Below are 288,358 nucleotides of genomic sequence, written 5' to 3' on the forward strand. Positions count from 1 at the left end.
CCCAGCACTTCTGGGAGGCCAAGACAGATGGATCACTTGAGGCAAGGAATTCAAGACCAGTCTGGCCACCATGGCAAAACCCTGTCTTTACTAAAAATACAAAAATTAGTTGGGCATGGTGGCGCATGCCTGTAGGTTCAGCTACTCGGGTGGCTGAGGGAGAAGGATGGCTTAAGCCCAGAAGGTAGAAGTGAGCCACAACTGCGTCACTGCATTCCAGCCTGGACAACAGAGCAAGACTCTATCATAAAAAACAAAAAACAAAACAATAAACAAGGTGACAAGATCCATACTCCAAACCTGAGCATCACACAATATTCCCATGTTACACATCTGTACATGTACCTCAGGTATCTAAAATAGAAGTTGAAATTTTAAAAAAATTTAAAAATAAAAAGCAAAACAATTATTTAAGAAGAAGAAATTTCTATTTTAAATATATTATTTAAAATGTAGCAACTCACCAGGCATAGTGGCTCACATCTGTAATCCCAGCATTTGGGAGGCTGAGGCGGGCAGATCACCTGAGATCAGGAATTCCAGGCCAGCCTGGACAACATGGTAAAACCCCATCTCTACTAAAAATACAAAAATTGGCCAGGTGTCGTGGCAGGTGCCTGTAATCCCAGCCACTTGGGAGGCTGAAGCAGGAGATTGCTTGAACCTGGGAGACGGAGGTTGCAGTGAGTCAAGACTGCACCATTGCCCTCTAGCCTGGGCAACAAGAGCAAAACTCTGTCTCAAAAAAATAAAAAATTAAATTAAATTAAATGTAGTGACCTATTTCATTTATGAACTAATATTTGCACTTACCAAACAAAAGTGTTATGCCTTGGATTTACTCTTTGAAGTTTTAAAAACAAGTAATAGTTCTAAGTAGTCACATAGGAGGACAGAATCAAAATAACTCACATTCTGTGTTTTTGTCTTTATAGTCACCGGAATATCATTGTTTACGTCAAATCTACCTATGGTTTAAACACGGAAATATGCAGTGTCGCAGGCTCTGGACACACAGCATGAGCCAAAAGCGAGCTTGAACAACTCGGGAGCATTCTTCATTTCTTCTCAAATAAAATGTGTAGCTGAGTCCACGTGCATCAGAGTTTCACCACGGGACAAAGAAGGCTCCAAATTAACATCCATGTAGAATATTATTTTATTATAGAATAAGAAATTTAAATATGCTAATTTGAAGCTGATGTATACATTATTAAGTCTCAACAGTAATTCTGATAATTTTTCAAAATATAGACCAACCAAAAGATTTTTTTAGGTACAAATCTTTGATCACTGACATGGTGTAGAGTTGCCAACACATGGTGATAATAGAAAGCAAACTGACTTCTAGTTGGTTTTTTGGTTTTTAAATTATCTGCAGACATTACCCCCACCCAAGGCAGACAGCTATCACCCATGCACACCCCAGCACATGGGCCCCTCACCCATTTGTCAACCCAGCTGCTATGACTCCAACTTCCAACCTGAGCACACAGGCAGTAGAGATTTATGTTTATTTTTAAAAACCCTCTGTTGGCGAAGCTATTCCTATAGTTCTCTTTTTGCATTTCAGGCCATTTGGCCTTGGGATTGATTTATAGGAGGTCTAAGACATTTTTTATTGAAATATGGAACCAACAAGGTGTCCCCAGGGGAAAGCTGGCTGGTTGGCTAGTAGCCGAGGGCTCACTCAGGATGACACCAGGTTGATAAGTTTATCACAGCTCGAGTTCATTCCACAGCCTCGCAAGTCTAGAAACTGCACTTTCTCACTATTCCCAGAGGAGGTCAAATACATACCAAATGGTCAGCATATCCATTTACAGGGGGAAACATGGCATTTCCGTTACTAGAGGACTAACTCCCCTGTCTAGCTCTTCTTTGTGGTGGACCTTTGTTGCCCTCTCTGTATTTGGAGACTTTGCCCTTCATAAGTGGTATCTCCCAAAGTAGAGTAGAAGAGGGTGCTTTCCCAGACTCCCTCAAAGCTAAGATAAAGCCACAAGACCTGGATTTTTCCAATCAGATACATCCACATGAGATTTTGGCCTAGCACTGTGCAGAATCGGTTTGGTTTGGTTTGGTTTGGTTTGGTTTGTTTTGGTTTGGTTTGGTTTGGTTTGGTTTGGTTTGGTTTGGTTTGGTTTGGTTTGGTTTTTAAAGAGGATCGCACTGAAGGTGATTTTAAAGCAGCAGTGACTCAGATTGGGTATCTACTTTCCAACATTGATATAGTTTGGTTGTGTGTTTCCTCCAAATCTCATGTTGAAATGTGATCTCCAGTGTTGGAGGTGGGACCTAGTGGGAGGTGTTTGGGTCAGAGGGGCAGATCCCTCGTGAATGGTTTGGTGCTGTCTTTGTGGCCGTAACTTCTCATTCTATGAATTTGTGCAAGATCTGGTTGTTTAAAAGAGCCTGGCACCTCCCCCTCTCTCTTATTTCCTCTGTCATCATGTGACATGCTGGCTCCCCTTCACCTTCCGCCATGATTGTAACTGTAACTTCCTGAGGCCCTCATCAGAAGCAGATGCCAACATCACACTTCCTGTACAGTCAATCTGCAGAACCATGGGGCAAATAAACCTCTTTTCTTTACAAATTACCTGGTCTCAAGTATTTCTTTAGAGTAATGCAAATGAACTAATACAAACATCAATGGTGACCTCTACTAGTATATCTTTGACCAAAGATGACATTCTTGGGATTGTCCCTTGAGTCATTCCATCAATAGGTCTGCTACAGGCTGCAGAGCACCCAAGCATAACCTTCTGGCTCTCCCAGTGAGTATGTGAGCTACCAAAGACCCTGTAATAAACTTCATTTTCTGCATCATTTAGCTAGAATGGGTTTTGTTATTTCCAGTATCCAAGGAAGCCAGATAAGTAATTAGGAGGCTATAGGTACAGCATATAATGTCCATAGACAGTACTGAGGAATATTTTGTGTGAGTCAAAGTGAGAACTGTCTATAAGAGAGCACCTATCTATGATTACATTATGTCTCCCAGGTAGGCTTCTATCCCAGAGAGTGATGTTCACACAATGTCAGAGTTTGTGCCTCCTAACCCCACTTTTTATGCTGTAATAAATATGTTCTTGATGGCACTATATTAATTTCACTGATTAAATGACAAGTCAGAGTTGTTCCCATGGGCTGACACTTTCCATTTAATTTTAAGTAGTCTAATTTATTTCTACCTAATTCAGAAACCTTATATATAAACTCCCATGAGCCAACTCCTCCTATTTAATTTTATGTAATTAGTTTAATTTATTTATATTCAATTAATCAACTTTATTTCTAGGTTACTGTGGGCATCTCACTGCTATCATCATATACCATCTACAGTTGTACAGTTGACATAAGTTCTTGGAGTCTTTATTTTAAACTTTTTTTTTAGATGGAGTCTCACTCTGTCACCCAGGCTGCAGTAAAGTGGCATGATCTTGGCTCACTGCACACTCTGCCTCCTGGCTTCAAGCAATTCTCATGCCTCAGCCTCCTGAGTAGCTGGAACTGCAGGTGTGTGCCACCACACCTGGCTAAGTTTTGTAGTTTTTTTTAGTAGAGATGGGGTTTCACCATGTTCCCTGGGCTGGTCTCAAACTCCTGCCCTCAAGTGATCCACTCGAATTGGCCTCCCAAAGTGCTGGGATTATAGGCATGAGCCACCAATGCCTGGCCTTTTTTTTTTTTTTCTTTTAAAAGTAAACTCATATCATGTGAACTAAGAACCCCTCTCAAAGCAATCAAATTTTGTCATATTCACTCTCTATGAAATTTCACTAAAAGTTATTCAGTATTATAGGAAATTATTTGAACACCTTAAAGGCTACCATTTTGTTTCTAAATCAAAACTCAAATGTAAAGTTTTACTACCTTAGGTAAAAATTACTTAACTTCCTCAGATGTAATATATATAGCACTTAAACACCACTTGAAAGATGCTGCTGGGAAAAAGAGCTCACAACTCGTCCACCAGCTCTTAAAACTCTTGGGTGGTTTCTAGACAGTCCTGACAAAAGCAAAGGGATGGACAAGTGGCACCTTAAAGTCCTCAGATTCCAAAATTGTAGAACTATTCATGATGGGACTCTTAGAACTTCTAAAATCTTAAGTGTATTTAAATTATTTTGCCATATGGTGGAAAGTTACTACCAGGCAAGGTAATGACTGGTAGTGCAGAATGCTAATTTTCTAATACAAAGTTCTGACAACATAGTTGTGTTTGTTGTGTCATTTGTCTCTGTTCTCTTTGAGCTTCACAGGGTGAACAAAAGTTTACCTGGAAAGATGCTTTTGACAAATTCACTGAATTCAGAAGATTTTGCAGCTGTCAAAAGTTATTCCTGGGCTTTCAAACATCTTGCTATATTTTTGACAAGAAAATTTTCACTAAGCCATTTAAATCATATACCAGGAGTAAGCCAAAAGTTTTGAACAAAATATTCTATACTAGGCCAAGATGGATCTTTCTTTAAAAGGAAAAAAAAATACACTTAAGGGTTGAAAAAGAGGTTTTCATGTACTCACTCCCAAGAAGTAAATTTGAATGAAAATTAAATGTTTATTCAATTTTGTTTGACAAAGCATAATGTTAAAAGACAGTTTTCTGGATATTAACTTTTCAAATGGCAGATTAACTTAAATTACAAACTCTTAAAACCATAAACTAGGAGACCCAGCAACCTAGTAGAAGACTGTGACATCCATTAGCTGGTGCCATCATCATAGAAGGATGTGGTAGCTGAAATGTCCTACCAACCATTATCTGGTCCAGTGATTTCCAACCTTTACTTATTCACCTACTACTTCGGGATTTTTGTCATGTGATGTACTACATGCATTTGTATTTACTTTTTCTTTTACAATCTCTTTCTTTAAACCAACACACATTTTTATACTTACATAAATTTGATTTTGCCTTAAGCATTAATATCTATGAAATCATAGGGCTGAGGTATGTGATAAAGACTAGTTAGATGCTTACCATTTTTATTTCCTCTTCTTGGTGACACAAGAAGACCCCTCTTCAACCATCCTTGTTTTAGGCTGGCACCATATGACTGGGTTCTGGCCAATAGAATCTGAACAGAAGTGACACTTAAACTTACAAGCCTGGCCTCTAAAACATCCTGCATGTTCTTCCTTGCTCTCATTCTGCCGTCTGTGTGACTAGAAACAGTGGACTCTGAGATGGCAGAGCCTGGTTCTCTAACTGCTTAGAGAATGGTTGGCCATTAGGGCACCCAGTCCTGCAGAAGACTTCACATAAACAGCAAGTAAACTTTTATTGTGTCATGCCATTAAGACTTTGTAGTTGTGTTTGGTCCTCAAGATCACACTTTGGTTTAATGATTCAGTAAAAGGACTCACTGAACTTTAAAAGACTGTTATGCTCACAGTTAATTACAGCGAAAGGACAGAGATTAAAATCAGCAAAAAAGCACATAAGCTATTTCTATTGGTCAGAGGCCAGGAGAGTCCAGGCATAAGTTTTCAGCTGCCCTTTCCCAGTTGAGTCATGTAGACAGTACTTAGTTCTCCCACCAATGATGTGTGACAACACGTGCTAAGTATTGTCAGCCAGAGAGTCTCACCAGAGTCTGCGTGTCCAGAGTTTTTATTGGGGGTTTAACAACGTAGACATGGCAGATTACCCAGGTGGATGACCTTTTCTCCATCCCCTCCAGAGGTCAAGCTGATGTCGTGCTGCTCAAAATTCCCACCATAAATTACATTGCTACTACAGACTCTCTGATGGGCCAAAGGTGTCTGGCAAAGACACACATTCTTAACAGGCAAAATGTTCCAGGGGCTTAGAAATTATTTCCCACGATCCAGGTAAGTGCCAAAGCTTTCTTTAGAAGAGGCAGGGTTTGGGCCACTCATACTTTCTTGTTGATCCTTTACTACATGGTAGTCTATTTGCTATATAGCAAGGCCTAATCTACCCTGGCTAAAATGTAATGTATAATATATATATTATTATATGTTATATAATAATAATAATAAATAGTTTAAATATAAATATAAATGTACCTAATGTATAAAGTATAGATTTGTCTAACACACATGAAAATAAATACACAATAAAAGAAATATTTATTCACATAGTTCCTGAAATTATCTTGTATAATTGAAACATGAGTATAATACTAACAGTAGTACACATATCATACTTTAGAGAATATTGATCTGGTCTAACCTCTCATGTTAAAATGTGAGAAAGTTAAAGAGCCCAACTCCACACTGACTTTTGTCCAGGGGAAAAGACCGTGGTCTGGAAGGAAGGATTATTGGACAACATGGGGTCTGAGGCAGCAATCACACAGATGAGTTCTCAGCAGCTTCTCCAGGCAGGGATGTCCAAGGGCTATGATAGAAAGTTCTCAGGAGCTACGAACCTCTGGAGCCTACCAATCCCTAGCCCCTGGGTTGTTCGGACAATCTTGGGGCACCCTGCCCCAAGAAATTTACCAAGCCTTAATGTCAATCTCGATGTCTCTTTCTCTCTCTCTCTCTCTCTCTCTCTCTCTCTCTCTCTCTCTCTCTGTCTTCAAATCTCTTCCATGAGTATAAGCTCCCTGGATTCTGTTCCTTTACAGCACTACAGGGTGAGGGGAACACAAAGGTATGGACCTAGGGCTGTGACTTACAAACCCAGAGCTCGTAAAAACCGGATTTATTCAGTTTCCATGCTTTAACATTAACGTTCAAGAGAGAAAAGTGAGAATGGCCCAGCTTGGCCCAGTCGGTTGTGACTACAGGGCTCCAGGTTAGGTGGTCAAATGGCACCACCAAGAGAGATGGAGCTCCTGGGGGGACGTGGATGGGCAGAAACCATCCATTTATCTTGTGCAATAGACAATCATGGGATAATAGAACAAGGGTTGAAAACCCATCCTCCAAGTAAATGACAGATCTTCCAGAACACAAGTCTGGCCCTTCATTTAAAATTTTCATTTTATCTGAACCAACCTTTTCTTCTAAGGGTCAATCCAATTACTTGGGACAAATACCAGTGGCACTCTGATCCTCTATCAATCCTCGGAGGACAGATCTGAAAAGGGAGGGCTGGAAGAGCAGCAGGGTCTCAGTCTGATGGGCCATCCAAATGGCTCCTCTGTGTGGATGGCAGTTTAGAATTACAGCTCCAGGGACCCTGGATGAGATCTGTTCACGAAGACCACAGACAGATCCCTTGTCTTCTTGCTTCTCTGGACTTGGTAGTTTATGAAGGACTGTTATGGTTCTGCTCCCAATTTGTCCTTAAAGCCATTTTTATTTTTCAAATGCCAAGTGGTTGTAAGTCTGGCCAATGGCAAACAGCATCAGGTTTTTTGCTTCATTTTGTTTTGTTTTAGCTACATTTCAGGGTTCCCTGAGAAAGTGGACCGACGTGCGCCAACTCGTTCTTTGGAGCCAGGATGATACAGGCTCAACTCCTTATCAGAATGGATGAAAACCAGAAGCTCTGAAATTCCAAAGAAACAAAAATATAAGATAGGCACAAAATCACTGGACAATGAAAAAATGAGATATTTTGTACTTTTTGTGTATCGCTTTAGTTTGAATGTTGATATGTTTCACTGCTAAAATATTAATGGATTTGATTACAGGGTGCTACTCCAGACCCCACTGGGAGTATTAAGTACTCTATGGAATACATGTCATATCCCCCTTCTAATCCTACTGAATTTCAAAAACATCTGGCTTCAATCCTTTTGAATAAGGAATTGTGGGCTCATTCAATAGACACAGCAGTACCTTTGGCCCAGACAGGCAGGCCTGGATTTTGAATGCCCTCTTTAGTTCTGTGGCAAGAGACTTCCCTTCCCTGGGCATCAGTTTCCTCCTCTGTAGAATGGAGTTAATCATGGTAACTTCCTCTTGGGGAGGTGGGGAGGAGGGTAGTTGGGATTAAATGGGATAATTTCTATAAGGAATTTAAGAGCCTCCCTGGTTCCCCAGTCCATGCACAACAAAGAATATTTTTCACCTCATAATATCCCCACTCTTTCCACAGAAACCAGGCCCAGCAATTCAACAATCAAAACACGAAAGAATGGGAAACAAAAAAGTCATTCCCAATAAAAGAAAGGCACAAAAGCAGAGATTGACAAGATAATTATCAGAAATGCCACCATGCTTTCAATGAGTAAGGCGCTCACATGGGGCTGCACATGAAAACCAGTAATAACAAACATCTACTCTCATAGGTATCTCTTTATGCTTCTCTTGGATTGATTTTTTTATGGTCTATTAACCGATTCTAACAATTGGTGCAATTATGTGGGTGGCTGGGTAATTTCCTTTCTGCATTGGTCCTGTCATCCTGGTAAGGGATGGGTTGTAAACATTGCCAGCATTATTGACCTATCGACTCCAGAACCCCACGCTGCTTTATTATTTGTTCACCTTTTGAGATGAACTCCTTACTTAAATACTTCACCGCAGTCCGGTCAACTGCAAAGCATCACAATATTTTTCCTTAATGTGAAATCTATGCATGTGAAAAGTCCAGGAACATGTAAATATACGGGTTTCATGAACTTTGTTTAAACCTGCAGAGGGAAGGAATCCAAGAAGCAATTGTATGTAGCATTTTGACTTCTATTTTAACATTTTTAATAAAGTAACCAAAAGAGTCTTTATGCTTAGTCCTCTCCAGTACAAAACAGGACTGATTGCTACTCTCTATTTGTAGTTCTGTGTTTAAAAAAAGAGAGCTTTGAGGCAGTCTCTCTGGCCCTCAGGACTGCTGGGGTCTGTTCACTGTGACTTCCATGGGCACAGAATTGGGAAGATGTAGCACAAGAGTGGCAATTTTGCAAATTCTACTGCGTATTTTCCAAGTGTTTCTCTTCATTCATTTATTTACCCATCATTCATCCATCTATCCTTGGCCTTTTCCCTGCCAGTCACTGAACTAATGTAGGGATGCAAAAGAAAGTAAGACACTGCCCCCATGGGTGAGAGAGACAGACTTTTCATTTAACAGTTCATGATTAACTAGAAGAATGTTTTCTTGTTAAAATGAAAACCCTATCATCATCATTAGGGCATCAATCCTGCTCTTTAGGAGGGTGAAATCTGATCCCTGGAGGTCCTCTTTTTCCAGAGAGAGCTTGGATGGGCAAGGTTCGGCAGAATGAATTCTGTGTTATGAAGGCATGGGATGTGTGAGGCGTCCCAGAGAAACTGCAGAAAATAGGGACTGGCACCAGCAAGACTGAGCTCCAAATGGAGGGAAATGCTGAGCACTGGAATAGTTAAATGGCTTCAAGAGGAAGGAGAGCTTCAAGAGACGGAGTCATGGCCTCCAGAATCAGAGGTCTCAAGGGAGAAGTGGAACTTGGACAAAAGTTGGAAGGGATTCCAGTTATTACAGTTTTGCATTATAAGGTAGCCTAAAACTTGGCGACTTAAAAATATACATATTATTTGGCCAGGCACAGTGGCTCACACATAGCGCTTTAGGAAGTGAGAGGATTGATTGAAGCCAGGAGTTCAAGACCAGCCTGGGCAGCAAAGTGAGACACCATCTCTACAAAAAACGTTTAAAAATTATCCAGACATGGTGGTGAATGCCTCTATTCCGAGCTACTTGGAAGGCTGAGGCAGGAGGATTGCTCCGGCCCAGGAGTTCAAGGTTTTAGGGAACTATAATCACAGCACTGCACGTGAGCCTGGGTGAAAAAGTTAGACCCTGTCTCTAAATATATATATTATTTTATTGTTCCTCACAGTTTGCACATGTCAGGAACTCAGAAAAAAAAAACTTGGTGAGGTGGTTTTGGCTCAGGGTGGGTTACTGGCTGGAGCCAGTAACATTTAACACTGTGAGTTAAAGGAAAGGGGCCAGGAGCAGCCTGTGAATGGCTGGTTGTCTCTCTCGTGGTGGAGTTTCTCCATGTGGTCTCTCAAAGTGGGATAGTTTGAGCTTCCTTATAACATGGCAGCTATAGGGCAGTTGGACTGCTTTATGATGGTACTGGGCTCCAGAACAAGTCTACAGTTCTAGTGCACAGGATGCTTTTCATTCCCTAACCTTGAAGTCATGCAGCATCACTTTTGCCACATTCTATTAGTTACAAAAACGTCATAAGCCTGCCTAGATTCAAGGAGAAGGGAACTGACCCTTACTGTGTGATGCGGGGTAGCAAAATTCTAAAGAGTAAGTGGGATAGGAGCTATAGTCACGGGTGCCTTTGGAAAATGCAATCTGTCTCAGAATGACAAAGGCTGGGGATTGAGAAAGCTGCTTATACCTGAGTACCTGTGTGCTGCCTGTTCTGCAACCAGCCTAAAAGCTCTGCCCTAGTCCCGCTAAATGAGAAATTAAATGCTCCCACTAAATGCTCTCCCCAGCAGCCTCTGTGGTAGTGTACCCGGTACCACTGCCAACAGGCTGCCAGACCCCTCTCTCCTCACCGCCCAGCACCTCTGAGTCCCACTCTGCGTGTCGTCCCACAGTCTGCTCACCTTCCCTACTGCCTGACACTGACATGATGGCCTTCTGCATGCTGTCTTAGTTTCCAGGGGCTGCCATATCAAAACCCATAAGCTGAGTGGCTTTAAACAACAGAAATGTGTTTTCTCACAGTTCTGGAGACAAGAAGTCTGAAATCAAGGTGTCAGCAGGGCCGGGCTCCATCTGAAGCTTTTAGGGAAGAATCTTTCCTTCCTCTTCCCACCCCCTAGTGGTTGCTGGTGGTCTTTGGCATTCCTCCACTCAGAGCCTCAGCATTTCAACCTCTGCCTCCGTCACACGAGGTCTTCTTCCCTCTTCTCAGGACACCAGTCACTAGATCAGAGCCCACCCATCTTAGTCAGTTGAGGCTACTATAACAAAACACCAGAAACAGAGTGGCTTACAGGCAACAGGAATGTACTGCTCACAGTTCTGGAAGCTGGGAAGTCCAACGTCAAGATGCTAAGAGATCCAGTGTCTGGCAAGGGCCCATGGCACAGACAGCAGATTTTTCACTATAACCTCACTTGGTGGAAGGAGTGAATGAGCTCCCTTGTGCCTCTTTCATAAGGGCATAGATCCCATTCCTGGGGGTTTCACTCTGATGACCTAACCACCTCCTAAAGGCCCCACCTCCTAATGCTGTCACCTTGGGAGTTAGGATTTCAACATATGAATTTTGGGGGACATAAACATTCAGACCATAGACCACTGCAGTCCAGTATGATCTCATAAATTGATTATATCTGCAAAGACCCTAGTTCCAAATAAGATATCAGGTACCAGGGACTAGGACTAGAATATATCTCTTGGGGAAACACCCCTCAACCCACACACTTGCCAGTGAGCCATGGAAACCCCAGAGTCACCACCAGGCTTTAGGACTGTTACTTCCTCCCAAACTCAGTCTCTTCCCTCTTTGAGCAGAGCTGCCACCTCCCATTTGGCAGGACTTCTCTCCTTAATGGGACTGTTAGTGACACATAGTTTGGCAAGAACTGTGTCCATGTCTCTGCCAACATCTCTGTGTATTGCAACCCCCTCGGCAGCACTAGTGTGTGTATTCACACATACACACACACACATACACACACACATGTGCCACCTGACTCCACAGAAAATGGTGTTGAGAGCCACAAACAGGGGATTATTGATTTTCTCTTCTCTCAGCTTTTCATTAGTGCCCACAATTGCTTTTGTTCTACTGGCTTCCTTTACCTAGCTTTCTTTAAAATGAGATGTATTAACATCTCAGGCTGGCGTTGCTGCAAAGTTTAAAAAAAAAAATAAAATGAATGTGTTAGCAGAAGGAGCCCAACTTTTTTCCATGAACTGAATGGCTCACCGTTTCTCAGACTTGTCTATCCACTGGGCCTTTCAGGAGTCCAGATGCAGACTTCTTCCTAACAGCCTCTTCAATTACAATAAAAGGGGAGCAGTCAGTGGAAGAAACGCTCACCTGCATTTTGCATCCTTTGATCTGAGAGAGAAATAAAGCTACAAACCCAGTTTGTGGGAGTCCTTGTGTTGATGAATGAGAGCCTCACTACACTGAGAGAGACAAGACTCTAAAGGGCCACATTTTGACTCTTACCTGAAGGACATCACCTGTCCTTTGTTATTCTGTCGTGAGACATGAATACAATTTAAAAATCACCCACATTTAGGTGCAATGGCTCACACCTGTAGTCCCAGTATTTAGAGGGGCCAAGGTGGGAGAATCACGTAAGGCCAGGAGTTCAAAATCACCCTGAGCTACATAGTGAGGCCCCTGTCTCTACCAAAAAAAAAAAAAAAAGTAATCCGCCAGGTGTGGTGATACAAGCCTGTAGTACCAGCTACTCCAGAGGCTGAGGCACTTGAGCACAGGAGTTTAAGGCTGCAAGGAAACATAATCATGCCACTGCATTCCAGCCTAGGCGACAGAGTGAGACACTGTCTCAAAAACAAGAAAAAAATTCACATTTAAATTTGATCACACATGTGCTCAAACCAAAAAGCTCTGTAAGAAAAGATTCAGCAATTCTTAATTAGACCTCATTATATAAAACGGTGTGTGTACAAGTGTGTGTTTATATTTATACACACATTATGGCTGATATCCTGAAATAAACTCATTACAGAACATTTTTTCCTGCACATATAATGACTGTACCATCTTAAATTTGCAAAAGTAGCTTTCTTCATGTTTAAAAAATTCTCTGCTTGCCTATCTAGGCCACATATGGAGGAAATAGTAAGGAGCCCCACTCCCGTAACATTGAATTAATTTAAATCATAATTGATCTAAATTGAAATATAGAAATCAATTGTCAAAACTGAACCCCAACATGACAACAGACCCTAAATATTGTCTGATTAAGAGAAAATGAGGTGCCAGTCAGGGAAACTTAGAGTTATACTCCCACCCTGCCCACCAGCCCTAGGCTGTGTTTTAGTCCAAAGCAGGGCTCTGAGCGGTTCAGCCTCAGGCATGAGATCCTATCACTCTTTGCCCTGGTCCATGTCCTCCCCTGACCCTCAGATGGCCTGACTTCTTCTAAACTTGCACATAGGAAGAAGAATATACTGGGCCTACTCAAATATCAGTTTGTTTTTAGAATTTGTCTGTTTTGTTTTTAGGTAAAGCCACTGGATTTTTCAAAACTCTTAAATGGATATGATGGAATAACTAAAATCTACCCAAGCAGGAACTTGTCCAGCCCCCTTTCAAAGTCATCAAATCCCAGTTACCTTCACATGGTTTTAATAGTTAATTTATCGCGCATGCTGACAGTCAAAGGAAACTATGTACCTAGAGATCTGATGCCCTCTCTAGATCACTGCCACGTCACATGATTTTGAAAAGATGTAAATGATCCTCCAGTTTTGAGCAAGCCTGGTGTAGCTCTTATGAGCATGTTTTTGTCCCTGTGGACTGTAACATATTCTATAATTCCTGAGAAGTTAGCAGGCTTATTTTATTTTATTTATTTATTTAGGAGGTTGAGTCTTGCTCTGTTGCCAGGCTGGAGTGCAGTGGCACAATCTCAGCTCACTGCAACCTCTACCTCCCGGGTTCAAGTGATTCTCCTGCCTCAGCCTCCAGAGTAGCTGGGACTACAGGCGAATGCCACCACGCCCAGCTTTTTTTTTCTTTTTTTTTTTTTTTTTGTATTTTTGGTAGAGATGGGGTTTCACTATGTTGGCCAGAATGGTCTTGATCTCTTGACCTCGTGATCAGCCTGCCTCAGCCTCCCACAGTGCTGGGATCACAGGTGTGACTCGCCTGGCCAGCAGGCTTATATTTAAATCTCAGGGCATCACTTCCCAGCCATTTGGCTAAGATCAAATGAAGAGCTCGGTCATGCAATCAGCCAGAACTGGGTCTGAATTTTCCGTTCTCCCACTTAGTAGCTATATGACATTTGGCAAATTGCTTGTCCTCTGTGAAGTCTATTTCCACAATAACAAATGAAAATAATAACGAATGCAAGCTATGGCCAATGTAAAGATTAAATGGTTGAGGGTGGTGACGCAATAACCCTAAAATGTCGGTGGCCCTAAAACCACAGAAGTATAGCTCTGCCTCCTGCTCCACGTCAAACTCAGGTTGGTAGGAGAGCTCCAGCACCCACCATTTTCCCTGGACAGAGGCTGATAAAGTCACAATTCTCGAGAGCATCTCTGTTCACCACAGCAGGAAAAGGGACTTGTGAAATTGCACAGGAGCTCTGCAAGGGTTCTACATGGAAGTGACATGCATCCCTTCTGCTCATGTTTCCTTGACCAAGTCCCATGACCATGCTCATCTTCAAGACAGAGGGGAAGTGCCCAGAGGGAAGAAAGTCAGAATCGCTCGTGAACAGCACTAATGTTGGCCACATACGTACACCATGGGTTCTGGTGATGCAGAATATGTAGACCCTGTCCCTTTTCTTCCACAATGTTGACTTCCTGAACATTTCAATTCTGATGTTCAATGCAGGGAAAATGTTGGCTCTGTGGTAATCAATGCAAACTTTTTTTTTTTTTTAGACAGAGCCTGTCACCCAGGCTGGAGTGTAATAGCGTGATATCGGCTCACTGCAAATTCTGCCTCCCAGGTTCAAGCGATTCTCCTGCCTCAGTCTCCTGAACACCTGGGATTACAAGTGCATGCCCCCACAACCGGCTAATTTTTTGAATCTTTAGCAGAGATGGGGTTTCACCATGTTGGCCAGGCTCATCTTGCACTCCTGACCTTGTGATCTGCCCACCTAGGCCTCCCAAAGTTCTGGGATTCCATTCGTGTGAATGCAAACATTTTAATGAGAATTTGTTCAACCGATATTCATCAAGCTTCCTGCATGCCCAGCCCTCTTTGAGACACTGCAGAGTGAGCAGTGAACCAAAGCCTTTGGAGCTCATATTCTAGCCAAGGAGGTAGGACAAATGGACAGATATAATGTCAAGAAACAGTAATTACCTCGAGAAAAAAGAAAGCAAGGTAAGGGGGTGGGGAGTGAGTAGGGTAGTCCAAGAAGTTCTCTCTGAGAAGTGATGTTTGCGTAGAGACAACCACGAAGCGATGAGTGAGTTGAATGATATCTGGAAGAAGAGGTAACATGGCAGGATCAAAGGAGTATGTGCCTGTTATGTGCAAGTAACAGCAAGGATGCCAGTGTGGCTGGAACATAGGGAACCAGGGCCAGTTGGAGGAGATGACGCAAGAGGAGGGGTAACCAAGAGCCAGGCCACACAGGGCCAAGGCCACAGCTACAGCTCAGGATTTGTTCTGTGTCAGAACATCCCTGAAGCATGTAGACCAGGAGAGGTCTGAGTTGCACCAACATGAATCTACGTTCATAAAGAGGTATTTTCAGGAGTGAATTCAATTAGGTAAATTTAATTCCTGGCTTAGTTAAATGATACACAATTATTTCCATTTTTATTCCTATTTTAATAAACTGATTTTGATTGCTATTAAATCATTTCCTCATAAAATTTACACCATAAATTTAGTCCAGTGAAATTTAGTTCATTGATTAGTTTTATGTCCATATCAAATTTTACGGAATTTAGCATCTGCCACTGGGAAGTGTATTAGTCAGGGTTCCCTAGGGAGACAGAACCAACCAATAGAAGATAGACAGATGGATAGATGGGGAGATAGATGATAGCTAGATAGATGCCAATATAGATAGGTAGAGATATAAGTAGAGGTGATAGAGATAGAGAAGACAGCCATAGGTATATGGATATACAAAAGGGGATTTATCAGGGGAATTGACTTACATGATTATGGAGGCTGTGAAGTCCCACGGCAGGCTGTCTTCAACCTGGAGACCCAGGGAAGCCAGTAGCCGATGGTATAACACTCAGTCTGAGCCCAGAAGCCTAAGCACTCAAGCAGCCACTGGTGTAAATCCTGGAGTCCAAAGGCCAGAAAGCTTAGAGTTTTGATGTCCAAGCAGGAGAAAAAGAATGTATCCCGGCTCCCAGAGAGAGAAGCCAATTTGCTTTTTTTATCTTTCTGTTCTATCTGGGCCTACTGCTCACTGGATGGTGCCCCACCCACAATGAGGGCAGAACTTCTTCACTCAGGCCACTATGCCTCAGTGCCGAGTGTCTTCTGGAAATACCCTCACACCAGGAAGCCCTCCAACCAGTCAAGTTGACACTTAAAACTAATCTTCACAGAAGGTGTTCCTTTTTTGTTCTGTCTTCTCTTTCTGTGGTCAATATTTTGATCAAATCCAGTGTTTCTAACTCAAGTTTTTTAGATCTAAATTTTTTCACAAAGATTTGATTTTTCCATGTGATTTTTTTCAAATTATCATGTATAATTTTAGCCATTGCCTTTTTAATTTCATGTTGATTAGTTTTAACCAGGGGAATAGTACCCTGGTCAGTTTTTTGCTATATAACTACCAAGATGTTATTCTTTATTCTTGCTCTGTCACCCAGGCTGGAGTGGAGTGGTGTGAACACGGCTCACCACAGCCTCCACCTCCAAGGCTCAAATAATCCTCCTATCTCAGCCTCCTGAGTAACTGGGACTACAGCCATACACCACCATGCCCAGCTAATTTTTTGTATTTTTTTGTAGAAACAGGATTTCTCCTTGTTGTTCAGGGTGGTCTCAAATTCCTGAGCTCAAGCAATCTGCCTGCCTTGGCCTCCCAAAGACAGAACCAACCTGGGGATTACAGGTGTTAGACACACCACCTAGGTAATTCTTTGGTCAAGGTTTTGTTAGAAGACTGTTTTGCTTTGTTTGTTTTGCATTGCTTGCATATACCAGCAATATCCATGATAGTAGAATTTTTAGATGGTAGTTTTACTGGTTTCTTAGAGAAAAGACCAAGAAGTAAGATTTAGTGAATCAATAAGTCAAAATAGTGAGCAGGTCAGCGTCCCGCTCTTAGCAAACACTGATTGCTCAGTAAACATACTCATGATTGTCCCTTGTTACAGCGTGGGACAATACTGTACCCCTGAATTTCTATTTATTCACTCCCAAGTAGACTATCTACATTTTTATTGCAAAAAAAAAAGGAATGATCAGCTGAAGTGGGGTGTCATGCATTAATTTCCTACAGCAATACAAGACAGGATCTCTGACCTGAAAACAAGATATGAAAAAGTAAATTTACCTATATAACTTCTTTTTAGCTCACAGGTATAAGTGATTTTATTCAAGGCTGACCTTGAAAGACAGGCTTGTTAACCCTAGCCTGAACTAAATGGTTCAGCATTCCTTCCAGGTGCATAGACAGGGTTCTGTTTTAACCTATGGCCATTGCACTGCTGTTCTAGAATGCTAAGAGGTCCCTGAGCTGACAGAGCTAGAAGCTGCCTGATGACTCTGTTTCTTCTCCAAACGCACAAGAGAGGAAAGCCTAAAGTCACTTAGCAATTATCCAGATGTGTATCAAATGTCTACTCTTCAAAATATCCTTATGAGGCAAGAATTTCCTCCCCATTTTAGAGACAAAGAACCTGAGGTTCTGAGGGGTTAAGCAGCTTACCCAAGGTCCCATGACTGGTACGATAATGATAGAGACGGGAAATGAAATCCAGAGCCAATCGGCCCCTACAGCTCATGCATTTTAATCCCATCTAACCCATCTTCATTAAGGGTTTCTATTTCACAGCATAGGAGTTTTCAAACACCAGAGGGCACTTTTCCTCAGAGACTGCTAAGTGAGTGTACGTGTGTGTGCGTGCGTGCCTGTGTGTGTGTGTGTGTGTGTGTGTGTGTGTAAGATTGAGTATAGCTAGGTTGCCCAGGCTGGTCTCCAACTCCTGGGCAGAAGCGATCCTCCCGCCTCAGTCTCTTGAGTAGCTGGGATTACAAGCATGTGCCACTATGCCTGGCTCCTCCTGCAAACTTTTGACTCCCACATCCCTCTCCTAATGTCAAAAAGAATATTATGAAAAGACAATAATAACTTTTGAGCCAATGTGAAATGCTCATGACAAACCATGGAAATCCAAGGCATGTGTCTCACAAAAACACATGTTCCCAGACTTGCCCCTAAGCAATGTAACATTGAAAATGGTGTTCCAGACACACTGCTGTATTTTGCAATACACCCCACTTCATGCTGTTCTGCGTTGTGGTGAGCAGGCCGCACTGTTCCGGATTCGCATTTCAAGAAAATAAATCCTAGTTTCACTGACTCTGTGGCATATGTAATACATCATGCAACCCAAGGTCTCCTATATCATTCAGTCTATTCTATACATTACAACCCAGGCTCACTCACTTTGTCAAAATAAGTCATTCCTTTGAAATGAATTGTAATAACTTAAAAGAAAATAAGCTGAGATTCTTTCTTTTTCATGTCTCTTTATCCAACCCAGGATATCTACTTTAAACAGCCACTGAAAATGTATTAATAATAAGGGCTTTCTCTTACTTCATGATCTAAAAAGCTCCCAGTTAATAGCAGTCACTGATTTTCAGCTTTCCTCCCTGGTAGACTGACCATAAAAGACTGAGCCTGGCTTGTCTGATTTACTACTGTTACCATCATAGGTTGTCAATTACTCATAAGCACTGCAAATGCTGAAACATTACATGCATAGGAACACTATACTAAATTATGGATGGCAATGTGGAGAAGTGTAATATATGAGGTCCCATCAGCACAACCTAGGGAACAACCTTTCAAATGAAAGTCTCTGTTTTAACGAGCACCAAAGGCCCATCGACATTGAACATATGAACTCAAGAAAAATAAATCAGAGAATCACAATTTATGAACCAAAAAGGGTGCATAAAGTTTGCAAGGAACCTGATTGCTGAGTTAAGAAGGCAAAAGCAGTTCAGCATGTTAATAGCACAAAATACTATTACAGTGCCAATATAAGTATCCTCAAGAAGTCTAGTACTCATCTAAAAGCCTAGTATCAGCACACTAAGGAAACATACATATATACATATGAAATGAGTAAGCTGAAGAGTAGTGTCCTGAGTGGATTCCCTAAGGCACAAGACTAAAGTATTTCTCTAACCTAGAGTGGTAGAGGGAGGGTTTGGGGGGCAGAACAATCAGGAAGGCAATTCTGGGACCTCTTTGCTCTGTGTATATAAATCATTAAACAGCAGACAAATGATTTAACACTAATACAAACAAGGATTCCCAGAGAATTAAATTTCTCTTCCCACAAATGACTCAGAATAAAGGTGAATTGGGCCACTCCATCAACTCACCAAATGCCAGGAAATGTGATCCCAGCACAAAATAAACCTCGTTAAGAATTGACATGGCTGTCTCCAGAACCATCTATGCCCTCATGAAGTTCTCAATCCATATGGAATCTTTCCCAAATAGACTAATGAAGTCAGTTGTCATTTAATATACAGGGTGTCCAAAGGCCAGTCCCACCACCTGGGCTCACTGTGAGGCTGTCTTAAGCATTTTAGACCAAAAACCAAAGTAGAAGATTATCAAATGTGCTTTCTTAGGAAGGACCATCTTTTATTCTGAGATTGTGCCCTTCCCAATAACTGATATAAATATTATGTTTCTTGCCAGGCACATTGGCTCACGTCTGTAATCCCAGCACTTTGGGAGGCCAAGGCAGGTGAATCACCTGTGGTCAGAAGTTCGAGACCAGTCTGGCAACATGGTAAAACCCCATCTCTTCTAAAAGTACAAAAAATAACCAGGAATGGAGGTGCACACCTGTAATCCCAGCTACTTGGGAGGCTGAGGCATGAGAATCACCTGAACCAGGAGGTGGAGGTTGCACTGAGCTGAGATAGCAACATTGTACTCCAGCCTGGTCAACAGAGTGAGACTTCATCTCAAAATACATATATTTCTTTTAAAATAATGACCATCAGTTTGTCACTGTCAAGGTCCTTTTACTTTAATTTCTTAATTCAGCAAGACAAAATGTTAACTATTCTGTGTTGGATCCCCAAAAATGTATTAGCTCATAAAACTAATAATCTAAAAATCATCATCTTATATTCTAGGGTAGCCCAACTTTAATATATACCCAAGTGAGAATCAAGGAATGCTGACTCTGCTTATTTAGCTACTTGAGTATGGTTGAAGGAGAGAAACATGTATTATAATCTCACTTAGGGGACTGATCCCAGCTTCCTGTAAAATGAATCAAGTAAATGAATGAGGGTTCCTCAAGCATTCTGGAACGCTGTGGTGGCTTATGCTTCATTATCCACCTCACATGGTATCTCAGACACACTGAAGATCCTTTCCACATTCTGGACTGACAGTTTCTTGACTTTATTTATTTAGTTTCCACTCCACATCAGCTACTCATAGGCAACAAACCTTATTTTCACTTGTAAATGGGACTCCCTTTCCTTTGATCTTACAGCAAGGCAGGGGACCCAGAGGAAACAATAATTAAGAAGTGGTGATTGGACATGGCACCTCCCAAGGCTTAGTCAACAGAAGAGCGCTTTGAAGTGAGCTTCATATTCCGGAAAAAGAATGTTGATGGGCTTCTTGCATCATTCAGAACCAACGTTATGCTAGCAGGGGCCAGGGGCCTCTCATGCTCAGACCTACTGCATGTTTTCAGTGGGGGATCCCAAGAAAAAAGAAAACATCTACTGCGTGACAAGATGGCATATTATTTTTGGAAACTTAAGAATGATCAAATTAAAAGAAAAAAATAGGCTTTTTAAAAGACAGAGAAAGGAATGAAAAAAAAAGCAAGCTTAATACCAGGAGTACAACCCATCCTAGGGATCAAAGGAACTTCAAAGTCACACTAGGAGACTGGGGCACTGAGAATGGAGAGAAGCCCATTCTTTTCTGCACCCATCTTTACTTGGGCCTGTTTCTCTACCTGGGTGCCCTCCCTTTTCCCACCCCATCTCTATAAGCTAACATTTTCTCCACCCTCCAAGAGTCAGTTAAAAAATATTTCTTGGCCTGGTGTGGTGGCTTATGTCTGTAATCCCAGCACTTTGGGAGGCCAAGGTGGGCAGATCACTTGAGGCTGAGAGTTCAAGACCAGCCTGACCAACATGGTGAAACCCCATCTCTACTAAAAATACAAAAATTAGCCAGGCATGGTGGTGCATGCCTGTAATCCCAGTGACTCAAGAGGCTGAGGCAAGAGAATCACTTGAACCTGAGAGACGAAGGTTACAGTGAACTGAGAATGCACTCCTGCCTATGTGGCAGAGTGAGACTCCATCTCAAAAAAAATTTTTTTAATAAGCCTTCCTTCTTCTTGGCAATAAATTTTCTCTCTCTTCAGGGTAACCACAGCTTTATAACTATATCTCTCTTAAAATAGTAGTACTTATCAATTTATAGTTTCTATTGTAATTGAAGATATAGCACTATTTCTCCTAACATTTTGAAAGAATCACAAGAACAGATCTATGTTTGATTCACCATTGAATACAGCTGATGTTCAAAATGACTTGCTGCATAGAAAAGTGAATGAATGAACAGAAAATTATGTACATTTACTTTAGTCTTCCTGCAATCCACAGAAGTCTTTGCCCCACGGGGTCAAATAAGTCAATAAAACACCAGAAAGCAGGGAGGCTTTCTCAAGACACGGTATGGAATTTGACCATTGTCTTCAGCATTTTTAATACTCTGTTTCTTTGGGGGCATTTTGTTTTGTCTGCTGCTTCAAGTCACCATTCAGGAAAAGCAGCAAATGGCACTGCAAAGCCTCCAAGACTGTGCTGCTGTGGTGCTGTGACAGAGAAAGGTGACAAGAGGAGAGGCAGAGTCATCATCTACTGAGCATCCACTTTGTGCCAAGCATTTAGAAGTTAATGTTATTACCCCTCATTTCAGAAATTAGAAAATTGAGGCTTCAAAAGGTCAGGTAGTTTGTCCAAGATTCCTCAGCCCCAAAGGGACACAGCTGACATGCAAATTCAAGTTCGTTTTAAGTCAAATCCTACATTTTCTCCACCATCTCATTCTGTGTACTAGAAGGGCCACTAGATGGTATATATAATTCTGTTCTTGCTTTTTGAGGGTAGAACTTTGCCCAGGGTTGAGTGTGTGGTATTCCTGTCCCAGTGACAGCTTGGTGGTCCACTGAGTATCTAGTAAAAGAGTTTTCCTGAAGACACCAGAAGCCAAGATTGTGGCATTGCCTTCAATATGCACATTTGCTCCATCCCGTCTCCCTTCCTTAATCTCTCATAACTTTTATTTTTCATCGGACTTCCTGTCCCTTTCTGCCTATATCTTGGCCTTGCAATGACAGCCCTATGACCCTTAAAGCTAAAACATGTGCCATGGATCTAAATAGCTTAATTTAATTAGGCCCTTGGATGGCCAAGTTCATGGCTGACATCATTTCTCAGAATCCAGTGGGGCACAGCCCTGTTGGCTGCAATGCATCAGGATATGGTGTGAGAGTCCAGAACCAGGAACTGACCTTGCCCACTAGAGGGGTAGGCTTGGAGGGGAAAGCCCTCCTGCAGGTGCTTCCTCTCCAGGATGCATAGCAGTAAAGATTCTATAAAGTTGGTGTCATCAAGTCATTTTAATGGAGGGAAAAGGTTTCCTAATGATGTGAACAGAGGAGAATGTAGGAAATCAAACAGTGGACAGTGCTTGGAGAACCAGGAGTTAGACTAATGGGTGCCTGTCATCAGGCTATAGGGGCACAGCCACTGGGCTGGTGGTCAGAGCCAGGATCTCAGGTCTTGGAGAGCTTAGCAAAGATCAAGGCAGAAGCCCAGGGGTACAAGGAATGGCAACTGGGTAAGTTATCAAAACCCAGATGAGGGTGAGAGGTTGGAACAGCAGACTAAGAGCTCAGGGTGGAGAGCACATCTAGGAATAGAGCCTGTTAGGGGTTTTTTTCCACCAACCGTCTCCAGCACCAACCAGGTGTCCTGCATTCTGACCCTAACAACTGGAGTCAGCACCAGACTCCACAGACTTAAGGGGCTCAGTCCCACAAAATTGCCTTCCCTTCAGACGCCAGCTGCAAGTCTGGGTGCCCAGGTTACCTGGACTTCTGTCTGCCTCTGCTACAAAGTCAGGGGTTCCCACAACCTCCTTCCTCAACTTCAATAATTGGCTAGAATTGTAATTGCCCAGTGGGTTCACCTTGCCTGCTGCCTAGACAGAGCCATTCTCAAAACAGGGGAACTGCAATAGAGAAAGAGTAATGCACACATAAAACTCCAGGGACCAGAATTTTATTATTACTCAAACAAGTATCCCCAAGTTTTGGGAGATCAAGCTTTTTAAGGCCAACTTAGTGGGTGAGGAGAAGCCAGTGAGCCAGGAGTGCTGATTAGTCAGGTAGGAGATGAAATCATAGGGTACCTATATAACAAACCTTCACGTTCTACACACATATCACAGAACTTAGAAGAAATCATAGGGAATTGAAGTTGTCCTCTTGCACTGAGTCCGTTCCCGGGTGCGGGCCACAAGATCAGATGAACCAGCCAATCGATCTGGGTGGTGCCAGCTGACCCATCAAGGGCAGGGTCTCCAAAATATCTCAAGCACTGATCCTAGGAACAGTTTAGAGAGGGCCAGAATCCTGTGGCCTCCAGCTGCATGACTCCTAAACCATAATTTCCAATCTTGTGGCTAATTTCTTAGTCCTACAAAGGCAGTCTAGTCCCCCAGCAAGAAGGAGGTCTGCCCTAAGAAAGGGCTGCCATCGTCTTTATTTTAAACCATAAACCAAGTTCCTCTCCAAGTTAGTCCAGCCCATGCCCAGGAATGCACAAAGACAGCCTGGAGGCTAGACACAAGATGAAGTTGGTTAGGCCAGATCTCTTTCACTGTCTCAGTCACAGTTTTGCAATAGCGATTTCAGAATGACTCACAGAACTCAGCAAAATGCTATACTTACTATTACCATTTATTAGAAAAGATGCAAATGAGCAGTCAGATGAAGAGGTGCATAGGGTGAGGTCCAAGAGGGTCCCCAACACAAGAGCCTCGGTCCCCATGGAGCTGGGATGCACCACTCACACAGCAAGTGGATGTGCTCATCAAGTCGGAAGTTGTTTGTTTTTTGAGACAGAGGCTCGCTCTGTCACCCAGGCTGGAGTGCAATGGCACAATCTCAGCTCACTGCAACCTCTGCCTCCCGGGTTCAAGCGATTCTCCAGCCACATCCTCCCTAGTAGCTGGGATTACAGGCGCCTGCCACCACAGCAGGCTGATTTTTGTATTTTTAGTAGAGATTGGGTTTCTCCATGTTGGCCAGACCTGTCTGACCTCAGATGATCCACTTGCCTCGGTCTCCCAAAGTGCTGGGATTACAGGTGTGAGCCACCATGTCCGGCCCATATTAGGATTTCTATGGAGATATCGTTACACAGGCATGATTCTAGCCACTGGTGACTAATAGGACTCCAGTCTCTCTTCCCTACCTAAAGCTCCAGGGGTGGAGCTGAAAGTTTCTAGCTCTAATCACAGCGTGGCCTCCCTGGCCACCATGCAGCTATCCAGAAGCCCCTCTGTCTAGAGTCATTATTAGCATACCAAAGACACTCTTATTGCTCAGGAGATTCTAAGGGTTGTAGAAGCGCTGTGCCAGGAACCCGGGACAAAGACCAAACATGTTTTATTATACCAGAGGCAAATGTCCTACTATCAAAATAAAGGTCAGAGCCACACAGATAGCAAGGATGACTTACAGCTGCATCCTCCAAACTGATCCAGAGCCTCAGCAAGAGAAAAGGACAGAGGGGAGCCTGTACGCATCAGGCCCTGAACAATGTGGGAAAGAAAGATGCAGGAGCTTAACTGGTGATGAGAGGCCAGGAAGAATTGAACTGAATTCAGTTCAACCAGGACACCTGGTTGGTGCTGGGGAACTGACTGATAGCTGGAAGAGCCTTCTGTTCGCATTGCTTCCAAGCTCCTGCTAAGTTGTCATGGTCATCATGGCTTCTCTGCTTACCCCTAGATACTTCATAAAAATTAACAATAAATAGGTTTATTATTGATCTTTTTAGAAGAGTGAATAAATTCATATTTTAAACATTTAAAAATCAATAATTATTGAGCTTCTATAGCTATGTTCTGAAGTTATGGTGGATTAATTTTTAGAAATAGCCCCCACCTGCAAGGTTTTTTATTCTATTTAAAGACATGAGCCTTGTGCACTGGTGTGTTTCTTAATCCCAGCTACTTGGGAGGCTGAGGCAGGAGGATCACTTGAGCCCAGGAGTTCCAGGATGTAGTTCTCCATGATTATAACTGTTAATGCCACTGCACTCCCACCTGGGCAACATGAGAACCTGTCTCTAAAAAATAAAAATATATTTTAAAAACTGAAAAAAGAATTTTTTTTAGGTCAGTCCATGAAATGACATACAAAAAAAAAACCATACCATTTTATTTCAGAAGGGACCTTAGGGCTTTTACTAGTTTCCTATGGCTGCTGGAATAAACTACACAAATTTAGTAGCTTAAGACAATGCACATTTATTATCTTATGGCTCTGGAACTCTGAGGCTGACATGTTCTTACAGGCTAAATCAAGGCGAGGCAGAGCTGCCTTTCTTCCGGATGCTCTAGGAGAGAATGCTTCCTTGCCTTTTCCAGCTGTGGGAAGCCACATGCATTCTCTGGCTCATTGCCCTTTCTCTCCCTTCAAAGGGCATCACTTCAAACTCTATTTCCATGGTCACATCTCCTACTTCTGACACTGACTCTGACCCTCCTACCTCCCTCTGGTAAGGAACCCCACATAATCCAAGGTAGTCTCCCCATCTCATGATTCTTAATTGATCACATCTGTAAAGTCCTTTTAGCAATGTAAGGAACCATACACAGGTGTCAGGGATAAGGATTTTTGCTGGGGAAAGACAATATTCTATCTACCACAAATTTCTCCTAACATAACCACCCTGATTTTTTTATTTTAATTTAATTTTATTTTATTGAGACAGAGTCTCTCTTTCTCGCCCAGACTGCAGTGCAGTGGCACGATCTCCGCTCACTGCATCCTCCAACTCCCAGGTTCAAGTGATTCTCCTGCCTCTGCTTCCCGAACAGCTGGGATTACAGGCACCCACCACCACACTCAGCTAATTTTTTGTATATTTTTAGTAGAGACATGGTTTCGCCATGTTGGCCAGGCTGGCCTCGAACTCCTGACCTCAAGTGATCCACCTACCTTAGCCTCCCAAAGTGTTGGAATTATAGGCATGAGCCACCACGCCCAGCCTGATTTTTTTAGACAAGAATATTTAAGCATGGGTAGGCCAAATGACTCTCCCAAGGTCATGAGTTTAGACTAGAACTCAGGGTATCTGAGTCCCATCATATCCCAGACAAGTGTTCTTTCTGCTACATTAAGTTGTCACAAAAAATGAATAATACAAATTACTATATTGGTGAGTACAAATGGCATGCCCTGGAGTATTACGTTCATAAGTACACAGAAATGCAGGACCAACGAGTTAGTGCCCAGAGAACCTCAGAAGTCTTCTTGTCCAACCAGTCTGATCGGCCTACATTAATATATTTCAATATCTCCAGTTACTGGGAGCTTTACACTCTTGCCAAAGCAACACACAGCCTGTTCCTGAGGCTGCTAGTTGTTAGCAAAGTGTGCCTTAAATAACTGGACTGCCAGCTTCAGAGTGAGGACAATGCACACTACAATCCAGCCCCCAGCGGTGACCCACACAACACTGGGAATCCCACAAACCCAGAAGGACAAGAAGTCCAGGCTCCCTGGGAAATCTCTCCCTTGAAACAGGCAAGAGTAGTAATATGAGTACTTACTCCAGCCTCACGGGCCAGTCCTTCTGTTCCCAGCTTCCTGCTGGAACCAGAACCCAGACAGTGCCTGCGACCAACATTGCTAGACACGCCTCCATATGCACACTCTTTTCAGTTTAACAGGGTGGTAACAGACACATCCCTGGACTGCATTTTTAGGCTCCCTTACACTTAAGTGTGGGCATAATACTAGTTTTCACCGATGGAATGGGCAAATGGAAGTCATGTGCACTACTTTGGGGCCAGGATTTAAGAAACAGGTGTTCCTCCTTCATTCTTTTTTCCCCCTTCTACCTGAAAGCAATGTCTCTGAGGATCTAAATAAATGGTGCTCTGGTTTCTGAGTCACTGACCAGAGGAGAGACGCCTGCTGACCAGAAACAATGCCCTTAGACTGCTGTGTGAGCAAGAAATAAAATCCCATCACATTTGAGCCATTATCCAATTTGGGGTCTAATTTGTTGTTAACAGTCTGACTTACAATAACTAAAACTGTACCTCTTGAGGCAGAAGTATTATACAACTGCTCCCTGAACAGTGTCACTGCCGCTGGCTGTAGCCAAAGGGCAAGTTCTGACTGTTCCCACCAGCCAGGAAACTATTGTCAAGTCTGTAGAGGCCTTGGGAGGTGGCATGGGAGACTTCATAGCCTCCGTTATCTTCATCCGTGCCCCCATGCTTCGATAGAGACTACAGATGTTTTCTTTCTTTTTTTTATTTTTTTTATACAGTGGCTGAATTAGAAGGATAACTCTTTATTCACTTCCTCTGCAGAACTCATGTTTTCTGATCTTCAAAATCTTATGAAAGATATTTTAGCTCTACATAGACTCTAAAACAGGTATAATTATCCCCACCATCTTGCCCATTCTTCTCAAACATTGGAATTTTTCCAATGTCATAAAATTTCTTTTTTTTTTTTTTAAGAGAATTATCTTTAAAGAAATGCCTTTCAGAGCATACATTTAGAAGTTTCAAATAATTGGGCCAGGCGAAGTGGCTCACGCCTGTAATCCCCACACTTTTGGAGGCTGAGGCGGGCAGATCACCTGAGGACAGGAGTTTGAGACCAGTCTGGCCAACATTGTAAAACCCTGACTCTACTAAAAATACAAAAATCAGCTGAGCATGGTGGCAAACGCCTGTAATCCCAGCTACTCAGGAGGCTGAGGCAGGAGAATTGCTTGAAGCCGTGAAGCAGAGTTAGCAGTGAGCCAAGATCAGGCCACTGTTCTACAGCCTGGGCGATGGAGCAAGACTTTGTCTCAAAAAAAAAAAAAGAAGTTTCAAATCATTGTAGATACATATGGTCCAACTCACGTATCTCTCTCCCTCTCTCTCTCTCTCTCTCTTCTCTCTCTCTCTCTCTCTCTCTCTCTCTCTCTCTCTCTCTCTCTCTCTCTCTCTCTCTCTCTCTGGGAGAGAGGCAGGGACTCCCACTGAGCAGTTTCCTGTAAGGAGCCAATTGGCCTAAAGTCCTACCCTGCTGGAGGTAAAGGCTGACGAGTCAGAAAATTGTGAGAACTTGGCCTTTGGCTTTCAAGTGTCCAAAAAAAAAAAAGAATGAATAAATGAAGAAAAGCACTCAGGCTCCATACATTCAAGACTACAAAGTTTTATTTATTTATAATATTATTCTTTGTCCCAGGAGATGGAAAGGGCTAATAATATAATTACATGAAAGCTTTTTATTTCAGTGATGCTTCTGTTATGGGAAAGTTGCTTTTCTTTCTCCTCAAATTTGGACTCAGGTTTACCAAGTGGTCAGCACTCTGTAGTCAGCCCCTGGGGTCCTTCATTCTCTTTTCACTCATTACAGAAAGCAAAGACCTGTTGGTCACTGTTGTGGCATTAACACCCTGAGATCTTCCTGGCCCTGGCATCAGCACTCATATATAAAGAGAGACATAGCTCATGCATATTTTGATTCTCTTTTTTAAAGAAAATGGGTTTTTAAAAAATGGTTCAAAAAACAGGAAAATGAGTCCTTGAGTTTTTCTCTTCTCACAAGAGTTTCCCAGACTTTTCAAGAGGCCATTATTAATATATTCTCAGTGGAGACCTTAGTGATATGAATGTACTTCAGTTAAGGAAATGTGTTTTTCCACGACCAACCATAATTCTTTTTTTTTTTTTGAGACGGTCTTACTCTGTCGCGCAGTCTGGGGTGCAGTGGTGTGTTTTTGGCTCATAGCAACCCACCTCCTGGATTCAAGCAATTGTCCTGCCTTAGCCTCCCAAGTAACTGAAATTACAGATGTGCGCTACTCACCTGGCTAATTTTTGTATTTTTAGTAGAGATGGCGTTCCACCATATTGGCCAAGCTGGTCCGGAACACCCAACCTCAGGTGATGCGCCTGCCTTGGCCTCCCAAAGTGCTGGGATTACAGGCGTAAGCCACTGAGCCCTGCCCCAACCATAATTTTGAGTTTGTTTAAACATAGAATGAGAGGCCTTGATAATCATTGTCATTAATATATATTTGGCCAAGTTGACTTTCTCTTGAATATAATTTTTAGAGCAGAAAGTAACCAAGAAAGAATGTACATAAGACCCTGAAAATAAAATGTGCTTTTTATTCAGTGTGGCTTTGTCCATTCAGAGAAAAATATTCTTCTTTCAGAATAGTGTTTTCCTCCTAGAGACTGAGACCCATCACAATTAGGAGGTATCAAATCTTGAGTTCTACAACAGTGCTACTCAGTCCGTTCACAAATTATAACCGGTCTATGATCAGAAACTAAGAGAGAGTGACTACAAACTTTTATTATACTTTGACATTGACACAACATCCAAGCACATGATCAGTGTGCTTGTCTCTTGGACAAAGATAGAGGCTGGCTTGAACATCATCTGTCTCATATGATGAGTCGCATGTGGTGTGAGCAACACAGTGGTACTGGACTATTATGGATGGGAAATTTTAAAAATAGTAAAACAAAGAAAAAGGAAAACTAGTTTTCACCACAGAGAGTTTGAGAAGCACTGGCCTGCAAAGCTATTATATGCAGGGCAAAACAATGGCAACTTGTGTAAAAGACTGGAAACAACCTAACTGCCATCAATAAATGGCTGATTAAACCAAGTGTGACACCTTCATGCAATAAAATATTTTGCAGTTGTTAGAAAGGTCGAGACATACTCCATCTTCTCAGATATGGCAAGATCTCCAATATATACTGAGCATTTTAAAAGTCACGGTACAGAACAGTATGCATGATGTGATACCATTTGTACAATGGTAGCAACACAAACAAGTGTGTTGGTTTTTAGATGCATGAATTACTTCGGGAAGGCTAGAGTAGTTGCCGCCAGCAACTAGGTTCCCAATAGCTAAAGAAAGCAAATTTGTCTTACCTTTCACCTTTCCCCTTTTGTACTACGTGCAAGTGATATCCCCAACAACATATTAAAAGTCATAATTTAAAATATCAAAAACGAAAATGAGAAATAAATTATTCATGTTCAATCATACCCATAAACTGAAGGAACATCTGGCTTTAAATCTCCATGCAGGGCCTGGCACGGTGCCCTACATTCAATATTTGTTCAGTTGTTGAACTGAAAGTAATAGCTCATACAGAATTTAACAAGATGCCCCCCTAAATTCCCCCAAAAAGGATCATTCAATATTTATCATTTAAATTTGATATGTTTTCAAAGAATCAAATCATTTTAACCAAAATGGACAAACTACATTATGGAAACATATGAAACTGCTACAGCTGCTGAAAGACTCTAAAATCAACTTCAGAATAAAATGCTTTCTGCAAAAAGATAACTCACCCTTCTATATGTAATCAGTACATTAAGAAAATTATGGCCGGGCACGGTGGCTCACACCTGTAATCCCAGTACTTTGGGAGGCCGAGGCGGGTGGATCACGAGGTCAAGAGATCGAGACCATCCTAGTCAACATGGTGAAACCCCGTCTCTGCTAAAAATACAAAAAATTAGCTGGGCATGGTGGCACGCGCCTGTAATCCCAGCTACTTGGGAGACTGAGGCAGGAGAACTGCCTGAACCCAGGAGGCGGAGGTTGCGGTGAGCCAAGATGGTGCCACTGCACTCTAGCCTGGGTAACAAGCGAAACTCCGTCTCAAAAAAAAAAAGAAAATTATAAGGCTGGGCACAGTAGCTCCCGCCTGTAATCCCAGTATTTCAGCAGACCAAGGTGGGCAGACCACTTGAGGTCAGGAGTTTGAGACCAGCCTGGCCAAAATGGTGAAACCTCGTCTCTACTAAAAATGCAGCCAGGCATGGTGGCATGTGCCTATAATCTCAGCTACACAGGAGGCTGAAGCAGGAGAATTACTTAAACCCGGGAGGCAGAGGTTGCAGTGAGCTGAGATTGGGCCACTGCACTCCAACCTGGGTGACAGATTGAGACTCTGAAAAAGAAGAAAGAGAGAGAGAGAGAGAGAGAAAGAAAGAAAGAAGGAAAAAAAGAAGGAAAGAAAAGGAAAAAAGAAGGAAAGAAAGAAAAAGAAGAGAGAGGAAGGAAAGAAGGGAAGGCAGGAGGGAGGGAGGGAGGGAGGGAGGGAGGGAGGGAGGGAGGGAGGGAAGTAGGAAGGAGATTATACACTTAAAATTATACTGTATTGTGACCAGGAAATATAAGTATTTGATGTCATCTATGGGCTGCTCATTCATTTTTTATTAATTTGATATAAATCCACAGATTTAGGAAGTCTCTGCCATGTTTGTTCAGATATGATTGGAGAAAATAACATTGTCTTGGCTGAAAAAGTAATAGTAGGAAATAAAGGGAATATTTGGAAATCGGGTATTAGAAACTGCCTCAGGGAATTACAGAATTATGCTATTCAGAATATAGCACATGGAAGATAACAATGAAGCTGTTATAGGTAACACAATAAATATCCACCTGAACTTATTTCTCTATTCTTTTCTGCCAAATATAGATAGCCTGGCACATCTTAGTTACATAAGAAACTATTGTGATCTCAGCCATATTTGTGTTAGTTCTTCGGTGTTAATTCCAGTCAGTCTTCTCACATCCCTGAAACAAGCTCACATTCTCATTAGACATTCTCCAGATTCTTCTAAGAGGTTCAATTTTTCTCCCAGCTCAATCATTTGTTTATCCAGACGTTCCATTTAGGGAACAGTAAAAGTGTCCAACAAAAGTCTTCATGCAATTCTCTACCCCCACCCCAAATCCAAGCTCTGTGTGGCTACAGGTCATTCGATTCCCTTAATGAGGAAATAACATCAGGTCACTCTAAAAAGAATGAAGTGAGGGGTTGTTTTAACCTAGTAATTACACCTCTTTGCATAAAGACAAGGTTTTAAAACATATGAACTAACCCTAAGCACTTGATGCCAACTTCAGCACAGATACCCAAGGAAAAGCTCAACATTTTAATGGAAAAATGCACTCTTTATTTAAGGAAACTCACTGTGCCCTTACGTTCTCTTCCAGGGAGCCCTTACAACAAAGTTGGATTTGCTCCAGGAGCTCATGGATTGCATCACCTGCCAGCAAAATATGTATTAATCTGTCCAGGCCTCCCAACTCCTAGGAACACAGGGAAGTGACAAAGATAAGGAAGAAAGAGCTTTTTTTTTTTTAATCCCTGAGGTTTACCGTCATACAGTCCATTCATAATACTTTTAAGAGAAAACTATCCCCCAGGAAAAGGGTTTTTGCCTCCTCCATTCTCACGAGTCCCTCCCATAGCTCAGCCTTTTGAATGTTCTTAATGAATGATCATTTTTAACTTGACTTTACTTAAATAAAAATACCTGTTACAGTTGGCCTTCCATATTCATGGTCCTACATTTATGCATTCTACCAACTGAGGATCAAAATTTTTTTTAATAAATGGATAGTTGCATCTATACTGAGAATGTACAGACTTTGTTCTTGTCATTATTCCCTAAACAATACAATGTAACAACTATTTACATAGCATTTACATTGTATTTGATATAATGAGCAATCTAGAGATGATTTAAAGCATAAAAAAGGATATGTGCAGGTTATATGCAAATACTACACAATTTTATATAAGAAACTTGAGCATTCATGGATTTCAGTATTTGTCGGGGCTCCTGGAACCAATCCCCCACAGATACCAAGGGATGACTGTATATCAGTTAGCAATTGCTGTGTAACAAACTATCCTAAAAAATCAAGTGTCTTAAAACTACCCCCCAAAGTTCAGTTACTTAAAACAGCACTTGTTATTTCTCATTAAACTTCTGCTCAGCTGGTCAGTTGATCTTGGCTCATGCATTTCTGGTCATCTGTGGGTCAAATGGACTGGCTGGTTTAGGCTGGCCTTGGTTGGGATGACTTGGCTTTTTTCAGTGTGTCAGTCATTTTTCCCCACGCTATTTTAGGCTATTTTTTATGGCAGCAGCAGGGTTCAAGAAAGGAAAAAGAAGTGCCCAAGTGTTTCTTCAAGTCTCTAGTTGTTTCAAGTTTGTTTTATCCCATTGGCAAAAGTCACATCACCAAGCCTAGAGTCAGTGTGGAAGGCCACTAGCAAAGGGCTTGGATACAAGGGGTTTGGATACAGGAAAGATGCATCTATGCAATCAATCTGTCATTCCGGGAGGCAGCACAGGGTGGTATCTTAGAAAACCCCCCAAATGACCCCAGCCTTCTATTCTAATCACTTATACCTGCCGTCTGGGGTCAGCTGCTGAGCTGGCCAGCAGGTGAGAATGACAGCCAGCCTGGTTGAGGTGTCTCATGATTGGCTGGGGTATAGGAGAGATGATCTCCTATCATGCCATGGCTGATGGTTGGAGTCCAAGAGCATGACTCTTGCTCCCAGCAGTTGGAAAGAGATGACTACTACTCAACTTAGGAAACAGTCACCCAAATGGAAAGAAAAATACACCCTGAGGGAAGAGAGACAAAATGCTCAAGTTGGGAAGAGAGCCAGAAGGATGGCTTTGAGTTATAATATATAATGTGCTTAAATTCATATTCTTCCTGGTCCAGGGCCTAGAATATCTGTCAAGTTTCCCAAGCTGAGGGTGGCTGCAATGAATTGAGAGAAACCTCTATCTCTAGAATCTATACCATGAAAGGTACAGAGAGGTTATACTTAATGAGGAAGTCATAGGGTCCCAACGTCAGGAAAACCTTTTCTCTGGTGATGATCAAGGCAGTATAGAGGAGATGCTGCAGTGAACAAAAGAGACTGAGGCACAATGACAGGTGCATCCTGGCCAGACCAACAATAGCACAGGGGAGAGAAAGGATAGGAGGTAGCCAAGGGGAGTAGTTGTGAGCACATATGAGATGCTCTGTAGGTTCCCTAAATAATGCAAAGGCATTTGTGGCTGGGGTTTCAGTAAATTAGGTAGTGGGTGACGAATGAGCTAGACCAGTGTTTTTCAAACAATCTATAGGGAAGGATGAGTTTCTTATATTTTCAAACTGTTATAGACTCAGACTTTTGTAAACACTACAAAATTAAGTACCAAAAAAAACTTTATTTTATTTATTTATTTTTGAGATGGAGTCCAGCTCTATCACCCAGGCTGGAGTGCAGTGGTGTGAACTCTGCCTCCCAGTTACAAGTGATTCTCCAGCCTAAGCCTCCCGAGTAGCTATGACTACAGGCACGCACCACCACACCTGGCTAATTTTTGTGTTTTTAGTAGAGACAGGGTTTCACCATGTTGGCCAGACTGGTCTCAAACTCCTGACCTCAGGTGATCTGCCTGCCTCAGCCTCCCAAAGTGATAGGATTACAGACGTGAGCCACCCCACCCAGCCCCAAAAAGTAAATCTTAGAAAAGGCACAAATACAAACAAAATACAAGACCAGCTATTTTATTACTAGATTCAACACACATAAAATTACTCTGCCAAATTTCAAAGTTTCAAGTGCTCCCTCTCCATCTCAGTGCTTGTGTCACTGGAGGCTGGTAACAAATAAGCTGCCAGCTGGCTCTGGTCTGCGTTCCACACTTAGAGTAGCAATGAGTTAGACAGCTGTCAGGCTTTTCTTTGCTGACATGAAAACAATAGCTACCAGGTTTCCGTGTCTACTGTGTTCCAAGCTCTGCGCTCATATTTTATCTTTATTCTCTCAACGTTATTGTTCCCATTTTAAAGATAAGGAAACCAAAGACAGTGAGACTAGGAGCTGGCTCTAGATGCATAGCTGCTGTCAGTGACCAAGTTAGGATTCTCTTTTGTTGACAGCCTGATTTGTGGGGCTTGGGTAAACACAGATATAGATAGAAGCACTTACAGTACTCTCCACTCTCCAAGACTCAAGTAAGTGTAGGCGGTACCCAGGAAGACCTCCAGAATAGTTGATTATAAATTGCCTTTGATATTAGCTTGTCTCTGCTGCTGCTATTTTTTCTTCCCTAAATACAGAGACTTGTGAAGTTTCGCTAGACTTCTTACAGCGATCAGCTTAAAACTGAGAAGCTTGTCTGTTCTTACTCTTCACTGTAGTTTGCCCCGTAAGTGCATGTGAAAGCCCTTGTGCCCCCCGACTTCAGGTGTCCTGGCTAGAATTTGCTTGGTGTTCTTTGGACCAGGTGGGATTAGATATAAAACAATCATTTTAGGCCTTCACCATCGTGAAAGGCTCCTGACTGTGGTTCTAGGTTTAGTGGAGGTTTTGTGTTGTGCTGGGCTGTGTGTGTGTTGCTTTCATTAGTCTACTCGGTAAATTAAAGTGAGTTAAGCCTAAACTATTCACCTTGCCCTATCTACAAATTCAAGTTCTAGGATGCCAGGGAAACACAGATAGAGGATGTCGTGGCTTGAACTTCCCAGAACGGTGAACAGCAGAGTGCTTTCTCTCAATCCGCCCCCTGAAGCATTCATGTAAGAAGAGGGTCATGGCATCAAGCCATGGAAGACAGTTTTTAGGGCTAGATCTCAACACAATCAGGAGATGAGGAAGGGGAGGTGGGGAACCTCCACTGGTGATTGTCTGGGTTGGCATGAAAAGAGAGGAGATGGTGCCACGTCCACTGTGAGGCCTTTCACGACTCCCAATATCAAGTGGGGCTTCCTTCCCTTGTGTTTATTGCCACAACGTGGATGTTGTCATGCAGTTCTTCCCCTAGAGTAGGGCACTGATGCATTTACATCTCACTGTGACCTGAATGTTTATGTTCCCCCAAATTCCTATGTTAAAATCCTTTCCTCCAAGGTGATGGTATTAGGTGGTGGGGACTTTGGGATGTGCTGAGGTCATGAGGGAGGAGCCCTTATTAGTGCCAATCTAAAAAAGACCCAAGAGGGAGGCTCTCTTTCTTTTTCTCCAATGAAGATGCAGCAAAAAGTCATTATCTATGAGCCAGAAAGCAGACCCTCACCAGATACCAAATCTGCCAGTGCCATGACCTGGGACTTCCTGGCCTCCGGAACTAGGAGAAATAAAGTTCTATTGTTTATAAGTCACCTGCTCTGTGGTATTTTGCTACAGCAACCTGAACAGACTAACACACACACTCGGCTCTGGATCTCTTTTCTGACCAGAGACTTCTCACTGTTGCATAACCAGTAAAATGCCTGGTCAACCTCAAGCACTGAATAAGTAGACAAAAGTGAACCTGTGCTAGCTGAATCCTAGGAACATCAACCAGGGAGGTCCTCTCCTGAGCAAAACAGGTGAAAGTGCTACAGAAATCTGATTGCATTTTAAGATTAAAAGGTGAAATCAAGGGTTTAGAAAGCCTGTGAGCTCTACAGGTCAAAGCAATCTTGTCCCTGGAGTTCTTTTATGAACTCAACAAAATAAACCACCATAATGAAAGGAAGGAAGGAAGGAAGGAAGGAAGGAAGGAAGGAAGGAAGGAAGGAAGGAAGGGAGGGAGGGAGGGAGGGAGGGAGGGAGGGAGGGAGGGAGGGAGGGAGGGAAGGAGGGAAAGAAAGGAAGAAAAAGAAGAAAGAAGAGGAAGGAAGGGAAGGGAAGGGAAGAAAGGAGGAAGGAAAGGAAGGGAAGGGAGGAAGAAAGGAAAGAAAAGAACAAAGAGAGTCCCTGTCAATGTGATTGTCAAGAATCAAAACTACTTAGAAATGGAAACTGTGTGCTTGCCATCACCAAGAGCCAGCTGGGCTAAACAGAATCAGTCTGCTTTCAAGAACCATGCCATTCCCTATTCAATTTAAAACAGTTTTTAAAATTCCAGGCCCATAAAGAAGATTAAATTCACACATAAACACAAAATCTCACCACACCTTGCAAGATTTAAAATTTAAGGAAGAAAACTATTTTCAGATAAAGATGGCCACATAGGCAATGAGAACAAATTCTTTTCAAAATCACGAAAGTTTTCAGGCTCGGACTGGTCACCACCTACTCCATCCCTATAACTTCCTGCCCAATAACTTCATGCATGGACCTGATTCTGGGGCTGGCTTCTGTGATGAAGAAACAAAGAAAAAGTGTGGAAGTCCAAGCACTATTAGGAATGGTGTCCCATAGAGATACTGGTCAGCTTGATACTTTCTGTCAAGATAGGTGTTGAGTTGAGAGCATGGAGAATCCTTGAGTTATAGTCAACAACTTTGGAGATATCTTCCTAGCATTTACCTAACTCTACTGAGAATTAAGTCTCCCATAAATGAACCCCATAGCTACATTAGGACCATGTGACTCTGCCCACCAGCCATAGCTAATGGTCTTAGGGCTGGGGACGTGGTCCAAGGCGGGTCAATCAAGTTTCTCTCCCAGAAATTTGGAACTGGAACCCAGATTGCATGGCTAGGATCTTCTTGGTAAATTTTATTTTCTGCTTAAGACAATGTTAAGTGGGTCTGAAATAAAGAAAACTTAACCAAGTCTGGAGTTCATCAACAAATCCAGGAGTGTTTTCAAGGAGCGAAACCCTAACAGGCTTTTTGTTATGGTAAGCATGTTCAGATTGTTTTGCTGGAGAAGGAAATGATCCTCACATCTAAAATTTTAAGAAGAAAAGTATTTCTCCATTACTTTAAAAGGGCTGAGTTAACAGTACTACAAAGCAAACTTTCTCCAACAAGAGTCTTAAGAGCAATACCAGGCCAGGCATGGTGGCTCACGCCTATAATCCCAGCACTTTGGGAGGCTGAGGCAGGTGGATCACCTGAGCTCAAAAGTTTGAGACCAGCCTGACCAACATGGCAAAACTCCATCTCTACTAAAAATACAAAAAAATTGGTGGGTGTGGTGGTGTATGCCTGTAATCCCAGGTACTCAGGAGACTAAGGCACAAGAATTGCTTGAACCCAGGAGGCAGAGCTTGCAGTTAGCTGAGATCATGCCACTGCACTCCAGCCTGGGTGACAGAGGGAGACTCAGTCTCAAAAAAAAAAAAAGAGCAATACCAGTGATTAGTCTAGAAAATTATGTGTATGTTTAAGTGCAAATTTTACCCAAATATATCTGAAGTACCCAAAATAGATACTAGATTTTTTTTTCTCTCAACTTTAAGCTAGAGTCATTTGAGTAATCTTTCATTGAACTTACCAAAACATACTGTTTGGGCATTTTCATTATTATTTCTGGACACGTCGTTTTATTGTGATGGAGAAAATTTTGCACCTATTTATAATTCCAGTGTGTCTCATATCAGATGAGAAAAGGCAAATATAAACTGAGCAGTAGTCCGTGTATACTAATATTTCAATATGGTTTAGCTTTAGTTTTACATATCTGGGTAACAGGTGGGTCTTCATGGTCTCCATTTTTCTGTTTGATAATGTAAAGTGCAACCTGAAATGTATATCTATAAAAATGCTAACTGACTTTTGATTTCAATCTGCTTGTGGTTTTTGTTGCTGTTTTTTTTTCCAGGACATTTGTATTTCTGCTAGGACAGATTTGATTAGATGCTTCCTTTCACATTTCACTCACATGGTCTCTTCTAAGTGATGTCCACTCTGACCACTTTAAGAGTCAAGATGAACTCTATCTTTCCAAGGGACCTCAGCTAAAAGTATGAATCTCTTAGATCAGCAAAAACTCACTCTTCCTCAAACTCCATATGGCTCTGCCCATTAAGCCTTTACTAGGCCAACTAGAGGTTGTATTCTTAACATCCCTAAGTAGGATACAGACATAAAAAGTGAAGAGAGGAAATTGATATTGATTCTTTCTATTCTGTTTTCTAAAATATTCCTTAGGTTGCAAAGACCCAAGCAGAGGCTGGCTTCCATTCTAAAGATGATCAAATATACTGTTAGTCCTAAAAATTAACATGATGCCCTAAGTACCATCTTTGTGCAGGGCTGCTACTGACCTGTGCCTTGAAGTGCAACTTAGAAAAAGTGTATTTGTGCAAATTATAAAAGATGCCACTGCAGACAGTCACTGCCTTCAGGTGCTGAGCTTGGCAAGTGGACTAAAGGCTGATTGCAACTCCCACTCACCCTCTCAGTCACATTATGAAGTGAACAAATAGTACGACAGGCAGTGACTCTTCTCTTTGGTTCAGAAGCTATCTTAAATATACTTTCAGCTATGCACTTCAGAGGTAATGTAATAAAAGTATGCAATTGCTGCTAACTTATGAATTTTAGAAATTTTAAAAGTTACACACTTTTGAGATTGTCAGTTTTAAAGTGTTTTCCCAATAGACATTTTTGCATTAACATAGAAGAGAAATGAGCAAGAAGCTATATTTTAAGTAGTTCTCTTTTATGGAGAGGATATATATACTTGTAGTAAAAGACATAATGTGTACTAATCCTAAGTCTACACTTTATTAATTTTTTACATGGATATACACTCCATACCGGCTCTGTTCAAGACATAGGATATTTCTATCACCTCACAAGGTTTCCTCTTGACACTGACCAAGAAATCACCCCTTCCCAAGGCAATCACCTTCTGACTTTCACCAGCTCTGATTCCTTTACTAGCTCCTTGGACTTGATATAAATGGAATCATGCTGCTTCTGCTCTTTTGTGCCTGACTTCTTCTGCTCAGCAGAGTATCAGTGAGGTTACTTCACTGTAGCATGTATCAGTAGTTGGTCTTTTTTGTTGCATGTAAAATTCCATCATATGATTATACAACAGTATATTAATTCTCCTCTTACTATATATTTGGGCTGTTTCTAATTTGGAGCAATTATGAATATGAATTCCATGGTTCCTTCTAGTTCAATGAACAGAAGTTAATATTTTTACTCTATGTTATTCACAAAGGAGTTTGTTTACACAATAAAATAATAGTAGAGAAACACAGTAATTAAAGTAAGAATAAAAGAGCATGCCTGGGCAGATAAGAATAATATGCACCCTGTCAGGTCTTTATAGTTTCATAATCAGGCTTCAGCTACACTCTGAGCTTCCTGGAAGCCAGAACACACAGAGAAATATGGTGAGTTATAGAATTTTTGTAATAGAATTAGAAAATCAGTCAGTCAGGGGACACAACATTTCTGCTGGCACTGAGTTTCGAAAAAAGTTCTTCGGCCAGGCACAGTAGCTCACGCCTGTAATCCCAGCCCTTTGGGAGGCTGAAGCAGGTGGATCGCCTGAGGTCAGGAATTTGAGAGCAGCCTGGCCAACAAGATAAAACCCCACCTTGATTAATTTTTTAAAAAATTAGCCAGGCGTGGTGGCGCATGCCTGTAGTCCCAACTACCCGGGAGGCTGAGACAGAAGAATTGCTTGAACCTGGGAGGCGGAGGTTGCAGTGAGCCGAGATCGCACGACTTCACTCCAGCCTGGGCAACAAGAGCAAAACTCCGTCTCAAAAAAAAAAGGCATTCATACAAAGCTTTTTGGTAGGAATTAGGAATTATTAAGAAAGGAAATGAATAATGCCCTCAAGGCAGCTCTACAAGAAATATATTAACAAACTTTTAGATAATCTTTCATATAGTGCCAACTAGACTTGATGCCAACCCAGTAGGTTGTAAAATAGTATCATAGTTAGTGGTTTTGAACTTGGGTGTGTACTTTTAAAGAGAAAAAACTGTATTAGAATATCATATACACTAAGTCAGAGGTCGGCAAACTACAGCCCACTGACCAAATGTGACCTACCACTTGTTTTTGTTTTTTCGAGACCAGGTCTCACTCTGCCACCCAGGCTGAAGTGCAGTGGCACAATCACAGCTCACTGCAGTCTTGACCTCCCGGGTTCAAGTGATTTGCCCACCTCAACCTCCCAAGTAGCTGGGACTAGAGGTGCGCACCACCACACCCAGCTAACTTTTGTATTTTTTGTAGAGATGGAGTTTTGCCATGTTGCCCATGCTGATCTCAAACTCCCAGCCTCAAATGATCCACCCACCTCAGCCTCCCAAAGTGCCAGCCACCCCCTGTTTTTATAAATGGCTTTGTTGGAACACAGCCACACCCATTCATTTAGATACTATGTGTGGGTGCTTTCCTGTTACAATAGCAGAGCTCAACAGTTGCAACAAAGACCATCTGGCCCACAAAGCCTGAAATATTTACTATCCAACCCTTTACAGAAAGATTTTGCCAATTCCTGCCCTAAATTAGTAGTAGGATAGAATTGCAGATATTATTTGCTTCTTGGTTATTGCTTATTTATGCCTTTGTGTAGTCTCCACCCCTTCAGTACAAGTAGGACCTGTAACTGACGTGTAGACAACAGAATATAGCAGAAGTAAAAGGATTTTGCAGGTATAATTAAGGTCCCATATGAGCGATTTTTATTTAATGAAAAGAATGTGGGAGGCTGAGGTGGGAGGATCACTTGAGCTCAGGAACTCAAGACCAGCCTGGACAACATAGGGAGATATTGTGTCTACTACAAATAACAAAACAAAAAAAATCAGCCAACTGTGGTGGCAAGTGCCCATGGTCCCAGCTCCTTGGGAGACTGAAGCAGGAGGATCACTTGAGCCCAGAAGTTCGCCAGCCTCTGTGACAAAGCAAGACCCTGTCTCAAAAAAAAGAAAAGAAAAGAAAATATTATCCTGGTTCGGCCCGTTGGGCCTAACTTAATCAAGTGAAAGTTCTTAAAACAGAGACTGGGCCTCCTTGACATCAGAGACTTCTCTCCCTTGTTGGCTGGAAAAAGCAAGCTGTGTGTTGTGAGAGGTCTATTGAGAGGGCTGCGTGGTGGGAACTATGGGTAGCCTCAGTCCTACAACCACAAGGAACTGAATTCAACCAGCAGCCAGGTGAGCTTAAAACAGGACTCCATACCGTGAATGAGAGACTGCAGCTCTAGCCAACACCTTGATCACTGCTTTCTGAGACCCTGAAGCAGAAACTCCACTAAGCTGTGCCTGGACTCCTGACCCATGGAAACTGTAAGATAAGAAATGTGTGTAGCTTTGTGTTTTTTTGCTGGGTTGTTTTTTTTTTTTTTCTTATTTTTCTTTTAGAGGAAGTCTCACTCTGTCACCCAGGCTGGAGTGCAGTAGCACTATCTTGGCTCACTGCAACCTCCACCTCCCGGGTTCCAGCAATTCTCCTGTCTCAGCCTATGGGACTAAGGCACACACCACCACACCCAGCTAATTTTTCTTTTCTTTTTTTTTTTGTATTTTTAGTAGAGACCGGATTTCACCATATTTGTCAGGCTGGTCTCGAATTCCTGACCTCAGGTGATCCACCTGCCTCAGCCTTCCAAAGTGCTAGGATTACAGGTGTCCGCCACCACACCCAGCTGAAATGTGTATAGTTTTAACCCACTAAGTTGAAGTCACTTGTTATGTAGCAACAGAAAGCTAACAAAGGCCGGGTGCAATGGCTCACACCTGTAATCCCAGCACTTTGGGAGGACTAGGCAGGCAGATCACCTGAGGTCAGGAGTTCAAAATCTAAGGCCATATGGGCTGAAGTAAAACTGGAGGTCCCTGAAGGTGGTAACAGCCTGAATCTCTCTTGAGAATCATGATGGTATTTATTTAAGATGCACTAAGATTTTGAATTCCCTGCTTGGCTTCACCAAACAGGGAGGCTGAGACGGAAAAACTGCTTGAACCCAGGAGGTAGAGGTTGCAGTGAGCCAACATGGCCAAACTCTGTTTCTACTAAAAATATGAAAATTACTGGGAGTGGTGGTGGATTCCTGTAATTCCAGCTACTTGGGAGGCTGAGGCAGGAGAATCCTTTGAACCTGGGGCCAGAGGTTGCAGTGAGTTGAGATCATGTCACTGCACTGCAGCCTGGACAACAGAGCAAGACTCCATTTGAAAGAAGAAAGAGAGAGAGAGAGAGAGCATGCACACACAAGCAAGCTAATTGAATTACTTAGGAGAAGAAGGAGGGGAAGAACAAGAGGAAGAGGAAGAAGGAAGAAGAAGAGGAAGGAGGAGGGGAAGGAGGAGAAGGAGAAAAGGAAGAAGAGGTTTTCTTAGAAGTGTGCACTGAACTAAGGTAAAAATTATGTGATGCCTGGAATTTGCTTCGAGATAATTGGCAGGGCACAATGGAACAGTATAGATGAGATGAGAGAGCCATGTATGGATCATTGTTGAAACTAATTCATGCATTTGTGGAGATTTGTTCCCTATTCCTTCCACTTTTGTATATGTTTGAAATTTTCCATAATAAAAGAGTTTTTAAAAATTACACTTGTACATACAGAATTAACTTAAAAAGATGTTTCTGGTTTCTGCTAGAGGAAAACTAAACAAGTTAAATGTCTAACACAGGGAACTGCTTACACTAATCACTAAAGATATACAATATGTTTATATGTATCCTTAAGACTGATTGCATAGAAAAATGATGCCGTTAACATTTTTCTACAGTCACATTAATTTGATGTGCAAACAAAATACTTGTAAACAACAAAACACATTCACAAAACTTGGGGTTTTTTTACTTCATCTGAGTAAAGCCAGTTCCATCAGACAATGACTAAATCCAGTCTAAATGTCTGGTGACTCCTCTTGATGGAAGGAGTGCAGTGGAGGTCTGTGGAGGAAAGGAGAGGCTGTGAAGCCGCCCAGTGATCCTCCCTGCCCTTCACCGAACCCTCAGTCTTCTGCTGCACAATAGGCTACTTTCAATCAACTTTAATGTTCTGTTAAGTCTCTAGATCGGCTTTGAACATACAAAGGTCAGACAAGGAAAAGGGTGGAGCCAAGCAGGGAATTCAAACTCTTAGTGCATCTTAAATAAATACCATCGTGATTCTCAAAAGAGCTTCGGGTTGTGACCACCTTCAGGGACCTCCAGTTTTTACTTCAGCCCATATGGCCTTAGATTCATATTATCACCAAAAGACATATTCATTTTCCTAAAAATCATAAATTCTCAGTACCAGCATCTATTTTCCTTGGTTCCTTTGTCAGTAAGATTAGAGGGCAAGCTACATCCACACCAAAGTGGCTCTGGGTCCCATTTCTTACAATCAAGATTCCAGATCACTTTAGGACAAAGTGTTCAAAATCACAATGAGATACCACTACCCACCTATCAGAATAGCAAAAATTAAAAAGATTGACTATACCAAGTGTGGCACAAAGTATGACTCAAGCTCTCATAAATGGCTTGTAGGGATACAAGTGTGGTCTACTACATGGTACGACCACTTTAGAGAACTGTTTAGAAGTCTCTACTAAAATCAAGCACAATAAATCAGTCAGTGTAAAATAAAGTTGAGCACATGCCTTCCCTATAAGTCAGCAATTCCACTACAAGGTATCTATCTAACAGAAATACATGTATGTGCCCATGGAAAGAAATGTATTCATAGCAGCACTACCGTTTTCCAGAGATAGGGTCTCACTATGTTGCCCAGGCAGGAGTGTAAGGGCGATTCACAGGTATGATTAAGTACACTGTAGCCTCAAAATGCTGGGCTCAAGAAATTCTCTTGCCTCAACCTCTGGAGTAGCTGGGACCACAGGTGTGCAATGTCATGCCTGGCCTACAGCACTATTTTTAGTAGGCAAGACCAGAAATTTCCAAAATATCCATCAATAATAGATGACTAAATACACTCATATAATGAAATTCAATGCAGAAATGTGAATGAAGTACTGTTATAGTCAACAGTATGGATGAATCTTACAAAAACTGTTGAGCAAAAGAAGCCAGTCACAAAAATAGTCTATTTCAATTTACATAACATTTTAAAAGCAGGCAAAACTCATTAATGATGTGAGAAGTCCAAATTGTGACAATTTTGTGGAAGAGGAAAGGGATAATGATTGGGGCCATTTGGGATACTGATGGAGATCTGTATCTTTTTTTTTTTTTTGAGACAGAGTCTTACTCTGTTGCCCAGGCTGGAATGCAGTAGCACTATCTCAGCTCACTGCAACCTCCATCTCCCAAGTTCAAGCAATTCCCATGACTCAGCTTCCCGAGTAACTGGGACAACAGGCATACACCACTACCCCTGGCTAATTTTTTTTTTAGTAGAGATGGAGTTTTGCCATGATGGGCCAGGCTGGTCTTGAACTCCTGGCCTCAAGTGACCCACCCACCTCAGCTTTTCAAAGTGCTGGGATTACAGGTGTGGGCCACCAAGCCCAGCCAGATCTATGTCTTTATCTGAGTGGTCATTGCATAGTATTCACACTACGACCATTTATTGTGCTGTTTCACAGCTATAAAAAAAAAAAAGATTTCCACTAAACAGTAATACTAAGTTTCACACCATATTAGATCACTAATAATTGACCAGGCTTATGTCTGTAAACCCAGCATTTTAGGAGGTCAAGGCAGGTGAATCACTTGAGCCCAGGAGTTCAAAACCAGCCTGGCTAACATGGTAACACCCCATCTCTACAAAAAATTAGCCATGTGTGTTAGTATGTACATGTGATCCCAGCTACCAGCAAGGCTTAGGTAGGAGAATCGCTGAAGTAAGCCAAGATCACACCACTGCACTCCAGCCTAGGCAACAGAGCAAGACCCTTTCTCAAATAAAAAAGAAAATCACTAATAATCTTAAAATAGCAAGGAGAAAAAGAACTAACATTCTTTTTTTTTTGAGACGGAGTTTCGCTCGTTACCCAGGCTGGAGTGCAATGGTGCGATCTCGGCTCACTGCAACCTCCGCCTCCTGGGTTCAGGCAATTCTCCTGCCTCAGCCTCCCGAGTAGCTAGGATTACAGGCACGCGCCACCATGCCCAGCTACTTTTTTGCATTTTTAGTAGAGACAGGGTTTCACCATGTTGAGCAGGATGGTCTCGATCTCTCGACCTCGTGATCCACCCGCCTCGGCCTCCCAAAGTGCTGGGATTACAGGCTTGAGCCACCGCGCCCGGCCAGAACTAACATTCTTAAGCACAAATATGTTACCAGAGATGTGCTCTATGCCTTATACATGCTATCTTCAATAATTCTCTCAGTAACTTTTCACAGTAGCTGTTAGTACTAAACCCATTTTATAAAACCAGGAATTAAGACTCAGAACTTAAGTAATTCGTCCTAGGTTGCAGAACTCTTAAAGAGCAGAACTTAGATTCGGACCTGGGATTGCTTTGCACCAAAAACCCAGAGTTGTTCCACCACACCCTGCATAATTCCTTACATGGCCCTGGGCTATTAGTGCCTTTGACTTTTACCAATAAAACAACTTCATAAAACTTGCGCCCTCATAAATATCTCATATAAACTAAGTAGCACAAGGTGGTTTCTTAGGAATATTATTGCATTATGCTCTGTTGCCACTTACAACCCAGAAAATGTTCCACAGCCTTTATTACTAAGACCCAAAAGTGGGGGTACAGGTTCCCTGATTGCCAAATAACATTTAATTACCCGTGACAGCCAGAATACAACCGAACCACCCCCTGAGAAGCTCTTCTGCAAAGAGGCACCTATCAAGGCCAAGTTACTGTTTTAAACCTTTTCTTACTGTAGCTGTTTTATTATTCATATACTTTTAACAGCATCTCAATGATTGTTTTATAGGCCTACTATAGCTTAAGTTAATGCTAAAGACATGACAAAGTAGCTCCCTTTTAAATTTTTAACCAGAATAAAAGTTTACAAAAAGCGCATACACTTCTGAAACAGTACCACTCTGTATCCAAACAGAAAGCAGACAGTTTTACAAGGCAGCCTGCAGATTTTACTGGGCCCCATCAGTATTTGACGCTCATTACAGCTACAAAAACCGAAGCCTTGGTGACTATCTACAGCCGAGTATGTGACTGATGTTTTCTGACTTTAAAAGGCCATTTTCAGGCAGTATTATAAAAGAAGATGAAGAAAGAAAGCAATGTCTTTTTCTCCTTTTCAATGGACAAGAAAACCAAACAGTTCAGTAGTTGGAGCGGGGCGACACTAAACAGGACGCCAAATGTCAACATTATGCCATTACTGAATACATCTACTTAAACTACCAAAGCTGATGCACTTAGTTTCGAAAGGGCTAATGACTTTCTTTTATTGGAGGGAAATGAGTTTTGTTATATGTATCAACAGTGCTAACACATTAATAATTGAACGATAAATCTTTCCCACTGTTCCATTAGACATACTCTATCATATAGACGATGAGGAATTGAATGCCTCGGCTTTTAAATGTAGAAACTACTAGCAGAATCCCTCCCAAATTAGATGGTTGGGTTCCTGAAACATCTTCCCAGTAGGATAATTCCTAGCTGCAGAACAGTAAGACATTTTGAGAAAATCAGGATTGACGGCAATGGTCCTGATGAATCTTTTATAAATAGTTTTAAATGTACTAATGTACAATGATAAAGTTAGCCAGCACATTGTAGTCAATAACATTTTTACACATCTTGAATTAGTAATAATGTCTCTACAATTAATCTCCATTCCCTGTCTCTTGACTCCATTGATATTTATTAAGATCTCCTTTCTTTAAGTTTCAATGAGATTCACTGTGTTTGTTCAATAAGATTCACTGTGCTTAGCCTAAGAGGCAGCTATAGGCTATAGGCTAAGAGGCAGCTTTTCCTGTCTTCAGTTTTCCAGCCAAGTACTTTTTTACCATTCAGATTTTTTTTTTTTTTTTTTGAGACAGTCTCACTCTGTTCCCAAGGCTGGAGTACAGTGGCGAGATCTCAGCTCACTACAACTTCTGCCTCCCAGGTTCAAGCCATCCTCCTACCTCAGCCACCTGGATAGCTGGGATTACAGGCATGTGACACCATGCCTAGCTAATTTTGTATTTTTAGTAGAGATGGGGTTTCACCATGTTGGCCAGGCCAGTCTCAAACTCCTGACCTCATATGATCTGCTCACCTCAGCCTCCCAAAACCATTCAGGTTTTACACTCAGAGCTGTGGCCATCCCAGTTCCCCAAAGAACTACCTGCTTTGGTCTTAGGAATGCATGAATTTTTTTAATAGAAACACCTTAGATAACATTAATTGACTTATGCATTCAGATGAGTAGATTTTTTTCATTTCTCTCCAGTCTCAGACATATCAGTCGAATGTCTATGTACTCAGTTCCCTCCTCCCTCCTCACCATATCTTGACAGTCCACCTCAGGGATCCAACTCTCCTTTCTGTTTTCTTCCGTCTCCTGCAAAAACTCCAGCTTTATTTACTGTGATGTTCAGTTTTATGTGTAACTTGGTGAAGCAATAGTACCCAGTTATTCAATCAAACACTAGTCTAGGTGTTGTTATAATTAATAGATTGGTTTGTAGATGTTAACATCTTCAATTAGTTGACTTTAAGTAAAGATTACCCTCAATGACATGGGCGGGCCTCATCTAATCAAGAACATCCTTACGAGCAAAAACTGGGGTTTCCCAGAAAAGGAAATTCTGCCTTAAGACTACAGCATAAACTCCTGCCTGAGCTTCTGACCTACTGGCCTGTCATATAAATTGCAGATTTTTTTTTTTTTTTTTTTTGGAGACAGAGTCTTACTCTGTCATCTAGGCTAGAATGCAGTGGAGTGATCTTGGCTTACTGCAACTTCCACCTCCCAGGTTTAAGCAATTCCCTGCCTCAGCCTTCCAAGTAGCTGGGACTACAGGTGAGTGCCACCATGCCAGGCTAATTTTTTGTATTTTTAGTAAAGATGGGGTTTCACCATGTTAGCCAGGCTGTTCTTGAACTCCTGACCTCAAGTGATCTGCCTGCCTTGGCCTCCCAAGGTGCTGGAATTACAGGTGTGAGCCACTGCACCTGGCCTAAATTTCAGATTTTTGAACTTGCCAGCCCCAAAAACTTCATGAGCCGAGGCCCAATTGATATACAAATCTTCCTACCTTCTCTGTTCCTACTGCTGTTATTTATCTCAAAACAAAGAACTCATGAGAAGGGGAATCTCCCAGTCACTACACAGTAAATTTTAGATACCTACTAATATTTCATGAAAAAGAAATTTTAAGTTGTGTAGATTTTGCTATAATTTAACATCATTTCTTCCATTTTTAAGCTGGCTCACTTACTATTTGAATAAATTGCCTCATTACTTGACTGCAAGCCAACATTGAGAAGACTTCGTTCACTCGGTTGAGAAAAGGTGCCAATTCAGTGAGAAACCTGTTTTCTCGTTGAAAAGAGTGCAACTCTTTTCAAAGTGAAACTGCCTTTGCAAAGATGAAGACAGTGAGAGAAGTCTAGCATGGCTTACTCCACCTTGCCTCTAGCCTCACAGGATGGCTGTCTTCTCTCATTCCTGAGTGTAAGCCAGGGAGGAATTTAGTCGATGGTTGCACTTTGAAGAGAGGATGATAGCAGCCCCTCCCTAAAACTGATTCCCTCCTTCTTGGGGAGTGAAATTGTCTTTGTAAGACTAATGAAAAAACATAAGAAAATTTTTTTGGTAAAAGGTAGGCATAGTTTTGATCATCTCTCACTGCTTACATGTGGCCAGAGCTCACAAAATATGTGACTTCTGCAATTGCTCCTATAGATAACATTACTATTGTAGAACCTACGATTGTTCTTTTGAGATCTTTTTTTTTTTTTTTTGAGATGGAGTCTTCCATTATTGCCCAGGCTGTAGTGCAATGGTGTGATCTTGGCTCACTGCAATCTCTGCCTCCTGGGCTCAAGCAATTCTCCTGCCTCCAGCTCCTGAGTAGCTGGGACTATGGGTGTGCACCACCATGCCCAGCTGATTTTTTTTTAAATTTTTAGTACAGATGCAGTTTCACCATGTTGGCCAGGATGGTCTTGATCTCCTGACCTCGTGATCTGCCTGCCTCAGCCTCCCAACGGCATAAGCCACCATGCCCAGCTTTGTGATTTTTTTCAGACTGACCCAACCTGGATTCACAACTCAACGGGTCCTGTGGCATCCCCCGACCCTGTCATCCCAAGGCAAATTCAGTGCACAAGGAGCATTTTCCACACACCTATGATTCCATTCCCGAGGCAATCAGCAGCACGCACTCCCTAGTCCTGCCCACCAAACCATCTCTAAAAAACCATAACTTCAAAGTCTTCAGGGAGACTGATTTGAGTGATAATGCCAGTTTTCCACACAGTCAACCTCATTTCAATTAAGCTCTTCTTTACTTCAATACCACAGGCCCAGTGAATTGGTTTTGTCTTTGCAGCAGTCAGGAAGAACCCATCAAATTATTACAAGGTTGAGCACAACTGGGAAATCCAAACCAACGTCCTCAGACCAAAGAACAGTGGGAACACCCAGTCAGGCGTGGGGACCACGTCCCACAAGAATGCCTAGGTACCAAGCATATCTCCAGCTTGCTCTCAGAAATCTAGGTAACATATGGCTATGAAGACAGAGGTCATATTTTTCTAGCCTCTGGAGGGGAAAAAAATTATAGACTTTAGAAATCTAAACCACTTCTAGGAAGCTAAACTATATCCTATAGGAATGAAAGAAAATAACTCAGAATTGTCATACTGCTTGTGATTCAAGCATTTTGTCAAAAGTTTTCTATTTCTAAGAAAGTTATTTTCTTCAAAATGCATAAGGTAGCTAATCTGAAGGGAAAGGACAACATAACACTTTGTTTATCTCCAACAGAAAAATGCCTACAGGTAATCATTATTACCATGTAATTTGGATGGGTGATTATTGATTTGAAAACCCACCAATAGCAAGTATGATGAATGAGATCACTCTTTACCACCATGTAACTTGTCAGGACTTACAACCAGAAACTATCATTAGGGCTCTTGATGAGAAGAACCACCAGCCAACCCCAGGTGATCCTTTGTAGAACTGGCCAGATTGAATATGGGTGCCACTGATCAATGAATAGTGAAGGGAAAACTTAAAATCTTTCCAGCCATTTGTAAAAACAAAATATCACAGAGAAACAGGGCAGAGGTGAAGGTCTCATAACCTTTCAGTCCCTGAGGAAAACGGCGTCCATATCAGTGACCACCCCTTTACCACTGCCTCATGCACATGCACACAAAACTTCAACACCATCTCACCTGAGACCCTTGACCTCTGCGGGGGGGTGGGGGGGGAGCAGGGGCGGGGAGGGAGGGGGACCTTGATAGGTGAAGTTTCTTTGCCCAGCGCAGATGCACCCCTAATGGTAATCTGAGGGCAGATGCTTAAACTCCCTTCTGTGACTACTGTGGATACTACAGGAAAAGGAAGCCCAGGGATCCAGCAGATGAAGTCTCAGGGCTCCTGCTGCATTTACCGCCATCATTTGTCTTTGACTGGAAGAATCTCAATGAGAAGCAGCTTAGGAACCAAATGGGCTGCATTGAGGATGAAGAAACCACCATTCAGGAATTAAATGCAATTGCATTTCTGCAAAGCCCTGAGCCTTCAGCAGTACACTGAGAATGATTTATTGGAATCATGACTATGAGTGAAACATGATGCTTTGTTATATAAACATGAATAAGTCAAGCTCCCCAACCTCAGGGGGCTTATATCTGGCAGCAAAGGCAGACACATCCACAGCTAAAAGATGGTGGGGAAAATTAACTTAATTGAGAAAGACAATCCTATAAAAACCCACAGGCGGAAACCATTAATTTCAATAAGAAAAACTGAAATTGAATTTGGTTGGTTTCCCCCAGAAACTCAAAAGGAAGAATAGGGGGCACCTGGAACTCAAAGAAGAAAATAAATGGAAAGAAGTTACACAGATGGGAGAATGAGACCCTGCAATGCAGCAGCAGTCAGAGGCCCAAAGAAAAAGACAAGGCAAGACTGAGCTACGTGCCCCCTCTGTTCTCCTCAAGCCTTCAGTAAAAGTCTGTAACGGCAATCCTCTAGAGAGTGCTGTGGGACAGAAAAAAAAAAAGGACTGGACTGGGTCATTGCTTGGAGCATGCAAGACAGACAGGACCCTTTTGCCTCTGGGATGTGAAAATCTTAGAAAATGTATTTGGAGGATTGTGTTTGAATATTAAAGAAACGAGACCAGAGGACTTGGCAACCTTTGGGTTTCACACATAGAAATGGTAAAGTAATAAATTTTAAAATGACAGTGGGAGTGCAAAGGAAGGACATGACTTTGGCATTCTGTAACAATGAGCCAGGGAATTAACCAAGGTTCATGCTTTCTCTCATAGTCCTGTTGTTATTTCATGCTTGTCTCTCTCCTTAAAACACCTCCTTAGGGTTCACCCAAATACTACCTCTTTCAGGAAGTCTTTCTGACTCAGGCAGACACGGGCACTTGCGTTAGGTAGTTTAGGCTGCTATAACAATTAAACATTAGAAACTTATTTCTCAGCATTGTGGAGGTCCCAGATCAGGGTGCTGGCGTGGTCAGAATCTGATAAGGGCTCTCTTCCTTGTTCGTAGACTTTCCTCACACAGTAAAAGGGACAAGCTAGCTCTCTGAGGTCTCTTTATAAGGAAACTTATCCCATGCATGAGGGCTCCACCCTCATGACCTAATCACCCCTCAAAGGCCCCATCTCCCATCACTTTGGAGGTTAGGGTTTCAACATATGCATTTTGGGGGGACATAAACATAGCATTCCTCCCATACTGTCATCACTTACCTCAATTAATTCCATGATCCAACTGCCTAATAAGTGCTCATTTCCTGAATAGTACCCCCTCTGAAGAGTAATCTAGACTCAAGAATAGAAGATATGTGTCTTTCCATCTGGGTCACCTCAACGCCAAGCACATTACCTAGCACACAGCCAGTGCTTAATTAAAGTTTCCATAAATCAGGAGTGGGCAGCAAGTGGAAGAGAAAAAGATCTTAACTGCACTGTGAAAGATGGCTCTGGTTTGATTAAACAGAGAAGAGATCAAAGACACTCTAAGAAAAGGAAGCATAGTAAGGAGGAACATAAAAGGAATGATCTGGTTCAACATGGTGGCCAGAATGAATGCATGCATGTTCTCTTCTGAAATCCCACTGACTGAAAGAAATTTTTTAAAAACTGTGAATTCATAGGACAAACAGGATTAGCATTGTCAACATATCTCTGACTATGGAGCTGCTAGGGCCTAGATCCTTCTTCTACCCAATTACACCAGGGTGCTGCTGTCTCTCATTTTTGGCAGGAGATTGGAGAGTTGTTCCCTGCAAGGATCCTGAACAAGAATCTCACACCCTAGGACACTCGACCCTCAGTGGACATGCTGTGTGCTCCTTTGCCATGCAATGCATCAATCATGTGTTCACCATGTATTTCCTGTCCCCGATACCAGATCCTTCAGTGACTCCAGCTCAGATCCTGGCCACCCCCATGAAAAGTCCAGTAGAGCCCACCAGTTGGCATATCCATCCATGCATGCACTCAAGTTTACCCAGAAGTTTAATCACCTTTCTCGTGACTTATTTTAAATAAAATGTTTGAAAGTCTCACTTTATTCCCCCTTTTAATACAATCAAATTTACTTACACCATGCAGATGCCTAATATTCATTTTAAAACATCATTTAAGGTTGTTTTAGATTGTTTAAAGATTAACCAGTGAAGACATTCAGAGGAAACAGGAGAAACATGACCCCAAACCATTTATTGTGGGTCAAGCTTCCCCAGAAAGAAGCACAGAACTAGAGTCCCAATTTGAGCAGCAGATGGTTTGGTTTGTAATAAAGAAATTCCTGTGATCTGTAATTTTGTTTTTAAACCAGAGTTTACTTTCTAAAGAAGCTTAGAAAATCTCTACAGAGAGATTGACAAACTCCTAATTCTTACTAAAACAAAGACTTTCTTTAAAATCAAAAGAAAATGTTATCCAAATTCCAACCAAGGAAAAGTAATATAATTTCCTGCCCTAAATTTCACCAGTGGCCACAAATGAAAGAAACAGAAGATTCTCAAAAAACTTACGGAGTCTCTGGGGTCAGCTGGAAAATGCTCCCAGTTCTTTACTTCCTCCTATGTCTAGGATTTTACATCCTTGTCCCTTGACATGTGATGTTGCTGTACCTCCCACTGGAGTTAAGCTGTGATGCACGCAGAGGTTTAAATGTGTCTGTGTGACAAGACTCGGCCTTTCATGCTCCTGTGATCCCAGCAGATAACAACTCCCTTCCATCCTGGGCTCCAGAGCAGAGACATGGAGCATCCTGGAACCTGCCTGAAGGCTGGGTCCAGCCTGGCCCTGCCAAGCCCAGCATACCCCCAACAGAGCAGAACTTACCTGCAGACTCCAGAGCAGGAAACAGCATGTGTTGTAAGTCGCTGCAATTTTGTGTTGTTTGTTGCATGGCAAAAACTATTACAGGTTCCTAAATCTGTTATAAGCAATATTAGAGAAAGAAGGTGCTCACACAAAAGTCTCAAATTCTCATTTATACTGGCTAATTTGTTTCGTTGTTTGTTTGTTTTTGCTTTCTTTTGAGACAGTTTAACTCTTGTCACACAGGCTGGAGTACAGTGGCACAATTTTGGCTCATTGCAACTTCCACCTCCTGGGTTCAAGTGATTCTCCTGCCTCAGCTCTCAAGTAGCAGGATGACAGATGCTTGCCACCACACCCAGCTAATTTTTATATTTTTAGTAGAGACAGGGTTTCTCCTGACTGGTCTTGAACTCCTGACCTCAGGTGATCCACCCACCTCGGCCTCCCAAAGTGCTGGGATTATAGGCATGAGCCACCTTGCCTGGCCTAATTTGGAGAGAAGCATATTGAATGGAGGTATAGCAGTACAAGAGAGGGGGATGAAGGAAATCCTCAATAGGAGAAGCATTGAACTGCCACTGCAAAATAGCAGGACCTCAGGAGAGGCAAGAAAACCATCAGAGGTGGGTAGGGAAGCACTACCCACTCTGGAGCTTCTGTCCTCCTTGGGAATAGAAAACTTCTAGGCAGAGAGAATCCCAGCATAGGACAAGCCATGGCCTCCAAGGAAGGCTTTACAGAACCTCAGCAGAGCTCTCCTCCACCCCCAGCCACGCACCCCCACCTTCTTGTTATATATAAGCCACCAAAATGCACAGAAAATAATATTCAGTCTTCAGACTGCAAGTCAGAGAGAAAGACAAATAGATCTTAGAAAAGTTAGAAAACTTGAGAGAATTCATTTATACTGTATTATATTCGCTAGAAAGTGGACAAAGCGGTTTACGCCAAGCGTGATCAAGATAAAAAGAAATGGCTCATTGTGGCTAAGCCAGCATGAAAGCACAAGAAAAAGAGATAGAGGGAAGGAGAAAGGGAGAGGCAGCCAACACAGATGAAGAGAAAATAGGCCGGGCGCGGTGGTTCACACCTGTAATCCCAGCACTTTGGGAGGCCAAGGCGAGAGGATTGCTTCAGCCCAGGATTTCCAGACCAGCCAGGGCAACAAACAGAGACTGCGTCTCTAAAAAAAAAAAAAAAGAAAGAAAGAAAATAAAATTAATTTTTAAAAAGAAAAGAAAATATAACCGGAGGAAAAGGAGGCTAATTATCTGTGAGTGCTTCCCACTACAAAAGAATTTAAGGAAAACATGAATTTGATAAAATAATAAAGTCAAAATGAATAAGCAATAAAGTGAAGTGAAAGGGAGGATTGTGAAACTAAGGAAACAAAATAGGGATCAAAATAAGATCATGACAGAAATACGGAGTACGAACGGTGAGGAGACCAGAGCAACCAGAATCCAAACTAGCCACAGAAGGTTTGAGTCTATCACAGCAAAGGAAAGCAAAGCTACGGAAGCAAAGCTATAAAAGCAATTGAGAGGATTATAAAGGAACAAAGACAAAAGTGAGTGCCTTTAAGGTAAAGAACTTGATAAATGAGAAAAGATAGTAATAAACAAAATAGAAGAAGATTCCCATAACACGAAGAGAGAACCAAACGTGAAGAATAACACAAATTGGGCCGGGCACAGTGGTTCACTCCTGTAATCCCAGCACTCTGGAAGGCCAAGGTGGGAGGATCACCTGAGGTCAGGAGTTTGAGACCAGCTTGGCCAACATGGGGAAACCCTGTCTCTACTGAAAATATAAAAAAATAATAATTGGCTGGGCATGGTGGTGCACCTGTATTCCCAGCTACTTGGGAGGCTGAGGCAGGAGAATTGCTTGAACCAGGGAGGCGGAGGTTGCAGTGAGCTGAAGCAAAGCAAGACTCCCTCTCAAAATAATAATAGTAATAATAATGATAACACAAACTGATATAATGTGATTAATACTGTCACATGTTCTCAAGAAGATATTAAATTCCAACAATGAAGAAAAGTTCCTTAAGGCATCCAGGAAGAAAAAAAAGAGACCAGTAAGGGATTAAACTGCAGCTATGCTCAGGCTTCCCCTAAACAACACCCAGAGGTAAAAGTCAAAGAGGTTCTGAGAAAAGAGATCACCCCAAGACTAATACACACAGCCAAGTAACCCCTCCTGCATGAGTCCAAAGATGGCCCTTTCCTAAGAGAAAAGAACAGAAAAAACGCAGCAGGCACACATTATTGGGGGGATGGGAAGGTGGGACCACAAAACCCAATCAGTCTAAAAATGAATGGAGACGTTGTGATTTTAAATGATACAACACTTGATAGAAAGTGTGGAATTTTACAACTAGACAAGTTGTCCTTGTCTAGAATAAAGCTAAGAGGAAAATCGCAAAATAAAACACCCATAAACTGTTCTTGAAAAAGTTACTAAGTAGTGAAATCCAGCTCATTAAGAGGAATCAATATTTTTTTAAAAACACACAGGGAATGGGCCAGGCACCATTCCATTATAATATAATATGCCTATAATACTATCATTCTGGAAGGCTGAGGCTGATGGATTGCTTGAGCCCAGGAATTTGAAACCAGCCTAGCAACATGGTGAAACCCCTTCTCTATAAAAAATACAAAAATTAGCTCAGTGTTGTGGTGCACACCTGTGGTCCTAGCTACTCAGTAGACTGCAGTGCAAGGATCACCTGAGCCCAGGAGATTGAGGCTGCAATGAGCCATGATTGTACCACTGCACTCCAGCCTGGGAGGCCGAGCAAGACTCTGTCTCAAACACACACACACACACACACATACACAAGGAATGGGTGTGGTGGCTAATGCCTATAATTCCAGCATTTTGGGATGCCAAGGGCAGGTGGATCAACTGAGGTTATGAGTTTGAGACCAGCCTGGCCAACACAGCAAAACCCCATCTCTACTAAAAATACAAACATTATCCAGGTGTGGTGGCATGCACCTGTAGTCCTAGCTACTCGGAAGGCTAAGGCAGGAGAATGACCTGAATTGGGAGACAGAGGTTGCAGTGAGCCAAGATCATGCTACTGCACTCCAACCTGGGCAACAGAGACTCTGTCTCCAAAAAAAAAAAAAAAAAAAAGGAGAAGCCTTGCTATAAAGAATCAGTGATGAACATTTGCCTGTCTATTTAAACATCTAAGACCGAAGGACTCAAGTAACTGTGGTTACAGAAGAGAATGTAAATAGTCAGACTTGACCATTTAAAAACAATCCCATGAGTAATGAGACTTCAGAGGAGGCATGGGAAATAGAAGGATGTATATTTCCTGATTGGTCACAGCACAAATTCAAATGCCACATCCAAAACTGAAAACCAGAATTTTAACAAGCAAAGGGATCCCTAATCTTTTCATCATCTTTTCTTCTTAATTTTATTAGAATATTCTAGGAACTATTATCACCAGTGGTAAAAAAAAATATGGGTCTGAATTTCAACAGTTCCTGCAGTCTCATTTCAGTTCATTTTCTTCAGTTAAATTCAAGTAAAATTGAATTCAAAATATTTTTAAATATAGCTTCCATTTTTATAAAAGTGCTTAAGTCTCCTTTGTGGTTCATTAAAAAAAGTATTTTCACTTACATAAAATTCTGTTTTTTTCTCTATGAGTATGTCCACAAAGACATGAGGAGGGGAAAAAAGATTTAGAAATGATAGCACTTAATATAAATGAGGGTAACTTTAGATCAGGGGTCTACAAACTATAGATAAAATCTGGTCCTAATAAAGTTTTATTGAAACACAGCCAAGCCTATTTGTTTACATGTTGCCCACTATTGCTTTCATGCTACAGCTGCAGTGCTGAGTTGTGACAGAGATTATCTGGCCTGCAAAGACTAAAATATTGACAACCTTGGCCAGGTGTGGTGGCTCATCAAGGCGAGAGGATTGCTTGAGATCCAGAGTTCGAGACCATCCTGGGCTACATGAAGAAATCCTGTCTCTACAAAAAAAGTCAAAAAAATAGCTGGGTGCGGTTGCACACACCTGTAGTCCCAGCTGTTTGAGAGGCTGAAGTGGGAGGATCACTTGCGCCTAGGAGGTGGAGGCGATGGTGAGCCGTGATCATGCCACTGCACTCCAGCCTCTGCCATAAAGTGAGACCTTGTCTCAAAAAAAGTAAAAATAAAATATTTTATGACCTCTACATGTACAGCAAAAGCTTGTAGAACCCTGCACAGATACGGTGAAATTGTGGGGGGAGTGCTTTTTTTGTGTGTTTTACTTTCTTCTTTGTTATTTATTGTATTTGTAGGACATTTTTCAGTGAACATTATAATTTTTAATAAAACAATAAAGCCATTTTTTGCATTTGATAAAGATTACCCTCTACTCACATTTCAAGGTACTAGTCTGCTATAGATAAGAAGTGAGACCAAATGACCTTCTCGCTCACAGCTGCTTCACTCCCTTCTAGAACAAGACTCTTCCATCACAGAAGCTGGTGCTCCTCCGAAGCCTTGAGACAGAAGGAGCTGGCCACTGTGGGAATCTCTGCAGGTTTGGCAGGTTCTGTCGGAGGGAGCCAGTTATGTCACCGGTTTTGGCAAACAATTTGAGAATGCTCCAAATAATAAGACTATGGATTGGTGAAGGCAGAGAGGGAGAAAAAAAAAAACTTTCTATTTAGCATTTGCCAGAATTACAACCTTCAGTAAATATCACATAACTCATTAAGAAATTCCTCATTTACTGAAATGCAAATGGAAGCGGCCCAAGAACCAGAAGAAAAGCGAAGCGAAGCAGTCCCACTCGTGTGTTTCAAATCTATTTCTCAACTGCATGCTAATTTTTCTGTATCCAAATAAAGGCCTTTTCTCAAGGACTCAAATTATGAAATGTTTCTGATTCTACACAATCCAAAGAATAGTCAGAGGCTGTGAAATTCCATCAGACCCGCTTGTGAGAGACCCTGTCACACTGAACACCCTGAGACAAAAAAAGAAGCTGCCCACCCGTGACCACCACTTTGAGCCTCTGTCCTTCCACCTCTGGGCCTCCTCGCTCCCAGGAGCTTTCCAGCAGAAAATCTCTCTGACGATTTAAGCCACCAAAGCAATCCCAGCATGGGATGAATGCTTTTCCCTGCTCTGCCTATCACCTCACCGGCTATACATTATTAATTAATTATTGAGCATTCCAAGGGCACAGAGGCATAATTCTGCAGGATGACCTATCAGCCCTTAGAAACCAGGAGAAACAGAAGACCCATGAATTAAGAGTTTTCATGATTCAAGGTGTTTTCTGTCTTGAAATAATTAATAATGTTGATTTTATTCCCTCATTGAGTAACTGGTGCTTATTCCAAGAACAGTAAATCTCTCCAAGTCCAACAGCAATCAGAATAAAAAGCTTTCCAACGGAAGATTTCTGCTTCCTTTCTGATTAGAAAGCAACTTTATTTTTTAGGGAAAGGCAAAATCTGTATTATGGACCATTTTTACTAAAAATGGTAACTAATCGACTCACTATATCTAAGAACAGAACTATGAAAAATTTTTCTTCATGCCTCTTCAGGTCTCTTAGACAATTAAAAGGTTTAAAACTAAATTTTGATAAGTAATAATAATCAAATTATTTTTTGTTCCTTTTTTTTTAACAGAATCTCACTCTGTTGCCCAGGATGGAGTGCAATGGCATGATCTCGGCTCACTACAATCTCCACCACCTTCTGGATTCAGGAGATTGATTCTCCGGCCTCAGCCTCCAGAGTAGCTGGGATTACAGGCACATGCCACCATGCCCAGCTTATTTTTGTATTCTTAGTAGAAACAGGGTTTTGCCATGTTGGCCAGGCTGGTCTCAAATTCCTGACCTCAGGTGATTCACCCACCTTGGCCTCCCAAAGTGCTGGGATTACAGGGGTGAGCCACTGCATCCAGTCATTTAAAATTTTTTTCTGTTTAAAAAAATTTTTTTCACTTTGTCCTTCTGGTCTGAAATAATTAAATTAGTTGAACATTCAACAAAAGTTGAAGTTATCTATGAAAAATGTATATAAATTCTTATGAATCAAAAAGAAACTATTTCTTCTGAAGATTTTTGCAATTTTTGCTCAAATATTACTGTTCCTTCCTATTTTATTATCAGTCATCCAGATGTTCAGCAAAATCAAGGCTATTCTCCCAAATGCCATAATATTCTCTGCCTTATCATTACACTGCCTTATCACCCATCCCAATCTCACAAAATCCCTTCTTTCTTAATTTTTTTAAGACAGAGTCTGGCTCTGTCGCCAAGGCTGGAGTACAGAACCATGATCTTGGCTAACTACACCCTCTGCCTCCCCAGCTCAAGTGATCTTCCTGCCTTAGCATCCCTGAGTAGCTGGAACTACAGGCATGTGCCACGGCACTCAGCTAATTTTTGTGTTTTCAGTAGAGACACGTTTTCGCCTTGTTGCCCAGGCTGGTCTCGAACTCCTGAGCACAGGCAATCCACCCACCTTGGCCTCCCAAAGTGCTAGGATTACAGGTGTGAGCTACTTCACCTACCCTAAGGTGATCTGCCTGCCTCAGCCTCCCAAAGTGCTGGGATTACAGGCATGAGCCACCACGTCCAACTTCTTAGACATGCTTCAAAATAGCATTTCTCAACTAAGCCACAAAGTGCTGAGGTCTAGTTAGGGAGGCCAGTTTATCTAGAGGCTGGGAAGTGCAAGAATAAGGGACTGGCAGATTCAGTGTCTAATGAAAGCCTCACATGGTGCCTTCCTGCTGTGTCCTCACATGGTGACAGACAGAAGGAAAAAAAGGGACTAGGGCACTCCCTTTAACCTCTTTTATAGAAGCACTAATCCCATTCACGGGAGCTGAGCAATCCCAATGTAACCACGTCTCAAAAAATCCTACCTCTTAATACTAGCACATTGGGTATTAGATTTCAACATGTAAACTTTAGAAAGACACACACATTTGGCCCAGGGCAATGTCTCATATCTGTAATCCCAGCACTTTGGGAGGCCAAGGCAGGCGGGTCATGAGGCCAGGAAATCAAGACCAGCCTGGCCAGCATGGTGAAACCCTGTATCTACTAAAAACACAAAAAAATTAGCTGCATGTGGTGATGGGCACCTGTAATCCCAGCTATTTGAGAGGCTGAGGCATGAGAATCACTTGAACTCAGGAGGCAGAGGTTGCAGTGAGCCAAGATCGCACCACTGCACTCTAGCCTGGGGACAGAGCAAGACTCTGTCTCAGGTAAAAAAAAAAAAAAAAAAAAAGATACATACATTCAAATAATAGCATATAATTAAAAATGTCTAGAAGTGACATATTTTCCCCCAATGGTCAGGAAATGTGGCTTTGTCCATGAATGGACAGGGAAGACCAACCAAGACATTGAGAGCCACTCAAAAACAAATGACTTGTGAGTCTAGATGAGAAATTCAATCTCATTGCTAAAGCCCAGACACGCTATGTTCCATTAATCATTGAAATCAAACTAAAACACCTCCAAAGAAAAAAGAGCCAATGGAGAGAGTCTTTGGGGTTTCAAATTATAAGGAAGGTCTACATATTTAAATTTGATTCTTCACATTTGTAGACATTCTCTATTATGTGCTGCTATGACTTGGATGAATGTGTCTCTCCAAAATGTATATGTTGCAAACTAAGACTCTATATGACAGCATTAAGAGCTGGGGTCTTTCAAGAAGTGATTAAGTCATGATTGCTCAGCCCTTGTGAATGGGATTAGTGCTTCTATAAAAGGGGTTAAAGGAAGTGCTTTTTTTTTTTTGAGACAGAGTCACACTCTGTCACACAGGCTGGAATACAATGGCACAATCTGGGTTCAGGGCAACCTCCACCTCCCAGGTTCAAGCAATTCCCCTGCCTCAGCCTCCTGAGTAGCTAAGATTACGGGTGCCTGCCAGCACACCCCACTAATTTTTTTGTATTTTCAGTAGAGACAGGGTTTCACCATGTTGGCCAGGCTACTCTCAAACTCCTGACCTCAGGTGATCTGCCGGCCTTGGCTTCCCAAAGTGATGGCATTACAGGTGTGAGCCACCACACCCAGCCCCCAGTTCCTGTTTTGCCTTTCCATCTGCTGCCATGTGAGGACACAGCAAGGAGGTGCAGCATGAGGAACGGGGTCACAGCAGACACTGAATCTGCCATTGCCTTGATCTTGGACTTTCCAGCCTCTAGAACTGTGAGAAAATAAATTTCTGTTCTGTATAAATTACCCAGTCTCAAGTATTTTGTTATGGCAGAACGAATGAACAAACACATGTGCTGAACATTTTGAACAATATGTCGTAGAGACTCTGAATTTTGTTTTTCTCTAAAAACTGTGATTTCTTTTCTGATAAGCGGTTAAATTACTAACAAGTCATATGATCCTGTCAAGCCGTGGGTTTTGGCTTTCTTAAGGCAGGTCTATTTCATCTTTGCTCTCAGCCCTAAAGCATGTCCCTTATTCCCTAGGACATAGTCATTTACCCTAAGGTGAGTGTCGTTTGGGGGTCTCAAATAAATATTCAGCTCTACTTTGGTTGAATCAGAATGCCAACATCTCCCTAATAGATAGAACTTCTAAATCACTGTTTTCCTCTCAGTCCCCTAGAAGCTGTTCTCAGCTAGACCTTGCAGAGTGTCAGTCAATAAAAATGCAGCTAAAGATGTTGCCAAGGACCTGAAGGAAGCTCCTAAAGAGATTTCTGATTGTTTCACTTCAATTGCCTGCTCTCTGGCATCCAAACCTGCAAGTTTAAGCAGCCTTAGCTCCCCTCACTTTCTGCCTTCATTTTCTCCACCCAGCAAGACTTCAACTATCTGGTTGGGCTCCATTTCCCTACAGTTTGGAAAATGTCTCATGCAAAAATTCAGCATTGGTTAGGCATGGTGGCTCATAACTGTATTCCTAGCACTTTAGGAGGCTGAGGAGGGAGAATCAAATGAGCCCAGGAGTTCAAGAATGACCTGAGCAACATGGCAAGATCCCATCTCTACAAAAAATAAAAAGATTAGCCAGGCATGATGGCACACGTTTGCAGTCTCAGCTACTCAGGAGGCTGAAGCAGGAGGATCACTTGAGTCCTAGAGGTTGAGGCTTCAGTGAGCCATGATCGCACCACTGCACTCCAGCCTAGGTGACAGAGCAAGACCCTGTCTCAAAAAAAAAAAAAAATACCAGGCTGGGCACAGGGGCTCACACCTGTAATCCCAACCCTTTGGGAGGCCAAGGTGGGTGGATCACCTGAGGTCAAGAGTTCAAGACCACCCTGGCCAGCAATGGTCAACGTGATGAAATCCCATCTCTATTAAAAATACAAAAATTAGCTGGGCATGGTGGTGTGCACCTGTAATCCCAGATACTCAGGGGGGTTTGAACCTGGGAATCAGAGGTTGCAGTGAGCTGATACTGTGCCACTGCGCTCCAGCCTGGGGAACAGAGGGCGAGTCCATCTCAAAAAAAAAAAAAGCAGCATCAAAATGGACCTCACTTTGTATGAATTGCAATCTTGTGATGTCTACTGTCCAATGCCTAAGAATACTTGTTCATAGATCTTGCCCAGCTTTATAATGCTAATAGCATAAAAATAAACCTGTTACTCTGTCTTGGCAAGAATTGAAAGTGCTATGCATTTTAACACTTCAGTAATTTTCACTTTTCTAGAATAACAAAGACCTCTAATGCAAAAGTCAACAATTACCAGTTTAAAATAAGTCCTGAACTGGGAATGAGAAGACCAGGTTACTTCATCAGTCCTTTTACTGCCTCGTTGTCACTTGACCTCCCTGATACTCAGTATTCAACTGTGTAAAAATAACAAGCTAAGCTACATGATCACTGAGGTCTCTTTTAGCTCTAGTTCTAGCGTAATACAATTCTTCTATTCCCATTATGTCCACTGGATTAATGGGTTGCACTACTTCAGGAATCAAGTCAGCAGTTCCTCTGGAAGGTAAATCTTTTTTTTTTTTTTTTTTTTTTTGAGAGTCTCACTCTGTCACCCAGGCTGGAGTGCAGTAGCATGATCTTAACTCACTACAACCTCCACCTCCCAGGCTCAAGCAATTCTATGCTTTTCTCAAATAGATGGGACTACAGGCATGCACTGCCACACCCAGGTAATTTTTGTATTTTTAGTAGAGACAGGGTTTCACCAAGTTGGCCAGGCTGGTCTCGAACTCTTGAACTCCAGGCCTCAAGTGATCCTCCCGCCTCAGCCTCCCAAGGTGCTGGGATTACATGTCTGAATCACCATGCCTGGCCAGGCAATTCATTTCTAAAGCTCTTTGTTCAAATAGCCTGTTGACAAACTGTTGAGCCTCAAATGTGCAGGGAGGTCCCCGTCAGTACAGAGGGTGAGAATCTGTAAGCAAGATGGAGGAGCATGGGTGGTGGACCAAGTAAGACTTCAGAGCCCAACTCACCCGGCTTCCAAACTCACAGTGAGCCCCTATCACTTCTGAACCTGTTGCCTCATCTGTGAAATGGCTAAAATAATGCTGCCTTGCAGGGGTATTCTGGGGATCAAATGAGATAATGTACGAGTTTGGCAGACTTTATTTTCGCTGATATTTGAAGATGCATAGGAAGTGCCTTAGTGGTCTCTGAGACATGGCAACTTATACTTTAAGGTTTCAAAAGTCTTTCTCACCACCTCATCTCCACCACCTCCACTACAGGGATGGGGAGCAGTCAGTGTTCAGCAGAAATCCCCAAGGTGGCACCTTGTACCTATCCCCCTCCTTAAGAGGTAATCAGATTGTCACATCAGACCAAAAAGAGGGAAAGACTTGGACCAATTAACACTATGTCAAGAATGGAGTGAAATAAGTCTTCTAGATTTTGAGGAATACAGCTGGAGTCAGGTGCATGCACCTGTACTCTCAGCTACTCAGGAGGCTGCGGCAGTAGGATCTGTTGAGCCCAGGAGTTCAACACCAACCTGGGCATCATAGTGAGCCTCTTTAAAGAGGAATAAAGTAAAATAAAGATATTGAGAGATGCAAAAGAAAACATCTCCATCCTGGTCTTTTCAATCTCTCTACCTACCCACCAGGTGTATTCTCAGAACTAAAGAGAGCCAGGGCTTTAGATCCCAGCGGGGGAGGTCCCCTGAGCACTCAAAATACAAGCCTAGGACTGCTACATAGAAATTATAAGGAGACTTTAAAAGAGCTTTCAGGCTGGGTGTGGTGGCTCACCCACCCCTGTAATCCCAGCCCTTTGGGTGGCCAAGGCGGGCAGATCACTTGAGGTCAGGAGTTTGAAACCAGCCTGGCCGACATGGCTAGACCCCATCTCTACTGAAAATACAAAACTTAGCCTAGCATGGTGGCATGCACCTGCAATCCTACCTACTTGGGACGCTGAGGCAGCAGAATCGCCTGAACCCAGGAGGTGGAGGTTGCAGTGAACTGAGATTGCATCACTGCACTCCAGCCTGGGAGACAGAGGGAGACTCTATCTGAAAAAAAAAAAAAAAAAAGTGCTAGGAAATTATAGTTCCTTCTTCCTTCTCTTTCAAAAAAGAAAAGAGAGAGAGAAGAATGAGAATTCCTATTTATTAAGTCTCTGCTTTATATGGTGCCAGACCAGAAAATTCATATTATCTCTTTTCTTCTTTCTTCCTGCATGTATTATTAATACAGAATCCTTACATTCAAAACTACCTGTATCCATAATCATAGATGGGTGGTTAACTGGGAAAAAAAGTTAAGGCAAGGAATCATAAAAGATAATGCATACATACCTTAAATATTTAATTTAACCCTTTGGAATGCGTTTGCCTCAACCTTGATGTAGAACCAAGTCCTCTCTTTGAAAATTGACCCACTAATGGAGTCCGTGTGGTTTCCTTTCACAAACTCCACCTATGTGTACTGACTGTGATTTTCACTTTCCATTTTTTGTTTGTTTGTTTGTTTGAGACAGAGTCTCACTCTGTCTTCCACACTGGAGTGCAGTGGCGGGATCTCGGCTCACTGCAACCTCCGCCTCCTGGGTTCAAGCGATTCTCATGCCTCAGCCTTCTAAGTAGCTGAGAATACAGGTGAGCATCCCCACAGCTGGTTAATTTTTATATTTTTAGCAAAGACAGCGTTTCCCCATGTTGGCCAGGATGGTCTTCAACTCCTGACCTCAGGTGATCCACCTGCCTTGGCCTCCAAAAGGCTGAGATTACAGGTGTGAGCAGCCGCACCCAGCCGTTTCATTTCTTTAAAGTGGAGCAAGAACTTAAACTCTCTGATGCAGCAATCTGAGTGGAGACTTTTACCTGGTTTTTATTGTTTTGCCCAGGCCTCTACAATCATCTCCTAATTTAAAAGCCAGTTTTGTATCAGCTCACAAACTTCAAGCCTTTACCTTGCATTTAACCATTTCAGAGAAAACAGAGACAACTCCATTCTTTTGGCATTTATAATTCCTCAATTTACATAATGAATTATTAAATGATATGATTATAGTATCTGATAGAGCTGGCCTAGGCAGGCCTGGGAGAGAACATGACTGTGGGTTGGCTGCCTCTCAGCTGCTGGACAAGTCCATGTGTAGCTCCCATGATGCCTCCAGCCAACCGTATGCCACAAGCCACAGGCACCCATCAGCTCACAGGGAGGACAGCAAGTGAGTCAAGCCACAGGGATGGTTCCATGGAAATCTGTTGAGAGCCTTCACTCTACATTTCTTTTTTTTTTTTTTTTTTTTTTTTTTTTAGATGGAGTTTTGCTCTTGTTACCCAGGCTGGGGGTACAATGGTGCCATCTCTGCTCACTGCAACCTCTGCCTCCTGGGTTCAAAGCAATTCTCCTGCACCATGTTGGCAGGCTGGTCTCAAACTCCAGACCTCAGGTGATCTGCCCACTTTGGCCTCCCAAAGTGCTGGGATTACGGGTGTAAGTTACTGCACCCCACCTAGTCATTTAAGATATCTTTCAGGCTGACCCCACCTGGACTCATGATTCATGACTCATGACTCATGGCCCCACACAGAGATGGACTCAGCACACCAGAACCATTTTCCACACCACTGTGATTACATCCCCAACCCATCAGCAGCACCCACTCTGGATCCCCTGCCCATCAAATTGTTCATAAAACTCCTAACTTCCAAGCATTCAAGGAGACTGATTTTAGTGATAACTCCAGTTCTCCTGTGTGAGATCTGTTTAATTGTGTCAATTAAACTCTACTGCAATGGTGTGGTCTCAGTGTGTTGATTTTGTCTGTGCAACAGGCAGGAAGCACCCATCCAGTGATTACAGCATTTACTCAGACTCTCCAGTGGCCCAATAGAGACAGTATAGGTTTGGGGTAGAGAGGATCATTAGTCATCTGACCCTTGGTGGATCACTTAACTTCTCCAGGGTCAGAACACGCTAGTATTGAAAGGTAGAGTGAGGCCGGGAGCAGTGGCTCACGCCTACAATCCCAGCACTTCGGGAGGCTGAGGCAGGTGGATCATGAAGTCAAGAGATCAAGACCATCCTGATCAACATGGTGAAACCCCATCTCTACTAAAAATACAAAAATTAGCTGGGCATGGTGGCAGGCACCTGTAATCCCAGCTACTGGGGAGGCTGAGGCAGGAGAATCACTTGAATCTGGGAGGCAGAGGTTGCAGTGAGCCAAGATCACACCATTGCACCCCAGCCTGGGTGACTCCATCTTAAAAAAAAAAAAAAAAAGACCAACCATAGGTTCTACAATTGTGATGTTATCTACAGAAGCAATTGAGAAAGTCATAAATCTTGTGACCTCTCGCCACATGGCCCATGAGCAGCAAGGAATTATGGAAATGATTCCTATCTTACCAGAACCCAGGCCCCTCTCATAATGCTAACTCAGGCCCCTCTCATAATCTTAACTGAGGCCCCTCTCATAATCCTAACTGAGGCCTCTCTCATAATCCTAACCCAGGCCCCTCTCATAATCCTAACCCAGGCCCCTCTCATAATCCTAACCCAGGCCCCTCTCATAATCCTAACCCAGGCCCCTCTCATAATCCTAACATCTCGGCCTTCCGTTAGTTTTACAAAGGCGATTAAGTTTGGGGGAGGGATATTATCATCTCTGCTTTAAGGTTAAACTATAAACTAAATTCTTCCCAAAGTTAGCGTGATGTATGCCCAGGAATGACCAAGGACACCTTGGAGGTCAGAAGTAACATGGAGTCAACTGTATCAGATTTCCTACTGTCATAATTTTGCCAGGGCAGTTTTAATACCAAATATGTAGCAGTCCTAATCCTGTCAAAGGACTCCAGTACTGAGGAAAGTGTGATCTGAATAACCTCCAAGGCCCCTCTGACTCAGAACCTGTGGGGATCTCTACTTCACTTTTCTGTGTTTGTTTGAGGCTAAAAAGTTGTGCTACATTTTAAACGTCCAATCTCTTCTGTGCATCTTTGTAAATGCATGTGCTGAGAGACAGGAGATAACCTCAGAAGCCTGGACCACAAATGAAATGTCAAAAGACATTTTTTAGCTACTTCTTGGGAAATTTGGATATAAATCAGAATTATATGATATTGAGAAGTTATTTTCTTTTTAAAAATTTTTTTAATATTTTAAAAAATACTTTGTTTTTTATTAAGATGGGGTCTTGCTATGTGGCTCAGGCTGGTCTTGAACTCCTGGGCTTAAAAGATCCTCCAGCCTCAGCCTCCCAAAATGCTGGGATTGCAGGTATAAGCCACCATGCCCAGCCTGAGAAGCTATTATTAGCGTGTGATAAAGGCACAGAAGAAACGCCCCATGTAGGAGAAATGTCTAGAAGACTGGGTATTTGCTTCTATTAAGCAAAAATTTCAACAAAGACAAAGAAGGAAAGTATGATAATTTTTCTATAGCAAAATCTTCTTTCTTCCCCCTTGGCATGTGAAGTAAGAACTATGTATCGAAATCTTGATAATTGTTGAATCTAAGTAGTGGATCAAGGATTCATTATACTATTCTCTTTACTTTTGTATATATTTACATTTTTCAACAATAAAAAGAGCGTCAAGTTTACATGTGTGTCCACTCCCCATGGTTATGATATTGGGATCAAAAGTGGCTTCAGAGCCATCACCCTCACTTCGCATGGGTGGTAAAGGCTGGACTGGAAGAAGGGCGGGCCTTACTTACCAGGCACAGCATCTGCTTCCTGGCCCAGGAAGAGCCAGCCACATCTTGAGGAAATAAATGCAGACAAAGATGCACAGCCTGAAGGAGTGGATTTCAGGGCCCGCGTGCTTCGCACTGAGTTATCGCTTCCACAATCAGTTTCTCACTTGGAAGGAACCCAAAAAGCACCCCTAATCATTGGATTCCAAACTTCACTGGGTTCTTCTGGAGTTCATGAAACTTACAGACAGATTCCGGGGCTCTCAGCTAGACCCATAGAATAGACTTAGCAGTGGCGGGGCCCCGGAATCTGTATTAATTTATTTCTCTGGTGATTCTGGGACAGCCCTGAACTGGGGGCCCGGGAGCCTCTGAAGCGGATCAAGGATCCAATCCCACAAAAGAGAACGTGGCCCAGAAGGGCGTAACCTGTCCAAGGTGACATCCCTGAGGCTTCCTCTCACTTTTCACAGCCATGCCCTCCCTCAGAGACCCCTCAGAAAGAGTGGGCCTCCAGGGATGCACGGGCAAGGGAAAGAAGACAGCCAAACTCTCCAAGAATGCACGCCCAGTCCTCGGCCAGGGGGACTCGCTGCACTCCTGAGCACCCGTGAACTGCGGATGCAGCCACGCTCTTTGCCTCCGGGTCCCTCACATGGTGTTAGTTAGGCCCAAAGCAGCCTCGGTGATATTGACCCCTGCCCGGCTAAGCAGCGCTTAGATGGGAGATGTTCTAATGGGAAAGAAGACAGGGAGGAGCCAGAAGATATCTGTTACAGCCATTACTTTCCACTCAGGATCCTCTTTTGCATCTTCACTTGAGGCCCATAAATTGAACCTTGAGGGAGGGGCCTAGAAATCCGCAGCGGGAAGTTCATAAAACCAGAACGGTTGCCTTGGGCCAATTAAAGTGAAACACTGCCACCAAGTGGCCGCTCTGGGTTATCACAGGCTGCCGCTTCCTTCCAGAGCACCTGCCTCTGCCTTCCCTTCTTTTTCTTAAAACTATTTTACCTACATTAATAGAAATACAGTCACATGATATAAAATTTATAAGGTCCAAAGTGGTCCTGGTGGTTGCCTCCAGAATTAATGTGGATTCAGCTGAATGCCTATTAGAGGTAACCCTGTTAATTACTGCGATCTCACCAGAATCATCCGCTACTCCTTGTCCACGGGGTTCTGTTCCCAAGTGCCCAGGGCTAATACCCCTCTTAGCGTTTACTACAAATCTCGGTTGATTCGGCAGCACCAAAGACTTAAGGCTAAATAAATTCTGCAATTCCTAGGAGCCTTCCTGGTTCTCAACAACCCTGAGCATCCACCCATGGGTAAAGCAATGATCAAATTAGCCTCAGTTGTCCTAAAAGTCCAGAGAAGTGAAACCGTTACAACTCTGAAATGGGTGGTCAAGGGACCAAATAGACTCTCCTTTCAAGATCTTTGCAATTGGATTAAGTTACGAAACTACGCCATGTAAATAGTGAATCTCTAAAAGACATAAAAGACAAGGCAAAGCTAATGAGTATAGGAGCCTGAGGACTGCCTGGCAGTTGAAACTCACTTTTGAAGGTACGTTGTTTGTGTTTTGCTATGAATATTTAATTCAGTCATATAAGGTGTGTATATTATACACCTATTTAGGTGACTCACATGTGCCACTTTCTACTGCTCTTAACGTAATGGTAACTTGGAGATTATTGGGCAAAATACTGCCATTAGCTGGTGTTTTGTCAACTGATAGTTTGCATAATTAATGAATACATGGCAAGTTTTAACTTTTCTCCTTGTTGCATAATGGATCATTTTGAAATCAACCAAGCAATTGTCCTTTAGTTTTTAATGATGGGAAAGTACTGCTACTCAGCAGTATTTGATTTTAAGAAATCAAACCATTGTTTTAGAATAGTTGAAAACAGAAAAGCCAGAATGTGTACAGGAAGGATCGTAAAATGTTAGCGCTGATGTCTAAGAGATGAAATCCTAGCACAACTCCTTCCTTAAATAAGATGGGAACCTGAGGCCTGGGAAGCTGAAGAGTCTCACCCATGGCCCTTCACTCATGTCTCCCGTCTGCCGCATGCTCCCTCCTAGGGGTACTGCCTGAGAGTTCTGGGTCTCTGAGTAGCTCAGCAGCTGTGAAACTCTAAGGCATCATCCTACTTGCTCCAAGGCTCAATTTCCTCACTGGTAAAATGAGGAGATTGGATGATACAACATCTGTGATGCACCAATTTCCAGAAAAAGCCCTTCCATGCTCACAACACTCAGCATTAAACATGCATGAATCAAATGATGCACACAGATTTGCAGCACTATCTATAAAGCAAAACCCAGCCACACCCTGTCGATATTGGTTTTCAGGAGACCCTGTCATCCACCGCGGTCGGTAGTTCTCATCAATCCAATCGGTATGCAGCTGTAATGCAATTTTCTCCACAGCTGGGCTTCACCCCAGGCCACCTTCCTACTGGCAAGTTCAGGTCAGAAGTAAAAAGCAAAATTCTCTGCAGCTGGCTGAGGCTCCTTTCCCAAGTTATTTGCCTCTAGAGATATGTGCAAATACATTCACAAGCTAATGTGGTCAAGTGAAAAGAATAATCTATCGTGGGAAATACAGCTGCCTCTGTCAGTGTGGGCAGGAGAGCCAGGCAGAACCTAGGTTCACAAAAGAACTCCAAGATGCAGGGGTATCACTCAGCAGTCCCAGCTCCACTAGGTCAAGATCAACCTAACCCCCAATTCCACTCAGCTTCACTCCAACTCTCCCCACCTTCCTGCCTGCTTCCACTGTTAAAGAAAAAGCTTGGGCCAGGCACGGTGGCTTATGCCTATAATACCAGCACTTTGGGAGGCCGAGGTGGGCAGATCACCTCAGGTCAGGAGTTCAAGACCAGCCTGGCCAACATGGTGAAATCCCATCTCTACAAAAATACGGAAAAATTAGCCAGGCCTGATGGCAAGTGCCTGTAATCTCAGCTACTTGGGAGGCTGAGGTGGGATAATCAGTTGAACTGAGGAAGCAGATGTTGCAGTGAACCAAGATTGTGCCATTGCACTTTAGCCTGGGTGAAAGAGCAAGACTCCATGAGAGAGAGAGAGAGAGAAAGAGAGAGAGAGAGAGAGAGAGAGAGAGAGAGAGAGAGAGAGAGAGAGAAAGGAAAGAAAGAAAGAGAGATAAAGACGGAGAGAAAGTTTGTTTGGCTGGGCACCACGGCTCATGCCTGTAATCTCAGCATTTTGGGAAGCCGAGGTGAGTGAATCACTTGGGGTCAGGAATTTGAGACCAGCCTAGCCAATATGGTGAAACCCTGTCTCTACTAAAAATACAAAAATTAGCCGGGTATGGTGTCAGGTGCCTATAGTCCCAGCTACTCGTGAGGCTGAGGCAGGAGAATCACTTGAACCCAGGACAGAGGTTGCCGTGAACCAAGATCTCGCCACTGCACTCCAGCCTGGGCAACAGAGTGAGACTCTGTCTCAAGAAAAAAAAAAAAGTTTAATATATAATATCCTAGACGAGGGTCTTTAACATTTGTCTAGGATGTTATATAGGGACCATTGCAGTGGGGTCTTACAGTGGAGGGAAGAGACTGAGCTTGAGCCTGACTCTAACAAGGACAAATGGGAATTTATAGCCAAAAAGCAAGCAGATGAAAGGTTAGTAAGAAGAAACATCGAGGAAAGGGGGTTTCTGGCTAAATTGTCTTGATAGGATTATTGCTGACAGCAGCCCAGGGTGATAAGCTATAGAGGATAAGGGATAAGGGCTGATACCAAGGCTGGGGAATTGTCACTTAATTCACTTAGCAGGTTCTTGCTGAAACTGGATTCTACAAAGACAGAAAGGGAAGCCCCAGGTCGGACTAGTCAGCAAGGACTCAGAAGGCTGAACAAAGTTTTGGTCAAAGGAGAGTCTCTGTCCCCTCTTTGCCTTTTTTCCAGGTTCTTCCACCCACACATTTCTCCCAGGTTTGACCCACTGCCCCACCTCCTGGGATTTTTGCTTAAATTGCCTATGGATGTTGAGACCCTTGAGTGCCAGCTTTTACTGATCAGTGTCTGCATGACATGGGTTAGGAAGGCAACTGGCAAAGATGAAACAAAACGCGTCAGAAGGATCCCACTCTCTGTCACCAGAGTCAAGGGCATCTAAGGCTTCCCTGGGTAACCGGGACTTAGAATTGCTGAGTTCTCTCCCCAAGGCCTGACTGAGCCCAGCACATCTGCGACCCCACCCAAAGCAGTGAGCAGGACCCAGATGTCTGCACTTTCACCATAAGTGAGATGAACAGCCAGGAGGTGGGAAAACGGGAGAAAAGTGTCCCACCAAGTCTGGGCACACAGCATGGGAGAGCGGAGGTCTGCCCCAGCCTCACTGAGTCAAATTCCTGTGCCCTGCCAGAAGAGGGAGCCCTTCCTTGAAGGAAGCAACTTTTCTGCTCGAAAGAGAGCTGGACTCCAAAGCCACTTATCCCAGGGCTACAGTCGCCCTTTTGAAAGGTGTCTACCCTAAGGGACACTTTCTCCTGACTGCACACGTGAAAGCCAGCACGGCGCTGGCCCCCTGGTGCCCGCCCGCCCACCCTCCCTGCAGCCTCCCCGTGGGCGCTACACTCCCTTGGTCTGTGCTCCCTGCAGACTTTGCGGAGATGGGGCCGCTCCTGCCCTTCTTGCAGGCACAGGACAAGGCTCGGGGAGGTGCCAAGCAGTGACCACATAGCCCCTACCCTGGGAAGTGTCCCACAGCACATGGAGCCACATCCACCCCCATGACCACCGCCCCTTTCTGAGAGGTGAGCCCCTTCCCAGGGCTTAAAGACCCCAGAACTGGCAGAGCTCAGTGGCTCAAGCCTGTAATCCCAGCACTTCAGGAGGCTGAGGAGGGAGGATCACAAGGTCAAGAGTTCAAAACCAGCCTGACCAACATGGTGAAACCTGTCTCTACTAAAAACACCAAAATTAACCAGGCACGGTGGCGCATGCCTGTAACCCCAGCTACTTGGGAAGCTGAAGCAGGAGAATCACTTGAACCCAGGAGGCAGAGGTTGCAGTGAGCTGAGATTGTACCATTGCACTCCAGCCTGGGTGACAGTGAGACTCCCTCTCAAATAATAATAATAATAATAAATAAATAAAATAAAAAATAAAGACCCGGAACTGAGATGTCACCAGGCCGCAAAGGCAGATGGTGGCCTCAGTGGGACCGGAACTCCAGTACTCCACCTCCACACCTGCCTTTCCTGGTGGATGTGATGCTCCAATGAGAGCTGTGAAATCCACTTTGCAGGTAACAGGACGTAGGCTGGAAACGGGAGTGAGGCAAAGGTTTCCGCCTCCCTCCCGGTTCCCACCCCATCCCCAGGTTATGTTGGTCCTGCCTCCCCACTAGTCCACCTCCTCCTGTTCTTTTGCTTCTTAGGACTCAGACTGCTTTAGACCCAGACTACTCCACCACCACCATGGTCCGAGCTACCAGCATCTCTTGCTTGGAAAGATGTAGCGTCCTCTTCAGAAGCAAGCACACATATAAACAAATACAGCTGCTCTTTACCTCTCAGTGTCATTGTGAAGTTACATGAAATGGTATGTGTGAAAATACCTATCCCAATACCTGGCACGTTGTAGAAGCTCAACAAACCTTTTGATATAAAAGATAATGCCAATGATTAATCAAGTTGTGATATTAATAAAGGCAATACAAATAAAAGAAAAAGCCGAGCAGGGTGGCTCATGCCTGCAAACCGAGCACTTTGGGAGGCCTAGGCAGGAGGATTGCTTGAGGCCAAGAGTTCAAGACTAGCCTGGGCTAGTGAGACTCCCATATCTACAGATAAATAAATAAATAAATAAGAAAGAGGCTGGGCGTGGCAGCTCATGACTGTAATCCTGGCACTTTGGGAGACCGAGGTGGGTGGATCACCTGAGGTCAGGAGTTCAAGACCAGCCTGTCCAAAGTGGTGAAACTCCATATTTACTAATAATACAAGAATTAGCTGGGTGTGGTGGTGTGTGCCTATAATCTCACCTACTTGAGAGGCTGAGGCAGGAGAATCACTTGAAACCGGGAGGCGGAGGTTGCAGTGAGCTGAGATGGAGTCATTGCACTCCAGCCAGGGTGACAAGAGCAAAACTCCATCTCCAAAAATAAAAAGGAGAACTACAGCAGCCTCCCAGCTAGCCTATCCTTGTACCCTCTGGTCTCCCTATAGTTCATTCCCTGCAAAGCAGCCAGAACCAGGTTCTTCAGAACACAAATCTGACCATGTCTAACCATGATATTCAAGAGACGTACCTTAACAGCAACAGAGGCACCCCACCCTTTTATGAACAAGGTGAAGATCTAGTGGCCCTCTCTCTTTAGAGGACCTGAGCCTTGTTCCATAAGTGGCTCTATCTCCAGCCGTTGGTTAGAGGACTCTAACTGATGCTCATGCGAGCCAAGTTGTCTTCAGTAGGGACTTCCCCTGTAGACAGCATGCACGTTTTGATTTTACTTGTCCTCCAACTGACGCTTTGCTCCTTAAAAGTAAAAATCACACCCCTGGGTGGAGATCTAAGATGCTAATGAGACACGTGACATATGAACAAGCCCATGCAGTTACTGTGTGTGTGCACGCAGAGGACCAGCCAGAACGTGCTTACTAGCAACACCTCTTCTTGCCTCTGTATGAATAATCATGTAAGACTCTCATAAAAGAGTCTCCCTGGGCACAGTGGCTCACGCCTGTAATCCCAGCACTTTGGGAGGCCGAGGCAGGCGGATCACCTGAGGTCAAGAATTTGAGACCAACCTGACCAACATGGAGAAACGTTGTCTCTACTAAAAATACAAAAATTGGCTGGGTGTGGTGGCGTATGCCTGTGATCCCAGCTACTCGGGAGGCTGAGGCAGGAGAATTGCTTGAACCCAGGAGGCAGAGGTTGCGGTGAGCCCAGATCAAGCCATTGCACTCCAGCCTGGGTAACAAAAGCGAAACTCCGTCTCTAAAAAAAAAGTCTCCTTAGGGCTAGTCTTTGTTGTCTCATTCTTATGAGCAGCAAATTCTCTCTTCTCTCTTAGGGTCTGCGGTCTATTCTGCTTTTAACTTTCTGATTTTTGTTTCTTGTTTTTTTGAGACAGAGTCTTGCTCTGTCACCCAGGCTGGAGTGTATTGGCACAATCTCGGCTCACTGCAGCCTCCGCCTCAGGCTTAAGCGATTCTCCTGCCTCAGCTCCCAAGTAGCTGGGATTACAGGCGTGCAACCACCACACCCAGCTAATTTTTTTTTACATTTTTAGTAGAGACAGGGTCTGGCCATGTTAGCCAGGCTGGTCTCAAACTCCTGGCCTCAAGTGATCTGCCCGCCTTGGCCTCCCAAAGGGCTAAGATTACAGGCATGAGTCACCACGCCCAGCCTGTCAAAATATTTTTTTTTCTTTTGCAATACATTACTCTGTGCTGCATGTCTTGCTGTGTGTCTCTTGTTTAAATTTTTTTAACTAAGAAGACAAGAACTGAGGTATCACAACAGCCATTAACACCCTCTCCAGTGAGACACAGTAACCCACTTACCCGTTTCCCTTCCTGCCCCTCTAATACCATCTCCCCTTCTGCCCTCTGTCTGTCCTGGATAAAGCTAATCCTGGAAGACCAACTCTCTATTCTTAAACCAGACTCAGAGCAACCTGACAGGTTTCCATGAAAGATAAATTTTTTTCCAAAGTGGGGAGATTAAGAAGCCTTCATGTAGGAAGAAGTATGTGTACTGGACCTTGAAGGATGGGTGAGGTTTTTTTAATAGACTCCCAGGGAAAAGGAAGGCCCAGTGAGGAAAAGGCCAGGAGGCGGGAAAGGAAAGGTGTGCAAAGTCAATGGTTTCAATCTCCTGGGAGCAAGCAATCCTTCCACCTCAGCCTCCCAAGTAGCTGGGACTACAAGCACATGCCACCATACCCAGCTAATTTTCTTTCTAAGTTTTCCCAAGACGGGGTTTCACTATGTTCCCAAAGCTGGTCTCGAACTCCTGACCTCAGGTGATCCTCCCTCCTCAGGCCTCTCAAAGTGCTGGGATTACAGATGTGAGCCACAACACCCAGCCTGTTATATAAAATGAACTAAATTGTACATGTAAAGCATTTGGAACAATGCCTAAATGCATAATAAGTATTAGACAAAGAGATATAGATAGTGTAAATCAAGATTATTCTCCATTTGGAGCCAGGCAAGGTGACTCATGACTGTTATTCCAGCACCTTGGGAGGCCAAGGTGGGAGGGTCCCCTGAGGTCAGGAGTTCAAGACCAGCCTGGCCAACATGGTGAAAACCCATCTCTACTGAAAATACAAAAATTAGCCAGGCATGTTGGTGGACACCTGTAATCTCAGCTACTCCAGAGGTTGAGGCATGAGAATGACTTAAACCCGGGAGGCGTAGTTTGCAACAAGCCAAGATCGTGCCACTGCACTCCAGCCTGGGCAATACTGCAAAACTCCATCTCAAAAAATTTAAAAATATATGTATATTATTCTCCATTTGGAAGGGTGATCGTCATTTGAAGTACCCTAAATAAGAATCCATACTCCAGGGGTGTTTGCTCAGCAATAATCAGAAGAATGATCTTCATAAATCCATATTTCTCTTAAAGAAATACTGTGCACCAGGCTTGAGGAAGTTAGAGAGGTGATCTCCCCTTGTTCTGCGGCTCGCTGGAGCATCCCCAAAAAGTCCCCCTACCATCATGGGACTCCCTCCAAAGGGTGTCACTAACAATTCAGGAAAAAATTGCCAGTAGCGGTTTTCAGCCCTGTAAGGTTAGAAGTTAACCTGCAGAAACTGACACATTGTTTTGACTTTGTGACATGGTAGAAAAACAAGCCTCAAAGCCATCGTGGTGGAATTCCCTGCACTGTAGCAAGTTAAGTCATACATCTAACCTGACGATCAGATGGAATACCTATTTCCCATGGACTATACAAATCCCTCTCCTTCCAATGTTCTCTGAACCAGTGCTTTTGTTTCCCTGCTGGTTCCCTCATTAGGGAAGGTCAGAATCAAACTTTGGTGCGTGATTACTATCTATCTGTGGGAGAACTATGTTTCCAACACTCCAGAGGGAGCCCTGAAGAGAACTTCGAATGCTAGTAGCTAAATATGCACCAAGAGGTTCGTGATTTTGAAACCGCTTTTGCAAATTTGTGACTAAGACAATGAAAGAGATCTAACTTAATCGACTCCATCTTGCTTCTAACCTCCAAGCTGTCCTTGTTCATTCCTGAGCATGGGCTGAATTAACTTTGGGAGAAACTTAGTTTATAGTTTAAAACAAAGATAATTCCAGCCCTTTCCCAAAGCAGACCTCCTTCTTGCCCAGGGACTAGGTTGTCCTTGTAGGACTAACATTAGCTACAAGATTAGAAATTATGGTTTGTGGCCGAGCATAATGGCTTATGCCTGTAATCCCAGCACTTTGGGAGACCAAGGCCGGCAGATCACCTGAGGTCAGGAGTTTGAAACTAGCCTGGCCAACATGGGAGAAACACTGTCTCTACTATAAATACAATACAAATACAGCTGCACTTGATGGATCAGCTGGCACCACCCAGATGGATAAACTGACTTATCTGATCTTGTGGCCCCCACCCAGGAACTGACTTAATGCAAGAAGACAGCTCTTACTCCCTATGATATTTTCCCTGACTAATCAGCACTCCAGGCTCACTGGCTTACCCCCTATCCACCACCCACCAAGCTATCCTTAAAAACTCTGCTCCTCAAATGCCTGGGGAGACTGATTTGAGTAATAACAAAACTCTGGGCTCCTGCACAATCCCCTCTGTGTGAATTACTCTTTATTACAATTCCCCTGTCTTGATGAATTAGCTCTGTCTAGGCAGTGGGCAAGGTGAATCCCTTGGGGGATTTATAATTTCACATAGATGTTTGAAATCATGTGTCTATGGATGAAAAAGTCCTGCCCAAGAAATGTGATTGGCGGCATTGCTCAACCGTTTTTAGTATTTTTGCACCCTTTAAAGAGCCCTTGTAGACGTTTCTCCCCCAACCAACCTCCTCCTCCTGAAATTTTAATACAATAGATGTACTATTATAACAGCTCGTCTCCTGTGGACCCTTGAAGGGCCACAACCCATCATCATAGCTCATATTTTTTCACACTCCATTCAAGATCCCTGTGTTCTCTAAGGGGCAACATCACTCCCAAAGAGGAGTTACTTTTTTTCTCATAAGGCTGAGGTGGGATGCAAAAAGGGGGAGGTGGGTGTTCAGGTGTTTATGCGTGAGGGTCACTCTTTCTCATACAGTACAGTTTTCCCTCAGTATCTGTGAAGGAGTTGTTCCAGAACCCCCCTCAAAAACCAAAATCCAAGAATGCTCAGGTCCCTGATATAAAAAGGCCTAGTATTTGCATATAACCTAAGAACATCCTCCTGTATACTTTAAATCATCTCTAGATTATTTGTGACACCTGATATCATGTAAATGCTATATAAATAGTTGTTATACTGTATTGTTCATTTGTATCTTTTTTTTTTTTGAGATGGAGTTTTGCTCTTTTGCCCAGGCTGGAATGCAATGGTGTGATCTCAGCTCACTGCAACCCCCACCTCCCAGGTCCAAGTGATTCTCCTGCCTCAGACTCCTGAGTAGCTGGGATTACAAATGTGTGCCACCATGCCCAACTAATTTTATTATTTTTAGTAGAAATGGGGTTTCACCATGTTAGCCAGGATGGTCTCAAACTCCGATCTCAGGTGATCCTCCTGCCTCGGCCTCCCAAAGTACTGGGATTACAGGCATGAGCCACCATGCCCAGCCTGTTTGTATTATTTTTGTTGTGGTCGTATTAGTATTTTTGTTTTGTTTTTAAAATATTTTTGGTCTGAGGTTGGTTGGACCCATGGATGCGGAACCCACAGATACCAAAGGCTGACAGTAATTAGACTCTAACCCCACCAACACCCCACCCTCACTCCCAGTCATCCTGACTTCGATTTTTTTTTTTTTTTTTTTTTTGGCTTTTCAGGTCAGAATGCCTTGACAGTCTTTTCTAAATAATGCAGTTTGCTAACTATAAATTGTTCATTTTAATGTAATGCCATGCTCCTTACTGCTATCTAAAAGACCACCAGGATGACTAAATCATAAGAAGGAGAGCTTGATTGGCAATGCCAGTTTGAAAACTGGGAAAAGGATGTTTCCAGTGTGGACAAAGGTGCTCTCTCTTCAAAGAAGGGAAGGACACAATCATAAGGGTAAAACTATAATACCCATTTTGTAACTGAGAAAGCAGAGGTCTAGAGAAGAAGGGACCTGGACATGTCATTTAGCTGTGGATTCAGACCCAGACCTGACTGAGTCCAGAGCCAAGACCATGTGTACACTCTATTACCTCCCTCTATTGTTTTTGTAATTGAGACATAGCATCCATGTAGTATACAAATATGTACATGTCACTCTCACCCAAATCCAGAGACAGAACATTTCCATTGCCCTAGAAGCCCCCTGTAGGCTTTCTTCCAGGACAGCCACCCTCCTGCCTCCTGACACCACTGTGTTCTTTCTCGTCCTTCAGCAGACCACAAGGTACTCGCAGGCACCAGTTAAAGTGGGCTTTAAGACCACACACTCGGCTGAGTGCAGTAGCTCACGCCTGTAATTCTAGCACTTTGGGATGCCAAGGTGGGTAGATCACTTGAGCCTGGGAATTTGAGACCAGCCTGGCCAACATAGTGAAACCCCATCTCTACTAAAACTCCAAAAATTAGCCAGGCCTGTTGATATGTGCCTGTAATCCCAGCTACTCAGGAAGCTGAGGCACAAAAATCTCTTGAGCCCAGGAGGCAGAGGTTGCAGTGAGCCAAGATTGTGCCACTGCACTCCAACCTGGGCTCAGAGTGAGATTCTGTCCAAAAAAAAAAAGGACCACACACTCAAGGAACCTCTGCCGGGATGCTAAGGCTGTGCCTGGCTGTGGTCAAAATAACACACACTTCTTTATCAATACCAGGCACTGCGTTAGGTGCCAGACAAACAGTGATGGCAAAGTCAAGTTTGTCCCTATTGTAAAGTCGCTGAGAGTTCAAAGATGAGCTGATATTAAACAACCACACCAAACTGTACGTGCACAACAGTGGTGAGCAGTGTGGCAGAGCACAGGCTACTCTGAAAGAAATTTGGGGAGGAGGTCAGGAATGGCCTTGCTGAGGCTAAAAAGCCCCATGGTTGCCATTGGCCAGGAACAGGACGGGGGCTCTTGGCCAGAAGTGGAATGTGCAAAAGCCCTGTGGGGAAGAGGCATGAGCCAAATCACACAGGCCCTAAAAGTTGCTCATGAGGGCCTGAGCATCCCTAAAAGCAAGCGAAAGTCATAGAAGGTCCTTCATAAGAGGATGGGACTTGGTGACACATCCCTAAGAAGTCACAAAAATGTCAAGTGGGGAGACCAGAAGACCTGAAATGGCAAGTAGGAACAAGGTCAGCAAAATGTCGCTGAGCAAAATGTCACCTGTGCCCTGGCATGAGGTGGCCCAAGTAGACACAGGTTACATATGTGATCCACAGTCTCAGGTATTATTTGTAGAAAGAGACTGTTCTTTAGACAAAGATCAAAGAAAGAGTTTACTCTCCAGGACTGTTTATGGGTAAGAATTTCTTATAGCCACATCCAAGAAACTATCTTGCATCTTGATGTTGGCATTCACCTCCATAATGTTTTTCCTATAAAACTAGTATGGTAAGCCAGGCGTGGCAGCTCATGCCTGTAATCCCAGCACTTTGGGAGGCCAAGGCTGGCAGATCACCTGAGGTCAGAAGATCGAGACCAGCCTGGCAAACATGATGAAACCCCATCTCTACTAAAAATACAAAATTAGCCAGGCATAGTGGCGCATGCCTGTAGTTCCAGCTATCCGGGAGGCTGACTGATGAATTAGCTCTGTCTAGGCAGTGGGCAAGGTGAATCCCTTTGGGGATTTATAATTTCACATAGATGTTTGAAATCGCCTGAACCCAGGAGGCGGAGGTTGTAGTGAGCCAGGATCACACCACTGCGCTCCAGCCTGGGTGACAAGAGCAAAACTCTGTCTCAAAAAAAAAAAAAGAAAACCTAGTGCTGGTAAATGTTTAACAATTGATTCTCCCAAATTAAGTCCCTATGTGTATGCACACATAAACATATGTGTATACCTAAGATTATTATGAACTTACTAATATAAAAGATATGTAGCACACAGTTTACATAAAATAATAAGATATACATACTCTTTATTTTTTAATTTTCTTCAACACAATATTGAAAGACAAGAACAAAATTAGAGACTGACACTACCCAACTTCAAGACATACTATAAACCTATAGTAATCAAGTAATCATTATAGGATGATATTGGCATAAAAATGGACAAGTAGATCAGTGGCACAGAATAGAGAGCTCAGAAACAGATCCACATAAATGCAGTCAACCAATCTTTAACAACGGGGTAAAAGCAATACAAAGAAGAAAGAGTCTTTTCAACGAATGATGCTGAAACAATGGGACATTCACATGCCAAAAAAAAAGAATCTAGAATTAGAACTTAAAACTTTTTTTGTACTCCAGCCTGAGTGATGGAGCAAGAACCTATCTCAATAATAAATAAATAAATAATTTAAAAATGGAAATTTAAAAACTTTCACAATAATTAAGTCAAAGTGGATTACAAACCCAAAACTATAAAACTCCTAGAAGATAGCAGAGGAGAAAATCTAGATGACCTTGGGTTTGGTGATGACTTTTTAGATATAATACCAAAGGCACATCCGTGAAAGAAAAAATTAATAAACTGGACTTCATTAAAGTTAAATTTTTCTGCTCTGTGAAAAACGCTGTCAAGAGAATGAAAGATAAGACATAGACTGGGAGAAAGCATTTGCCACAGACATAGTTAATAAAGGACTGTTATCCAAAATATACAAAGAACTCTTTTTTTCTTTTTTGACAGAGGGTCTTGCTCTTTTGCCCAGGTTGAAATGGAGTACAGTAATGAAATCACAGTTCACTGCAGCCTTGATCTGCTGGGTTCATATGATCCTCTCACCTCTGCAGCTGGGACTACAGGCATGTGCCACCATGCCAGACTGATTTTTTTTAATTTTGTAGAGATGAGGTCTTACTATGTTGCCCAGGCTGTTCTTGAATTCCTGAGCTCTAGTGATCCTCCTGCCTTGATCTACCAAAGTACTGGGATTACAGATATGAGTCATTACGATTTGCCTAAAAAACTCCTAAAATTCAACAAGGAGAAAAGAAACAACCTGATTTAAGAATTGACAACGTATCTCAACAGACACCTCATCAAGGAATATATATAAGTTGAAAATAAGCATATGAAGAGGAGCTTCACATCATATGTCATCAGAGAAATGCAAATTAAACCAATGAGATACCACTACACACCTATTAGAATGGCCAAAATCCAGGACACAGACATCACCAAATGCTGATGAGGATATAGAGCAACAGGAACTCTAATTAATTGCCTGTGGGAATGCAAAATGGTACAGCCACTTTGTAAGACAGTTTGGTGGTTTCTTACAAAACTAAACATACAGTTACCACAAGACTCAGCAATTGAGCTCCTTGGTATTTACCCAGAAGAGCTAAAAACATATATCTACACAAAAACCTGCACAGAGATGTTTAGAGCAGCTTTATTAATAATTTCCCAAATTTAGAAGCAACCAAGATGTCTTTCAGTAGATGAATGGATAAAATGTGGTACATTCAGACACCAAAATATTATTTAGCACTAAAAAGAAATGAGCTATCAAGCCATGAAAAGACATTAACCTTCTTAACATGCATTTTTGGCTTCTTAAATACACATTACTAATGAAAGAAAGCAAACTGATAAGTCTACATACTATATAAGTCCAATTATATGACATCCTGGACAAGGCAACACTGTGGAGACAGTACAGTCCATGGATTGTAACAAATGTACCACCCTGGTGGGGGATGTTGATAATAAGGGAGGCTGAGCACGTGTTGGGGCAAAAAGTATATGGGCACTCTCTGCTTTCCACTCAATTTTGCTGAGAACCTAAAGCTGCCTTAAGAAAAAGTCATGCTGAGGGCGGTGACTCACGCCTATAACCCCAACATTTTGGGAGGCCAAGGTGGGTGTATCCCTTGAGCTCAGGAGTTTGAAACCAACCTGGGCAGCATGGTGTAACTACATCTCTCAAAAAAATACGAAAATTAGCCAGGCATGGTGGCACAATCCTGTAGTTTCAGCTACTCGGGAGGCTGAGGTGGGAGGATTGCTTAAGCCCAGGAGTTGGAGGTTGCAGGGAGCTGAGATCGTGCCACTGTACTCCAACCTGGGTGACAGAGTGAGACTCTGACTCAAAAAATAAATAAGTAAAGTCGGGGAATAAAGAAAAAGAAAAAAGGGAGGGAGGGAGGGAGGGAGAGAATTAATTAATTCAGGTGCCTCCTCAGGATATTCAGGTATTATTGCCTAGCACTGAAATGTCCTTTAATGTGATTTAAAAAAAAAAAATTGATATCATTGCCCTGGGGGGCTTTCTCACTGCCAACAAAGACCTTCTTGCAGCCATGTTTGGGAACCACTGGCTTATGTGAACAGGCCTCTGCCATTTAATATCTCTGTGACTCTATGATGCTGGGAAAATTCCTTCACTCTGGCCTCAGTTGTACTACCCGTAAAACAAGTGTAATCACTTCTTCGTGGGATTCTAGGAGGGATTAAATGAGGATTCAAGGTATGTAAAGTACTTAACATTGTAATTCCTTTTCCTATCCCTAAAGAATATGGCTTTGGTCTAAGAGCATATAGGGACTCACCTAAGAATGTTAAGGAAGAAAATGATGTGACTTGCTTTATCTAGAAAAATCATTGATTAGAAAAGTAACTTCATCAGCTATATGGAGATAGATGGAGGGAGGATGAGAGGGCAGGCTTGAGGCCCTGGGAAGAGTTTGTTGACAGCTTCTTGCAGTAGTCAAATGTGAGATACTAAGACCTGAAGTAGTGGAATGGAAAGGGACACATTAGGAGGTAGACTGGACGAGTTTGGGGGACTCAGAGTCAGCCTTGATTCTTGTCTCTCCTTCAAAGTCCACATCTGCTCTGATAGCAGGTCTTATCTCTCCTACCAAACTCAACCAGCTCTACACCACTCAGCCCCAAGCTCTTAGACTGCTACGAATGGCTTCTAATGTTCTTCCTGCTTTCAATCCTAATCCATTCTCTACAGAGCAACCAGAATGTTATTTAGAAATGTAAATAAAATCACATCCACTCCCCATCTTAAAATCCATTGAGGGCCAGGCACAGTGGTTTACACATGTAATCCCAGCACTTTGGGAGGCTGAGGTGGGTGGATCACGAGGTCAGGAGTTCAAAACCAGCCTGGCCAAGATGGTGAAACCTCGTCTCTACTAAAAATACAAAAATTAGCTGGGTGTGGTGGCAGGTGCCTGTAATCTCAGCTACTCAGGAGACTGAAGCAGAGAATTGCTTGAACCTGGGAGGCAGAGGATGCAATGAACTGAGACCACTGCACTCCAGCCTAGGTCATAGAGCAAGACTCCACCCCAAAAATACATTATCACATTGAATAAAATCAAATTCTTTAACCCGGCTTTCAGAGCTTAGCTCTGATTTCCGCTCCCACTTCACTGCCAATGTTCCCCCGATTCTGTGCTCCAGCCTTTCTGTTTTTCACCAGCTAAGCTCAGGCTCACCCTAGAATGCCTGCAACTACCACTTTTCTGTGCCTAGAATTCTTTCCCTGCTCTCCCATCTACCAGTCCCCTCCCTGGCCTCATCCCTTCCCCATGTCCCAAACTGCTCCCTCCACGATTGCCAGCAACCGTGGTTCAATATCAGTGCAAAATAGTTATGCACTATCTTGAGAAATTGAACACTCATGTCAATATCAGGCTTAACTGTATAGCCTAAGAATTATGCACATGTGCACAAAAACATATTCAAGAATGTTCTTAGCATTGTTTATAATTAAAAGAACGGGAACAATTCAAATGCTCATCAATGGAACACTGAATAAGTAAATGGTAGTATTGATACAATGGAATACTATACAGCAATACAAATAAGTGAACCCGCCAGGCGTGATGACTCATGCCTGTAATCCCAGCACTTCGAAAGGCTGAGGCAGGCAGATCACCTGAGGTCAGGAGTTTGAGACCAGCCTGGCCACCATGGTGAAACCCCATCTCTACTAAAAATACAAAAATTAGCTGGGCATGGTGGTGCACACCTGTAATCCCAGCTACTCGGGAGGCTGAGGCAGGAGAATCTATTGAACCTGGAAGGCGAAAGTTGCAATGAGCAGAGATCACCCCATGTACTCCAGCCTAGGTGACAAGACTCTGTCTCAAAAAATAATGATAATAATAATAACAACAATAATAATAAGGCCTGGCATTGTGGCTCATGGCTGCAATCCCTGCACTTCCAGAGGTGGAGGCAGGCGAATCACCTGAGGTCAGGAGTTGGAGACCAGCCTGGCTGACACGATAAAGCTCCATCTCTACTAAAAATACAAAAATTAGCCTGGTGTGGTGGCAGGTGCCTGTAATCCCAGCTGTTTGGAAGGATGAGGCAGGAGGCTTGAACCTGGGAGGCAGAGATTGCAGTGAGCCAAGATCATGCCACTGCACTCCAGCCTGGGTGACAAGAGTGAAACTCCATCTCGGAAAAAAATTTTAAGAAATAATAAGTGAATCATGGCTACAAGCTTCAACATGAATAAACTAAATCTTAGGAAATATTGTTGAGAAAAAAGTAAACTAACAAATTTCAGAATACACATAGTATGATACTATCTTTATAAAGTTCAAAAATAAGCAAGAAGAAAAATATATTCTCTAAGCATACATCTATAGGTGTCAAATCTATAAAGGAAAGCAGAGATCACTTTCTGACAAGTTTAGGAGGTCACTTTAAGAACCCCAAGCACCCTATGTTGATTACTTACAACTGTTCCTAAATGCATGACGCAAACGCCACTTGGAATTGCCCCACCCTTCTCCTAATTTTCAATGATCAGAAAGTCCTTTAGATCCTAGATCGGGATTCAATAATGCCCAGAACAGCTTGATACTGGATTAACAAGGCATTATCCTCTCCAGGCAACCAATTTGCTGCAACTTGCCAGCATTAGCAGCGTTTTAATCTGTAAGTCAAGATTTAGATTTCGACAGCCGGAGAACAGGGCTTCACAAAGAACTCTGCTTTGAATCAGGTGTTAGAGAACCCCCTTCCTGAGGTTCCTCCCCTACAGAAGAATTTCCTTCTTCCCTTGGCATGCGATTTTCAGAACCAATCTCAAGGAGTTTCTCTTAGCAATGTTTGCTTTCTGTTAGTTTCTCCCACAATTCTTATTAAAATATCCTTTTTTGTTGGGAGATGTTAATAACCTTGAAAATTCAAAGTGCTAGTGTTAGGCAACTGAGTGCAATTCATTCATTCATCAGTGTGATTGCCCCGCTACTACGTGTAAGTTGCTGTGGAGGGAACTATGGAGAACACAGACAAACATGACACTCTCTGATCTTTCAAAGAGTTTATGACCTAATAAAAGGAACAGACATGTAAATATTAATATATTGCAATAGTACAAGGCATAATGTAACCATTCACACAAGAGCTAGGAGCTTGGCACATAGTCATTCTATGTAAACTTGGGCACATGATCTAATGTTTCTGGGCTTCACCTTTTTTTTTGAGTTGGAATCTCACTCTGTTGCCCAGGCTGGAGTGCAATGTGTGATCTCAGCTCACTGCAACCTCCGCCTCCTGGGTTCAAGCAATTCTCCTGCCTCAGCCTTCCAAATAGCTGGAATGCAGGCACCTGCCACCACGCCAGGCTAATTTTTTTATTTTTAGTAGAGATGGGGTTTCACCATGTTGGCCAGGCTGATCTCAAACTCCTGACCTCAAGTGATCCACACGCCTCAGCCTCTCAAAGTGCTAGGATTACAGGCGTGAGCCACCGCACCCAGCCTGGCTTCACTTTTCTTATATAGAAAATGAGGCCAAGCACGGTGGCTGGGCATGGTGGCATCCACCTATATTCCCAGCTACTTGGGAGGCTGAGGTGGGAGGTCACTTGAGACTGGGAGGTTGAAGCTACAATGAGCCAAAATTGTGACACTGCACTCCAGCCTCCACAACGGAGAAAGACCTTGTCTCAAAAAAAAGAAAAAAAATGAACTACAAATCAAACTTGCTTCATATCATTAATGAGAGGAATGAATGAAACATACATATTATCAAGTGACTTGAAAGGAAAAGAAAAAAAAAAGAAACATACATATAAGGAGTATGCTACAGGAGCTTACCATTAGATAATGAACCATTCCTGTCATTACCAAGTACTCTGGAAGGCCTGGCGCAGTGGCTCATGCCTGTAATCCCAGCACTTTGAGAGGCCGAGGCAGGCAGATCACCAGGCCAGGAGTTCAAGACCAGACTGGCCAACATGATGAAACCCCCTTACTACTAAAAAATACAAAAAATGAGCTGGGCATGGTGGCTCATGCCTGTAATCCCAGCCAGTTGGGAGGCTGAGGTAGGAGAATTTCTGGAACCAGGACCGGGAGGCGGAGGTTGCAGTGACCCAGGATCATGCCATCGCACTCCAGCCTGGGCTACAGAGCCTCCGTCTCAAAAAAACAAAGTACTCTGGAAATACACTGAAAGGGCTAATTCAGAACATCTTGTGCCTTTGAGGACAAAAGATTTTACAACACTGGAGACTCTGTTAAAGGCAACAATTTGGGGTGGGTTAAGAAAATTCCAAAGTGCTAAAGGGTTCACTGCACCCCATGATCAATTGGTAAAGACAGCAGAAGACCAGAGAGGACCAAGAAGGCTGTGGGTGGGAATTCAGCCAGTATTCCGTAGGCAAGGCATTAGCTCCGAGGTCCAGCCAGAGAGCTCAGCAAACGGTCTATTCTGAGTAAATGTGAGCCTTCTCTTTTTCTAACATAATCCTTTCCCACTGACACTGTATCCCTTGTACTTGAAATAAGAGCAGTCTCCAGGGCTCTGCCCGTCACTACCCCACCTGCTCAGTCACATGATGTTAACCAGATTCTGATTAGTAGACCATTTACCATCTTACATTTTATTTCAATAAATATCAATATCCTCCTCCAGTCTGACATAAATAAATCACTGCCACCTTGTTCTCCTAGCCACATAAATTCTATTTTACTGGGGTTTTTTTGAGTGACAGAGGTTAAGAAAATATAATAAAATTATGCCTTGATTAAGATGTCAAAGTACAGTTTTTCTACAACAGTTATCAGGCCTACAGGGATGGAAGAGAATGAGGGAAGGCTATGTTTTCAAAGATTTAAAGATGCATAAAATTCACCTTTCATAAGAAACAGATGTACCGTAACTAATTAGAATGAAGAGTTTTCTGAAAACGACAAACCCTAACTATAACCCACCAGCAATGCTAAATTTAAAGCTGAGAGTGTCATGGGCAAAAATAAAGATAAATGAGGGCTACTAGGGGAAACTGAAGATCTGACATCACCTAAAACCAGGCCAGACAGGGCTTGTATTTAGAACTCATTAATTTTGCTTAAGCTAATCCAAAGCAGACAGTGGCCCTAGAATCACTTCAGCTAAGAAGACAAGGGTTCGGTTAATTTACTCGCAGTACAGCAGCTGAATGCTGCTTTTAAAATGTAAATTTGGGAGCGGGGAGCAGTGGCTCATGCCTGCAATCCCAGCACTTTGGGAGGCCAAGGCGTGCGGATCACTTGAGGTCAGGAGTTTGAGACCAGCCTGACCAATACGGCGAAACCCCGTCTCTACTAACATTACAAAAATTAGCCAGGTGTGGTGATGTGTGACTGTAATCCCAGCTATTTGGGAAGCTGAGGCAGGAGAATCTCTTGAACCCAGGAGTCGGAGGTTGTAGTGAGCCAAGATCATGCCACTGCACTGCAGTCCCGGCAACAAAGCAGGACTCTATTTCACAAAAAAAGTAAATTTGATCATGACATGCTCTACAAAGTCCATCTTCATCTTCTAACCTCTCTCTCCAGCTCCTCCACCCTGACCAAGCTGCAGTTCTTCTGACGCAACTTCAGCCCTCCTGCATTCGGGCTTTTTTTTTTTTTTTAGACAGAATCTTGCACTGTCGCCGGGGCTGGAGTGCAATGGTGCAATCTCAGCTCACTGCAATTTCTGACTCCCAGGTTCAAGCGATTCTTCTGCCTCAGCCTCCCGAGTAGCTAGGATTACAGGCATGTACCACCATGCCTGGATAATTTTTTGTATTTTTAGTAGAGACGGGTTCTACTATATTGGCCAGGCTAGTCTTGAACTCCTGACTTCGTGATCCACCCGCCTCCGCCCCCAAAAGTGCTGGGATTACAGGCGTGACCCACCATGCCCAGCTGCGTTAGGAAATTTTTAGTAGCTCTTCCCAGTACTTTGACCACAGATATCTATTTGCACAGCCTCAGTGAGTTCACCTATGAATACTCAGAAATATGAGCCCTCCTGCCCCCTGGCATTTCAAAACCCCTTCCTCTGCCCAACTTTTTTCTTTTTTCCATACCACTTACCACTTTCAACATAATACAGTGAACCTATTTATTATATTTGCTGTTTCTTTTCTCTCTTAAAAGTAGCTTTGTTAAGTTTCTTTTTTTAAATTTTAATGTTTAAAAAATCTATGAAGGAAGCAGAGCAAGATGGCAGAATAAAAGGCTCCACCGATCTCCTCCCTCCCACTGTAAGAACAGCAATTTAAGAACCATCTATAAGAACAACACTCCTTAAACAAATGGGAAAGCATTCCATGCTTATTCATTTCATAGGAAGAATCAATATTGCTAAAATGGCCATACTGCTCATTGGATTTATAGATTCAATGTTATTCCTATCAAACTACCAATGACATTCGTTATAGAACTAGAAAAAAACCATTTTAAAATTTATTTGGGCTGGGCACATGACTCATGCCTGTAATCCCAGTGCTTTGGAAGGTCAAGGCAGGTGATCACCTGAGGTCAGGAGCTCGAGGCCAGCCTGACCAACATCATGAAACCCCATCTCTATTAAAAATACAAAAAGTAGCTGGGCATGGTGGCACATGCCTATAATCTCAGCTACTCAGGAAGCTAAGACAGAAGAATTGCTTGAACCGAGGAGGCAGATGTTGCAGTGAGCCACGATCACACCATTGCACTCCAGCCTGGGTGACGAGTAAAACTCCGTATCAAAAAAAAGCATGGAACCAAAATAAGAGCTCAAATAACCAAGGCAATCCTAAGCAAATACAAGAAAGCTGGAGACATCATGCTGCCCAACTTCAAACTATACTACTACAAACTATACAACAGAGCTATAGTAACCAAAATAGCATGGTACTTGTACAAAAACAGACACATAGGCCAATGGAACAGAATACAGAACCCAGAAATAATGCAAAACATCTACAACCATCTGATTTTCAACAAAGTCGACAAAAACAAGCATTGGGAAAAGGACTCCCTATTCAGTAACTGGTGCTAGAATAACTGGCTAGCCATATGCAGACTACTGAAACTGGATACCTTCCTTATACCACACAAAAATTAACTCAAGATGGATTAAAGACTTAAATGTGAAACTATAAAAACTGGAAGACAGCCTAAAGAATACCATTCTGGACATAGGAACAAGCAAAATTTCATGATGAAAATGCCCAAAGCAATTGCAAAAAAAGCAAAAATTGACAAATAAGTTCTAATTAAACTAAAGAGCTTCTGCACAGCAAAAGAAACTATCAGCAGAGTAAACAGACAACCTACAGAATGGGAGAAAAAAATTTGCATACTATGCATGCGACAAAGGTCTAATATCCAGCATCTATAAGGTACTTACATTTTATAAGAAAACAAGCCCATTAAAGAGTGGGCAAAGGACATAAACAGACACTTTTCAAAAGAAACATACATGTGGCCAACAAGCATGTTTTTAAAAGCTCAACATCACTGATCATTAGAGAAATGCAAATCAAAACCACAGTGAGATACCATCTCACACCAATCAGAATAGCTATTATTAAAAACTCAAAACGTGACAGGTGTTGGTTAAGTTGTAGAGAAAAAGGAATACTTATATACACTGTTGGTGGGAGTGTAAATTAGTTCATCCATTGTGGAAAACATTGTGGCAATTCCTCAAAGATCTAAAAACAGGAATGCCATTCAATGCAGCAATTCCACTTCTGGGTTTATACTCAGAGGAATATAATCCTTCTCTCGTAAAGACACATGAACACATAGTTGATTGCAGCACTATTAACAACAGCAAACACATGGAGTCAACCTAAATGCCCATGAATAGCAGACTGGACTAAAAAAAATATATAGTATACACCATGGCATACTATGCAGCCATAAAAAAGAATGACATCATATCCTTGCAGGAACATGGATGGGACTGGGGGCCATCATCCTTAGTAAACTAATGCGGGAACAGAAAACCAAATACTACATGCTCTCACTTATAAGTGGGGACTAAATGATGAGAACACATGGACACAAAGAGGGGAAAGAGGGGAACAACAGACACTGGGGCTTATCAGAGGGAGGAGGGTTGGAGGAAGGAGAGGATCAAGAAAAATAACAAATGGGTAATAGGCTTAATACTTGGGTGATGAAATAATCTGTACAGCAAACCCCTGTGATACAAGTTTACCTATTAACAAACCTGCACACATGTACCCCTGAACTTAAAAGTTAAAAAAAAGAACCAAAAATCACACGAGCCCTCATAGTACCCCCACTCCTCCATTCCACCCTGGACCCCAGCAGTAGCACGATGCAAAGCACATCTCTGAGCGCTGAGGGAGGGAGTACACCACAGCTATAAGGCATTGAACTCAGTGCTGTTCTATAAAAGCAGAAAGAAAAACTAAAGCAAACTCAGCTAACACCCATCTATTGGGGGAGCATTTAAGCCAGCCCTAGCCAGAGGGGAATCACCTATCCCAGCTGTTTGAGCTTGAGTTCCCACAAACCTCACCACTGAGGGAGGGCTACAGTGCTCTGGGACTCTAAAAAACCTTAAAAGACAGTCTAGGCCATAAGGACTGCAACTCTTAGGCAAAAAAAAAAATATATATATATATATACATAAATTTGATCATGCCATGCCCTATAGAGCCCATCTTCATCTGACTTCATCTTCTTCTTTCATTTTTTTTCATTTATTTTTATTTTTTGTTACCTTCTTTATTTATTTATTTATTTTGAGTCAGCATTTCACTCTGTCACCCCTGCTGGAGTGCAGTGGTGCAGTTTTGGCTCACTGCAAATTCCACCCCCTGGATTCAAGTGATTCTCCTGCCTCAGCCTCCCAAGTCGCTAGGATTATAGTGCCTGCCACCACACCTGGGTAATATTTGCATTTTTAGCAGAGACGGGTTTCACCATGTTGGCCAGGCTGGTCTTGAACCCCTGACTTCATGCAATCTGCCTGCCTCGGCTTCCCCAAGTGCTGGGATTACAGGTGTGAACCACCACACCCTGATGAGTCCTAAATTTCTATCTTCAGCTCTGACCTTACTCTAGTTCCAGCTTCCTCATCATCTCCACTTGGGTGTCCAATAGCATCTCAATATTAACAGCAGCCCTGGGGCTCTCCCGCAAACTTGCCTCTTTCCCAGTCTGCCTTATATCAGCCTCCCAATTGTTAAAGCTCGAACTCTAGAACCAATTTCCTGCACTCCACTTACTCACCTTCAGAACAGCATCTTAAATTCTCTAGTCAACAAGCTTTAGTAACACAAAGAACACGAATAAGTCAGGTTGTCCTGGGAGAAGTCCATTTGATTCTTTTAGTTAAAATAAAAGACACAAAGTACTGGAGTGACTAAGCGGCATCTCCTCAGTAAACCTCCAAACCTTTTCCCTTAGCTGTTACCAGAAATTAATTTTAATTTATTTATTTTAGAGACAGACTCTTGCCCTGTCACCCAGGCTACAATGCGATGGTGCAATTGCTTGCTGCAACCTCAAATTCCTGGGCTCAAGCCGTCTACCCGCCTCAGCTTTCTGAGTAGCTGGGACTACAGATGTCAGCCATTGGGCCCAGCTTAATTATTTTTTCCCCAGCTGGAAACTCAGAAGCTCATCTTGCCTATTTTGGGGAGAATCTACCCTAGGGTGGGACAGATCAAGGTGGGTTAAGCAGATCCTCTAAGACGGGTTTCTCACGCCCAGGTAGCAGGACTCACAGGCATCCATCCTCACAGAGGACAAAGCACTCTCGCTGGAGAGCTGGGCAGTGAATCTGTCATCCTGCCTTTCATCTGACATATCAGAGAGGAGGCACGGGGAAGCACAGACATCATCTGTGGCTTGAGCGGTGGGTACAGAAAACAGCATTTCTTTTTCTGAAAACAGGAAAGACATTTTAAGTTGGGAATAATGTTTCCTGTCTTCTTTGTGTAACTCAAGCATGTGATGGCTCATATTCTGAAATAGCCTGTAACCCTACTGGCATTTAGCAATCAGCTCATTCAGCAAGCTAGCATTTATGGAGTACCTACTATATTCCAGGCACTGTGTTGGTTTATTATTATTATCATTTATTTTGAGACAGGGTCTTGCTCTATCACCAAAGCTGGAGATGATGCAGTGAGGCCATCAGAGCTCTCGGAAGCCCTGACTTCCTGGACTCAAGCGATCCTCCCATTTCAGCCTCCTGATTAGCAGGGACTACAGGTGCACATGACCATGCCTGACTAATTTTTTATATTTGGTAGACACAAGGTCTCACTCCTGAGTTCAAGCAATCCTCCTGCCTCTGTCCCCCAAAGTGCTGGGATTATAGTTGTAAGCCACTGCACCCAGCCTGCGTCACTATTTTATAAATGTCTTTATCTCATCAAATCTTTGTAATGAAATATTGGAGCTCTTATTAATCCTGGATGTTTTTCACTTGCTCACTCTACATATCTAACTTCCTGCCAACTCACATTCTTATCTCCTCCTTGGCTTCTAATTCAAATTATCTTCTCAACACTTGAATGACCCATTAGAACCTCAGACATCTCCAGGGCTCCCCATGCCCGGCCTAGCCCAGGACACCCAACAGCCAATCTGTATGGTTGGTTATCTCAGGAAGTGACAGCCGGGTCATCTTCAGTGGCTCCATTTCTCCATCTGTCCCTATCTTCCTTTTCATGCTGCACAACCCCTGGCCTACTTATTAAAATCACTGGCCTGGACTCCTGTAAAATCCTTCCAACTGGCATCCCAACTTCCAATCCGGGCACGTGATCTTATCTGTTCTCCTCTATTCAAAACCCCCCAGCGGCTTCCCATGTTTCCCAGAACGCAATACCTTCAGGGTCACCCTGGCACTTTTACTTTATTTTCTGCTGGTCTGGCCACAAAGCCTTACAGGTTCCAGGTTCCTTCCTTCCCAAGTCAGGGTCTTCTCCATACTCATAGAGATTTAACATTAGTCTTCAAATCTTTTTTCCTTTTTTTTTCTTTTTTTTTAGCAAATTATTATTTATTTATTGAGAACAGGGTCCTGCTCTGTTGCCCAGGCTGGAGTGCAGTGGCTCCATCTCAGCTCACTGCAAACCTTCACTTTCCTGGCTCAAGCAATTCTCCGGCTTCAGCCTCCCGAGTAGCTGGGAATACAGGCATGCACCACTACGCCTGGCTATTTTTTGCTTTTTTTTTTTTTTTTTTGTAGAAACAAGGTTTTGCCATGTTGCCCAGGCTGGTCTTGAACTCCTGGGCTCAAAGCAACCAGGCAGCCTCATGCTCCCAAAGTGCTGGGATTATAGCTGTGAGCTACCACACCCAGGCTAGCCTTAAAACTTTTTTGATATTTAATACTCTATCTTTTCTTAGGCTCATACCTGTCTTGTAGCTTTCAGTTTAGTTCCAAAGATGTTTTAATTTGGTAATCCTTTTTTAAACTTTGATTTATAGTTACATATGCTTTCTCCCTAATATGCCCACACATGGGATAATAGTGTAAATACTGTTCTGTACCTTTTTTTGCCTCAATACTTTCCAAAACATTTTTGTGCCAATTCTTACAGATGTGCATTATTCTGTTACTTACTCCCTCATGGTGTGAATATACCATAATTCAACATTTTCTCTGTAAGCTATTCTAATGTTTTCCTTGTATGAACACTATAAGGAACTTCTTTGTGGCTGTATGTTTAGGATTCATATGAGTATTTCTATAGGACAGATTTGTAGAAGTGAAATCATAGTTGTACAAGTTGTGCTTTTTTTTTGAGATGGAGTCGCACTCTGTCACCCAGGCTGGAGTGCAATGGTGCGATCACGGCTCACTGTAACCTCTGCCCCCTTGGTTCAAGCTATTCTCCTGCCTCAGCCTTCCGAGTAACTGGGACTACAGGCGCTTGTCACCACACCTGGCTAATTTTTGTATTTTTTGTAGAGACGGGATTTCACTGTGTTGGCCAGGCTGGTCTCATGATCCTCCCACCTCGGCCTCCCAAAGTGCTGAGATTACAGGCATGAGCCGCCACGTCCTGCTAAAGTTGTGCATTTTTGTAAGATCATCAGTTTGTCAGGTTCAGTTCCCTAAACCAAATCCTAGAGTTGAGAGAGGCATTGAGGGCCTATGGCCCAATGTGCTTCATCACAGGAGAGGAAAGCTTGGAGCAACAATGCCCAGTTGGCAAATGGAGATCAAAACAGAGCAAGGAGGAAAGGACAGGGCTTGAGATGCTGACTTGGAAACAGAAAATGCTGTAATCCCAGCGCTTTGGGAGGCTGACGCAGACAGATCACTTGAGGTCAGGAGTTCGAGACCAGCCTGGCCAACATGGCAAAACTCCGTCTCTACCAAAAATACAACAAAATTAACCAGACATGGTGGTGATCACCTGTGGTCCCAGCTACTGGGGAGGCTGAGGTGGGAGGATGGTTTGAGCCTGGGAGGCGGGGGTTGCAGTGAGCTGAGATCCCACCACTGCACTCCAACCTGGTAACAGAGTGAGAGTCTGTCTCAAAAATAACAACAACAACAAAAATAATTATTAGAAAACATCTTCATTCTAGTTCCATATTTTGATGAATCATTCAAAAAACTTATTCTTAACAACAAAAGGTTGTTCTCCATCACAGTGAGGGTGAACTTGTATAGTTCTCTGCATAGTGCTAAGCTCTGAGGAGAAAAATTTGAAAAGTATTTGTTTTCAATAATTTTATGGACCATCAGAGGAAATTAAGTCTATGGTAAATGCACTCGATAATGATAGCTTAGTCATACCCCTAGAAGGATCCTGTATGGCAGATGCACCTGAGTGTTTTCTGAGCTAGGGAGTCTCAGAGTGGCCAACCTAAAGAGTCATTCCTTCTCTTTGAGGAATATCTGAGCCTTCAGCCCATCCCATGGAACAAAGGCCACACAGGGGATTGAGGTCCTGAGTTTTGGGTTACATGAAGGCTGCCACGTGGAGGTTATTAAGGAAAGGGTGTTAAGTGAAAATGTTGTATAAACTGCATGCTGTTTGCAAGCAGTTGTGGCTATCTAGTCCAGCTGCTTCCACTACAGTGTATGTAAGGATGTGCAGCCTGTGGCCACTGGACTCTTTCCCCTGTACAGAATCTCATAATACAACCCCATATCTCGTTTGCTGGCTCTGAGTCTCCCCTGGCCTCTGAACCTGGTGCCTTCCCTATTGAGGCTAATAGGGATTTGGCACAACAGAAAGTAGATAATCACCATAAAGTGCATTTAGATCTAGGAACAATTCCACCTTGCCATCTGGTTTAATCCTCAAAGGTACAACTATTTCTCAGCATGTAATAGGGGAATCAATGAAAGGATGAAATGGAATGAGCCCCCATGTGAATTTTAGGATTCTCTGTACATCTGCCTCGTTCCCCTTTAGCTTGGAAAGATATGGATGCTCAGACCTCTGCATCTAGACCTGCTTTTTGTTCCTTCTGTTAATCTAGTTTTGGTCCTCTATACATCAAGTACACTGCCTTGTGTAAGCCATTTAAGGGTTTTGAGGCTCATTCCAGCATGAAATGAACATGCAGCATAGAGCCTGGCTTGGTGGCGCATGCCCGTAATCTGAGCACTTTGGGAAGCTGAGGCGGGAGGATCACGTGGTCAAGAGTTCGAGACCAGCCCGGCCAACATGGTGAAACCCCATCTCTAATTAAGGATACAAAATTAGCCAGGCATGGTGGTGTGTGCCTATAATCCCAGCTACTTGGGAGGCTGAGGCAGGAGAATTGCTTGAACCCAGGAGGCAGAAGTTGCAGTGAACCAAGATCGCACCATTGCACTCTAGCCTGGGCAACAGTGCAAGACTCTGTCTTGGGGTGGGGGGGAGAAGAAAAAGAAAATGCAGCATAATGGGGGTGTGAAGGTTGAAGCTGTGTCTCGGGGTGGGTGCTCCTGGTAAGTAGGCAGATTCCAATAGCCTGGCCTCTGTCACCTGGGGCAGCCATGAAGGCCTCAAAGAGGAGGCAGCTTTAGAGGGATGAGGGGATTTGCCTGGTGGGTCGCATGTGGAGAATGAAGGAGGAGGCAGGAGTCGTGGAGGCGATGTTCCATGTAGAGAAACAGCATGTGCAAGCCCTTGCATGATCTAGAGGCCTCAAGGAGTTCTGTCTTACTAACCAAATCGTGTTGAGGAATGAAGTAATGAGGTGGGTTTTTTTCTGTGAGCAATAGGAAGCCATTGAGCAATGTTGAGCAGGGAAGTAACATAATCAAAGGTCCATCATGTGTGAAGTACCTTTTGAGCAGTCATGGGAAGACAGACTGGAAGTGTAAGAACAATAGGCAAGAAGTTGGCAAGGAAACTAGGGCAGTGGTTAAGGTGAGAGGAGGTGAGTGCCTGAACTGGAATTCAGGAAGCCGGGGATAAAGAGGTACAAACTGATGATCGGTTGGGTGTAAGAGATGAGAGCAAATTAACAAGTGAGACTCTCCCCAAGGTTCTGACTTGGGAAGCAGGGTGAATGACAACGCCACATACAGAAGAAACACAAGAATGGGAAACTGCTTGAGGCGTTTGTTTTCACTGCAGCCACACTGAATCGGAGGTGCCTGTGGGATATCCAGCTGGAGATGTCCAATGGTCAGTTTCCGAATAGGACTGCGGAGCATCTGCATCCTTTTCTCATCTCCTCCCTCTTTCCACTGGTTCTTACAAGGTCATGGATTCTTCATGATCATGAAAGCTCAAGACCCTGTCTCCTGAAAACATGGACAGGAATATGGAATGTTTGCACCATTTCAGGGTTTTCCATTCATGGACCTTATGTGAGAAACTGTAAGTCACAAACCCCTGCTTGAGTAAGCAGACACTCTCAGGGACACTAACACTTCCCAGGTGGGCAAAGGAAAGGGAATCATGAGGGCAACCGAGAGGGAGTGGCCAGAGGGAGGAGGATCACCAGGAAAGGGTGGGTAAGGGTGGGGTCACTGCACCTAAGTCAGGGCCGAGACTCAGGATCAGATATGAACTGCTCAGGGCTCATGAACTGGCAAGAAGTCACCGGTGACCTTAATGGATGGTGGATCCATAGAGTCACCAGTGCCCAGCAGGTGGTTCTGCAAGTGAATTGAGGTTTTTGCCATTGAAAGTAATGGCACCAACCTCAAAGGTAGATCTGTGGTCGTTATTCATAGGACCCTGCCCTGTAACTGCTTCTGCCCGTTACAAATACACAGTCACTAACTTTAGGCAGGTAAAGTCCCTTTAAAAATGAAAATCAGGTTTAAGACTAGAATATAGATATACATTGATAAACTCATCATCAGTTGGAAACACTATATGTTGAAAATGCACAGCTGGGCAAGAAGCCACTATAATCTCAGTACTTTGGGAGGCAAAGGAAGGAGGATCACTTGGGGACCAGGCATTTTAGACCAGTCTGGGCAACACAGTGAGATAGCATCTCTACAAAAAAAATTTTTAAGAAAATTTACTTAAGACACCTGACCTACTAAACATCATAGCTTAGTCTAGCCTACCTGAAACATGGTCCGAACACTTGCGTTAGCCTACAGTTGGGCAAAATCATGTACATATATTTTAAATTAATCATCTTGGGTAGGGGAAAAGTCATCTCACTTAGAGGCCGTATACAAATAAAGTATCTTCTCTCAGCAAAGATAGCAGAAATGCATGTGGTTTATAAACGAATTAAAGGAAAAAGTAACTATTGCTCAACTTTAAAGATATGAATACATTTAAATAATCCACATTCACAATATGGCTAATCCATGGCACATGTAGGTAGATGATAAGGGCAGCAAAGAAACCTATTTTAAAAAATAAAATTTCCAGTCAGTCATGATGATTCACGACTGTAATCCCACCTTGGGAGTCCGCGGTGGGAGGATCACCTGAGCTCAGGAGTTCAAGACCAGCCTGGCAAACATGGTGAAAACCCATCTCTACTAACAATACAAAAATTAGCTGGGTGTGGTGGCATGCTTATAGTAGCAACTATTTGGGAGGCTGAGGCACGACAATCGCTTGAGCCCAAGGGGTGGAGGTTGCAGTGAGCCAAACTCACACCACTGCACTCCAGCCTGGGTGACAGAGCAAGACTACATCTCAAAAAAAAAGTTTTTATTGTATGAAAGGGTTTAAAAATGGCCTTGTGCCTTGCTTCTTGGAATTTGTGCTTCTTGTATATAAAGGATTAATTCTTAGTGGAACCACAAGAAAGTGCCTTTTGTTCTGGGGTGTCCCCGTTTGAGTGGACTCAAGCAAATGTCTTGGGGGTCCATGTGGCAGGGCTTCCTCCTCTTCTCATGGTTCCTCCACACACAAAGCACGTTGAGGGAGTCTTGGGGCCTTGGCAGAACTTGTGTGATCAAGACTGAGAGATTTCTATGTAGTAATCAAAATCCTCTGAATATTTTTGTTGATGAATTTGTAACTAATTCTTAGTTATAAGAACAATAGCAGCTAATCCTTCAATCGAACTTACTATACAATAAGTGCAAGAATAATTTTTTTCCACTTCCTGCCCACTTTCCCAGCCCACTCTCAAGGACTTAAGATTCTTGGCCTTGGTTGGCTCCTTTGTGATCAGCCATTCCCATTTAGAGTCAACAAAGAGAGGCGGGCCTGGGGATCCAGATTCCTCTTTACTTCCTGTAATTAACGCAAGTTGATGTGTTATGGGAAAAACCCTGACCTCACTGTGCCAAATGACACATCACACATACACGTCAGTCCTCTCACCCAAGCTCTGGACAGCTGTGACACTTCCCTGACTCAAAGCAGTCTTGGAAAGAGAAAAACGGTATTCATTTCACAGGCTGTGCACTTAAACCCCATATTTTTACTTCTTGTGGATCAAGATTGTGAAATCAAGTTTAGAGCAAATTTGCATTCAGTGAACAAACCAAAACCCAAGGTTGATTTTTGAACAATTAAACTGATATCTATCAAACCTCTACCACACACCAGGACGACTGGACATGCTTGAGCTGCATTTGTGAACAAAACAAAGTTCCCAGCCTTCACGAAACTGATGGTCTAGCAGGGAAGATAGGCAACCAATGGCATAAGTGAATACACTATAGTGTTACAAGGGGATGTGTGCAATGGAATCTGTTCTGGAAGAATCATAATGATAAAAAATGAAAATTTTATATTTATCCTTTATAGGATTCAGTAAACAAACGTTTGTTCACTAAAGCTGGGAACCATAATCAGGGTGGGTCCCAGTTTCATTTAGGGTAAATTTAAGAAAAATAGTATTGGTGTATTGTCCACTGAGAGTGGGAACCTTCACATTTTATCTTAGGTGCATGGTGCCCCAGGGATTTAGCTCACGGTCACACTGAACAACACCTTCCTCCCCCCCGCGTGCATCACCTTTCTCCCCATAGGCCACACATTTGAGGCCCTGCCCACTGTTCTTCTGGCTCATGAGGAAGCCCAGGCTCAGAGCCCTTAACTGACATCCTCAGTCCCTGAGGATGGGTTAATGATGGGAGGAGAGCCTGGAACTTCGGTCTTGATGCCTTGATAGTTCTCAAATTATCCCCAGCTGAAAGTCTAGAATCCCATGGGCTGGACTGGGTGGGAGGGGAGGACAGTTATATATAGCTATCTATGGCTATTATGACAGTAGTATGCGTTTATTCAAGAAATAATAGAGGCTGAGTGCAGTGGCTCATGCCTATAATCCTAGCACTTTGGGAGGCCAAGGCAGGCAGATTGCTTGAGCCCAGGAGTTTGAGACCAGCCTGGACAACATGGCAAAACTTCATCTCTGCAAAACTTTTTTAAAAATTAGCTGGGTGTGGTGGGGTGCACCTGTAGTCCCAGCTACTTGGGAGGCTGACGTGGAAGGATCACCTGAGACCAGGGAGGTCAAAGCTGTAGTAAGCCATGATTGCACCACTGCAATCCAGCCTCAATGCCAGAGCAAGAGCCTTTCTAAAATGAAATGAAAGAATAAGGCACTTACAATGATAATAGCTAATTTATTGAATATTGAGTGTTTTAAGTACCTAGCCCCATTCCAGCAATTGCACAGATATTCTCGTTAGATCCTCACAAAACCCTAAGAGGTTCTAAGAGATTGCATAAACTGCTCAAGATCCCAATCTAGAAATAGAGGAATTAAGATTAGAACCAAGCAGTCTGACTTCAGAGATCTCACAAAAAAAAGAAATCAGAATATACACAGACAAAACCAGAAATGACAACGTGTGCTTTATATCACCCCACATCAGAAGTTCATGATATCTGGCAGGCCCACTTATAGTAAATTGTTCATTTGGATTGGTATTGGCTCGATGTCCTCCCCCGCTCCCCCCAAGACATGGTCTCACCCCACCACCCAGGCTGGACTACAGTAGCACCATCATAGCTCATTGTAATCTTGAACTCCTGGGCTCAAACAATCCTCCCACTTCCGCCTCCCAATTAGCTGGGACTACAGGCATGTACCACCCTGCCTGGCTAATTTTTTTTTTCAGATGTTGCCCAGATCTTCAACTCTTGGCCTCAAGCGATCCTCCTGCCTCAGCCCTGATATCTTTATTATGCTGTTTCACTGTTTCCCCTGTGGCAATATGTCATCTGCACACTGTGACTTTGGCTCCGTACGTGTCCAGCACCCTATAAACTACCCAACCAATGATGTAATTCCAGTTGATTATCCCTGCTCAAGGGATCACAAAATCATGCTTTTCAAATTATATTGTTTTTATATTTTTACTGGTGTTGATACATAAGGCATAGCTTCTTCTTAACAACTCGGTCTACTTAGTTATCCTGTATAGCGATTCCTCATGAACAATATAAATGCTTATTTTCCCCCTTACAGGCTTTTTTGTTTTCAGTTTCCTCCTTTCTTCCTTCCTTTTTTCCTTTCTTTCTTTCTTTCTTTCTTTCCTTTCTGAGACAGGGTCTCACACTGTTGCTCAGGCGGGAGTGCAGTTGCACGATCTCGGCTCACTGCAACCTCTGCCTCCTGGGCTCAAGCGATCCTCCCACCTCAGCCTCTCTAGTAGCGGGGATTACAGGCACACACCATTATATCCAGCTAATTTTTGTATTTTTAGTAGAGACGGGGTTTTGCCATGTTGTCCAGGCTGGTCTTGAACTGCTGGGTTCAAACCGTCACCTGCCGCAGCCTCCCAAAGAGCTGAGATTACTGGTGTGAGCCACCGTGCCTGGCCTAGAGTTTCTGTTTTTAAGTATCATTATAGACTCATTAATTTTTGAAGGTATTATGTTTTTCAATCGATTATAAACATTGTTTTTTTCCAGGCCACTCCTCTATCCTTTGTCTACAGCTTCAGATAGGTTTAAAAAACTTCCTTGTTTCTAACACAAGAAGTCATAGGTCCTAGGTACAACCTGTTGGGTTCCTTTTAGAGGGGATGGTATTTACCAGCCAGGTTTCAGAGCTCTTAGATACCTACCTTTTGCACTGCCTCCATGCCCAGCCCTGTGCCCCGTGCAGGAGAGCCCATGGTTCACAAAACAGAGAACCATGTCCTCTATGAGAGATGGCCTGGCAAGAGGACAGGGTGGTCTGGGACAGCCCCACTGAGGAGCTAAGATCTGAGCAAAGAGAAAGAGCCAGTCCAGGGGCCAGTCCAAGTTCAAGTGAAAATGCCCTGAGGCCAGAACAGGTTTGGAGGACTTGGATAATTGGTTTGCAAAGAAGAAAGAGAACAAGATGAAGGGAGAGCCAGGCTTTGGGCCACATTCCTATACTAATAGAGAACAATGACACCAGTATCTCAGTATACACAACCATCATAAGAGGAAGCAGAGAAGTAGGATTTTTTTTTTCTTTCAGTAATTACAATTTCTACTTTGAGTGAATGAATGGGATTTACCTGGAATTATTGATTTTGATAAGTTTTGAATCATGCTAATGAATGCTAACAAAACAAGTAAGTAAAACTAAAATTAACAGGAAAGCATATAAACTGATGTTTTCTTGCATAAGTTTACATAGTTTGGTGCATTTGTGATTGTGATTGTTACATTACATATGCAGGACATAGTCCCTTTCTGTTTACACTTTTTTTTTTTTTTTGAGACAATGTCTTGCTCTGTCGCCCAGGCTGGAGTACAGTGGCTCAATCTCTGCTCACTGCAACCTCCACCTCTCGAGTTCAAGCGATTCTCCTTCGTCAGCCTTCTGAGTAGCTGGGATTACAGGCACGCATCACCACACCTGGCTACTTTTTGTATTTTCAGTAGAGACGCGGTTTCACCATGTTGGCCAGGATGGTTTAAACTCCTGACCTCAAGTGATCAGCCCACCTCCGCCTCCTAAAGTGCGGGTATTATGGGCGTGAGCCACTGTGCCCAGTCTACAAATTGTTTTTAGTGCAGTAGATGGACTAGAATTCAATATCAGTATTTCCCTGTGTTCCCAAGGTATACTTCAACTTATAGATCTTCTACCAAGTAATTTAAGGGCCAAGGCATCTCAAACTTCCACCAGTGTATGAGTAGACATGAGTGAGGTTTAAAATATGTAAACTCAAGATGTAATCTGAAACATTTACTTTTAGACTGACAGCATATGTTAAGGACAATTTACATTTGAGATACATATTTGGGACACATATCTAAGTTCTTTTTTTAAAATAATCTCAGACATTGATAATCTTTAAATTTAGTGTCACTAATAATTACTCAGCATTTTTATAATTCTGACCCAATGGCTTGACCTAATAATGACAAATCTCACTTTTGTGTCAATAAATAAGAAGAAACCACTAAAGTACTAAAAATCTTAATCCTAATATTTTTAATCTTCATCAATAGCAGAATTTTAAAATACTAAATATCTAAATTTAATCTTCATACTAAAAATCTTAACAAACTAATAATCTTAATAAGCTTTTTTCTTCTCTGAGACAGAGTCTCACTCTGTCATCCAGGCCATATCAAAAAAAAAAAAAGTTGATTTGGCTCACAGTTCTGGAGACTGGGAAGTCCAAGAGCATAGTACCAGCAGCTGGAGAGGGTCTTTGTGCTGCATCATAACATGGTAGAAAGGCAGGTGAGCACAAGAGAGAGAGAAATTCAGGAGACACTCATCCTTTTTATGAGGAACCCACTCCTGGGATAACTAACCCCCTCCTCAGATAACCACATAATCCTTTTATGACAGCAGAGCTGTCATGACCTAATCACCTCTTAAAGCTTCTTCCTCTTTATACTGTTGCATCAGTGATAAAGTTTCTAACATATGGACTTTAGGGTACATATTCAATCCATAGCAGATGCTTACTACATGGTACTAGACAGTTTCCCTGTGGCACCTCAGTTTATCCTCCTGGCAGACCCACAAGATAACTGTAAACATAAACCTCATTTTGCAGGTAGCAGTAGATGATTACAGAGGTTACTGGTAACTAGACTGAGCTTCCAGCTAGTGAATATAGAAATGAAGCTTGGATTGGAAGCTGATCTGTGTTCAGAGCCTGCATTTTTTTTTTAGACAAAGCCTTGCTCTGCCCTTCAGGCTGGAGTGCAGTGGTGCAATCTTAGCTCACTGCGACCTCTACCTCCTGGGTTCAAGTGATTCTCCTGCTTCAGCCACCCAAGTAGCTGGGACTACAGGTGTGAGCCACCATGCTCGGTCTGAGCCTGCACTCTTTCTTTCTTTTTTTCTTTTCTTTTCTTTTTTCTTTGTTTTTGTTTGTTTTTATGTTTTCTTTTGAGCCTGCACTCTTAACAGCTATAGTAGATAGACTCATCTAAAACAAATCCACAGATTATTTTTGGCTAGGCCAGGAGTAGGGTGAGCTATGCAAGGTGCTTATGATGCAAAATTTAAGGAGGAACTTATTTTTAGGTGCCAGCCCCGCCTTTGGCCCAGAGAGTGCCCCCTTAACTTTTGTACTCTGGGCTCTTTACTAACTTCTTCCCGGTCCTTGGTTGGCTCTTGGGGAGAGCTGACCAATGCAAACTTGTACTCCCTAGAAAGTCATTTGTGAACTCACACATATTCCCTGGGACACATGGGAATGTAGGGATTTCGATTTTCTTCCTTTGTGTACCTTTGGTTGATAGAGAAGCTATTCAGCCTTGAGCTGACACTGTTCCAAGCACTACGCTAAGCACCAAGAGAGAGCAGAGACTGAGATGGGTAAAATTCCTGCCCTTCTACAGCTTTCAGCTCTATCCACTCATTTCCAGCGGAATCAATATGGCAGCCCAACACTTGTGCCTTCTCAGGAATCCCCTCACCTAAGCACTGGCATGCTTTTTGAGGATTTCAAAGTGCACAGGTGGATTAAACTCTGTTTTCCTGACAACCCCATGTTATTAGCCTGTTGCCATTTTATTAGCCCTTTTTGCATAGACTTTGCTTGTGGTTTTTTTCCCCATTAATAAAGCGAGCATTTTGGGGTATTAATTCAGTTGTGCTTCCCCTGGACTTGATTTATTTCCGGAACTGGGCTCTTGACAAGGATAGATTTCAGAGGCATAGGCTCAAATTATGGCTTTGCCACTTATGAATTGTGTTACTAGAAAAGTCACTTTATCTCCCTGAGCTTCATGTGTGTTTCCTCTGTGAAAGGGGGATATTAATACCTCATGTGAAGACTTGTGAGGATGAAATGTAAGTACCTTAAAGGTATGTGCAGTACTCAACAGTCACTAGTTCTCTTCCCTTCTTTCCTTCTTTCTTTATTAGTCTATACTTTTCTCTTTTTTTGAGACTCTCTATCACCCAGGCTGGAGTGCAGTGGTGTGATTTTAGCTCACTGCCACCTCTGCCTCCTGTGTTCAAGATATTCTGCAACCTCTGCCTCCTGGGTTCAAGATATTCTCCTGCCTCAGCCTCCTGAGTAACTGGGATTACAGGTGCCCACCACCACACCCGGCTGATGTTTTGTAGTTTTAGTAGAGATAGAGTTTCACCATGTTGGCCAGGCTGGTCCTGAACTCCCGACCTCAAGTAATCCACCCACCTCGACCTCCCAAAATGCCCGCCCGGATTACAGGCATGAGCCACTGTGCCCTGCCCTTCCCCAAGATTCTTACTAAAGTGATACAGCCAGTCAAATAATCTTTTAATTGCAGATAGCTATTACAAACGTGGCAGATTCTATGGCCAGTCTTGAGCTGTGGTAAGTGCTCTGGCTGGCTGTTCAGGGAAAAAAACCTAACTGCAAGGATAAGTTTGTTGAAAAACAAATCCTGAAGCATTTCCTACGTCAAATACACATGTTCATTGCTTTCTTTTTTCCTCTCTTGGATGATCTGAACGGTTGATGGGTAATTAGATTAAGCCTGGTAAACGTTCCGGGATCACATTTTTATTATTGATATTAATATTATTTGATTTATTTATTAAACTATTTCAAGATGTATAGACAAAGGTTAATCTGCACTACATGAAACGTTCTTTAGGGAGGAAGACAGCAGGAGTCTATAGGACATAACACATCATGCTCAACATAGGACAAGTGTTTTACACAATTTTTTAAAATTTTCATTTTACTCCTTTTGGAAATACTATCACCAAGAGTGAACTCACTTTAGAACCACATGCATAAGACAAGAAAAACAATCTATTGCCATGTAATTACATTTTTTCCTTTCATATTTTAATAAATATGGAGCGCTTTGTGTTTTGGTTTCTTTAATAGATAGTCCATGAGTTTGCAAATTTTATAAGCTGAGTTTTACGGAACAAAATAGGATACAGGAATTATTCGACTGAAAAGTCTAGTGATTTGGTTGCTACACAATGGTTTCAAAGCTTAAAATTGAGTTTGAGTGACACTCCAATGAAAATAATTCTAAGGAATTAAAAGACAGTTTTTTAGTTCTTGGCACAAGCTATTTCTCACAAATAATGACTCTGCATGACTAGGAAATTGTTTAAGATGTAGTCTTGTAAAACTGAAAAGTCCTTTCACCTCATTTTCTGATCACAAATTCCATTTTCTAATTGGACAAAATAAGCCATAGTTTCTACCAAGGTACCAGCACTTTAAATGACAACCCCGTAAATCAAACTAACTTTGGTGCTGCAAGGAGTTGGAATTTTCACTGGTTCTGAAAGCTCTTTGAAGATAGGCATCAGATACATACAATTTTAAATTACAAGTTCTCTGGATATGACCATTGTTTGGCATTTTAGTATTATAGTTGTATATACTCTAATTAGGTGTCAATTTTTCCTGCTGGCAGGTACAGTTGGAGAATGGATGAAGGAGGTCACTGCATCTTCTAATCAACACTGTCTAGTGTTGTGGCTTGCACAATGATATGCTTGCTCTCAAATGTTCTTGCATTCTTTTCAAATTTTGTCTGTAGCCAAGGGGAAAAAAACACACTGTTGCATTTTTTAAAGTTCCTATAGCAGTATTTGCAAGAACGTCAGGCATTGGAGTCACGTTTCTGCAGTTATAGCTTTAAATGATAGGATGAAGATTTCTGTCTTTTGCTCCAGAAAGTAAGAATCTTCCATAACCTTCAACTAGATTGAGTCTTGAGTTGGTGAAGTATCAGGTTGCAGCAACTGGTTTCTTCCAACTAACAATTTCTCAATGAAAGTTTCCCAAATATTTGCTTATCTGCTGTCTATTTACCTGTACTTCTCTTGCTCACTTCCACTTGGATTCCTCCCTGCCTTTGGTAACACAACGACTACTAATTATGGCACATTGCAGTGATGGGGAAGAACTAATGAAATTCCCCAAGTCTCATCAGTAAGAAGCACTAAAGAGCTAAATCAAACGATTTGGGTGATGTTGAATTATGTGTCAGGCACTATTCCCTGTGTATATTAACTCATTTTGTCATCTCAGCAGTGTTTCTAAGTAGGTATGTCAATGAAAAGAGTTGAACTCTGTAAAATATTTAAAGATATTTATTCTGAGCCAAATATGAATGACCATGGCCTGTGACACAACCCTTGGGGGGCCCTGAGAACATGTGCCCAAGGTGGTGGGGGCACAGCTTGGTTTTATACGTTTTTAAAGAGGCATGAGACATCAATCAAATACATTTAGGAAATACATTGCTTTGGTCCAGAAAGGTGGGACAACTCAAAGCAAGAGGAGGAGGAGATTGGGCTTCCAGACTATAGGTGAATTTGAACATTTTCTGCTTGACAGTTGATAGAGTTTGTCTAAAGACCTGACATTGATAGAAAGGGAATATTTGGGTTAAGATAAAGATTGTGGAGACCAAAGTTCTTTTGAAGTTTGAAGTCTTATAGTGGCTGCCCTTAGAGACAATAGATGACAAATGTTTTCTTTTCAAAATATGGCAAAGAAACATGTTTCGGGATAAAATATTTTGATTTTCTTCCTTGTCTCATAATATTATGCCAGAGTCAGGTTGGAAAGTAAGTCATGATGTACAGGGTTAAATAAAACCCATCTGGGCCAGGCGTGGTGGTTCACACCTGTAATCCCAGCACTTTGGGAGGCCGAGGCAGGTGAATCACTTGAAGTCAGGAGTTCAAGACCAGCCTGACCGACATGGTGAAACTCTGTTTGTACTAAAAATGTAAAAATTAGCTGGGCGTAGTGGCACATGCCTGTAGTCCTAGCTACTTGGGAGGCTGAGACAGAAGAATCTCTTGAACCCAGAAGTCAGAGGTTACAGTGAGCCAACATCCACCACTGCACTCAGCCTGGGCAACAGAGAAAGACTCCATCTAAAAAAAAAAATCTCATGAGAATTTATAATTTGTAGGGCATGACTCCTCAGATCCCTTAGAAAGTAATCTGAGCAAGATAAAAAAAGAATCAAAGCTTAGTCCTCAGGTACTATTATCTCCATTTTATGGAGGAAGAATCTGAGATACAGAGAACTCAGTTACTTGCCCAAATTCCCATGGCCAGTAAGTCTTCCCACCTCAGCCTCCCAAGTAGCTGGGACTACAGGCATGTACCAGTGCACCTGACCAATTTTTTTATTTTTTGTAGAGACAGGGTCTTCCTGGGTTGCACAAACTGATCTCAAATTCCTGGGCTCAAATGATTCTCCTGCCTTGGCCTCCCAAAGTTCTGGGATTACAGACATGAGCCGGACTGTAGATATTTTGTCTTTGAGCTGTGTGGTATTTGCCACAGCTACTCAATTCCAGCCTTGTGCGACGATAGCAGCCTTAGGCAATACGTAAATCAGGGGCCGTGTTTCTCTTCTGACAAAACTTTATTTATAGACACTGAAGTCTGGATTTCATATAATTGTAATGTGTCATGAAATATTCTTCCTTTTAATTTTTTTCAACCATTTAAAAATCTAAGGCTGGGCATGATGGCTCATGCCTGTAATCTCAGCACTTGGGGAGGCTGACACAGGCAGATCACGAGGTCAGGAGATCGAGACCATCCTGGCTAACACAGTGAAACCCTGTCTCTACTAAAAATAAAAAAAAAAAATAGCTGGGCATGGTGGTGTACACCTGTAGTCCCAACTACTCAGGAGGTTGAGGCAGGAGAATCATTTGAATCTGGGAGGCAGAGGTTGCAGTGAGCCAAGATCACTCCACTGCACTCCAGCTTGGGTGACAGAGCAAGACTCTGTCTCAAATAAATAAAAATCTAAAGTGTATTCTTAGCTCTTGAGCTTTATAAAAACAGCAGAAGGCTAGGTGTGGCCCTCAGGCTGCAGTTGGTTGGCTGTAGTTATTAGGTAGAGTTCAGGATTTGAACCCAGACCACAGGCTCCTGAGAGCCTTTAATCATTATATATACACTGCACAGTGTGTATCATGAGAACAGGAAAAGAAAAATAAATCCCACAGTCTGAGCTATGTGAGATATGCAAAATCTATCAGACCCAGAGAGACTGGGACCTCGGTCACTGATAAAGAGAAAAAAAAATAACTCACACCGTCCGAGTTATGTGAGCAATGCAAAATCTATCAGGCCTAGAGAGAGAGTGTGTTGGACTTCAGCACCCCGTAACCCTGTGCCCAGGACAATTGTTTAAAAGGCATTTTATCCCTAACTGGCGGCCTTCTTGTTCCTAGAATGTGTGATACAAGTGTGTGATACAATGTACAGCCAATCAATAGCTTATGTTATTTTAATGTAAATAATTGATAAACAACTTCTTTTCCTTTAAAATTCACTTCTGACCAGGCACAGTGGCTCATGCCTGTAATCTCAGCACTTATGGAGGCCAAGGCAAGTGGGAAGACTGCTTGAGCCCAGGGGTTCAAGATAACTCTGGGCAATAGAGTGAGAACCCCATCTCTACCAAAAAAAAAAAAATTAGCTGTGCATGGTGGCACACGTCTGTAGTCCCAGCTGCTCGGGAGGCATCTCAGCAGCCCAGACAGTCAAGGCTGCAACGAGCCATGATCATGCCACTACACGCCAGTCTGGGCAACAGAACACATGCCCACACATACACACACACACACAAAAGAATCTACTTGTAACTGTTACTAAGTGTATATTCAAAGCAACTTGAATCTGTGCTCTCAGGTTGCAATCTCCAACTTATCCCAAGTAAACTCTGTGGTTACATTACATTAAGTTTGTCTCAGTTTTTTCCTTTAGGTTAACAGTAATTAAATCACTCTCTTTATAGAAAACTCAGCAGCATTTAAAGGAGAAAAAAACACCAACTGCCCATAAAATTCACAACCTGGAAATAACCATTTGTAATACTTGGTATTTTCTTCTTTTTTTTTTTTTTTTCTTTCTTTCTTTTCTTTTTTTTTGGGGTGGGGGGTGGAGGGAAGGTGTCTTACTCTGTCACCCAGATGGGAGTTTAGTGGTGTGTTCTCAGCTCACTGCAACCTGCAACCTCTGTCTCCTGGGTTCAAATGATTTTCCTGCCTCAGCCTCCCGAGTAGCTGGGACTACAAGTGCATGTTATCACCCTGAGCTAATTTTTGTATTTTTAGTAGAGATGGAGTTTTGCCATGTTGGCCAGGCTGGTCTCGAAGTCCTGGCCTCAAGTGATCCACCCACTGCAGCTTCCCAAAAGTGCTAGGATTACAGACGTGAGCCACAGCACCAGGTCTTTTCCATTATTTTGTCCAAAGTTTTGCGGTCTTTTAAATCATACTGGGGGGGGAACCCTATTTTAAAAGAATTCTGCAGCTAATATCTTCATAAAGCAAAGTGAATTGGTTTATGAAAATAAAGCACTTCTATTTGCCTTTGATAAGTGAATAGTTGGTCACTTTTCATTTACCTGTCGCGTATCTGCATTTCTGCAGGCTGGATTTTTTAAAGTAGCCCAGTCTGAAGCAGGGATGTAATAAAAGGCTTTGGAATGACCCAAACTTGAATTTGAATTCTCATTGTCTCTTTATTAACTAAATGACACTAAATATATTCTTAACTTTTCTGTACTTCAGTATAGAATTTGGAGTTATTCTGAAGAGGAGCCAAGACCCTTACCTACCCACCTATCTGTCTAAGTATCGATCTATCCAACCATCCCTGGTACACAGTAGGTGATCATTGAGGCCGGCATGCCCTTATGTCCCATATTCCCCCGCCCTCCACCCCACCACCACTCCTAGCCTCTAATACCACTCACAGGAAAACAGGATTTCACTTAGGACAATGGAGAAAGTGTTCTTTTCTGCCTGGGTGTGGTGGCTAATACCTGTGATCCCAGCACTTTAGCAGGCCAAGGCGAGTGGATCACTTCAGGTCAGGAGTTCAAGACCAGCCTGGTCAACATGGTGAAACACCTTCTCTACTAAAAATACAAAAACCAGTCAGGCGTGGTGGCATGCACCTGTAATCCCAGCTACTCAACAGGCTGAGGCAGGAGAATCGCTTGAACCTGGGAGGCGGAGGTTGCAGTGAACCGAAACTGTATCATTGCACTCTAGCCTGGGCAACAGAGAGAGACTCGATCTCAAAAAAAAAAAAAAGAGAGAGAGAGAAAAGAAAACGTCCTTTTCTGTTTTGTGCACCACAAGAGTTTTCTCCCCAGGAGTGCACATATGACGCCAAAAATGGGAATAAAGGAAAAGATTAATAAGGTGGGCGGGCCTGCATTAGATGCCTCCACCCAGCCAACCCACCCGCCTCCCTGCCCCACCCCAACCAGGTCAGCCCAAGTCATTCAGGAAATTATTGCAGAAGTTTCCAAACTGAAGCAAGCAGTGCCCAGGTCCCTGTAACAGCAGGTAGCCTTCTGACATCAGCAGTTACCGGTGCTTTTTCCCAGGTACGAAGGACCTCCAGACCAGACCCAGCCAGCAACAAAAAGAGCATGGAGCTGAGGAGCACGGCAGCCCCGAGAGCTAAGGGCTACAGCAACACAGCCTTCCAGGTAAGCCGAGCTTTCCTCTTCTGTTTCTCTTTCCTTAGCCCCCTGGCAAGTTTCTTACCTAAGCAGTGAGATTATCGGGACAATAAGATTTTTAATGGCACACTTTAAGCCCATTATTGTTTCTTCTTGGGCTCTTCTGGGTTGACAAACCTGAAAAGTCTCTTTTAACTGACCTCTTGGAACAAGACAGCCTTCTTCTCTGGCCCTGCCCCCCACCCCCCACTCTCCCCAATCCCGCCCTGCTTCTGGCTCACAGCAGGGGTACATTATTTATCTTCAGGCAACTTTCCAAAGACCTGGTGAGAAGGGATGAATGGGGGAATTTAGATCCTGGCTGGGGTAGTTGCTCAGCGTTCCTTTTTCTCAAGCCAAGTCTTGGAGCCCCTGTCCGATAGCCCAGGTACCTGCCCTAGAACAGCTGGATTATGCAAATCAGTCTCATTTCATCGACCAAAACTCACTGGGTGATTAATGCTGCTCAGCCCAGGGCTGCATGCCTGCGGAGCCCTAGAAGGAGACTTGTCAGAAACACTAGGGCTGTTTTTAGGTGTGCCTCCTTTCCTGAGCTGACACTCAGCATGGGAGCTCTGGAGAAGATGGGAAGCCTGCATGAGGGCATATCAACCATCCCTCGGGCTTTACGGTCTGCTAGATGGGCAAAACAAAACTGTGAGGTGCTGGCCAAGAAAGGAAAGAGGGAGGTAAAAGGGCCTTGACAGGAGTCCGGACTCCAGCACTCACGAGTTCCTGTAACTTCCCTGAGCCCCAGTTTGGTCACCTGTACCATGTTCACAGGGACCCCCATCTCCACGGGCAGGCATCGGGTTACCACCTATAGATCACAAGTGTGTGAGAGGAAACAACTTCCTCTGCCCTCTTAGGTTGAGTCCCTGAGGGCTGTGAATTAAACAACATAAAACAGATTAGCAGGAGAGAAGGCACGCACATTTTATTCATATTTAAAATCTCATATGTGGCTGGGCCGGTGCCTCATTGTAATCCCAGTACTTTGGAAGGCTGAGATGGGCTGGCCATGTGAGGTCAGGAGTTCGAGACCAGCCGGGCCAACATAGTGAAACCTCATCTCTACTAAAAATACAAAAATTAGCTGGGCATGGTGGTGCATGCCTGTAGACCAAGCTACTCAGGAGGCTGAGGCAGGAGGATCACTTGAACCCAGGAGGCAGAGGTTACAGTGAGCCAAGATCACGCCACTGCACTCCAGCCTGGAAGACAGAGTGAGATTCAGTCTCAAAAAAATAAAATAAAATAAAATCTCACATGTATGAGAGCCTCACAGAAAAGAAGTGTAAAACCCCAATAGACTTAAGAGCTTATATACCGTTATAACAAAGGGCAGCAAATAGTGATGTGACTAGGCAAGGGAAAAGAGGGTTAGGCTTTAGGGGCAATAAACTGGGGTGGGGGAGGTGGAACTAATGGAAGATAAGGGTTATTTTATCGAAGTTTGTTTATACAGACTCATCTCAGTGTCATCTCTGTCTCTGGTGATAAGAGTTGTTCTCTTCCTTGTACGAGGGAGGGGGACACCTGTGCAAAGGAAATATCAATACGTGTGCTGCTTTCAAGAAGATGGGAGATGGGGTGGGCAGAGAGCTCTTTTTCTTTCTTTGTCTGCTTTCTTTTCCATAGCTTTCAGTTCAAAGGAGTTTTGCTCTTGTTGCCCAGGCTGGAGTGCAATGGCGTGATCTCAGCTCACTGCAACCTCTGCCTCCTGGGTTCAAGTGATTCCCCTGCCTCAGCCTCCTGAATAGCTGGGATTGCAGGCATGCGCCACCATGCCCAGCTAATTTTGTATTTTTAGTAGAGATGGAGTTTCTCCATGTTGGTCAGGCTGGTCTCGAACTCCCGACCTCAGGCGATCCGCCCACCTCAACCTCCCAAAGTGCCGGGATTACAGGCATGAACCAGGTCTGGCCAGTTCAAGATATTCTTGTGCCAAAATGGCATTTGGAGGTGGCGCATCCTGATCTCTTCTATAAGGGCTAAATGAGGGGGGAAAACATAAAGCATGGGGCCCATTCTGATTCAAGAGAATCGAAGGGATGGAATGGGAGAGAGTCAGAGGGAGTATGGCAGCAAGAAAAGATAGCTGCAATGAGAAGGTCCATGTCACAGCAACTGGCTGCTCCCAGGGAAGAGGGCACACAACGGTGGCGGCCCTATTTTCTATTCCTCACTCTCTTCTAGCAAAACTGCTGTTTTGTGGGGGAAACATTTCCCTACACCCACCCCAATAAAAATAAGGAAAAAGGAAACAAAGATTCCTCCTAGTCCTGTAAAATTTCCTGTCATCTTTACTCATTGGATTGACTGAAATTTGAGTTTCTGCATTTCAAAATCAAAACAGTGAAGACAATTTGTCTTTCAAGAGAATCAGGCTTTATGAATCCTACCAAATTAATAAGTATGAGTCTAACCTTGTTTGACATTCAGCTCTCCGGCTACATTATCTTCTTTAAGGAAAATTTATTGATTGTAAAATATGTGCTACTTTACTCGGATTATTAAATATGCATTAGCATGCCACCAGAACTTCCACGGACGTTAAGATACTTACTTATTCACCTTGTCCTAGTCAGTGAATTGTTCTAGAAGTTCATTTTTCCTCTTTAAATGTTAAGAGTGCCCTTGGTAGACAAAGTTCTAATTTTACTAAGTAGAACTACTTTCACAGCTTGAAGAGCTGATGTAGGTTCCCAGAAGACCTGTGCCTGTAGGACCTGGTGCAGGTGCAGTGGTTACACATGTCTATGTGTAACCTGGACAGGCTCTCATCTGGACTGCTCCTCAAAGAAGTGAGCACTGATCGCTGTTTTCATGGAGTTGTGACTCCAGTGGGAAAGGTTAAACAGGAACACAAAGTCAGTGATAGGGGTTGTAAGAGAGAAATGATCTCACGTCCAAGAAGGGATTTTGCAGCTAAAGTGCACTTCATAAATGAGAGTCATTTTGTAACCAACAATAGAAATGAATGTTTGAGGTTTTTCTTCAGATCTCATTGTATTATACCTCTAAATGTTTTCTACGAATAAGTAACTTATTTCTCTTATGGCTAAGGATGGAAATGACTTCATTCAACAGTAGTTGTAAATAAGGCATTTGCTATTTATGAAAGAAGTTTAGATTGACATTTAAAGTATTGACTGTATGTGGACTATCTAATAATTTATTTATTTTAAAATATTTTTTAAACCTTAAAACAGTCAACAAACTGGCTCTTAATTTTGTGCAAGATGTTTCCATCAGTCCAGGAAAAGTAACTCTCTGAAAGGACAAATACACACACACACGTGTGTACACACACCTAAACACACACGTGCACACACAGACACACACACACACGCCGGCTACCATCCCCAGGCCTCAGGTTCTAAGCAGGGCATCTCTAAGCCAGCAGAGTATCATACCAATAGCACCCACATCTAAAAACAGTGGCTGGGTTGTTTCTTCCAAAGCTTGCTTTTCAACAAGAATTTCTGGAGGCATGTATTTATTCGGTAGAATCATCAACTGCACCCTAGATATGACCACCGCTAAGAAGGGATACCAACTCCAGAAAGAATAATATGCTCTTCTTGCCCTCAAGGAGATGGACAGGCAGAAATAAACATGTAATTACAATATAATTGATGTTAAGGAAAATGGCAGAGGTTTGCACCAAATGCACGGTATTCTTATTTTTTATTTTTTATACTTTGTCTTGCTGTCTTACCAGGGCTGGTTTCAAACTCCTGGCATGAAGCAATCTTCCTGTCTTGGCCTTCCAGAGTGTTGGGATTATAGGCATGAGCCACAACACCTGGCCAGCACCAAGTGCACTGTAAATCACACGTAGTTGGAGCTGTGCCAACTGAGGAGGCTGACAGCATCACTAAAGGAGGTAGAATTTGATTAGGGCTTTGAGGATGGTCAGGTCACAGTAGGAGTTGGGGTGGGCAAAGCACTGCAAGCAGAGAGAACTATCTGTACACACACTCAGAGCCCTACCGGAGAAAAGCACATGAGCCTGGAATGGAGGAAGAGAGCACAGCGTGGGAAAAGGGGATAGGCTGGCATCAGGTCAGGTAGCCTCTGTGTGTGCTAGGGCATTTGAGAAGGAATCGCTCAGAATTTACACAGTCAAATTGTGATTTTTTTTTTTTTTTTTTTTTTTGAGACAGTCTCACTCTGTCATCCAGGCTGGAGTGCTGTGGTAAAATCTCAGTTCACCCAGGCTCAAGCGATCCTCCCACCTCAGCCTCCCAAGTACTAGGACTACGGGCATGCACCACCACACATGGCAGTTTTTGTTTTGTTTTTTAGAGATGAAGCCTCACCCTGTCACCCAGGTTGGAGTACAGTGACATGATCTCAGCTCACTGCAACTTCCACCCCCTGGATTCAAGCAATTCTCCTGCCTCAGCCTCCTGAGTGGCTGAGATTACAGGCATGCGCCACCACACCCAGCTAATTTTTTGCATTTTTAGTAGAGACAGGGTTTCACCAGGTTGGTTAGGCCAGTCTAAAACCCCTGACCTCAAATGATCTGCCTGCCTCAGCCTCCCAAAGTGCTGGGATTACAGGTGTGAGCCACTGTGCCAGGCTGATGTGTTTTTTTTTTAAGATTACTTTGGTGGCCCCGTTGAAAGTGCTTGGAAATGGAGAGAGATTTGCGGGTGGTTGGGACATCAGTTGGGAAGTTACTGTCATAATCCCAACGAGGCTAGAGGCAGTGGATACTGACACTGAGGTGGGGGTACTAATACTGATGAGGTGGCCTCTCTGCAATGCAATTCAGGAGTAAGGCTGAGGCCATAAAAGCTGCTCTGACTCTGAAGATTTCTGTTTTCTCCTCCGTAAAATAGTGTAATAATGGTACCTATCTTGGGATTGTTGAAAGAATTAAATAAGCTAATATTATATATGTAAATATATATGTAAATGTCATATATATATATATAATGGACAAAAAGCTACTATTGTTTTGTAGCTTTTGGTGCTGAGCAGGTTAAGGAGAGTGTGGAGTATTTCCAGCTTGGGATGTCAACTTGGAAGTGGTTCCCTTTATTTATTTACTGCTTTTTATGTTGTTGTGTTTTGTTTTGTTTTTTGTTTTTTTGTTTTTGAGACAGAGTCTCCCTGTGTTGCCCAGGCTGGAGTGTAGTGGCGTGATCTCTGCCTCCCAGATTTAAGTGATTCTCCTGCCTCAGCCTCCTGAGCAGCTGGGACTACAGGCCCCCACCCCCATGCCCAGCTAATTTTTGTATTTTTAGTAGAGACAGGGTTTCAACATATTGGCCAGGCTGGTCTTAAATTCCTGACCTCATGATTCACCAGCCTCAGCCTCCCAAAGTGCTGAGATTATAGGCATGAGCCACCGCTTCCAACACTGTTGTTTGAAATAGAGAGAGGGTTTCACTCTGTCACCAATGCTGAAGTACAGTGGCACAATCATACCTCACTGCATCCTCGAACTCTTGAGTCAGGCAATCCTTCAACCTCAGCCTTCTGAGTAGCTGGGACTACAGGCACGCGCTACCACGACTGGCTAAGTTTGTTTATTTTTTATATTTGTAGAGACAGGGTCTTGCTATGTTGCCCAGGCTGGCCTCAAGTGTCCTCTCACCTCTTCCTGGGCTTCCCAAAGTGCTGAGATTACAGGTGTGAGCCACCTCGCCCAGCCTGGGCAAGGCTTTATTTAGGTAGAAAATCTAGGAATAAAGTTAGAGGATAAAAGAGAGTGAATTCTCTTTGAGGCCTGTTGGTTGCAATTAAATTGACTCCAAGCATCTCCATGAAGGGGGAAATGAAGCAAGAAGCTTGCAGCGCACATTCAGGTGGAGCTCAGAAGAGGACACACATTTGGGAGCTGTTAGCATAGAGATAAGTGTGGCTAAGACCAAGGTGAGGGAAGCCTGGGAAACAGTAGCGCCTAAGGAGTAGGGAAGTTAAAGATGTCAGAGAATAAAGCAGAGGGCTGCAGGGAGAGGAAGAGCAGCAGAATCAGAAGGGGGAGGTCTGGAGAAGTCCAGGGAAAGAAAGTAGAACCACAAGTCAACAGGAAAGACTCCGACGGGATGAGGAGTCTATAGAATGAGGCCACAGGTTCACTTGACCTGCCAGCTAGGAGGGTACTGGTGACGCTATGGTTGGGGGAGGAGGAGAAGTTTGTGTTGTGAATTAGAACAGGGAAAAGGTACAGAATGAATGCTCTTCTGGTGGAGTGGTGGTGCTCGGGAGGGGCGGGGAAGGGGAAGACCTGGGGTAGGCAAAGGCAGTTGCAAAGATGTGTTTTCATGCTAAAAAAAAATTTATTATGAAATACAACATACAGAAAAATACGTAAAAACAAATATACAACTTATAACGTGTACCGTCACTCAGATGAAGAAACAGGACATCGCCATCCCTCAGGGTCCAGCCCTACACATTTCATCATTGCTGCCTCCCTTCCCTGGGGTAAACCCAAGCAGGGTGACCACCCAAATGCAAGGCAGTTACTTCTTTGCTTTTCTTTATGCCTTAAACTCTAATGATGAATCCCCAAGCAGTACTTTTGCCTGGTTTTGAACTTTATATAACAGAAACACACAAAATGTATGCTTTGCTTATATTAAAACTTTTTTTTTTTTTGAGATGAGGTCTTGCTCTGTTGCCCAGCCTGGAGTTCAGTGGCGTGATCTTAGCACACTGCAACCTCTGCCTCCTGGGTTCAAGTGACTCTCTTGCCTCAGCCTCCTGAGTAGCTGGGATTACAGGCATGAGCCACCATGGCCAGCTTGTATTTTTAGTAGAGAGGGGGTTTCACCATCTTGGCCAGGCTGGTCTCAAACTCCTGACCTCAGGTGATCCATCTGTGTTGGCCCCCTGTAAGCCACTGCACCTGGCCATCAGCTCTCTAAGATTCACATGGTGTTGCGCGTAACTGCAGCTCATCCAATTTCATTGATACACGGTATTCTGTCATGTAAATATTTCACAACTGACACATTTTGCTGCTAGTGGACATTTGTGTTATTAAGTTTGGAGTTTTTGGAGCTTCTACAAACATTGCAGGTAGGGACACTGTTATACATGCCGAAGGAATATCTGTAACAAATTTACTATGGGGTTGTACTTAGGAGTGTAATTGCTAGGTCACTGGAATAAACGTGTATTTTCAACTTTACTGATAGTGTCACATTGGTTTCCTGAGTGATTTTACCAGTTTACATTCCCATCAGCAGAGTGAGTATTCCCATTTCTCATCATAATTCACCTGGCCTTTTAATGTCGACCATTCTGGTGGGTGTATAGCAATATGTCATTGAGGTTTAATTAGAATTTTCCTATTATTGGTTGTTAGATGCCAATTTATAAATACCTGGTCAACTTTCTTGCCCATTTTCTCTACTGGATTTTTTTTCATTTTTATTTGAAAGAGTTCTTTAAATGTTCTGCTTACAAGCCTGTGAAAGGAAATTAGATTTTGGGACCCCAAACTCATTTAGCCAAAGGGAAACATTAAGCTGGGAACTGGGTCGTGCAAACCTGCCTACCCCTTTTGGTTCCTAATAAGTTGGCCACAAGATGAAACGTTACAGACTTCCCCCATGTTTTGCCCACAAGGAAATTCCTGGAGAGCTGTTAAAACTTCACCGTGCAATGTAAATTGATAACTTATTTGTACAGGTGCAGTAACCCCAGACACAAGGCATATCTGATTGTTTCCCTACCCCGTTTTGTCTGTGTTATCTTATGTAAAATGCAGATGCCCCATATTTTTCCTTTGCCCACTTTGTTTATGTGAAAACTGTGTGCTTCTCAAGATCTCACCCTTTCCCCTTTAAATTAGAAGCCCTCAAAACCATCTTTGGAGAAAGGCATAGACCTGTCTCCCAGGCATGTCCTTAACTTTGGCAAATAAATGCTAAAATGATTGAGACTTGTCTCATCATTTTCCTCAGTTGACAAGCCCTTTCTCAGTTATGATTGTAAATGTCTTCTATCACTGTGAAGGCATCTTCCACTCTAATGAAATATTTTGAGGAACAAAAGTTAATTATATTGTGGTCTCATTTAGGAAACATTGTTTCTTTTTCCTGTACCATGTCTAAAATATCTTTTCCAACCTGAAAATCATGAAGATACTTTCTAAAAGCTTGCTCCTCTTTTCACATTGAAGATCTCTATTCCCCCTGAAATGGAGTTTTATGTATAGTGTAGGGTAGGAGTCAAGTTTGCTTTCCAAATGAACATCCACTTATTTTGGCATTTTTTTAATTTACTTTTAGCACCACTCATTGATCAACATTGCTTTAAAAAACATCTTTTCCCCACTCCACAAATATTTTGCCCATGTCCATATTTGGAAGAGGCTTTTTGGAACAGGGCAACTGAAAGATTTTTCCAAACTCAGAGAAGATGGAGAAGAATTCAAAGAGGGAGAGATGGAAGCTGGCAGCAAGAGAGGTCAAATACAGTTTAGGATTTCTAAGAGGAAAATGCAGGCATGTTTCCGACACATTTACTAAAGGGTATGTCTTGGAATCCCAACTCAAGTTTCCTCCTCCCTGTGAATAAGCAACCAATCTTGCCACAGGTGCTCTCAGAGGCACAGAGCTTACGCTTCCTCTGAAGTCAGTTGGGTGGAACCTACTTACCAAAGTCTTGGGAGAGGACTAGGCTGGGGAGATGGGGCTCACTCTGCACGAACACACGGGAAAGGCTGAGTTACTCCATGAGTAAGCCAGCCAAGCAGGTTTGGAGAGTTTGTTAAATTGAGGTCAAAATCTAAGAGATCATGTAAATGTAAGTGCCATGAGGGATCCAGACCTGCTGGAGCATGGGCATAGACTTCTCAAGCAGGTGGTTTAAATACAAAAGTTCTGAGGTGGGAAGTAACTACATTCTGTAGGGCAGAAGAATATTGGTTCTTCTTAACCCACTAGACTGGGCAGTCAACATGAACCACACTCAAGTTACTGAGTACTCTTTCACATTGCTCAAGAGACACTTGGCTGGAGCCACCTAGATTCAATTAAAACACACACACACACAACACATGGCAATAATTTGCTTTTGGGAAGGAGGTTAAAAAACAACTACATAGGCCGGGCACAGTGGCTCAAGCCTGTAATCCCAGCACTTTGGGAGGCCAAGACGGGTGGATCACGAGGTCAAGAGATCAAGACCATCCTGGTCAACATGGTGAAACCCCGTCGCTACTAAAAATACAAAAAATTAGCTGGGCATGGTGGCGCGTGCCTGTAATCCCAGCTACTCGGGAGGCTGAGGCAGGAGAATTGCCTGAACCCAGGAGGCGGAGGTTGCAGTGAGCAGAGATCGCGCCATCGCACTCCAGCCTGGGTAACAAGAGCGAAACTCCGTCTCAAAAAAAAAAAAAAAAAAAAAAAATTCTCTACTCTTTCCTCAAATTTCCATTTACACCTAGACTTATTTTTAGGGAAAAACAGTGTAGGAAACTATAAACCAAGTCACTTCCATGGCATCTCAGAGAGAGAGGATATAGGGATTTAGTTTTTCCTCATTCAAACATTCCCAAAGTGGTTTCCCTTATAATTGAGGAGCCACTTGCTCATCAGTGGTTGAGACATTGGAAAGAAAATAGGAAATAATTAATAATGTAGATAAAGATAGATTTTTGCTGAGGGCTAAAGCAGAACTGTCTAATATATAGCACAAGCCATATACATAATTTAAATTTTGTCTGCATGCCCATTAAAATGCAAAATAAAGTAGGTATAACTCTTCACTATATTTTAACTATATTTTATTGAATCTCATATATACAAATTAATGAAATAATTTATATTTCTTTCATACCAACTCTATGAACATCCAGTCTCTATTTTATACATGTAGGACATGTCAACTCTAATGCTACATTTTTATCAGAAATACTTGATCTGTATTTAGATTTCATAAAATGTATAGTTGTAAAAAGTAGATTCTTAACCAAGTTGTTCCAAACATTCTTAATTGTCTTTCAATACATGGATCTAGAGTTCAGTTTTAAATTTACGTTTAAATTAGTTAAAATTAAATTCAGGTTCTTAGTCATACTAGTCCCATTTCAAGTACTCAGTAACCACTTGTCACTGGTGATTATTCTTTGGTTCATTCATATAAGCTATGTGTTTTTGGTTTTGGAGTTATCTGGGTATCCTTCCTCTTTAAGGACCTGACCACCAGATTTACGCCAAAAATTAAAGTAACAACTTTAAATTTACTTCTGTAATATCAGTAGTAATATCCCCTCTTTCATTCCTGATTTTAGTTATTTGTCTTCTCTCTATTTTTTTCCTTGGTTTTTTTTTTCCTGGATGTTTGTTTCCTTGTTGGGAGGTTCATGGTTGGTAATTCAATCTCTTCACTTGTTATTAGGGTTTTTTTTTAGCATTTTTTCTTCTACTTAAGTAAGTTAAGAACCAACTTTTGGTTTCATTGATTCTCTTTTTTGTTTTTCTAGTCTTTATTTCATTTGTCTCCACTATAATCTTCATTGTTTCTTTACTTCTGCTAACTTTGCGTTTAGCTTACTGTTCTTTTTCTACTGTGTTACAGTAAAAGATCAGGTTGTTGATTTAAGATCTTCTTGATAATACAAGCAATTACAGTTATAAAATTCCCTGTAGGCATGGCTTTAGCCATATTCATAAAGTTTGGTATATTTTCATTTTTATTTATTATTTATTCATTTATTTATTTGAGATGGGGGTCATGCTATGCTGCCTAGGCTGGCCTCAAACTCCTGGGTACAAGCAATCCACCCACTTCAGCCTTCCAAGTAGCTGGGACTACAGGCATGCATCACTGTGCTCAGCTATATTTTTCTTTATTCTTTTTTTTATGAGGCATAGTCTTACTCTGAGCTTTATTTTTATTAATTCTTTTTTTTTTATGAGACGGAGACTTACTCCATCACCCAGGCTGCATTTTAATTCTTATCAAACGATTTTCGAACTTTCCTTATTATTTCTTCTTTAATCCATTGGTTATTTAGGAGTGTGCTCAATTTCCACATAATTTGTAAGTTCCCCCAAATTGTGGTTAGGGAGGATACATTATGTGGTTTCAATATTTTAAAATGTATCGAGATTTGTTTGGGCCTAACATGCAATCCAGCCTGGAGAATGTTCTGTGTACACTTGAGAAGAATGTGTATTCTACTTTTGTTAGTAGATTGTTCTGTACGTCTATAAGGCCTAATTGGTTTATATACCACTGTTCAATCCCTCTATATTCTTACTGACCATCTCTCTAGTTCTAGTCATTACTGAAGAGGGGATAATGAAATGTCCAGATATTAATGAACTGTCTTCCTCTCCCTTGAATTCTGTCAGTTTTTGCTTCATGTTTTTTGGTGCTCTTTTCTTATGCACATATATGTTAACAATAGCTCCTTGACAAATTGACTCTTTTGCCATTTTGCAATGTCTTTTGTCTCTAGTAACAATTCTTGTCTTAAAACCTGTTTCATCTGGTATTATTGACACTCAAGCTCTCTTTGGTTACTATTTGCACACTATATCTTTCCCATCCTTTTCTTTCAACCTGTTTAGGTCTTTGAATGTAAAGTATGACTCTTGTTGGCAGCATATATTTGGATCATGGGGTTTTGTTTTCTTTTGGTTTGTTTGTTGGAGATAGGGTCTTACTCTGTCACCAAGGCTGGAGTACTGTAGGGCAATCATGGTTCACTGAAGCCTCAACCTCTGCAACTCAAACAGTCCTCTCACCTCAGTCTCCTGAGTAGCTGGGATTACAGGCACACCATGCCTGGCTAATTTTTTTGTTTCTTTTTGTTTGTTTGTTTCTTAGACAGAGTCTTGCTCTGTCACTCAGGCTGGAATGCAATGGTGCAATCTCAGCTCACTGCAACCTCCACCTCCTGGTTCAAGCAATTCTCCTTTCTCAGCCTCCTGAGAAGCTGGGATTACAGGAAAGATGGGGTTTTGCCAGGCTGCTCTCCAACTTCTGACCTCAAGTGATCTGCCTGCCTCAGCCTCCCAAAGTGCTGGGATTACAGGCTTGAGCCACTGCACCTGGCCAAGGCAGGGAATTTTCTAAGAAACTGCAAAATAGATCAAATGATGGCAGTTATCTGAGAGTTGGACTTTGGGGTAACTCCAATCTCATTTTGCCCCCTTTAAAACTGCTAGTTTTCATGATTGCAGGGTTGTTAAGGCTATCATGAGTCTGTGGACAGGAAAACAGAACTAGGATAATTTAAGACACTACAAAGCATGATGTTCTGAGACTCTGAGTCATTTTATTTGAAAAACATTCTCTGGACTGCTACAGTCTTAGTTAGTTTGTTTTCTTTCAGAATTCTGAAAAAGTAATTTTGACAGTTTTGTCAGTGTGGTGAATGGTACTAGCCACATTTCTAGGCTAGGATGTACTGGATGATTAGTCAGGAGTAGGATATGGGCTGAGGTTGTCAAAATCAGAGCCATCACTACTGCCTTTTACCAAAACTGGGTAAAGAATTGAGGCATCTAATGGTTACAGAAAAAGGAAAGGAGAAAGAGATTCAATTCTATTATTTCTACCGTAAGTGTCCCAAGAGAGAGGCCTTCCTAATTTTATTTTATCTCATTTTATTGTTTTCCTCCTGATTTTAAGAGGCTTCTTTTGGGATGCTATGTTTTCTGGGGATTTTTTGTTTTTGTTTTTTGAGATGGTATCTTGCCCCATCACCCAGGCTGGTGTGCAGTGGCACAATCTCCGCTCACTATGACCTCCGCCTCCTGGGTTTAAGTGATTCTCCTATCTCAGCCTCCCGAGTAGCTGGGATTACAGGCATGCACCACCTTGCCCAGCTAATTTTTTTTTTTTTTTTTTTTTGGTATATTTATTAGAGATGAGGTTTCACCATGTTGGCCAGGCTGGTCTCAAACTCCTGACCTCAAGTGATCTGCCCACCTCAGCTTCTTCAAGGTCTGGGATTACAGGCGTGAGCCACCAAACCCAGCCTGAGGTGTTATATTTTGATTGAATAGAGAGTAAGAACTGGTTTTTTATCCATCTGTAGGGCCAGACAGATTGCCACAAGGATGTCATGTCAGGAATGACCGGAAAATCCCTGATCCAGCCATGAAGTCACAGGCTTTAATTGGCTCACAAGGCAATGTGTCCTGCAAGCATATCCCAGCCTTCGGAGGACGGGCTACAGGGAAGTTTCAGAAAAACTCTCTTACTTCAGTTAGGATAAAACCAAGACTGGTTCCCAAGCTCTAGGTTTTGTTTTTGGTTTGGGTTTTTTTCTTTTGATAACTTTGGTACCAATAGGCTCCAGTTTTATGTTTTATCACTGTTGGTGATAACCTCCACTCCACAGTTAATTACTTAAAAAAAAGATGGTGGTGGTCCCTGCTGAACCACCCCATTCAGACACTGTTGATGTTGAATGGGGAAGCTGGGCCATGGATGCTTGCTGAGCTGTTATTTGTCAAATTTTTTTTTTAAATTCAATGGTGAGGGTATCTGGAATTTTATTTAGAATAGAAATGATAATCGTGAACTCCAAATCTCTATTATTCCACAGAAGTTTGGAACTCTCTCATGATTGCAGATATAGGCTGACAAACATGCAACATGATTTCCCTCAAAGGAGTGATTTGATAGCTGCTGCTTCTACCCCACACAAGGTCTAGGTATTTAACATTATAAGAAGCCACTTACAGCTTTGGCATGCTTAATTTTCTTCCTTTTCCCTTAAAAGGACATTTTAAAAAATAAAATAAAATGGTAAGTATGTCTTGTGTTGTTTGATAGTAAAATGGAGACAGAGATTCTGAGGAAAATGCTGTGAGTCACCTAGCTAAGTAAGGCGTGTCGGGTCAGTATTCAGGAATGAAGGGGATAATTCTGGGAATGGTTGCATCAGGAAGCGGGGAAATGCACTTGAAGACCTCTCAGTCTTCCTTCCAATACCCTGGTTCAAAACTTTGTTTTTGTGTTTATTTTGTTTGAGGGCCAAAACTCTTTAACATAAAGTATGGCATTTACTGATGTAACAAAAATTTATTGAGCTCTGACCTTGTGCCAGGCATTATGCTAGGAGCTAGAAGCAGAGAGCTAGTTCGGTTAAAATTAATTAAACAATGGCAGACTAGCACAGTACAGTTTGTGGAAAGTCTCATTCATGGCAAAAGATGACCTCACCTACTTTGAGGGTCAGACAGTCACTCCATTTTCTAAACATTCCAAATGAGCATTCATTTTATGTGCTTTTGTTATTTCATTCATTCATCCAACAAAGTATATTGAGCAGCTGCTCTGTGCTAGATGGAAGGAAAATACTAGGTAGATAAAATACCCCAGGCTACCATGTCAAACACTTTTTTTTTTTTCATATTACATTATATGGAGAAATCAAGGCCCAGAACGGGAAGGTAGGATTCTAAGTTAGGACTCCATTAAAAATAATAATAAAAGGTGGGAGTGGCATGAGCTGGGAGATAGAAAAAGCAGTAAAGAAAGGTGGGCAGGAATAGACACCAGTTCTCCTGATTTACCTCAGGGATCCTCATTGATTACAAAATCTTGGATTTTGTAATCCTCAAATCCAAAACCAATGATAAGTTAAGCTTAAAACTAAATTTGAAAATTCTGTAGACTCAGGAACATTCCAGAATAAGCTAGCCAGCAACCTCATAAGGGGTTGTTAACTAAAGTAATGGTAAAAATTCCTCCATAAAGCATGACCCTAAAGCAAGCCATTAATGTGAGGCAATGTGCTTTACACCATGGAAGAGGGTTAGCCACAGTCCAACGGCGCCAAGACAGGCAAATCCACTTATTTAATGATCCAGTTGCCTTATTCTCCTGACCTGCTCAACTTTGAGAGAATACCAAAGCTTCCAAACAGCACAACCTATGAAGTTGTACAGTTGTTCCCTGATAGGTCCTACTTCCCTGTCAGTGTCCCTGCCTTTCAATTGCATCACTTATGGTTTCACTAGCTTTTAAGACTTTTTTTCTTTTTTTTTTTTTTTTTTGAGAGAGGGTCTCGCTGTGTCACCTAGGCTGGAGGTGGAGTGCAGTGGTGTGATCTGCCTCTGGAACTCAAGCAATCCTCCCACTTCAGCTTCCTGGGTAGCTGGGACTACAGATGCATGCCACCAAGCCTGGCTAATTTTTGTATTTTTAGTAGAGACAGGGTCTCACCCATGTTACCCAGGCCATTCTTGAATTACTTAACTCAAGGGATCCACCCACCTTGGCCTCCCAAAATGCTGGGATTACAAATATGAATCACTGCACCCAGCAAAAACCTTTTCATTTTTCTAATTCAATTTACAGAGTCCTGATTTTCTGATCTACCAGACTCCATTAGTTCAGAAACATTTGCAAGGAGGAAGCTTGTTAGAGAGTTCTGGCCTAATTTGTGCAGCCAGGGAGGTTTGAAAGAAAAATTGCTTAATCGAGGATCCAACCCATACAGATAAAACAAGTGGGGAGCACAGGTCTATTTACATGGTGTGTTGGGTCCAGCAAGGAGGTCATAGAGAGACAAAGGTACCCACAGTGACATGTCTAGGAGCCAGCAAATGTTAGGCTTCCTGTTGGCCCACATCATCACTTCCTTGTTCCCCTGCAAAGAATGAGGTCTTTACGTCACAGAAGAGGAAGAAAGAAGTAGGGGAGGAAGGATTGAGAAAACACAGGAGGGCGTAGGAGAGGTAGCCTGTAATGCTTCTAGTACTGACTGTACTGTACATGGCCTAGACCTTGGCTAGAGGTCAATGGCCTCTCATTAAGGAGGACATGGGAGAGGGAAGAAAGTGATGAGCTTCTGAAAAAAGCCAGCTTTGGAGGGGCAGGGGATGTCAATGGGGAAGGTCAAGGGAGGGCGATAGATGAGGGAGGTTAAAAATCATAAAAGGACAAAAAAGAGGTTCTTCAGGTGAAGAGTTGAGGCTTCAGTCAGTCTGCCTGGATTTTCTAGGCCCACCATTTAGGCAGCTCATCTATTTCTCTATACCTGTTCGCTCATCTAAAAAGAGGCATACTAATACTCCACATCATATAATTGCTGGGAAATTAAGGTAATGTATGCTCAAAAATCAGCCATTAATCAACCATTTAGTTGGGGATACTGGTACAGGCCAAACCAAATCTTGAAACCTCGATGTAAAATCTGCCTCGCCCTATAGCAAATAGGGAAATCCATTGATGTGAGACCTATGGAAGTTGCCGGCGTTCCACTCTGTATTGTCATTGTGTCAGCAAGGGGCTAGGGGAGGAATAGCAGGTGGTGGGGAGACTGGGGACGGATAGCATTAGAAGAAATACCTAACGTAGATAACAGGGCAATGGATGCAGCAAAGCACCACCATGGCACATGTATACATATTAACAAACCTGCGCAATCTGCACATGTACCCCAGGACTTAAAGTGTAATAAATAAGCAAAGAAAGAAATGTTTGAGATGGTGGACATGCTAATTACCCTTATCTTATCAGTATACATCGTACATATCAAACTATGTACCCCATGAATATGTAAAATTTTTGTTAATAAAAAATAAAATATTGAATATTATATATATATATATATAAAACCTCAAATCCCTTAGGTCCCTGCCAGCCCAGGAGGGCTTGGCTCTCCATGTTTTGTCTCATCAAAAAACTTTCTAAAGTTATTTTTCTAACATCTTAGGTCATTCTGTTTCCTATTTGGGCAAATGCATTTCTTAAATGTTTTATATACTGTAAATTCATTCTTTTTTTTTTCCTTTCTTTTCTTTTGAGACAGAGTTTTGCTCTGTTGCCCAGGCTGGAGTGCAGTGGACAATCTTGCCTCACCGCAACCTCTACCTCCTGGGCTCAAGCGATTCTCAGGCCCCCCAAGTAGCTGGGATTACAGGCGTGTACCACCAAACTGCACTAATTTTTGTATTTTTAGTAAAAACAAGGTTTCTCCATGTTGGCCACGCTGATCTGGAACTCCTAACCTCAAATGATCCTCCTTCCTCTGCCTCCCAAAGTGCTGGGATTATAAGCATCAGCACTATAATCCCAGGAATCCTAGGGTCTCGTTCTCTAAGTTTCTAATTTGAGTAATTTACTTTTATTTACTTAGCACTCTTTGGAAAGAAGAGCTTGATGGTCAAGGTGATTTTAGAAATTACCAAAAAGTAACTGTTTTTCTGATGTAGACTTGAGTTTCATTTATTGAACATGCAGGAAGATCCCAAGTTGTGATACTTGCTGCATAAACCAATGATTGCAAAAGCAAAACATGATTTTGAATTAACTTAGGGGCTTTTCAAGATGTTCCAAGATGAAGGTATCATTATTAAAGATATCATGAATAACGTCATTAATGTCTCTTGAATGTCATCAATGTCTCTTGAAACTACTTTTATCTCTTCCTCTCTTTTCCTCCTTATTCTATCTTATTCCAGCAATAGAATTGCATAAAGAGCTGAAGCCATATTTCCTGTTCTTGAATTTAGAAGTCATCATTTCATGACCACTCTGACCAAGTTGCTTCACAGACAGGTGTTGTTATACTCTTCATATGGTTTTCCATGCTGTAAATAATACGTAGTGTGTAATGTTTCTTAATCTCACAAACTTTGAGGATCAGGAACCCTGAAAAAAAAAGACTTGCCACTGTTGGTCTAGTATGCCCATGGTGAAAGCATTTTATAAACAAAAAAACATCTATAATCACCTTGCAGTCTGAATGTTGATCCCTTCAGACAGACTAGGAGTTTGCCTATTAAAAACAAATCAAAGAAGCAAGTGAGAGTAAGAACAACCTTGGTTTCAACTGTTAGGTTCAAAGAGATTATATCCTTGTTTATCTTCTTTCTCAGCTACTGGAAGGTGTGCTGGTGAGAGGATTTCCAGTTCATCGTGACTAAATAGGTCACATCTTTAGAACTTTAAACACAGTGGACTTTGTTCCAATTAACTCCTAGAAGTAGCATCTTGAACTTTTTAGTAGTCTTTATCACAACTAATATTAAGTAATCAATTGTATAATTCATGGTTGAAAGATTTTTTTTTATTTTTGAGACAGAGTCTTGCTCTGTCACTCAGGCTCGAGTGCAGTGGCACGATCTTGGCTCACTGCAACCTCTGCTTTGAAGGTTCAAGTGATTTTCCTGCCTCAGCCTCCTGAGTAGCTGGGATTACAGGCATGCACCAGCACTCCTGGCTAATTTTGTATTTTGAGTAGAGACAGGGAATCACCCTATTGGCCAGGCCGATCTCAAATTCCTGATCTCAAGTGTTCTACCCGCCTTGGCCTCCTAAAGTGCTAGGACTACAGGTATGAGCCACTGCTCCCAGCCAACAGCTTTTCTTCAAAATTCCCTGAGAATAAGGACAATGTATGTAATCCCTTAACCCAGAGTGGTATCTATCCCATAGTAGGTGCACAATAAATATTTCCTGGACAGAGCCCCAAGGAAGCACATGTAACATTCAGAGTTAAGCACGAAAGGCTGATACAGCACAGGAAAGGGAGGAAGAAACATTTAAGTGGAAGGAGGAAACTAGGAAAGTGTGATATCCCAAAAGGCAGGGACAGAGCATTTTAAAGACCAAGTAGTCTGTGATGCATGATGAAAACTGAATTCAGAGACATGGACATCATTGTCTTTGGCAAGGGCAATTTCCATGGAGTGGTAAATGTGTAGGCCAGGCCAGGCACAGTGGCTCATGCCTGTAATCCCAGCATTTTGGGAGGCCAAGGCAGGTGGATCATTTGAGGCCCAGGGTTCCAGACCAGCCTGGTCAACATGATGAAATCCCCTCTCTACTAAAAATTTTCTTTTATAAAGTGAGCTGGGCGTGGTGGTATGTGCCTGTAATCCCAGCTACTCAGGAGACTGAGGCAGGAAAATCACTTGAACCCAGGAGGTTGAGGTTGCAGTGAGCCGAGATCACGCCACTGCACTGCAGCCTGGGCAATGAGCGAGAATCTGTCTCAAAAAAAAAAAAAAAAAAGTGCAAGCCAGACCAGAATGAGTTCAAGAGTAAACATAAGTAAAAAGTACAGCGAGAAGATGGAGAAAGGATGCTTATGTGTGAATTCTTAGCTTCAGGACAACAAAAAAAATTAATAAAGGTACAAATATTAGCAATCAAGGGGGCGGGGGTTAAGTAATATTATGTATGGGAAAGCACAGTACCATGGCTGGCAGAGTTGGGAGTGAAGCTGTGGTCACATTGCTCTCAGGACCAGTTTCTCCATGGGTGGCTTCAGACTTCTCTGTTCTCCCTCCCAAATGCACAGGAAGTTCTTATGGCAATTTCTTTCTCTACTCAAAGAAATCAACCTAAGTCAGAAAAAAGGCAAGGAACGATAACAGGAAACTAGAGCCAGTTTAATTAGTCACACATTAACAAACACAAATGACCAACACAAACATCAACAGCAAGAGTGAAAGATAATGCAGCAGCCGCAAGGGCAATAGTGTCTTGGAGTGGACAATTCTGCATTTGTGACCTTTAAAAAAATAATTTTGTATTTTCGTTTAAAAAAAATAGAGATACAAGGTTTCACCATGTTGCCCAGGTTGGTCTCAAACTCCTGAGCCCAAATGATCTGCCTGCCTTGGCCTCCCAAAGTGTTGGGATTACATGTGTGAGCCACTGCACCTGGTCCATTGTGACTTTTAACTAGCCCTTGGCTCTGGAAACTCTGTATTTAAGAAAGAAATAAAAATATACCTCAATGCATTTGGAACAATGTAACTCAGACCTTTTGGTCTTATTCTTGATATGGTTAATGTCATACATAAATAAAGCTGCCCTCGTTACAGTGGTGAAGACAGATTTCAGTGAGTAATAAACTATTGCAGTAGGGAAGAGGACCCAGCATGACCTGAAGTAGGAAATTGGCCTACTTATCTTACCTGCTACCTTTTCTTTTCCTTTGCCTTCTAATGATTTTTTTTCTTTTGTGACACAGCTTTGCTCTTGTTGCCCAGGCTGGAGTGCAATGGCACAATCTTAGCTCACCACAACTTCTGCCTCCCAGGTTCAGGTGATTCTCCTGTCTCAGCCTCCTGAATAGCTGGGATTACAGGCATGCACCACCATGCCCATATTTTTAGTAGAGACAGGGTTTCTCCATGTTGGTCAGGCTGGTCTTGAACTCCCAAGCTCAGGTGATCCGCCCACCTTGGCCTCCCAAAATGCTGGGGTTGCAGGCATGAGCCACCGTGCCCAGTCTCTAATGATTTTTTTCTACATTGGCAGAAGCTATCATGTTTATAATTTGCTCTAGAATCATAATCCCTGAAATTGTCTTAGATTTTATTATCAAATAGATTCAAAATGTACTACCCCTCTTTTTGTCATAATTTCTCCATTTATCATTTGTATGGCTTCTTCCTCTAGCAGCTTCTTCAAGAAAGCAGTTTCTTCAGGAAACCATATTCTGGGAGTACTTGCATGTTTAAACTTTTTTTAACACTCTTATTATAAACCTTCCTTTAAGTTTTCACCTTCAGGTACAGCACTCTCTTTCTTTCTCCTTTTCCTGACATTCCCATACATAGGGGTTTCCTCTGCCTCCTGGCTCGCAAAGTTCCCAAAGGGAGAATGTTAGCAGTGTTCTGAAGCCATAGACATTCCCAGTGTTACAGCCACTCACAGCAAAATACAAACGCCTAACTTCTTGCACCCAATTCAAAGATCCCTCAGCATTAGGAGGTAACAGTGAGCTCCAGGCTGCCCACGTGGGTCTCTTGCGACAGGTACTGCTGTTCCACAAATAGAAAGGGGAGTAATTTTAGAAATTTCCAGTGTTCTAGAAATTATCATATGGTTTAGAAAGCGAATGAAAGGAAGAAAATTAAAATGCTTCTGTCCATCTGTGCCTCCCTGTAATAGCCACATAGAAAGTGCAAGATCGAAGAGAGAGTGTGGGTAACAAACCCCAGGCACAACGTACCCCTGGTTACTAGGCTGTCCCTTCAAAGGGGGCTCAATCCAGGACCCTCATCTTTTGGCATACCTAACAACTAAAACTAACTAGAGGAATTAAACGTGGTAAGCTGTAAATGGCCTAGAAATACAACGCAATTCCCTCACCTTTCGTACGCTTTCACTAGAGGGTTAGATTTTACCATGAGAACGCAGTTATGGTGGTGGGGTGTTAAGTGTGCAAAGATATTTAGTGATGTAAGTTGCTAAATAAATGTAAAAAAAAAATGGGCTAAGACATGGTCTGGGGCCCCATATCCCAGCCCCATGACTCTAATTTGAAAAGAATAAGAAAAACAGTCGTCTTAATGGTCATTTTCCAGGTACCAATCAATATCCACAATAACCCCATTAATTCTGTTGGAAATCCTCAAATGGGAGATATTGTTCTTCCAGAGAATACTAAAAGGCCAAGGTGTATACTCTTCTGGGGGCAAAATAAGATCATTACACAGGGAAAAACTAAACCACAGGTGCTCTTGTTGCCATTAAAGGAGTGCCCACTCTATCCCTCAACACACACACACACACACACACACATATACACACACACACACACACCCCTTTCACTTAACTTTCCAAGATAGGATCCATCCCTGTGTTCCACCAGTAATTTTCAGATCCTACCACCAGATGGCAGGAGGAATCAACGTCAAGAAGCTGAATCTCCGAATAGAACTAGAAAATGTCAGGATTCCGGAAGGATTCACAAGAACTCCAAATCCAAACTGTGTTGTATGAATGAGGGAGTTGAAGCTTGGGAGACTGTGACCTGCTCAGTAAGGACCCTAAGGACTAGCCCCTCAGTGACCTGTGTCCTGTTACTCCACCAACTCATGCTTGATTTTATTTTTAACTTATTAAGGAAAATTTTAGCATCCACCAAAGTAGGAGAATAATAAAATGATTTTCTAGATACCTGCCAGCCAATTTCAGCAATTAGCAACATCCTGACATCTTCCCATACTATATATACTTTTTCCCATGCTGTATTATTACTATTATTATTTTGAGACTGAGTCTCACTCTATCACCCAAGCTCACTGCAACCTCTGCCTCCTGGGTTCAAGCACTTCTCCTGCCTCAGCCTCTCAAGTAGCTGGAATCATAGGTGAGTGACACCACGACAGCTAATTTTTGTATTTTTAGTAGAGACGGGGGTTTCACCATATTGGCCAGGTTGGTCTCGAACTCCCAACCTCAGATGATCCACCCACCTCAGCCTCCCAAAGTGCTGGGATTACAGGCGTGAGCCACCACACCCAGCCCATGCTGTATTTTTATACCAAGGACCCAGGAGTACTACACTGCTGCGCTAAATCAACTTTAAAATCTCTGTGAGTCATTAATTCAAAAAATTGTTAGTGTCTGCTATGTGCAAAGAACTGTAGGATATAAGCAACTGTAACACAAAAGGAAGTACGGCACAGTACTTTGATGCATGAGTCATGTGTGCTGTAAGTTTTTTTCACGTTTATTCATTCTTGTGTTTCAGTAAGTGGAAAAATGCAATACAACTTGGAATTGCAATATTTGCTGGATTCCTGGGGCCAAAGATCTAAAGTTAAAATCAAAGTCATATACTTGGTCTTTAAAGACACAGTTATAGCCCTTGGGCTAACAGAAGGCATTTCCTAACCCTATTTATCCGTTACCTCACTCTAGAAAAGGGCACGTTGGAATGAGATGGGAGAAATATTAGATACCCTAAAAAAGATACAAGAGACAGAAAACAGGTCAGGTGTTTGTCGCTTCTGGAAACAGCAGCTGAGGGGTCAGGACAAGAGCAAACCTCATTCAGTTCCTAAAAGTAAAATCAAGACAGCCCCACCCACAAAAAAAGGGCATTTTTCTCATGATCATTACTACCGGAGATTGCTTTAAACAAATAAAACACATTTTAAAATTTCATGAACCTAACATCTGAGAATAAAGTTATCCAGAGTATGGTTTACCACATTTTATTTCATTTTATAAGTTGAAAATCTGTGTCATGTGATAGAAAGGAAAGTGGAAACCTGCCCCTGGTCCCAGCTCTGCCTATTGGAAAGTTATCTGGCCTAGATGAGGGCAATTGTCTTCATTCCTCTCTCTTCCTCTGGACCACCTTCGTATCAGAACAAAACAAAGCAAAAGTCATCCGTTTCTTTTCTTTTTTCTTTTTCTTTCTTTCTTTTTATTTTTTTCTGAGATAGAGTCTTGATCTGTCACCCAGGCTGGAGTGCAGTGGCAAGATCTCAGCTCACTGCAACCTCTGCCTCTGGGACTCAAGCAAGTCTCCCACATTAGCCTCCCAAGTAGCTGGAATTAAAGGCACACACCACCAAGCCCAGCTAATCTTTGTATTTTTAGTAAACATGGGTTTTTGCCCAGGCTGGTTTTCCCTCCCACTTCAGCCTCCCATAATGCTGGGATTACAGGAGAGAACCACTATGTCCATTCGATCATCTGTTTCTTTACGAACTCAGGATTTATCAGCTGTTTGTTGAATCAGATGCTTCTCCTGAACACCCGATCTTTGCCTCTCTCATCCTCCAAATTTCTCTAGGTATTACTCATGGAAGAACATCCATCTCTTGGTTCTAACTTTAATTTTGCAATCTACACTTTTTTCTTAGAATGAAGAAAATTTTCTTGAGAATGAGAATACATCAGGAAACAACAACTCGATAAGAAGCGGAGCTGCGCAAAGAGGCGAGCACACAAACACCAAACAGGTACGGCAGGACTGTGGTGTGTGACTCCAGTGCCATGGCAACCGCGGTGCAGCAGGCACCTGAGAACAGTGGGCACAGAAAGCATGGGAACAGATTAAGTGGTAATGAAAGTGTGTGGGCACAGTGGTAAAGAAAACACGCATGCCCAAACAGAGAGGTTTTGTTTTTATCCACCTGTCCTCAGAGTTCCCTAACGGGAAAAGCATACCCAGGTTTTCGCTGACACTTCACTATTAGGAGTTTCAAGCTTCATTTCAAGGAAAAAGGCATTGGATTAGACAAAACCACCTGAATTTTAAGGTAAATGATAGAAACAAGAGGAACGCTCTAATATGGTGCTAAAACTGTGTCTATCATGCCCTAGAATTCCTTAGTAGCTTTACACTGGTCTGAGGGACTCCTGCTTAATTTCACTTATCTGCTGAATTCTGGACAGGAGTTTATTTAAAGATGGCTTCCTGTTGCTAACAAGGTAAACAAATTACCCATGTAGGTCATCCCTTAAAAAGTAATTCAGGGCAGTGTGCGGGTGGCTCACGCCTGTAATCCCAGCACTTTGGGAGGCCAAAGCAGGTGGATCACTTAAAGTCAGGAGTTCGAGACCAGCCTGGCCAACATGGTGAAACCCCATCTCTACTAAAATACAAAAATTAGCTGGATGTGATGTTGGTCATTTGTAATCACAGCTACTCTGGAGGCTGAGGCAGGAGAATCCCTTGAACCCAGGAGGCAGAGGTTGCAGTGAGCCGAGATCACGTCACTGCACTCCAGCCTGGGAGACAGAGCGAGACTCTTTCTCTCTCTCTCTCTCTCTCACACACACACACACACACACAAAGTAATTTGGGGTGCCCACTAGTGTGTCATTTTGTGAGGTAAAAAAATCACTTTTTAAAGTAGAAAATTTGAAACAGTTATTGTAGCAAAATTTGGAAGACCAAAAAAGGCTCATAATTCAAGAAAAAGAGTCAGTGCTGAACATCTTGGAACACAGCTTTTTTTAATGCAAACATACGCCCACGGGCATATGTCATCTGTATTGGAATCATACCATGCATAGTACAGTGTTTGGTAACTGTCTATTTCGCTTAATTGATTACAAAAAATGCTCACTAAATATTCTTCAACAAACAAAAAAGAAAACAATGCTTATGTCCACATAAAAACCTACACATGGATGTTTAGAGCAGCTTTATTTGTAATTGCCAACACTTGGAAGCAACCAAAATTCAGTAGGTGAATGAATAAATAAACTGTGGTACATCCAGACATGCAGTGTCTTCCAGCACTAAAAAGAAATGAACTCTCAAGCCATGAAAAGACACAAAGGAACCTTAACTACGCATTACTAGGTGAAAGAAGGCAATCTAAAATGGCTATGTACTGTGTGATCCCAACTACACGACATTCTGGGAAATGCAAAACTATGGAGACAGCCAATAGTCAGGGCTTCCCAGGCACTGGGGGAGGTAGGGACAAATAAGAAGACTTTTAGAGCCGTGAAACTAGTGTGCCTGATACTACAATGGTGGACACATGTTATCGTACAAGTGTCCAAACCCATAGAATGTACAAGACCAGGAGCGAGTCTCACTGCAGATTTTGGGTGATGATGATGTCCATGTAGGCTCATCCATCGTAGCAAATGTACTTCTCTGGGTTCATTTGATAGTGGGGAAGGTGAGGGTGGGTAGACAATACATGATAAATCTCTATACTTTCAGCTCCATTTGGCTGTGAACTTAAACTGCTCTTTTAAAAATGTTTTTAAAATACTTTTTCAAAAAACAAAAATTTTAATATTTTACAATTATAAACGGGGATGTGAAGGCTGAGGAGTAGCTACTGGATTTGATAGCAATGGGCCTTGAGTGACCTTGGCAGGACCCATTCAGGAGAAGCTCAGTCACAGTGGGTAGAGACGTGGGCAGGATGTGAGGAAGTGACTTCCAAAGAGTAAATACAACTCTCTCCAGTGGCCTGGCTGTGAAAGGAAGGAGCGGGGCAGAGGTCCCATGACTGTGGGAGCCAAGTTGTTGTTTTTAAAAGGTGAGAAAAAATTGAAAAATAAAAGACAACAATAGTAATGTCAGACATCCCATAGATAGCAGGTCACTTGGGGTACTTTCACTGCAAGAAAATAATAATGATAATCATTTAAATCAAATAGTTACCAAACATTGACTATTGGCTAATCTGGGAATTAGATAGAAATAAATGAATAAGACTCATCCCCAGCCCCTCCTCAGTAGCTGCAGCTTGGACTCAGCTGGTCTCTCTTCCAATTATCCTCTCGCCTTCCTAGTTCCTGGGGTCCAGCCCAGAAAAGGAAGGTCATCTGAATAAGAAGAACAATGGAGTTTGGCCTTGAGCAATTATAGGATTTTTGAGAGTTTTTTCAGCTCAGACACACACTGATGATTAACGTCTGTGATTTCTGTTAAAGAGCATCAAAAGCCGCCCTGGGTATGACAGAAGACAAATGCTGCGATTTGACATTATGCCTCTTAGAGCACACTCAAACTGCTCCGCCCGCATCTATTTCCTCCCCTGCCTGCTTCTGTACCATTGGTTACAAGAGCCAGGCTTACTATTTGAGACATTATTAAAGACTGGAGACAGGTAGGAAATCCTCTGCCATCCTGGAAATAGGATGGGTCATGGATATTTGAGAACTCGAACTGTACCTAGAAAGATTGTCCATGAAAAAATGGGACAGAGATATTCCACACTCAATTATTTAGAGCAAGGGCTAGCTGAGTACGTGAAATAGACCCCTTTAGCCCAACTGATAAAAGGATCCTCATTCCCAAGGTGGATTTATTGGCTCTTGAAGGTACCAGGCTAGTGTTCATATCCACAGACCAAGCCTTGGGCTGCCAGGGGATTAAATCCAGATTTGGTTTCAGTCCTTTGGAAACCGGGGCTGGCCGAGTACTAAGGGAGATTTATGCAGCTTCTGGTATTAACTTCATTTAGCACTTGGCTGAAAACAGAGCTGGGGTTGAATAATTACAGGAGAGAGAGGAGCAAAAAGCACAAATAAGAGCCTGTTCCCTTAAGAAAAGGAGAAAATACCAACCGCTCCTTTGGAAAGAAAGGAAGAGATTCAATGTGATCCTCGGATTTTTTGTGTGAGATTGTAAGAGGGGGAGAAAAATGACTGTGCAGTAGAAAATAGGAGCCATTTTCTTGTATAATAATTTTAAAGGACCTATTGGAAGTTCTTTGCTAGAGTTCTGAGCAGTGAAACCAGGGTCCATTATGCCCAAGATGCTCATTATTCCATCTCTGCTCCAATGTTTTATTTCCAGGGCGAGGAACAGGTCACAGTTGAACCGGATTCTCCAAGAAACAAAGAAGACATGGAGGATGATGACGAGGAGATGCAGCCAAAAGGGTACAGTCTTTAAAACAGGGAAATAACCAGGCCTACCTCCCATTTGGTTTTATTACTTTGTTTTATCCCCATTTGAATTTTTTTTTTTTTTTAAACAGAGTCGCACTTTGTCACCCAGGCTGGAGTGCAGTCACACCCTCTCAGCTCACTGCAACCTCCGCCTCCCAAGTTCAAGCGATTCTCCTGTTTCAGCCTCCCGAATAGCTGGGACTACAGGCAAGCGCCATCATGCCTGGGTAATTTTTGTATTTTTAGTAAAGGCAGGGTTTCACCATGTTGGCCAGGCTGGTCTTGAACTCCTGACCTCAAATGATCTACCCACCTCGGCCTCCCAAAGTGCTGGGATTACAGGCGTGAGCCACCATGCCGGGCCTCCCATTTGATTTTTAACATCTATTATTATTTATTAGAGATTGTCGCCACCACCCATCTTTCTACCCTCCCTACCCAACCCCCTTTCCAGAAAAACTAATGAAGCTCTAGGATGATCACTGTGGCCAATTCAAACTGCTGATGTTCTGGGAACCCAATATGCAGATTTAAATTCACCAGGATAGTCTTCTAATTAAAAGTATAAATTACCAACTAATTGCTCCAGTCCATACGAATGTAGTTAATTCATCTTCTCAATGTTCATCAATAGCAGCTGATTGCTCAAAATCAATGCACTTTAAATCCCAACACACTGTTGTTCTTACCTTGTAGCCTCAAAGTATTCCAAGTCCTTACAACTTCATAAGGTAGGAAACACGAGATTAGTACCTTTATGTTTTGGACCGGAAAAATGAACCTCAGAGAAATGACGCCCCCAAATCAGCCAGGAGAGGAAGAGAGCTAGGTCACAATTTCAGCTTCTGATTCCTAGCCCAGGATTGTCTGCTACTCTATCATAACAGTACAGTATTCATCCATCTTCTAAATTCCTATTTGAATTTTATTTGCATTCCTATGTCTCTGAGAAAATTTTTAATTTTTTTTTTTAGAAACAGGGGCTTGCTCTGTCACACAAGATGGAGTTCAGTGGTGCTAATTTTACATCTAGAAATAGATTTTAATTTTTTTTTTTTTTTTTTTTTGAGACGGAGTCGTGCTGTGTCACCCAGGCTGAAGTGCAGTGGTATGATCTCAGCTCACTACAGCCTCCACCTCCCAGGTTCAAGCGATTCTCCTGTCTCAGCCTCCCAAGTAGCTGGGATTATGGGCACACGCCACCATGCCCAGCTAATTTTTGTATTTTTAGTAGAGACAGGGTTTCACCATGTTAGCCAGGCTAGTCTCCAACTCCTGACCTCAGGTGATCCGCTTGCCTCAGCCTCCCAAAGTGCTGGGGTTACAGGTGTGAGCCACCATGCCCAATCAGAAATAGATTTTCATTTAAATGTAGAAATGTAAATCTATTCTGTCTAGCCTGGGCAGCAAAGCAAGACCCTGTTGTGAGTTCTGTCTAGCTTACTGCTGCCTCTACCTCCTGAGCGTGAATGATCCGCCCACCTCAGCCTTTCATGGGCTACGGGAGGAACTTTGTTTTTATGCATCAGAATATATATCTGGGGTTGGCCAGAATTAGGGTTGGGAGCTCTTGTCACATATACGTCATCCCAAGTATTTACCATATCAGAAACATAACAAAGTTGTATCCTTCATTTTACTTTATGAGTCTCTGACCCAGAGATACTGAGAAATTCTCTTGGGTGGTCAGAGGTGCTCAGGTTTCATTCATGTTAATGAGACTGAAACAGTCATCAGGAGGTTGGGAATTATTCAACCTAGATAACCAAATAACTGAGTGTCTACTTCCAGCTACTCTGCTTTATGCAGAAGTCAGATTGCCGTAATGGACTACACACATTCCCTGCAATTAAAGAATCTGAGTCAACCTACAGTATGTGGATGTGCCCTATTAAATGTCACCCTCTGCTGCTGCCACTTTAATGTATCTTCAGCTGAGAATAATACATCATTAGCTTTTCCCAAAGCAAAAAATGTCTTCACTACACTTTTATTCTAGAGCATTGCTTCTAATTCTCAGTACACATATTCACACACATACATAATGGTGAATGTTTCATGAAGTGATACCTATCATTCTTATGTATGAATGGTACACTATGATACTTTGATACTTTATTATTTCCTTTCTTTTTTTTTTTAAATTGAGACGGGGTGCTGTGGCACAATCACAGCTCACTGCAGCCTTCACCTCTGGGGCTCAAGTGATTTACTTTACAGCTGGGACCACAGGTTTGTGCCACCACACCCAGCTAATTTTTTTTTTTTTTTTTTTTTTTTTTGTAGAGACAAGTTCTCACTGTGTTTCCCAATCTGGTCTCAAAATCCTGGGCTCAAATAATCCTTCCATCTGGGCCTCTCAAAGTGCTGGGAGTACAGGCATGAGCCACCACACATGGCCTCCTTCTGTTTTAATAGTGGCTACTATGTGGACTTCATAACCCACTAATGAGGCCCCAACTCAGAGCTGTAAAATACTGTTGCACATAACCAATATGCACTCTCATTTCATTCATCTATCAATCAATACATATCTGTTAAACATCCTTAATATCCAAGGTTACATTCATTGTGCTGTATGGCTCACAGACATCTATTCTCCAGGATCCCTGGCCCCGGGAGATTGAGAAATTCTTTTGTGTGGTCAGAGGTACTCAGGATTCACTAAGGTTAATGGGTTGGGAATTATTCAGCCTAGGTAAAAAAATGACTGGCTATTAACCAAATAACCACTATTTCCTGCTACTGGAATGGGTAGGTAATGAGTTCATAACAAAACACAATAAAAGAAGACAGTAAGAATAAAGTTCAGAGGCATGTGTCTGTCTGAGGAGATGCAAGAGGACTTTTTAGAAGCCAAAAGCTTGAGCTGTCCCCCAAAGCTTGAGAGGTGGCTGACTTTGGAGGTACAGGCAAGACTGTTGGAAGGCGGGGAAGTGGAGGCACTGGCCAAGGGGAGTGCAGGTCTCCTAGCTCGGGACCACGTCCTTTGAAGTCCTGGAGTTTGGGAACCGCCTATATGGGATGAGAAATGGTCATTTTAGAAGTACTACCCCGTGGCCTGGAAAGGACAATGAGGAAATGTGCAAGAAGTTTCTTTTACCCAGATTCAAGTGGGAGAATGGGAGGTCTCCAAAGAAAGAGGCATCTACATGGGAAGAAGATCCCCAGAGAAGGAGAGGAGAGCCATGTGGCTATGACCCTGGCCTCCCAGCTCACTCCTGGGGGACTGCTCTGAAGACATGACCAGACCTACACTGGTCACACACTACCCACCCAACCCATAACAGAGCCCTGGATGGAAATAGACATTCTAGCAACTCCAGAGCTTTCTGAGAAAGCTGTGACAACCCTTTGGTTAGTAGCCCTAACATCCAGGAAATCCTACTTTGCATTTTAAACACGCCCATGAAGTCCGTCAGTCTTGGACCAACAGGGATGGTAAAGGCAGACAGAGCCACCAACTTGCTCAAACTTTGCCAAACCAAGAGAGATGACAGAGTTCCTTGGCTTTTTATTTTCTGACAATGAACACGTAATAACCATTGGTTAAAAGCTAGCAAAGGATCTTGTAGTGTGCCAGAAACACTCTCTTCCTGTGACTATTTCAGCTTTGGTTAGTTATCCATCTCCCCTGCTCTGTTCCCAGGAGCATGTTGTCTGTACCTTCCTAACCCCTCAGGGCTCGGCACACTTATTCAGTGATGGTGATCACCGAACGGTCATGGCTGACTCTAGTCTAAAATGAAATGAGTTTCCTACTTCTACTTTGTAAGACATATACCTCAGACATTTGTTTGTTTGCTTTCTTGGTTTACAAAGCCTAATCTAGCCTCAGCATGCAGTTTATTTCATGTTTTTGGTGTTCACTTCTCCCTGCCTTTTTGCTTTCGTGTTGCAGGTGTTTGGAAAGGAGGTATGACACAGTATGTGGTTTCTGTAGGAAACACAAAACGACTCTTCGACACATCATCTGGGGCATGTTATTAGCAGGTAAATAACCAAGAGGGATAGGGATACCACTGTCTTTTTTTCAGGGATTCCCCCAAATATTAACTTTATGTGAAAAGAGATTAAACCTTTCTCTTCCCCTGGACCTCACTAAATCTTCTAGGGAGGTGGAGAAGTCAGTCAAGAAGCCCTTTATAGGGGAAGCCTGTGCAAATCGTTTTCCTACCCCATTTAGGAGGCTGGAAGCTAATTGTTTTAGTCACTTACTCTCCGCATTCTTATAGCCTTTGTTACTGTCATGTGGATTTTAAGGGGTGCATTGATTCACATAAATTCAGAAAACACAAGTGAGTAATGCTTTATGTGAATACAACATGAGTAGCTTAGCACCGTCTAGTCCACTCCGTTTGCCTGAAGGCAGGACGAGAATGTCTCCTGTGTTTACTCCCTCCAGAACGAAGAGCTCCTTGGCTCACTTTACTTGCTTTTTCTTTTGTTTTTGTTTTGCTGTATTGTTATTTTTTTTCTTGAAGCTCAGCACACTGAACTCGGCCCATTTTAAAGGACATGCCTGTCTGTAAAATGTAAGCACCCCCATCCAAGCTCACAGACATCAATCCAAGGCTGCCGCACTGCCAGGGTCAGTGGTTTTGCTGATGCGCCAACAGTTGGAAAAGGAAAACAGTAGGGGTGGTGAACTTTATAAGTATTGGGCCAGACAGTATTTTAAGCCTTTCAGTATTTCAGACATAAGATCAAAACCATGCCACTCTGCCACTGTAGTAAAAAGCAACCATAAACGATGCATAAGTAGACAGGCGTGGCTGTATTCCAACACAACCTTATTTGTAGAACACACATACAGTCAACTGAAGAATCAATCACAAGGTTTATACATTTGGAAAGGAAAGTTTTATTTCTCATAAATGGTTGCAGCCTGCAAGGTGGCCATTCTGACAGGCTGGGAAGCATAGTCTCCAACAGAAGCCAGAAACAAGCACTTTGAGGGAGGGAAGAATAAGACAGGAATTTATGCTGAAAGGGTTGGCTAAGTATAAATATTCAATAAGCTATAGAAGGAGTCATGAATATTTGTGAAAGGAGACACATGCACATGGACAATTGAGATTCATGCCTCTCTGTGAATAACGTGTATAAAAAATAGTAGTGTTACCACGATCTAAGGGTGGAGTTTTCAGCCCTGTGAAGTCAAAAGGTAAAGTAAAGAACACAAAAACCCTCACTGTGCATCCTCCAAGGCTGGCCAGAAACATTCCATGGTCAGTTGTCTCTTATCAGGAAGAAATGCCCTGTGAAACTGGTGAGATGTCATGTCAAAACTCTAAAGAGGCTGGGCACGATGGCTCACAACTATAACCCCAGCACTTTTGGAGGCCGAGGTGGGTGGATCACCTGAGGTCAGGAGATCAAGACCATCCTGACCAACATGGTGAAACCCTGCCTCTACTAAAAATACATAATTCACTGGGCATGGTGGCACATGCCTGCAATCCCAGCTACTTGGGAGGCTGAGGCAGGAGAATCTCTTGAACTTGGGAGGCGGAGGTTGCAGTGAGCTGAGATCACACACATTGTACTCCATTCTGGGCAACAAGAGCAAAATTCTGTCTCAAACAAAGCAACAAAAATCTAAAGAAAGAAAAGGAGTCTGGTCAACACCTCAGATGGTTGGCTAAAGGTTTTAGAGAAGTGAGTCTTCCATTTCTTGTTTTCCAGAGCTGGTTTCTGCTAGTTCCTTAGGAAGGAATCCTGGTTAAAAGTTAATAAGTAAGGGGCATACTGAGGCACATCTGACCTCCCATCCTGTCATGGCTGGGAACTCAAGTTTTTCAGGTTTTTCTGGGATCCCCTTGGCCAGGATAGGGTCGGTTCGAAACACACAAATACAAATGTACTTGCCACCTACAAAAACAAGCGGCAGGCCAGGTTTAACCTGCAGACCATCTTTGCAGACCTTTAAGAATAGGAAACCTTACTCTTATCCTACAATCTGCTCTTCCAAAGCAGCCACCTTGGTAACTGCCCCTACCTCTTTTCCTAGGAGACTCTGTGTCACTTAGAGAAATGGTCTGTTGTTGGCAGGTGTATTTCTTCACTCAACTTTAGGCCAAATCTGAACTGCAAACCACAAGAATCAGTATCCCTTTGCCAGTGGCTGTTTCAACACTCGGCCTTTCTCTGATAGTACTCACCTGCCGAGACTGAATACCAGGAGTAAAAACGGACAGTACTGAGAGGCCCAATGATCAAGCACCAGGATTCAAGAATCCGAAAGTCTTGTAAGAATAAAAAGACCCAGCACCCTATCTTCTTAGCATTCATGTGAGAATTTTCAAGACTTGCTTTGAAAAATATCAAAATCCCCCATCAGAAAAGCCAGTAGCTATATCAAGAGCACTCCTGCATTCAGTGATGCCTTAATTAAACCTCCCCTCACCTGAGCCAGATCAAAGCTGGAGGCTGGAGACTGGAGGCGTGTCCCAGTGCTTAATGATGTTCAATGTCTGTTTTTGCTTCCTGGACAGGTTATCTGGTTATGGTGATTGTGGCCTGTGTGCTGAACTTTCACAGAGCCCTTCCTCTTTTTGTGATTACTGTGGTTGCCATCTTCTTCGTTGTCTGGGATCACCTGATGGCCAAATATGAACATCAAATTGATGAGATGCTGTCTCCTGGAAGAAAGTTTCTGAGCGGCCATTGGTTCTGGCTGAAGTGGTAAATGCAATTGGTTCTCTTATTTCAGTTAAGAGAGATAGTAGTCTTTTCCAACACCGTTTCAAAAATGCATTCTGAAATTGCTTCTTCATTTATGGGATATGGAAGCAGAAACACCTTAGGGAGTAATCTGTTACAATGTCTTCATTTTACAAACAGGAAATCAAAGCCTAGATGAGGCAATGACTCATTTGAAATGTGTCCAGATGTCCTCACAAACTGCCTTAATGTCAAGTATATTAAATGATAAAATGTTGTCCAAAAGATGTTGAGCATAAAACGTTCCATGTGCTATATTAGGGAGAGACACGTCCATGCCTACGTATCAGGAAGTAGTTAGAAATATAGAATAGACTGAAAGTGTTGTCATGGCAGGACGGCTTTCACTCTCCCTCTGACCTGTCAGTGGAAGGGCGCCATGATCAATCAGTAACATCTGTGCTGGCATAAGATAGGGAACAGCAGAAATGCCATCTAATCTCAGTACCTGTAAATAAAGAATTGGTTTATAAGTAAAAACTGATGGAGATTGCTGGTGATGTGTTTGCAAAGAGCTTTCATTTTTACCAACTTCTTTTCTTATACACGTTATATACATTCTCTTTACGATTTATTTATAAAATGAGGATCATAGAACATATTCAATCTTGAATTTGATTATAGTTCCTGTATGGTTGACCATTTATTTTACCTACAAAATCTTTGCTATTTTAAATGTTATGATGAACACAAATCTTTATACCTATTTATGATTTGTTTTTTTTTTTATTGATTTTTGAGAAGGAGTCTCATTTTTGTCACCCAGGCTGGAGGGCCACGGTGCAATTTCCTCTCACTGCATCCTGGCTCCCTGGTTCAAGCAATTCTCCTGCCTCAGCTTCTCAAATAGCTGGGACTACAGGTGCTCGCCACCATGCCCAGTTAATTTTTCTATTTTTAGTAGACAGTATTTCACTGTGTTGGCCAGGCTGGTCTCAAGCTCCTGACCTCAGGTGATCCACCCACCTTGGCCTCCCAAAGTGCTGGGATTATAGGCATAAGCCACAACGCCCAGCCTATTATGATTAATTTAAGTCAACTGGTATCTCATTCCTCACATTTCTTTATTGACTAGTGAATCCAAATAATTTTTTTTTTTTTTAGATGGGGTCTCGCTCTGTCACCCAGGCTGGAGTGCAGTGGCGCAACTTTGGCTCACTACAACCCCCGCCTCCTGGGTTCAAGTGATTCTCCTGCCTCAGCCTCCTGAGTAGCTGGGATTACAGGCACTCACCACCATACCTGGCTAATTTTTGTATCTTTAGTAGAGATGGGGTTTCACCATGTTGGCCAAGCTGGTCTTGAACTCCTGACCTCAGGTGATCCATCCACCTCAGCCTCCCAAAGTTCTGGGATTACAAGCATGAGCCACTACGCCTGACCCCAAATAATTTTTTAATCAGGCTTCTTTTCCTCTGATTTCTGCCCATGCCTTTTGCTCATTAAAAATGTAGGGCTTTAAAAGCGGCTTTGTTGTTGAAGACTGTTAGCACTTTTTTTCATGACCCATGGGGCTATGGTCAAAATACAATTTAGTTTTTTCATTCATCATTCTTTCCATTTTATTCAATGCAAGATATCTACTCTATAATTTATAAAAATACTGAAAACCCATGACCCTTCTGAACACTCTTAGTAATGATCCAATGTTCACAGGCTTTCTTTTTTTTTCTTTTTGTGAGACAGAGTCGTGCTCTGTCACCCAGGCGGGAGTGCAGTGGTGCCATCTTGGCTCACTGTAACCTCTGCCTCCTAGGTTCAAATGATTCTCATGCCTCAGCCTCCTAAGTAGCTTAGCTTCCCAGCTATTTTTTTTTTTTATTTTTACTAGAGACAGGGGTTTCACCATATTGCCCAGACAGGTCTTGAACTCCTGGCCCCAAGTGATCCACCTGCCTTAGACTCCCAAAGTGCTGGGATTACAGGTGTCAGTCACTGTGCCCAGCCCATTTTTTAAATTGTTCATTGTTGTGGGTACATCATAGGTGTATATATATTTACAAGGTAGATGAGATATTTTGATACAGGCATCACAGACATTTTTTAACATCAGAATATGCTGTCCCATACAATAATGAGAACTGCGAACTTGACCCAGTGCCCTAGCTTTCCTCCCCCACCTGGGTCTGAGTGTCCCCTTTCTCCCTGTTACTTGCTCCCCTGCCGTCCTCAAAGCCAGTATCAGGCTGGACCCCTGCTCTGGGTATGAAGCTGCCCTCCTTGGGAGAAAGGGCCTGTGAAGTATTAGAGTGACCCTTTCCCATAGGACCCTGTGTCCTACAGCAACTGTCCAGAGCTATTCCCTCAGCCTCTCTCTCAGGGACCTCCTCTCCCTTCAGGTGGCCCACTGAGCAGGACCCAAGAGCAATTCTCTCCCTTAAGACTAACATGGGATCTACCAGGAAACTTCACACATCCTTGGCCTAATAAACTAGGTTTGTGCAATCCCAACACAGCAGGCTTTCTAGCTCTGCTGTCCAAGCCGTGAGTCCTGAGTCAGACTTGTCATGCTTGCTGGACATGCCAGGGGAGCCAGAACTCGCTCGCTCTAATGTCTGATGTTGCTCTCGGCTCCTGGTGAGGTCCCCCAACGGCAGATAACATATTCCAAGTTCTCCCTTAAAGGGAAGCAGGTAACACCTCCCTCACCCCTCAAAATGAAGGTAAAGTAAGAGCTGTAAAGTAAGGAGACCCAGTACTTAATTTTTTAGCTATTTGCCTTGATAGCCACAACCAAAAAGATTCTGTTGCAGTTTCCAAAAGCACAACTTACTGGTGCCAGAGTGTATTCATCTTGTTTTTATGTTTCTTTGTTAATTTAAGCCTGATGACTGGGAGCTGTGGCTCTTGCCTGTAATCCAGCACTTTGGGAGGCCGAGGTGGGCAGATTACCTGAGCTCAGGAGTTCAAGACCAGCCTGGCCAACATGGTGAAACCCGTCTCCACTAAAAATACAAAAATTAGCTTGGCATGGTGGCAGGTGCCTCTAATCCCAGCCACTAGGGAGGCTGAGGCAGGAGAATTGCTTGAACCTGGGAAGTAGAAGTTGCAGTGAGCTGAGATCACTCTGCTCTACTCCAGCCTGGGCGACAGAGCAAGTCTCCATCTCTCAAAAAAGAAAAAAATTTAAGCCTGATTATGATTCTCAAGTTAGCACAACAAAATAATACCAATGCCTCCCTTCCGTTCTCTTAGGGTGATCTGGAGCTCCCTGGTCCTAGCAGTTATTTTCTGGCTGGCCTTTGACACCGCCAAATTGGGCCAACAGCAGCTGGTGTCCTTCGGTGGGCTCATAATGTACATTGTCCTGTTATTTCTATTTTCCAAGTACCCAACCAGAGTAAGTATCCAGTTGATCTTTCAGGTTATTTTTTTCTTTTTCCCCCATATGTAAATTGCTCAAAATACTGATTGTGAGAGAATCACAGTATTATTCAGTATTTTTCTTACCTTGATGGGATTACTTTAAATGGCCAGGGTACCCTATCTTCCTGAACTTTCATGGTACTGTCTGTTATTACCTCATGTTCCATTCTCAGTCATTTTCCAGTCACATAACCAGTGAGTCGTTCTCTCCCTGTCAAGTCTAATTACTTCTCATGTACCCTCCATCAAACACACAGAGAAAACTCATCCACTTTGATCCAGATTTCCCCAGACCAGTAAAAAATCTAATATTTTCCCAATGGATCCTGCAGTTCATCAAAGTCCTATGCAGTTTCAGCATTTATACTCCAAAAATTTGTCCTTATACACTTTTCTTTTAAATATTGAACCCAACTGTCATCCTAGTTCTGTCCGCTGGTAACCCATGAAATGGGCAAGAATTCTGAGGCATCGAAGCTCTCACATGTAACTCACAATGGCAAACTTTGGAAGTCTTTACCAGTTAAAAGCTTGACTCAAGTTAAAAAACATTAATCAGAGACCAAGTTCAGCTAACAGGATCCAAGTCATTTGCCCTGCTGAGGTGAACATCTCCTGGTCTGTGCCTCCGATGCCATAGTTCTCTGAAGCCACTCACCTCTGTACCACAGATGAAAGCAAATGACTGTCCATTCCTGCTGCACATCCTGCGTCTGCATTAGAGTTTATTGGTCTCTTTTACAATGAAATGAGGGCCTCTTGATGGGACAATATTTGACTTAATTCACTTACAGGTTGTCAGATCAACAAACCTTGGACACACAGAGAATCATGTTCTGCCTTTCCGTTTTTCCAGATGGGGACATAATGATATGTATCCAGTACTTACAGCTTAGCTAGGATGGCAGGATCCTGCCTCCTTTAATGGCCCTTCTTAGACCTCCTGTTTCTATCAGAGTAAATTATCAGGGAATAGTGGTTATTTACATACTTTCCCTGGACTGAAGGCTTAAAACTCAGTTTTAGGGAGAGGGAATGCAATTCTGAGTTTGTTTTTTGTTTGTTTGTTTTTTTCTTGAGATGGAGGCTTGCTCTGTTGCCCAGGCTGGAGTGCGGTGGTGTGATATCAGTTCACTGCAATCTTTGCCTCCTGGGTTCAAGTGATTCTCCTGCCTCAACCTCTTGGGCCAACAGCAGCTGGTGTCCTAATTCCTGGGATTAGGCATGCGCCACTATGCCCGGCTTCTTTTTGTATTTTTAGTAGAGATAGGTTTCGCCATGTTGGTCAGGTTGGTCTTGAACTCCTGAGCTCAGGTCATCTGCTCGCCTCAGCCTCCCAAAGTACTAGGATTACAGGTGTGACCCACTGTGCCTGGCCTGAGTTTTTTAAGGTATGGTTCTATCAAGGGGTTCTCTGCTCATGACAGCTTTAGCCTCCCAAAGAAGGTGGGTGACAGGCCACATTTGAGAATGTGTCCAAGGAAATAGTGATCCATTAGACATTTGTACTGAGGTCTGCATTAATTTTCCTACTAAGATATATCACTTGATCTTTCTGTATAGGTTTACTGGAGACCTGTCTTATGGGGAATTGGGTTACAGTTTCTTCTTGGGCTCTTGATTCTAAGGACTGACCCTGGATTTATAGCTTTTGATTGGTTGGGCAGACAAGTTCAGGTAAGTTTGGTTCAAAAGAACACCTTGCTTTTATGGTGCTTTTAACATTGGAGGTAATCTTCAAGATGTGTCAGAAATGGGTTTATCTGTCTGCATGAGTTGTCTCCAATTTTAATTCTGCATCATGAGTTAACAAATAGCTTTGCTTATGTTTGATATGTTAGTCTGCCTGGCTTGTTAACATCACTGCTGTTCTGGACCTGTATAATCACTCCCTTAACCCATCACCCACATCCTCCTGCCCAGCTTCTCAGACACTTCCACAGACAGAGAAACAGGCTTCCTTTGTGTCCAGTGGTAACTAATGCCACCCTCAAGCCACATATGGCCTGCTGGACCACATCACCACATTCAACTCATTCTGTACCATTCTGGAGTCATACTGAATGTCAGAAACGTCAGGAAATTTATATGCAGGACTATTTCAAAACTATACTTCTATGCCATTCATTGGAGGGGGCAAAGCTGAGAACAATAACTTTCCAAGTCTATCCAACAAGTTTGCTGAGTACCTATCCTCTGCCGAGCCTAGCGTTCCTGTGCACTATGTAATTTCTACTCACGTGGTTGGAATGAGAACTCTTTTTCTTTCTTTAACTCAGACTTTTCTGGAGTACACAGATGCTGGCGCTTCATTCGTCTTTGGTGAGAAATACAAAGACCACTTCTTTGCATTTAAGGTAAAGTCAAACCTTTTTTCTATATAGTCACTGCTATTTCAGTAGCTTCTTAGTCTTTGTAGATGTTCAGATAGAACTTAACTGACCAAAAACCAGTTATCTATCTACTGGGCTTGTCAAAGGTGTGCAATACATCACCACCCTTTTTCATTGACAATCTTACCTGAAGTTAGTGGACTGTACACATTTTACTTTGTAGCTATGGAATTAAGGGAAACATCTAGAGGAAGTCAGAAATATTCAAATACTAGAGGGTAGGGCTTGTAGCCTTATCTAAGATACTTAGGGAAAATCAAAAGGGTAATAGCACCTTGGGCCTTCAGGGAAAGGAGCATTACGTTCCTAGCAATAAGGAGGCATGTAGCAGTGAATGGCTGATGGATCCAGGATCAGTGACAACTCTGTACTCGGAAAGCCCTGCAGCCCCAGTGCCTGAGACAGCTGGTCAACCCATCAGCCTCTGTTTTAGAGCCATCTCCACGCTCAGACTTTCTCATCTCTCCTTCAGCACAGCCTTGCATAGGGAGGCCTAGAGGATAGGCCTTCTCCTAACCAAAGTAGGCACATTATTTTACAGGCGAAAGGCAGCTTGGTCCCATGGCTGGCCACAGTTAATTCCTTCTTGAGGCTCCCACATGCCCCGGGAAGCCCATCCTCCTCTGGGAAGTTCCTACAAACACTTGTCAATGAGTCAGAAAGATACATTTGGGTTTTCCTTCAGCTTTCTTTTTTGTGGTATGTTGTTATTCATACACATCTAAATTGTTTTCTCACTTAGAGACTCCAAATTTACCTCCAAATTACCCCACTTCAGTTAAGCCAACTTTTAGGCTGAATCTTATTTCAGCCTAAAATATCAAAGCAGCAGTTTAGCAGCAGGCTGCAGAGGAGAACCGCTACTGTTTGTAAAACACATGCAGTTTATACAGCATTTTCCTTAGCACCCTCCCCCAGCAACCTCTACCCAGCAGTTTCGCTGGTTTGATGTTTTAGGGCTGAGTTAATTCAGCCATCTCTGAAAGGTCAAATGTTTATAGGGTGAGATAGGAATATGCTCATATCATGAAATGAATTCAGAATTGAAAAAATGAAGTCATAAAGAAGGAATGACTTCTACCCAGACTCTACAGGTGTTTTCAGGCCTTCCCCCTCCCCTCTTCCAGGGCAGTGGCCCCTATTCTTTCCTGCCAATGCAGAATCCTCTGCTAACATTCCAGAGATGAGCCTTTTTAACTCCCTTAAGCTTTCAGGAAGGGACTGCCTACCCATTACAGCCAATAAAAAGCTTATAGTGAGTGAGCTCCAAATACTGGCACAAAATGTCTTTTAATATATATTATTAATAGATTTTTCTAAATTAGATCCTGTGCAAATTGTCCTTGGTCATTCTGTGCCTTTGGTGGCGGCCTTCTCTGGCCAGTTAGCTGGGGAAGAGTGGGGAAGGGGTGCAGTAGGATGAGGCTGAGAAGGGACCCAGCCCACAGCTCTGTGTGGTCTATGCAGGGTAGAAAGTGTTCTCTACGGAGACACTGGCTGCACTGAAGGCACTCAAAGAGCATCAGGAAAACGGGATCTAGGAAAAGGGCCTTTTTTTCTTTTTGAGACAGGTTCTTGCTCTGTCCCCCAGGCTGCAGTATGGTTCAATCTCGGCTCTGCAACCTCTTCCTCCCAGGTTTGAGCAATCCTCCTGCCTCAGCCTCCCCAGTAGCTGGGATTACATGCGTGTGCCACCACGCACGGCTAATTTTTGTATGTTTAGTAGAGATGGGTTTCACCATGTTGGCTAGGCTGGTCTCGAACTCCTGACCTCAGGTGATCCGCCTGCCTCAATCAGGATCCCAAAGTGCTGGGACTACAGGTGTAAGCCACTGAGCCTGAGCAGAAAATACAATGGATTTTAACACAGAACTAAAGTCTGCATTCACTTTTTTGTAATTTGAAAATCTATAGGTAAAATCACTATTATTTTAAAAGCTAGAAGAATGAATGTTTATTGCATAGAGGGCATGAGAGATCCCTATTGACTTCAGTAGGGGTGGCACCATGTTTGAGAGGTCAAAGAAAAGACCTAGAGCCAGCGAATGAGACAAGTTTTATTGAGGGGCTCACATGCAGGACAGTCCAGTGGCAGCAGGCTAGACAGGGGAACTGCTGCTGCTTGTAAATAGCAGACAGTTTATATAGCATTGTCTCTTAGCACCCTCCCCCAGCAACCTCCACCTCGCAACATTCATTTAACCCAAAACAATGGGCCTGGATCCCCTGTAGGGTCTGCTTTCCATGGGATGGACCAAGGGTTCAGAAGTTTCTTATAGATAAGGAATGACTCTTTGGGTTGACCACTCCCAGGTTCCTTAGTTTGGAACTCCAAACACACGTGCTTAGACCACAGTGTCATTCTCAGGGGATGCTGAAGTTATTGCCATCAGGTATTTCTGCCATCCAGTAAGAGGCACTATGTGTCAGCACCCACCATGCCTTACCTGATCTCTATAGCTATTCAGAATAAGGCTCTGAGATTGCTCACAACTTATCTCAACTTACGTTACTCCGCTAACTAATGGTGAAGTCCATGTCTTTTTTACATCAGGACAAAAGTATTTCCTGGCAGCCTTCAGTGTATTGATCTAGTTGTTACAAATCCCCCCAAACTTCATTCCTTCTCTGAGCAAAAAAAAAGCACACCATAGAAGACAAGGGGGAAAAGTCAAGTCCTGTGACAAATTAGAATCAGCTGCCTGATTAAAGTACTTAGTTCAAGAGGAGTTTCCCATATTTTCATGATGTTTCAGAGGAAGAAAAGGAGACAGAGAGGAGCCCTGATATAAAACCTGCTGATGCAACTGGGCCCAACATTAACTCATGATTGTTTCTGTCCCCCCGAGATCCTGCCGATCGTGGTTTTCTTCAGCACTGTGATGTCCATGCTGTACTACCTAGGACTGATGCAGTGGATTATTAGAAAGGTACTGGGGCTGGGAGGGGCTGGGTTACAGGTGCAGAGCTGATTATCTCAAGCCTTTTATGCAGGTATGTACAAAATGGCTTTCTCTTCCTACCATTATCCACCAGCGCCACCTAAGTGATTAGATTCAAGCCTCCAATCCTAAATGTGTCCGTAGAGGGAATTTTATCTCAAGAACTTCTAATAGGACTTTAATTTGCAAACCACTGGATATCTTCATGAAACTATAGCAGTTACTTCTTTAGCAGAGAATTGAGGTCAGATACTGCTGGGGGCAACAGTGTTGTTCCTTCATCTTGGTTACCCCCCATGTGCTTATCATTTTTTTTTTTAGCTACTCCTTAATTATATGCTACCTTGCTTAAGGAGGTTACAAAAGTAGACACTTCTGGTTTTGGAGGTGCTAGAGAAATCGAAGCAAGAAGGAGAAACAGCTTTTCACTCCTGAGGGAGTTTCATAAGCATGAGCTTGCAAGCACACACACACACTGTACACATACTGTACACACACACTGTACACACACACTACACACACACTGTACATACACACTGTACATACACACTGTACACATACACACTGTACACACACACTGTACACACACTGTACGCACACTACACACACACTGTACATACACACTGTACATACACACTGTACACATACACACTGTACACACACACTGTACACACACTGTACGCACACTACACACACACTGTACACACACACACTGTACACATACTGTACACACACACTGTACACACACACTACACACACACTGTACATACACACTGTACATACACACTGTACACATACACACTGTACACACACACTGTACACACACTGTATGCACACTACACACACACTGTACACACACTGTACACACACACTGTACACACACACAGTACACATACACACTGTACACACACACTGTACACACTTACACTGTACACACACACTGTACACACACTACACACACACTGTACACACACTACACACACACACACTGTACACATACACACCGTATACACACACACTGTATACACACACACTACACACACACTGTTCACACACACTGTACACACACACTGTATACACACACACTGTTCACACACACACACACACACACACACATACATAGACACACCCCTAAAGAGTTCCTGTCCTTCCTGTTACCCTAGCCTCTGTGAGTCCTATGCTCATGGGTTAGATCAGAAAATAAGGACATCTGTCAGCTAATTTGGACTCACTCGAGTACAGAGCATTGCAGCCAGTGCTTGGGGCACAGCCACAGCCTTCCTTGATCCCGAAAAATCAATCAAAATGTACAAAAAGAAAGAGAAAAGAGAGAAGAGAGAGAGCAAACCTGAATACAGGTAGCAGCAGAGTTCAGAACGACAGCAAGAAGTCCAAGGCCCATAATTTTCTGTTTAAATCCCAGAACACTCAGAATTGTTATGCTCTTGTGTAAACTAAAAAGCAAGGAGAAAGAATGCAACAGGAAGTCTTCATTCACCGTCACTAATTGAAAGGGCTGTACAAACATGGAACCAAAAATCATGTTCATTTGAATTAAGTAAAAAATACCAAATCTCAAGTACATCCCCCTACATGTGAGTGACCTTTGACAAAACAACTAAACTGTTCTGTGCTTTGCTTTCCTCTTTAATAAAATGAGCATAATTATATAGGACCACTCTCAAAGAGTTATTGTAAGGATTAATTGCTTTATCTGGATCAAGGGCTTAACACTGTGCCTGGAATGCAGTAAATCCTTCCATGAGCATGTTAGCAATTGTCATGTATTACTTGTATACAATAGACCTATAGAAATTCATTTGTATGATGTTCAAAGTATATACAATAATTCAGACTTACTACTCAAATAAGAGGATTTGCTGGGCCTGCTCTCGGGGCTGAATAAGTTAAACTTACCTTTAGCACCATCATTAGCCTGCTGACAATTGGTGAAGCCCTCAACATTTTACTCCAGTTTAAGGCTTTTAATCCCTACTTTGAAGTTTTGAGTATACAAAGAGTTCTTCGCTGACTTTGTCCCTTTCTTCCTTTTAGGTTGGATGGATCATGCTAGTTACTACGGGATCATCTCCTATTGAATCTGTAGTTGCTTCTGGCAATATATTTGTTGGACAAGTAAGTTGTAACATCAACAAAACAAAACATCTGTTGAAATGGATCATCTTTTTCCAAAAAGCCAAATTAGAAAATAACACAATGTTGTCATTTCTTTTAGTGTAGAGAGAAGGGTGTCAAAATAAGAAAGTCCCAGTACTCGCAACGTCCAGATTCCAGAGAGAGAGGGCAGAGAGAGAGAGAGAGAGAGAGATCCTTCTTAACAGTCTGGGTATGATATTGTGGAATTAGATTCTTGAATGTTTATGAAGAGGATGGAAGGTTCAGTTTATTAAAGCATAGACATAGAGCTTCTCATATAGATTCTCAATAAATCTGAATTTAGCGATTGTGAGGTTTCTGGTCAACACTTCAGAGACTGGTAGCTCTTCCACTTGAATGGATCTCACTATCTCGAAGCTGCAAACATAGAGCAGGCAGCCTCTCACTCTAAACCATAATGCCTATGTCATTGGAGGAGACCAAAAAAGTCTTTTCACCAGCAACCACGCAACTGTGTAAACACTTGAGCTTATTCTCAGCTTGTCAGACCTGGCCAGTATTCTGTCTTTGCTGAGCCCGAAGAAAAATGCTTTCAGGTTTTCTTCTTCTCATCAAAAATATGCTTTTAGGCTATAATTTTCACCTCGCTGATCCATCACATGGAGAAATGCTCTCTTTTGCCTGAAGTCCATTTAAGCAAAGAACAATGATGCCAAGGAGTGTCCCTCAAAATAGCAGCATTGCTAAGGGGTGGATTAGTAAGAAGTTGTAATAACCCCTTCCAGATATACAGCTTCAGGAAGAAGGGAGTCACATGCCACAAAAACCAAGTGTGAATGCTTGCCAGCACCACTGCCCAAGGAAATTGAATTTGAAGCAAAAATCAAGTCACTCAGAAAAACACATAGCCCCACATCCTAGGTTTACAACTTCTCCAGGTGGGCTGATGCTTCTTGTTGGTGAGCCAACAAGAAGCACTCTAAAGATTGTACTTATGGCCCGGAGCTGGGGCTCATGCCTGTAATCCTAGCACTTTGGGAGGCTAACGTGGGTGGACCACCTGAGGTCGGGAGTTCGAGACCAACCTGACCAACAAGAAGAACCCCTGTCTCTACTAAAAATACAAAATTAGCCAGGTGTGGTGGCTCATGCCTGTAATCCCAGATACTCAGGAGGCTGAGGCAGGAGAATCTTGAACTTGGGAGGCAGAGGTTGCGGTGAGCCGAGATCATGCCATTGCACTCCAGCCTGGGCAACAAGAGCAAAACTCCATATCAAAGAAAAAAAAAAGACGGGCCGGGTGCGGTGGCTCAAGCCTGTAATCCCAGCACTTTGGGAGGCTGAGGCGGGTGGATCACGAGGTCAAGAGATCGAGACCATCCTTGCCAACATGGTGAAGCCCCATCTCTACTAAAAATACTAAAAATTAGCTGGGCAGAAGTTGCAGTGAGCCGAGATAGCGCCATTGCACTCCAGCCTGGGTAACAAGAGAGAAACTCTGTCTCAAAAAAAAAAAAAAAGACTATGCTTACTAGTCTGGAGCATAGTCTTTAGAGTGGGGCCCATGCTTCCTTCACTAGGAGTTGAAATTATTATAGTCATAAAATCTCTCAGGACTAATTAGGGCATCATCTTGAGTTGATTGCTCCTACCTGCAGAGTAAGAGGGCTCATGTACAGGGTTCCTGTTTAGCCAATAAGTCGAGGCTCCACACATTCAATCTTATAGAACAATTAGAGATAATGAGGAGAAAATTGTAAAATGGCACACAAGCTTCTGTGATGCTCGATTTGATACTTAATATGCTAAAAGTACAGCTATTATCTATGGAGAGCCCCATGCTGCAGGCTGCCTGTCCTCTTTAATGGGATTCAAGCCTTCACAACCGCACTCCCGCCTGCTTCCTTTCCACCCAACAGAGTGGGTCTCTAATTCTCAATTACAGAAGGGCCTGCAGGCACCTGTCCTTGTTATTGCTGAGTTTTGTTTGTTTGTTTTTTGTTCTTAATACTTGTGTCTCTATTTCCCTGAGGTATCAGGAAACAGGTTTAGGGTCTGTCAAGGTGAAGTTGGAAGATGGGAAGCCCCAGTGGCTTAGAAATCACCCATCCCAAAGTTCAGGCCACTGGGTAGAGTCAGTTGGCTCTTAGAAAAGTGCACCGAGTCATCACAGAGTCCAGTCCTAGGCTAGGTGGAGGCCTTCTATGTCTAGCCTCACAAATTTTGCGAAATTTACACATGACATATGCAAACTGATCCAGAGCTCAAATGACCCAGACCTGGATGGTGTGGGTTCTCAAATTTCAGCATGCACTGGAATCACCTGGAAAACTTGTGAAAATACAGATTGCTAGCCCCCACCCTCGTAGTTTCTAATTTAGTAAATGGAAATAATTTGTAAGTCTAATAAGTTTTTAGGTGATGCTGATTGAGTTGGTCTGAAGTTCCTTCTTAGAAACACTGCTTTAAAGAATAAAATTATGAGTAGATTGACACCCCTTCCCCCGCCCCCTCACAAATTTAAAAAGGAATCTAGTCACCCTTCTTTGTCTCCAGACAGAGTCTCCACTGCTGGTCCGACCATATTTACCATACATCACCAAGTCTGAACTCCACGCCATTATGACCGCTGGGTTCTCTACAATTGCTGGAAGCGTCTTAGGTGCATACATTTCTTTTGGGGTAAGAATATTTTGGAATTAACTTATGAAACATCAACCTCTTCTTTCTTCGTTATTGTTACTTCTTTTCTTTTCCCTTGCTGGTGGATAAAGAAGGCCAAAAGAGTGTCTTTTTTGCCATATGGTAAAAGTTGCTTCGGCATTTGAACATAGAGACCCCAAGGAGTTTGGGGCCTTCATATTCCTGCTGCCTAAATGTGAGTTCTATCTGCAGAATAAAAATAGCAAAATGCAATCATATGATGAAGTTACTTTGGTTGAAAATTTAAAGTTGTTAAAAAAAAAACAACTATTGGCCAGGCGTGGTGGCTCACGCCTGTGATCCCAGCACTTTTGGGAGTCCAAGGCAGGTGGATCACGAGGACAGGAGTTCGTGACCATCCTGGCCAACATGATGAAACCCCGTCTCTACTGAAAATACAAAAATAAGCCAGGCGTGGTGGCATGCATCTCTAGTCCTAGCTACTCAGGAGGCTGAGGCAGGAGAATTGCTTGAACCTGGGAGGTGGAGGTTGCAGTGAGCCAAGATCACACCACTGCACTCCAGCCTGGTTAGAGAGTGAGACTCCATCTCAAAAAAAAAAAAAAAAACTATTACATCAGTAAAGGTGATCTGAATGGGGAGTCACAAACTATGGCCCATGGGCCAAATCCCGATTGCTCTTGTTTTGAGAAATAAATTATTGGAAAACAACTACTTCTATTCATTTGTCTGTGGCAGCTTTCTTGCTATCCTAAAGTTGAGTCATTGTGATCCACAAAGCCCACAATATTTATTCTCTGGCCCTTTACAGAAAAAAAAAAAAAAAAAAAAAAAAAAAAAAACACTTTTCTGATGCCTTGTCAAGAGCAGTGATTCTCAAATCTTTCCGCACATTAGAATCACCTGGGAGCTTTTACATTCTCTAATGCCCAGGTCCATATCTCTGAGTAATTAAACCACAGTTCCTTGGGATGAGACCCAGGCATCAGTATTTTTTAAAACTCCTCAGATTCTAATGTACAGCCAAGTTTTAGGGCTGGCAGTCTGCACTATAAGGCTAGAGAATGTTGTAGCTGGTGTGTGCACCCCAACCCATGGAGCTTACAAGCCACCCATAGACACAATCCCCAGTACTGAAACTGAATAACACAGCCCAGTCACTGTGTGACTCAGGAAACTAGGATTTCTTACAAGGTAAGTGGGCTTCATTCTAGGTCTTCATCCAGGCCTTGGAGTGCTAGTTAGTAGAAAGAGGCAAGAAGAAATGGGCAAAGGATGCCTGGGGAATGGGTAGCTCGAGTGGATCATCTGCAGAATGCCATCCCCACTGTAGAAATGCTGCCTGAAAATTTTCTGGGGGGAAAGGGGGAAAATTTTCTGGGGAGGGAGGTGCTGATCCTGGAAATCCAAAAATATGTGGAAGAGAATCCAGAAACCATGTGAGGGAAAAAAGTGGAACTGCGATGAAGAAAACAGAAGTCATGTACAGATTAAAGGCCTCCGGATCAATGAAGCTTGCATAAAGGCATAGAGGCTCTCAGGAGAGCAAAAGGAAGACAGAGAGAGGAGAGTATACACATCTGCACGTGAATCATGAGTCCCTTCTCCACACCCCACCCCCTATCTAAAAGGATATAATGAGGCCAGGTGCGGTGGCTCACACCTGTAATCCCAACACTTTGGGAGACCAAGGCGGGTGGATCACCTGAGGTCCGGAGTTCAAGACCAGCCTGGCCAGTGTAGCAAAACCGCATCTCTACTAAAAATACAAGTTAGCTGGGCATGGTGGCAGGTGCCTGTAATCTCAGCTACTCAAGAAGCTGAGGCAGGAGAATTGCTTGAACCTGGGAGGCAGAAGTTGCAGTGAGCCGAGATCATGCCACTGCACTCCAGCCTGGTTTCAAAAAAAAAAAGTTGTAATGACATATGTGATTTAGGGGCTCTCTGAACATTTAAAAGGGTAACAGGAGGCTGAGGAATCTTCCTTGAAAGTTTCCACAATACAGGATTAATTCTCTTCTGAAACGATCAGATTTTGGTTTTATGCTTCTCCCCAGGGATGTGGTCAACTAGCACGAATGTCTCCCTTATCCCTCAGCCTCTCAAGGTGATGCCCTCAACTTGGCTCGCTGAGCTAGAGTGACTCTTCCAGACCTCCAAAGCAGCACTGTCTTCTGCCATAGAAGCAACCCCTGTCCCATCTCTTCCCCTGTGGGGCTCTTGGACCCTTCGTGCGGACACAAGAAAAAAGCTAACCCCAGGTCTGCCTTCTTTCTTCTGAAATTGCAGGTTCCATCCTCCCATTTGTTAACAGCGTCAGTTATGTCGGCACCTGCTTCATTGGCTGCTGCTAAACTCTTTTGGCCTGAGACAGAAAAACCTAAAATAACCCTCAAGAATGCCATGAAAATGGAAAGTGGGTAAGTGGGACACATTCACCTAACTAATGACTGTCCAAGCTGGGGCAGGGGACTCCAAACTCAAAGTACAGCAAAAATTCACTAACTGGAAACCACAGTGAATTATGCTATTAAAGCAATTCCAAAGACTATTTAGACGTCACCAAAAAAAAGTCTTCTTTTATTTCCTTTTTTTGAGACTTGCTCAAAAAAGACTTTTTTAAAGTTTCGCTCTGTTGTTCAGGCTGGAGTACAGTGATATGAACACGGCTCACTGTAGCCTCAACCTCCCAGGCTCAAGTTATCCTCCCACCTCAGCCTCCTAAGTAGCTGAGACTACAGGCATGTGCCACCACATGCAGCTAATTATTTTAAGTTTTTGTAGAAACAGGGTCTCACTATGTTGCCCAGGCTGATCTCCAGCTCCTGGGCTCAAGGGATCCTCCTGACCTGGCTAAAATCTTGTTTAAATACTTGACATAAACCTCTCCAAATATGTAATGTCAATACATTTCCATACCCGCTTGTTGTAGAGATATTTCATTATAAATATAGCAATGTGTTTATTGAGCCTTGGTTTAGACAAAAAGCCGTAGCGTGACCATTTCTGGAGGTTCCTCTTATAAGAAAGCTGGTTCCTTTTCTTTTGCTTTGTGAAAAAGGAAAAAAGAAAAGAGTGGAAACAATTAAGGGACTTAGGATGTTCAAAAGTATTTCAGTAAATAGCAGAATTCATCAGCAACCAACACATGTCTGAGATTCACCCTCACGTGTATGTAGATGGAGTCAACCATGAATGAAAAAGCAAGCTGCCAGTGAGCACAGTGTAATTCCACTTACAAAGTTACTCAGTGTGCCGACTTGCAGTGTTGTTTTGTTGTAGTTGTTGTCATTGTTGGTTTTTTAAACAGGGTCTCACTCTGTTACCCAGGCTGAGCTCCAGTGATCCTCCCACCTCAGCCCCTTGCGAAGCAGGGACTACAGGTCCTGCTTATTTCTGTACTTTTTGTAGAGACAGCATTTAGCCATGTTGCCCAGACTGGTCTCAAACTCCGGGGCTCAAGCAATCCACCTGCCTCGGCCTCCCAAAGGGCTGGGAGCCACTGCACCTGAACACACAGTATATTTTTTAGGGGTATAGACATGTAGAAAAAACTGTAAAGAAAGGGGATGATGAGTAAATTTTAGGAAGATAGGTACCCCTGAGATTAGAGGGGGGATGGGATCAAAGAACACACAGGGGCGTTCAAAGTGATGGTGGTGTTCCATTTTTTAAATGAAGTGACGGATTTACAGCCTTCCTTGAATCATTAATTTTTATACCATTTATATTTTATAACTATTCTCTAGTAGTTACTTGTAACAAAAAATCATTTTTAAACTTGTAATATTTTTATCATTTTCCAATTTTTTATTTCGAATGTCTCCAAATTTAAAAAATCATGTAACAGTTACCCAGAGACTCTGGAAGCTAAGGTAGGAGATCACTTAAGCCCAGAAGTTCAAGCCAGCCTATGCCATGTAGCATGACCCCATCTCTTAAAAAAAAAAAAAAATAGTCAAGCATGGTGGCACACACCTGTAGGTCTTGGCTATTCAGGAGGCCGAAGAAGGAGGATCACTTCAGCCCAGGAGTTGGAGGCTGCAATGAGCTGTGATCGCACCACTTTACTCCAGCCTATCTCTTTAAAGAACAAGACCCTATCTCTTAAAAGACAAAAACAAACACCGTTAAATACCCATATGCCCACTTTATGATTTCATGGGATTCAGGAGAGTATTTTGAACAAGGGGCCTGACAGTTTGTCTCTTGTCTAAGCTCTGATAATGCTACTTCTGCACCAGTGGTGTCGATCCCCTGGCAACTCCTTGGTAATTCTGGAATTGCTATTTCTTGATAAAGCGATTCAGGGAATCTTCTAGAAGCTGCATCGCAGGGAGCATCCTCCTCCATCTCTCTGGTGGCCAACATCGCTGTGAATCTGATCGCCTTCCTGGCCCTGCTGTCTTTTATGAATTCAGCCCTGTCCTGGTTCGGAAACATGTTTGATTACCCACAGCTGAGTTTTGAGGTATAATCATATCACAGCCCTGCCCTCTGTTTTGTTTCTGCCTATCTTTGTTTAAAAATAAAACAGGTTTGTGGCTGGGCACTGTGGCTCACGCCTATAATCCCAGCACTTTGGGAGGCCGAGGTGGGTGGATCACGAGGTCAAGAGTTCGAGACCATCCTGGTCAACATGGTGAAACCCTGTCTCTACTATAAATACAAAAATTAGCTGGGCATGGTGGCGCACGCCTGTAGTCCCAGATACTTGGGAGGCTGAGGCAGGAGAATTGCTTGAACCCAGGAGGCAGAGGTTGCGGTGAGCCGATATCGTGCCATTGCACTCCAGCCTGGGTAACAAGAGCGAAACTCCATCTCAAAAAATAAAATACAATAAAATAGGTTTGTAAACAGCCCACCCTAACTACCTCAGTGGACTCTTCCACATTGTAGAAGCTTCTCATGCATCCCCCACCTTCCCGCCCCACCTTTCTCTGTCTCCTATCACCCTCCTTCCCTGCAAAGACAGTCTCTTTTGGCCCCTTCCCCAAGAATCCAGCTTACTTCAAATCACCCATTTCTAGTCCTGACTCCTGATGGGTAAAGATGGCCAAGGAAAGAAGAGATTTCTGGCCTAAAGGAGACAGAGGGGTCAGGAACAGTGTTGTCACCGAGGTGGGGGCAGAACGGAAAGCAAATCGCTATTCTTATCAAGTGTCTACTTTTGGTTTCTGTAGCTAATCTGCTCCTACATCTTCATGCCCTTTTCCTTCATGATGGGAGTGGAATGGCAGGACAGCTTTATGGTAGCCAGACTCATAGGTTATAAGACCTTCTTCAATGAATTTGTGGCTTACGAGCACCTCTCAGAATGGATCCACTTGAGGAAAGAAGGTGGACCCAAATTTCTGAATGGCGTGCAGCAATATCTATCGGTGAGTAAATATTTTAATTTCTCAGTGCATTTCTTCATCACATACCTACATTCATTGATTACTTATGCCTCTGTGTGTCAAGCACTATGCCAGGAACCTGGGGTAGATCAGAGAGAAAACAACCTAAAATCCATAGCTCATAGAGCTCATAATGTACATAGCACTTCCTAAGTTTCAGTTACGTTGAATTAATCAGAGGGAGAGAGAGTGTATGTGAGCGTGTAGACACAGCGAGTCATTACCACTGTGATCGTTTACTTTTGAGGACTGTGGACATAGACCCAGAGTCACATGAGCTGGGACTGCAATCAGTCAACCAAAATTTATTGAATGCCTTGTATGTGCCATGTGCGGGGCCATAGCACTGAGCAAGTCATGGGGCCCCTGCCCTCATAGTCTAGTGGCTGACAGTCTCGTGATCATAAGGCCTTTCCCTTAATTTAACGGATTCTGAGAAACTTTCTAAAAATAATAACATGCCTGAACATCCTCAAAAGACAGTGTAGCATCATCACGCCTCTCCAGGTGGATGAGGGAGAGAAAAGGCTCAGAGTCTGTGATCTGAAAAAGCCTTGAGACAAGCACCCATAATTACATCAGGACTTCAGGTCAATAGCCTGCAAGGAGGCATTCACATCTGCCAGGTCTTTGGTGGGAAGAGGAACTCAGGTGAGGTCATGTTTGTAGTTGAGTTTCCAACTTTCTCTCCTAGAGAACAGAACTGTCATACGGAAACTCTGAAGAAAATGGTGAACATTCCTGCGCACCCCTAGAACTCATTGAAACAGTCCATTTGGAATTAATGTCCCAGGAATGTATTTGGTTTAAAAATGAAAGGGGAGGAAAAGCAGCCTGCCTAAGGTTCTCACTGAGTCTGTTCACCTACAAACAACACTACCATCCCTCTCAGCCCCCCAAAGACCAGACCTGCAGATTTACTCCCATATGGCACACCAACGTAACAGCCCACTCCTGGGGAGCACTGATTTGTATATTACAGCTGGGGCATTTTGACCCACACATCTAATATGAGCAGGGGCTCTGTAGAGTTCCCTGTTCTCGAATGTTCATTCTTCAACTAATCTCCCAGTAAAGCTTAGCCAATTATCCTCATTGTTTAGATGCCACCAAAACCAGCTTGTTTCCCTGCCAAAAGTAAACAATAGGCTAAATTAAGTGAAATGTTTTCTATCCCCAGTTGCCAGTTGCCAGGAGAGAATCGTTTTGTTAATCAGCAAAGCGGGCTCTGCGTTCTGGCAGCACGAAGCAGCTTTGTGGAAAGGTTATCATGAGGGTAGAGACAGAACAGTAGAGCTGATTGAGTTTGGGGGTGAGCCCAACCAAAGGCAGGCGCAGAGAGGATATTTGGAAACAGGAGCTCAGTGGCCTCTGCTATTGTTGAGTCACGATGTGAAGGGCATTTTGTTTCTCCAAATTTCTGATTTGCAATCAACAAAATGCAGATGAGTCCCAGCAATTTTTGCTCACAACCTAGAAGTGGAGGAGGGTGTCCCAACAGTCTTCTAGAAAAAGTGCCACAGAACAGAATGTACCATGCAGGTCTGTGAGGCAAAACCCCAGTGATAGCCACTGAATTATGCCCATGCCAACCCCCATCTGAGATAAGCGGGAGATACTATGCAGGCCCCGTGTCCCTAGGATGAGTCCTTTACTCCATCACTTTCTCTTTCCTGAAGATAATACTTTGCCTGTTTGTATTCATTTGTTTACCTGTAATACATGCTATAGTATAGAATTCAAAAGGTCCAAAAAAAGGTAAAGGAAAAAGTAAGGCATGTTTCTCATTTGTCTGGAGCTTTTCTCCATGGAATGAATACTCACTGTTTTTAACCTCGTCCTTTCCACTCAATAACGTGTCTCAGGTGCCCTTCCATATCAGTGCCCATGACATTGTATTCAATTGTATAGTAACCATAATTCATCTTCACTAGTCCCTTGCTGAAAAAACTAGTACCTTGTTTTTGTGGGTTTTTTTTTTGCTATCAGAGATAGATAGTGCTGTAATGACCAACCTGTACATATGGCATCTTTGCCTGTGCAGTCACAAAGAGAGCTGTAAGGTGTGTTGTTAATATTTTCCTAGTACAGTGCATCTCTTTACATCACATCATCTTGCACATTAAAACCCATCATGGCCACATCTGTGTAGCCCCTTCCTACTCATCCCCGGAAAGGGGAAAGAGGAGTTTCAAACCCTTTGTGCCATCTTTCTCCCCACAATCTCTTAATAAGCATGCCTGGTTTTGAAGCCAGCTGAACTAAATGAAAAGCACTAGAAAAAAGTGGGGAACAAGGACAGCTTTTCCAGGAATGGTGGACTGCAGACATACTTGAAATATTTTTTTTTCCTGCCGGCTCTATGCATGCTGATGGAAAATATCAACAACGCAGAGTTCTCAGAAACCATGAGAAAAGAAGGGCCTCGGAATCAACAAAACTCTTACCATGCCCACTTGAGTCTTGAATGAGTGTCGCATTGCTCGGTTTGTTCTTTGAACAAAATCAGAGTTTTGAGGATATTGGAAAATTACTGCTTCAATCACGTGGGTACCTTTGTCAGACTGGGTATGCCTCTAGTGAACAACAGAGTCCACAGACTCCCATCGTCAGTCCTCAAACTGAGAAAAAAATTGTCCGGCCTAAGCAGCATCTCTTGAGTCAGAAGGCCACACCCATGCCTTCATGAACTCATCTTCCATCCTCTCACTGCCCCGTGAAAGGGCTGTTCCCTTTCTCACTTCCAAGCGGGCATCCTAACATTCCCACGGATGGTCAGAACTGTGGTGCACACACCATGGCCAGACTATCAGGAAGCTCCTGTGATATCTGAGAATTTCCTTTTTACTAACATCATTATTTTTAAATTTTATCCTTTTCACTGAATTATAATTTATATACCAAATTAAGGGCTCCGTTTTGATGTCACTTGTATAACCACAACTATAATCAAGATATAGAATATCTCCATCACACCTTAAAAAAAAAAATTTCCCTCATGGCCATTTGTAGTCAACAACTCCACTCCCATCCCCACCCAAAGACCTGCTCCCAGTCAGCCAATATCCATTGTAAATTACTTTTGCATATTCTAGAATTTCTTTTTTTTTTTTTTTTTTTTGAGACGGAGTCTTACTCTGTCACCCAGGCTGTAGTGCAATGGTGCAACCTCGGCTCACTGCAGTCTCCACCTCCCAGATTCAAGCAATTCTTCTGCCTCAGCCTCCCGGGTGCCTAGGATCATAGGCATATGCCATCATGCCTGGCTCATTTTTTTGTGTGTGCTTTTAGTAGAGACAGCATTTCACCATATTTGCCAGGATGGTCTTGAACTCCTGACCTCAAGTGATCCACCTGCCTCGGCCTCCCAAAGTGTTGAGATTACAGGCATGAGCCACTGTGCCTGGCCCCAGAATTTCATATACATGTGCTCACTTAGCATTCACGTTGTTGCATGTATTTCCTTTTTATTGCAAAGCAGCATTTCATTTTATGGGTATCCACAATTTGTTTATCCATTTGCCTACTGAATGATATTCAGGCTGTTTCCAGCATGAGGCTATTTAATAAAGCTGCCATAAATATTCATGTACAATCTTTTTATGGCATGTGTTTTTGTTTCTCCTAGAAAAATTCCTAGGTCATACAGGCAGTGCATGTTAACTTAAGAAGAAACTTCCATACTGTTTTACAAAGAGACTGTGTCATTTTACATTCCCATCAGCAATGTGTAAGCGTTCTAGTCACTTCACATCCTTGTCAACACTTAGTATTGTCAGTCTCTTAGTTTTAATGGAGGTATAGTAGTATCTCATTGTGGTTTTATTCTGCATTTCCCTGGTGATCAGTGGTGTTGAACGTCTTTTCATGTACTTATTGGTCATTTGCATGGCTTTTGTGAAGTATCCAAATCTCTATACATTTTTACTTGGCTGTTTGTCTTCTTATTGAGTTACAACCATTCTTTATAGAGTCTGAATAAGTTCTTTGTCAAGTAAATGTAATGTGAATATTTTCTGGGATCAGTTTTGAACCTCCAGCAACTAGTCCTGTCACTGGCACACTATCACAGATGGCCAGGTCATATGGAATATGAGGATGTATTATTGACCAGGAAGCAGCATTTGTAGAAGCCAAGGCTCCAATTGTAAGCCCTTTGTAGAGAGTTGCTGAGTCCACACAGCCCCCTTCCATCTTTCCACAAAAGTCAAGGGGAGATGGTAAAAAGGGTCTGGGGAGTAATGGGTATTTGACACCACGGATTAAGCATTTGTCAATATTGGATTTACGGTCAAAATGAAGCCCAGTTGGATGTCAGATTTATTAAGCCAGATTGTGTATACATAGGTGTTTGTGCTCGCTTACAGATTCGTTCTGAGATCATCGCCACTTACGCTCTCTGTGGTTTTGCCAATATTGGTTCTCTAGGAATCGTGATCGGTGGACTCAGTAAGTGAAAAGAACATTCTTCAACAACACAGATGTGACATAGACGTACTTAGATCCCCATTTTGCTCTGTAAAGTTATTCATGTCAGAAAAAAACAAAGGGCTTTGCAACAGTCATGAGTCCTCTGGGGTCTGTTTTTTATCTCTACTCTGCAATATAGTTTTCCCATGCACACTCAAGTTGACCTCAGGAAGAATTTTCTCAAACATTTAGGTGCTTCTCCCAGCCCAGGGGTGACCTGTAGGCTTCGCCTTGCATGCCAATGCCGATAGATTTTGATGGGCACCTGGAGAAGGATTCTGAGAGCCATTGGAAGTCCAGTGGGAGAATGCTGTGATTTCTTAGTGGCATCTGCCATGGGCATAGAAGTGGGTGGTGACAGTTGAGTTGCCCATCATCTCCTTAGTCGATACCTCCTGCCACTCATTTGCCTTGCCATGTCCTCAATAAATAGCCCTTTGGATGAAACTTAGGAGTTGTTTCTTCTGTGCAGAATGAAAGCCTTTGAGCCTTTTGGCAAACAAGCCTCTTCCCTTCCTCCCACAGCAGAGAATTTCTCTATAGGTGGAGTTTATTACTAAGCTCTTGAATCTTGAATTTCCCGGCTAAGTTAAAGAAAAACAAAAAACCAGCTGACCTGAGAGTCCAGCCCCAGAACAATTTTCAGAGGCTAAGAGTTTGAATCAATACTTCAGCATTGATCTCATATCCCTCCCTCCATGTTTCCCAGCATCCATGGCTCCTTCCAGAAAGCATGACATCGCCTCTGGGGCAGTGAGAGCTCTGATTGCGGGGACTGTGGCCTGCTTCATGACAGCCTGCATCGCAGGTACTGCACCTTGTCCTTCGTGTCCCAGTGCCTACAGGATGAATGGCAGCTTTCAGGGCTGACAGCACCTCCAGTTTGCCTGTGCAGCACACACAGAAAGCTGAGAGTCAGAGCTGTTCTTAGGCATATTGTAATGTTTAATGTGTGCGGTGTGGTGGAGAAGCTAAGAACAGAACGAAGGTTCAGTGACTTCCTTAATTAACAAAATAAATGGGGTCAGCGCTGTGGCTCACAAAGTAATCCCAGCACATTGGGAGACCGAGACAGGCGGATCACCTGACATCAGAAGTTAGAGACCAGCCTGACCAACATGGTGAAACACCCTCCACTAAAAATACAGAAATTTGCTGGGCAAAGCCATAATCCCAGCTACTTGGAGGCTGAGGCATTTGAATTGCTTGAGTCTGGAAGGCGGAGGTAGCAGTGAGCCAAGATCACACCTCTGCACTCCAACCTGGGCAAAAGAGCAAGACTCTGTCTCAAAAATAAATAAATAAATCAAACAAACAAATAAATGAAATTTAAAAAACAAATCAATGAAATAAAATAAAATAAATGAGACTCTGTTCCACTTCTAGGCATACTCTCCAGCACTCCTGCAGACATCAACTGCCATCATGTTTTAGAGAACGCCTTCAACTCCAGTTTCCCTGGAAACATGACCAAGGTGATATCTTGTTGCCAAAGTCTGTTGAGCAGGTACTGTATTCTTGATTATAATTTCTTTATACTCCATTATTAACAATCAAATCAGACCTAAATGCCTTATCCACTTAATTTTAATTTTGTAAATCTATTGCATGCCAATGCCGATAGATTATGGTGGGCACCTGGAGAAGGATGCTGAGAGCCATTGGAAGTCCAGGGGTAGAATGCTGTGATTTTTTAGTGGTGTCTGCCATGGGCATAGAAGTAGGTGGTGACACTTGAGTTGCCCATCATCTCCTTCGTCGATACCTCCTGCCACTCATTTGCCTTGCCATGCCCTCAGCAAATAGCCCTTTGGATGAAACTTAGGACTTGTTTTTATAAAATTTATATATTTTATAAAATTAAGTGGATAAGGTATTTAGGTCTTCATGACTCTTCATAACTTTATCACTCTATCTAAAACTAAGAACTTACACAGTGACTCTAACCACCTTCCATTTTGACTTTTCTCAGATAAGACTAGCAACTATAATCCTAGCTCCTATAGTATTAGACTAGCAACTACAAATTAACAAATATAATTCAACTATAATTAATGTGTGTTAGGCACTTTGTATGAATTAGCTCACTTAAACCTCTCAACCCCTGTATAAGTTGGGCACTATCACTTTTTTTTTTTTTTTTTTTTTTGCATTCCATAAAGTTAAGGTCTAGAGAAGCTATGTCTACTCCAGCAAAGTTAGCACAAGCACAAGTGAGATACAAAATTCAGGTCTATCTGCCCACTAAGCCTATGCCCTTAACTGCTGCCCTCTGCTGGCTGCCCTTCAAGGGGATCAAGGCTGCCCTGACAACAGGATGATCATCTGTGGTGAACAAGAAACCACATGACAAGAAACCACAGTGACCCATGACAGCCACCCCCACCCTGTACAGTTTCTATTTGCAAAATCAATGTTCCCACCCAAGATGCCATCCTTAATGTGCAAGTGTTTTATAAGGATTAATTCTATCTTTGCTTGTCATGGAGGAAATAGGGAAAGTTCTTGAGAACACCCAGAATTTAGAAGCCAAAATGAATTTCCTAGTGCCTCTGTCCTTTAATCCACCCTAACCGGAATGTAAGCGAGAAAATCAGCTTCCTGGCCTGAACTCTACTGTTTCTGCCACCTATGGCTCATGTAACTGTTTGTTTCCACTTCCCACCAGCACTGTTGCAAAGAGTCCTGGTGAAGTCATCCCAGGGGGAAACTACAGCCTGTATTCTTTGAAGGGCTGCTGCACATTGTTGAATCCATCAACCTTTAACTGCAGTTGGATCTCTAATACATTTTAAGGTCAGCCACTTCCAGTGGAACTGTAAGTACAGATGTTGACTTTTCTACTTTGGAGAGAGAAAAAAAAAAACTATTGTCCACAGACAGATACTTCCATTGCAGAATTAGCTTTAATTGCAAGGAATGAAGAAAAACAAGAGCGGACCTTCAGAGCTACAGCATCTTCCTCCTCCCCTTCCCTCCCCATGAGCCCCTTTCCCACTGAGAACTGCTATGATGTCCCAAAGTGAGGTGCCATTGTTTCTAGTCTCAATGGTATTTTCTGACTTTAATGTTTCCAAGGCATTTCACCAGAATACAGGTATGAATGGCAACTTGCAACAGCTGGGCTCTGACTCACCCACACCCACTTAGTTCCACTAAGTAGTCCAGGGTGACTCAGTTTAAGCACATCTCTGGTGAGATCACTCTGCATTCACCTTGGCTTACCAGAAATAGTCCGAACTTGAATCTCACATAAGGGAAAACCAGTCATCAATCACCTTCTCACTGCCTACCCTCAGGAAGTCCTGCAGAAATCAAGAGTCCTTGAGGAAAACATATGGACCATTCTGCTTAAGAGTTCTATCAGTCAGCTTAAGCATAATTTATGCTGCAGTAGCAAGCAACCCAAAAACCTCAGTGGCTTACAGATTTATGTTTTACTCGCATATTTGTAATGATGCGTGTTGGCTGTAATCCATGTTGTTTCAGGACCCAGTCTAAAGGAGCAGCCTCTAAGGGGGGTATGTTGGTCTTCAGAGAGAAAAGAAAGGTGGGAACCATATGATGGTTCTTTCATCTTCCACTAGGAAATGATACCCTTCACTTCCATGACATTCCATGGGCCAAAATAAGTCCTGTGACAGGCACGATGTCAGTCGCCACAGATAAATTATCCTGTCATAGGAAGGGATAGTGAATATTTTGCAGAAGTAATATGATACACCAAAAGCGTATATGACATCTGTGTCTCCCTTCCAGGAGCCATCCTATTGTAGGACATAACGGTAGGCCTTTTCACGTGCACATTTGGTAATGTATTCCTGATAACAAAGCAGCTACTTTTCAATCAAAAAGCCATGTAAGAATCAGCTGAGGGAAAAAAAAAAGTCCTGGTTGAGCTCTGAAAATTGCACTGATAATTCCATTGACCAAGAGGCGTCTGCATCAAACTTGAAGAATGGGTGTCCATGTCTAAGAAGAAAATTCCAGAGACAGTGGTAGTGTGTTCTTCAATGAAATGCCCATCACCACTGCTCTTAATAGCATAAAGACCACATGCTATGAGAAATCACAAAGGTCAATTACCAAGTCAAGAAACAGACACTGAATGTGAAAAAGGTTTTGAAAAATACCTTAAGTAATTTATTTTGTTTATATTTTTTCTTCTGTTTGTATACAAGAGTAATTTAGAAGAAAAATGTATGTGTAAATAGTTGGGGTTTTTTTGTGTTTTGTTTTTTGTGGTGGTGAAGGAGGAGGCTAAATGCCCAGAGAACTGTTTATCCCTGAAGTATGATACACTAAAATATTTCTCATTATTATTTGTATAAATTTTCCTTGGAACTCAGTGTTCCCTTGCAGTCTTCAGACGTTATTTTAATAAAATATATTTGCACATTTTCCCCCATTCTCAATGTTTGGTGTCCTGATTCATTACAGCCCATGGAATGTTAGGTATACGTATTATACCATTCCTCTGTGGACATGCATTTACTTTGTTTACAGGTTTTGGTTTGGGGATTCTCTTTTTCCTACTTTGGACAGTGCATGTACATTTACTTTGCATGCTGGTGCTTTTTTTTCCTATAGCAATGGTGTCTGAAAGACACATGCAAGTCACATGTAATTTAAGATCTAGTAGGCATGCTAAAAAAGTAAACAGGTAAAATTAATTTTAATAATATATTTAACCCAATATATGGGAGACATTTCAGTGAGCTATTTTTCATTCACATCAAACTAAGTCTCTGTCTGGTTTGCATAGCTCCGCTGAGACACTAAAGTTTTACTGATAATCCATGTTTAGATTTCATAAAATCTAAATCTGCAAAGTAAATTTACATACCCATGTTGGTCTAAATGTGCTTAACAATATTCCAATATCTGAAATGAGTATCAGTTTTAAATTTAAATAAAAATTTGTTACTTGGTTACTCCATGTTTCAGGTTACTAGTTGGCTACCATACTGGTCAGAGCAGTTTCATAGGGTGACTTCCAAAGGTGAATTGAAATGTGTATATATTTCTCGTATTCTAAAATGTCAGTTTGGTTTTTGGAGAAATACGTTTTCTGAATTTTTACTTGCTTGATTTTTACTTGATATGACCTTTCTGCTGTGTTTTATTCATCTACCTCTGTGTATATGTGTGACATTCCTTTATAAATGCAACATGTTCGCGTAGGTCCTACGCTGACTGCTTATTAATACTGTGCATCCTTGAACTGAGAAAGGGGATATTCCTGAGCTATATTATGAGAGAATAGTAAAGGCCAAGGACCAGGAAAATGAGCTGATTAAGCCACTTGAGCTTGTTGCCTCCAGAAACCTCATCAATACCCTGTGAACGTTATGAGTGGCCCTTCTCCCAGTGAAACAACCTAATGGACGTTTTTCGTACATGGTGATGTTTTCATTCCTCTTTAGCAGACATAGAAGCTAGAGGCTGCTGGGCGCGGTGGCTCACGCCTGTAATCTCAGCACTTTGGGAGGCCGAGGCGGGTGGATCATGAGGTCAACAGATCAAGACCATCCTGGTCAACATGGTGAAACCCCGTCTCTACTAAAAATACAAAAAATTAGCTGGGCATGGTGGCGCGTGCCTGTAATCCCAGCTACTCGGGAGGCTGAGGCAGGAGAATTGCCTGAACCCAGGAGGCAGAGGTTGCGGTGAGCCGGGATCGCACCATTGCACTCCAGCCTGAGTAACAAGAGCGAAACTCCGTCTCAAAAAAAAAAAAAAGAAGAAGAAGAAGCTAGAGGCTGCTTGTTTTCCCCAAATTCTCCTTCACTCACCCACCCATAGTGGGCAGAGATGGCGTGCCTATGTTTTTCAGCTGTTTGAGCCCACTCACTGCTGACAGGGTTGCTCTTGGTCTGTGCTCCCTGACCTTTCTTCAAGCCAGGGTTGTGACATCTCTTTGGGAGAAGTGTGTTCTCTGTCCAGTCCACTCATGAAATACAAAGCCCCTAGCCTCCTCTGTGTCTTCCCACAGTAGTTTTCCCTAACCTGAAAGCCCCTTTTTATACACAGAATCATGGTTCCAGATATGAGTGTTTCCTCATTTCAATGAAGATGGAAGTTTGCTTTACTGCTGCTTATTCTCCGGGTTGTTTTCTATTGGTTTGCAAAAAGTAGGGGAGAGGGGCAGAAATTGTATTCTCTTTCCAATCCAGAAACCAGTTATAAACAAATTCTCTAACCCTGGAGAGGCCGTAGGAGCTCAGCAAAGAATAGATTGGAGTCATGGGATATGGAACACTGTCTGATTTTTTTCCTCCCCATTGGTAAAGTCAACATATCCAAGCAGTTAGGTCCAAGTGACAGTCTCAGTAACTATGCAGATTACTAACAGGCATCCATTTTGCAAATGCTCTCACTTGATTGCTTTCATACTTCTGAAGTTTAATTAGGCTGGCAGGGCATTGTAAAGAGCTTAAGACATGCACTTGTTCAGTGAAACTGATTTCCAGTTACAGAACAATTCCAAAAATCAGGTATGCTTATAAAGAAAGTATTAAAAGCCAACAAGAACACAACGTGCCAGGAAGGATTAAACTACCCTGGCTGTACTGGAACAGGACAAGGGGAGGCAATCATTCACATTTTAAACAGGCTAGGAGTGCAGAACTCAATAACTGTCTTTCGTACAGGTATACCATATGGTGTTAATGAACCATATGGTCCTAAGAAAGACTACGCTTTACAGCCTATTACTTAATTTTGTTTTAAGTTCAAGCAGGAAGGAAAGCATACACTTTTCTTTTTCTGGCTCCAAAAACTACACAGCCCTTGTGATAACAATGATATTTTCCTTTACATCACAAAGGCAATGTGAGTGCCTCTTGGTTATAAAATGAGTACTTTCTTTCAACCTGGTTATTAGTGGGCTATTTTGCATTTTCATTTCAGGAGACTCTGGAGATTAAACAGCGAACCTACATCAAGTCAGCCCTTCTTAACCATTATGTGTTTTGCAAAATGGAAGGACGGTGACTGGTATTAGGGATATAGCCTGTAGCCACAGAATAGAAAAAAGGGACAACGTTGAAATTTAGTCAAACCCACAGATCACTATGGCCAAGAGCAGAGTTGGGGCAGTATTCTCTGGTCTAAAGGAAATCCTTTCAACTGCAGGGTACCTATCTCATTCCATGATTATTTGCCCATATGCCTATCTAACCTCTAGAATGCTAGTTCTTATGTATCTCCAGTACCTAGTACCTGGCATTCAGTAGACATTCAGTAAATATTTGTTTAACCTATGAATGAGTGAAAACGAGGACTGCAAAACAGCTAACTTTCACACAAGCAAGAACAGTTAACTGGCTAACTTACAGAATCTCATCAAAAACGCATACTTGTCTTAAACGTTGCAAACTGAGAAACTGAAAATCTTCCTCTCATCTTAATCTTATTTTCTATAGTCAGTCACAGTTAATATTTTGATGTCCCTGTGAATTTCTCTCTCTATATAATAAACAATACAGTAAGTTATAACTATAAGAACGGAGTGGATGAGTCTTCTCTCTAGCCCAGGGGCTGAATCACTTTCACAGTTTCCGCTTCCTCCTGGCAAATCATTTTGATTGTCTTATAACATCAACTGTGTTGCACAATGATTAGCAAACAAAGTTCAGGAGATCGGTCTTCTTGATCATCTGCATTGCAAGCCAACAATTTATTAGTGTTAACTATGCTGAAGCTAAATTTATTAGAAGAATCCTAATGCCCAGCATGAATAGATATGTCAATAAGTGTAGCTGGATTCTTTCTGTTCATATGAGCAATTGCTCTGCTATCATATTTGGAAAAGCTCTTATAGGAAACTGAGAACAAGCTGGTTGCTACTTCTAGCAGGTATGGAGGTGTGATCCTGCAGCCAAGAGCCCAGCTCTGTAGCTGAACTGCCAGGGCTCAAATCTTGGCCCCACCAGTACCTGGCTCCGTTACCTTAGAAATTTATGTAACTGCTCTGTGTCTCAGTTTCCCCATTTGTAAAATACAAATAAACATACTTCTCCCTCATATTTTTGTGAGTATTATAGCACTTAAAAGAATATCCCACATAGAAAAGCTATCAAATAAATTCTTTTTCTTCACTGAGATATAATTTATGTATGTAAATGTACAGATTCTATGTAAACAGTTTGATGCATCTTGACAAATGTGTACACTCACATGGCAATCACCCTCGTCCTTAGAAAGTTCTCTAGTATCCCAATCTCACCCCATCCCTCCAGGCAAGCCTGATTAATTTGCTTTCCCCCATACATTAGTTTAGATAGAATTTCATATAAATTGAATTATACAATGCATGTTCTTTTGTTCCTTGCTTTTCTCACCCAGCATAATGTGTATGTTTTATCCAGTAATTTGTTCTGTCTTTATTGCTGAGTGGTAGTTCACTGTATGAATATACCATGATTTATATATCCATCTACTCTTGATGGACATTTAGATTGCTTTTGGTTTTTGCAGAATATTTGTTTTTTAAGAGCTTTTATTTTCCACACATCCTTCAGGCGTTTCAGAATATTTTAAGCTCTGGAAATATGAATTCGAATGTGCAGGTGTGGTTTACCCACATGGTAGTTTGTTTCCTATGGCTCTTTCTCCCTCCTCATCTTCAGAGCCTCTTATTTGTTGTTCTTCACAGGGATTTGGAAGATTGTTGGCTTCAGGCCACAAAATGGGAGACCAGTGAGGAGTGAGTCTCAAAAGGTAATAACAGGGCAGCCAGAGCACCGTGAGGTCACTGGTGGTTGAATAGGATTTGATTAGCCTGGCCCTGTGCCACATAACTGCCCTTCACGGCATTTTGAGAAAAATCACTCGGCTTTTCTTAGTCTTCAATAAAAGTAAGAGTTACATTCGCATTTGACTTCATATGTTATATACAGGAACATGAATGAAAAAATAAGAAATGTAAAACAAAACACTTGGAAGTTTGAAAGTAGTGCAAGAAAGCCTGGTGCAGGTGAGCGTTGAGCTCTGCTCACTCTGAAACCGATTTTGCCTCAAGCAGCTTGCAGGTTAGAGAAGCGTCTGTTGGCTGAAAATTTTGTTATTCAGTGGCTACAATAAATGTAATCCCATTTATGGAAAAGGTTGGCGAGTTCTTGAAGGCACTTGTGCGAAACAAAGACCCTAATTCTCTTCAGAGTTCACCCATCGAAACTCAACCCCGCAGCCCGTTCTGACAAGGATATCTCGAGTTGAGGATTATTTGCTGTCTTTAACCGTCCATTTATCAGTGTCCGGCCCAGGAAATCAGTTTATGCAGAAAGTGAGGGTCTCTGCCGCTACTTAAACCAAATGGAACTAAACAGAAGGAAACAATTTGTTCTCGGGACTCAGGAGGGTCCTACATCGCACTCTGATTCGACTACTCTGTTTCCATAGTAACAGACGAGGCGTCCTCTAACCAGCGAGGTATGTGGAACATGATATGCTCGAAGGAGGCTGCAACTGGACGCTCAGGAGCGCTGTTTTGTTTTGTTTCTCAAAAGCTACTGAAGTATTCAGAAAGAATCCAATCAGTATTGCATTTAAAATTGCTCTTCCCTGGTCTTTCAGATGACACGAGGATGAAATTAATTTCTTAAATGCATTCTCCTCCCTCTTACAAGTAATACCAGGAATATGCTTGAGGGGAATTGTAATCAGGTTAAAAAGGTTTTTACCAGTGCTTCTGCTCAGGTTTATAGCACCGATAGCGACCAGAAATGAATAGCAAGGAAAGGCACAGATCCATATAATCTCCCCAGCAACTGGCTGGGAGTCTGCATGGGCCTGAGAGGACAAGGCAGAGATTTGGAATCTGGAGGTGGCTCCTGAATATCCTGTGTTGTCCCACTAACAAGATTAGGAGGGGCACTCAGGAAGGCATTTATCTCTTCCTCCTTTTATAATAGCTTTTGCAAAATGCTTTATTGCAAACATAATCATATTTGCTGTAGAAAAATTCATAATCTTAAGAAGATAAAAGCTTTACAAAAATATATCAAGTGCTAATAATCCATGATGTGTTTGCCATTCAATGTCTGTGTGTGTGCGTGTATATTGATAACACTTTTTAAATGAGATCACTATTACAATTTATTTTGAGGAAGCTTTTCCCTTTTCCCCCTTAATATGTCATGAACATTTTCCCACATTAAATATTCTTTTACATCCTCATTTTAAAATCACTGAAGAGCATTCCAGTATATGATGTACCATAATCTAACATCCCCCATGGTTGGCTGTCATGGATATTTCCTCTATTTTGTGATTATTAACAAATGGGCAATAAATGTTGTAGTCAAATATTTGCACAAATTCATGGCTAGCAATGATATTTTTTTCTTGCAAGACATACAAAAAGTGCAGAGACACGTAGAGATTTGTCTCCCAACAGCATGTTTCCTATCCTACACCAGGCCCCTGGACAGAACCAAACGATCAATCATGGAATAGAGAACGTATTTCCAATACAAAGTCAGTCTACTTCTAGTAAACAAAAGCCCAGATTTTGCTGGCAAGGAAGAAAGTTGTTGACGTTGTACACAACAAATACATCCAGTTATATCCATCCACTTAAATCGAATCAAAAAAGGTAGTTGAAGCCAGTCAGCAATCCTGGGCTTATGTGTGATTTCATATGCTAACCACTGACATCCACTTTAATGGCATACCAGGTTATCTTCCTCGGATTAAAGATGAATTTTCTAGTTTCAGTGTTGGAACTATAAACAGTTTATGTCTTCAGAGGACTTTTACACTGACAACCTGGATACATTGAGTATGAATACAACAAAAGCAAGTTTACCCGACCATCCTGGCCCTGAGTCCGGGACGAAAGGAAGAGTCCTAGCCCACAGAGAATAAAAAATTATGGTACCAGCACAGTTGGATACAAGGCTGCCCGCTGGGGAGGGGTGAGCACAGTGTGGGTATCTGAGGAATTGGGTTTATTTACCCAGTCAGGGGATAGCCAGCAATTTCACCACCAAAAGCAGAATCCAGAACTTTGTGTCCTACACCATCAGCTTAACCCACAGGGGCAACCAGAGATTCTATCATTCATTTCTGTATTGGTAAGGTTGTCTTTTCCTCAGACATTTATATATGCTATTCATCTGTTAGGAAGCCTAACACTTTATCTGTGGCATAAATACCAAATATTTCCTCCATATTGCCATCTGTACTTTTACGTTATTGTGGCTCTTTTTTGCCATGTAGAAGTTTCCACACGTTTTAAGTATGTAAAGTAAATTTATATACTTAAGCCAGGAGCAGTGGCTCACACATGTAAAATAATCCTAGCACTTTGAGAGGCAAAGGCGGGAAGATCACTTGAGCCCAGGAGTTTGAGACCAGCAAAAGAAAAAAAAGAGGTCAGCATGGTGAAACCCCATTTCTACAAAAAAAAAAAAAAAAAATAGCCGGTGTAGTGGTGTGCACCTGTAATGCCAGCTACTCAGGAGGCTAAGGTGGGAGGATAGCTCGAGCCCAGGAGGTGGAGGTTGCAATGATCCATGACCCCACTACTGCACTGTAGCCTGGGAAGTGTTTCTCAGGCTGTGTAGCAAGATTCTGTCTCAAACAAAAAAAGTAATTCTTCTCAAAAAAAAAAAGTAATGTGTACAAATACTTAAGTACTTAAATGTATCAGTCTCTTTTATTATGGCTTCTAGATTTTGTGTCACAGAAAGCCATCCCCACTCTAAAGTCATACAGAAATTTTCTCATCTTTTCTAGTAGAACTTTCTGGTTTCACTTTCATATTTATCTTTGATCCATTTTGGATTTGTCTTCCTAAATGGTGTGAGATATGGCTTCAGGTTTTTTTTAATATTTTTTCTGGATGGTTGTCCCAGTATCACTTATTGAATACTGGTACAGCTGGCCTCAGTATCCATAGGTTCTGCATCCTTAAATCCAATCTTGAATAGAAAATGTAGTTAAGCCTGAAATGGTTATGTCTTTACTGAACCCGTAGTACAGACTTTTTTTCTTGTCACTGTTCCCTAAGTGATACAGTATAACAACTATTTACATAGCATTTACACTGTATTAGGTATTATAAGTTAATCTAGAGATGATTTATGGGGGAGATGTGCCTATGTTATATGCAAATACTATGTCATTTTATGGCATCCTGGGGTTTTGGTATCTGATGGGGTCCTGGAACCAATCCCCCAGGAATACCAAGGAATGACTGTCATCCCTTTTATCAGAAAGTCTCCTGTTGGGATTATGTGGACTTTCGGCTCTGTTCTATTGATCTTTCTATTTAGAACATTGTTTGATCTGTAAAATGAAGTTTATAATATCTGCCTCAGAGAACTGGCCTTAAGAATTAATGAATGTATAATGTTTGGCCCATAGAAGAATTCAATAAATTTCTGCATTGATGACAAAGAGGAGGAAAATTTTACCTACCTCACTCTCATGCAAATAAATGCAGACACCCAGAGTGTTCACAGATAATCAAGGTTCAAAGATTAGCCTTTTCATTCCACTCTGAACTAAAGGCTCCTTTCCATAAACTAAAGGCAAAAAATGATATTATCGATGATCTCGATAATAGCTTTGAGTTTTTGTGAGTTTTTCACTAACCTACTTCGAAATGGAATTCCTAGGGCTGTTAATGCCCTGAAACTTGTTTGCCAGAGCAAATTACCAGACAAGACTGAGTTTGAATCCTGCTTTAGCCATTCATCTCTGGGATTCCGTTTCCATATTATTAAAGAGGGATAATTACATCTCCTCCTATTTTGACAAATATGTAGCTTGAACAAATTTTTGTTGTCATCATCATGTTCTTTGTTATAATCATTAAAGATGATGGCTTTGTGTGGATGAAGACAAAGAAAAGGAGGGTAGTAAACACTAAAACTGGAAAGAAAGGAAGAAAGAGAAAGAAAGAAAGAAAGAAAGAAAGAAAGAAAGAAAGAAAGAAAGAAAGAAAGAAAGAAAGAAAGAGGGAGGGAAGGAGGAAAGATCAGAATATTAAAATTAAAGCTACTTCCAAAAATAAGGTGTATTGATAGAAGAATAGAGAAATATACAATAAAGTTAAACAATAAGTGATAAAGCAGGTAAAATGTTAATGATAGAATCTAAATTTACACCATAAAACTCCTTTGAATTTGCTGGGTGTTTGAAATTTGTTATAGTAAAATGTTAGGAAAAATTAAAGACTACCATTGCTTACTCCCTCTAGTCCTAATTTCATCATAACCTCCAAAATGCTTAAAGGTAAAGGATGATTGATTTTCCTTGAATCTTGATATTTCTTATGGAGTGGAGAACTTGTCATTTGCCTCCTGGCCTATTTTTCAAGCTGTCTTTGTGAATGTAATTCACTTCCCTCCCTTAAGATTCATACTTCTTATTTCCTGCTGGTCCAACTGACAGGTCCAATTTACACACACCTGCCACCAATATACTAATGTCCCAGAATCTCCACTCCCTCCCTGTTTCTCTCAAGGTGCCAACTCCCAGAGTCCCAGGAAACCGTAGAGTGGAAGCTGGGGTTTAGGATTGAAAGCCCTGTTTCCAGGACATTTGGAAAGCGAAAGTCAACTGCAGTATCTTCCTGTTGCTATGACACAGGTGACTATAGAGTCGCTAGCCTGGAAACTGACAGACAGGGATCAGAATGCACTGGTTGCCATGGTGAGTAGGAAACTAAGGATGTTTTCTACATGCCCATTGGTGTCTGGCATATCAGGTGACCAGAGCTGCCAGAGAGTGCTAAGAGCCCCTCATCAAATCATTAACCTTTAAGTTCACTTTCACTTGCGTGTAATGGGTCTGTGGGCCCAGCTTCACAAGAGATTGGTGAGGGAGAACAGAAATGCCCAACATTGCAGCATCCTAGACAAATAAAGTATCTAAAGCAAACACTGTATTTTTTAATGACTTGTTAATATTCTTTTTCAAAGAAAGATTTCATTTACTCCATTTTGAAATGTTGTTCAACTTTGGGCAATCAGCATCCGCTAGTTCAATATTTGTCAAAACGCTGTTACCAAGCCATCTGTTGAATCAGAATATCTGGGGGGTGGAGCCCAGGCATCTGCAGTTTTAACTACATCCTTAGGCAAACTGATGTTTGACAAGTACTGCTCTAGTCTAGCTGTCTAACTTTAACATCTCATGGCAAAACAATTCTAGCCAGCAGCACCTAAACTTTTCACTGCCCCATGTCCTTTCTGTCATGTCCCTCCATCCCCAAGACACTTCAAGAGTCCATTGTTTGAGAGGTGTTTGTCTGTCAAATAAATTGTATGTATTGAAGAAATCATTTCCACCCTTTTAAAATCAAAGACTTACATAACTGCCAGCCCGACTGGATGAGAGAGGCGGTGTTAAAATATTATAATGAGAAAAATTTACTTCAAACCCAGGGAAGTTTATCTTCCTCTGAAGATTCAGCTCAGAAGGATGTATATTGCTCATCAGAGTTTCAGAGATACTTTCAAAGAAAGTAGCTAATGCTCACTGGCACCGTATTTTGAGAGACCAAGTGATCTGGGCATCCCAAATTGTGATGTACACAAATGGTTAAATAATTCCATTGCATCCAAGAGCCTGTTCTGAGATTCTGCAGACTCACGTTAAACAGAAGCAGTAACAGGATCCATCCTCCTCCTGAGGAATTTAAAATTATTTATTCATTCATTTACTTATAATCACCCTTACCCCAGTGTGTATAGAATTTAAAGTGCTTTGCAAAGATCCATAAAATAATCTGAATTACAAATTGATACAGCACAGCCTGCTACTTGTCTCCTAATGGCCCATCTCTGCTTCCTCTGCAGTACTGAGACTGCTCATTTTCAGCCAAAATACATGGTTGCCCACCTTTTCCAGCTGTTCTCATAGCTAGGTGTACTCATGTGACTAAGATCTGGTCAGTGGGATGTAAATGTCAGTTGTATGTGCAACTTCTAGAGAGCATCCCTTAAAAGGAGGATTAGTTGTGTCCCTCTTCTCTCCTATTATCCTTCCTACTGGCTGGATGTTGGACATGATAGCTGGAGCCACAGCAGCCCATCTTGTACCATGGGTTGGAAGCTGGGTGTTGAAGATGGCAAAGCAACATGTAAGAGGGCTGGTTTCTTGATAATCCTGGAGCTGCCATTCTAAACTTGGACCACCTGCTTAGAATTTTACCTGAGAGAAAAAGCATCTTCTCTCTTATTTAAGCTACTGGTGTTTTGTGTGTTCCATTCCCCACAGCGAAGCTTAATCCTCACTACTAATGCAAGTGAGATTTAAAAAGAAAATAGAGTGAGAAATAAACAAAACAAAAATATATACCATAAATACCATACATGTTTGCTACTAATGAGTAGCAAATTTAGATTCAAGCCTTCTAGGGTTGGAAGAGGCTGTAAAACTTTTAAGAAGGCAGCTCTTGGGAGCATACGCTTATTTTTTAAATTTCTCAGAACAAATACTACTGTTCCTGATATTAAAAACAAACAAATTTATCCTGAATCTTTATAAAGAGGGCATCCATCATTTAATGTAATTAACAGCTGAAATAACTGCCGTACAGTAGAAACAATGTGTTTCATGATTTTCTTCAGTCTAGGTCGGGAGAATCAAAGTGCAGATGATTTGAAACCACCTGTGTGTCTGTTCCTGTGCGACACTAAATTGAATGATTTCTTCCTTCCTCCCTTGCAAACACTCGCTAGGCAGTGACTTACAGAGGTCACTTGGTAAAGTAGAGGGATACGTGGATATCTTCAGGACAGCCAGTCATTTTGAATAATTCTAGTACCACCCAAACAGAACATAAAATGAAATCTTCTTTATCCCCAGTAAGAATGGCTGAGCATCTTTCCTTACCTTTAATCTAAATTAACTGCTCAGTTCACCTGGGCAGCCACAGGCTAAAATCTCAGAAGTTTATCACACTGGTTTAGTTATTATCTCCCTAACTACTAAAAGCCACCTTTTGATTTATATACTGAATTCACACACAAGTTATTTTTCCTACAAATGGAATCTCTAATTAGGATCAGCTTCATTCAAAATTGGGCAGCAAATGAGAGGATTTGAGAACATCATTAATAGCAGCTGCAAATAACCTTTTAATTAATTTTGAATACTTCCCTCCAACGAGTCACTCTTCTGTTTATGAAATAGAAAATTTTGGCCTGCCATTAACAATAATCTCAGCAGCATGCATAACAATAGTAATAATGGCCATTTTAAGTCAACCAACACGTGGATAGATACTTTTCATTAGGAAATGCTTTCATTCGCATTATCTCCTTTGATCTTACACCTGCCTTGTGTTATAGTAAAATGTTTTTGCTTCTTTTCACAGACACAGGGCAAAGGGGTTAAGAGTGTGTCAGGTTACTTAGGTCTGGGTCTCTGTTCTATTGCGTATCACCTGTGTGGCCTTGGACAAGTTACTCAGTATTTCTGAACCTCAGTAAACTTATAAAATGAAGACAAAATGTCTACCACAGACAGCTTCTGTGAAGTGTGCTCACCCTAGTAAAATGCTGTACTCATGGAGAATGGGTTCAAGCTCTTTCTGTGGATGAGTAGTTTAATCTGCAGAACCAGGAAGAGCCTGGGCTCCAGATCTGGGGCTTACCTGCAGCAAGAATCAATTTCAGAGCAGAACCAAGATTGGTATTTCCAACACTTAATAATTTTTTTCCATTTATGCTGCCCCATCAGCTACACGAGCACTCTTAAAGAATAAAGGGAAAACGGACACTCCTTCGGGACTGAGGCGCAACACAATTATTTTATGATCAATAAAAGAATATATAAATAAAGAACAGAACCCATAGAGCTATGCTGTCAATCCAGAAGCCTGGAAATTATTGTCATGGATTGCTTTTGCAGTTTGGGCTCAGCGGAAAGCAACCCGGGCACTTAGGGGACGATGCCTAACGCCGAAGTCCAGAGCTGGCCACAAGGTGGCAGGATGTCACCAGCAAGCATGCTCAAGCCCAAATCACCCTGGAGCAATCTCCTTGTTACCACCCAGGCCAGGGCACTAATTGATGCCTGAAGCCCAAGATGACAACTTGAAATTTTCCAATCAATATCAGCCCAAAACCTAATGCCAAAAATTCTGTAAATGTCATTCTTCTGCCTAATTGCTCATTTCTTAGACAAGACAGTAAAACAGGCACTCATCCTTCACATACAAAAAGAAACTTCAAGGTGACCGTGAACTTATTCTAATATAAATGACTAATTCTTTTTGCATGAATTCCAATTTTCAAATGTATAAAAAAAAAAAAGTGAGAAGATTTAGGTGTCGGAAGCACCCCTCCAGAATTCCTGGAGCTCTCCTATAATAATGTTTTCTTATAAATATGAATATATCTGGCCAGGCACAGTGGCTCTCAGCGCTTTGGGAGGCCAAAACAAGAGGATGACTTGAGCCCAGGAGTTCGAGACCAGCCTGAGCAACATAGTAAGATGTCGTCTCTACAAAAAATAAACAAAATGACCAGGCATGGTGGCATGTGCCCATAGTCCTAGTGTCTCAGGAGGCTGGTGTGGGAGGATCAGTTGAGCCTGGGAGGTCAGGGCTACAGTGAGTTGTGATCTCACAACTGCTTTCCAGCCTGGGTGACACAGTGAGATCCTGTCTTAAAAAAAAAAAAAAGATGACTATATATTCAAAAAATAGTCAAATCTAAATTATTTCTATATAACTCAAATGCCACCATCCATTTTTAAAACCTGAATTTTCCTACCAACTATTTCTGAGGTGTCATTTTTTCCCTCTTTATAAAAGTGAATGTTTAACGATGACGCAATAATTTAAATAACAGCCTAACTTTATATAAGGTTTTATATAGACTTGGATTATTTTAGAATCAGACAATAACTGGGAAATTATCTAGTTTAATGCTTTCATTTTCTTAAGAAAGAAACTGGTATTGCCAGAGGTTAATAAATTTGCCAAATATGACACAGCAAGGTAGGTCAGAACTGAGACCCAAACTTTGATCCTCTCTCAAGACAGTTTGGACTAGTTATGACCATTTATTCAACTGTGCCGGGAAAGTCATGATTTTCCTTTAGCCTGTATAATAGCAAGCCACTAACAAGAAAGAAAATACCAGTTCAGTATTTTGCTCCATAATTCTAGCAGCTCAACTTGGCTCTGTACTAGAAATGATGATTAGAACAAAAACTATCTGAGGAATGTCATGATGAATACAATAGTAAAACCCTAAAAATAAAATTAAATCCCTAACAGGTCACAGCCACTCAAACGGGATAGGAGATTGAGTAAAATTCAAGGAGAAGGAAGATGCTTCTCCGGGGATGCTGGAGACCCTGAGCCCTCTCTCACAAGGTGTGACTGTAAAGTAATGCAACTGATTTTAAAAGAAACACAACCAGAGCTTATACATCAAAGTGAGCCCTGTGTCCTACGGAGCAGTCGCTTAGGAAGCTGCGTTTTTGGGGCAAGGATGCTGCAGCAGCTCAGATATTAAGTCTTGTTTGGGAATTGTCTCCAGTGTCTTCTTTAGCACGTTCTTCTAAATGTCAATCACCCACACAAATCTTGGTTGTGCAAGGGTGGAGTTTTTTCTCCATTGTCAACTCTTAGAAAAAGGTGGCTGGTCAAGGTAGATCACATATATTTGGATAAATCTGAGTTGCATGTATTAAATAGTAACTGGGTTCGTTTTCCCTGTGGCTTAAACATTGGACGGTGTGGTTCTTTTAAAGCATGAACAAATGTCTGTGTTACTGACTTCAAAGCAAGGCCTCTTAATTCTAGTTCTTAATCATTTTGTGTCTGTTGATAAGTTACTCTTCTCTCTCTCAACTCACGTCTAAGCTCTCCTAAAGGAAAGGTCAATTATTAGATTAAATCATATGAAATTACTGTCATTTGACCATGTTTAATGTACAACACTCACATTGTTCAAGGTAAGACATTTAACAGCTTATTATCTTAGTAGAGGCCCGGGACAGTAGTTCATGCCTATATTCCCAGCATTCTGGGAGGCAGAGGCAGGTGGATCACCTGAGGTCAGGAGTTCGAGATTAGCCTGGCCAACATGGTGAAACCCTGTCTCTACTAAAAATACAAAAAGTTAGCCAGGCATGTTGGCAGGCACCAGTAATCCCAGCTACTCAGGAGGCAGAGGCAGGAGAATTGCTTGAACCTGGGAGGCAGAGGTTGCAGTGAACCAAGATCGCACCATTGCACTCCAGCCTGGGCAACAAGAGTGAAACTCTGTCTAAAAAAAAAAAAAAAAATCTTAAAATCTTAGTAGAGTGGTCAAAAGGAGGTCAAACGTGTTAGCTAACATCACCCTGCTGAGATGGGCAATACTGAATGTCGATATTGAGATCCCAGAGCATGTGATGCTGAACAGCCTCACAAGAGCCAAACATCAGTTTTCTCCCTTAATCGTTCTATTCTCTTTTTTTTTTTTTTTTTTTTTGCATTTAGGTTTTCCTCACCATCTAATTTAAACTACACATCTTGAGGGTATAAAATATTCTGCCAAACACACCCACCAACAGCCTTTTACAATCAGGGCTATTCTGTAGAAAATCATCTGTCTTACCCTAAGCAATGATGATAATGTGATTACCTACATATTGGAAAGCAGGTTTGCCAATTTGGTCTCTCTAGGCCCTGGGACTCAGCCAGACAGGCCAGCTGATCTGATTTGTGCCTAAGCGATTTCACTAAGGAACAGACTGTACCCTCCACCTTTTCACCTCCCTCCCGCAGGGCAGATGTGACCCAGCAGATCATAGTTGAAGTTACCGTGCAGCATGCCTTCTTTCCCGCTCTGGTTCTTCTCTTTGCTTTTCATTTCTTTGTTATCCTGCATTTATCATCAAAACGTGATGAGAGAAGCCCCTGGCCAGTTCTGCCCCTTCCACCCTCACTCCACACCAGGGTAGCCATTCATTTGAATATTTAAATTCATGCTTCAGCGTCTCTTATCTGCCTGGGAGAAAGGACTCATTGGTTAGAGCATACAACTTTCTGGTTATTACTTCAGCATACAAACATCACTTAATGTTTGGGTGGGTCTGGAAAAACTGTGTGCCACTTATTTGTCTCTTATTAATCTTCTCAATGAAGAAAATACATCACTGATAAACCGGGCCGCAAGGGATTTACCCAGTGATCAGCAGAGCTATCAAGACCCCTCGCAGAAAAGGCCTACTCCATGCTTCCCACCCAAGATAGCATCGGCCTGAGCAGAAAACCTGCACCTTCCTTGCAGTCCCCTCCCTCACTCCTATTCAGCAATCATCATCAGTAGGTAGTCACTCTACGCATTCAATTACCTTGTGACAAATCTTAAATTGCTCACCTGAGCCTCAAAATGACAAAAAGTAGGGTTACAAGGTTGTGGAATTATGGTCTCTGCTGGGGTCTTCCTAGTAAGTCCTATGCCTGGCGGGAGGTGCTCACGCATCTTTTGTTAGCAGCTGGGCTGACCTCGCTTCAAGAGTCCTTTCCATTATTGCTGCCTGGAAAAGTGTTTCTTGTTTTCTGGGTTTTTTTAAATCAATCTTTTAGAAATGATTTCCTTTTTTAAAAAATCAATCTTTTGTGATCACGAAAGCAATCTCTTTTCAATATCAAAAAATTAGAAAATGTTAACTGGGCACAGTGGCTCATGCCTCTAATCCCAGCACTTTGGAGGTGAAGGTTGGAGGATCACTTAAGCCCAAGAGTTTGAGGCCAGCCTGGGCAACATAATAAGACCCCATCTCTACAAAAAAATTTAAAAATTAGCCAGGCACAGTGGCATGCATCTGTAGTTCCAGCTACTCAGGAGGTTGAGGATTGCTTGGGCCCAGGACGTTGAGGCTACAGTCAAACATGATTGCACCACTGCACTCCAGCCTAGGTGACACAGTGAGACTCTGTCTCAAAAAACAAACAAAAAATTAGGAAGTGTTGACAAGAAAAAAAGGAAAATTAAACCATCATGTTCTTCTTCTCCTAAGATTACCACAGTTAACCCTAATGTGCAAATCCTTCCACACTTTCTATACATATATATGTATTTTATATATACATATACAGGTATACATTCATATATATATATATATATATATATATATATATATATATAAAATCAGTCATCTTTCCATGTCAATCAATTTTCTTCTTATCTAATACCTTTCAGATTTTCTCCATTGTCCCCAAGACATCTTTTATTTTGAGTTTAGTTAAACCACATCCAATCCAGGACCACACGCTGTATCTGGTTATAATGTTTCTTAAATCTCTTTAGATCTAGAACACTCATCTCTTACTGCTGATCACTGATTGAAGAGTGCAGGCCAGTTGTCTAGTTAAAGATCCATCCTCTGGATTTATTTGCTTTGTTGCTTTCTTAGGTGCTCACAAAGGGGTGTTTGTTTTGTTTTGTTCTGTTTTGAAACAGGTTTTCTATTTGGTTTGGTTTGTTCCTTGCTCTGTGGCCCAGGCTAGAGTGCAGTCTTGTGCTCTCTGCTCACTGTAACCTTCACCTCCCAAACTCAAATGATCTTCCCAACTCAGCCTCCTAAGCAGCTGGGACCACAGGTTGGAGCCACCACACCCAAGTCCTCAGTTATTAAGCTTGTTCTTCCATCTCTATATTCCCTGTGAACTGGAAATCAGAGCCAATGGATTTGATTCCAACATTTCTAGGCTAGATTCCATCCAGGAAGTTGTGGAATGCTTTACACTGTCCCACATCAGCAGACACTTTAGACTCAGTTGTTCACCATTAGTGATGCTACCATTGCCCACAGGGTTAGGATGCTGAGAGCCTAATCTATCTAACCAGGAAGTATTCTTTGGGGTGTAATATTGGCAAATTATTTTCCAAACTTTAAAGCTTTGTAGCCAATATCCGATGCAAAATCAGGATAAGTAAACAGTAAAGAACAGACAGAACCAGTTTGAGATGAAAGCCAGGGAGCAGTAAGTAAGTGGGAAAGAGCAAAGGTACGAGTTTGCTCAGTGTTCATAGCTGGAAGGAAGACTTGCTATTTGAGTTTTCATGTTGTCCTCTACTTTCCAAAGTAACTGATAGACATTCCTGAAGCTTGGTGTAAATCACAAGCCCCAAGCACTGAGGGAGACTAAGTTACAGGTGTTGCGTAATTTTTTTTCCCTGAAAAGCTCTTCACAGGAGGTCCTCCAGGATTCTGATTTCTCTTTTAATACTTGTTAGTCAAAGTGATAATGTCAGGCTTACCCACGCAAGTTCTTCAGAAATAAGAACCGCCTTTAATCCTCCTCAGAGGAACCTGATCTAAGTACCTACTTGAGCTACAGTCCCCTAGGGTTAGATATTGTCACCGCAACAAAGCACCAGCAGGGACCTGGATCCCATCTCCCCACCTACCTTCTTTAATCTCTGTCCCCATCCTGGGGGACGGTGGTTTTGTGATAAGCACCTCATGCAGGTGAGGTCCTTGTTCATAGAGCTATGACTGCTGAGTTCAGTGCTTGATAGGGGACCCCAGATGGGGCTCTCTTGGGTACACATCCCATCAGGGACCCTCTGTCACTGTAATGTGATGGTGGTCTTGTTAGCCATGCACAGTATAGGTTGTGCTGTTTGCTTTTTTTGAGATAAGAGGGGCACTGTATTTCAGACAGCAGGAAAAACCTGAATTTGTCAATCCTATAAGTACAACTGCATTTGTATTCAGGAGAATGATACCTCTGAAGAAGTTTGCCTCTGTGCCTTTAAGCAAGACATTCGCAGAATAAATCAGAGCTGAGGTGGCTCTGTTTGAGACTGTCAGGATGGTCCAATTTCCAGAATTATAACAGAGATGTGCCTGGATAAGGCACACTGGCCAAGGACATGAGAGACAGAGGAAATACATACACACAGCCCCTGCCAGGCAGAAACTCAGTAACTTCTATCCAAATGATGCAGCCAGGTAACTCTTCTCCTAATGGACATCAAGTTGAGAATTAAAAGGAAAAAGAAGAGCACAGTGTTTAGAAAAATAGGTCCTACAGGCTCTTCTCTCTGCTGCTTCCACTCAGGAAAGGTTCTTCTAGACTACTTTTAGTACAAGAACCTTGTACAACCAGTTCGGCTACAAGTATGCCCGCTGCCCTTCCACAGCCCTCATTAGTTGACTCTGACCTGTTGAAAAGCTGAAAATAGAACCTGGAGCCATCTTCTCTGCAGCTCACCTCCTATAACGATCTGTCTTTCTAAATATTAGCAGTAGCCTAGTTTACTGTCATTTTTAAAATACTTGTCCATTTTTACCTTTTCTTAACACCATCGACCACCACACTACTTTTCTTCAGGGAAAGGTTTTTTATGTAAAGAGAGAAGTGATTTTCTTTTTATTTCTTTTCTCCCTAGACAGCTAGAGATATTACTTAAAAAAAAAATTTCTTGAGGTCTTTTATCCTTGGTTAAAATCGCTTAGAAAAATCAGTAGGGAAGAATAGAATATTTCCTTAGCTACCCATTGGCTATAGTAACTAAAGCCCCAAAAAATCCATTTCGTACTTCCTATTAAAATTTTATAAGCATTAAAAATATTCACTTGGATGCTGCATGGGGTTTTTTTCTTTTGCATCACAGCTGAACTTTTTCATTCTGTTATCTTTAGCCTGGCTGATTTTTCTTAATTTCTTTACTCACTTAAAAATTTGTTTGAATCAGTAAGTGAACTCCTGGTGGGGAACAGTGGCTCACAACTGTAATCTCAGGGCTTTGAGAGGCTGAGGCAGGAAGATCGCTTGATGCCAGGAATTCAAAACCAGCCTGGGCAATATAGCGGGATCCCATCTCTACAAAAAAATTTTTTTTAATTAGCCAGATGTAGTGGTATGTGCCTATAGTCCTAACTACTCAGGAGGCCAAGGCAGGAGAATCACTTGAGACCAGAAATTCAAGACTCCAATAAGCTACGATCACACCACTGCACTCCAGCCTGGGCGACAGAAACCCTGTCTCTAATAAATACTAAATAAATAAATAAGCTCCCTGTTCTGTTTAATAAACCAGTGGCCTTTGAATTTTCCAACAGGCCCACCCTTGGCAACACAGTGATGGATGGACAACACATAATAAACTGTTTACCCTGAAATGCATTTTTATCTGATTTCAAAGGCTTCCCAGCATTAGATGACAGGCTTCCTACAAATCATAACTAATATTCACCTCAACTTCCTTTTCCAGCTCTAAAGCAATACAAATGCCCTCTCTGGTATCCGTGGACTAATATTTCCCTAGCCCCCAGTTCTTACTATATCCTTAGCTTACGCCAACGGGGCTGAACATTTTTTGCAACTCTTTATGGGCTTTTAAAGATCAGTCTTTTCAGGAATCTTATTTAAAACACGAATTCCCAGGCCTCATCTTTCACAGACTCTGATCTGGTAAATTTTCACAGGATCCAAGAGTCTGCATTACAAGCTGATTTTTGCTGGGAGGACAACTAGCACCTGCAAAAATAAAAATAGCAATACAGCAACGAAAATTATTGCAAATAATAAACAATATAGTCTAACTATTTACATAGGATTTACATCGTATTAGGTATTACAAGTAATCTAGAGATGAGCTAAAGCTTATGAAAATAAGGCCGGGCGCGGTGGCTCACGCCTATAATCCCAGCACTTTGGGAGGCCGGAGCAGGTGGATCACAAGGTCAAGAGATCGAGACCATCCTGGTCAACATGGTGAAACCCCGTCTCTACTAAAAATACAAAAATTAGCTGGGCATGGTGGCGCGTGCCTGTAATCCCAGCTACTCTGGAGGCTGAGGCAGGATAATTGCCTGAACCCAGGAGGCGGAGGTTGCGGTGAGCCGAGATCGTGCCATTGCACTCCAGCCTGGGTAACAAGAGCGAAACTCCATCTCAAAAAAAAAAAAGCTTATGAAAATATGTGCATAGGTTATATGCAAATACTAACTATATTATTCTTTCTGCAGTCATAATAGTTCCACCTCCAGCATTTTCCCCCACCACTCCTAGATCGAGGTCCCCAACTCAGGAGCTGATTGACCATCTGCATTTCAAAGAATCACATAAAAGCCATAATTAGGGAGCTAATGCCTTTGCATGTATTTCAGAATCACCAACAGCATAGATTACATGAGCTAATTGCATCAATAAATTCAGCTGCCACACTATTTTTCACCTGAGTCTAATCAGAAATACAGAACAACATGTGCCAGAGATCAATGAATTACAATCGGAAGCAGGGACCCCAGAAAAGCAGGGGACAGTGGGATTATTTGCCCAGGTGTTGGGTCATTTCTCCAAGAAATCTAATCAGAGGCAAATAGCACATACTTTTTCAGGGAAGGGGGAGGACAGTATTGTTCAGTACGGTAGCCACTAATCACATGTGGTCACTGAGTGCCTGACACAATGGCGAGCCTGAGTTGAGATCTGAGATGTGCTGTAAGTGTAAAATACATGTGGGACTTTGAAGACTTAGTACAAAATAATGTAAAATATTGCAATAATTTTTATATGATCAAATGTTGAAATGAGAATATGTTAGATTGTGTGTTTCCTATTGTTAGCATAAATTAGTGGTTTTAAACAACGTAATGCATTATCGTACAGTCCTGGAAAAGTCAGAAGTCTGAAATGGATCTAACTGAATTAAAACCGAAATGTCGACAGGGCCGCATTCCTTCTGGAGGCTCTGCAGAGAATCTGCTTTCTTGCTTTTTGCAGCTCCTAGGGGCCACCTGAATTCCCGGGCTCGTGGTCCCCCTTCTTCCATCTTCAAAGCCAGCAACATGCCATCTGTCTGACCATTCTTCTAAAGTCAAGTCTCCCTGTAACCACAGCCAGGAAAGGTCATCTACTTTTAAGGACTCATGTGATTATATCAGGCCCAGATAATTCAGAATTATCTCCCATCTTAAGGTCTTTAACTTAGCCACATCTGCAAAGTCCCTTTTGCCATGTAAGATAACATATTCACAGGTGGCAGGGATTAGGACATGGACATCTTTGGGGGGGTCAGTATTCTGCATACTACATGGACATATTAGGTTAAAGACCAAACGTTATTAAGATTATTTTCACCAGTTGCTTTTTCTTTTTTAAAGGGTCTCCTAGAAATTTTTTAAATTACATGTGTCTTACATTACATTTCTACATTTCCAGTGGAAATGTAATGCTAGCCTAAAGTCTTTCTGATCACTGAAATTCACTACATGGACCATTTTAGGGTGTCCAGACCCTCTCTGGAGAACAAGGGCACCACCCTAAGGTGACCTCCACTCCCAAAACACGGCCATGTGGCATATACTCAGGGCTGTGTGAATGTCCTATGCCTATTTGCTGCGGAATTACCACTAGTGTCCCTGCTTACTCTCAAAATGTCCAGTTTGGATAATCCATTAAATGATCACTCTACTCCTGTGTTATATTTGAAAATGGAGCTGCCCAATTATCCATCAAGAGGAGCTTTGTCGGTCTTCCCCAGGCCTCTTTGTGTGTAAGGGCTCCATCAGCTTGCTGACAGGTACACCCACATCCGCAGGCCATGAGCAAACTGATAGGATACCAGCTAATTCAGTTCTTTTTTTCTTTTTTTTTTTTTTGAGATGCAGTCTAGCTCTGGTGCCCAGGCCAAAATGCAGCGGTGCAATCTCAGCTCACTGCAACCTCTGTCACCCAGTTCAAGCGATTCTCCTGCCTCAGCCTCCTGAGTAGCTAGGGTTACAGGCATGCATCACCACTCCCAGCTAATTTTTTTGTATTTTTAGTAGAGGCAGGGTTTCGCCATGTTGGCCAAGCTGGTCTCGAACTCCTGACCTCAAGTGATTCACCCACCTCTACCTCTCCCAAAGTGCCGGGATTACCAGCATGAGCCACCACCCCTGGCCTACTTCTGAGTTTTTAATGATTCTTTGTTGTTGTCATTTTATAATTATAAAAATAGCACACTAATTACAAAAATACAATATTATAGTAACCTATAATGTAGAATCTCCTATAATTTTCCACACGTACCCCAGTAGATAACCACTGTTCACAGTTGGCTGAATATTCCTCCAGATACTTTCTTCTCCACGTGACAGGTTTGGTTGAAAAGTCTCAGTTCAGTGGCAAACAAGCATGAAGCTGGCTTTCTGCTCTTGGACAAGCTCTCCATACTCATTCAGGAAGACTGCATTTAGCCCAATCAGATTACACTCAATCATCCAGTAATATTTATGGCCATTCCAGTTTCAACTTAAGCTTTTTTTCCTTTAGTTAACACTCAATGAAATTCAAGAAGTATAACTCTTAATGGTCAGTTCAAACAAAATCTCAGTCCAGAGTTCATGCCCCATCCAGGAGAAGCTTTTGAAGATGCTTCAGATAGAGAAGGCATGTTCTCCCATGCCCTCTTCTCTTTGTTCCAGCACTACTTCTGGATTCAGAGTCCAGAGTGCTCCCCATTACACCATGGAAGCTCACACTATGTTCCAGCACTACTTCTATGGTGTGCATGCCAGTGCTTTTATGTGTGTATATATACTCATGCATGTGCATGTGTGCATGAGTGTATGTGTGTGCCTCTGTGCACATGTGCATTTTCAGGGCGCAGTTCCCTTTCCGCTGACCATCACTACCTCTCAGTGCAGATGTAGTCATTGAAAGCTGGTGCTGTCTATCTGGCTGTTTGTCCCATAACAAGGATTTCTGCCCAGCATGTTCTTAGAGAGGCAACATGAGCTACCAAGCAATGTTCACTCATCAGGCACAAGGCATGGCAACATTGCTTCTCCTTTCCTCTCTGCACCACCCCCGCCCCCCGCCCCGTGGTAGGCACTGTACTCCTCCTATGTTTACCAAACATATTTTGCTTTTCTACAAGCTTCCTTCTGTGGACAAATTCTCTTAAGTCCTAGCATTTAGAGTAATTATACACAATTACTTCCATTGTTAATGAAAATAGGCATATAATTCTCCATATTTGTGTAATTGTGACTTAAGACAAAAAAAACTTGAAAAGAGTAGTAAAGGAAGAAAGAAAACTAGGCAAATCTTGCACAGATTATAGACAAGCAAGCTATAAATTGTTCAATGAGAAAGTGATGTCCAGGCCCCTGGAAGCCTGCCGTTAGCACTCACTTGCAGGCAAGGCCAAAATAAAAAAATAAAATGCCTGAGAAGTATCAGAGGAGGGAATCATAAAAATTGCCCAGAGAATATTAGAACAAAACAAAACAAAAAGATGGACTAGGAAAGGGAAAGAGAAGTCTTCCAGAAAATCAACCCAGGAAGTCAAAAATTCAATGACTAGAAGTTTTAAAAGGGAAACAGAAAAAGTAGAGGGAATGAAATTATGAGTAATCATGATGATAATGATAATACATTTCCAACTGAAAATTCTCAGCATAATGAATGAAAAATAAAAGAGTCACAAAAACGCAATTTCAAAACCAAACCTTAAGATTCTAAAAGCTGGCCGGGCGCAGTGGCCCACACCTGTAATCCCAGCACTTTGGGAGGCCGAGGCGGGTGGATCACGAAGTCAAGAGATCGAGACCATCCTGGTCAACATGGTGAAACCCCGTCTCTACTAAAAATACAAAAAAATTAGCTGGGCATGGTGGCGCGTGCCTGTAATCCCAGCTACTCAGGAGGCTGAGGCAGGAGAATTGCCTGAACCCAGGAGGCGGAGGTTGAGGTGAACCGAGATCGCGCCATTGCACTCCAGCCTGGGTAACAAGAGCGAAACTCCGTCTCAAAAAAAAAAAAAGAAAAAATGGATTGCTTTCTGATGAGACAAAAAGTTTAAGAGAGTTTCTTGTTAGGCCTTTGGTAACGTGTTTTAAAACTAGATTCAGACACTATTGTGAGAGAAACAAAAATTTAATTAAAAAGGAAAGCATTGAGGTCAATATATTTAAAAAGAATGGAAAGGAAAAATGGTCCTGTATCATAATAGAATATTTGATTTTTCGAAGTGACTCAAATCTAACATAACACATAGCAAAATAATTGATTTCACATGCTTTGTGGTTCCACATGCTGCCTCAAATAGAGAGGCCACAGGCTGAGGACTGGAACTCCTGTTACCTGGAGACTGTTCAGTGAGATGGTATAGATGGTAGCAGAAAACGGAAAGAAACACTGGGCTGCCCTTACCCAATGTACAATTCCAAGAAGAAAGGAAGAGAGAAAAGAGTGAAGGGAGGGCAGCACTACCTCCCTTCAGAGCTGTACCCCACGCACAGACAATGAGCCTAAGCAAGGCAACCAAGAGGCCCCACAAACGTATCCTTCCACTCTTTGGAACCGTGGCATGGCTGTTCCGCAGAGGACTGCGGGGAGTTTCATGTCAGAAGGTGACTTGATTGAACCCTCTTTCCTCACTCGTAATTTACTTAAATGCCAAAAATCTTAAAGCAGGCTGTCAACAGCTCCATGTAACATTTAAAGCACATGACCCCACTTGTGTCTCTGACTCTCCGTAAGTACTTTAAAAACACATTATCATCTCATCTCATTTTATGGCCGGGTCTTAAAGAAATGCCATTTCTTGAAATGAAATGTTACATGAATCACAGCTGCAAAGTACTGTAATGGGGCCAGCCTGATTGCCTGACACCCCACAGAACACACAAAGGCAAGAAATCTGCTCTCAAAACAAAGGGAAGACATGTCTCTTACAGAATTCCCAGCATCAAGGAGTATCCTGAAAGGGACACAAAAATTTCTGCTCAAAAGTAGAATGCAGATTTCTGAGTCATCCTGGTATGTTCCCCAAATCACCACACAGCTACTGGGTCCAAGTTTGGGGAAGACCTTGACAATGCTCCTGGGATCTGGGTTGTCTTTCAAGACGATGAGGCTGCCTGCAATGGGGACATGTGGCTTAAAATCGCCCTATAAAGTTTGGTGCAAAACTCAAGAGCACTGATCCTAAAGTACCCTGGGTTAAGAGTCTGAAAAAAATGACAGAACTGAGCCTAAAATTGATCCTCCAGTATCTTTAGACAAAAGCTTTCACAGGGGGTCTTCAGTGACAACCCATAGCAACATAGGACAAGGGCAGGCTCCGAGGAACACCCCAAAGCACTCGAAACTGAGCAGGGCCAGCCCTCATGGCATAAAAGCACATCGGATGTCTTATAAGTCATCATAACAGACCTCAGAACAGCCTGGTAATTCCCGGACTTATACCCACCTCCTGAAATCATCTTCCAAAGCCACCATATTCTGACAAGCATTGATTAAAACCTTCCCCTGAGTCCTACCTGTGTCCTGGGTCAAATTCAAATGTCTTGCCAAGAGCTTGCCTCTCTCCCAACACCGCCTCCATCCCTATCATCCATTATGCCCCGCTGGGTGTCCAAGCCTGCGGCCTGGTTGACTCTCCACCACCCACCTACTCCACCATCTCTGAGCTTGCTTTTCCAGGCTGTAGTCTTCCAAACCACACAGCAGCTTCCATAGCCTCCTTGACTAGGTAGAAAGTGCTCACTTGTCCACTAAGTCCCTGTATTCCATGGCTTTAGGGGAATTAAATGGTGTCACGTGTCATGTCTTGATTGTCTAATTCTAATGCAATCCCTCTCAGGTACCTGCTCTCCTAACTTGGTGGAACATCCAATGTCTGTCCCTTCTCCAACCTCACTTTCCTTCCCTCCAATCATCAGGTGCCCACAGGTTCTGGAGGTGGGTGGGGAACTCTCAGCATCTGGCTTCCTCGCTACCCTCGCTCCTTGCAGATGGCTGGGAGATCCACTCTTGTTCTGTCACCAGTGGGCCCTATAACCAGCTTCCTGAGCAAGCCTGTGAAGCTACTCCCCAACACCTAGGCTCTCAGACCACTCCAAAACACTCTGTCACCCCAGGTCCTGCCACCTGAGGGGCCAGGCTCAGTTTTTCTTAGGCTCTTTCCATTCACACCTGAACCCTGGTCCTCTGCAGGCCCTAAATTCCACCTGCACCCTGGGGCCAGCCTGCTTTTCCAACCTTGGAAATGCAAAACCTTCATTCACCTGCCTTTTCTTTAATAAAGGGTCTTAATTGCCATGGGGAAGCATTTGATGGTCCCAACAGACCAGACCCTAGCCCCTAGAATGGGAAAAAGTTGTTTATATTTCTTAGTGGAAGGAAACAGTTAAATTTATTTAAATGCACCATAAGTGCAATTATTATTATTATTATTATTATTTTGAGATGGAGTCTCACTGGGTTGCCCAGGCGGGAGTGCAGTGGCGTGATCTTGGCTCACTGCAACCTCCGCCTCCCAGGTTCAAGTGATTCTCCTACCTCAGCCTCCTAAGTAGCTGGGATTACAGGTACCTGCCACCACGCTCAGCTAATATTTTTGTATTTTAGTAGAGACGGGGTTTCATCATGGTGGCTAGGCTGGTCTCTAACTCCTGACCTCAGGTGATCTGTCCGCCTTGGCCTCCCAAAATGCTGGGATTACAGGTTTGAGCCACCACACCCAGCTCGTAAGTGCAAATTTTAGACAGCACTTCTATAAAACAGAATTATTTTGTAATGCATGTATTTATTCATCAAACATTTATGGAGCCTGCATTGAGCACAGCAAAATGCTGGATGATAGGAATACAAACTAGAGAGACACAGAACTTACCCTCAAGATAGGTCTGGAAAGCAGCCATCAAAGAGACCCCTCCTACGCACCATGATGAAAACCTGTTTATTATCATTTAAAACCATTTATTACTTGTCTGTATGCAGATAGCATATACTTTTATGTCTTGAATTACCTGTGGATTACTTTACTTTTAAAAGAGAGGATTGTAGATAGAATTTCTTTAGGGAAAAGCCCATTAGTACCCAACACCAAAAATACATGAGTTTTCACAGGCTTGTGGTTGTGCAACTGAACACCTCACTCACGGCATTTGCTCCTCTATGACGGGAGGCGCTCCTGCAAGTCCCGTGATTACATTTTATGCAGAAAGCAAGCCAAGCCCAGAGAAGTTAATTAATTTCCACGGAAGGGGCTAATCCGCAGGAAAGAGGCCCAGGTCTCTCACCGGTGAATCATTTACATAAGCAGCTGCTCACCCTTGATTCAAAACTGTGTTCCTTACTGGAAGTGGACAGGAAGCTTGACGTGTTGAGCTGCTGGGAGAAGGGGAGCAATGCTTGGGGGTACTGTGGTCATCAGAATGGGATTTACCCGGAAAGCTGAGAAAACTTAAGCTTTCAGCCGAACCCTTGTGCAAGCTCCTTAGAAAACTAACCCTTCCTATACATTCCAATTAGGAGACTGCAATTTCTCAAGTTGTTATTTGTCGGGATCTGTTTTCTCATTCTGAATCAACAATAGTTGTTATGTTTAAAATACATTTGTGCTGAACTTTAAAAATTCTTTTTCTTAAATAGGGTCCCCCAAATGATGTAAGCTTCAAGCAGCCTGGTTTCTCCTCTGGTTCTCAGTCTACAATTCCGTGTTTGTTCAGTGAGGTGAGGGTGGTTACAGGGCACTGAGGCACAGAGAAGGGAAGCACAGGCCCCTAGCATCCTTCGTCTTGTTGCAGTAGGTAGATAGGCGGACAGGGATGGGGCAGGACAGGGCCCTGAGGAATGTCAGGCAACAAGTGACTGTCATGCGATTGCTGGCAGCTCATCAAGAATGATAAATGGTCTTGGTTGGTGCCAGAGAGGGGAAAACTTCCCAACAACCAGGAAACATCTTGAGCTTATGGGCAACAACTTCCCAGTAAGATCCTAGGAATTGAGCAAACATGTCCAGGCATGTGCATTCAGAGGCAAAATCGCAGTTTGACTGGTGTAAGACCTTCTTCTGGGGGCACTAGACCAGTAAGGAAAAATTGTCCTAAGAGAGCACGTGCATAATGTCAGCCACCAAACAGTGCATGCAGCCCCTCCCAGGAGCTGCCAAGTCACATGGCAATTAGCCAACAGCCCACCTAAGGGAAAGGACGAGGGGAGGAGACCAGGAAGAACCAGGAAATGGTACCTCTATAAGAGCCCTGAGCCAACGATCAGGTGGGGCACTCCATCTTTTGAGTTGCTTGCTTGGTTTCTTCCATGTGTACTTGTCTTTGCTTCAATAAATTCTCATCTCTGCCTTCAATCTGTTTCTGTCTTTACAATGAGTATCTAGCCAAAAAAACATAGGGGAAGTATTGTAGAGGTCTATCAGCTTATTCGGTTATTTTCTGCAATTTATGAAGTTTGTGTTATTTTTGAAATGTGTCATTTGTTGTGATTTCTTTTCCAATCCTAAGTATTCGCTTTGATCACTAATATTGTCTTTGCAGTTTTGTACTATTTTTCTACAAGAAGGCCCCGGAATGATATAAGCTTCAGGCCCCACCAAACCTCCAGCTCCAGAAGCAGCTCCCACGGTTTCAAGAGCCCTTTATTTCCTGTTGATCAAAGTAAAGGAATATTCAGACATTATCCTCTGCCCAGAGGAGAGGAAATTTGGCTGTCTGAAAGATTCTGGGCTAGAGGAGAGAGACAGCCAGGTGGTCCCCGAGGCTCACTTTGCAGGAGTTTGATAAAAGATGCCAACCAGATTAGTGGCTTTAGGAAAAAAATAGAGTATGTCAGTAAGTGGCAGCTGCTTCTTGTACCTTTCAGGAGGACTCAACAGCAAACAGTGAATTGAGACTCAGGTGGCCAGTCTGAAAGCATAGACGGGGAGAAAGAGGATTATATCAAAACCAGTGTTTTCTGCTGTGCTCCTTAATCTCTGTCAACCTAGTTGACTCTCAGGATTGAAAAAACCAACTCTTTCCTGCCAGTGAAGTTTAAAAGATGAAAAAGAAAGAAAGAAAGAGCAGGGGGAACCCCAACTCTCCCTCTACCCAGATTCTAGGGTCAATTGCTTTATCAGTCAGGGCCCCTACTGCAGACAGCAGTATCCACTTTAATTAGTTTAAATGCAAAGAAGTTTCGAAGGATACAGAGCATTCTTAGAATTGCGGGGAAGGCTGCAGAAGCAGGCTGCAGCCGTAGGGCGCTGCCTGGATCAGCAACACACACCTGCGGAGGAGCGGCTCTCTTGGTGGCTTGGTTAAGTGGTGTTGTTTTGGAAGGTGTCCTTAAATCCCACTCTAGGCTCATTTTCAAGCAGAACTCTGGTCAGTGTATTTCACCTAAGAGCAGTGGTGATAATCTGGAAATCTCATCTTTTGCTGTTAGAATGAAAAAGATCTTTCCAGAGTTGTAACAGTAATGTCTGACCCCCTTTGGGGATTTTCTCAAGGACTCCTCATCATAAAACCCAGCAATATTGAGCAAAATGTGTCTGGAAAAGTATCAAAGAATTAGTCAGTGCAATAGGCAGGAACATCGGTCCTGACTGACGCTAGAAGTATTGTGGGGCCCAATAGCCATAATAAGGACAAGGATACAAAGATGGAGTGGTTTGAGTTCCACTACCTTTGTTATTCCGGCTCTGTCTTCCCTCATTGTCTTTATCATGCTGCCTCTTATGCTGCCACTGTTGTCAACAAAGATGAAAAAAATTATGCCATAAATAGGAACATTTCGAAAATGTTCATATTTCCCACTGGAGGTCTCTCCCAAAGCAGGGAGATTCAGTAGTTGACTATTACCATTTTGAATTTTTGAATTTTCTTTTTTTTTTTTGAGGCAGAGTCTTGCTCTGTTGCCAAGGCTGGAGTGCAGTGGCAGAGTCTCGGCTCACTGCAGCCTCCACCTCCCAGGTTCAAGCGATTCTCCTGCCTCAGCCTTCCGAGTAGCTGGGATTACATGTGTGCCCCACCATGCCCAGCTAATTTTTGTATTTTTACTAGAGACAGGGTTTCACCATGTTGGCCAGGCTGGTCTCAAACTCGTGACCTCAGGTGATCCATTCGCCTCAGCCTCCCAAAGTGCTGGGATTACAAGTGTGAGCTACCACACCAACTTGAATTATTTAATATTGTAAAGCAGACTTTTTATTACATGTGTTTGGAACATATGACAAATATCCCATAAGAGCAATACAATACAATAGGTCCTCTGGGTTGTGAAGAGGACCTGCCGTTACAGACAAGTTCAACTTCTGTAATTGTGTGAATTCTTCATGATACACGATTAGCAGCATCTCCAATAACAATAGCTTCTAATTACTGATTTTGAGAGTATTTTCATATCCTTTATAGAGATTTTTACACGTAGGTTAGCTCAGATTCCTTCCTAAGTCTGTCTCAGAGAAATGATACAAACACACGATCCTTCTCTTCTTGGCTCATCCATGCCTCTAGCAAAAGACCTGAGAATATTTGGTTCAGTAATTTCTCTAATGGGCTTGGAAGTATCACAGTTCTCTGCAGGATTTTGTCCTCACTGTTGAGCTTGTTTTCCCTTCTGGGAAACTTCTTTCTTTACAGAAAAACACATCAGCAAAATTTTTCTGGCTTTGCTACCTCTCTAAGCTTCCCTGGGCAGTAGTAAATACTTACCAGATCCACTAGAATTCAGTTTTCTGTCCTGGCACTGAGTCCTAAAGGCACTGCTTGTGGTGGTTTTACTGTGTCAACTTAGCTAAAGTGGAACTATGCTGCGCAAAAGTCCTTTCCCCAGATGATTCCAAGTGGGGACTGCACACAAGGAATTTTTGCATGCAGTTTGGAAGCCACGTAACAGCAGCAGTTATGATTTTAGTTCGGTGCAGGCCCCAGGGACTAGTCTTGTTAGCATGGGGCAAAGGCAGGGCATGCAGCTCCTTCAGCTCCCACCAGATCAACTGCTTCAGCTTCAACTAGTCCTGGGCCAGGCACATGCACAGCTCCATAACAAAAGGCACCGATTCTTTCATAGATCATCAGCACCACTGGAGTTAGACATCAGTGAAACACAGATCCAGGCTTCAGTTTGCCCTGAGTGTTCTACTTGTCTATTTCCCTCTGCTTCACAGCCAGCTTTTTTTCCCAACTGCCTGCCCTGCTGACCTACAACACCCTCAGGCCAGCCACAGCTCCCCTTCATGGTCCCTCGTTGGTGACTCTTCTACAGTCCCTACCCAATCTCCTTTGAGAACTATACTTGCTTACCCCTCACACGGTTGTGTAAAGTCTAAGCTTTGTAACAAATCCCTTATTCATACCACTCATAGTGGTTGTGCTTCCCAGATCAAACTCTGATGCTCTACTACCAAGTGTGCTGACAGGGAGCAGCATGACAAATGAACCAGAGGAATTCTACTGAAATCTCAGCTAGTAAATGACTGCAGTCAAATCAACCTTCCCTCAAGAGCAGTGGCAGAAAGCAAATCAACACACCTAACACACCTTGTTCCTAAGTCATCAAAAGTGTTCACATTTCTTATGCTTTCGGATCCAGCCGTTCCACCTCTAAGAATTTATCTTGAGGAAATAGCTATAATACTTTGATAAATTATTTGGTGAACCTTTCAAGGGACATATTTGAGTTAAAATAGATGGTCCCTGAACTGCTACATCAAGATGGTTAGTTACGCTGACCGCAGAACTTTTTGTTTTGCTGAGTGAGGGTACAGAGATGAATGGCTCTGAACTCTGGACATCATGGGGACATTTGAAAACCGTCTGCAGAAGAGAAAAAAGAGAGGAGAGGCCACTGTCTGGAAAGGAAAATGGGTTAAGCACAAATATCAAATGGCTAAGTTTCTAACTGTTTCTCCACGAAATATTCATGTCCTCTAATTCACAGTGGGGTTGGCTCTATTTGGAGGTAAGTCTGAGAGGGGAGACCCCCTCACCTCCTTCTGTTTCACCTCCTCCCTCCCCCTCTTCTAGATGGGAAGGAGAGTGAAAAAGGAAAATAAAATAAAATAAGATACCCACAAGCTGGGAAAATGACTCCCTTTTTAGTGCCCAACGTCTCTGCTATCTGTTAACCTTGAAAGAGCTGCAAATGAGTGTTATCTCTGCCCTGGAGCCCAGCACTGGGTCACGCCCCACATCTCCACGGACCAGGCTTCCTCCTGAAAACACCTCTGCCAACAAACAGATTGTTGCTTTTGTCTTGTCTCTGTAAGCCTCCTCCCCTGCTGGTCCCCACTCATGCTGCATATGAATTAGCAAATCAATGAAGCCAAAAGATTGTCAGATCAGAAGTTCAGCAAATGGACAATGACATAGTTCCACCTCAGTTTCCCCTTTAGCCTTGTAAGCCTATAAAAGGGAGAGAAGCTGCAGCTCTGAGAGCTCAGTTAAAAAGGCTATAGCCACCCCACCTTCCGCCCCGCCGTCAATTCCCGGCGGAATAAAAAATTCACTTCCTCAGTTCGGTGTTCAAGAGGTTTGCCCCCCACAGCTCCTGCTTCAAGTCAAAGCACTGAGTCCTGCTTATAAAAAATACACATAAGGCAAAAATGGGAAAAAATAGAGAACTGTGGGAAACAGTCTAGAGTTGAACAATTGGGAATTATTTAAATAAATTGTGTCATTTCTACAAAAAAATACTGAGATACCATCAACTGTATTGTAAAAGAATGTTTAATGACGTGAAAAAAAATCTTAAGAGAGCACATTTCAAATACAATGTAGACCATTAACCCAGGAAAAAGACAGAGTGACCACCGAATGCTGGCAGCTGCTATGGTACATGAGGCCAATTTTAATTTTCTTCCTTTTATTTACTTATAATGTCTTAAATTTCTACCATAAACATGTATTTCTCTTGTAACAGAAAAAGCAGCTGTATGCATATTTTTGTAAACTTGGTGAGGTTTATTGAGATGGAGCAGAGGCCCCACATTTTACGGGCCTATGAGCCCCCCCAAGTATGAAAATAAAGGAAAATCTTGAGTTCCTAGAAAGGGGAATTCCAGGTACCTTGCTAGCTAGCCATGAGAAGTAAATGAACAACTTGATAAGCAACAAGGTAATTAGTAGCGTAAAACAACAGCAAAGGAAGTTGGAGTCAGGAGACATTTGGTGTCGCTATCAAAACTAAAGGTAACATCTGAACATATGTCTCTGAGTTGTTTTACAGAAACCCAGACTCCCACCAAACAGAGCCAAGTAGACCCCAGATAAGAGGGAGCTGAGGATTGAACTCTGACCACCATTTTGTGTTCTAAATTTCTTCCTGAGGAATCTGGAGGGAGTCATACCCATGAGCCAAAGCTAACATTTTTTTTCTGCTGAACCCAAATTTTTAAATAGAGACTGTCTTCCTTAACCAATTGCAAATCAGAAAATCATTGAATCTGCCTATGACCTGTAAGTCACTGCTTCAAGATATCCCACCATTTTAGGCCAAAACCAATGTGTAACCTCATGTATTGATTTCCAATTTGGCTGGTAACTTCTGCTTCCTGAAATTTACCTCGGCCTTTAAAAATCCTTGCTTGCAAGCTATCAGGGAGGTCAGGATTTGAGCATTATCGGCCTGGTCCTCCTTGCTTGACACCCTGCAAACCAACAGCTTCCGTTCTATTTCTGTCACTGCAAAACCTCAGTTTGGATATCTGGTCTTACTGTGCTGGGTGAGCAGACCCCAGCTCAGTCTTATAACTTGATACCCAGAACACAGACTCAAAGGTAGGAGAGAAACAGTAAGTAGACTTAGGCAAGGTTTCATGGTCCAGAAATTGCTATTTGGATCCAGCTGCATCCCATCACCATCCCAACACCCTCCAGGAGTTGGAGCACCCTACTCTCCACCCCCAACAGAATCACAATGGGAAGTGCAGAAAACTTAACACAAAAGAGGTGGCTCATTGTCCTCAACAGGAGGCAATCTGAGTTTCTACTGGACTCTGTCAAAGGCTGACAACTGACTCTGGGGAGCAACTTGGTACTCTCTAGCAGACTGAAGGCGTGCTTCCAAGTTTACACCCTAAAGAAACATGTGCTTAAGGACTTGTGCATTAGAATGTTTATTCACTTTGGGGTCTTTTTATTGGATTTTTTTTTTTTTTTTTTGCTATAGAAAAATCTAAGCATATATAAAAGTTAACCGTTATATAAATGTACATAAAAGTTAACACTCCTGTCACTCTGTTTCAATAACAATCAATTCATAGCAGTATCATTTCACCTAAACCCCACTCACTCATCACCACACCTGTATTATTTCAAACCACATCCGAGACATTCTATCATCTCATTCATAAGTATATACTGAATATATACATATTCAAAATTCGCAGATATGTATAAAATAAAGAATCTCCTAAAAAATAACCAAAAATAGGCCAAGTGTGGTGGCTCACGCCTGTAATCTCAGCACTTTGGGAGGTCCGGGCAGGCAAATCATCTGAGGTCAGAAGTTCGAGATCAGCCTGGCCAACATAGTGAAACCCCATCTCCACTAAAAATACAAAAATTAGCTGGGCATAGTGGTGTGCTCCTATAATCCCAGCTACTCAGGAGGCCAAGACAGGAGGAGAATTGTTTGTACCTGGGAGCCAAAGTTGCAGTGAGCTGAGATCGCACCACTGCACTCCAGCTTGGGCAACAGAGCAAGACTCCATCTCAAAAAATAAAATAAAATAAACAATAAAAATAACCAAAATATTAATAATCATAAAATGAACAACCATACTAACAAGAAAAAACAATTATTTCACATTATTTTTAATTATCAGGTCAGAGTTCAAATTTTTGATTTTTTTCATAAAAGAGAGACTTCTTAAGACAATTGGGATTCTGAAAGTAATGGGATATTCAATGACATTTTTGTTTTTCTTGAGATGGAGTCTTGCTCTGTCACCCAGGCTGGAGTACAGTGGGTGCGATCTCAGCTCACTGCAACCTCTGTCTTCCAGGTTCAAGCAACTCTCCTATCTCAGCCTCCCAAGTAGCTGGGACTACAGGCACACATCAACATGCCTGGCTAATTTTTGTATTTTTTAAATAGAGATGAGGTTTCACCATATTGGTCAGGCTGGTCTCGAACTCCTAATCTCAGGTGATCCACCCGACTCGGCCTCCCAAAGTGATGGGATTACAGGCGTGAGCCACTATGCCTGGCCTTAATCATACTTTTTAATGTTACATTTTTTAGACATAATAATGATTTTGTATTCTTTAAGCCTTATGCTGAAATATTTGTGGCTAAAACGATATGTTATTGGGAAGATTTGCTTCCAATGGGAGTAACAGGGGTACAAATGAAGCAAGACTGCTCATGAGTTTGTCATTATGGAAACTGATAGACACATGAGGGGTTTTTATACTGCTCTCTCTGCTTTTGTATATATCTTCAATGTTACATCATAAAAAGTTTTAACCAGCCTGGCCAACATGGTGAAACCTCGTATCTACTAAAAATGCAAAAATTAGCCAGGTGTGGTGGTACACACCTGTAGTCCCAGCTACTTGGGAAGCTGAGGCAGGAGAATCACTTGATCCCAGGAGGCAGAGATTGCAGTGAGCTGAGATCACACCACTGCACTCCAGACTGGGCAACAGAGTGAGACCCCTTCTCAAAAAAAAAGAAAAGTTTTTAAAAAGCAGATTTAAACAATATATTGTTTACACATAAAAAGATAAAAAGAAGGCCGGGCGCCGTGGCTCACGCCTGTAATCCCAGCACTTTGGGAGGCCGAGGCGGGTGGATCACGAGGTCAAGAGATCAAGACCATCCTGGTCAACATGGTGAAACCCCGTCTCTACTAAAAATACAAAAAATTAGCTGGGCATGGTGGCGCATGCCTATAATCCCAGCTACTCGAGAGGCTGAGGCAGGAGAATTGCCTGAACCCAGGAGGCAGAGGTTGCGGTGAGCCGAGATTGTGCCATTGCACTCCAGCCTGGCTAACAAGAGCAAAACTCCATCTCAAAAAAAAAAGATAAAAGGAATAAAGAAAGAGAAAGGTAAAGATAAATATAAAATTAAGGACATGGTTACCTTGGGTTGGGGAGGCAGAGGGTTTTCAAACGTAAATTATTGGAAATGTTCTAGCTCTTAGTTGTGATTTTTATGTTATTTTCTAAATTAAAATACTGCATAATAGGTAAAAGACATTGGTCATTTATGCACCATGACAATACTGTGGTGTCCCAAACCAAGGATTATAATTAATTCAATTTCTGTGCACTTGGAGGCCAAAGAGAAAGGAGAAAAATTGCTAGTGACCAGTACACACACACACACTCTCACACTGAAAAAGTAGCTCCAAAAACAATGCTTATCTCTACTACATGCAGCACTCTGAAGTCTTCTATTCTAGTTCACTTGTTTAAATATGCCAGTCAGGATTCAATAAACTGGTTTCCTGACCCTGTATGACCCACAGTGTGCAAAACACTGGTCCACGTGATGATTAGTGCCTCTTCAAATTCTCACACTCTAAAAAGCTTAAGTTGGTTTAATCTATTCAATAGGCAGGACAGCTGATTACAAACAGCAGTGGCAAAAAAGGGGCTTCTTCTGTATTACTATCGCAGAAGATACAGGGGACCGCTCTCTTGCGCTGGGCTCCTTTTCCAGTTCTCTAAATGATGGAGGGTCTTGGGACTCAGTACTCTCTCTGCACCCAAGCCCAGGGGATATCATCCAGCTCCTAGACTTTATAAACCATTTATATCCCAGTGACTCTCAAATTTGTATTTCCAGCCCTAACCTTTTCCCTGAGCTCCAGATTCTGACATCCAGCTGTCTACATAACATCTCTACCAGGATATCTATTACTGCTCTTAAACCTTTACTCTATAGTCTTTCTTTTTTTTTTTTTTTTTTTTAGATGAAGTCTCACTTTGTCACCAGGCTGGAGGGCAGTGCAGTGGCGCATTCTTGGCTCACTGCAGCCTCTGCCTCCTGGGTTCAAGTGATTCTCCTGCCTCAGCCTTCTAAGTAGCTGGAACTACAAGTGCGCGCCACCATGCCCGGCTAATTTTTGTATTTTTAGTAAGTAAAGACATGGTTTCACCATGTTGGCCAGGATGGTCTCAATCTCCTGACCTGATGATCCACCTGCCTTGGCCTCCCGAAGTGTTGGGATTGCAGGCATGAGCCACCAAGCCAGCCCCATACTCTGTATTCTATGCAGAGTAATAATGACACTGTTGCTGATCCTCAGGCACAGACTAAAAGCCCTGCAGTCATTCCTGACTTCTTTCTTTCTCTCACACCCCACATTCAACTCCTCATCAAATCCTTCCCCTCTCTACCCCCAGGCATATTCCAGATCTGACCACTCCTAGCCATTTCCTCCTGACCACCGCAACCACTTTAGCCCACTCCATCAATTCACTTTACCTCGAATGTATTCCTTTCACACCTAGAATGTTTTTCTGCCCTTCAGACTTCATTTTCTACCAGTTGCACCTCCAGAACAGAGGTACATGCCTCTGCTTTCTAGCAAAATAAGAAGAAAGGCATGTTCCAGGTAGAATTCCCCAGGAAATTGACATGGAGCAGGGCCTCCCTCTCAGGGACCTGAGAGCCCTGCACAGAAGCATGGAAATAAAGGAGTATCTTGAATTTCTTCTAGAAAAGATCTAAGCACCTAGGCAGCCCTGAGAAGTAAGTAAGCGACTTGATAAGCAACAAGGTATTCTAAAACAATTGCCACGGAATTTAGAACCATGGGATATTTGGTTCCCCTAGAGAAACTAAAGATAACTTTTTTCTTTCTTGAGACCAAGTCTCGCTCTGTTGCCCAGGCTGGAGTGCAGTGGCGCAGTCTCAGCTCACTGCAACCTCCACCTCCCAGGTTCAAGTGATTCTCTTGCCTTAGCCTTCTGCGTAGCTGGGATTACAGGAGCCTGTCACCGTGCCCAGCTAATTTTTTGTATTTTTAGTAGACACAGGGTTTTACCATGTTGGCCAGGCTGGTCTCAAACTCCTGACCTCATGATCTGCCCTCCTCGGCTTCCCAAAGCACTAGAATAACAGGCATGAGCCACCACACCCAGCCAGATAACATTTTAACATAAGTCTCCAAGTTGTTACTCAGAAACCCAGACCCCTACCAAACAGATCTGCAGGGAAATGGACCTCAGCTAAGGGGAAACTGAGGCCTGAATCCTGACCACCTTTGTTCTAGATTTCTTCCTGAAGGGCCTGGAGGCAGTCACACCCACAGGCCAGAGCTTGCATTCTTTTCTGCAATTCTCTCTTCCTTAACCAATTGCAAATCAGAAAAGCTTTGAATCTACCCCGACTTTTAAGCCCCTGCTTCAAGATATCCTGCCGTTTTTGGCTTAAAAAAAAAAAAATTTTAGCCAGATTAAATTTAAAGTAGTTTAATTGAACAATGAACAACTGACGAATTGGGCAGCCTTCAGAATCACAGCAGATTCAGAGACCTCAGTGCAGCCACGTGGTGAAAGAAGATAAAAAAAGGGAACTGACGTACAAAAGTTGGATGTGAGGTACAGAACAGCTGGATTGGTTACAGCTCAGCGTTTGCCTTATTTGAACACAGTTTGAACACTCAGCAATGTGAGTGGTCGAAGTACTGCTGCTGGGATTGGTCAAGACTCAGCTATTGGTACAGACACATATTCCTATGTTAGTTTTTCAATTTTGTCTGCCTATCACGCTAGGTTGCAGGTCGTCCACAAGGACCCAAATACAGAAGTACGGAGTCCTTCTCCGGCCATCTTTAGTTTGCTTTAACAGGCTAAACCCAATGTGTAACCTCCATGCATTGATTTACAATTTTGTCTGTAACTTCCGCTTTCCTGATATTTACCCCTGCCTTTAAAACCCTTACCTGCAAGCCATGAGGGAAGCTGGAAATGAAGCATAAGCTACCTCCTCCTTGCTTGGTGCCATGCAGACAAATGCCTTCCTTCCTACCACTGCAAAACCTCAGTGTGGATATCTGGTCTTACTGTGCCAGGTGAGTGGACCCCAGTTTGGTTCTACAACATGATCACCCTAACAGGACAAGGTACACCCTGCTCGCTCCCCGTCCAAGGCATCGCCTCTGAATTTGTCAGATGCCAGGAGCCATGCTTACTTGTATCAGTTTTCTCCCCTGTGTCTTTTGGGCTGTTGAGTCCTTCATCAATCTTCATCTTTTGTCTTCCAAAGATACCTCATAATTTCTGGACCACTGATGGGACCCCTTCTTGCCTCCTTTTCCAGTAGAAGTATGGATTTTTTCATACATGTACATCCTTTGTGCCATTGCTAGAAATATTGCCAAAAAAAAGGAGACAAATGTATATGTTTAACCCAACATCTTGATCCATGTCCTGCTCACATCTCCAGCCACAGCACCCATCATTTTCCACTTTGAGCTGAAGTGAGCCAAACAGACTCCATCTTAAATATGAGCCTGACCAACTCCGTCTTAGCCTCACCCTCCCCTCCAGTTCCCCCTTTGGGTGCACGGCTGGATCACGCTGTATCCAGAACCTTGTAACTGTTGTAACCACATTCTGCTTAGCAAGTCCCCCAGCCATTGTGATTACCCCGCTTAGTAACCAACAATCATGAGAACAGTTTTCCTCTTGGTAACCAGCTCTCCCTTTTAACTTGCTTGTTCTGCTTCTGTAAAATTCCACTTCAGCTGGGCTCCCACTCCCCCGCCTAAAAAATGGGTATAAAAGACTTTACCTCCCCTTCATCAGGCCGAGAGGTTTTTGAGCATGAGCTGACTCTCGGTTGCCAGCAATAAAGAACAATTCAGAGTGTGGCGCTTTCCTTCTACCTGGCTCAGGTATAACAGAGCTCCATGCTGCAAGCACAGTGCAATCCTTGCAGCTACCAAAATGGCAGAAACCCTCTCTCTTTTCATCTTTGTTCTGTACACTTTTTTCTTCACACTTTTCCTCAACACACAGTATTTTTCCTTGCATCACCACTGACCAAAAAACAGTTTCTTCACCTGGTTAATTTGACCTTTAGGTCTCAGTTAAGATGTTATTTCCTCTGAGAAGCCTTCTTTGATCTCCTTTCCCCAAGACTGAGCTAGGCATCCCTCCCACTTACCTCTGGTTAAGTACTGACTTTGGGGATCATCCATTGTTAAGATCTAAGCCAAGGCTCTCATTTTACGTGCCTCAGGGAAAGAAATTAATTCTGGAAAGGTAAGATTACCCAGCCAATTAGTAACAGACCCTGGACCCGAATTTAAGTCTCCTTTTTTCTAATTCATTCTTATCTACAGCTATTGAACCAGGCATTAATACAGTATTGTACTTGTTGAACTTCTGTCTCTAATTATCTGGCTTTTCTCCTCTATCTTCCTATCAGATTGTCTGTTCTAACAGGACTGCTTTCAGGGAGTCTATTATATTCCTAGACCCCTCCATATTTTCCTCTATTCTATTGGTTGCTGCTCATCACCTGTTGGCTTAGAAATCAGATAGTGCCTTGTTTATGCAGTAAAAGTAAATAAGGACCCAAAGATCTGTTATCAAAGGGCATGGGTTTTAGTGCATCTGCTTTATGCCGTCTAATCAGAGTCATAGAGAATGTTTCTAGGTATTGCTTTCTATTGAGTTAGGAAGTAGATACTAAATTCATAGATTAGTGAGTTGAGTCTGGGGGAAGGGCTGCGTTATATCTTCTCCCCTTCTTCTCTGTTTTTAGACCTCTGAGAAATTTTTTAAAGCGATACCCCTCACTGTCATACAGGATCTACATTGTGCTGCTTGAAGACCTTGAAATATTGTGCCACTCAATGTCACATTAATGTGCTAAAAAAAAAAAAAAGTGGATCATGATGTATTATGTTTGTCTTGGTACCATATTATAGACCAGAATAAAATGTAAAGATAGAAAGACTGATATTGGACAAAGTATCATCCATATGTTACCAATAAAAAACAACCAAATAAGTGGGATCAAAAATATTACATACATCCAACATAAATATACACAAGAACAGGGCTTCTTTACTTCCAGTAGCTCATCTTATCTTTATCAGAGGTCCCACTCCACATAGCAGGGGTGGCTGAGGTGGGAATTTAATCAGTTTACAGTATCTTAGTCTCCTCCGGTTTAAACAATTTTTTTTTTTTTTTAAAGCAAAGTCTCCCTCTGTTGCTCAGGCTGGAGTGTGGTGGCATGATCTTGGCTCACTGCAACCTCCACCTCCCATTTCAGGTGATTCTCCTGCCTCAGCCTCCTGAGTAGCTGGGATTACAGGCATGCGCCACCACCCCCAACTAACTTTTGTGTTTTTAGTAGAGACAGAGATTCACCAGGTTGGTCAAGCTGGTCTGGAACTCTTGACCTCAAGAGATCCATCCACTTCAGCTTCCAAAAGTGATGGTATTACAGGCATGAGCTATTGCATCAGACCTAAATAATCTCTTTAAATTATTCATTTCTGCCGGGCGCGGTGGCTCACGCCTGTAATCCCAGCACTTTGGAAGGCCGAGGCGGGTGGATCACGAGGTCAACAGATTGAGACCATCCTGGTCAACATGGTGAAACCCCGTCTCTACTAAAAACACAAAAAATTAGCTGGGCATGGTGGCACGTGCCTGTAATCCCAGCTACTCAGGAGGCTAAGGCAGAAGAATTGCCTGAACCCAGGAGGCGGAAGTTGCGGTGAGCCGAGATCGCACCATTGCACTCCAGCCTGGGTAACAAGAGCGAAATTTCGTCTCAAAAAGAAATCATTCATTTCTCTTTTGGGTAAATGCTCAGTGTCATGGTTTGAATGTACCCCTCAAAGTTCATGTGTTGGAAGCATAATCCCCAATGCAATAGCGCTGAGAGGTGGTATCTTTAAGAGCTGATTAGTTCATGAGGGTTCTGACCTCATGAATCATTCATGGATTAAGGTCATTATCACAGGAGTAGGTTAGTCGTTGCCAGAGTGGGTTTGTTTTAAAAGCTAGTTCTGCCTTCTCTTATCTCTTAATCTTACATGTACTTTCTTGCCCTTCTGCCTTCTGCCATGGGATGATGTAGCACAAAGGACCTCGCCAGATGCCCACACCATGCTCTTGGAGTTCTCAGCCTCCAGAACTGTGAGCTAAATAAACTGCTATTGTTTATAAATTACAAAGTCTATGGTGGTCTATTACAGCAGCAGAAAATGGACTAAGACACTCACACTTTTAGATTTCCTCCATTTCCCCCAGATCATCTCCAAGATGTTACTGAGAATATATAGCCACATGGCAGTGGGTAAAGAGGCCTCAGATTCTTACATGCAGATTTGAGTCCTTAGGTCTGGGTGGCATGTAGCTGAGCTCATCTGGCCCCTGAGTACCTAGCTAGAATCTGCTGAGTTGTAGCTGGTAAACTTGTGACTTCCGGGTTCAAGAGAACTGATGCTTCTGACTGGTGGTCCTAACCTGTGATAAAGAACCTTCTCAGTTATTCCTGCTCTACCACACAGCCCTATTATCTTTTGCTTCTCCTCAGGACACATGACAGCTTCTCGGTACTTCCATACCACACAAGAGAAGTCTGGACTTGCTAACTCAGGCTCTCTCTCTCTACCTAACCACAGAAGGTCACTTCTTCCATGCCACCTCCTATAGATGAGAGGGGACGTATCAATTCTCTGAGATTTTTGCAATCTCTCTGGGTATCCTTTGGGATGCTAGTTAGTGTTGTCTTCTTCTCTGGGACACCCCCAAATTTTTCAGGAGCTTCCATTAATGTAGTCTCCCAACCTCTCTCCCCTTCTGATACCATCACCCCAAGACTGGTGGGGGCTCTGGCCCTTATGACTCAGAACTTCAACATGTTCTTCCTTTTCTGCTCATTTAAGAGCTTTAATTTCCTTCACTATTGTGTGCTGTACATTCTTTACACCTTACCCACCTTCCCTCCTCCAACCTTTGGCTTAGCTTTTTTTTTTCTTTTGAGACAGCGTCTCATTCTGTTGCCCAGGCTGGAGTGCAGTGGCACAATCTCAGCTCACCGCAACCTTCAGCTCCCAAGCTCGAGCAATTCTCATGCCTCAGCCACCTAAGTAGCTGAGACCACAGGCATGCACCACTACATCCAGCTAATTTTTGTATTTTTGGTAGAGACAGGGTTTCACCATGTTTGCCAAACTGGTCTCGAATTCCTGCCTGCCTCGGCCTCCCAAAGTGCTGGGTTTACAGGCAGGACCCATCATGCGCCTAGCCTTGGCTTAGCTTTTAAATGATGGGCAGGGCACAGGAGGTTTACCAATAAGATAAATGCTTATCTGGATATCTGTCAAAAGTATTTATGCTCTACTGCACTACTCCTGCTATCATTCCCATACCTGTTCATTTTCATCATAGATCAGATTTGTGACACGTGTGTGATTACCAGGTTTCTATTCTACCTGAGGAATTTCTTTTCCTGCAGAGCTTTCTTTTAACAAGAGATCACACATGAAATCCATAAAAGAGGACCTACTGTTCATTCCTCCTCCTTTCATTTTAACAGTCTTGTTTTGTGGGGGTAGGGTGCAGAGTCTAGCTCTATAGCTCAGGCTGGAGTGCTGTGGTGCAATATTGGCTGGCTGCAACCTCTGCCTCCCAGGTTCAAGCGATTCTCCTGCCTCAGCCTCCCAAGTAGCTGGGATTACAGACATGCGCCACCACTAATTAGCTTTTTAATGATGGGCAGGGCACAGGAGGTTTACCAATAAGATAAATACCTGGCTAATTTTGGTATTTTTAGTAGAGACAGGGTTTCACCATGTTTGCCAGGCTGGCTCTGGACCTCAGCTGATCCTCCTGCCTCGGCCTCTTGAAGTGCTGGGATTACAGGCTTCAGCCACCCTCCCTGGCACCATTTTTCCAGAATCTTAAAAGGACACTTGCACAGCACTAGAGAAACCATTAGCCTGAGGAGAAGTTTTCTGCCTCCATTCCCCAACCTCTAGCTTCACTTTCCGTCTTCCTACTGCAATAACTCCTCACCCTGGGGCACTAATACCCTCTTCCCACAGACACTTGCAGTCACCTGGTTTGCTGCATATGTCACGCTAGTAGAAGAAAAGAAGTTAGTAAACTAAACAGCTTCTATCAGCCAGGTCAGTTTTGTCTTTACAAAATCCCCCGTACCGCTGCCCCTTCCGTTCATGCACCCACGTGGAGAACCTCCACCAGCCAAGTCACAGCATTGGCTTCTGTGACATTGCAGTCCCCAGGCCAGGCAGGAAAACCACTATGAAGACCGGGTTGACTCTGCTTCAGTTGGGGTCAACAGTAGAGGAGCCCTCCCTCTGTGCTAGGCACCACGTTAGCATGGGTCACGTCAGTTCCACCAAACTGAGCAGGACACAGCCCTCACTCCAGAAAAGCCTAGAGTTTACAGGGAGTGATCACAAACCACTCACTCACACAAACACACACACACCAAAAAGATACAAGAAAAGTATTAAGTGCTAGGGGAATTTAGAGGTGAGAAGTCACATTTAATTGGAGAGTAGCTTCATCTGTAAGATAGACCCATCTCTTTGTAACATCTATGTAAACAGAAGACAATATTTACGCAATATGATCATTTTTAAATTGAATTTCCCACTGATTATGCCCATTACACCTGTCATAATGAGGAAATGCACTCAAATTTCCCAGCGTTTATGTGAACTATGGACTTCATTTCCTAGCTGAGATACTTCAGCCTGCGTTTGATGAGACTGTCACAATGGACATGGGGTCCTAGCTACAAGCCATCAGGGAATACATTGACTACTTTCTATTTCGTATTTTTTTAACACATAGAATTTTTAATGTTCCAAGTACTATTCTAAGCACTTTGGAAATATTTAGTCACTTAATCATCGTAAGCACCCAAGAAATAGGTTCCATCGCTATTCCCATCTTACATAGGGTGAAACTGAGGCACAGGTCAATTATATAACTTACCCAAGTCACATAGCTAATACACGGTGGGGTTGGGATTCAAACTCATGCAATGTGTGTTCTTAACCACTAAATTGTTTATTGACTTGATTACAACAGTCCTCTAGGTTTGATCTATGGTGGAAGATAATTTGGCATGGGTCTCTCATGTTTCTGCACATCTTTGAGCAGAGGCATGACTCCCTTTGTTCCTATTATTTAAGAATGTTTGAGCTCTTTCCCATCTTGCAAGATGGCCGGTGAAAAAGTTGAGAAGCCGGATACTAAAGAGAAGAAACCTGAAGCCAAGAAGGCTGATGCTGGTAGCAAAGTGAAAAAGGCTAGCCTCAAGGCTAAAAAAAAGCCCAAGAAGGGGAAGCCCCATTGCAGCCGCAATCCTGTTCTTGTCAGAGGAATTGGCAGGTATTCCCGATCTGCCATGTATTCCAGAAAAGCCTTGTACAAGAGGAAGTACTCAGCGGCTAAATCCAAGGTTGAAAAGAAAAAGAAAGAAAAGGTTCTTGCAACTGTTACAAAACCAGTTGGTGGTGACAAAAACGGCGGCACCCGGGTGGTTAAACTTCGCAAAATGCCTAGGTATTATCCTACTGAAGATGTGCCTCGAAAGCTGTTGAGCCACGGCAAAAAACCCTTTAGTCAGCACGTGAGAAAACTGCGAGCCAGCATTACCCCCGGGACCATTCTGATCATCCTCACTCGTCGCCACAGGGGCAAGAGGGTGGTTTTCCTGAAGCAGCTGGCTAGTGGCTTGTTACTTGTGACTGGACCTCTGGTCCTCAATCGTGTTCCTCTGCGAAGAACGCACCAGAAATTTGTCATTGCCACCTCAACCAAAATTGATATCAGCAATGTAAAAATCCCAAAACATCTTACTGATGGTTATTTTAAGAAGAAGAAGCTGCGGAAGCCCAGACACCAGGAAGGTGAGATCTTCGACACAGAAAAAGAGAAATACGAGATAACAGAGCAGCGCAAGATTGATCAGAAAGCTGTGGACTCACAAGTTCTACCAAAAATCAAAGCTATTCCTCAGCTCCAGGGCTACCTGCGATCTGTGTTTGCCCTGACAAATGGAATTTATCCTCACAAATTGGTGTTTTAAATGTCCTAATAATCTAATTAAATAACTGATTACCTTTAAAAAAAAAAAAAAAGGAATGTTTGAAAATGTTCTTATTTTTTAAACACATAGAATTTTTAATGTTCCAAGTACTATTCTAAACACTTTGGAAATAGTTAGTCACTTAATCATCGTAAGCACCCAAGAGATAGGTTCCGTCTCTGAAAAGTGAAGAGCTTTTAGAAGATAGAGATATTGTCTCCTGCTGGACCAGAGGGCAGACATACTTATTGCCCATTATAAAAGATTCAGACTCCCTGAGTTCAGGGTTGCTCTCTTGTAATGTAATTAACAAGTGACATGTGGTCTCCTTTGTATCACCCTGTGGGAATTGGGGCTCAGGGAACTGGCTCAACTGCTGATACTCTGGCTAATGCTATATCTGTAAATGACAAAGTCCTTTGTCTCTGAGCCAAGAGTCTCCTGTCTTCTGCCAGCAGCCATAAAACTATAGTAGTTTATAAAACTTGTTAGCTTGCAAGTAGTGTAAAATTGCAGACTCTTCACAGTTCTTGACAACCTATATCCCCAGCATGAACATGGATTTGCTTCATAGAAAACCTAGAAAAGGCAATGTTTAAGCCATGTCTTAAGTGCTAGAGAAGGATTTCCTATCAGAAGAATGGCATGTCAGGAAGTAGGAGTGTGCATGATACTACAGCAAGTGACTAGGACATGTGGCTCCAAGTTCCAGGTTATCCAGTAAGTTTTCCACTGGGGGAATAAACCTGTTTTTAGATAAATCTCCTTCCATAGCTCCCAGCTTCTCTTTAGAAGCCACAGCATGGTTTCATTTTTTTTACTTTCTCAAACTGACCACCCATGAGCTAAGACATCACAAGCTATAATTTCCATTCTTCCTCAATTATCTCTGATTGCCTTGCCCCTGGATATCAGGCTTGCTACAAGACGAACATCTAGGTTCTAGCAAGAGCTAAAGAAGTCTGTGACAGCTTAGGTCAGGGAGAGTGTCCTGTTCACTAGGAGCAACAAGGCCTTCTCTGCACTTCAGAGGTATGCCTGCCATTAGACTGATGTTTGTGCCCTGAGTTACAAATTTTACCCTAAACATCTGTTGGAGTAAGACATCTTGGGCTTAATTGATGTCAACTGCAACCTCTGCCTCCTGGACTCAAGCAATCCTCCCCCCTCAGCCTCCCAAGTAGCTGGGACTATAGGTATGCACCACCACGCCCAGCTAATTTTTTGTATTTTTTGTAGAGATAGAGTCTCACTATGTTGCCCGGGCTTATCTTGAACTCCTGCGCTCAAGCAATCCACCTACTTTGGCCTCCCAAAGTGCTGAGATTCGTTTTAATGGGAATGTTCACATGTAAGATATTCTATACAACTTGAGTGTATGAAAGAATCTCCTAAAGATTAAAATGGAGGACTTAGTTTTTACTCCAGCAATATGCTTACGTCTGATTTTGGGGTCTCCCCAGAAGCAGAGCCTAAGAATACGTGTCTTAGTCTGTTTTGTACTGCTATTAACACGATGTCACAGCCTGGGTAATTTATAATAAAAATTACCACCCTCCCAGTTCTGTCACATCTGCAGACATTTATTTAAGCTGGGAAGTCCAAGATCAATAAGCCCACAGGGCCTTTATGCTGTGTCATGCCATGGCAGAAAGTGGAAAGGTGAGAGAGAGAGAGAGAGAGAGAGAGATCAAACTCACCAAACTCACAGCCTCAAGTCCTTTTATAATAAGCATTGATCCATTCATGAGGATACAGCCCTTTTAATCTAAATACCTCCCATTAGGCCCCACCTCCTGACATGGTTGTATTGGAATTAAGTTTCCAAGACATGCTTTTTTTTTTTAGGGGACATATTCAAACCACAGCACAAGGATTCAGATAAAATAGCTTAATCCTACTGGGAAACCCTAGGAGCCAGTGTAGTGTACATACCTCCTAGTACTTGTATACTAATTCTTGTCAGCTTTGGTTGAAGGCTGTTAATTCTTTTGTGTTTGTTTTTCTGTTTTTGTTTTGAGGTGGAGTCTCACTCTGTCACCCAGACTGGAGTGCAGTGGCACAATTTTGGCTCACCACAATCTCTGCCTCCCAGTTTCAAGCAATTCTCCTGCCTCAACCTCCTGAGTACCTGGAACTACAGGCGTGCGCCACCACACTCAGCTAATTTTTATATTTTTAGTAGAGATGGGGTTTCACCTTGTTGGCCAGGCTGGTCTCAAACTCCTGACCTCAGGTGATTCGCCCACCTCAGCCTCCCAAAATATTGGGATTACAGATGTGAGCCACCATGCCCAGCCTGAAGGCTGTTAATTCACCAACACTTCTGCTTCCTAGGCAAGGAGAGAAGGCTGATGGGTGGAAGCCAGCCAAATGGTGAGGCCAGAGAGACGTGGGGGCAGGGAGGACGCTGACCCAGACTGAAAGGCTTCTGCTGCCAAGCAAGGGCCACAGAGCCAAGCATACACACTCACTCTCCCTTAGAAAAGAAAGTCATAAGAAAACAAAACAGCACTTTAAAATTGTACCTTATAATAGAATGACTAAAAACTCAGGGCTCAAAGTTGTGTTTTTAAAAAAAGTGTTCTGGAAGAATCTTTACTGTGTAAGCTGTGAACAAGAGACGTCTCTGGCTGCCCCTCTGCCGAAAAGCAGTTGCTTGAGCAGCATGCCCAGCTGTGGAGGGGAAGACGGAGGTGCTGGAGAAGTCACCTCCCTTGTTCTGCCAGTCCCCAGTTCTCCCCTGCCTTTCACTTGTGTCCAACACAGGCATAGGCCACGTGAGTGATTATCCTTCAACCGAGAGGTAGCTGGCCCCTGAAAGACTTGGGGAGGGGTGGGAGGCTGTATCATCCATACTTAAGGTCACTCCCCTGGTCTGCCCAGTGACACACAGTGGTCATGCTTTGCAGAGAGAGCAGATCCTGAACGTGCAAGACAGGGCATGTTGCCTGGCCTTCGTGGCTGCCTCCAGGATTGGTTGAAAAGGATCTAGATCCAGGCCAGGCATGGTGGCTCCTGCCTGTAAGCCCAGCACTTTGGGAGGCTGAGGTGGGCAAATCACTTGATGTCAGGAGTGGAGACCAGCCTAACCAACATGACAAAACTCCATCTCCACTAAAAACACAAAAATTAGCTGGGCATGGTGGCGCACACCTATAGTCTTAGCTACTAGGGAGGCTGAGGCAGGAAAACAGTTTGAACCCAGGAGACAAAGGTTTCAGTGAGCCAAGATCACACTGCTGCACTCCAGCTTGGGTGACAGAATAAGACCCTGTCTCAAAAATAAAAATAAATAAATAAATAAATAAATAAATAAATAAAGGCTCTAGGTCTAGACTTGGGAAGCGATTCCTGAGGCAGGGGGAGTTCATGCCTAAGTGGGTACAGTGTGTTCAGTGAAGTTGCTCAACTATTCCTCTCCTTTTCCTGTACACAAATAGGGCAGGCATCAGCCAAAGACAATTGACAAGGGGCAGGGAGCAAAGGGGAAACACTGAGACAACCTGTGGCCTTCAGAACTCACCTTTGTGAGAGGAGGGTCATCACCGTCCCTTGCCTGCTCAAGGCTCTCAGCAGAGGTCTGCAGGTGTCGCAGCAGCGAGGGCCCCTCCCCAGCTGAGCACCCTTGTCCTACCTGCTTCATGATTTGGCCGTATGTAGCACCACCGCCTGGACAATGGACGATTAAATATTCTTCTTCAAACTCAGTCCTTTTCTGACACACATATATTTATTAATAAAGGAAATTTGACTTCATTACCATAAATGAAAATGCAATCTCACTGGCCACCAGTGAAAACTAAACGTTATTAAATTCTAGCCAGATCTTCTTGCCCACCGTCAGCTAGACTTCCAAGAGCCACTCCTGCTTTCTGTTGAAAGAAGACATAAGGCTTGCTCTTTGATCAATCAGAAGGACTGAAATAGATCTGGGAAGAGAGTGTGTTTCTCGGTCTATGCGATATTGTTATTTAATGTCCTGTCAGTGCTTCTGACCTAGCTCTGGGAGATACCAGCCTCCTTCTAACATTCTGGGTTTTGCTGGCTCACTGCGTACTCCTCCACATTGCTGGCAGGGACTCCAAATGCCTAGAAAATTTGCAGCAGAAGTAGGTCACCACCCAGAGCTGAAGCCCTGCCAATGCCTCACGGGGTGGTATGCAGACACTGGTCTCCAAAGGACACCGAAGAGAGAGATTTTCAGTCTCCTTCCCCAGGGAGGAGTGGAAGGGAGAGCCACCAAAGAAAGGAAACCAGAATGGAAGAGAAAGAGAGTAAGAAGGGGCACAGAGTGAGCAAGACAGGATGATGGAGAGGACAGCACACAGCACTCACCACTGCCCCCTCCGTGGAAAAGCTGCAGCAAATGTCTTTCACCAGCAGGAACTTTCCTCTCATTAAAGCAGTTGAACCCTATTGAACACAGAGCCTTCCTGTCTACTAATCACTGCGGTACTGACTGCCGTGGGATCCCGTCAACGCAGCCATTTGGACTCACAGTTAAACCTGCAAAAGAAGATTCACTCTTAATTAAAACCAAGCTGACCTTTTGGAAGGCTTATTTCTGGAAGAAAAGAGCTGACTTTTTAAAATTAATAAATCCTAATAAGTTCCATAACCACAAGAACAGTGGGCACGTGCACTCGGATATCTGACAGCGTCCCCAATACGAATGTTATACAAATTCATGTCACGTCTTCTGGAGCCTGGAATGTGAGATAAACAGATGGGAGATGACTCTACAGAGGGCATCTCAATGGGCACCCCCATTGACTTGACAAATGGAACCAACCCTTGGGGGCAGGAGGCAAGGGCAATTGGTTTTTGTCCCAAGAACCCATAGAAAAGTTTGCAGTGCAAGATGTTGAACTGAGGTTGAAACAGGGCTGATGTGGTAACCACAGTGAGAACTTAGGGTGCAGGGCTGTCAGTAATGCTTGGAATCTATGCCCACACTGATGGGCTTCTGCTTCATATATTTGTAAGAATGTCCCAAACATCCAGAGAGAAAAGATAGTTTAAACTTATGGAAATCCAAGACTCATCTTCACCTTTGAGCTACAACTAGTAAAGGACAGGAGACAGACAAAAATGAAAACCAAGATGTCCTGGAGATACGAGTGGAATTAAGGGTTTCATGTTCAGTGTATTTGGCCAGAGATCAGAAGGATTTCTGGCTTCAAGTCTTTGCTTGAGAAGGAGAGCAACAATGCCTTCTCACTGTAGATTGATTTATTAAATGTTTTTACATGTTAAATATGATGCTCACAATAATTCGGTGGAGCAGATACCAGAGATGGCAGCTATCATTGTCTTCATTTGACCAATAAGCCTCCTAAGACTTGACTCTACTGGAATGAGTCGAGAGTGGAATGGAATCCCCATTTCAGTTCTGCTACCTGCTGGCTGTGTGACCTTGGACAGTTGCTTCACCTCCTCCATGCCTCAGTTCTTCATCTGTTAAATAGGAAAAAGATAGTACTTATATTACAGAGTTGGTATAAGGGAAATGAAGTAATATAGGGAAGATGTTTAGAAATGTTTTGGTATTTAATAAGCTTTCAATTAATATTAATTTTTATTGACTAAGTTGTCAGACCCGGGATCCTAATCCAGATCGTCTCACACCAGGATAGATCATTGATTAAGAGCAAGAAATTTACAGTCTAGCAGATCAGTGTGCAAACCTCAATTCCACAACCTAACTTTAAGATTCAGTTTCGTCATCTGTAAAATGGGAAAGTTATCATAATACCCATTGAACACCCTTGCTCGGAAGATTGTACAGGCTCAACATTTGGTAATTATCTTCCTCATCTTTATCATTCTTTGTTTTCCACTCACTCACAGAGACATTGACAAAGCAAACTGGATAGATAAGAGCATTGCATGATCTTTAGACTATTCAGAATTGTGAGATTATATGATACAGTTATCTTATAATATAGCAACTTATAAATTAGGTCATTTAGGAATTTCCTGCTAAAGATGGAAGACTGGACCTACTCATCCACTTTTGCTCCCTCCTGAAATCTCATTTATGACACTAAAGAAAATTTTAAAACTTTATAAACCCACAAGGACAAAGAGAAAGCAGAGGAAACATTAGGAACAAAATGTTGAAAGTTGGGAACCAGAGGAGCAAGGATGACTGACACCAAAAATCAAGAAATCCTAATCTTAATCAGCATGGAGAAAACCAAGAAGCAACCTCCAAAGGCCCTGTAATTGTCAGCCTAGATACTTGTGGGACTGGGCATGAAAGTGAGGCTAAACAGAAGATGCTCTAGAAGGAGTCATGCTCTTAGATGCCATCCCCTGCTCAGCCCGGCCAGGTGAGTCATCTCCCAGTACTGGCAAAAGACTGAGGGATTTCTTTTCTGGAAAGGAACATCAGCTACAGTTGAAGATGAAAATATTATACTAAAAAAAAGGAGATTAAATGAACATTTATGTGCCAATGCCTCTCAGGAACACTAAATTTAAAATTCAGTTCTGCACTCACACTAACCACATTTAGAGTGCTCAATAGCCATATGGAACAAGCAGATCTAGGACACTCTCATCATCACAGAAAGGTCTATTGGCCAGCTCTGGTCTAATGCCCAGATTAGATCTTTGCATGAAGGATCCGATCAGCCCAAGAGGAAAGACTCAAAGATACTGACAGTGGCAGTTTCCCAAATAAAATGGCCAAAATTTTTAAACCCCTAAAATCCCTAGCCTCCAATCAGCTTATTAGAACTCTTCTTTGAATTGAAACCAAGTACCTACAGCTAGAAAGCCTCTATCATGAGAGTAGAATCCAAAACAAACAGAACAAAATAATCTGAAGAAACAAACAAAGCAGGGAGAATAAATCTTCAAGAGAACGGTTATTGGCCAGGTGCCGTAGCTCACGCCTGTAATCCCAGCACTTGGGAGGCCAAGGTGGGCAGATCACCTGAGGTCAGGAGTTCAAAACCAGCCTGGCCAGCATGATGAAACCCTGCCTCTACTAAAAATACAAAAATTAGTCGGAAGTGGTGGCACGTCCCAGTTGCCCAGGAGGCTGAGGCAGGAGAATCGCTTGAACCTGGGAAGCAGAGGTTGCAGTGAGCGGAGATCAAGCCACTACATTCCAGCCTGGGCCGAAAGAGGGAAACTCCGTCTCAACAACAACAACAAAAAAGGTTATTGGCATCTTCCTTTAGAGAGTTCAGAGATGTTTCAACTGTAAAGTGCAATGGATTATTCTAACAAAAAAAATTCAGAGACATTTTTTAAAGAGATCTTAGAAATTTTAAAATGTTAGCAAAAATGAAATAGTCAATAGAAGGATAAGAAGAAAAACGAAAGTCCCAGGAGGTAAACAGAAAGATAACTAGATAGGGAAGAGGAAAAATCAATAAGTTGTCTTAGTCTTTGTACTTCCTTCACCTTTTCATTATGAAATGCCAGAAACATGAGGTCAGGTTCCAGGCCCCAGGTCCCAGCCATAGAGAGAAACTACTCATGGTCTCAGACCTGGGAATGCCTGATTCTGTGTGTGGTAAATTCATGATCCGTTTTCTTTCTTTTGCATCTTCCTCTCCCTAGTTTGCCCCTACCTCTCCACCTTGGTTCTTTGATTAGTAGTCAAAGACAGCAGCACTACAAGACCTTATTTTTCTGGAAATGATTTTTGAAATGATTTTCAAGAACTGTGGGGGCCAAAGGAAATTTTGGGTGAGTGTTTAGCACAACTGCCTCATTTCACCATCTGTGTGAGCCTCTCTTTCTGTCTTCTCACCTGACTGCCCTTCTTGGAGGCCTTTGCGCTGACTTTACCCTCTCCCACATCCTTACTGCCTGGCACTGCCTCTCTGGAAGCACAGTCATCGCAGGTGCAACCATCGATCCTACAAGTTTTTTAAGATAGAGAAAGATGGCCAGGAAAAGCAAGTGTCAATGAATTGGGAGACAAAAGAGAAGAAAATGAAATCAAAATTTAAAAGGAAGGAGAAAGTTAAAAGGAAAGAAAAAAGGTTACATTAATAGTTTTGTGTTTTTTTTTACTTTTTATTTACTTTTTTTTCTTTTTTCTGAGAGGGAGTCTTGCTCTGTCGCCAGGCTGAAGTTCACTGGCGCAAACTCCACCTCCTGGGTTCAAGCGATTCTTCCACCTCAGCCTCCTGAGTAGGTGGGACCACAGGTGCGTGCCACCATGCCCGGCTAATTTTTGTATTTTTAGTAGAAACGGGGTTTCACTGTGTTGGCCAGGATGGTCTCTATGTCATGACCTCGTGATCCGCCTGCCTCGGCCTCCTTATTTACTTTTTATTATGCAAAATTTAAAACATATCCCAAATAATAGTTAAATGAATACCCATATTTAAATTATCCAGATCCAACAATATCAAGTCATAGTTAAGAGTAGTTTTGAAATCATAATCATAATATATTGAATGCTCACCATGCATAACATGTGTTCTAAATATGATGTACAGGTTGTGACAGATTAAAAGTTTTAAAAGTCCTTTGCCACTATTCCTATCAAGCAGGGGTCTAAGTCAGCTCCCACATCAGCTTTGGCCTGGCCTGTGACATGCTTTGACCAACGGAAGGCAGCAGAAGAGATACTGGGCAACTTCAGCGCCAGGGCTTGAGAAGCTCTAGTGGTCAGTCTGATGTGTCAACTTGACTAGGCCACAGAGCTCAGCTATTCAATCATACACTAACTGTGTGTTGCTGCGAAGGTATTTCATAGATGTAATTAAAGTCCAAAATCAGTTGTTGACTTTAAGTAAGGGAGATGATCCTAATAACCTGGGTGGACCTGATCTAATCAGTTGAAAGGTCTTAAGAGCAGGACTGGGGCTTCCCTAAAAAAAAAAATTTTGCCTATGGAGAGTAGATGTACCGCATGCCCAAGAGTTTCCAGTCTGCCCTTCCTGATGGCCTTACATATTTTGAACATACCTGGTCAGCTCCCACAGTCATGTAAGCCAATTCTTGCAATAAATCTCTTAATAACTATCTCCTACTGGTTCTGTTCTCTGGTGTAACCCTGACTGATAAATTTTTATACTTGTAAATGGTACTGTAGTAAACACCTAAAAATGCAGAGGTTGCTTTGGAATTCAGTAGTGGCCATAGCGTAGAAAAATTTTAAGGAGCATGATAGAAAAAGCCTAATTATCTTGAACAGACTGTTAGTAGAAATGCAGATATTAACAGCTCTGCTGATAAGGACTCAGAGGGAAGTGAGGAGCTGAGTAGAGAAAACCTGCAGTATCTGAAAATATTTAAATGATCATAAGCATACTGTTGGTTAAAATGTGGACATTGAAGGTGTTGCTGGTGATGGCTAAGAAAAAAATGAGAAACATGATATTGAAAACTAGGAAAATGGCAATCCTTATTCTATAGCAACAGAAGGCTTAGCAGAATTATGTTCTGTAGTTATGTAGAAAGCAGAACTTGCATCAGTGAACAGAGACTTTAGCTGAGGAGATTTCCCAGCAGTGCTAGAAGTAGGACCTGGTTTCTTCTTGCTGCTTATAGTAAAATGAGATGGAAAATGTAGATTAAGGGAAGAACTGTTAAACAAAAAGAAGTGAGGATTGATGATTTGCAATATTTCCAGCCAAAGACACTACAATTAGGAAATTGGTTGTCAGGAAAAAGTGCTCTGGGGAGAAAACCAAGGATGTGGCTGCACATCCTTTTGCTAGTGCCTTGAAGAATCAAAAGTTCAGATTATTTAGCCATACAGAAGGGTTAGATATTTGACTTGAGGAGTTTAGGCATGTATGTCATTAATTCCCTCAGCCATCTCAGCAGAAGCCAGGAATAGTGATGGGATTGTCCAGGAACGATCTGTGGAGGAGCCTCTTGCCCAAAGAAGTGTTCCTAAGATATACACAGTAGACTCACAAGGTTCTGAAGAATGTAAACTAGCATAAACACTACCAACTTGAACTGGATGGGACAAGAAGAAAAGAAAAATGAAAGAAGGCCATCTGACTCCCAAAACTCTAAAAAAATCTGATAGGCTGGTTATATAACAGCGTAGGAGAGAAACAGAGAAGTCAAGAATGATTTGAAGGCTTTTGGCCCAAACAACTGCAAGGATGGAAGTGCCAAAAACCATAACTGGAACACTGAGAAATATGCTTTCTTGTGTCAATATCAGGAGCACAAAGACATAGGAATAAATATTTGTGAAGAGATAATAGTTTCTTAGAAATGACACCAAAAGCACAGGAACAAAGGAAAAAAATGACTTAAACTGTACTTCAAAATTAAAAACTTCTCTGCTTCAAAGAACATCACCAAGGAAGTAAAAAGAAAAACCACAGAAAGGCGAGGGGTGTCGGGTAAGTTTGCAAATCATATATCTGGTAATGGACCTATATGGAAAATATGCAAAGATCTCTTACAACTCAATTAAAAAGTGGGCAAAGCATTTGAATAGATGTTTCTCCAAAGCAAATAGGCATCACATGAACAGATGCTCAGCTACACTGATCATCAGGGAAATGCAAAGTCCACAATGAGATACTACTTTCTACCAACTAGGATGGCTCTAATAAAAAAAGACAGAAATTAACAATTGTCAAGAATATAGAGAAATTAGAACCTGCATACAACAGGAATGTAAAATCGTGATGCCTCTTTGAAAAACAATCTGGTATTTCCTTAAGAGTTTACACATAGAGTTACCATGTGACTCAGCAATCTCACTCCTAGGTATATGCCCAAGAGAAATCAAAGCATATGTCCACACTAAGACTGGTACATGAATGTTTATAGCAGCACTAATAACAATAGTCAAGAAGTATAAAGGACCCAAATGTTCATCAACTGATGAATGAGTAAATAAAATGTGGTACATCCATATCATGGAATATTATTTGACAATAAAAGGAAATGAAATACCGAATCATGGTACAATGTGAATGAACCTTGAAAACATTATGCTAGATTTTAAAAGCCAGGCCCACAAGATCACATACATATGGTATGATTTGTAATTCCATTTATATAAAAATGGCTAAGGCAGACAATTTTTTTTTTTTTTTTGAGACAGAGTCTTGCTCTGTTGCCCAGGCTGGAGTGCAGTGGTGTGATCTCAGCTCACTGCAACTTCTGCCTCCTGGGTTCTAAGGGATTCTCCTGCCTCAGCCTCCTGAGTAGCTGGGATTACAGGCACCTGCCACCACACCCGGCTAATTTTGTATTTTTAGTAGAGATGAGATTTCACCATGTTGGCCAGACTGGTCTCAAACTCCTGACCTCAGGTGATCCACCTGGATCAGCCTCCCAAAGGGGATTAAAAGTGTGAGCCACCATACCCAGCCAGAAGAGACAAATTTATAGAGACAGAAAATAGATTACTAGTATCCTAAGGCTGTGGGGAGAGTGAAATGGAGAATAACAGCTAACGAGAATAGATTTCCTTCTGGGGTGATATAAATGTTCCACAGTTGATTGTGCTGCTGGTTGCACAACTCTGTGAATATTCTAAAATCACTGAGTTTTATACATTGTATGGTATGTGAATTATATCTCCATAAAGCCATACCAAAGGGGAAAAAACAAAAAGAAAAAGCATGCCTGAAGTCCACTCTGTGTTCAGCTTGCTGGGCAATGAACTCCAAATACACCACACATTTCTCTATTTCATGGTTAGAGGGATTAGGCGGGCCCATGGTTCTAGGAAGGGGTAGACTGCCCAGGACACCAAAGGTCAGTCTCAGGTGGTGCCATCCCAACTGCAGGTACCAGGCCATGCCCGCTTGCCCTGGGTAGGAAAAAAATGCTGATAAAACTACTCAGCTGCAACTATATTTACTTTTCATGAAAAATTAAAGAAAATTTCTTAGCCTAAACTCTTTAATTTCAAGGGATAATTTTAAGGGCAGATCTGTGAACCCAGAGAGTAGAGTCTCGAGGCACAGAGGATTATTTCTAGGCTTTGAAATCTAACCAGTTCACCTGGTTGGATTCCAAAATTGCTTGGGACTAATGATTCCTTTTTTCCTTTTGTTTCCCCCCTTTTTGATCAGGAATCTCTATAGCCATCATTCAACGCCTGTACCAACATTGTATTTGAGAAGTAGATAACTTGTTTTCTCATTTTGCAGGTCCACAGATGGAGAGGAACGTTGCCACAGGATGGGTAATACTTGGAGTCTCACTGATACCTGATTTAGACATTTAGAGGATGAGATGTGAGACTTTTGAGCTGATCAGATTTAGCTGAAATTTTGGACTTTGCGTTGATGCTGTAATGGGTTGAGACGTTGGGGGAAGTTGGAATGGGATGAATGTATTTTACATGTGGGATGGATGCGAATCTTTGGAGGACACGAGGTAGAGCATGGTAGGTAGAATAATGGCATCCCCAAGGCTTTCCACAGCACACTCCCTAGAACCTGTAGATATATTACTTTACATGGCAAAGGGAATGAACGTGTGATTAGTTTAAGTCTCTTGTAATGGGAAGATTATCCTGGGCTTTCCACATAGGTCTAACATAATCAGATGAGTTCTTATTAGTGGGAGGCAGGTGTGTAGGGTCGAGGAGAGAGATTTGATGATGCAAGCAAAGGTTAGAGAAAGCAAGAAAGCAAGAGAGATTTAAGATGCTGTGCAGAGGAAGAGGCCATGGGCCAAGGAATATAGATGGCCTCTGGAATCTGGAAAAGTCAAGGAAACAGATTCTCCCTAAGGCATTCAGAAGGAGCATCTTCTGCTAGCACCTTGGTTTTAGACCTGTAAGACCTATTTCATTATTCTGACCTCCAGAACTGTAAGATAATAACTTTGTGTTGTTTAAGCCACTATATTTATGGTGATTTGTTACAGCAGCAATAGGGTACTAATATAGAGGCCTTGTAACTTCTGCCTTCATTCTCTTAGAAGTTGGCCAAATGAGGCTGGGCGCGGTGGCTCACGCCTGTAATCCCAGCATTTTGGGAGGCCGAGGCAGGCAGATCATGAAGTCAAGAGACAGAGACCATCCTGGCCAACATGGTGAAACTCCATCTCTACTAAAAATATGAAAATTAGCTGGTCGTGGTGGCGCACACCTATAGTCCCAGCTACTCGGGAGGCAGAGGCAGGAGAATTGCTTAAACCTGGGAGGCGGAGGTTGCAGTGAGCCAAGATCACACCACTGCACTCCAGCCTGGCGCTTGTTGCCTGGCGATGGAACAAGACTCTGTCTCAAAAAAAAAAAAAAAGAAGTTGGCCAAGTGAAAATCGTCTTACCATCCTGATGGGCAGAGAGGCCACAAGGGATAAAAAGGACCTGGAGAATAAGTGACAAATGAACAGAGAGAAAAAGAGACCCAACTGTCCTCAGTCTCTGTAGCTACCCTTTTGAGGCAGCAGGCACATGAGTAATGCCATCTTGGAACCTCCAGTCCCAACTGAATCATCACAGCCATACCCCATGGAGCAGAGACCAGTTGTGCCATGTCCAGATTGCAGAACCATGAGCAAGCAAATGATTGATATTGTGTTAACCTATCGAGCTTTGGGGTGGTTTGTTAGGTAACAACAAATAATTGAAACAATATGATATCCTTTAATGCTCATCACTATCCTATGAGGAAGGGACCAATATATTTCCATTTCACAAATATACTAAGACTTAGAGACGTGAAATGAGTAACTTGTCCTAAGTCACACGAAGTGGAACCAGGACTTGGTCCTAGGCACCATGATTGTAAAACCTATGCTCTTAACTTTGAAGATCTCATATTCTTAGCCATCACTTTTAGTTTTAAGCATCATACGTTCACTTGAACTACTTTAATAGAAAAATTTTTATAATAGCAGAAAAATCAGAAGAGCAAGACTCTTGAGACTAAGCTTTGACTGCTGTTAGAACTTGTGCATGAGAGAAGGATGTTTTTTCCTTCTGTTGGATGGACTTTCTCCAAAAGTTGAAAAGTTTTACACAATTTAAAAATGGCTGAATTATGTCAGGAAATATAGCTTTACCAGCCCCTAGACTCACAAAGCCTGAGTTTGCCATCAAAGAAAACCTGATTAAAAACTCCTGAGGAAGGATTCTAATTGGTCTGTGATGGGCCAGGTGTTCACCCTTGAACTGAAAAACAGCTCAAGGGATGAGATGTTTTTAAAAGATGGCAGTTCCTATTTGATGCACATAGTTTCGGAATCAGAACATTCCAGAGGAGGGTGGGTAGCAGTTTGCTGATCTAGTCAGGCAAACAAAGACACTCACTACAGAGAAGTTTAGCTTCAAAGATGCAAAAACTATGTCAGTGAAAGACATTGGGAGATTAGAAAGAGAAAGGGGAGTCAAAATTCAGAATTGTCTTTTTTTTCTTTTCAGACAGGGTTTTACTTCATTGCCCAGACTGGAGTGCAATGGCGCAACCCTGGCTTGCTGCAGCCTCCTCACCAGGGCTCAAGTGATTCTCCTGCCTTAGCCTCCCCAGTAGCTGGGACCACAGGCCTGCACCACCACGCCCAGCTAGTTTTTGTTTTGTTGTTTTTTGTATTTTTCGTAGAGACAGGGTTTTGCTACGTTGCCCAGGCTGGTCTCAAACACCTGGGCTCAAGCAATCCACCCGCCTCGCCCTCCCAAAGTGCTGGGATAACAGTGTTGAGAGCCAACACGCCCGGCAGAACTGCCCTTTTTAATGTAAGCTATCTGTTTCAGAGAAATGTCTATTCTACATGAACTCCATGGCATGACCTTCAATAAAAGGCTTTGAGAAATTCTCTCTCTTGGTTGTATTTACAGAAGCCTTCCAAGTAATGTGGAATCAGTCAACCAGAACCAAGCTAATACAACAAGCTTGACCCCTGGCAACCAGAAGGCTCCTGGTAGAAAACTGCTCAGTGCAAGAGCAGACAGTAAAAATGGCTGATAAGCTATGTCAAACCCAGAATTTCCAAGTCAGAAGGCACTGCAGAGCTCATGTAACCTAACCTGGAGGTTTTGCCAAGCAGTGATTCATGAGTATGCAGTACCAGTATGAATACACAGAAATCTCAACAACTACTTCCCTAACTGGAAATTTTATAAAGACTCCATGCAACCAGTATCCAGTCCCCATTATAAAATGTTACTGAAAAGAGAAAACTCCTCGCTGCTTTCTATAATCTGTGAAGCCCAAAGACAGAATTTTAGTCATAGATGTGTACACATCATAGGCATTAAGTGGCTAGACTTGAGATAGCCCTCCCCATTCTAGTAGATCTTAATAGTTATTCATAAAAATCTACGCATTCACATATTTTACTTGCCTGTGTATATTAATATATTCATAAAGACTATCAGCTTAAGTAAATTTAAAATCTCATTCCTCTCATACACAACCCTTAATTAATCCAGTGATAACATTCTTGAGCAAACCTGTAATTAAATACGTATTTCTGGAGGTTTAAACAGATTCTATTAACAGTTTGTCCCTGTGACCTGTTGATGGGCGTTGAGAACACCAAACATGAAAGAAACTGTCTTCTTTTAAGTAAGCAAGGTTTATTTGGATCAGAGTGTATGAAGGATGAGAAGAGTTTCCAGGTTCTGTACTGTGCCCTGAGCTAGAGCACACATTTCCCAAGCAATGCTCTCCCATGCTGATTAGAACTTGATGATATTTGCATCTGGTACTTGTATGTAATGAGTCCTTCCTCTCCACTCATGTTCAATCACTCTTGTCTTTCATCAGGATGTTCTCTGTCCATCTTCATCACTGTAAAATAAAATTTGGCTCTTGAAATCTAAGTATTCTCTCATGTTTCATTAGCATTTCTTCTATGGTTTCACAAAATTCTTGTACATAATTCAGACATTTTTAAAGCTGCCCAAAACTTTTAAACCTTTGATTAGTTACATACACGAATATCTCCAAATACACAAATTTCTTAAGAAATAAATTCTTCAAAAACCCAAGCAATTTTTATAAACACTTAAAAATATGTGCTATCACAGCCAGGCGTGGTGGCTTACATCTGCAATCCCAGGATTTTGGGAGGCCAAGGCAGGAGGATCGCTTGAGGTCAGGAGTTCAAAACCAGCCAGGCCAACATGGTGAAACCTCGTCTCTACTAAAAGTACAGAAACTAGCAGACATGGTGGTGAGCACCTGTAATCCCAGGTACTCAGGAGGCTGAGGCAGGAGAATCACTTGAACCCAGGAGGCAGAGGTTGCAGTGAGCTGAGATCATGCCACTGTACTCCAGCCTGGGCAACAGAGTGAGACTCCATCTCAAAAAAAAAAAAAGAAAAGAAAGAAAGAAAAGAAAATGTGCTATCTGCTTAAGGATTTCTCATCCCAATTTTTAAATATTAAGTAAATGCTCAGCAATGTTAATAGCTATTTTGAATAGTCACTCTCTACTGTTAACAAGTAAGAGGGGTGTTTCCAAGTGATCGCTAGATACACTTGATGGTTTTAGAGTGACCACATGAAATGGAAATTATACCCAGCTGCACTTGGAGACTTTTTGTATATATAGATACACTGGGACAGAAGTAAGAAGCCCACCCATATGCAGGATCTTCCATGAAGGTGAGAGAGGAGTGGAGGAAACAGGGATATGAGATCGATGGTATCATACACGAGACTGGAGAGGTCAGTGGATGAAAGAAGGTTGTAGACACAAAGCAGAAAGAGTGGTCAGTGGAATACCATAGGACGCTAGAAATGTATTACTTTAGGAGCTACCAAATCAAATGACTCCAGGGATTGCATTTATTTTTTTAAAAAGGCAAGTGGGCCAAGGGAAATTATAAGGTGAACTGAAACAGGCAGGTCTCACGCAAAGTCATTTAAGCTCAACTTCTTAAAAAGTAATCAATGAATGCCAAGCAAAACAGAATCTCTGAGCCAAATTCAGCTTGTAGACTGCTAGTCTGACTTTTACGTTAAACAATAGCTATGTTAGTGCTTAGCTGCAGTGACAGAGTTATAGACTCAGGAGCTAGACTATTTGGATCAAATCTTACCAGCTGTGTGACCTTCAGCAAGTGGCTTCATGTCCGAAGCCTCAGTTTACTCAGGTATACTATCAGGGAAGGAACAGCACTTGCTCATAGGTAGGGGTGACCATATGCCCAGGTGGGTCTAGGACAGTCCTGGCATATAGAGCATTTTTATAATGATTAGAATAATTAAAAGAATAATTATTAACAGTGTCCCTTTCACTGTCAACATTGTCCAACATATAGGGTCATGGGAGGGTTAAAGAGATAATAATCTATGTAAAGTACTGACCATAGTGTCTAGGATATAGAAGATGCACCCAAAGTAATTGACAAAAGCTTCATGCAGAGCTAGAGCTCTGTGCAGAACGAGGAGAGAAGATTGTCTCAGAGTTATCCCAGGCCCCAGCTCATGCCACCCAGATTCCTTCACATTGGCACCTCACATGTGCCTGGACCTTTCTCAGTGACCTCAAAAGGCTGTCTCTTGATCCACTCCTTCAGGAATTCCCTTCAGGGCTTTGCAAGCTGATCTCCCAGACAGACTAGTCCAAGCCTTGCCAAGTCCCCAGGAGATTTCTATACTGCCCTTCCTAGGTAAATTGAGATGAAAAGGGATTAATGGGGATTTCAGGCTGGTGGAAGGGGATGCTTTTGGGTAGTTTTCAATATTCCTTCAACCAACATTTCACTAACAGCTCCTTGTGAACTTGACGCCTACCTTAATTTCTTCAACCTATTGTGTATATGTGTATACCCAAATCTGAAGTTATAGTAAGCATAAAATCAGTGAGTCCAGTGCCCTCCAGCCAAATGTTATTCTAAAACATAGATCATCACATTTATTCAAGCTGTCCTCATTTATCATGAAAATTAACAGAAGACTAAGAATTTTTACTAAAATACAAACTATACTCCCTTAAGTTTATTTCCTAAACTGTTCCGGCAATCTGTTGCTACACAACAAACTACCCCCGAAACTTACTGGAGTAAAACAACTATGTACCATGACTTCTCCTGGGGCTAGGGGTTGACAGGCTCATCCAGGTGGTTCTTACTTGGGGTGCCTCATTTGGTTACAGACAGCGCACGGCTGGAGCTTGAGCTGGTGGAAGGTGCATTGGTCTGTTTGGCCTTGCTATAAGGGAATACCTGAGACTGGAGAATTTATACATAAAAGAGATTTAGTTTGGCTTTCAGTTCTGAAGGCTATACAAGCATGGTGCCAGAATCTGCTGGGTTTCTGATGAGGGCTCAGGAAGCTTTTACTCACAATGGAAGGGAAGGGGAGCCAGCATGTCACATGGCAAGAGAGAGAACAAGAAAAGAGGAGGAGGTGCCAGGTTCCTTTAAATGATCAGCTCTCCTGTGAACTAACAGAGTAAGAATGCATTCATCACCAAGGGGATGGTGCTAAGCCATTCATGAGGGATCCATCCCCAAGACCCAACACCTCCCACATGTAGCATTGGGGACCATATTTCAACATGAGATTTTGAGGAGACAAACATCCAAATCATATCAGGTTTCTCCACTCGCATGTCTCATGTGTAGGCTGGAAAAGCTGGGTACGGCTTGAGCATCTCTATCCTCAAACGGCCTCTCCACATGGCTAGACTGGGCTTCCTATGCAGTGTGGCAGTCTCAGAGGACATGGACTGTTTATGTGGTCAGTGGATTTCCCCAAGAGGGAATATTCCAGGAGACCCAACAGAAGCTGCAAGGCTTCATAAGATTTGGAGGTTAGACTATGTCAGTTCTACCATATTCTATTGGTCAAGAGTAAGTCACAGGCCAGCCTAGATTCATTAAGGTAATGGAATAAGTTCCACCTCTCAGTGAAGAATGGCTTTCAGGGAAAGAAAAAACTAAACAGTATTCATCTTAGAGATAAACTACCATACCTTCCACCTGTCTCTTTCCACCTTGTTATGAATGGAATTCCTAATGGATTCAAAATAACTAGAAAAGAGGATTTTGAATGCTCTCACCACAAAGAAATGATAAATGTTTGAGGTAATGAATATACTAAATAGCATGATTGGATCACCCTGTATACCATAAACATGTACAGTTATTATGTATCAAATTGTAAAAAGGTAATTAAATGGAGGACTAAGAAAGTAACATCTGACCAAAATTTCCTGAATGATCAGTCTGACATTTTTAAAAAGTGTTATTATATCAATATATCTGTTCACTTTTAAATTAGCAAATAGAAATAAGTAAACAAAAAATAAATGATTTCCATGACTCAGAGAAAATCATTCCCAGGTAGGTATGGTCAAAATTAACATTTACCAGATTAGAAAGTATGCAGACATGATTTTCCAGCTCTTCCACTTAAATACCAACTCAGTGCAGGAAAGCACTCAGTGTTACCCAACTTAGTAGAATAGGCAAAGAGCCAGCCCCCAGATGTCAGAACAAATATAGGGGCTTAGCAATTGAATGGGTTGGAGGAGACAAATGATTTGAGCAGATGCCACGTTGAAGTTGTGAGAGGCAACATCTGCTGTCCCATTTGCTAAGGTATTTGGTAATCAGGAGGATGGTGTAAATGCAGAAACGGAGCAACCTGTATTGATATGCAGAGCATGAACACTGATGTCAATGTTTTGTAGCTAATTAGACCGCGAGTGTTACATTGTGTCTCTAATTTTACAGAATGAAAGCAGAATGTTCCTCTCCATCAGAGTTTACAGGCAATTTTCAAGCCAAGTGTGGCCTCATTCCCATTCCTCTGACAACATAATGAGCAGCAATGAACCACACAGTAACCAAGCCTCAGTTCCTTATATTATTCAGCCCAAATGTCCAGGATTCATTAGTTTTAAATGTCATAATAAAGTCACATTTCTTTGTGATTCAAAAGTGATGGTGCCTTGGGTTCCCACAGACTCAACCCGAGGAAGTAAGTCTAGTTCTTCTACCAGCTTCCTCTTCACCAGCATTTCTGGGACTCCCAAGGAATCATTTCACTTGTCAGGATGCTGTTTTCATGAATGAATGCAGCCTCAGCCACCGGGGAGGCTCTGGCTGTTGGTGGTGGCTCCCCTGGGGTCCCTGGACCTTCCTCTTTCCAGCTGCTGTTTTCTGCTGTGCCATTCTGCCCTCCCAAATGGACTCCTCTGACTGCCCCTCATTGAATGCAGAAACCAAGCCATAATGTTTAAAAAGGGTTTTATGGGGGTGAGGGGGGTGTAATAGAGAGGAAGTACCACAAAAGAGAAAAAGCTGGAGAGCAGATCAATTCTCTGTAGTGCACAGGCAGTTTCCCTTGCTGGCCTCCTGTTTGCCTGATCCTCTACAAACATCAAGTAGATAGTAAACTCAATACCTGTTCTATTCAGCATCAGGACCTCAACCTCCACAAGAGCGCAAGAGAGGTGAACTCCCCCACCCCACCCTATTCCAGCCTGAGACTTGCCTCCCGAACCCTTTCCTGGTCCCAGGTCCTGCTGTTTTCCAAAGCTGATAAACAATGGCAATGTCCTTCAACTGGACATTATTTCCAGGAATCCTATTGAGTCTTCTGTAACATTGCTGTGAGATCCAGGTTTTGGTGTGACCAGACCCAATGTGACCAAATGCAGTTCTTCTCAGCCTCTTCTCCTGCGTGACCCACCTTACAGCTGTCTCAGCTCCTGCCTCTCATGAGCAGCAGCTTTAATATTCACACACACACACACACACACCAGACTCACACTCACACACACACACACACACTCACATCACACACACCACACACCACATATACACATACACACGCCTCACACACACACACTCACACTCACCTCCCAAAAACAAGCAAGAAGCACATAGAGACTGGATTTCTTACAAAGAAAAGCAGTGCTTCCTGCCACAACCAATCAAAAAAGCAACCACATCTACAGAGGGACTCCTTAGAACTCACCCACACATTACTATTGTCCAGCAGACCTCCCGAGGTGAGACTGCTCAACTTCAGGAACTCAAGCCCAGGCCTTTTGGTAAATTCCTAATATTCACATCTTCCTCAGGGTCAAAAAGCAGGGGTTCTTGCTTCCTGACTAAACACTCACTGTGATGGTGTTCCCAAATAATAGGACAGACTGCTTGAAAGGTAAATTTAAATGTGTGGGGTAAATGCACCTGGTAGCAATAGCTTTAGCATACCCTTAGACTGACTCTGTGTGGAAGATGCACCCAAGGGTGCATTCTGAACTATGGAATCGGGGAACAGCCTGCCAGGAAAGTCAGTCCTTATCTATGAGAAGCACCTGAGTCCCCAGCCCACCTGTGGAACACAGGTCATACAGAGAACTGAGACCATGAGTTTTGGCTTCAATGAAGGTTACAAAGTGGAGGTTGTTAGGGGGAGGGTGATCAGTGAAAACTGTGGTTTTCCTGCCCAGTCCAATGTCACTGGACTGTTTTTGCACATAAGGCAGTTCTGTCCACCCCATGGCCACTGGACTCTCTCTGCCGTTTGGAAGCCTCTAATAAAACGTCTCCTTTGCTGACTCTGGGTCTCTTCTTTGGCCTCTTGATCCTGGTGCCTTCCCTACTGAGGCTAAATATGGAGTTCAGCGCTAAAAACCTCATCCCTTCGAGAAGGAAAATTTCACCCTGGAAGCTTAAAATTGTGGGGCTGTTATGTCCAGCTCATATCTACCTGTTATAGAGAGAGAAATGGCATTTCTCACTTCTAATTTTGAAATATAAACAAATGTATGCCAACCAGATCTATAGTAACTCTCAGGGGCTGGTCCCAGAGAAGAGGAAAGTTCCCATAAAAACAACTGGGAGACACTTTTCAAAAAACAATTTCTTATTGTTACATAATAAATATACAGTTTCACGGTACATGTGATAATTTAATTCATTCATATAATTTGTAAGGATCAAGTCAGTGTAGTTGGGATAGCCATCACTTTAAACATTTGTCTTTATGCTAGAAAGAGTTGCATTATCCTCTTAGCTATCTTGAAAGGTACGGTAGCTTATTGTAAACTACAGTCACCCTACTGAGCTATCAAACACTAGGTCTTATTTCTCCGATCAAACCATATATTTTCACCCATTAATCAACTTCTCTGCATGTCCTCCTCCCCACTACCCTCCCCAGCCTCTGGCAACCATCATTCTACTCTCTATCTTCATGAGATCCACTTTTTAGCTCCCACATATGAGTCAGAACATGTGATATTTGTCCTTCGGGGTCAGCACATATTCTCTCTATTTTCTGGGGGGAGGGCAGGCACATCTTTGAAAACTGTTGTTAGACCACCCAGCTAAGAAAGGTACCTTAAGGACCAGATGTCTGTCCAATACAGAGGAGCTTTGGATTTTTATTGTTTGTTCACCTAGCTTAGCCCCAATATTCTCTCATAGACGTTTGCACCTCATTGGGTGCCACTCCCTTCCCTTCCCTCCCCTCCCCTCCCGTTCCGTTCCCTCCCCTCCTTTCACCTTTCCCCCTCCCCTCCCCTCCTTTCACCTTCCCCATCCCCTCCCCTCCCTTCTCCTTCCCCCCTCCCCTCCCCTCCCCTTCCCTTCCTTTCATTCTTGCTCTCACTTCCTCTTCTTCCTGTGTATAGACAGTTCTATTAACTAGCTGAAAGAAAAAAAAACAGCTGTGCAGCTAGTGAGGTAGGGAGGATCCCTGCCTCACTATAAATTCCTGAGCCTTGAAGAAACAGCAGGGCTGTCAAGCCTGGAGGTACCATGTGAATTAGGATGGTGGGCATGGGAGGGGTACCTGGATGACAAGAGGCTCGCCTTACGATGCTTGGCAGTAAGACCCCAGGACCTTTTTAAACCCAGAGGTGAAGATAAAAAGCTCTAATAATGACCAACATTGAGTTTTCCACCAGAGGAAAAACTTAAGAAGGTAAGAAAAATTTCAAAATAAAACCTTTCTTACACACCAAATCCATAATCTGAGAAGCACACAGCACTACTTCTGACTGCTCTCTGTGCTCTCCAAGCTTTGAACCTAAAACCTCCCAGTCAAACTCATCAAACCCAGCAAACCCATCTGGGTTCTGCATTAACAAATATCCCTTCTGAGATTCTCAATGCTTATTTTGTGCATTATGTTGATAACCTGCTTTTTCTAGCTGTTTTTTCTCAATTGGTACAAATTGGGCATAATTACAGATGAAGAATGTACGTTCTCTTTTTTTGTTAATAGATTATTTTTTAGAACAGTTTTGGGTTCATAATAAAATGGAGTGGAAAGTACAGTGAGTTCCCATATACCCGCTTAGCTCACACATGCACAACCTCTCCCACTATTAACATGCTGACCCACAGTGGTACATTTGTTATGATTGATAAAACTGCATGGACACATCATTATCACCCAAAGTCCCTAGTTTACTTAGGTCTTGGTGCTATACATTCTGTGGGTGTAGACTCATGTACAGTGGCATGTATCTACTGTTATATCACCATGCAGAATCATCTCGTTGCCCTAAAAATCCTCCATGCTATGATTATTTAGACCACTCTCCCCCCAGTTCCTGACAACCGCTCATTATTTTACTTTCTTCATGATTTTGTCTTTTGAGAATGTCATGTGTTTGGAATCATATAGTATGTCATATTTTCAGATTGTCTGCTTTCACTTAGTAATAATGTGCACTTAAGTTGTCATGACTTAATAGATCATTTTTTTTTTTTTTTTGAGACAGAGTCTCACTCTGTTGCCCAGGCTGAAGTGCAGTGGCACGATCTTGGTTCACTGCAAACTCTGCCTCCCAGGTTCAGGCAATTATCTGCATCAGCCTCCTGAGTAGCTGGGATTAGAGGTGTCTGCCACCAGGCTCAGCTAATTTTTTTTTCTATTTTTAGTAGAGGCTGGGTTTCACCATCTTGGCCAGGCTGGTCTTGAACTCCAGATCTCATGAGCCACCTGCCTCAGCCTCCCAAAGTGCTGAAATCACAGGCATAAGCCACCACACCTGGCCTAATGGCTCATTTCTTTTTAGCATTGAAATAATGCTGCATTGTCTGGATATACCACAGTTTATTCATTCACTACTGAAGGCCATCTTCACTGCTTCCAAGTTTTGGTAATTATGAATAAAACTGCAATAAACACTTGCATGTGAGTTTTTGTGTGGTCATAAGTTTTCAGCTCATTTGGGTAAATACCGAGGGGCATGATTACTGTCTCTTATGGCATGAATATGTTCAATTTTATAAGAAACTGCCCAGCTGTCTTCTAAAATGCCTGTTCCATTTTGCATTCCCATCAGCACTGAATGAGAGTTCCTGTTGCTCCACATCTTCACCAGCATTTGGTGTTATCAGTGTTTTATATTTTCACCTTCTACTAGGTGTGTCATGGTATCCCACTTTTGTTTTAATTTGTAATCCTGTAATGACATATGATATTGAGCATCTTATCATATGCTTATTTACCCTCTGTATATCTTCTTTGGTGATGTGCCTGCTCAGGTCTCCTGCCAGTTTTCTAATTAGGATGTTCATTTTATTACTGTGGGGTTTTAAGAGTCTTAGTATATTTGGATAACAGTCATTTATTGAATATATCTTTTGCAAATATTTTCTTCCTGTCTATGGCTTATCTTCCCATTCTCTTGACCATGTCTTTTGTAGTTTTTAGTTTTGATAAAGTCCATCATATCAATTACCTTTCTTTCCTTCTCTCTCTCTTTCTTTCTTTTTTTCAGAGTTTCACTTTTGTTGACCAGGCTGGAGTGCAGTGGTGTGATCTCAGCTCACTGCAACCTCCATCTCTGGGTTCAAGCAATTCTCCTGCCTCAGTCTTTCGGGTAGCTAGAATTACAGGCATGCACCACCACGTCTGGCTTTTTTTTTTTTTTTTTTTGGCATTTTTAGTAGAGACAGGGTTTCACCATATTGGTCAGGCTGGTCTCGAATTCCTGACCTCAGGTGATCCTCCTGCCTTGGCATCCCAAAGTGCTGGGATTACAAGTGTGAGCCACCACACCTGGCTAATTATTTCTTTTATGGATCATTCATCTAGCACTCTATTTAAAAGGTATCACTATACGCAAGGCCATTTAGATTTCCACCAGGTTCAAAAACAGCTCCTGCAAGACTAGCTATGAAACAGCTGCTGTTATGGCCAAATCCATTTGGCATTTCTAGTGAGAAGGGGGTTGAGGCAAATGCCTAGACCTCACCTACCCCTTGGACATTATGAGATTTTAGGAAAATAAGAACTAGCCAGCTGTTTCCTACAAAGGGGTTGGGGACTCTTTGAAGACACAAAAAGGAGAAAATCTTTGCTTTGTACTTTTCTTGGATTCTCTGCTTCAGGTTGAGTGTCCAAGTGAAGAATTGCTTTCTTGAATCCAGGGGACCATGTAGGGGTTCTCTCTGTCTTGACAGTGACTATATGCCAGCCATGAGATCATATCAAACCTCCACTCCCTGCTCAGCTATGCTATCTGTTAGCTGGTGGCTCCATTTTTCATATGATTATGAAGGGTGAGAAGTCCCATGAAGTGCCATCTGAAAACTGGAAAACCAGGTAAGCCAGTGGTGGAATTTAGTCTGAGGCTAGAAGCCTGAGAACCGGGGGAACTGATGCTATAACTCCCAGACTGAGAATGGAGGCCTGAGAACAGGGGGATTTTCAAGGCAAGAGAAGATGGAGGTCCCAGCTTCAGAAGAAAAGGTCTCTTTCATATCTTTTTAGAGCCTGATAGCTCATTTCTTTTTATCACTGAATAATATTATATTGTATGAAAGCATTACAGTTTGTTTATCCATTCATATACTGAATGACATCTTGGTTTAAAAAAAAACTTTTATTTAGGAGTACATGTGCAGGTTTGTTATATAGGTAAACTTGTGTCACAGAGTTTGCTGTACAGATTATTTCATTAGCAACCCTAAGCATAGTACCAGGCAGTTACTTTTCTGCTCCTCTCCTTCCTCCCATCCTCTACCTTCATGTAGGCCCCAGTGTCTGTTGTTCCCCTCTATACGTCCATGTGTGCTTATCATTTAGCTCCCACCTGTGAGAACATGTAGTATTTGGTTTTCTCTTTCTGCATTAGTTTGCTAAGGATGTGGCCTCGAGCTCCATCCATGCTCCTGAAAAGGATAAGATCTCATTCTTTTTTATGGCTGCGTAGTATTCCATGGTGTATATATACCACATTTTGTTTATCCAGTCTACCACTGAAGGGCATTTAGGTTGATTCCATGTCTTTGCTACTGTGAATAATGTGTGCAAGTTTTTATGTAGACATAGTTTTCAATTCATTTGAGTAAATACCAAGGAGTGTGATTGCTAAATCTTATGGTAAGGGTGTGTTTAGTTTGTTAAGAAACTGACAAATTGCTTCCAGCAATAAGAGTTCTTATTGCTTCACATCCTTATGAGCATTTGGTGCCTTCAGTGTTTTGGATTCTCACCATTTTTAATTTCTTAATGATTTTTCGCCCTTCTAATAGGTATGTGGTAGTGATGGCAGTGGCTGCCATCACACTGGATGCAGCAGGGAGGCCCAGCTGGGGCTGCACACTCCATGGAGCCAGTGGGAGCCCCACCCCCATCTGAGTTGGGCAGGAGCTCCTCAGGTGCCGCTGTAGCTGCAAACCCATGCCTCCTGCTCTACAGAGCAAGCAGGAGCCAGCCCCACTCTCTTGGGTAGGGCTACAGCTGCCCAAACTGTAACTGTGGATCTGAGCCCCCTGTGCTCTGGTGGAAGGGCTTGGAGCAGACAAGATCTGCCTTCCTGAGTGCAGCTGCAACTGCCCTCCCAGGCACAGGGTCCAAGTATCTCTGCAGCCAGCACCCTCGGGTCAGTAAAGGACTCCCCCGCAACCCCCACAGGCTCAGGGATGGCAGCTCCCACTGCCTGGCCTCTCTCCTCTCCCTGCTCCGGCTCCACTCTCAGAGTAGAGTTGGGGCCAAGTCCTGGGGCCTTAAACGGCAGCAGGAGGCAGAGTTCTGGGTGGAAGAAGGCGAAAGAAGGCCGGTACCAGGTAAGGCCCAACCTTCAGGCCAAGGAGGACCTGAAGGCTGGAGGCCAGGCTACCAGTCCCATGGACCAGTGTAGGGATTTGTGGTGCCTCTTCTGCCCATCCATGGCTACCCATAGACCAATCTCCATGCACTTCCTCCCCTCTGAGGTCCATGAAAGCCCTAGGCTCAGCCAGAGCAGGGCATAGGACAGCCAGAGGAAGAAGAGGGCAGAGAGAGGACAAGACCACCAGCTGCAGAGAGGAGTACCCTCTCTGCTGATAGCTGGAGATGACAGACAACCAGTAACAGGGAGGACCTATCCTCTCTGCTGAGAGCTGCAGAGACGACCTGCTGGCAGAGAGGAGCCACCCTCTTCAGGGCCTCCTCTCTGCTAAGAACTGAACACTTGACAGATGACCTGACTACAGAAAGGAGCTACTCATTGCAGGTCACCTCTGAGCTGTTGTAACTCTCAATAAAGCTCTCCTGTACCTTGTTCACCCTTCACTTGTCTGCATACCCCATTCTTCCTGGGTGCAAGATAAGAACTTGGGCAAAGGTGCCGCAGCCACAGAGGTTTCTGGCCAGAAAACTAACACCCCAAAGATCATGTAACCATAGTATTTCATTATTGTTTTAATGTGCAATTCCCTGATGATATATGATGTGTTCAATGTCTTTTTATATGTTTACTTGCCATCTGCATATCCTCTTTGGTGAGGTGTCTGTTCAGCTATTTTGTTCATTTTTTACTTGAATTGTTTGTTTTCTTATTGTTAGATTGGAGCCTTTTTTTAAAATGATGTTAATACATATCTTTTTAAATATTCTCATTTCAGTTGACTCATTTGGCCAGAATAATCTGATATATCGACATGAATCACAAATTGCAGAGGCAACGTGGGAGTGGGAATGAATGGAAAAAGAAGATTTCAATCAAGTAATTGATATCAGCTCCTCCTTCATTTGTTTTTATACAAACAGGATACCTATTTGCAAAGCTGAAAGTAGAAAGAGAGTCTGGCATCTGTTGTCAAACTTAAGAGACCAGAGACTCTGATTTAAAATGGGGCTCTGAGGATTGTGATAATCCACACCAAGAAGGAAAGAAGGCAGTGCTCACATCCCCAACTTCATACTTCAGTTCCTTATCTGCTTTGCTAAGAGGTACAAGAAAAGGGTAAAGACAGTAGGGGTTTTTTTCTATTCATTAATACCAAGGTAAACTGATCACGACAAACATCATGGCAACATGTCGAAGTTTGTTGATTTATGGTTATTTACAAGACATGTGAGCAGCATATAATATGAAAAAAAGAGGCTAGCGTTTGTCTGGTAAAACATTAGCAAGCTATAAATGGATCCTAGTCCTTGTCCCAGTGACAAAAGAGAGAGCTGTCCTCTTCTGAGATTCTTCATCTTTTTCTAACTGATTTTTCACGGAGGTTCTGTGTTCCGATGGAGGGGTCGATATCTTGACTTCTGCTGCAGAAAGATGTGCTCCACTTCAGCACAGAGCCTACAGGTGTGGCCTTCTCTGAGACCGGCACACCGCCCCCACCACTCAAGTAAGCAGTCTATCAGAGCCTGCAGGGAAAGGGGTCCAAGGCTCATTTCCTGTTGACATTTGCCTGAAACCTCCTGAGGTTTCTTAAAGTAAAAAAAAGCCAATTTCCCCCTTCCATCCTCTCAAAAATCTCACAGTAGAATTCGCCAGAGACCAAAATCAGCTTTCCACGCATCCATGTTTTGATGTTTTTTAAAAAAGATACAACCACTTTGGACAACTATTTGGAACTTTCTTTTAAAGTACAACACATACCTCCCATACAGCCCAGCAATTGTACACTTCAGTATATACCCAACAAAAACGAAAGGGAATATCTGCACATTTCATACATAAGTGTTCACAGTAACAGTATTCAAAATAGCAGAAAATGGAAACAATCGATGTGCCCACGAACAGAAGGCTAGATCAATCGTGCAACGTTCACACAATGAATTACATCTCAGCAATAAAAAGGAGCAAACTACTGATACATGCGGCACAGGAATGATCTCAAAGACATTGTGCTGAGTGAAAAGGCCAGGTCGAAAAGAACGCATACTGTATGGTTTCATTTACGTAAAGTACAAAAGCAGGCAAAACTGATCTGTGGTGATAAAAATCCAAACAGTGGGAGTTTTCTGGAGAAGGGTAAATTGGGGCAGGGAATGAGAAAACTTTCTGGGGTAATGGAAATGCTCTTTATCTTGATGGAAATAGCAGTTACATGGGAATGTACATCAGTCCAAACTCAGAAAACTATATACGTAAAATCTGCAATCCTATTGTATGTAATTGATACTTCAGTTTTAAAAATATATATATATGCTAGGGAGGAAAAGAAAGTGAAGAAACCTCATTAAGCTGAAAAGAAGGGGAGTAGTCCAGGGTTTCTGTGGCAATTTAAACTCCGTATTTGGTCTGTGTGTTCAAATGAATTTTTATTACTAAGGAATTATGGAAAGTCATCATTACCGGATGACAGGAGAAATAGCAGACAGACCGTCCAGAAATAATGTTCCCCAGGATTTTTTTAAAGTGCATTTTTCAGTCATTATCTTGAGAGAAAACAAGCAGCTGTGTCTCTTAACAAAGAGGTTTAATAGAACGCTGGAAAAAAGAAGAAATTGAGGTGAACAATGCCCGTTTCAGTGCCAGCCACACAAAACCAAGCCTCACAAGGTAAAGCCGATGTCTCCTCTCTGCCAGTAACATCATTAGAGGCATAACACTCCATAATGAAGGGTCCCCTAATTATTGGCGTGATTTGAAGCATATTGTTCAAAACATTCTAAAACCTGAAATTGCGGCGGCAAATGCATTGATGGCCCTCACCCTCATCTGTGAAAATGGATGTAAATGCAAAAGGAGAGAAGATCCACGGCTCTTCGGGTCTCTGTGTGCGTTGTCAATGCACTAACTCTTGCTTCTTTCTACCTTGTCACAAATTCATCTGGTCTCGAGCTGCTGGTTTCAAAGTTTCCATCTGCCCTCCAACCCAGTTTGTTCATCTCTTTCTGCCTTTCTTGCATTACACAAAATTAGCAAAATATAAGTAATAGATGATTTGAAAGGACATCACAGAACATTCTGAAAAGCAAAAATAAGGGAGGCTTGGGTTTTGTTTAGCAGATTTCTCTGCTCGCCTAAGACCACACACATATATGCTGTTTAATTGTAAAATTCAGATGTTGGATGGTGGAAGGAGTAAGCCAGTAACAAAGAAACACAAAGATGCCTTCTAAATTCTGTTTAATCTAAATTAACTACGTGGCCAACAATACAGGTGCTGCTTTTTCCTTAAACATATATATTAGCAGACACAGGCTAAATAAATTCTGTTTAGTGAAAAATGAGTTATGTAAATGTGATTTATAGCATTAATGTTGGTTTGTAAATTTAATCCACTCAAACATAGAAAGGTTTTCGTGCAATGAATATTTCCGAGGTTGTTTAATATGTTAAAATAAATATTGAGCAGCTGACAGAAAAATATGTTCTCTGAATCCCAAAAGCTGTTTTGAAACAATAATTTAAGTGCCTACTGAATATTTACAATCATGAGTTTTTAACTCTTAGGCAAATTTTTTTCTGAAATATATTCAGAGTGCCATCTATTCAAGCAGCAGCAAGCAGATTTGGATGGCAGCAGATCCGAAATGTACATCCCAAGAACACTTTAGGTAAATAGGTGCCACAGTATGAGATGATAGTGGAAGGGAGGGATTTTTGTAAAATAGGCCTATTTAATGCCACCTGAAAGGCTCCAAAAAAACACGAATACATACAGGCATACTTCGGAAATAGCACAGATTCAGTTCAGACCACCAAAATGAAGCTAACAATTTATTGTGTGACAATAAAACAAGTCACACAAATTTTTTGGTTTCTCAGTGCATAGCAAAGTAATTGTTGCAGGACTTTTCCTTAGTTCAGCTAAAGATGGTCCTTGTCACGTGACCATAAAAAATTAGCCTTGCAGATAATTTGAACTGTGAGAAAAATGGAATTTATCAGCAAAAAGGAAAAAAGGGGAAACAGGGACTCTCTGCAAAGCCAGAGTCCTCAGAGTCCTGCTAGTGCACTTCCTGCCTTGCAGATTAAAGTCCAGGTAGCACACCTTGGAACGGGAGAGAGAAGCCAGGCTCCTGCCCACTGCAAAGGGTGCAAGCGTCCACAGCTCTGCCTCAGCACCCTTCCCTCCCAGTGCGCAGCTTGCTGGAGGTTCTGCCAGGGAGCTCTTCCCACTGACTGTCTCAGTATGTTTCAACTATTCTGAGGTCAGTTAAGTATACAATAGCACTCTGTCTTAAAAAATGTACACACCTTAATTTAAAGACACTTTGTTGATAAAAATGCCAATGATCATCTGAGCTTTTTAGCAAGTCATAATCTATTGGAAGGTAGAGGGTTGCTTTAATGTTGATAGTTGCTAACTGGTCAGAGTGGTGGTTGCTGAAGTCTGAGAGCCTCTTGGAGAACTGGTTGTAGACAGCTCAAAAGAAGCAAAAACTTTGTCTTACTCATATATCCCCCACCCAGAGTCCTGGTATATCTGGGGGATATCTCTATCCCCCAGAGTCTTGGATCAGGCCAGGAACTCAGGGCAGGCAGTGGGGAATTAACTTGTCTAGTCTCCCAATCCCTCCCCTCAGGATTGGGTTATTCCCACAGCTTTTATTCTCAAAGGCTTTTGACATCTAGGATCTAAAGAGAAGGGAAAGGAGATCCAGGGAAAAATGTCTGTGCTTTAGGCAGATGTCTTCTTGGAGCACAGAACTTTGAGCCAGCCCTCACCTCTGGACTTGCTTGCAAAGATGCAGCAGAGGCAACAGGAGCAAGAACAATGTCACATGAGGCACAGAGAATTCGCATGTTTCCATGAGGAATCACAGCTCGCCATGCCCATCCCATTTGCAGACTCCACTTACTTAATTTTCCTAAGATGGGTGCAAGCCAGCAAAAAATCAATATAAAAAGACAAGATGTTGATAAAGATCAAAAGCTTCTTAAAGGCCGGGCGTGGTGGCTCAAGCCTGTAATCCCAGCATTTTGGGAGGCCCAGGAGGATGGATCATGAGGTCAAGATATCGAGACCATTCTGGTCAACATGGTGAAACCCCATCTCTACTAAAAATACAAAAAATTAGCTGGGCACGGTGGCGCGTGCCTGTAATCCCAGCTACTCAGGAGGCTGAGGCAGGAGAATTGTCTGAACCCAGGAGGCAGAGGTTGCGGTAAGCCAAGATCGCACCATTGCACTCCAGCCTGGGTAACAAGAGCGAAACTCCCTCTCAAAAAAAAAGCTTCTTAAAGCAAGGGTTAATGTACTCAAGCATTGGATCTATTAAATGTTGAAATCAAAGACATTTCAGAGACTCTGCCATCTTGAAATTATAATAAGATGAAATGAGAAAAACATGATTTGATACAAAACTTTTCTCCATATGTGCAGCTTTTTAGGAACACCTTATGCATTAAAATGAAGCAAAGTTTTATTGCCCAGGCAAAGTCACATACTGCCCTTAAGTAGGGTCCCCTTGGGCTGCAATAGTATGACTTTAATAGGACTAGAAATGATGGACGGTACTAAGGATGCACTGCACTGTCCAATAGAGTGGTTAACAGCCACATATGGCTCTTTAATTTTTTTTTTTTTTTTACAAAAGGAAATTTATTTCAAAAGCATAAGGAGACATTTACATTTAAACAAGGTGATAAACAGGTGTCTTGCAAAAGAAAAAAAATCACTTAAATTTGGAAGCAAAATAACCTAAGTTGTGCACTATTGCCTTAGGAAAGGGAAAGGGAGGAGTGAGGGATAAGGGAACAGTCAACTCAGTATCAAACTTGAGAAAGTAAAGTCACTTCTGTTCAGCTTTGAGTTTACAAATATGCTTATAAAGAAGAAAAGTGGTAAAATTATACTAATGTTCAAATTTATTTTGCTGTAGTCTCAATTTTTTTGTTGTTTGTTTGTCTGTCTGTTTGTTTTGAGACGGAGTTTCGCTCTTGTTACCCAGGCTGGAGTGCAATGGTGCGATCTCGGCTCACCGCAACCTCCGCCTCCTGGGTTCAGGCAATTTCCTGCCTCAGCTTCCTGAGTAGCTGGGATTACAGGCACGCGCCACCATGCCCAGCTAATCTTTTGTATTTTTAGTAGAGACGGGGTTTCACCATGTTGACCAGGATGGTCTCGATCTCTTGACCTCGTGATCCACCCGCCTCGGCCTCCCAAAGTGCTGGGATTACAGGCGTGAGCCACCGCACCCGGCTTCAATTTTTTTTTTTTTTTTGAAATGGAGTCTTGCTCTGTTGTCCAGGCTGGAGTGCAGTGGCGCGATCTTGGCTCACTGCAACCTCCACCTCCAGGGTTCAAGCGATTCTCCTGCCTCAGACTCCGGAGTAGCTGGGATTAGACGCACACGCCATCATACCCGGCTAATTTTTCTAGTAGAGTCAAGGTTTCACCATGTTGCCCAGACTGGTCTCAAACTCCTGACTTTGAGTTCGAGATCCACCCACCTTGGCTTCCCAAAGTGGTGGGATTACAGGTATGAGCCACTGCACCCAGCCTCATTTTTAATTAGTTTAAATTATATTTAAAATTCAGTTCCTCAGTTGCATTAGCCACAAGCTAAATGGTCGATAGCCATCGATACTGGCTGCCTTATAGAACAAATAGAGAACATTTCCATCACCATGGGAAGGTCTATCCGGCAGCGCTGACTGATAGCAAACACGAAATGACAAGTTTCTACATCAAGGAGAGAGTATTTGGTACTTAGTATTCAGAGCTTAGAAAAAAGCTTACTAGACATCGAAGAGATTTTAGAGACAACATTGAATAAACTAAAGTGATGAAGATTAGATTTACCTTAAAATACACAGATGTTTTCAAATGGGGTACACTTACAAGTAACTGATAAGCTTTTAAAAATAGCTAACATAAAAATAATTGTCCTGAAAGATGTTTAAAAATAGTTAACCCGACCGGGCGCAGTGGCTCACGCCTGTAATCCCAACACTTTGGGAGGCCTAGGCGGGTGGATCACGAGGTCAAGAGATCGAGACCATCCTGGTCAACATGGTGAAACCCTGTCTCTTCTAAAAATACAAAAATTAGCTGGGCATGGTGGCGCGTGCCTGTAATCCCAGCTACTCGGGAGGCTGAGACAGGAGAATTGCTTGAACTCAGGAGGCGGAGGTTGCGTGAGCCGAGATCGAGCCATTGCACTCCAGCCTGGGTAACAGCGAAACTCCGTCTCAAAAAAAAAAAAAAAAAAAAAAACTTAACCCCTAAAGTTGGCTTCCTCTAGTTTTTATTGGTCAACACCTTAGCCTTCACAAAGTGTTTTACAATTTAATGTGCAAGCTCTTACTGGTCCCGAGGGTCACCATATGTGGTTGTTCAGGTTGTGTACCAAACAACTCTAGGGCCATCATTCACATAGGCTACTGTGTGAACTCTGGAAGACTGCAGCATCCAAGCTGCACAGAAACATACAGCAGCCCTGGGCTCCCTCACAGCAATTCTAATTTACAACATCAATCAGTATCACACAATTAGCAATTAGTAGCTGAGGATTTGGAACTCAAATTTATCTAAATTCAAAAATTCCTTTTGACCACAGTATCCTAGCTCCTGAATAGGTAATCAAATGAGGATTAGCATCAAAAAAACAGAAGTGTGCTTTTGTTTCCATAGAGTCAAGCCTCACCAGGAACCCAGTTGCTTTGCTGGAATTGGAGACACAAGACACTGATAGCATTGGGAGCCTATTTTCAAAGACACATACAATGACTTTCAGTTGAACATTTTCCTTCCACCCAAATATTGAGGATGGGGAACAATGTAAATCTGCCTTTGTCCTGACTATCCAAAAGAGATAATGCTCAGATGAAAATGTTTCCAGACCGGGTACGGCGGCTCGCACCTGTAATCCCAGCACTTTTTGAGGCCAAGGCAGGCAGATTGTCTGAGCTCAGGAGTTCGAGACCAGCCTGGGCAACATGGTGAAACCCTATCTCTATAAAATACAAAAAATTAGCCAGGCATGGTGGTGGGCACCTGTAATCCCAGGTACTAAGGAGGCTGAGGCAGGAGAATCACTTGAACCCGGGTGGTGCTGGTTGCAGTGAGCTGAGATGGCACCACTGCACTCCAACCTGGGCAACAGAGTAAGACTCTGTCTTCAGAAAATTAAAAAAAGAAAATGTTTCCAGCCTTTGTACACACACATTCATGTGTGTTTAGAAAACAACACTGCAAACAATCCTATAAATAATAGAGTAGTACAGTGCCCGTCTCCCAAAGAACTCGGGAAGTGTGGAAGGCACTATCTCATTAAGGCTGACAGCTGCCTCACTGGTGCCAGGGGGTAGTAACCTCAGTTGAACTTTCACATGCTTTAGCTACCAGAGGGAGGGAACAAATCTAAATTATCCGCGGGTCCATGTGCTGGTCAGCTCTGTGGCTGAAATAGGACACTGGAAGTTGAGGCTGCAAAGCTCTTGTAACCAAGACTGCTGCCTAGCTCTCAGGACACAAGATCAGCTATGAGGGGGTAAAATACATTTCTTGGAAGTTCAACCAGGAGCACCCAGACTGGCAAGAAACCACAAGAGTAGCAGCTTTAGGTCTGGGAGGGCCATCCAGGAAGGGAAGGGAGAGCAGGTAGTTACACACACAGCAGGGGAAGGACAACTCCAGCAGCTGACAGTGCCTGCACCACAGACCTCTCATCTGGTTCCGCAGTGCTCCAGCCTCTTGTTCGCTGTTCTCTTGTGATCTGAGTCACCAGTCTTGTGGGCAGCTCACACACACACACACACACACACAGGCCGTAGGGCTCTATCCCTCACCCAGCCTGCTGATGACTACAGCAGATGCTCCCAGTACCCCGTTCATATCTGTCACCTGCACTGCTGGGCACACAGCACCTTCCAACACCAGCACTGCATTCATTTGCCTCGGGGCGTTCACTGGTTCTTAGAACCAGCTTGGCTGCCTCATAATAGGCCAGTAGTGCCACGGAATTAACACCCTGGGAGCAGCCCTTGTCCAGTTATAAACACCCCAGCTCTCTTGGTACATGGTGTTTCCCCACTGGCTTCAGCTCTGGCTGCCCACAGAGATGACTTGCTTGAAAACACACTATTTACTGGCTGCCTTCCCCAACCCATATCACTTTTCCACTCCCCTGCCTGTATTTCCTTCAGTGGCTTGTTTCAGGATCTGCTTCCGGGGGACACAAATTCAGGTGATAACCCAGCAAAAAAATCCTCAAAGCCACAGGTGCCCCTTCTGCCTCTGCTCTGCTCTCCTTCCTTCTCACCCCTGGGCCAGAAGCAGGCTTCTCTTTTGTAGCACCTGTGGACAGCTTATACTTGGCTACCATGCACCGGTATTGCCATTTGGATGTTTTTCGCTAGCATCTGTCCTGATTGGTCAGTGCCTGCATTAAATATTTTGATGATCACCCCTGGCCCTATGTCATATCTCTCATCTACAATCAAACCACCAGGCTCTGCTGTCACAGCTCGAAGGAATGTCTTCTCCACACTCAGGAAAACCCTCTGGGCTGGGTGTCACCCTCTCAGCTCTTGATGTATTAAAACTGGGACATAAAAGTTAAAAATGCCATCTAGCTTGAACTAGGAGTGTGTTAGGGTTTCTTACATACCACCAAGGCTATGAGGGTTAATGCAAGAGAAAAAAGGCTACAGGGTTGTCAGAAGATGCAACATACGTAATAAAACTTGGAAGAACATGAACTGGCCTTGGGATCCAGGTGACCTCTTGTCCTGACCCTTACCTGATCTATACTGTGTATAGTACGGACACTCTGCAGGCTACCCTAGTGTCAAGTTCACTGTGAAAGGCAGCCTAAGATGCAGGAAGAACCTCTGGCCTGCAGCCAAGTAAGCAGACCTTGGGCAAGACTCTTAATCACACCCTAGTTCCACATCTCTCAAATGAAAAGACACCAAACGTCACCTCCTCTGTGAAGCCTTCCTTGATGGAGTCAATAGAATCACACTGAAGGTGCTATGCTCTGATTGTTCACCCTAAAACTGGCCCCACTGTGGCCAGCGGGGCAACCCCGCACAGGTATTTCACCCCTCTGTGCCTGGAGCTCCTCATCTGGATAATAGGGGAAGTAATGGTACCTATGTCAGAGAGTTACTGGAGAGAAGTAAATTAAGTCACTGAGCACATGCCTCGCAAGGAAGCTCAGTATGTTTTAGCTAATATTGCTACTGTTGTGACTGTTAACCTCTAAGGTTCCACGGCGTTTGGGACACACTGCCACTCTAGCACTAAAGAACTGCTGTTGTACTCCATCTTCTCCTCCAAGTGGATATGAGTGTCATTCATTTTTGGATCCCCAGTGTTTGACCCAATGCTTAACTCACTACAATGTAGTGGGATAATGTTTTGAAAAGTATTAAGGTATTTTTCTCTTTTGCTTTTCTGGATATCTGACCTTTTCCTACGCTGTCCCAAAGTGTCCATCTGCCTGTGGGAAAATTAGGATTTGTTACAGAAGTAAAGCACAGAGTCATATGCAGCTTCTAGCAGGCAAATCAGAATTCGGCAGCAAGATAATAGCTGTATAAGTCAAACTACCTCCTCCAGAGAAGATTTCCAAATTCCTTTGTGTCTCAGGTTTAATACATCAAAAGCCAAGCATGGGGCACCCAGCTCAGTGGGTTTTCCTGAGTGTGGTGAAGATAATCCTTCCAGCACAGCCACAATCCTGGTGGCTTAATGGTAGAAGATGGATGTGACATAGGGGCAGGGGTGATCATCAAAATATTTAACAGAGGCCCTGACCAATCAGAAAAGATGCCAGTGAGAAACATCGCAATGGCAATACCAGTGTATAGTAGTCAGGTATAAGCCATCCACAGGGGCTACAGAAGAGAAGCCTGTCCCTGACCCAGGGATGAGAGGGAAGGAGAGCAGAGACAGACAGAGAGAGGCCAAGTCTTTGACAACAAGTGAGAGAAGAGTGTCTCTTGAATGACCAGGCAGAAGGAGAGATCAAAGTGCTCGGTTGAATGGATCTATGACCTCCAAGGCCATGTCCATGTTCTTCTAAGTTTTATTACATATGTTGCATCTTCTGACAACTCAGTAGCCTTTTTTCTCAGGCATTACCTCGTAATATTGGTGCTATGTAATAAACCCTTCCCCTAACCCACTCCCAGTCCCAGCTAAGTGGCATCTTTAACTGTAGCCAGATATCAAAGCAAACCTATAAAAGTGTGCCAGGGATCCCCAAGACCACCCCCTGGTTTGATCACACACTGGGAGGATTCGCAGGATTCAGCAAATGGTGATAATTACGGTGTATTAGTCTGTTCTCATGCTGCTATGAAGAAATACCCAAGAGTGGGTAATTTATACAGAAAAGAGGTTTGACTTGAAATTCCACATGGCCGGGGAGGCCTCAGAAAACTTACAATCGTGGGAGAAGGGACCTCTTCACAGTGCAACAGGAGAGGGAATGAGTGTCAGCAGGGGAAATGCCAGATGCTCATAAAACCATCAGATCTTGCGAGAACTCACTCACTATCATGAGAACAGCATGAGGAAAACTGCCCACATGATTCAATTACCCTCTACAGAGTCCGTCACATGACACACAAGGATTATAGGATTACAATTCAAAATGAGATGTGGATGGGGATGCAAAGCCAAACCATATCACACGGCTATGATTTATTATAGCAAAAGAATGCAAAGGAAAACCAGCAAAGGGAAAAGACACATGGAGCAAAGTCTGCAGGAAATCGATACAGGCTGCCTGAAGTCCTCTCCCAGTGGAATCACACAGACATGCTTTAACTCTTCCAGCAATGACCAGTGACAACACTTGCAAAAATGTTGTCTATTAGAGAAGCTCAGAAGAGACTTGACACCCAAGACTTTCATCGGAGCTGGTCGCATAGGTACCCCTGGCCTAGTAGGTACCAAAATTCTAGACTCCCAGAAGGAAAGCAGGTGTTCTGCATAAACGACATTGTTGGCACAAAAAATTAGGCACTATGAGCCTCTATGATCAGCTGTGGAAATGGTGGGAACCCCCTCAAAGTCCAAGTTCCCTGACACCAGCCAAGGAACAACTTTGCAAGCAGGTCTTTCTAAGGAGCAGGCCTTGGGGTGGCTATGTTAAGTGTTTTCTACAGTAAAGGTTATAGGGTTAAAAAGTAAAAAGACCTCAACAGTGTCTTTTTTGTCACAGTTCTCCACTAAGCGGGGCCATGGGCTGACTTCAGTCCTCCCACGATTCATATGTTGACATCCTAAACCTCAATATCTCAGAATGTGACTGTGTTTGGAGATAGGCTTTTTAAAGGTTACGTTAGAATGAGGTAATCAGGGTGGACCCTAATCCCCAACAGGACTGGTGTCCTTATGAGAAGAGGAGGTTAGGACGCAGACACACATGGGCAGAAGACTATGTGAAACCACCCAGAGAAGACGGGCCACTATAATCCTTAGAAGAAACAGCACTGCAGACACCTTGATCTCAGGATCGTGAGGAAAATAAATTTCTATGTTTAAGCCCCACAGTCTGTGGTACATTTTTATGACAGCTCTAGCAAACCATCCAAGTTGGCAAAATGGAATCTGAGCTTAAATAACCCACAACAGATCATTATTTATAACTATCAATAATGTGGTCATTTTAAAATAACAAATTGCATCTTACTGGATTTCCCCCGTACTACACTCACATACTCACATGCCGTGCTGTAGCTAGAACAAGTTGAGGCAGACGGGTTCAGGGCCCCACCCAAACCCCTTTAGCCAACTCCAGAAGTCACTTCAAACAAATCCTGGATACACCCTCAGCTTCCTGGGTCTTACACCGCAGAACTGTGTGCAGGTGCCCATAGGCGCTGGCCACACCTGAGAGTCAATGTTCCAGAGGTGACCTTCCATTCATGACCTTCCTGTCAGAGGGGACAGGAGTTGGTGGTTTAATACCCTGATTTCCTCTTTTCGGCTACACACTTCCGAGTGAGACTCTGAGACGTCCACACAGAGCTGAGCCCACAGTGGTAATGTGCTGCCAAATGTCCCCTTTGTTGGTGTTCCTGTCTCCCTGTGTCACCTCCCTGGCCCTCACATTTCCTCAGATCATTCTCCATTAATTGCCTTTACCCTCCATGCTGTGGAGAGAATTGAAGAAAAAACCCAGGGTTTCTCAATGCCAAATCCAAGAACCGGTTCCATGTAATTAATTAGAAAGCATTTCACCAAAACATTTTTCCTCGAGTATGTTCGATATATTCTACCCATCCTTTCTTTCTAGACTTTACTGTCAGTTGCCTCCATTTCAGGCCCTGGTGTGTGCTTATGAACAGGGTACACTGCCTGTGGTTAAGCATGTGAGTTTTGGAATCAGAGATTCTAGGTTCAAATCCCACATCCTCCCCTCTAGAATGCCTCTCGGAATTGACAGAGAACTAGCAGCGTGGCAGCCACTGAGCAAGCACTGAATAATTGTGAGGTTCTGTTATTGTACCATGGGCAAGAGGTTCCTTTCCAAGCTGCGAGAAGATAGGGTGGGATCCTTCCAAACTGCCATCTACCTCAGTGGCTTTCTCTCTCCAGCACTGCAGTGTGAGAGGCCAAGTAAATGCTGTCCTGAAACCATCCTCATTCTTTTCAAGTGTTCTGCAGAGAGCATAATCTGCCTCATCATCTGCGTTCCATCTGGGTCTGCAAGTCCCAGATGCCACTTTGTAAATATCAAGTGTCTCCTAATGACAAAACTCAAAACCGGGGAGATCAGACAAAAACCACAAGGAGCAGGCCAATGAGAACTTTCTGAACCTCTTCAGTTTGTTTATGTCTTCCAAGGTCTGCTTTTAATCTCAGCCAATGTTCATGTAAAAACTCTCTCTCCACTGGAGATAATGATGCTTAAAAGACTCACGGCAGATTGGACTCTGTGGGTGGAGCATTCAGAAGAGCAGAGTTTTGGGGGTCAGAGAGACCCTGATGAAAATCCTGACTTTGCCTTTTAATAACTGCTTCCTCTGGTAAGTTTCGTCTATTCCCTCAAGCGGAGATGACACTGCCCTCTTCACAAGGCTGCAGCCATGATTTCAGATGGCAATGAAAAGGGCTTTGCTCATCAGCTGGCCTAAAAGACTGTTTTTATAACAGATAAATCCCACAACTTAGTATTAGTCATTTTCAATCTCTTCTACTTTAGCCCTGGAGAAATGTTGCTGAAAGGAACAAAACATCTGATTAGACATTATTTCCTTTTTTAAAATCTTTCTTTCTCTCTTTATTTCAGACTTTTAACTAATGGGAAAATGGTCACAAGTATGTAGAACAGAAAATGAAAGAGAACGAAGGGTCTCAATAACCCACAAACTAGACCTGCTATTCTAGCTGGGCTGAATTTGGTCCAGCGTCAAGCAGAGAGACACTCAAAATGAAAAATATGCTTTATTTGCGGATGTCAGCAAAGATTTAATTAGAGCAACTTTAAAAACTGGGGGATCTGGGTTAAACAATTTCATTGACACATTAAATAAGACTTACAGTTGAATATTTTGCCAAAGTTAACCACTTAGAACTACCAATATCTACAAAATCTGGGTAGCTGAGACTGCTGGTATTACCGAGTATCTATTCTCTTCTTCCACAGCAAGAGAATTTTTAGCTGAGCATGTGACCTCCCAGAATAATAGCTACATTTGTTACCCTCTCTTGGAGATAGATGTGGTCAAATTATTCAATTCTGGAGAAAGAAATGTAAGAGGAAGTGGTGATGCAACATCACAGAGGTGTCCTTAAAGGGAAGCTTCTTTTCCTCCTTTCTGCTGGGGGGCTGAAATGTGGACGTGATGGCTTGTGCTGGAGCCGCCACGCAGTGTTCCCTGCTATTATGAATAATCACACCAGCCCCTGGATGATTTACTCAGACTTTCACACGAAAAAACAAAAAAGAATTTCTTTTTTCCACCACTCATTATTTTAGATTTTCTGTTGCTCACAGCTGATTTTAATCCTAATTCAGTCTGGGTGGCATGAATACACAATTGGCTGTGAAATGTTGAATTTCTTGATTTTTTTTAATGCATCAAAATCAGGCATTAAAATGCATTGGCTTGGTTTTCTGTATTTGTTGTTTCTGCTATTAACAGAAGTCCTACTTTACAAAGCAACAGGAACTGCCTTGGTTATTGTTTATATGCAATTTGCTTTGCATGTACAAAAATATCATTTATCTTGCCATTTGATACTTGAAAGATTTGGGTATTTCATGGGTCTTTATTACCAAAGATTTTTTCCCTCATTGTATACAGATGCTGCTCTTGGGCTATAGCCATCCTTCCTAACAAGTAAAAATCCTCAGAAGACATTTCCAGGTTTTTTACTGAGGATGGGAATGGTGATGGATATCCCATCTCCCCGAAGTCATCAAGTAACCCAATTCTACAAACACTTTTTCTTTCTTTTCTCTTTTTTTGCTATTTGGATCAGAGTTCCATCTCCTCATTCCTCTCCTTTGTTTTGTTTTATTTATTTTTTGCTTTTTTTTTGCAACAGAAACAGAGATCTGAATTGCATTAACAAAATAGAAAAACAAAGACTGCCTGTGCCTGCCTGTCTTTCCTTTCTTCCTTCCATCCTTTTTCTTTTTTTTTAAACTCTCTATTGACTTTGAGTGAAATATCCCTTTGTAAGATTACAGGAAGAAATGAACTTTTAGGGGGAAGAGGATCCAAATACATAAAACTTTGCATAATCTCTCAAGGGCTGGTGGGCCCCCCAGTAGTCTTTTCAGGAACCTCACATTAAAAGCTGGTGTCCTTGACTTTATTGAGGAAAGTTGGAAGTACTCCAGTTTATAGTCAACCTCAAGCTCTAATACAATTGTCCACTCTCCCTTTGTGATTTGTCAAATACCTGAATTCCATTACTTTCCACTTCTGTTTAAATCAACTCACTTTTTGAACTTAAGCTTCACTGATATCCATGAAATCACAGACACGATGTGCAGTTTATATTTTTTCTAATCCATGTTAAAATACATGGCCATTAAAATAAAACTATGTGCCATGTGCCACTGTTGAGTGGAGACTGGGACTAAAGTACCAAACCATCTATTTGAGTGGTGTTTCCAAGAAGCACCCCCACGGGGCTGGGGAAATAAGCATTTAGAGAGGAAAGTCGGTCCAGGGAGCATTGTCGTGTCTGGGGTTGGGTCCCTGGGGACCTCCTGGGAGAGCTGGTGATGAGCCTCAGAGTATTACCCACCAACTTCCCTTTGTCATTGTTTGAAGGCTGCTCCTGTGGATGTGACCATTAACTCCCTACCACTGCAGGCCTGCTGTGTAGGTGAGCAAGCCATCAGCACAGTGAGGAACAGCAAGTGCCATGGTAGTTTGCTTAGGGCACTAACCACATCTGCTTCAACTATCTAACACATCTTGCATCCCACCATTAGGATATATGCTGCCTGTTGGACAATCTTATGCAAATGACCTGAAACCAATGTTGTTTAGCATAAGAGGACAATTTGGTCAGGTGGAGTAGGCACCTAGCTACATATTATGATTTTTCAATGTCAGAAAATGTCCCCTCCACTAGTAGATCTCCTTTTGAAACTCCTCCCCCTCCGCTTCTTTCTTTCTTTTGAAAGTAAGGTGCTAAAGGCTTTTTGCCACAAATGTTATCTGGGAAGAATAAAATGTTAAGTCATTAGCAGCCAATAGAAGTCATTAGCTTAACAGATGAGACAAAGCTGCAAGGCTCTAGCTAATATTTGTAATTATTTATATCACATTTGCCTTTCCCCCTGAGAGCGTAAATCCCACAGGGACAGAAGCCAAGCCTGTTCTGTTCACCGCCGCATTCACAGAGCTTAACGTTGTGCCTGGTACAGAGCAGTACTCAGTCAACATTTATTAAATGAATGGATAGAGGAATAAATAGAGAGTGTGAGATATAGCAGATTCTGATGGAAGAAGAGAAAAGGGGGAAGAAAAGTTTATACTTCCCTTAAACTGGCAGAAATTATAAGTGGAAGGCAGGTGGGACAGGAGGAAGACATCAAAGAACTTGGTAGAGAGGCGAGTTCAATCCCGCAAAAGTCTTTACCAAAAACTTTGCCTATTTCAACTCAAACACCAAAGAAAATTCAGGAAACAAAATCTTCTATCTTACCTCCATGGGACAAAACATTTCTAAATATTAGAAAATGCTGTTGGAACAGCTCAGTGACATTATTTTCATTAAATGTCACAGTCTTGATTCATGTGCTACAACTTTGTGAACTCTGGAAAAGTTTTAGATGACTAAAAAATATGTAATAAATTAAATTCCTCTATTGATTCTGCCTATATATATTGGGCACTTAATCAAATCACCATATAGAGGAGGTGGTGGAGGAGCTCTCAGACCAGGCTTTGAAGCACCCTGCAGGTGCTATTTAAAAATAGATTCCCCAATCCCATCCTAGGTCTCTGAAGTGGAATCTCCAGGGTTTGGACATGGAAATCTGAACTGTGTGATTTGGCTGCAGGCAATCATTGCAGGTCAGTCAACCCACATTTGGGAATCTTTGCTACAGAGGATGCAAAGATGCTACTGCCGTTATTTTCATCAGGGAGTTTGCAATCGCAAGTGGAATTTTAAGACATAGATAAAAGTAACAAAATATAAAGTAAATGACAATTATGGCAGATCACTGACATTGTCTCAGGGAGACTTCATCTGGGGAGCCGAACTTGATCTAGACCATGAAGGATAAATAGATGTACGAAAGGGAGGCCAGGAGTGGGGGTGAGCGGATTTGAGGAAAGATATTGGTGAACTTCTAAAACTCAACAAGAAGATTGTTTTCATTATAGTAAGATTACAGACATTGGAAGAGACTTCTGAGATGCCTGAGCTCTGTTCACAAGGAAGGGTGGGCTCTGAGGGAGAATGAGAGCACCGAGGACACGCACCGAACTCTTGGGCCAGGCTCTCCACCCCGCCTCGCTCGCCACCTCCTGTTGGTCTGGCCACAGAGTTCGGAATGTGTTTCTTTACTCCAAGGGACTGCTTGGCTCATTTCCCAGAGCCTGCACTGCCATATGGGACCAGGTGTCAGGAATGGCCTCCTGGGGGCCAAACCAACAACAGGGCCAGCTGGCAGCCTTTCCACCTCTCAACAAGGCCCTGTTTCACTCTGTCCTGTCACTCACAGAGGCTCCAGGGACAACAATGTTGGGGAGGGTGAGAAGAACACACACACACACACACACACACACACACACACACCCTCAGTGAATGAGTAACTGCAGAGACACTGAGACGCCGCCCTTACCCAGGCTGGGACCGCATACCAGGGACTTTCTGCCAGAGGCTTCACATATTTGGGCTTGTGACAAACTGCACGTGCTCATCCACATTCACCAGCAAGAGCCTAATGTGCTACCTCTTGAGTGGTGCCAGGCCATCTGAACACACTAGCAGGGGTCCACCAATGAGCACTCTGTGTCCGGGCCAATGGGGGCTATTCTTGGAGACAGAAAAGCCACTCAATGCAACTTGGTGCCTCTGATTTAAGGCATTGCTGAGGTGGCAGTGGCTGCACTTCTATGAACTGTAAAGACTCAGAGAAATTCTTAAAGTAAGACTTGTGTTGAAACATAACATTAAAAAAATTGTTCATAAATTGTAAGCAAATCATGTAATCATCCCTCAGAACAAAGAAATAAAACAATATCAGCATCCTAGGCTAATCACCAGATCATTTCCAGCACAATTTTACTAGGGTTACCTGTTTTTGAAATTTATCTCAATTAAATCATATTGATACATTATATTTTAGCTTTAACGTTTATGATATGTGAATAGTTAACAAGAAATTGTCTGCCAGTTTAAAGACCTAAAAGAATAGAAATACAGTCAGTGCCACATCATGATGTTTCAGTTAAGGACAGACCGCATATACAAGGGTGGTCCCATAAGATTAGAATGAAGCTGAAAAATTCCTATTGCCTAGTGACATCATAGCTTTCGTATTTAAAAACAAACAAACAGGCCAGGCGAGGTGGCTCACATCTGTAATCCTAGCACTTTGGGAGGCTGAGGTGAGTGGATCACAAGTTCAGGAGTTCAAGACCAGCCTGGCCAAGATGGTGAAACCCCGTCTCTACTAAAAATAGAAAAATTAGTCTGGTGGGTGGCATGCACCTGTAGTCCCAGCTACTCGGGAGGCTGAGGCAGATAATTGCTTGAACCAAGAGGCAGAGGTTGCAGTGAGCCCAGATGGCACCACTGCACTCCAGCCTGGGCGACAGAGTGAGACTCTGTCTCAAAAAAAAAAAAAATGTTAACTGTAAAACAGCCTCAGGCAGGTATTCTGGAAGAAAGCATCGTTATCACAGGAGATGACAGCTCCATGCATGTTATTGCCCCTGAAGGTTTTCTGTTGGGACAAGATGTGGAGGTGAAAGACAGTGATTCTGGTGACAGGCTTAGGCTAATGTGTGTGTTTGTGTCTTCTTTCTTAACAAAGAAGTGGAAAAAGTGAAAACATATTAACAAAAAAAACCTTATAGAATAAGCATATAAAGAAAGAAAATATTTTTGGACAGCTGTACAATGTGTTTGTATTTTGCACTAAGTGTTCTTGCAAAAGAGTCCAAAAACTTAAAGTTTATAAAGTAAAAAAGTTAGGCTGGTCGCAGTGGCTCACGCCTGTAATCCTAGCACTTTGGAAAGCCAAGGCAGGCCGATCGCAAGGTCAGGAGATCAAGACCAGCCTGGCCAACACAGTGAAACCCCATCTCTACTAAAAATACAAAAAGTTAGCCAGGCATGGAGATGCACACTTGCAGTTCCAGCTACTCAGCAGGCTGAGACAGGAGAATTGCTTGAACCCAGCAGGCGGAGGTTGCAGTGAGCCTCATACATGATAATTGTCTTATACAGGTGTACCATTTTTCATCTTTTATACCATCCACATTTTTACTGTATATCTTCTATGTTTAGATATACAAATACTTAATCATTGAGTTACAAGTGCCTGTAGTATTCAGTTCATAACATGCTGTACAGGTTTGCAGCCTAGGAGCAATAGGCTATACTACACAGTTTAGGGGTAGAGTAGGCTCTCAGCTAGCTAGGTTTGTGTAAGTTCATTCTATGATGTTCCTGAACAACAAAATTGCCTGACTATGCATCATATATCCCCATCATGAAATGACGTATGACTATATTTAACAACAGAGTTTATTCTAGGGTAGGCTAGGAGAGCTGTTTGGCTCACAACTCGATGTCAGGGAGAATCTTAAATTTAGATATTTGACATCATCTCCAAATGATGATAATGTACCTTTAGAGATAGACACACTGACAGGGCCGGAACATTAGGCCCATCATACAATTTTAAAGTCCTGTTCCATTTCTGGACTACAGCTTCTATCATGAATTATTATTGTAAAGAAAAATCTTACTATTTTCTGATGAATTCAAAATTACATTACCTTGAATTTTTGTGTTAAAAGCACTAACTATTCAAATGCAAATAAAGTATATTATATATACACTGCTATTTTGGTCACCTAGCATTGGCTTTCTCCAATTTTTTTATTTTTTGAGATGGAGTCTCACTCTGTCACCAGGCTGGAGTGCAGTGGCACAATCTGGGCTCACTGCAACCTCTGCCTCCCAGATTCAAGCAATTCTCCTGCCTCAGCCCCCTGAGTAGCTGGGATTACAGGCATCCGCCACCAAGCCCAGCTAATTTTTGCATTTTTAGTAGAGACAGCGTTTCACCATGTTAGCCAGGATGGTCTTGATCTCCTAACCTGTGATCCACCTGCCTCGGCTTCCCAAAGTGCTGGGATTACAGGCATGAGCCACTGTGCTCAGCCAGCTTTCTCCATTTTTAATGTATCAAAGTCTCAAAAAATTAGAAGTGGCCCAGGCTTCACTTAACTTCTGAAAAAAGGTCCTGCTTAGTGACATCCCATAGGTTATGTTGCCAGGCTCAGGGGAATGGCGTGTGCTGCCAGCAGAGCCCCTGAAGATGGAGAAATAAGGAGGCTGGCTGGGAAGGAAGTGATCCTATCCCCTTGCTAACAAGTCCCTGCCAGTGAGAAGTCACTTTGTAGTCCTTTATTTTTTTTCATGACTATTATAAAAATAAGCTCCTGCAGTACTTGGAAAGATACATACACATCTTCTTACTTTTAATTTAATGGGTCATCAGACTTTCATATTGGCCAAATACCCTTTATGCCTTCAATTTTTTGCCCACGTCTCATTGATGTCTAGATATACAACTGCACTTCCCTTCTGAAGTGTCACATCACAATGCCACCACCTCTGGGGTGTTTTCTCAATGTGAGTTCTTTAGATCATCTCCTCCAGAGGGTCCCAGGATGCACCTTCCTGACTTACCCCACCTCTCCTGAAGCGGAACCTCTAAAGACGCGTCCAGGAATATGCATCTTAGGCTCAACACCTACAGCTTCGGCATCACCATATGTTCTGCCTTTCAAGTCAGTGGTCCCCAACTTTTTTGACATGAGGGACCAGTTTCGTGGAGGACAGTTTTTCCATGTACAGGCTTTGGGGTTGGTTTTGGGATGAAACTGTTCTACCTTGGATCATCAAGCATTCTATTCTCATAAGCAGTGCACAGCCTAGATGCCTCGCTTGTGTGTTCACAATAGGGTCTGTGCTCCCATGAGAATCTAATGCTGTTGCTGATCTGACAGGAGATGCCACTCACCTCCTGCTGTGTAACTGGCTTCCTAACCAGCCACAGACTGGTACCTATGGGTCCATAGCCTGGAGGTTGGGGACCCCTATTTTAAGGAACTGTCTAGATTTCTGCCTTTCTAAAAAAACTCATTAACATGCTTTAGTAGCATGAGTCCACAGTCTCCGTGCAGATCCACTGTTACTAGGAAGACCTCACTGGAGCTAATAATGCTCAGAGAAGCAGTTACATGTGAGGATTAAAAGCTTGATACCCTGTTTAAGATCCAGCTCAGTTACTTCCTGGCAGCGTGTCCTGGAAACTTGGCCTCTCTAGGCCTCAGTTTCTCATTTGTAAAATGGGAAAATGGCAACACTGCTGTGGTTTGGGTACCTGTCCCCTTCAAACTTCAGGTGAAATTTGATCCCCAGTGTCGGAGGTGGGGCCTAACGGGAGGTGTTTGAGTCACAAGGGCAGATCCTACATGAATAGATTAATGTCCTACCTCTTTGGTGAGTGAGTTTTCACCCCGCTATTAATAGTTCTTGCAGAGCTTGTTATTAAAAAGAGCTAGGTACCTCCTCCCCTTTCTCTTGTTTCCACTCTCTCCATGTGATCTCTGTACACACTGGCTCCCTTTTGCCTTCCGCCATGAGGGTAAGCAGTTGGAGGCCCTCACCAGAGGCAGATGCCAATCCTGAACTTTCCAGCCATCAGAATAATGAGCCAAATAAACCCTTTCTCTTTAAAAATTACCTGGCCTCAGATATTCCTCTGTAGTAACACAAAACAGACTAAGACAAATACCTAACTCACTGTCTTTGTGAGAATTAAATTAACATTCAAGATGTACCTGACACACCATAAACACTCAATTATCCTTATTCTAATCATTATGACTACTTGCAATTTAAGCCTTTAAAGTAAATATTAAAGCTACACAGTAGCACCTGATGTTCAAGCAATGTAACCAAAATTTAAAGTTTTATTAAAAATGAAATGGTGGCTGGCGAAGTAGTTCACACCTGTAATCCTAGCACTCTGGGTGGCCAAGGTGGGCAGATCACCTGAGGTCAGGAGTTCAAGACCAGCCTAGCCAACATGGTGAAAGCCTGTCTCTACTAAAAGTGCAAAAAAAAATTAGCCAGGCATGGTGGCACATGTTTGTAATCTTAGCTATGCGGGAGGCTGAGGTAGGAGAATTGCTTGAACCCAAAAGGCAGAGGTTGCAGTGAGTCAAGATTATGCCATTGCACTCCAGCCTGGGGGGAAAAGAACCAAACTTCATCTCAAAAAAAGAAAAGGAAAGAAATGGTAACATCCAAAGGTTACACACATGTAAGCTAACACTTGTCTATACTGCTCCTGGGATATGTACCAGGATACTCCAGGAAAACAACTTGGCCATAAGTAGCAAGCACCTTCCAAGTTGTTTTCCTGGGTATAGGTCTCACACATACATTGTTAAATTGACCCATGGGAATGCCATAATTTTGATGTGACTGTGTCACTTTTAGTCAATTTCTAAAATGATTTTTGTATATTGACCCCATATCTTGAAATCTTGCTAAATTCACATATTATTTAGTCACTTTTTGGAAGATTGGGATTTTCTTCATATTTGTCATCTTCAAATAAAGTTTGGCTTCTTCCTTTCCGACATGTATGACTTTTACTTCTTTTTCTGGACTTTTAACCCTGGCTAGGACCTCCAATACCATGTCAAATAGAAATAGTGACTGCCAGCATCCTTGCCCTGTTTCCATTCTCAAAGAGAAAGCGTTCAGTCTTTCACTATTAAGTATGATGTTCACTGTAGGCCTTTGTATATGCACATTATCAGGGTGAGGAAACTCTACTGTATTCATAATTTCTTGAGAGTTTCTTTTTCATGAATGGGAGTTGAATTTTGTCAAGTTTTTTTCCCTCATCAGTTGTGATGTAATATGGCAAGTTATATTGTTTCATTTCTAAAAGTTAAACCAACCTTATATTCCTGGTATAAATTCACTTCATCATGAGGCATTATTCTTTTCATGTATTTGTGGATTAGTCTTGTCAATATTGTGAAGATTTTTGCATCTACGTTCATACAGGAGAAAATGTGTTTTTATTTTCCAATGCTTTGGAGCTCACATTTTTATAGCTCTAATGTATTACAGGATGGAGAGCAAACTGCCCAAGATCAAATTGCATTTTCCCTGTCAATATCATCACTGCATGATGCTGGCCATCTGCTCAGCTTCTGGGGAGACCTCAGAAAACTTACAATCATAGCCAAAGGTGAAGGGGAAGCAGGCTCATCTTACATGTCCAGAGCAGAAGGAAGAAAGAGTGGGGAGGTGCTGCACACTTTTAAACAACCAGATTTTGTGAGAACTTGCTTGCTATACAGTAGAAAGGGGATGGTGCTAAACCATTTATAAGAACTCCACTCCCATGATCCCAGTCACCTCCTACAAGCCCCTCCTCCAACACTGGGAATTACAATTGAACATGAGATTTGTGTGGGGACATAGATCCAAACCATATCAGTCATTTAATGACAGTCAGCAATGCACAGGATCTTACTCATGAATGTTTTACTCATTATAACAGTATAATAAATAGACATCTAGTTGGTAACTTTGCCAATTAGGCATCCCTTAATTATAAATGCATACATTTTCTCTGTTTAATTTCCAAAAGCCATAAATGCTAGCTTATACCATGTTTTATGTCCTGACAAAGTTTTTATACTTAAAAAAATGCCAACAGTGCTTTGTTCTCTACAGTAAGTAGAAAAGCTAAATATGCTAAAGGATATACAAATCATGAATTAACATTTATGTTAAAATTTTTGACCACGCATGGTGGCTCATGCCTGTAATTCCAGCACTTTGAGAGGCCAAGGTGGGCAGATCACTTGAGGCTAGGAGTTCAAGACCATGGTGAAACCCATCTCTACTAAAAAGGCAAAAATTAGCCAGGTGTGGTGGCACATGCCTGTGATCCCAGCTACTCAGGAGGTTGAGGCACGAGAATTGCTTAAATCCAGGAAATGAAGGTTGCAGTGAGCTGAGATCACACCATTGCACTCTAGCCTGGGCGACACAGTGAGATTCCGTCTCAAAAAAATTTGTATAATAATTTAATATAATATTGGTCGGCCAAGCGCAGTGGCTCACGCCTATAATCCCAGCACTTTCGGAGGCCGAGGAGGGTGGATCACGAGGTCAAGAGATCGAGACCATCCTGATCAACAAGGTGAAACCCCCGTCTCTACTAAAAATACAAAAATTAGCTGGGCATGGTGGTGCGCGCCTGTGAGCCCAGCTACTTGGGAGGCTGAGGCAGGAGAATTGCTTGAACCCAGAAGGTGGAGGTTGCAGTGAGCCAAGATCATGCCATTGCACTCCAGTCTGGGTAACAACAGCGAAACTCCATCTCAAAAAAAAAAAAAATTGGTCAAGATAACACTATGCAGCTTAGAAAGCAGTTTTGCATGCACTACCTTATTTGAGTCTTATTATAAGCTATGTTCAGTATTATTACCCCATTTTGCAAGTGAAAAAACTAAGACTCAGATAGTTTGCAGATCTCTCTTAATGGCCATTCAGCTAGTAAGAATTAGAGCATTTGGAAACAGAAAATAATTTTTATATACATAGACAGAAACAATAAATTAACAAATTTATAAATTCTCTGTAGTTCAATTGCAAAGTCTGAATTTTGGCTTAAGTCACATTTTTATGGCTTGAAAACAAGTGTTTTAACATTTTAAAAAATAAACATTCACTGTGCTTTGCTTCCTGTGTAAGATGATGACGTATTCAAGTATGCTTAAGGAACTACAAATACAATACTCTTTCTGGCAGCCATTAATTGTTCTAATAAAGACAGAATAAATTAGTTCAAACAAACAATAGGAGAGTGAGCAGTGCTTGAATCATCATGAATATTGTAGTTAATCGTCTTCAATATATTCATTAACCCTAATTTGATCTGTAGAACATAGCTCCACACAAACTGCTCTTTCTGGCCTTAAATTACATGTTCCTGATTCTGTGAGCTACTTGATCTCCAGAGTATACAGCCACGTATTTCTTTAGACTCTCCTTGGAAACGCCACTCAGATACTCACAGTCATCCTTTTGTCTGTTGGGAGCCAAACCACAGGCTGCCAGAGCTCCTGTGTGCTACCCCTGTCAACATTCCCAGACCCCATTACAGAATTTCTCAAGGGGCCATGGTTTTTAAACTTGCGTGTACATCGGAGCCACCCAGAAGGCCGTTAAAGCACAGCTTGCTGGGCCCCGCCCACAGAATTTCCAATTCAGGTCTGAGGTGGGGCCCGAGAATCTGCATTTCTTACAAGGCCCCCGGGTGGCTCTGATACTGCTGTCTCCTGACCACACTTTGAGAGCCTCTTAACTAGACAGCTGATTGGGCCTTTAATTTTCCAGCTTCCTTATTTTTCCCCAGAAGGACAGAAAAAATGGGGACGTTTTCAGGAAAGGTGTTAGTTAAAAGCTAGTCCTAGAAAAGCTTGGTTCTTTGCTCTGTAGACCAATAGCTGAAGAAATACAAGTTTACAGGAGGGCCTTGCCTCTATGAATTTTGTAACATCTTTATTTGAATATCTTTTAAAGAGACAATATTAAGAACATCTTTTTTTTTTGTTTTGCCAGATGAAAGAATACACACACACACACACACACACACACACAAATATAATATGTCAACAGTACTGATCTCTTAGAGGCAGAATTGTGAATAATGTATTTTTCTGTTTGCTATCGGCATTTCTGGTCTTTACTTGTTAAAACAAATATAGTTGACCTATGTCATACAAAAATGCAGCTGGTAAGGATCAAATGAGTAAGGCCAGGCGTGGTAGCTCACGCCTGCAATCCAGCACTTCGGGAGGTCAAGGCGGGCAGATCACCTGAGGTTGGGAATTGGAGACCAGTCTGACCAACATGAAGAAACCCTGTCTTTGCTAAAAATACAAAATTAGCCAGGTGTGGTGGTGCATGCCTGTAATTCCAGCTACTTGGGAGGTTGAGGCAGGATAATTGCTTGAACCCGAGAGGTGGAGGTTTCAGTGAGCCACCATTGCACTCTAGCATGGGGGACAAGAGTGAAACTTTGTGTCAAAAAAAAATCAAATGAGTAAATGGTTTTCCCAGTTATTTTAATAGAGGCATAGGAATAATCAAAATTTCTTCTCTCTTCTCTACAAGCTAAGACGTTTAAGAATGTATCTTTTTTTTTCTGTTTTTTGAGACAGAGTTTTGCTCTGTTGCTAGATGCCAGGCTGGAGTGCAGTGGCGCAATCTCGGCTCACTGCGACCTCTGCCTCCTGGGTTCAAGCAATTCTCCTGCCTCAGCCTCCCGAGTAGCTGGGACTACAGGCGCCTGCCACCATACCCAGTTGATTTTTGTAATTTTTTAGTAGAGACAGGGTCACCATGCTGGCCAGGATGGTGATCTCTTGACCTCCTGATCTGCCAGCCTCGGCCTCCCAAAGTGCTGGGATTACAGTTGTGAGCCACTGCACCTGGCCAAGAATGTATCTATTTTTTTTTTAACAAGATTTAAGACTTGCCTTCTTCCTGACTCTCTACATTATAATTATAGTTCACACTTGGAGCTCATTGGTAAATCAAGAAGTAAAATGGCAAAGTCAGAGACTTCTCTGGTCTCCTCTCTGGTCTGTATCCAGACTAACGTGGCCTCCACAGGTGATTACTCTCCCAACCATCTTGCCAGGCAATGCTGGTCCCTTCAACCCCTTTTTCCCACACCCTCTCCTGGAGCCAGAAGTGGTGGAAAACTTGTGTGTGTGATGTCTTCGGAATCTGCTATGCACTGAGGAAGAGCATGGCCCTGCATTGAGCCCATCTTCATTCGGAATCTCAAAGAAAAGTTTATCCCATCAATTCATACATTTCTCCAAATTACCATAAGCACAGACAAGGTTGCTCAGAAAAATAACCAAGATAACCTCAGCTTATGAGTAAGAAACAAATTTTTGTCTACTTATATTTTCATATGTATTAGGGAATATTTCATAATATGAAAAACAACAAAAGCTAATTTTTGCCACATTCTGCTTCCTTGTCTATACAAAACATATTGTTTTTTCTATTTTACACCTACTAATTGTAAAACCTTCATTTTCTTTTTCTTCATGGACTTTTAAAATTTCAAAACACACTATTGAGTTGAAAATTAAGGAAAAGTTTTGATATTTCACATGCCACTATTTTTCCCTCCTGACCAATTCCCTTTAAAAATTCAGAAAGCAAAGATGCTTTTTCTCTGGCTTCAATAAGCATGTAGATCTGAACTGTGGAACAGCGGAAAGTCACATCTCTTTATTATTGTTAATTCATTGCCAAATTAAAATGCATGCAGCCTCTTCTTCTTACCACACAATTGTGCCTCATACAAGATAATAATTATATTTTGTAGAATAAAAACATCATCCGAAGACAAGCTTTTTCTTAATGACCTAAAATATGTGTTTTCTCTGAAAAGAGGAAGAAATTTAAAAAGCAATGACAACACGGTGTTTTTCCAGGAGATAGTAATTAGAAATGAATTAGAGCTTCCGAAGATGGCCCCTGTTTGCCTCTTATGCTAACTACAGCCCATGCTTATGAGCCTTCATTATTCGAGAGTCGTCTCTCAACCATATCCTACAAATGAATGTGATTTATAGCTTTAGCTCAACTGGGATTTGAGATATGTGGGTGGGTTGTTTTGGCTGTTATTTTTCGAATCTTAAGAGGGACACTTTCATTCTATCTAAACCAATTTCAGCATAAAAAAAAAAAAAAACAGCAGCTCCACTCTGCATGCTCTCCTATTGTCCCTTTTAAAGCTATTTACGTATTATTCCGAGAACTCTCAAGCAAACTCACTGAGACGCCAATGTTCATCTCTGTAATTCTGAACAGAACTCATTCCTGGTAGCTTTTTACTCTGGGTATTGTAGTTTGTCCAAATGGAGAAAGCAATTTATGGAAATAAACGTATGTAAAAAAAATCTGAGACAATAAGAGCACAACCTTCTGGAAGGTCTTGTTCCCTCCGTTATCCCTGAGGGATTTAGTCACTCCCTCCACACTCTCATATATTCTTTTGCGACCCTCAGTCCACCCAACCTCAACCATCCAACCCGAACAAAGCAGCATGAAAAGAGATGGGGAGAGTTGAAAATTAGGAGATGTCATATCCAGCTGGGCTAACCTGGTAGAAAAAAAAGGAAAAAGGAAAGCCCTCCTGGCTCCAACCTTGAAAACTCCAGCAGTGGCAAGAAAACTGAAAGCCATGTGCTGGAAAGAAGATAAAAATAAAAGCCAACCAAATGGAACAGAAAGGTGCATAGCTGGGAAGTAGGGAATGGAAAGGGCAACTTGAAGGGAATGACAGATAAGACCTCGGGGAGGAAAGTGTATGGGAAGGTAAAGAAATACAACTGGTGAGGGAGGAGGGAAACACATATAGACCAGCAAGGCAGCTGGGGGAATCCACAGAAAAGGCATAGTGCTTACCAGACATCCCCAATGGCACTCATTATTGCTTACTAGAGTGTCAGCTTATTGAGTTACATGTTTATTTTATTGTTTTTTCTAAGATGTAATACATTATAAGAAGCTGTCCTTCAACAGCCAGCTTGGAATAATTTTAAGTATTCAATTATCTAGAAATTCCACTTTTCCATGACCCAATCCGTCTCTAGTTAATTTCATAATTTCACTTTTTACAGTAGAAGTTTTCTTAATATAGTTGCAAGCCTGCGAATAAAGAAGGCTCTCTATTTTCTTAGAAAAACATCCTGACTGGTGCCCACAACACACTGAATCTATGTGGTTCCAACCAATTGAGTTTTACTTTTACCGAGGATTGGTCATATGGACCTATTTATGCCAGTACTATTGTAAGTAATTATGTTATCAAATTTAAAAATATGTGTGTAAACTCATGAAAATTGGTGCAAAAGGAAAAGTTCTCACATAAACTAAGTCGAATGCCTTAAAAAAATTAAGTTGCTATTTTTTAAATTAGAAAAAGAATTCACAAGAATCTAGTAAGATTATGCAGTTTGTTTTCTTAGTGTCTTTTGTTTTTTTCTTTTTGAGATGGAGTCCCATTCTGTCACCCAAGCTGGAATGCAGTGCTACGATCTCAGCTCACTGCAACTTCCGACTCCCAGGTTCAAGCAATTCTCTTGCCTCTGCCTCCCAAGTAGCTGAGATTACAGGTGACCACCACAATGCCCCGGTAATTTTTTTGTATTTTTAATAGAGACAGGGTTTCACCATGTTGGCCACGATGGTCTTGAACTCCTGACCTCAGGTGATGCACCCACCTTAGCCTCCCTAAGTGCTGGGATTATAGGTGTGAACCACCATATGCAGCCTTCTTCAGGTTTTTAAACTCTCCATTGTAAAGAAACAAAATGAGGAAATTGTAGACAATTTCTAAGCCACAGATCCAAATTCAAAGCAAAAGCCTTGATCTTACATCAAAAAACTGGTAAATTACCATTCATTTATGCATTTTATGTTAACTTATTTTTGGCAAGTATAGATCATTCCATCACAGCCAACTTGGACCAGCTTTTTTCATTTATTGGTCCCAGTGGCTCAGAGAAAAGAACTTCCACTATACTTATTTTTAAACTCCATGGTGCCGGGCGCGGTGGCTCACACCTATAATCCCAGCACTTTGGGAGGCCAAGGAGGGTGGATCACGAGGTCAAGAGATCGAGACCATCCTGGTCAACAAGATGAAACCCCGTCTCGACTAAAAATACAAAAATTAGCTAGGCATGGTGATGCGCGCCTGTAGTCCCAGCTACTCGGGAGGCTGAGGCAGGAGAATTGCTTGAACCCAGGAGGCGGAGGTTGCGGTGAGCCGAGATCTCACCATTGCACTCCAGCCTGGGTAACAAGCGAGAAACTCCGTCTCAAAAAAAAAAAAAAAGAAACTCTGTGAATATACGTGTTCACTCCACCCCACCAACAACTTTTACTCTTCAAAATGTACAATGGTACTGGTAAACCTCTTCATGTTTTATGCATAGAATGGAATTTTCCTTGTCTGATCATGTTCTGAGGAATCTTTTTGTCCTTACGGTGAAATGTGTTTTTGTTGACAGTCCTGAAAGTGAAGCTACTCCTGTGTTTTTTGCACAGGTGGGATTCCACTTTATTTTTATATATTTATTTATTTATTTATTTGAGATGGAGTCTCACTCTTGTCGCCCAGGCTGGAGAGCAGTGGCACGATCTTGGCTCACTACTGCAACCTCCGCCTCCTGGGTTAAAGCAATTCTCCTTCCTCAGCTTCCCGATAGCTGGCACTACAGGCATGCACCACTACACCCAGCTAATTTATTGTATTTTTAGTAGAGGGGGGTTTCACCATGTTGGTCAAACTGGTCTCGAACTCCTGACCTCAGGTGATCCACCTGCCTTGGCCTCCCAAAATGCTGGAATTACAGGCAAGAGCCACCGCACCCAGCTGGGATTCCACTCTAACAATGGCTTCATGCCCTACTGTCACCAAAGTCTGCTTACCTTGAGGCTGTCTCAGGGCAGAGATGGTGGTTTTCCTTTAGCTCTTGGGTTTTCTTTGCAGGTGTGTAGGTTAGAGGAAGGGAGGAGTGTGTGCCCCACTGCTACCCCGTGCCCAGGTTCCTAAGCACCTCTCAAGATCACTTTGCCTTTGGAATGGCCATCCTTTGCTTGGTTTGGTTTCTAAAGTGAACTTAAAAGTTCTTCGCAAACATTCCAAGCTTCATCCAAACCAGGCATGAAAAGATTTGAAATGATTTTTTTCCCGGCACGGTTCTTTGATTTTACCCCTATCCATAAGTAAGTGAATAATAAACTTGAAAAAGATGTAAATTGCTGTCGTGGGCATTCTGCAGCAATTTTCATTTACTCAGAAGTAAGATTAAATAAAAGACCTTCAAAATATAATGCATTTCTGTTTATCTTGTGATGCAGTAAAAAAACATCTAAGAGAAGAAGGGCAGAAAATAGAAATAAATCTGTAGCTAATTATGTAAGAGCCATATTCTCCATTAGGTAGAAGTCTGACCACCAAAATATTTAATGAAACTACCAGGCAGTGGCTTCTCTTGTGAACTGGACACCAGTTAGGTCATTTTTTAAACAGCCTCTGCCTCTATATAAAATTATTTTCTGAAATAATTACTGTTTTCTGGAGTTGGCTAGTTTTAATTTTTAAAAATATTTATTAATTTTAAAGATATTATTTAAATTCCATAAAATATTTCATGTATGAAATAAAATTTGCATTTGCCAAACGAAAACATTATACCTCTCAGTTCCCCAGTCCATTTCACTGTTTAAAGTGTAAGTGCAAATAAAAATTCTGTGATGTGTGAAATGAATTTCCGTAAAGGATGCCTCAGCCTACATTTTAATAGAAGTGAATAGAAATCCGTTTGCTATGCTTAAGTGTGGGCAACAAGCTTTCCCACCAAAAATGGGCATTTTTCCATACAAATGCTTTTACTCAAAAGTAGTTAAAGTTGTAAAGATATCTGCCCCCACAAGGGATAAGCATATGGCTACCTCATTCAACATTAACTGCTGCAATTGTTTGGAACTTAGTACAACAAATTGTGTGTGTTTGTGTATGTAGGAGTATTTTATCTTTGACATTGTTTGTAATTGCCAGCATATGGTGGTAATGAAAAGCAGACCAAATCTTAATTGATTTTGTATTGTTTTTAAATTCTTCATAAACCATGTGCCTGCTCATTGTCAGTACCTGAGGCAAAGTGCTCCAACAGCTCTGCCCCTTTGTACGGCCCTACCGCCAGGCAAGGGCACAACCCTAATCTGAGGTTATACAAGGAAGCTGCCGGGACACAAGGACTTCACTTCCAGTTGAATCTAGACATAAAAATCAGTAGGGTAGCTCACCTGCAGAATATCAGTAGAACTGGTAACGTGTTTGCTGGATAAATTTTTTTAAACCATATGCAAACAAGTCCAGTACTTTTAGAGGATGATAGTTTTTTTAAATCAGATTGTAGTTCTCACATCTTGATTAAATGAAATACGCTGTTTCCAGGTGTTCACTTTTCATTCTGGATTGTAAATATTTGCTGAGTGAACAAACAAATAGATGTTTGGGTGAGTCCATGAGAGGAGAGCTACTATTTATATCTGTTTGAACTCACATCTCTCAATTTGCTAAAAGAAATGGTAATAGGATTCTCTATTCCAGAAGGCACTCCAGAAACAACCAGGTCAACTGAATGGGTAACCAAAAGCTCACAACCAACAAATTTCAAGCCCAGACCAGGAATTGTGTACATGATATTCCAAACACAGAAAGACGTCTCAAGCCTAGGATGGCCAACTTTTCAGTAAATGCCAGAGAATGAAAAACAGCACCGTATCTTGTCCTACAGCTCTCTTTGCTGTCATAAGGAAGAAGGCCAAGAAGCAAAGAGAAAATAACTGAGCCTTCTATTGGGAAATGCCATGTTAGCCATGAAGACTTAATGCTTCAGATATGTCCTGTGTTCTTTTGAGGAAGGAGACCCAGGTATCAAAATCACCTTCCCCTCAACTTCCACACTGCATTTCAATAGAAGAAAAGGCTAGCTGACTGGCACCTCCTAAATCCCCTTCCTGTAGATGGCAGGCTTGGTATTGGGGAAACTCTCCATAAGACACTGTTTTTACTTAAAACAAGATCAAACCTCCATCCGGAGACCAGAACCTTTTTCACTCGTGATTCCTAAAATTGTAAACCCAAAACCCTTTCATATGTGATTTCTAAAACTGTAAACCAAGAAATCTTTTCACATGTGAGTCCTAAAGCTGTAAATCCAAAGCCCTTTCACTCGTGATTTCTAAGGCTGTAAACCTAAGATTCTTCCACGTGTAATATGTAGAGTGCAAGCCTATATAAAGGCGGAAACTTCCTTTGTTGAATGAGCTGGGTAATTTGGAACCATCAGCTGGCTCCTGGCTGTAATAATAATAATAAACTCTTTCCTTCCCCATTTGGTGTTGGGAGAGCTCTGTTTCGCGTGGCCACTCCCGCTGCACTTTCATTTGACCATAAACTCTAACTAACCCTGGATCATCTGCAATCAGCAAGAGCAAGCATCTGAACTTAGAATCAGACAAAAGAACCCATTCCAAACATTTTTTTTCTGCTGCTGTCAGAATACAGGAATTTTCTCCCTTTTATTCGAATACTCCCACTAGCAGAGAATAAAGCTTTTTCATTTCTTACCTTTCTTCTGCTGATCTAGCTCTAAGACCCTTTACAAAAGGAAGGAAATTGAGAAGAAACTTACTTCAGAAGAAAAATTACTTCATTAAAAAAAAGACATACACACACAAAAAAATAATAAACTCCAAAGGTTTCTTTTTCTTGTAATGCCTGTGTTTCCTTATGTTTGGTAGTGGATGCACAGGAATTCATCAAATTATTTTCTATAATGTTTTTAATGTTTTAAGTCTTTGATAATAAATAAATGTGCTCATTGTAATAAATTCAAGCAAAATGAGTTTTTAAAAGGTCAACAAAAAAAACCTTACCATTCAGAAAAAACTAACATTTGGTGAGTATTATTCTGTGTGTGTGTGTGTGTTAGTAGAAGAATGTATGAATGCCTAAATGGACATAATTTCACACAAATGAAGTCATACGAGAGATAACATTTATTTATTTATTCATTCATTTATTTTTGGAGACAGAGTCTCACTCTGCCACCCAGGCTGGAGCACAGTTGCATGATCTGGAGGCTCACTGCAACCTTCACCTGGTGGGTTCAAGTAATTCTCATGCCTCAGTCTCCCAAGTAGCTGGGATTACAAACACACAGCACCATGCCCGGCCAGTTTTTGTATTTTTAGTAGAGACAGAGCTTCACCATGTTTCCCAGGCTGATCTTAAACTCCTGGCCTCAAGCAATTCACCCATCTCAGCCTCCCGAAGTGCAGAGAGTATAGGTGTGAGCCACTGCACCTAGCCTAGATGCTATTTATTTAAAACATTAACTTAAAATTTTCTTCAATTAACAGGAAAAAAATTAAGTTAAAACTGAAGGGGATATTTTTAACCAAAAGGAAAATTATTTACTAAAAGCTTAAAGGGAAAAAACACAGAAAAACTTTAATACATTAGAAGCTTCATTTTTTAAATAAAAGTGAATCCCATAGAAAATACCAATTGCCTTGGCAATGAGTGTTGAAAAAATGATTACTCTTACGCTTCCCATTTCTCAGTTTTTGTTTCGGACTACTTCTCTATGATCAAGATTATAACATTTACATCCACCTCTAATAACCGTAATTCCCGTATTTGTTTAAGGTCAGTTCGGTGATTAAATGGATTCCAAGTTCACCAGGCCCTTCATTATGGCTGTTCTTTTTGCTGGGTTCCCATATTTGCATCTTCAACGGCTAGATTTCATCATCACATACTTTTTCAAGTAGGACTCAGTGTTTTATCTCTGAAAAAATCTTTGGCCATTAAACTTGAATGAAAACTTGCCTCAGTATAACATTCTGGAGGTTCACATTCTTTCTTAGACATTAAAACAGATTTTTTTTCTGGAATGTCATGTTGCTGTGCAGACATCTCTGGCCTGATTTTTCTCTTCGTTGTGAATGACTTGCATTTTTTACCCGGATGCATGAGCAATTTCTTCTCCATTCTTGAAGCAGATAACTAAGATATAGTTGAGTGTCAGACACTCTGTGGCCATTTTTATTTAAACCTTGTTCAGTAAACTTTCTTCTTTTTATATCTTTGAGGGGTTTGCACACTTCATTCGTTGAGCTGTGTCTTCTAAGTCCACCAATTATTCTTACATGTTTGATTATCTTTGTCCGCCTTCTATATGTATCTAATTTCTCCTGAATGTTTCACTCTTGTTTTCCTCTGCAAGCACTGTGATTATTTCAGGCCGGTTCTCTGTCAGTAATTCAGTTTACTGCCATATCTGTTCCATTCCCTGATACATCAGAAATAAGTGTCAGGTCTACAATGGTATTGATTTGTTCCTCAGTTTGCTTCTTTAGATTTTCCATCACTTTTTTTCTTTTTTTTTTTTTCGAAATGGAGTTTCGCTCCTGTTACCCAGGCTGGAGTGCAATGGCACGATCTTGGCTCACTGCAACCTCCGCCTCCTGGATTCAGGCAATTCTCCTGCCTCAGCCTCCTGAGTAGCTGGGATTACAGGCACACGCCACCATGCCCAGCTAATTTTTTGTATTTTTAGTAGAGACGGGGTTTCACCATGTTGACCAGGATGGTCTCGATCTCTTGACCTCGTGATCCACCCGCCACGGCCTCCCAAAGTGCTGGGATTACAGGCGTGAGCCTCCATCACTTTTTTTCTTCCTGTTCTTGTGTTCCAGCATCTCATTTCCAAGTTTTGATTTTGTTGAATTTGTGACCTTATTAATTTCTTTTACTGAATAAAGCTCTCTATTCTGTGAGTTATGGTTTCTTACAGACTGGATTCTCTGTGTTTTCAATGTTATATTCCTTTCTTCCTCTCTTATTTTGGAGGGAGCATGGTATGTTTGCCCAGTGCTTGCTCTGATGTGGTGTGGGTGAATTCTCACTGACTCTCTTCCCATTGTATTGGAGGCCACATTGTGGTTCACCTCTGAGCTAGAGTTTGAGGACATTGTGTCCATGTTTCTGTTACCTGCTCTCCTGGGAGTGGAGGTGAATGGCCAGCTGTGTCTATTTGCAACTTTTTTTGAAGGATATGAATTATTTTCTGTCTTCCAACATTCAATTAGTCCCAGGCCTTGCTCTGCCTATGTGGGGACATGTTTTATTTCCGTAGGGGAATTCCTTCTGTTTCAGATGGATTTCCGGTTTGGCATGGGGCATTAGAACCTAGACTCTTGTCAGAGAGAATCAACCCCTGTTCTTGACATCCCCCATTTCACTGACATAACTCACCTAAGTAACAAGTCCTATTCTTCCAATCTAAAGAGGGAACATAATAAGCTATTTATGATTTGGGGGCTTGGTAGTTAATAGTTGAATGAGGAGGTGACAGAAGAGGTTAGAAGGTAGATCCTCACTTAGGGCTTTCCAAGCACCTTCCCCCCAACACACACATATTCACATCTGCTCTTACTCCCTTAGAGAGCCTGGTATTGTAGCCGGAGCAGCCGCAGAAAAGGATCTCTCAGACACCGAATATAGGAGGAAGGACTTCATTTCAGCTGGGAGCAAGGTGGCATAGGTGCCTAACTGCCAAGCTCATTTAACAAAAAGAGGCTCAGCCTTTATATAGGCTTACACTTTAGATTTCACACGTGGAAGAATTCCAAGTTCACATTTTAGGACTCACATGTGAAAAGGTCTCTGTTTACAGTTTCAGGAATCACATATGAAAGGGTTCCGGTTTACGGTTTACAGTTTTAGGACTCACATGTGAAAAGGTTTCTGGTTTGATCTTGTTTTAAGCAAAAACAGTGCCTTCTGGAGAGTTTCCCCAAGGCCTAGCCTGTTGTTTTCAGGAAGGAGATTCAAGAGGCGCCAGTGGGCCTGCTCTCTCTTTTATAGAGATGCACAGTGGATGACAGAGGGGGAGGGAATCCCAAATGCCTGGGTCTCCCTCCTCAGTATGTATAAATTCCCCTGACAGCTGGGCACGGTGGCTCACCCCTGTAATCCCAGCACTTTGAGAGGCCAAGGTAGGCAGATCACCTGAGGTCAGGAGTTCAAGACCAGCCTGGCCAATATGGTGAAACCCTGTCTCTAATAAAAATACAAAAATTAGTCGGGCATGGTGGCGGTCGCTTATAATCCCAGCTACTTGGGAGGCTAAGGCAGGAGAATTGCTTGAACCTGGAAAGCAGAGGTTGCAGTGAGCTGAGACCATGCCACTGCACTCCAGCCTGGGTGACAGAGTGAGACTCCCTCTCAAAAAAAAAAGAAATTCCCCTGGCCTTCTTGTTCAGAGCCTTCAGTCGAATCCTTCCTCTCGAAATTGAGCAGTACCACTGGGAATAAGAATTTTAAATATTTTACTGAGACATCTGCTTTGAGGGATGTGGACAGAGTTAATAACTAAACTACTCAGAACCTACATTCCTACTGTGGGGGTTCCCAAGGCCACCCCCAAGTTCAATGACTTACTTAAAGGACTCACAGGACTCAGCATATATTTGTACTCATGGCTAAGATTTATTACAGCAAAATCAGCAAAGGGAAAAGTCTCATGGATAAAGTCTAGAGGAAACCAGGAGCAAGCTTCTAAGAACCCTCTTCTGGTGGCACTGCACATGCTTATTTCTCCCAGCAACTCCCTGTGGCAAGCACTGTCTACCAGGAACACATACCTGAGCCTAAAAGAATAGTTTTTGTCAAAGGTTGGTCACTCAGGCACGTAAGATCCATATAACTAACTGCAGTCCCTGACATTTAATGTTCCCAGAAGGAAGGTAGGTATCCAGCATAAACCACATTGTTTGTATAGTAGGTCAATCTTATCATTTAGGGAAAGTTTTCTATCAGTGTAGGGAAGTTCTCACTAACCCAGTTCCCAGATAGCAGTCAAGGACCAACCTTGCAAACAGGCCTTTCTAAGACCAGCAGTGTCAGGCCGGTTATGCCTTTCAGTACACATGCCTTGGTCAGTACTTTTCAAAATACAGCATGAGATGTCCATCTATCTGAGTCCATTTAAGCTTTAATGTCCCCACTATTTGTTCCATATACTCTTTTTTTTTTTTGAGACAGAGTTTCTCTCCTGTTACCCAGGCTGGAGTGCAATGGCGAAATCTCGACTCACCGCAACCTCCGCCTCCTGGGTTCAATCAATTCTCCTGCCTCAGCCTCCCGAGTAGCTGTGACTACAGGTGCGCACCACCATGCCCAGCTAATTTTTGTATTTTTAGTAGAGACGGGGTTTCACCTTGTTGACCAGGATGGTCTCCATCTCTTAACCTCATGATCCACCCGCCTTGGCCTCCCAAAGTGCTGGGATTATAGGCGTGAGCCACCGCGCCCGGCCAATTTTGGCTAAATTTGATGCTTTATTCAAACTCAGACATCCTGATTATCATGTGACATAAAAATCTAAGTTTACAATGAAATTTCTAGGTAGTCAGATACGCAAGAATGTGAACCACTGTCACTGCGACACCTTTTTCAGTTGAGTATAGTTTCACTATTTGAGTAGCCAAGAGGTTGTGTCCAAGCAAAAAAAAAAAAAAAAAGAGCTAGAGTGTTTCTTTTTTAAAATCTGGAAGCGATATGCTTTATGCTTTGTTTCAATACTTACTACTCAATTAAATGACTCGAAATATTTTCATGCCATTTGCTTATCCACAAAATAATTGAGATGTATTTAAGAAAAAAAAATGTATGTAATTACCTACATATTTTTAAAGTATCCTATCCTCAAAATGACTGTGATACTTCTACTCTTGAGGATATTATACACATATTCATATATTTATTATATATAAATATTAGTATATACTTATAATATATATTTCTAAATCTACCTGGGGAGGGGGAAAGAAAGAACAAATATTTAATTTATGGCATCTAAATATTAGAGATCAAGCACACATCAACAGACCAAATCAGGTGTACCAATATCTGCACAGTGTACATAAATGAAAATGTATGCATATTCACACATTTCACCAATTATTTCAAATAAGGTGAGATTCTAGTCCCACCCAGAACAGCACCTGGCTAACCTGA

General features: G+C 42.5%; 1 protein-coding gene, 2 long non-coding RNA genes and 1 pseudogene across 5 annotated transcripts; 2 read left to right on the top strand and 2 right to left on the bottom strand.

Moving 5' to 3' along the window:
* Positions 1 to 1,308: 1,308 nt before the first annotated feature.
* LOC118154442 (uncharacterized) lies at positions 1,309 to 105,835 on the bottom strand. Its single transcript, XR_004744288.3, has 3 exons — positions 105,688 to 105,835; positions 6,982 to 7,477; positions 1,309 to 5,087 (listed from the first exon to the last, which is right to left on the bottom strand). It is a non-coding gene; the product is annotated as an uncharacterized LOC118154442 (long non-coding RNA).
* A 7,968-nt stretch (positions 105,836 to 113,803) lies between these two features.
* On the top strand, positions 113,804 to 175,568 carry SLC28A3 (solute carrier family 28 member 3). Its single transcript, XM_008994435.5, has 18 exons — positions 113,804 to 113,998; positions 137,581 to 137,679; positions 140,994 to 141,079; positions 144,990 to 145,081; positions 147,586 to 147,775; positions 151,010 to 151,154; positions 152,744 to 152,857; positions 153,460 to 153,537; positions 156,423 to 156,503; positions 158,571 to 158,651; positions 161,190 to 161,315; positions 163,587 to 163,717; positions 165,600 to 165,768; positions 166,481 to 166,678; positions 171,064 to 171,145; positions 171,876 to 171,974; positions 172,553 to 172,673; positions 173,835 to 175,568. Exons 1-18 carry the CDS (start codon positions 113,939 to 113,941, stop codon positions 173,959 to 173,961), a joined length of 2,079 nt encoding a protein of 692 aa, XP_008992683.1. The 5' UTR covers positions 113,804 to 113,938; the 3' UTR covers positions 173,962 to 175,568.
* Positions 175,569 to 198,969: 23,401 nt separating this feature from the next.
* On the bottom strand, positions 198,970 to 226,429 carry LOC118154445 (uncharacterized). Of its 2 annotated transcripts, XR_004744294.3 has the most exons (4): positions 225,451 to 226,429; positions 215,020 to 215,192; positions 204,118 to 204,260; positions 198,970 to 202,820 (listed from the first exon to the last, which is right to left on the bottom strand). It is a non-coding gene; the product is annotated as an uncharacterized LOC118154445 (long non-coding RNA). The 2 variants fall into 2 exon arrangements; XR_004744293.3 differs by having other exon boundaries at positions 198,970 to 204,260.
* LOC100389591 (large ribosomal subunit protein eL6 pseudogene) lies at positions 221,035 to 221,954 on the top strand (annotated as a pseudogene). Its single transcript, XR_013526470.1, has one exon. The product of XR_013526470.1 is annotated as a large ribosomal subunit protein eL6 pseudogene (transcript).
* Positions 226,430 to 288,358: the final 61,929 nt, after the last annotated feature.

The sequence above is a fragment of the Callithrix jacchus genome, chromosome 1, assembly GCF_049354715.1.
Source record: "Callithrix jacchus isolate 240 chromosome 1, calJac240_pri, whole genome shotgun sequence".
Lineage (NCBI taxonomy): Eukaryota > Metazoa > Chordata > Mammalia > Primates > Cebidae > Callithrix > Callithrix jacchus.

Coding starts and splice junctions, on each gene's coding strand:
- SLC28A3 (XM_008994435.5), top strand. CDS start 113,939: ATGGAGCTGAGGAGCACGGCAGCCCCGAGAGCTAAGGGCTACAGCAAC. Junction 147,776..151,009: donor CATTGGTTCTGGCTGAAGTG/GTAAATGCAATT, acceptor CCGTTCTCTTAG/GGTGATCTGGAGCTCCCTGG. Junction 161,316..163,586: donor GTGCATACATTTCTTTTGGG/GTAAGAATATTT, acceptor CTGAAATTGCAG/GTTCCATCCTCCCATTTGTT.